This window comes from Sorex araneus, chromosome X, assembly GCF_027595985.1.
Source record: "Sorex araneus isolate mSorAra2 chromosome X, mSorAra2.pri, whole genome shotgun sequence".
Taxonomy (NCBI): Eukaryota; Metazoa; Chordata; class Mammalia; order Eulipotyphla; family Soricidae; genus Sorex; species Sorex araneus.
This window is the reverse complement of record NC_073313.1, coordinates 114,041,379-114,329,736: the sequence shown is the minus strand read 5'-3', so window position 1 is coordinate 114,329,736 and position 288,358 is coordinate 114,041,379. Positions and strand designations below refer to the sequence as shown.

General features: G+C 43.5%; 1 protein-coding gene and 1 long non-coding RNA gene across 6 annotated transcripts; one reads left to right on the top strand and one right to left on the bottom strand.

Annotated features, from left to right (window-relative positions):
- Positions 1-30,491: 30,491 nt before the first annotated feature.
- LOC129400127 (uncharacterized) lies at positions 30,492-128,729 on the top strand. 2 transcript variants are annotated; one of them, XR_008627452.1, is made up of 14 exons: positions 30,492-30,626; positions 43,029-43,439; positions 44,288-44,379; positions 44,970-45,065; positions 49,527-49,623; positions 69,325-69,528; positions 70,735-70,876; positions 72,527-72,628; positions 80,942-81,094; positions 85,488-85,911; positions 87,608-87,675; positions 111,451-111,538; positions 124,533-124,634; positions 126,391-128,729. It is a non-coding gene; the product is annotated as an uncharacterized LOC129400127 (long non-coding RNA). The 2 variants fall into 2 exon arrangements; XR_008627453.1 differs by lacking the exons at positions 72,527-72,628; positions 80,942-81,094 and having other exon boundaries at positions 69,325-70,876.
- A 27,270-nt stretch (positions 128,730-155,999) lies between these two features.
- PLS3 (plastin 3) lies at positions 156,000-273,099 on the bottom strand. 4 transcript variants are annotated; one of them, XM_012934048.2, is made up of 18 exons: positions 272,992-273,099; positions 208,054-208,130; positions 204,124-204,207; positions 185,217-185,380; positions 177,660-177,789; positions 176,861-176,993; positions 172,942-173,023; positions 171,800-171,965; positions 169,510-169,652; positions 168,022-168,048; positions 167,651-167,746; positions 165,245-165,440; positions 163,637-163,715; positions 162,624-162,738; positions 162,100-162,233; positions 160,868-160,991; positions 160,538-160,662; positions 156,000-157,326 (listed from the first exon to the last, which is right to left on the bottom strand). In XM_012934048.2, the coding sequence occupies exons 3-18, from the start codon at positions 204,194-204,196 to the stop codon at positions 157,194-157,196; spliced, it is 1,920 nt and encodes a 639-aa protein (XP_012789502.1). In that variant the 5' UTR covers positions 204,197-204,207; positions 208,054-208,130; positions 272,992-273,099; the 3' UTR covers positions 156,000-157,193. The 4 variants fall into 4 exon arrangements, with proteins under 4 accessions (XP_012789502.1, XP_054978350.1, XP_054978349.1 ...); XM_055122375.1 differs by lacking the exon at positions 272,992-273,099 and adding an exon at positions 272,282-272,302; XM_055122374.1 differs by lacking the exon at positions 272,992-273,099 and adding an exon at positions 222,541-222,562.
- Between the last annotated feature and the right edge of the window lie 15,259 nt (positions 273,100-288,358).

Below are 288,358 nucleotides of genomic sequence, written 5' to 3'. Positions count from 1 at the left end.
CTTTTGTTTATGCCTGAAACAGGCTGCTGTTAGCTTTCTATGGTCAGTCGCATCTTTGGATAACCCCAGGCTACTTCTCTAACCATCATGTAGGAAGCATGGAAGTGCATCTGCCATGGCTGCCTGCCCTATACATTTTTTCCTGACTTCAGTCTAACTTCCCAATACAGCGTGTGGGGGGGAGGGGGCTGCTCCTGGTGGTGCTCAGGGGCTACTCCTGGCACTGGGGTTAGAGAACCATGTGATGATGGAGACCTGTGTCTCCTACAAACACAAGCACAATATGCACTCAGTCTACTGAGCTATCTCTCCAGTTCTATCTCCACCGCCCACCCCTAATTTTATAAATATCTGTGTTGCCTACTAACATGATATATAAGCCTGTCAAGTTTATAGAATCAAGCTCCCATACAACCCAGAAATTCTACTTTTGTCTATCTACTCCCAGGACAGGAAAACATTCACTTAAAAGGACATGCACACCATTAAGGATTGCAGCACTTAGTACAATAGCTAAAATATGGAGTTTTTAAATATCAACCTACATGTTCAATGATAAATAAGTGGATCATGGAGATGTGCTACTTATATACACAAGTGAAATACCATGTAGCTATAAGGAACAATGAAATCATGCAATTTTCTGCAACATGGATGAAACTTGAAGATACCATGGTAAATGAAGTAAGCCAGAAGAAGGAAGACAAAAACAGGATGATCTCACGTATATGTGACATTTAGAATAACTGGGTCGTGAGGGAATTCAATGGCTTAAAGGGGAAGTGCCAAATCTTCTTGATTCCAGAATACAGGGAGGCATGAGAAAGCTGGAGAAGAAAATAAATTGAGCCAGTGAGTTGGAGTGGGGGGAATAAGTGACAGACAGGAAGCAATGGGGGGAAGAAGTGGGCAGAGGCTAAGGGAATTCAGAACCATAGATAGTGTAAAGGAAGGGCATAGCTTTATATTGAAGCCACAGAGTAAACAATAATGAAGTTGTGAGACCCAAACTTTAACAAATTTAAAAAGGTGCCTATCAAGATGTAGGCCAGTGTAGGTGAGTGTGGGAACCTGGTGGAGAGAAATCAATACTGGTAGTTGGATCGGTACTGGAATACTGTATGTCTGAAACTCACTTATGAATAACTGTTAATCACGGTGGTTTTTTTTTTTGTCCTTGTTGTTGTTGTTGTTTTTGGTTTGTTTGTTTTTTTTTTTTTTTTTTTTTTGCTTTTTGGGTCACACCTGGCGATGCACAGGGGTTACTCCTGGCTCTGCACTCAGGAATTTCTCCAGGCGGTGCTCAGGGGACCATATGGGATGCTGGGAATTGAACCCGGGTCAGCCACGTGCAAGGCAAACACCCTACCCACTGTGCTATCGCTCCAGCCCCAATCACGGTGTTTTAATAAAATAAACCCATCAAGTTTATATTCCCACGTACATTCTCTTAGAAGAAAGTTCTTATGCACAGTTAAAATCTTGATTATGTATTCTTAAAATTATGTATTACTAAGAATTCACCTCAAAATATTTATTTAGATCACGTAGAATTTGAAGATTGCACCTTAACTTATTATTGATTCTCAATCGGTGTTTGATACTTGTATTGTATTCTCTTGTAATATTATTTAAAAAGGATTAACATTATCAAAATGACAATTCTACCCAAAACACTGTATTAATTGTATCACTTGTCATCCCCTTGATCTTTGATTTGGTAGAGGGGGCGCCAGTAACGTCTCCATTCATCCCTGTCGTGTGCTAGTGTAGCCCAATGATATCTGCTCGCTCCAGGAACAGGAAGATGGGCTTCAAATATGGTGTGAACTGTGGGAATACCTGTAAGGGCGATTGGAGGCCGTCCTAAAAGCCTCCATCCCTCTCAGAGAGCCTGGCAAGCTACTGAGAGTACCCCACCCACATGGCAGAGCCTGGCAAGCTACCCGTGGTGTATTCGATATGCCAAAAACAGTAACAGTAAACAGTAAAGCACTATATAGATTCAATAAAACTCCTATAAAAAATCCATGACTTTGTATTTGAAACATAGACCAAATGCTGTTGAAATTTATATGGGCTAATAACCCCCCTGAATAGCCAAAGAAATATTAAGAGAAAATGGGGAAGATTTTCTTTTGCCAACTTTAAATTATACTATAAAGCTATAATAATCAATACAATATGTAGCACTGTAGCACTGTCGTCCCGTTGTCCATCAATTTTGCTCAAGCGGGCACCAGTAATGTCTCCATTGTGAGATTTGTTGTTACTGTTTTTGGCATATAGAATACTCTACGGGTAGCTTGCCAGGCTCTGCCTTGTGAGCGAGATACTCTCAGTAGTTTACCAGGCTCTCCGAGAGGGGCAGAGAAATCGAACCCGGGTCGGCCGCATGTAAGTCAAATGCCCTACCCTCTGTGCTACCGCTCAGTCCAAATAAGAATACTCTACCCATTTGAAGAAATAATACAGAGCTTCACAGAATATCATTTAAAATTTATGTCGATCGGCTCCGGCCGGCCGGGTTTTCGGCCCGGGTGCCCATGCCTCTGCAGAGCCGGTGGATGTGGAACGAGCGGGAACCAGAGACAGCTTTAGGAATTGGGGTTCCAGCAAATGCTTGCACCCGTGTATGGAGACTGTGAACTAAGCTTTTGCCCCACGCCGGCTAATGGAGGAAATTACCTTCCTTCTTGGTCTCTCTCCCCTCCGGGAGACGGCGTGGTGTCCGACATTTTGTGGGTCCGTTGAGAAGGTATGAACTTTTGGCGCGAGGAAAAGAAAAAATGTGTGCTTTGAACTTGAAACAGCCGTGGGATACAGGGCCAGCCCCCGCCAGGGCCGGGGCTCTGCTCCGGCCGGCTGGGTTTTCGGCCCGGGTGCCCATGTCTCTGCAGAGCCGGTGGATGTGGAACGAGCGGGAACCAGAGACAGCTTTAGGAATTGGGGTTCCAGCATCTGGCAGAATTTTCCCTGGACTTTATACAGAAATCCAAAACTGACTTAACAATTATAATTGTCAGCAATGTGAAATGGTTCCTTTTGAACAGGTCTGACTTGGGGGGGAAACTCCAAATAATAACAGTAAGTTTTTGTTGAAATTTTGAAGGTTTTTAATGTAGCAGCCAGCTCTCTGGACTGTGAACTAAGCAAAAGCCCCATGCTGGCCGACGCGGCGTGGCGTACACCATACTATGAGGCGCTGGAAGGAGGATGGGGGGAAAAAGGAAAAAAAAAAGGGAAAAGGAAAAAGGGAAAAAAAAGAGAGAGAGAGAGAGCTATGTACTTGTAGCAGTGGGGCTACATATCTCTTCATTTCCAGCAATGAAAAACTAATTATCAAATGTAGTAGGTCTGTCTCTCTTGCTTGGAAACTCTAACAACTATAGTGAGTTTTGTGTTGAATTATGGAATGTAATCAAGGTAAAGAAAAAATGAAGTGAAATTCATTAGTTATACAGTAGGGGGTAGGGGGTGGGGGCGGGGGGTATACTGGGGTTTCTGGTGGTGGAATATGGACACTGGTGAAGGGATGGGTGTTTGAATATTGTATAACTGACATATAAACCTGCGAACTTTGTAACTTTCCACATGGTGATTTAATAAAAAGTTTAAAAAAAATAAAATAAAATTTATGTCGATCAAACCTCTGCAAGACTCTACATGAGGCTCTAAAGGTTTTTCTAAAACTTGCAAAAACCTAGTAAGAGGTAAAAAGGCACCAAGTATATAAGATTTGGAGAAGAAGAGTAATAATGGAGTCTTATGCAATGAACTCCAGATTCACTAACTTGGAATGTAAAAGGGGATATAGACTCCATTTCAGAGGTAAACTGACAAAACCCTCAAACTTAGAAAACACATCCAAAAAGAGATAAGTGAAAACTGACTTAGAGGAAATAAAATACCAAGGGAGGAAGTTAAAATTCACAACCCTTTGGACTAGAGAGATTAGACAGGGGTAAGGTCTTGCAACCAAGCCTGGTTAGATCCCTCGTACCTAATATGGTCTCCTGAGAACTGCCAGAGTTATCCTTGAGCCAAAGCCAGAAGTAAGGCCTAAACACTGCCAGGTCCACCTCTGCTTCCCCACCAAAATAATCTTTTACCATCCAGAAGTCATATTAACATATTGTTAAAATCCCCTTATTTAAAAATTTCCATTACACACCAGTAGCTTGAACTCACCAATCAAAAGGTACATAGTGGCTGGCTAGATAACAAAAAATTATCCCAACCTGCTGCTGTTTACCAAAAACACACTGCGCTGGAATGATTGAGACAAACACAAGTTCAAAGTAAAAGGCTAGAAAACAATAATACAGACCAACTGCAAGTTGGGAGAGCCAAACTTTTATTAGACAAACTAGACTTCAAGTTAATAAAGGTTATAAAGGAACCCTGCCCGCAGCAGTTTAGGGCTCGCCCTGACGCCCCCACCCCCGCCTGGCACCTTTGGGTCGCAGCCATTGGCTCCCGAACACTCCCCACTCTGCAGGTAAATAGGAAATCCCTTGGAGACCCTGCCCAGCACGGAGAAGCCCCTTCCCCGCCCCCTGCCCACCGCAGTTTGGGGCTCGCCCTGAAGCCCCCACCCCTCCTGGCACCTCTCGGCCGCAGCCATTGGCTCCCGAACACTCCCCACTCTGCTGGTTAGGGGCGTGTCCTCACCTTAGAGGCGTGGCCTCAAAAGTGGGCGTGGCCTCTTTCTGGTCCCAGTTGGTTTTTTTACCATTTTGTGCATTGTCCTTTGGCCACAATTGATAGAACCCACTCCTCTGAAGAATTTTCTGGTCATCTTAGTCACTATATGTTAATAGTCAACTAACCTAGCCTATCCTAATTTCACAAAAACTGTCAGTGAACACATCAAGTTGCACATAAAAGTCCTTTGTAAAAAGAGCATAGCCCCACATCTCCAGTTGAGGCCCCTCCCAAGCTTAGGAGAGCACCAGATAGTAAAGCCCATAACAACATGAAGAAACAGCGAAAATCCCCACCACCAGGAGAGATCCAAGAAAATAATCTCACTAACCTCAGCAGCAACTTCCCAGAAATACAACCTCCTCTCAGATAAAGAATTCAGAGAGGAAATTGTGAGGATGGTTCACGAACTCAAAGCAACTATGGAACGAACTTCCAATAAATTAAGGGAGGATATGGATGCAGCATTGGAACGCTCCACCAAAATAATACAGGAAGAAATGAGAGCAGAAATTTCAAAGCTACGAACAGAAGTCACACAACTAAAAGAATCAGTAGATGAAATAAAAAATTCGGTAGGAACCCTCAATAGTAGAATGACTACAGCCGAAGACAGAATCGGTGAGCTTGACTATGACCTGCACAAAGCATATAGGGAACAACAAATAATGGCAAAAGACCTCAAAAATGCCTTTGGAGCTAACTAGAGTCCTAGGGGATGACCTCAGGAGAAACAACATAAGAATCATGGGAGTGCCGGAACCACACGGAACCAATCCCAATAAAAAAACACCATTAAAGACATCATTGCTAAATAATTCCCAGAGCTAGAGAATGCGGACATCCAGATCCAAGGAGTCCGAAGGGTGCCAGCTAAAAGGGACCCAAATAGAAAATCCCCAAGGCATATCATAGTCAGAATGATGGATGCTGTGGATAGAGACACAATACTGCAAGCAGCAAGATCAAAGAAGGAGATCATATACAAAGGAGTACCCCTTAGATTCACATCAGACTTATCAGAAGAAACCCTCCAAGCCCGAAAACAATGGTGGGATATAGTGAAAAAACTTCATGAAATAAATGCCTCACCAAGAATACTCTACCCGGCTAAACAATCAGTTAAACTTGTAGGAACCATACACCATTTCACGGACAAGCAACAGCTCAGGAACTTCATAGACTCAAGACCAAATTTAAAAGAAGGACTCAAATTTAAATAAGATAAGGAAAAAACCTACAAGAACAACAAACCCTACAGAAAAATGACACAAAATCCCATGATAATAATTTCTCTTAATGTCAACGATCTAAGTGCACCGATCAAGAGGCACAGAGTGGCAAAATGGATTCAGAAACTAAACCCAACTTTCTGCTGCCTACTAGAAACACATCTGAATAGTCAGAACAAACACAGACTCAAAATCAAAGGATGGAAAACAATCCTGCAAGCAAACAGCTCCCTCAAAAAAAAAAAAAAGCGGGGGTGGCCATACTAGTATCCGATAGCATTGATTTCAGGCTCAAAAAGATCAGAAGGGACAGCGAAGGTCATTTTCTATTCATCAAGGGATATGTACAACAGGAAGAAATCACACTCTTAAACGTATACGCACCTAATGAACGACCAGCTAAATACTTAAAAGAACTCCTAACAGAATTTAAGGAGGACATAACTAGCACCACGATAGTAGTTGGAGACTTCAACACTGCCTTATCACCTCTGGATAGATCGACAAGAACAACACTCAGCAAGGAAATGATGGCTCTGAAGGAAGAAATGGAGGAGACAGGGCTAATAGACCTATACAGGGCTATACACCCCAAAAAGAAAGAATACACATTCTTTTCCAGCGCACATGGAACGTTTTCCAAAATAGGCCACATTCTGGGCCACAAATTATACCTTAATAGAATTGGGAAGATAGAAATTGTATCAACTATCTTCTCAGACCATGATGCACTGAAGATGGAAGTTAATCACGCACATATGCGGAGAACCAAATCAAACACTTGGAAATTAAACAACTCACTAGTGAACGAGTGGGTCACAAGGAAATAATGGAAGAAATCAAGAGATACCTCGAAACAAATGAGAATGAAGACACAAGCTACCAGAACCTATGGGATGCAGCTAAAGCTGTGTTAAGGGGAAAATTTATAGCTCTGCAAGCCTTCCTCAGAAAGGAAGAAAGGGCCTATATAGATAGCTTGACTTCGCAGCTCAAGATCTTAGAAGAAGACAAGAAAAATGAACCCAAACCAGATCGACGGAAAGAAATAATAAAACTTAGAGCAGAAATTAATGATATGGAAACCCGAAAAACAATCCGAAAGATCACTGAAACAAAGAGCTGGTTTTTCGAGAAAATAAATAAGATTGATAAACCGCTAGCAAGGCTCACAAAGAAAGAGAGAAAACCCAAATAAACCGAATCAGAAATGAAAAGGGGGACATAACAACAGAAACCAAGGAGATTCGAAGGATCATCAGAGACTACTTTGAAAGTCTGTATGCCACGAAACAAGAGAACCTAAAAGAAATGGACAAATTCCTTGACTCCTACAATCTTCCAAGACTGAACCAAGAAGACGTGAAATACCTGAATAGGCCCATAAATATCAAGGAAATAGAAACTGTAATCAAAAGTCTCCCCCAAAACAAAAGCCCAGGTCCAGACGGATTCACTGGCTAATTCTTCCAAACATTTAAAGAAGACTTGTTGCCATTTCTCCTCAAGCTTTTACAGGAAATTGAAAAGACAGGAACCCTTCCAAACAGTTTCTACGAGGCACATATCTCCCTAATATCAAAAGCAAACAAAGACACCACTAACAAAGAAAACTATAGACCAATATCCCTGATAAACACTGATGCGAAGATCCTCAACAAAATACTAGCAAGTAGGATCCAACAACTCATCAAAAAGATCATACACCATGACCAAGTGGGATTCATCCCAGGGATGCAAGGATGGTTTAACATTCGGAAATCAATCAACATAATCCAGCATATCAACAAAAGTAAAGATAAAAACCATATGATCATATCAATAGATGCAGAGAAAGCATTTGACAAGATCCAACACCCATTCATGATAAAAACTCTCACCAAAATGGGTTTTTTTTTGCTTTTTGGGTCACACCCAGCGATGCTCAGGGGTTACTCCTGGCTTTGCACTCAGGAACTACTCCTGGCGGTGCTTGGGGGACCATATGTGATGCCGGGGATAGAACCCGGGTTGACCGCGTGCAAGGCATACGCCCTACCCGCTGTGCTATTGCTCCGGCCCCACCAAAATGGGTTTTGAAGGAACTTTTCTCAAGATAGTCAAAGCCATCTACCACGAACCTATGGCAAGCATTATCATCAATGGAGAAAAACTAAGGGCCTTTCCTCTAAGATCGGGGACAAGACAAGGATGCCCACTCTCACCACTTCTCCTTAATATACTACTGGAAGTACTAGCAATAGCCATCAGGCAAGAAAAAGATATTAAGGGCATTCAGATCGGAAAGGAAGAAATCAAGCTCTCACTATTCGCAGACGATATGATACTATACCTAGAGAAGCCTAAAAGCTCTACTAAGAAACTCTTAGAAACAATTGACCTGTACAGTAAAGTCGCAGGCTATAAAATCAATACCCAAAAATTCATGGCCTTCCTATATGCAAACCATGAGACAGAGGAAATGGACATGAAAAAAGCAATCCCGTTCACAATCGTACCCCAGAAAACAAAATACCTTGGAATCAGCTTAACTAAAGAAGTAAAGGACCTCTACAAAGAAAACTATAAAACGCTACTCCATGAAATAAAAGAGGACATGAGGAAATGGAAACATATCCCCTGCTCATGGATAGGGAGAATAAACATTGTCAAAATGGCAATACTCCCCAAAGCATTATACAGATTTAACGCGATCCCTATAAGGATACCCATGGCATTCTTCAAAGAAACAGATCAAGCAATCCTGAAATTTATATGGAACAATAAACGCCCACGGATAGCTAAAACAATCCTTGGGGGAAAATGATGGGAGGCATCACCCTCCCCAACCTTAAACTCTACTACAAAGCGGTAACAATTAAAATAGCATGGTATTGGAACAAAGGCAGAGCTGAAGACCAATGGAACAGGGTGGAATATCCCTATACACAACCCCAAATGTATGATCATCTAATCTTTGATAAGGGAGCAAGAGATGTGAAGTGGAGCAAGGAAAGCCTCTTTAACAAATGGTGCTGGCATAACTGGACAACCACATGTAAAAGAATGGGCTTAGACCTCGACCTGACACCATGCACAAAAGTCGGATCAAAATGGATTAAAGACCTCAACATCAGACCACAAACCATAAGTTACATTGAAGACAAGGTCGGCAAAACCCTCCACGATATTGAAGATAAAGGTATCTTCAAAGATGACACGGAATTAAGCAATCTAGTAGAAACAGAGATCAACAAATGGGACTACATTAAACTAAGAAGCTTCTGCACCGCAAAAGATACAGTGACCAAAATACAAAGACTATCTACAGAATGGGAAAGGATATTTACACAATACCCATCAGATAAGGGGTTGATATCAATGGTATATAAAGCACTGGTTGTACTCTACAAAAAGAAAACATCCAACCCCATCAAAAAATGGGGCGAAGAAATGAACAGAAACTTTTCCAAGGAAGAGATACGAATGGCCAAAAGGCACATGAAAAAGTGCTCTACATCACTAATCATCAGAGAGATGCAGATCAAAACAACCATGAGATACCACCTCACACCACAGAGACTGGCACACATCCAAAAGTACAAAAGCAAACGCTGTTGGAGAGGATGTGGTGAGAAAGGGACCCTTCTACACTGCTGGTGGGAATGCCGACTAGTTCAGCCTTTTTGGAAAACAATATGGACGATTCTCAAAAAACTAGAGGTTGAGCTCCCATTTGACCCAGCAATACCATTGCTGGGAATATATCCCAGAGGAGCAAAAAGTATAGTCGAAATGACATCTGCACTTATATGTTCATTGCAGCACTGTTTACAATAGCCAGAATCTGGAAAAAACCCGAGTGCCCTAGAACAGATGACTGGTTGAAGAAACTTTGGTACATCTATACAATGGAATACTGTGCAGCTGTTAGAAAAAATGAGGTCATGAAGTTTGCATATAAGTGGATCAGCATGGAAAGTATCATGCTAAGTGAAATGAGTCAGAAAGAGAGAGACAGACATAGAAAGATTGCACTCATCTGTGGAATATAGGATAATAGACTAGGAGTCTAACACCCAAGAATAGTAGAAATAAATACCAGGATGTTGTCTCCATGGCTTGGAGGCTGGTCTCTTATTCTGGGCAACTCAGAGAAGGAAACACCAAGTAAAATGTGGTTGGAGGTCATGCAGGGGAAGGGTGATGCATGCGGAATGTAGACTAGAGACTGAACACAATGGCCGCTCAAAACCTTTATTGCAAACCACAACACCTAATCAGAGAGAGAGAACAAAAGGGAATACCCTGCCATAGTGGCAGTTTGGGGTGGGGGGAGACGGGACTGGGGAGGGTGGGAGGGACGCTGGGTTTGCTGGTGGTGGAGAGTGGGCACTGGTGAAGGGATGGGTTCTCAAACTTTGTATGGGGGAAACATAAGCACAAAATGTATAAATCTGTAACTGTACCCTCACGGTGATTCACTAATTAAAAATAAAAATTAAAAAAAATAAAGGTTATAAAGGAAAAGATATGGACACTACATCATAACTAAGAATCTATTCATTAAAAAAGACTATTTGGGGATAGGAGAAATAGTACAGAGGGGGAAAAGCACTTGCTTTGCATGATGTCAACCCAGGTTTGACCCTGGCACTCCATATGGTGCTCCGAGTGATGCCAGAGTCAAACCCTGGAGCAATCCCTGAGTGCAGAGCCAGGTGTAAACCTTGTGCACCATGAAGTGTGGTCCCCTGGCCCAAAGAAAAACAAAAAGACTATTCATAAGGAAGACTTAACACTCACGTGTATGTGTCAATGAAGAGCATCAAAATAGATGAAGCAATTAATAATGGGGCCATAGAAAAATATCAAAAGCAACAAATGATGATTTATTTGAAGACAAATAAAATCAATAGTAGCAGGGGATTTTAGCATCCTACACACCTATAAATTATAGTTCTTTCAATTCCTCATTTATGGCTTTTATATCCTTACTGATGTTTTGTCTGGTTGATCTATCCAATGATGAGAGTGGGTGTTACAGTTATCACCCCACCTATTATGCTACTCTTGATGAATCTCCTCAGTTCCATTAGAAGTTGCTTTATCAATTTTTGTTGCCCATTCATTCAATGCATAAATATTGATGAACTAAATTATCTTGATCTATTGATCCCTTAGCCAATATGCAATGCCTGAGCCAATCTCTTACTATTTTCTTTAGGTTGAATACTTTTTGGTCTGATAGAAATACAGCTGCCCCAGATTTTTCTAGTTTACCATTAGCCTTGATAGATAATTCTTTTCAAATCTTTCACTCTGAGTCTGTGTATATCATGGTAGTTTGGGTGTGTTTTGTGTAAGCAGCAGAAAGCTGGATTTTGTGTTTTTTATTCTTTTAACCACACTTTGCAAGTTGATGGAAGAGCTCAGCCCATTAACATTCAGAGAAATTGTTGATATGAATGAATTTGTTGCCACTTTTTATAAAAATTTGGTTTCTTGACAATTCACTTTCATTTTTATAGGAGTATACTCAGTATGTGTAGTAGAGTTAGTTTAGAGCTGCTTTCAGCTTCTAGACTTGCTATTATACTTTTTAGCTCCTTTATTTCTGTTAGAATGAGTTCTTTCCATGAATCCATAAGGTACATGGAGGATAATGTAGGCAGAACCCTCCATGATATTGAAGCTAAAAGTATCTTCAAGGATGAAACACCACTGACCAAGCAAGTGGAAACAAATATAAACAAATGGGACTACATTAAACTAAGAAGCTTCTGCACCTCAAAAGAAACAGTGACAAAATACAGAAAAAGCCCATGGAATGGGAAAAAATATTTACCCAATGCCCATCATAGGGGCTTAATATCCAGGATATACAAGACACTGGTAGAACTTTACAAGAAAAAAAGCTCTAACCCCATCAAAAACTGGGGAGAAGAAATGAACAGAAACTTCCTCAAAAAAGAAATTCAAATGGCCAAAAGGCACAAGAAAAAATGCTCTACATCACTAATCACCAGGGAGATGCAAATCAAAACAACATTGAGGTATCTCTTACACCACAGAAACTGGCACACATCAATAAGAACAAGAACAACTAGTGCTGGTGCGGATCCGGGGAGAAAGGGACTTTTATTCATTGTTTGTGGGAATGACGACTAGTCCAGCCTTTTGGGAAAACGATCTGGGCATTCCTCCAAAAACTAGAAATTGAGCTTCCATATGACCCTGCAGTACCACTCCTGGGAATATATCCCAGAGATGCAAATAAATAAATAAATAAATAAAACAGTAGAAATGACACCTGCGCTTCTATGTTTATTGCAGCACTGTTCACAATTGAATATGGAAAAATACCCGAGTGTTCAAAAACAGATGACTGGTCAAAAAACTTTGGTAAATCTACACGAATGGAATACTATGCAGTAGTTTACAGAGATGAAAACATGAAATTCACAAATGAATAGATGGACATGGAGAGTATCATGCGAAGTGAAATTAGTCAGAAATAGAGGGACAGACATAGAATGATTGCATTCATTTGTGGGATATAAAGTAGCATAATATGAGACTAGCACCTAAGGAAAGTAGAGATAAGGGCCAAGATTTGGAAGTCAGTAGTTGGGACGAAGAAGGAACCACGAAACAAATGATGACTGGAGGGATCACCCGGGATGGGAGATGTGTGCTGAAAGTAGACAAAGGACCAAACAAGATGGCCTCCTAGTATCTGTATTGCAAATCATAATGCCCCAAATTAGAGAGAGAGTAAGAAGGCTTGCACCTGCCACAGAGGCAGGGAGTGGGGTGGGGTGGGGGTGGCGGGTGGGACAGTGAGAACAATGGTGATGTAAAATGGGCACTGGTGGAGGGATGGGTGCTCAAGCATTGTGTGACTGAAATGTAACCATGCAAGTTTGTAACTGTATCTCATGATGATCCAATAAAACTTCTTTTTTAAAAAAAAATTGAATTCTTTCATTTTTTTCCATCAGAATCTCTTCAAGTTTATTGATTCTCTGTTCTAATGATTTTTTTCATATCATTAAACAATGAAAGAAAAGTTGTTCTATGGTCTTCTGGAAACATAATAAGATCATATATGGTTGAGGATCTCCCTGGACTATTGTTGCCATCCACTGAAGTGTCTAAATTCCTTAGTTTTTCATTGTTCTTGATGCAATGTGAGTGGTAAGGATGGATTACCTAGCTTCCTCAAGCAGCTTTCCAAAGCTTTCTTGTCTTGGCATAAGAGGTGGGGAGTGGGATCCTGCCTGCTGGCTACTCTGGATTTACAGATGCCTTTGCTGTCTTGTTAGGCTTCTTCCCTGCTGGTGTAGAGCAGTGTAGAAACCTCACAGAGTCAACCTACAATCATCATTGTGACAATGCAGGTCCAGGGCACTTCTGAGGACAAGCTTAGCTCCCGCATGGAGCATTGGTTGGGGCCAGAGGTTTCCTGCAGGTCAACTTGCTGTCATTAGTGAGGGGGGCACAGGTCAAATTGGCATCTTGTTTTGAATTAAAGTTCGTATTCTGCATTCTTTTGTTTTTGGTTTATTTTATTAAATTTTATTTTCAGATAGTTTACAATAATTGTTTGCATTCAATATTTCAACACCTGACTGGAGCAATAGCACAGCAGGTAGGGCATTTGCCTTGCACACGGATGACCCGATTCTTCTGTCCTTCTCAGAGAGCCCAGCAAGCTACTGAGAGTATCTCACTCACATGGCAGAGCCTGGCAAGCTACCCTTGGCGTATTTGATAAGCCAAAAACAGTAACAACAAGTTTCACAATGGAGATGTTACTGGTGCCCGCTCGAGCAAATCGATGAGCAACGGGATGACAGTGATACAGTGATTTCAACACCAATCTCACCACCACCACCATTACACCTTCCCACCACCATTATTTCAAATCTTACCACCATCATACAGGCATGCCCTATAGACAGATATTAAATAATTTTGGGGTCCAGTGGCACTCTGTGATGTGCTGTTCCTAAATTCATTTGTGAGTCTCTGAATCATGGCCATTAATGTGCTTAAATGGCATCAGAGGCAGTTTGTGGACATGATTGCCAGGAAACCAGAAGGGCAGGGAGATGGGGGGAGGTTGCCCATCCCCTACTCCATGAAAACTGGAGTTTTTAGTCACTAGTCCCGCATACCTGAGTTTTTCAGCAGATTCATTCTCATGCATGGGGTGGGAGGGGTGGGGCTCAGGACAAGCCTGTGGAGGTTGGCCTTGAGCATTGTGGGAATTGAGTTCTGGAAGTTTGCAACTGCTGCAGCAGGTGAAGCAACACATCTGCCCACCTTTGTGGTGCCCCAGTGAAACCAACCTGGCATGGGGTGGGGAGACATTTCTGTGGTGTGCTGCTCTCTTCTGAGATTCATTTGTGAGTCTCTGATTTTGATCTCTTTCGAGTTTTATTTATGGGTCTCTGAAGCAAGGCCGATAAATGAGCTTTTATAGCTGAGCTAGAGGTGGTTTGTGGGCATAACTCCCACATACCTAACTTTTGGCTGCTGTATTTCTCAGGAAACTTGGTCCCAAGTTGTTGGGGTCTCGCCAGAGGCACAGTGGCAATTTTGGGGTATCAGGAAGCTTGAAGATACCATCAGGCTGCTGATGCATTTGCCCCACAGTTACAGGTTGATCTGCTGGGTGGCACCTTACCCCCATTTTCTGCATTCTTTCTTTCCTGAATTGATCATCAACATAGATGAGAACTGGATAATATAGTTCAAAGAAAATTTTAACAATATAATGTATAAAATAAATGGAATATTCTATACTTCTTTGATCCCCTGGTCTTTGACTCCTCATGACTCTTTTCATATCAATTAAGTACACATGTTTAAGAGTGGGGTTAATATTTGTGATGATAAATGATAGTAATAAAAATGCCTGTAAGAAACCTCCTGGAATAGAAAAATCATTTAAGATTTTTAGAGGTAAGTCACATTTTTCTTTATATATCATAGACACTTGCATTTCTGCTGAAAATTAGATCTTGGGTCCAGAGAGATAGAATAGCATATAGGGCACTTGCCTCGCATGCTGTTGAGCAGGGTTCAATACCTGACACCCCGTATAGTCACTAAAGTCCTGCCAGAAGTAATCCCTGAATACAGACCCAGGAATAACCCCTGAGTAACTGCTGGGTGTGGCATTTAAAATTTTTTTTAAGAAATTTGATTTAATGATACTTACTCCTTTAATGTTAGATGTCATTTAAGATTCATGAATGAGGAAATGAGGTAAATTTTTAAAATATGGGGTAGTTTGACTTTATTTAATTTAGAAATAACTATTGTACTTCTAGAATGTTCTAGCTGGTGCACATTATGCAAATTACAACCTTCCTACTGCATCTTTAATTATGTATTCTTCTAAAATAGGTTCTTCACAGTATCTCACAGTAGCATTATATATACTGTAAGTTCAGTCTCCTTGGATAGCTAATGAAGACACTTTTATGTAATGTTATGAAAAATCATGTGAGAGATTGAAATGCAGAATGTGTCCTGCAGGTACCTATCTTAGTCAATCCCCAAAACAAGTTTTTTTTTTAATTGAATCACCATGTTGAAAGTTACAAAGCTTTCAGGCTTAAGTCTCAGTTACATAATGCTCGAACACCCATCCCTTCACCAGTGCATATATTCCACCACCAAGAACCACAGTAAACCTCCCCCCCACCCCCCTGCCCCCCCACTCCACCTGTGTAGTTGGTAAATTTCACTTTATTGTCTCTTTGATTACATACAAACAAAAAAAACCTCACTATTATTGTTTGGAGTCCCCCCCCCAGAGTCAGACCTGCTGGAAAAGAAGCATTTGATAATTTGTTTTCCATTGCTGAGAATGAGGAGATATGGGGTCGTGTGGCCACAGTAGCGGCCGTGAGGTTCTAGATTTCTGTATTTTAGTATTTTAGTGACTAAGTCCAGAGGGCTTTCTGCCAGAGCTTGCATCATTGCTAGCTTGTACCTCTCTGCTACTTTATATTCCACACATGAGTGCAATCTTTCTGTGTCTGTCTCTTTCTTTCTGACTCATTTCACTCAACATGATACTTTCCATGTTGATCCACTTATATGCCAATTTCATGACTTCATGCTTTCTAACAGCTGCATTGTATTCCATTGTGTAGATGTACCAAAGTTTCTTTAGCCAGTCATCTGTTCTCGGGCATTTGTTTTTTTTCCAGATTCTGGCTACTGTAAAGTGTGCTGCGATAAACATACAGGTGTAGATGTCATTTTGACTATACTTTTTTGCTTCTCTGGGGTATATTCCCAAGAGTGGTATTGCTGTGTCAAATGGAAGCTCAATTTCTAATTTTTTGAGAATCGACCATATTGTTTTCCAAAAGGGCTGAACCAGTCGACATTCCCACCAGCAGTGTAGGAGGGTTCCTTTCTCACCCAATACCCATCCGATAAAGGGTTGATATCAAGGGTATATAAAGCACTGGTTGACCTCTACAAAAAGAAAACATCCAACCCCATCAAAAAATGGGGTGAAGAAATAAACAGAAACTTTCTCAAGGAAGAAATACGAATGGCTAAAAGGCACATAAAAAATGCTCTTCATCACTAATCATCAGGGAGATGCAGATCAAAACAACTATGAGATACCACCTCACACCACAGAGACTGGCACACATCCCCTAAACAAGTTCTAAGGAGTAGAAATACCTTGAACACTGCCTAAGTACAGTTGAGCAGAAATTATATTTACAAATTATTTTACCTTTGTTGTTTTACCTTTGTTATCAAATTCTTTCAGAAGACTAAACAACTATGTCAATAAAGTTACATAAAGTGATTTGTTTTCTAGAATTGTTTTGGTTTATGTGAAACAATATGTACTTTATGGGGACACAAAGTACTTTCACCATGAGTGAATATTCATTCTCAGAGTAAGTTAACCCTTAGAAATTATAAGACTTCCAGAATCTAAGTCTGAAGAAAGAATAGGTTAACTATATAATAAAGGTTTGGGTTAAACCTGATATATTTATTCACATTAAAAATGTTTTTTAATTTTTTTAAATTTAACTAAAGAACTGTTATTTACAAGGTTTTTGATAGTTTCATCTTAGGCATATGATATTTCAACATCAATCCCACCACCAGTGTTAATTTCCCTCAACCAGTGTTCCCATATGCCCTCCACACCCCCAACCTCTGCCCCATCCACACCTGCCAACTTGACAGGCACCTTATAAAGTTCCAGTGGCTGCAGCTTAGATTTCATTGTTTTGTGTGTGTGTTGTTGAGTCTCTGTTTTGTGCATTTTTAATATATGACTATAACACTCACTGACATCATAGTATAACTCAAGCTTTGACCCCTGTTCATCCCTTATTTCCTGTTCTGTTCTCCTTCTCCTTCTCCTCCTTCTCCTTCTCCTTCTCCTTCTCCTTCTCCTTCTCCTTCTCCTTCTCCTTCTTCTCCTTCTCCTCCTCCTCTTCCTCCTCGTTCTCCATCTTCTCCTCCTCTTCCTTCTCCTTCTTTTTCTTCTTCTTCTCCTCCTCCTCCTCCTCCTCCTCCTCCTCCTCCTCCTCCTCCTCCTCCTCCTCCTCCTCCTCCTCCTCCTCCTTCTTCTTCTTCTTCTTCTTCTTCTTCTTCTTCTTCTTCTTCTTCCCTTTCTTCTTCTTGTGTGCATATGTTCTTTAGAATTAATTTAATTTTAAAATTGTTATTTAATTTTTATAGATAAGTGAGGAATAGGGAGGGGGCCACCTCCCTACATGCTACCCGCACAGCAGAGCCTGGCAAGCTACCCATGGCATATTCGATATGCTAAAAACAGTAACAAAAATGGGCCTCATTTTCTCATTCACCTGCTCCTGAAAGAGCCCCCAGTATGGCAGGGTTGAGAAGGACAAGCAAGGAGAGGCCTCTAAAATCTCAGGGCCGAACTGTAGCACTGTATGTAGCACTGTCATCCCATTGTTCGTCGATTTGCTCGAGCACACACCAGTAACGTCTCCTTTGTGGGATTTGTTGTTACTGTTTTCGGCATATAGAATACGCCACAGGTAGCTTGCCCCGCTCTGCCATGCGGGAGGGATATTCTCCATAGCTTGCCGGGCTCTCTGAGAGGGACAGAGGAATCAAACCTGGGTCGGCCACGTGCAAGGCAAATGCCCTACCTGCTGTGCTATTTCTTCAGTCCTAGGCTGCCAAAATGAAAAAGGACTAAAATGACTCTGCATTTTAATGCATGCATGCTGGCATCGGAAGCATCCATTGAGGAACTGGTGGTGAAAGCACAGAAGGTGAAGTACAACATCATTGGATTGAGATGAGAAGGCATCGATCACATCACACCGTTTTCAACACTGGAGAAGAACTGTTCCTTGGAACATGAGACAGTAGAGGCATCGGTGATGTTGGTGTCCTTGTCAACACAAACTTAGCCATGAGCTTTGATTTGTTTGAATGCCTAACAACCCAAATTGGATGCTTATATTTGAATAGATGTGGCTCATTGCTGGCAGTTTCTATTTTCATCATCTATGCCCCAACATCCAACTGCAATGAAGAAAAAAATTGAGAAGTTTCACATGGAGCTGGAGAAGTTCTATAAAGAAGACCACACCTTCTACAAGGCCATTGTTGGTGATTTTAACACCCAGGTAGGACTGAGAAGGTCTCCTGAAGAACTCTACATCAGGACCCATGGCCTAGAATGGAACAATCAGGGTGAGAGACTGTCTGAGTTCATCATGTCGACCATGACCATCCATGGTATCTTGCAGTTCCAGAAGGCCGAATCTAAATGTTGGACATGGGAGTCTCCTGGTGGACAGTTCCACAACAAAGTTGACCACATCATATTCAATCAATGGTTTTGCCTGACCGATGTCACTTGTCCCAAAATTCCAAATGGGATCAGACCACCATCTCCTTCATGCAAAATTCTACTTTACTGAGCGGGTAGGAAGGGCTGCAAAGTTTAAGAAGAGAACTCCCAGAATGACCGCCAACTGGGAGCACCCAATCTGCATGTTGTCCATCGTCTACAAGGTGTTCACTTGAGTCATCCTGAATAGGATTGGCAGAACACTAGACGAAGGACAACCAAGTCAGGTTCCAAAAACGATTCCGCACGAGTGACCATATCCATACGGTGACCAAGCTCATTGAGGTTTCGCAAGAGTTCAAGATGCCACTCTGTCTAATATTCATTGATTTAAAGAAGGCCTTTGATTCTGTTGAAATTGAAGCAGTCATCAAAGCCCTAGCGAAACAGGGCGTTTTGAACTCAGCGGGGTGATACCATTTCACCAAAACTCTTCAGTGCCAGCTTTGAGAACATCATGCAATGACTGGAATGGGAAGGAGTGGGAGTGAAGATAGATGGTCGGCAACTACACCACCTCCACTTTGCTGATGACATCGATCTAATAACACCGAACATTAGCCAAGCAACACAAGTGGGGCCGACTTCTACTGTGAGTGTGGAAAAGTCAGACTACAGCTGAGTCTCATGAAGATAATGTTCATGAGAAATGGACTAGTTCCTGACATTCCATTTGCTCTCAATGGAACGAACATCTCCGAATGCAGCATTTATGTGTACCTAGGTCAAGAACTCAACATGACAAATGACCTGGAATCTGAGCTGTGTAGGAGGAATAGAGGATGTGGAAAGCCTTCAAGAGCGTTGAAGAAGTGGTTAAGAGGATGAAGAAGCTTCGGCTTTGGGCACATCTTTTCAATGCCACCGTTCTTCCTGCACTAACATACGCTTCAGAGACCTGGTGAAAACAGGATGAGAACGCTATTCAGGTCTCCCAAAGAGGAATAGAAATAGGCATGCTTGAAATATCACATTTCACTCAAGTGAGAGCAGGAATCCAGAGTTCTGACCTCTGTTGACAATCAAGAATCAGGGACGCTGTCTCGTTTGCCAAGGCATCGAAAATCAGATGGGCCAGACACGTAATGCAATTTGGAGACAACCGCTGGATTAGAGCTGTTACTGACTGGATTCAATCAGATGTCAAAAGAATGTGTGACTGCCCACCTACGAGATGGTCAGACTTTATCAAGAGACTCTTTGTGCTCCTGAAGTGAGCAGACACCATTGGCCTACACTAGCACGCGACAGGGCAGGATGGAAACATTACTGGTGCCTGCTCCAGCAAATCAATGAGCAACGGGATGACAAGTGATACAAGTGATTTAATTTTTAAATTTTTTCCTGGAAATAGATGCCCCTTAGTGGGTCATACAATAGTACAATTCTAAGTTTACTGCGGACTCTCCAAACAGCTTTCCACAGGGGTTGAATCAGACAACATTCCCACCAGCAGTGGATGAAAGAGTTTTTCACCATATTCCCTCCAACACACATTGTTCTTACTATTTTTGATATGTGCCATTGTCACTAGTGTGAGATGCATCTCATTTTTGTCTCGATTTTGATTTCTCTAATGATAAGTAATGCTGAGTATTTTTCATGTTTCTGCTGGCCATCCACCTGTCTTCCTCTAAGAAGTATCTATTCACTTCCTCTTGTTTTTGAAAGGGTTTTAATTTTTGCATTGATCTTTGTATTTTATATATTCTACATATATATCCTACATATAACCTTTATCTTATGTGTTGAATGCAAGTATTTTTCCCATTTAATTAGCAGTCTCCCCCCACACACCCCCACTTCATTTAAACACATGGTTTACAAAATTGTTCGTGATGATTTGTTACAGGCATTCAACATTCAATACCAATCGCACCACTGATGTCGACCCCACTGTCAATTCCACTACTGCCCTCTACCATTATCTCCATTTTTCCCAACCGCCCGTTAAAACAGACCATGTATCAGGTGAACTAAAATTTATTTTGTATTGCTAGTAAATGGCTACCAGAATGAACGAAAGATATTTCCATGGAAGAGAATTTGTGAAAATGACTGTATTTCACCATGGGAAAACATTAACAACTTGTCTGAAGGTTTACTAAGCTGTTGTTGCAGGTTAAGCCTTCAATGTTAATGCTTTTGTTAGTTGAGATACGTTGACTTCTGTGTTACATCCATCCAATCTGGTGTGCTACTATTAGGATGTCAGTGTTGTAGACTTTGGAGACTTCCAGAAAATTCAGAATATTTAACTGGGCAGTTCAGCTAGTGGGACAGGATAGTTAGCTTTGTGGTGTGAGAACAGCTGCCAGGGCTTTGTTTGGGAGGGAGCTGGCCCCCACCCCTCTGAAATCAGCCTGGACGCCTCAGCCAGGAATGGGTTTCTGAAATTTTTGCAGCTAGTTTCTCTCTTTCAAAGTTTATTGATGAATCTCTGGCACATGGCTGGTAGATGAGCTTACATGGCAGTGTCAAATGGGATGTAGACTTAAGCTATCTTTTAGTTTTACCTTGTGTTTCTTTTGCCATGCAGAAGCTCTTTAACTTCATGTAGTCCCATTTTTTAAATTTTGTTGCCTTTGCCAGTGGTATCAGATAGTCGAAGATTTGAGGTCTGTATCTTGAAGCATTCTGCCTGTATTTTCCTCAATATACTTTATTTATTTATTTATCTGGTAGGATCTCAAGGTCTCTGATCCACTTTGAAGTGATATTTGTGCATGGTGAACCTGAAATACTTCCTAATACTTGTTTTATCTATTCTTACCCTAGTCCCAAGAAAATATTCCATAATAGCTGATCCAAATCTTCTGTGGTTTATTTAAATTTCAAAGCCTTGCCAAAATCTTCAAGGTTCATCAATGCTTATTCCACTTGATTAAGATGTGAACTGTTCACGGGGCTGGAGCAATAGCTCAGCGGGTAGGGCGTTTGCCTTGCTCGCGGCCGACCCAGGTTCGAATCCCAGCATCCCATATGGTCCCCTGAGCGCCGCTAGGAGTAATTTCTGAGTGCATGAGCCAGGAGTAACCCCTGAGCATCGCTGGGTGTGACCCAAAAACCAAAAAAAAAATGTGAACTGTTCAACTTTACTACTCTTTATATTAAGATTTTTCTGACTCCACAACCGTATCTCTCCTTCTAAAATTAGCTTATTTTTATGTGCTTTCTGAGCAAACAATAGAGTCTATACAATCACACTGACCATAGTTTACTTCTGCAAATATTTCATTGCTACATTTTTGGTTATATAATATTTCTACTTGCAATTTAAAAATTATCCACACATAGAATCCATGCATTCAATTTGAAATGTATGTTACGGCAAATGCACTGGTTCCATCATTTCTATTTAATGAAGAAGTTAAGCTCTAAAGAGTGTAACTTAAAGTCATAGCCAATGAGATGTGAAATTGAGACAAAATCTTATAGCTTATCATTCTACAACTTTGGCGTCACTATTTTATATTGCCTCTTTAAATGACTCAGTACACAAGAGGGAATGCATATAGCTGTTGGGAAAACATACATGTTTTCATCCTAAATGTTGCCAAAGAGAATAAAGCATTCAAAAGTGAAATGTCTTTGTTATTATTGTTCAATACTTCATTTCCCAAAGCATGTGTACAGAAAGCCTAGGCAGATTCATAGTCACAATTTGGACCTTTCCTGTGTGACTCCTGCAAGGGTTAAACCAAGTGGACTTTTAAGATTTTTCAAAGTGAGAGGTTTTTGTGTGTTTGCTTTCCGGCTCACACCCAATGATGCTCAGGGGTTACTCCTGGCTCTGCACTCAGGAATTACTCCTGGCAGTGCTTGGGGGACCATATGGGATGCCAAGGATTGAATCTGGGTCAGCTGCGTGCAAGGCAAACACCCTACTCATTGTACTATCACTCGGGCCCTCAAAGTGAGTTTTTTGAAAGTGCTGTTAAATCAAGAACATCAGATACATAAAGGTCCAATAATCAGGAAAAAATGTTATTTTTTAGTGATAAAATCAATAGCTTCACACATTTTATACTTAAATTTTTAGAATTTATTCTCGTAACAGAAAAATAAACCAGACATTTCTTTGGAAACCTCTAAAGAAATTCTATGATGCTTTACAATGCCTGGACTGACATAGGAAAAGCAATCATTTAATTTCCAAGAATTTGAGACTGAAGAGGGAGCAATATAAAAGCATTTTAGTTTCTTGTCAGACAGATGAAAATAAGAGTTTGGAGTTGTATTATCAATTCGGTCTCTGTACCAACAGGAGAGAAAAACTATATTGTTTTTGAGGCTATATAATAAAAAGGAATAAAACTTTTGGTAGAACCTAATATAATTGTAACTACACTTTTATAGTTACAATTAAAATAAATACAAATAAAATAAGCAAAAGACAATGTAGGTATTCTTAAAGAAACTTATGTATGACATTACACAAAAAGAACTCAAATTCCACCAAGTCTCTGTGAGCTAAGAAAGTCTTTTGTTTGTTTGTTTTAGGTTTTGGGTCACACGCTGAAATGCACTCAGGAATTATTCCTGGAGATACCGTGCACAGGCAATCATATGGGATGCCCAGAATCGGCTGTGTGCGAGGCAAGCGCCCTACACATTATACCATTTCTCCTCATACCCCCACACCACCCGTTTCTGCTATAATGAAGTAGAAATTTCAAGGAAGCTTATTGAGAAGGAAGAGCAAAAGAATTGGCATTTTAATTTTTGTAAAGATTCTTTACTTAAAATTGCGGTCTGATACATAATAGAGAAGTTATGGCACATACCTAGTCTGCTTTTGACATTGGTTTGATCTGCTGCTGACTAAAACATTGGAGGTAACACAAGGTGTGGTCCAGCTAATCCATGACACTACAGAACCTGAGCAGCATCGTATCTTCAAGCCCTCTCATTCAATCACAGGCTAGGTTGGAATCACCAGTGCAATCACAGGTTGAAATCATCAATGGGTCCCCCAGCTTCCTGAGCAATGCTTGGGAGACCAGCCAAATAGTAATAAAATAAAGTGATTAAATCAAAAAATAAATCTTGGGGCTGGAGCAATAACACAGCGGGTAGGGCGTTTGCTTTGCACGCAGCCGACCCAGTTTCGATTCCCAGCATCCCATATGGTCCCCTGAGCACCGCCAGGGGTGGTTCCTGAGTGCAGAGCCAGGAGTAACCCCTGTGCATCGCCAGGTGTGACCCAAAAAGCAAAATAAATAAATAAATAAATAAATCTTAAAACAAAAGCACCAATAGGAAAATATAAAATCAAACTTCCAATGAGAGTTTTTTAAAAAATTAATATTATTTTCATAGTTGTTCACAGTAGTTGATTACATTCAATACTACAACACCAATTCCACCACCATTACATCTTCCCACCAACATTATTTTGAAGTGTCCCACCACCAATCAAGCCTGCCACACAGGCAGATGCAAGGTAACAATTATTTTGCATTTTTTGTTATGAATAGTATAAGATGTCTGTAAGGGTCTATCTCACAGTGATTCAACAAAAAAGCAAAAAAGAATAGTATGAGATATTGCGAGGGCTAAAAAGTGGCTATACACTCTTGGGATTCTAAAAATTAAAATAATTGAGGTCTGCAGCGAGCTGCTAGGTTCCGAAATTCATTTATGAGTCTGTGGATCATTAATATGCTTAAATGGCACCCAGAGGCAGCTCGTGGGCATGAGAGCCAGGACTCCAGAAGACCGGGAAGATGGGAAGGGACAGCCCAGTCCCAACCCCTTGAGTCCTGGCGTTTTCAGTCACTGGTCCCACATACCTGGGTTTTCAGCAGATTTATCTTCTTGCACTGGGGAACCAGGACGGGCCTGTGAAGATCGGCCTTGAGGGTGGTGACGGTTGGTTTCTGGATGTTTGGGGCTGGTGGGGTTCATCTGGTGCAGGCAGAGAGAGAGGGCACCTGCTTCCATCTAAGGTACCCCCATGAAATCAGCCTTGCACATGGTCTGGCGCCATCCCTGGAGCAAGCTGCTCGGTTCCAAGATTCATCTGTGAGTCTTCCACTGAGATTCTTAATGGAAATTTTTACATAACATTGTATCTGGGGTAGAAGTAGCACTGTAGCACTGTTGTCCCATTGTTCATCGATTTGCTTGAGTGGGCACAGTAATATCTCCATTGTGAGACTTGTTGCTGTTTTGGCATATCGAATACGCCAGGGGTAGCTTGCCAGGTCAGCAGTGTGCAAAGCAAGCATACTACCCACTAGACTATCACTCCGGCCCCAGAAGTTCTTATCCCGCCCTCACGAGGCAGAAGTATAAAATATATAAGAAATAAATCTCCTGGTGCTGGAGATATAGTATGGCGGGCAAGGTACTTGCCTTGCACACAACTGAACCAGGTTCACGACTTGCACAGGACTGAACACAACTGAACCCTGGCATCCTATATGGTTCCACAAGCCTAACAGTAGTGATCCCTGAAAACAGAGCCAGGGAGAAACGTTGAGCACCACAAGGAAGGAAGGAAGGAAGGAAGGAAGGAAGGAAGGAAGGAAGGAAGGAAGGAAGGAAGGAAGGAAGGAAGGAAGGAAGGAAGGAAGGAAGGAAGGAAGGAAGGAAGGAAGGAAGGAAGGAAGGAAGGAAGGAAGGAAGGAAGGAAGGAAGGAAGGAAGGAAGGAAGGAAGGAAGGAAGGAAGGAAGGAAGGAAGGAAGGAAGGAAGGAAAATACTTTTTAAAAATGCATGGGTAGTTGTCTTTACAATAAATTATTATTTCACTCTATAGTTAAGAGTAAAATAAATCACGAATCACGAAATCCTGTTAATCACCGATTTCTCGGGCGGGCTCACTAACATCTCATTTCGTCCTTTCCCTGAGATCTTAGAAGTCCATCTCGACTCATCCCTTCTAACGATGTTGCACTGGGGGCTCTTCAGGGTCAGGGGAATGAGATTCAGCTTGTTACTGGATTTAGCATATGAATACACCATGGGAAGCTTGCAAGGCTGTTCCATGTGGGCAGGAAACTCTCAGAAGACTGCCAGTTTCTCCCGGAGGAAGAAGTAGGCTAAAGATATCGCTTCTGGGAGCTTGCTTTTAAGTCTCTCTCTGGATGTTGGCTGTTGATGGGATTACACACACCTGGGTTCCTCTGCAGGTACCTGCATGCATGAGGCCTGTCTGAACACATGGAGAGGGGCCTCCAGCATGGCTGTAGCTAGGTTCCCGTGGTCTTCAGCTGCTGGGAGCTCTGCTCGGTGTCGGAAGGGAAGCTGGAGCCCATGCCCTTTGAGGGGCCCCGGGGAAGACAGCCAGGCGTGCAGGCAAGAGACTCTCTGCAGCACTCTCTTCTGGGAGCTTGCTTTTAAGTCTTTCTCTGGATGTTGGCCGTTGATGGGATTACACACACCTGGGTTCCTCTGCCGGTACCTTCATGCATGAGGCCTGTCCAAACGTGTGGAGAGGGGCCTCCAGCATGGCTGCAGCTAGGTTCCAGTGGTCTTCGGCCACTGGAAGCTCTGCTCGGGGTGGGGAGAGAAGCTGGAGCCCATGCCCTTTGAGGGGCCCCGGGGAAGACAGCCAGGCGTGCGGGCAAGAGACTCTCTGTAAAATAAATAAAAATAAAAATAAAAAATGGAACTATATCAAACTAACAAGTTTTTCAGTGTTAAAATATGGTTAAAATATGAAGAAACTCTACTGGATAAAAGAAAATATTTGCACACCATACTTCTGATAATGGACTGGAGCGATAGCACAGCGGGTAGGGCATTTGCCTTGCATGAGGCTGACCCGGGTTTGATTCCTCTGTCCCTCTCAGAGAGCCCAGCAAGCTACCGAGAGTATCTCACCTGCATGGCAGAGACTTGCAAGCTACCCGTGGAGTATTCGATATGCCAAAAACAGTAACAGCAAGTCTCACAATAGAGATGTTACTGGTACCCGCTCGAGCAAATCGATGAACAACGGGATGACAGTGCTACAGTGCTACTTCTGATAAAATACTAACATCCAAGATATATTGAATTCACATCACTCACCTCCAAAATTCAATAACAATAACAACAGAAAATAAACAACTATTTAAAAAAAGAGAGAGAGATGAACAGATATTTCCCCAATGAAGATGTATGGATAGCCAGTAGGCTTATAAAGGGGTGTTCATCCTCATGTAATATCAGGGATATGCTAACCAAAACAACAATGAAATATCACTTCACACCAGTGAGAACGTAGGGCTAGAGAGATAGTACAGCAGGTAGGGTGCTTGCCTTGCATGCTGCTGACCCAGGTTCAATTCCCAGCATCTCATATGATACCCCAAGCACCCTAAGGAGTTATAACTGGGTGAAAAGCCAGGAGTAAGCCCTGAGCAGTGCCAGTTGTGGCAAAAGTTTAAAAAAAAACAGTGGGAAAGTCACAATGAAAAGGAATGGAAATAACCAGTGCTGGCTGTTCTATGGTGAAAGGGGACATTCATTCACATTTGGTAGAAAGGTAGTCTGGTTCAGCTTCTTGCAGAAAACAGCATGGATACCTCTTTTTTTCAAAAGTATAACTTTATAAATTGCTCCAATATGAGTGTTGATTTAAAATTATAAATAATATGCTATAAATACTTGAATATCACTGAGAATTCCCTGACTTATAGACCAAAACAATATGCATTTAGGAGCTGGAGTGATAGTAGAGTGAATAAGGCATCCATTCAGGTTTGATTCCTACATCCCATAGAGTCCCTTGAGAACTACCAGGAGTAATTCCTGAGTGCAGAGCCAGGAGTAATCCCTGAGAATATCCAGGTGTGCCCGCCCTCCAATAAAAAAGAATATACATTTGTCATTTGACAAGTATTGTTTTTCTGATAAGAAAACAGAATATTTCATGTTTGATTCTCTCCCCATATTGATTTTGATTAGGTAAAATAAAATTGCTTTGCTAGAAGACTCTATAATAAAATATATTTCACATGGGAAGTTTAGTATCCTTAAAGTTTCTAGGGCAAAGTCAAAAACAAAAAAAAAAAACAACTATTCTACATACAGTTGAATTAGCTCTTTTTTTGTTTTGTTTTGTTTTGTTTTTGGGTCACACCCGGCGATGCACAGGGGTTACTCCTGGCTCTTCACTCAGGAATTACCCCTGGCGGTGCTCAGGGGACCATATGGGATGCTGGGATTAGAACCCGGGTCGGCTGCGTGCAAGGCAAGCGCCCTACCCGTGTGCCCTATTCGCTCCAGCCCCTGAATTAGCTCTTGAATATTGCTATAATAATTTAAACAACAATCATCTGCCTTTCTTCAGTCCTTTTTTATTTGGCTTTTTTTGGTCACACCCGGCAGTGCTTAGGGGTCACTCCTGGTTCTGCACTCGGAAGTTACTCCTTGGAGTGCTTAGAGGACCATATGGGATGCCAGAGATAGAACCTGTGTTGGCCACGTGCAAGGCAAACGCCCTCCCTACTGTACTATCACTCCAGCTCCCTGCGTTCATTCCTTATTGAAGCCATAACCTATTATAGCTCTGTGAATGGATCATAAATTGACTGTAAATTTGGGTATTTTCACTCATGCTTTCTAGTAACATACACAAATTATGATTTTGTTCTTGTTTCCTCCTTCTCATGGGTAATTTTAGTCAAAGCAGAAGAAAATTCATTAAAAATTCCCATGTACCCCAACTGGCTTCAACAATAATTAAAATCAACAATAATTGGTTTTAATAAGTCATATTTTATTTGCTATTTTTAAACTTTTGCTTTGAATTTTAATGTACAGTGAATTCAATAGCCATGTGTATTCAGAGAACAATGTAAATTGGGCCTTTGGGAGGCAATACTAGCCTACAACTGTTAACTAGTTTCAGGTGTAGACTATGTTAGTTTCCGGTATAGTTTCATGCCTCCACATCATACTCCCCAACAAATCTAATGTCTAGTTTCCATCCGATACAAACTGAAGGACATCTTCTACCCGTCCATGCCCTCTAGCATCACAATTATCTGGAACTACTATTCTTTTTTTTTTCTTTTTGGGTCACACCTGGCGATGCACAGGGGTTACTCCTGGCTCTGCACTCAGGAATTACTCCTGGCGGTGCTCAGGGGACCATATGGGATGCTGGGAATCGAACCCGGGTCGGCCGCGTGCAAGGCAAACGCCCTACCCGCTGTGCTATCGCTCCAGCCCCGAACTACTATTCTGTTTCGTTTGTCCCTTTGTTTTGTTCCTTCATATTCCCTGTGTGAGTGCAAGCACTGGGTAATCTTTCCCCTTCTGACTTATTTAGCCTCGTAAAATCTCCAGTTTCATCAAAACTGAGAACAGCAAGAATGATATGTTGCCCTAATCAGAGAGAGAGAACAAAAGGGAATTCCCTGCCATAGTGGCAGGGTGGGGTGGGGGGAGACGGGACTGGGGAGGGGGGGAGGGATATTGGGTTTACGGGTGGTGGAGAATGGGCACTGGTGAAGGGATGGGTTATCGAACTTTGTATGGGGGAAGCATGAGCACAAAGATGTATGGATCTGTAACTGTACCCTCACGATGACTCTCTAATTAAAAATAAACTAATAAAAAAATAAATAAAAAATAAAATAAAATAAAATAAAATAATTAATAGAAAAAAAAAGAATGATATGTTGCTGACCACTATTTCTTTGTACATATACTATGGTTTTTTTAAAAAAAAAACTGTTTTTGGTCTGGGGGCCCTATACCACAGCAACTTTGTCCAGTTACCCCCTGATGGACGGTTAGGTTGTTAGAGATTATGGATAGCGCTGTTTTCCATTGCTGCTGCAGAATTTGTACTCACAGTATTGTACCAAAAAGTTCGACCCGTGTTTGATCCCTGGCATCCCTATGATCCCCTGAGCCCGCCAGGAGTGATCCCTGAGCTCAGAGCCAGGAGTAAGGCCTTAGCACTGCTGAGTGTGACCCCCCAAAACAAAAAACAAAGAAAGGTTCCCCTTTCTCCTGGGGAAAGAAACCCCAGATTGATACAGGTTAACAGCATCACTTGGGGCCAGAGTGATAGTACAACAGAAAAAAAAACACAAAACACACGGGGCTGGAGCGATAGCACAGCGGGTAGGGCGTTTGCCTTGCATGTGGCCGACCCGGGTTCGATTCCCAGCATCCCTATGATCCCCTGAGCACCGCCAGGGGTAATTCCTGAGTGCAGAGCCAGGAGTAACCCCTGTGCATCGCCAGGTGTGACCCAAAAAGAAAAAAAAAAACAAAACAGTGTGATAGATAGTACAGCGAGTTGCCTCGGACGCGGCCAGCCCGGGGTTCGATCCTGACACCCCTGAACCTCGTCAGAAGTGATTCCAGAGCGCAGCATCAAGATCAGATGGTATCTTGATCAGAGCCAGGCGTAAACCCTGCGCACGGCCTCGTGTGGCCCCAAACAACAACCATAAATCCCGAGCATCAGTTATGTTCCTGGCTACTGTTCCATCATATTCAGACGATGTCCTCTCCGGGCCGAACACACCGGTTTGCCTGAGCCGCGGGCAAAGGAGCGGCCTGCTGTCTTCCACACTTTCCCACGCTCACGTCTCCCCGCCAATCGGAGCACCTGCGACCTTACCGGAGGCTCCTCCCCCTGGGCGGGGCGCTAAAGCCCGGTTCCCACCCCTTCCCCGCCCCTCTAACCTTTCACCTTCCCCCCCGCCCCGCCCCGCCTGGAGCCCGGAGCGACCGGAACTGGAGGGGGCGGGCGCTGCGGGCCGCGGGCGTGGGGCGGGGCGCCGGCTGCGCGGGCGCTAGCGCGAGAATTTGAGAGTTCTTGGGTCTTTGTCCGCGTCTCGCGGCCCCAGCCCGGTAGGTCCCGATTTCTCTCCTGCTCTTTCCTGTCTGCCTTTCCCTTCCCGGCCTTCCCCGAGGCGGCCCCCTAGGCCTGGCCGCGGCGCCTCTGCGTGGGTGGGGGCGGGGGAGTCCTTCCCGCCCCCCAGTGGGTGGGCACGCTGGGCCCCGCAGCCCCGGGCATGATGGCCGCCGCCACGCGCCCCGGGGCCCACCGCCACCCGTCGGAAAGGCGGCGTTTGGGGGAAGTCGGCAGAACATGCGCCCCGGGCGTGGGCCGCCACCCGAGGTCGGTGGCCAGGTGCGGGGGGGGGGTAAGGAAAGCCCCCAAATACGACCCCTCTGCTGGCCCCAGGCGGAGTGGCCCTGGAAGCGTCTCCGGGGGAGCAGAGGCTGTTGGAAAGGATCCTCCAGTGGGAATGCGATGCACATATTAGGATGTTTATTGCTTTAGCCTTGGGGGCCGCTGGGTGGGGGGGGGTGCCGCTAGGGTCCGATGGTACGGGTGGGGGGTGTTCCGAGGCCCTCATTGGCCAGTGCGCGAGCTCCGACCCTTTGAGCCGGCGCCTAGGCCCTGAAATTCGTTTTTCTTCCCAGACTGCCGGGTCCTATGGTAGTTGTAAAGTATTTTCATTCGGAATCCCCCTCCTCTTTGCCGTGGTCACCGCACAACTTGAAACCTTTCCATAGCTCTGCCAATACCTGCCTTTTTCAAGAATAGCCCTTCTAAAAAGGGGAGACGGTATCCGTTGCATTTTCGGAGACTTTTTTTCTTCGATGGAGTTGGATGAGTTCTTTATATACTTTGGGTGATAACCCTTATCGGGTATATGGTTAGCAAATATTTTCTTCCATCCGGTATTTTCTTTCGTTTGCACATTTCCTTTCTTGTGCAGAGCTTTTCAGTTGGATTTTTGTTGTTGTCACTAGAAAAGATCCCAGGGCCTGGGAGATAGTTCCTACGGCTGTGGCACTTGCTTTGCTAGCTGGGGGCCCAGGTTTGACCCTGGCATTACAATCAGGAAATAGATCCCAGCAAAATTTGGGGAGGCCCCCCAAATAAAAATGTTACCAGTGCAGTAGCAACCTCAGGTACCCTTAGAGTGTGATACATATATGTACACATACACATACACGCACACAGACACATAAAATTGGCTTTGGGGCCACACCAAACAGTGCTCAGGGCATGTGTTCACGGGTCACTCACTGATGGTGCTTGAGGGACCTTGTGGACTGACTGGGATTGAACCTAGGTTGGCCGCATGCAAGACTAGCAGTCTACCCACTGTTATGTCTCTGGCCACGTTTGTGCACTTAAAAGAAGTGAACAATCATGGGGGAAGGGGAATAAAGTCATCCCAAAAAATCCTGATTTTTTTCCTCAGTGTTTTAGTTTCTGGTCACTAATCCATTTCAAGTTAATTTTTTGTAAGGACCAGGGTTGGTTTTTTTTTTTTTTTTATAATAATGTAGGAGTATTGCTATTTATTCAGCCATTGATTAAGCTGATTGAATTCGGCATGAACTCCACATTACTTTTTTTTATTCTATTCTGAATGTTTATTTTGTATTTTATTATTATTTCCACCCCTCCCCCCTTTTTGATTCACCGTGAGATACAGCTACAAAGCTTGCGTGTTTGAGCTTCGGTCATATAATCATCAAACACCCATCCCTTCTCCAGTGCACACTTTCCACCACCAAAATCCCCAGTATTCCCTGCCCCCCTTTCCAATCCTTCCCCTGCTTGTGTGGCACTTTCCCCCATACTGTCTCTCTACTTTGGTTACATTCAATATTTCGACACCAGTCTCACCACCACTCAAACCTGCTGAAAAGGCAATGCTAGGCGATCTGTTTGTATTGCTTGTTATGGATAGAATATAATGTCCAGGAAATTCTGTCTCATCCTCTTCCAGGAGCTTTAGTTTATAGTCTCTGGGTCTTGGCCATTGATGAGATTATATGGCGCCAGGGGAAGTTTTTTGGGTGTCACTGCTAAGTTACTGGAAAACTGGGGGCCTGGGGGGAGAGGCCTAGTCCCGATCCAAGTGGGCTTGGCGATCTCGGTCATGCGGGTTCCCGCATATCTGGGTTTTCCTGCTGGTCCACTGTCTGGTGAGGTTCATCCCGTTTGGGGTGAGGCTTGTCCGAGCATGTGGAGAGTGGCCTTGGGCATGGCAGTGGTTGGGTTCTGGAGGTTTTTGGCTGCTGGGGTTCTGCTTGAGGCAGGGAGGGAAACTCAACTTGCCCCCCTCTGCGGTGCCCCAGTGAAGACAGCCTGGCGCGGGGTCAGGGCATTCTGCAACGCTCTCTTCTAGGAGCTTTAGTTTATAGTCTCTGGGCCTTGGCCATTGATGAGATTACATGGTGCCAGGGGCAGTTTGTGGGTGTCACTGCCAAGCAACTGGAAAATTGTGGGGGGGAATCCAGGGGGAGGAGGCCAAGTCCTGATCCAAGTGAGCCTGGGGCTGTCAGTCATGGGTTCCTGGTTCCTCTGCACTACAGGCCCTAATTGCATCTTTTGATTTCATTCGAGATTTATGGATCTCTGAAATAAGGCCAATAAATGAGCTTATATAGCTGAGCCGGAGGTCGTTGGTAAGTGTTTCTCCCACTTATCTAACTTTTGGCCATTTTATTCTTGGTAAACTTAGCCTCAAGTTGTTGGCGTCTGGCCAAAGGCACAGCAGCAATTTTGGGGTACCTGGAAGTCTCAAGGCATCATCAAGCTGCTGATGCAGTTGCCTCACAGGTACAGGTTTACCTGCTGGCGGCACCATACCTCCCACAGGTTTGTGTTTTTACATGCTACTTTTCACCACAGCATTTATTGGAAAGACTATCATGTTGTATGCTCTTGGCTCTTTAGTATATTATTCGTCCATAAGTGTGTTGTGGGTGGGGGATCTAGGCTTTTTCATACCATTGATTGTGTATCTGTTCCATACTGTTGTGATTGGCTTTGCAATATCTTTTGAAATCAGGGAATGTAGAGCCTTCCACTTGGTTCTTTGGCATTTAAGGTTTTCTGTGCCTCCACACACATTTTAGGTTTTTTCCTATTTTCATGAAAAATGCAATTGGGATTCTGATAGCGACTGCATGGAATCTGTAGATTGCTTTGGGTAGTATGGGTATTAACAATACTGACTTCTTCTAATGCATGACCATTGATGACTTTCCATTTATTTGTTAATTTCTTTCACTAAGGTGCCCCCTCATTTTTACCAAGGTACAGTGATTTGCTGTTAATGATTTCATATGCATAATCATCCTAACATTTGTACCCCTACCAGAATGGCTGCTTCCTTCCATACATAGACACTTACTCTGAATCTATCCTCCTGACTTCACTCAGCATGATATGCTCTAGTTCCATCCATGGAGTGGCAAAATGCATGATTTCATCTTATAGTTGAGTAGCATTCCATTGCATGTGTATACTATAGTTTATTCAATCATCTGTCTTCGTTAAAGTTAATAGCAGTACAAAGAATGAAGATAGGGACACAGATGTCTTTTTGAAATAGTGTTTTTGAGCTTTTGGGGCTAGATTCTGAGAGGTAGAATTGCCAGGCTATATGGAAGCCCACTTCTTAATTTTTTGAGAAGAGTTCGTATTTTTTTCCAAAAAGGTTGAACTAATCTCTACCCACCAACAGTGGGTGAGGTGAGGGTTCCTTTCCCCCCACATATATGCCGACACTGATTTTTTTTTATTTGGCTTTTATGTGTGCCAATCTGACTAGTGTAAAGTCATATTTCATTGTTGTGTTCATTTGCATTTCCCTGCTGATATGTGATGAGCATTTTTGGCCATCTATCTATATGTCTTTAAGGAAGGATCTCTCTCCCATATTTTTGATGGGGTTGTTTTGTTACTAAGTTTTATGAGTGCTGTATATATCTTGGCTAACCCTTTGTTAGATGAGTAGTGGACTGATATTTTCTTCCAGCCTGCCTCGTCTTTGTATTCTAGTCAGTGTTTCGTTGGTGGCACAAAAGCTTAATGTAGTCCCATTTACTTTTGCTTGTGCTTGCAGGGGAAATGGCACTGAGTCATTGAAGAACTTGCTAGATTCAGTTTTGTGAAGGGTTCTGTGTTTTCCTCTTTATAACTGGTGGATTCAGGTCTGATAACAAAGTCCTTAATTCCATTCTTATTTGACTTTTATGTAAGATGTGAATTGGGGTCTGAATTCATTTTTTCACATGTGGTTCACCAGTTTTCCCAACACCATTTATTGAAGAGGCTTCCCTTGCTCCAGTTTCAGATTCTTTGCTTGGTTAAAGATTAACTGTTCATATACCTGAGGATCTGTCTCTGGGCTCTTGATTCTATTTCATTGGTCTGAGAGTTTTCCTTTATTTCAGTCCCACACTGTCTTGATTACTATAGCTTTAGAGCATAAGTTAAAATTGGAGAAAGAAAAGCACTTTAAGGTTTTATAGTTTTCTGTGTACAGGTCTTTGACTTCCTTGGTTAAATTATTCCTATTTTGTTCTTTTTTATTGTAGATGGGACTGTGTCCTTTATTTTTCTTTGATAAAACTGTATAAAAACACATTAAATCATTCCCTTATTTTTCTTTGATAGTTACTTATGTATAAAAACATTACATTTATATATATATATTAATTCTACAACTTTACTGAGTTTATTAGTCGTAACAGTTTGGGGAATTTTTCTAAGATTTTCTGTATACATGCCAGAACAGTAGTATAGTGTGTAGGGCACTTAACTTGCATGGGACTGACCCGGAATCAATTTCCTGCACATCCCATATGTCCCCCAGGCCCCGCCAAGAGTGATCCCTTAACACAGAAGCAGGAGCACCGCTGGATGTTGCCCAAGTATTTTCTTAATTTCCTATATTTAATACTGTGTCTTCTGCTAATAATGACAGTTTTTACATTTCCTTTCCCACTTGGCTGCCTTTTTTTCCCTTCCTTCTCCTTTTTCTAATTTCTCTAGCCAGGATTTCCAATCCCGTGTTGAGTAAAACTGGTGAGACTGGGCATCCTTGCTTGTTCCTGATTTTAGAGGAAACGCTTCCAGTTTTTCAGAGTTCATGATGTTAGCTGTGATCTCATCATGGACGACTTTCATTAGGCCAAAGTGTATTCTATTGACAGTTTAAAGAGTTTATAAATCATAAATGTTTTGAGTATTATCATGCATTTTTTTATGCAACTGTTGTGATAAAGATGGAGTTTCAGTTTTTGTTAGTTTGGTATTATTTGTAAACTTTTGTTAACATGGTGTATCACATTGATTTGTGGGTATTGAGCCATTCTTGCATCAATGGGAAAAATCCTATTTGATTGTGCCAGGCAGTTCTTTTAATGTATTGTTTGCTATGATTAGAAGTTTATTTAAGTCTTTTAAATTTATTAATCAGGGAATTGAATTATAGGTATCACCTGTGGCATCCTTATGTGGCTTAGGTATCAGTTAATGCTGTCCTCAAAAATCAGTTTGAAAGTGCTCCCACTTGCAGCATTTCAGAAATATTGTTTTCAATTTGGATGCTGGAGCGATAACATAGCACTTGCCTTGCAGCCAACCTGCGTTTGATCCCCAGCATACCATATGGTTCCCCAAGCACCGCCAGGAGTAATCCTGATGTGACCCAAAAACTTCTTTTTAAAAAATTGGTTTAAATGCTTAATTCTTAGTTAATAGCGTACACCAATTTAACCATCTGGTCCTTCATTTTTATTTATTGGGAGTTTATGATTAAAGTTTCTACTTACTAGTAAGCCGTCTGTTCAGATTGTCTATTTTTCTCATGATCCAATCTTCAGGTTGTGTTTTTAGGAATTCTTGTAGGTTGTTGAGTTAACATAATGATCATTCAGGGGGCCAGAGAGTTCCTAGGATCACTCCGGAGCCCTTCTAGGAGTGATCCCTGAACTCAGAGCCAGGAGTAAGCTCTGAGTACCTCTCAGTATGCCTTGCCTAATCCCCACACCTGTAAGTCATAGAATCTCTCTCTTATAGCCCTTTTCCTTTCTGTGGTATTTGTTATGTGACTTTATTATTTTGAGTCTTGTTTTTTTCTTAGTACTCTAGTGTCTCGTTGATTTTTAACTTTTTAAAGAATCACCTCTTAATTTTACTGATATTTTATGTTATCGGTTTTTAATTTTTATTTTAAGTTTCTGTTTTATTTGTGCTCTAGTCATTGTTACTTACTTCTAATAACTGGGCCTTTATTTGTTCTTTTTTTTTCTTCCTTGAGATGTAAGTTAGACTCTTTGAGGTTTTTCTTGTTTCTTGAGGAAATAATTATCACTCTGAACTCTCTTAGAGCAGCTTTTGCTACAGTCCTTAGGTTTTGCATGTTCTTATATTTTCATTTGTGACAACTTTTTCTCTTCTTGGATTTTTTTAACCCATTGATTGCTCAGTAGCGTGTTCTTTAGTCTGCACATGTTTTTGAATTTTCAGACTTGTTTTGTTGCCATCACTCTTTAGTGGAAAATGTTCCAAGTGTACTTGTGAGTACTTTATTTATTGCTTTTGAATGGAATACTCTGTCTCTGTTAAATCCAACTAGTCTAATGTGTCATTTAAGACTAGATTTTGTGGGGCTAGTGAGATAGTACAATGGGCAAGGTGCTTGCTTTGCACATGGCTGACCTGGGTTTGGTTCATGGTACCACATATGGTACCCTGAGCTCCTCCAGGAGTTACCCTGAGCGCTGCTGGTTGTAACCCCCACAACAAAGACAAGATTTTGTATTTTCTGCACAGATGATTATTTCATAAATTAAATGTGGAATTTTTAAATCCTGTGTATTATTGTATCACTGCCTAATCTTCCAGTTCCATCCATGTTGAAGCAACTGCATGATTTCATTGTTCCCTGTAGCTCCGTAGTATTCGATTGTGTATATTTACCACATCTTCATGATCCACGTATCTGTTATTGGACAGCTAGGTTGATTCCAAATTTTAGCTATTGTAGTGCAGTGAATAATGGTCTGCATATGTCCTTTTGAATGAATGTTTTTCTGCCCTGGGGGTAAATAAACTAAAGAGGAATTGTTGGGTCATATGGCAAATCAATTCTAAGTTTAGTGCAAACTCTTCATACTATTTTCCACAGGGATTGGAGCAGACAGCCTTCCCACAAGCAGTGGTAGAGAGTTCCTTTTTCACCACATACCCACCAACAGAGATTGTTTCCACTTTTAATTTTTTGGGCAAGGGGACTACACTCAACAGTGCTCAGGGATTACTTATGGCTCTGCACTCAGAAAGTACTCCTGGTGGTGTTCAGGGAACATAATGGGATGCTGGGGATCAAACCCTAGTGGGTCGCGTAAGGCAAACATCCTGCCCATTGTACTACTGCTCTGGCCCCTGTTACCACTATTTTTGACATGTGCCACTCTCACTGGTATAAGATGATTGCTCATTATCAAATTAGTTTGGAATTCCCTGATGATAAGTGATGATGAGCATTTTTTCATGTGCCTGTTGGCTATCCTTTGGTCTTCCTCAGAAAATTCTCTGTTCATTTCCTCTCCCCATTTTTGATTCTTGTTGTTGCTCTCTGTATTTTGTAAATCCTGGTTATCAACCCTTTATTTGATGTGTTGAATGCAAATGTTTTCTCCTGCACAGTTAGCTAGCTGTCTTTCAGTTTTAGCCTATATTTCTTTTGCCAGGGAGAAACTTTTAATTCCATGTAGCCACATTGGAGTTTCTTAAAAGCATATAGATTTGGGGCTGGAGCTATCACACAGTGGATAGGGCGTTTGCCTTGCATGCAGCTGACCTGGGTTCAATTCAGCATCCCATATGGTCCCCCGAGCATTGCCAGGAATAATTCCTGAGTACATGAGCCAGGAGTTAACCCCTATGCATCGCCGAGTGTGACCCCCAAAAAGAAAAAAAAAAGCATATAAACTGGTTTGGGTATTTTTTTGTCTATTTAGCAACACTGTCTTTTGTTTGGAAAATTTATTCCATTTATATTAAAATGATTATTAATAGATATTCATTGCTTCTTTGCTAATCAACATGACTTTTAGATTTTTTTTTGTTGCTTCTGTTATTATCCTGTTGTGTAGTTTTTTGAGTTTAGTGCTAAGTTTAAAATTTTTGTTATCTTAAGAAATTTTTTCTTGTTAGTTTTGCATATATCTCCCATGGGTTTTTGCTTTTTGGTCACCATTAGATTTGCAGATACTTTGTAAGTCTTTTAGACTGATGACCTTAGTTTGAATGCATTCTACAGCTTTACACGTTTACACTCGCGCCATGTTTTGTGGTTTTCATGTCACATGTTACATTTTTTTAAAATCTTGTGTATTTCTTAACTAATATAGTTGTACTTTTACTTTTTTCTCTTAACCTTCATGTTAGTTTTTTAATGTGATAAATTGGCAACTTTTACTATATATTCTATATATTTATCGTTACCAGTGAGACTTATGCTTCCCTATGTTTTCTTGTTGCTCATTAACTTGATTTTCATTTGGATTTAAAAGTCCCTTTAACATTTTTCATAAGGACAGTTTAGTGGTGACAAACTTTGGCTTTTACTTGTTGGAAAACTTTTTATGTCTCCTTCGATTTTGAATGCTAACTTTCTTGGGTAGAGTATTGACTGGAAGCTTTTTAACACTTTGTCTCCAGTGCGTACTTCTAGTGTGGCTCCCACTGACTGTCCCATCAGACAGCATGTCTCACATTTCAGTGTTGCATTGGACAAACTGTGCTGTCAAGTATGTACAATAGTTCATAAATTGGTTTGGCAAAGAGAAAAAGTGGCCAGAGTTAAAATTAATTTTTCTTCTTGACAATTAAAAGACTTGATTTATATTTAGTGAAAAACAAACTGATAAAGTATTTTTAGTAAGTGGTAGTTTTGTAATAACTACTGTTGTACAGTTTATATTTTATTTAATTTTATTGTTTTGTGGCCACACCTGGCAGTGCTCAGGGATTACCCCTGGCTCGGCACTCAGAAATTACTCCTGGTAATACTCAAGGAACCACATGGGATGCTGGGGGCCTGTGTGTAAGATAAGCTCCCAACCTGTTGCTTCGCCTACTGTTTTTGTACGTTTTAAATATATTTCAGGCACAGTGCTGGCTGATCTTCACAAATTAGCAAAAATTGTTTACCTTTTCCTTTTTTTGGACATTTCTATGTTTTCTTCCAGATAAAGATTTATAACTTTTATGTTGTTTTCATGATTATTCTGGTAGATTCTTTGTGTGAATCAAGAAAATGAGTATCTTACAATAGCCATTTCTTCAGTATGACAATTACTGATCAGAACCAAATCAATAGTTCCTTTTCTGAATTTTAAAATACTAATTTTAAATGCCCCCTTTTGTATATATCATGAATTTATAAGCCAAGTTCCTCATACTAACTATATCATAGCTTTTCTGTATCACTTAATGGGATTTCCTAAACAATTACAATATGATGCCTTTTGTTCTGATATTTCAGTACCTTTTTCTGCAACATTATAATAAAAACCAACATCAGGCTTTAGCTTCCTCTCTTTTCCCTCAGTAATGATACATGTATTATTCTTTAAAAGTAGTTAGCATTACTAACTGGTCTTTTATTAGTCCATTTAAAAAATTTGGCCCCGTTGCAATTTTCGAAACTCATAGTGTTACCCCATTTTTTATTTCATTTTGCTTCTTGTAGTCAAATTTCTTAGATTTTACTGTACCATAAATACGGGGTATTTTTTGTTTTGCCAAAGTGAAGAGATGATAGTACAGAGGGTGCTTGCCTCAACTGTGGCTGACCTTTGTTTGCTCCCTTGCATTGAATATGGTCCCTCTGGCACCGCCAGGAGTAAGCCCTAAGTACTGCCACTTATGACCCTCTAAAAATACCAGAAGAGCTCTTTAGCCAGAGAGACACTAATATAATAGCTCTTTGTACTCCCAAAATAAATCTTTGTACTCACTGATCAATTTTATCATGACACTATGCATTTGTTGTCTTTATGATTTTCCATTTTTTCCCAACATATATGATTATGGGTATAGCTGCCAGGCAAACATGGCTTTTATGACTTTATTCCATATTTCTGTCTCGCCTGGAACATAACTGTAAAAACCAAGGTTTCTCCATCTATTTCAGTGTTTTTACCAGGTTCAACAGCAGTTTGAACCGTATCAACAGTTGCTGGGATGGTGCATCAAATTTTTGTTTATCCCATCACTAGTTCTAGTTGTGGTGGTGTTAGAAAAATGTAAATACTTAAAGTAGACAAAAATAATTACTTCATGGCGTTTTATTTTAGTGAAGCAAAGTAGTTTTCATTCAAAAATTAAGAGAGATGTGAGAAGAGGGAAAGATACGTTCAAGAGGGAACATGGGGGGCTGGAGTGATAGCACAGCAGGTAGGGTGTTTGCCTTGCACGCGGTGGACCCAGGTTCGATCCCCGACATCCCATATGGTCCCCCAAGCACTACCAGGAGTAATTCCTGAGTGCAGAGCCAGGAATAACCCCTGAGCATCGATGGGTGGAACCCAAAAAGGAAAAAAGAAAAAGAGAGAACATGGGCTTCTTTAGAATGGAAAAATTTCTCTGGCAGTTTTTAATGCATGTGTTCATATTTCTCAATCCTTTGTGGAAATCCTTTGTGAAATCGAGTATTGCAGCATTTGCAACACTGCAAGTGTGAGGGAAAATGAGACATCTTAAGAAATAGATTTATAACTTCCTGGCACTGTTCAGGGAACCATATGTGGTTCTGGAGACTGAATTGTGGTCGGTGCCTGCAGAGCAGGTGTCTTACCCTCTGTACTATTTCTCTGGTCCAAATGGACCCACAGTTGTAATCAGGAAGGTAGATCGGTAGTTTTCAACCTTTCTATATCTGCAGATTGCAGACCACCACCCATCCACAAACTGGTGATTGAAGAACACTGATGTTGATCTTACTTGACAAAAGAAAGTGGACATCTTTAGTTGTATGTAATGAGATAAAGAGTACTGGTGAGCATGTGACCAGAAATTATTTATGAAGATCAAAATAAAACAAAATTAAACAATGTACCTGTACTGTTCTTTCTTAACAAAATCTGGTAAAAATGGTAAACTGCACACTCTTTTCAAACCTGGAGATGATTTAATACTAGTTTTTTTCTTCTTTAGGTGTCTAAACATTCTTGTTTGTTTTGATAATACACAGAACCATATTTCCTCATTGGAATGTATTTAAACATATTGTCAATAGGACTAAAAGTTGGAGAATCTAGTTCAAAAGATGACCTAAAGGTTTTCTTTGGGGGATGATTGCTTTGGGCCATACCTAGCATCTAGTGGTGCTCAGGTTTTACTCGTGGCTCTGTGCTTTGAGCGTCACTCCTGGTGGTGCTGGGGATCAAACTCGGTTTGACTGCCTTCATGGTAAGTGTTTTAACTCCTCGACTATCTCAAGCCCAGTTTTTTTTTTTTTTTAGCTTGATTGGAATCCAACATTCTAAAAGGCTCTGGGTAAGTCAGATTTCATCTCAGGGTAAAAAGCCTATTTTACTTGAAGGAATCGAGAAATAACATATAGGATGTTGGCAGGCATTTGCACATTTATCAAAGGTGATATCTTTTACCTTTTATATTATTATACCTTTTCAGTGAAAAGGTCTAGGAGTGTAGCTCGGTGGTAAAGGACTTGCTTGGTCTGTGGGAGGCCCTGGCTTCAATCCCTGCCACCATTTTTGGAAAGAATGAAAGGAGAGATGATAAAAGACAAGACAAACGGCTGTCTATGGACAGTAATGCTATTAGCTGGGAATATGTGAGGGTACTCAGCTCGACAGCAACGAACTTCCTACAGACATCTACCCTTTCTAAACCAAGGTTATAGCCTGACTGACCCATGTGGTTCGTAGGGTTTCAAAATAACCTTAGGAAACTTAGAAATGAAGAGTTTATTACCTAAAATCCTGTAATATGTTTAAGGATTATATAATTGATGTCACAAGTAAAGAATGAGAGCATGGGCCACGGGGTTCTTATTTTATTGGGGTGGGGGTGGGGCGGTAGTTAACACCTACTCCTTATTTGTGAGTTTCAAACACAACGCATGGGAAGAGAAAAAAAAACACAAGTCAAATGTATAGTAATTGAAACTATATTAGTATATACTAGAAATCTCAGTAAAAATATAATGATAATCTTAACTAAGAACAAAAGAAGAGGCTGGAGCGATACCAGAACAGACAAAGCACCTACCTTGCACGCGGCCAACCCGGGTTCGATCCCAAGGATTCCATATGGTTCCCCGAGCCCACCAGGAGATTTCCTGACTCCCACCGGGTGTGGCCTTCTCCAAACAAAAAAATCCATAAAAAAATTGGTAACTAGAAGGAAAGACGGGCGGAATAACTGAGTCGAGGGGCTTTTTTGATCCTTAGATGCAAAAGGCAGAAGAAGCTGCGGGCGGGCGCTTTCGCATCTTGATACTTCTGGAGATAAGCTGCCGTCTTCGACCGCGGTTGCCGATCCTGAGTCTGGAGAATCGTTCCCGAGTGAGATGAATCCTGAGCTGTGGACAGCACAAGAAGACCGAGACCCGGGCGGACGTGGCGAGGGTTGGGGGTTGGGGGTTTAAAAAGACATTCCTGACCCCGGAAGAGGTTGGACAGAGACTGATCCCCAGGGATATGTGGAAGCGTGATGTCGGTGGCACAACACTGAGCGCGCATGCGTGCGCACGCCCCCATGGCTTCCTGTGCCCCGGAAGTGAAACACGGTCGCTGGCCGCATCCAGGCCGCTGATTGGTGGTTCCTCACAGTGGCAGCAGCCCTGGAACTCTGGCCAGGGGGTGGGTAACAGGGCCGTCAGCCCTTTTCTTCCAAGCAGGGAGACAGCGGGGCTGTCCTTACGATGCAAAAAGCTCAGCTGTGTTGTAGCGCGGCCAGGACCCCGGGGATAAGGAGTGGTACCGATGGATGCTCGCGGATATGCAGCTTTGGCCAGACACTGACATGTGGACACACAGGGCCCGGAATCCAGTGTTAACCACTCTCAGTCACCATGAATTCCTTTGCGCATTGTCCTCCCACTAGTGCAAGAATCCCTTTCAGTCCCCCTGACACCGAGGCCACGCCCCTGTACAGCCCACTGTAGGGACTAAGTGGCAGTCAGGGTTGCTGCTCCAGCGTCCCGCTGGCTGCAGCCGAGTCTGATGAAAAACATCCGCCTGTCGGCGCTGTTGGTCTAGAAATGCAAGCCATCCTGCTTGCTGCCCTCTCCCCCCGCCCTTTCTAGATCAAAAAAAGAAAAGCCCTCTTAGGCACTAGGAGGAGCACTGGCTTGTCCAGCTCTCCCTAAAGTGAATGCAATTTACACCAGTAGGAGGGGGGCACTGGAAATCTCCAAGTTTAGTGCAGACTGAAAAGAAAATGTGGCCGAAGAAGGGATTTCTCAGATGCCCCAGGGATGGTTGCCCCAAAGCGTGTGATAACTATCCCTCTGCTGTTCCAGTAAGATAATTGGGACTGTTTACCACATTGTGCAGGGTTTAGAAATTGGGGGTGACCCCACCCCCCCAAAGCTGATAGAAATGGTAACTGACAAAACCCTGGAGGTTCCTGGATGGGGGGAGGAGGGGCGGGGAGAGGCTGGGAGCAGGGAGATTCCACCGATTAACCATCACTGTGTCTTTCCCAGGCTGAAGGCAGGTGTAGTGCTCTCTCACTGCACAGAAAACAGGAGTGTAAGGGAAGAAAGAGAGAGACCAGCAGTCATCTCCTGGCACTGTGGTGAGTGCTCTTTGTTCTTGTCCTTCTCCACTTCAAATGAGTGTTATTTCTTCTTGGGGAAAAGTAGCTGCAATGTACCACCATGATTATTTTAATGAGATCCAAGTAAACAATAAAATTTAATGCAGTATACTTTAGATTCCAGAGTTGAAAACTTACTTATGTAAATAAGAATATAGGCATTTGATTACGTTGTATTAAATGGTTTTTAATTTCCATATTCACATAGGTTAAAGTCATGTAGCAATCACAATGGGCTCTTACTGATTTTCTTTTAATTTTTATATCTGCCATTTAAGTTTTGTTGGAACAAGCAATATAAAATGAATTTGTAATGTGCCTAAGGGGGCAGGTTGGGGTTGGGAGGGAAACTGGGGAGATTGGGGGAAGGAAGGTCACACTGGTGGTGTTGTAACACCAAATGCCTGAAACAACTGTATTATGAACAACTTTGTAAATCACGGTATTTTAATTTAAAAAAAAATAAAAAGAATTTCAACAAGCCTCAAGGTAGGTCTATGAACTACGGACAGTGTCAGGCTAATCTGGAGTTTTTAGCCAGGATTGAAAAGGCTCCGCTCTGGTTTCAGTGTGGAAATGGAAACAAAGAGTTGCGGGTACACCCATGCTGCTGCATTATACAAGCGCCATTACATGGATGCGGCTCTGTGCCCTGCGGGAACCAGGTGAGAGGAAATGGGGTAGTGCTTAGCGTGGACCTACCCGGAGTGGTGCCGGCACCTTTCAGCTTCCACGTCCCCTGTGTAGTGCAACACTCCCAGGCCCATCTGGAGAGAACCAGGACCTTTGTGAAAGGAGTGAAAGAGTAACCCCTTTGCTCTGCTTTGTTTAGGGTGAACCCCCACACCTTTCCACCCACCACCATCGTGATTGCTCCTCAGTAAAGGTCATTGTATCCTCCAAGCCAGAAAGGACTTTTTTTTTTTTTAGCTTATTTTTTGGCCCAGCAATAGCACAGCAGGTAGGGCGTTTGCCTTCCACGCGGCCAACCCGATGTTACTGGTGCCTGCTCGATCAAATCGATGAGCAGCGGGATGACAGCGATACAGTGGTATAATTTGGAATATCGAATACACCATGAGTAGCTTGCCAGGCTCTGCCGTGCAGACGGGATACTCTCGGTAGCTTGTCGGGCTCTCCAAAATGCCAAAAATAGTAACAAGTCTCACAGTGGAGCCAGTACTGGTGCCCTCTGGAGCAAATCGATGAACAACAGGAAGAGAGTGCTACAGTGCTAATTTATTTTTATTGAATCACAGTGAGACACACAGTTACAAATTCATGATTGGGTTTCAGCCATATAATGTTTCAACACCCGTCCCTTCACCACCACGTTTCCCACCACCAGTATCCCCAGTTTCCCTCCCACCCCCTACCCCTGCCTGCCTCCATGGCAGGCACTTTTCTTCTCTCTGTCTCTTTGTCTCTCTGTCTCTGTCTCTCTCCCTTCCTTCCTCCCTCTCTTCCTCTCTCTATTCCCCTTCTCTCTCTCCCTTTCTCCCTTTCTCTATCCATCCCACTCTCCCTCTCTCCCTCCTTTTTGCATTATGGTTTGTGCTATAGGTACTTAGAGGTTATCATGTTTGTCCCTTTACCAACTTTCAGCACTCAATTCTTTTTTTTTTTCTTTTGGTTTTTGGGTCACACCCAGCGATGCGCAGGGGTTACTCCTGGCTCATGCACTCAGGAATTACCCCGGCGGTGATTGGGGGACCATATGGGATGCTGGGATTTGAACCCGGGTCGGCCTCATGCAAGGCAAATGCCCTACCCGCTGTGCTATTGCTCTGGTCCCAGCACTCAGTTCTTGTCTGGAGTGATCATCTCTAACTATCCTAGTTGTAGTGGTCCCTTCTCTATCCTAATTACCCCCTCCCACCACCACTTATGGCAAGGCGTGGGCCAGTCTTCCTGGCACTTGTTTCTACTGACCTTGAGTCTCATATTGTGTTTTTTCATCTCCCACATATGAGTGCAATTATCCTCTATCTGTTCCTCTCTGTCTGACTCATTTCACTTATCTTGATACTCTCCATGTCCATCATTTTGTTTTTTTATTTTTAAATGTTTTTAGTGAGTCACAGTGAGGGTACAGTTACAGATTCACACCTTTTTGTGCTTGTTTTTCCTTCATGCAGTGTTCGAGAGCCCATCCCTCCACCAGTGTCCATTCTCCACCACCAATGATCCCAGTATCCCTCCCACCCCCCCGTCCCATCCCCCCGCGGTTGATTTTGTTCTTTTGGATGTGTGCCATTCTCTGTGGGGTGAGGTGGTATCTCATGGTAGTTTTGATCTACATCTCCTTGATGATCAGTGATGTAGAGCATTTTTTCATGTACCTTTTGGCCATTCGTATCTCTTCCTTGGGAAAGTTTCTGTTCATTTCTTCGGCCCATTTTCTGATGGGGTTGGATGTTTTCTTCTTGTAGAGTTCAACCAGTGCTTTGTATACCCTTGATATCAATCCTTTATCGGATGGGTATTGGGTGAATATCCTTTCCATTCTGTAGATTGCCTTTTTATTCTGGTCCCTGTGACTTTTGCGGTGCAGAAGCTTCTTAGTTTAATGTAGTCCCATTTGTTTAACTCTTTTTTTACTTGATCGCTTAGTTTCGTGTCATCTTTGAAGATACCTTTAGCTTCAGTATCGTGAAGGGTTTTGCCACCTTGTCTTAAATGTACCTTATGGATTGTGGTCTGATGTAGAGGTCTTTAATCCATTTTGATCTGACTTTTGTGCATGGTGTTAGGTCGAGGTCTAAGCCCATTATTTTGCATGTGGTTGTCCAGTTATGCCAGCAGCATTTGTTAAAGAGGCTTTCCTTCTCCACTTCACATTTCTTGCCCCCTTATCAAAAATTAGATTATCATACATTTCGGTTTGTGTGTTGGGACATTCCACTCTGTTCCATCGGTCTGCGCCTCTGCCTTTGTTCCAGAACCATGCTGTTTTAATTGTTACCACTTTGTAGTAAGGTTTAAGGTTGGGGAGGGTGATGCCTCCTATCATCTTTTTCCCAAGAATTGTTTTAGCTGTCTGTGGGCATTTATTGTTCCATATGAATTTCAAGATTGCTTGATCCATTTTTTTGAAGAATGTCATGGGTATCCTTATAGGGATCGCGTTGAATCTGTATAATGCTTTGGGGAGTATTGCCATTTTGTTGATTCTCCCTATCCATGAGCAAGGGATATGTTTCCATTTCCTCATGTCCTCTTTTATTTCATGGAGTAGCGTTTTATAGTTTTCTTTGTAGAGGTCCTTTACTTCCTTGGTTAAGCTGATTCCGAGGTATTTGATTTTCTGGGGCACGGTTGTGAATGGGATTGCTTTTTTCATGTCCCTTTCCTCTGTCTCATTGTTTGCATATAGGAAGGCCATGGTGTTTTTTTTTTAATAAATTTATTTATTTTTAATTAATGAATCACCATGAGGGTACAGCCACGGATTTATACACATCTGTGCTCATGCTTCCCCCATACAAAGTTTGGGAACCCATCCCTTCACCAGTGCCCATACTCCACCACCAGTAAACCCAGCATCCCTCCCATCCTCCCCAATCCCATCTGCCCCCACCCCACCCTGTCACTGTGGCAGGGCATTCCCTTCTGTTCTCTCCCTCTAATTAGCTATTGTGGTTTGCAATAAAGGTGTTCAGTGGGAAGGCCATGGTTTTTTTAGGTATTGATTTTATAGCCTGCGACCTTACTGTACAGGTCAATTGTTTCTAAGAGTTTCTTAGTAGAGCTTTTAGGCTTCTCTAGATATAGTATCATATCATCTGCGAATAGTGAGAGCTTGATTTCTTCCTTTCTGATCTGAATGACCTTAATATCTTTTTCTTGCCTAATATCTATCTAGTACTTCCAGTACTATATTAAAGAGAAGTGGTGAGAGTGGGCATCCTTGTCTTGTCCCCGATCTTAGAGGAAAGGCCCTTAGTATTTCCCCATTGATGATAATGCTTGCCATAGGTTCGTGGTAGATGGCTTTGACTATCTTCAGAAAAGTTCCTCCAAAACCCATTTTGGCAAGAGTTTTCATCATAAACGGGTGTTGGATCTTGTCAAATGCTTTCTCTGCATCTATTGATATGATCATATGGTTTTTATCTTTACTTTTGTTGATATGATGGATTATGTTGATTGATTTCCGAATGTTAAACCATCCTTGCATTCCTGGGATGAATCCCACTTGGTCATGGTGTATGATCTTTTTGATGAGTTGTTGGATTCTATTTGCTAGTATTTTGTTGAGGATCTTTGCATCGGTGTTCATCTGAGATATTGGTCTATAGTTTTCTTTGTTAGTGGTGTCTTTGTTTGCTTTTGGTATTAGGGAGTTATGTGCCTCATATAAACTGTTCGGGAGGTTTCCTGTCTTTTCAATTTCCTGGAAAAGTTTGAAGAGAACTGGCAACAAGTCTTCTTTAAATGTTTGGAAGGATTCGCCAGTGAATCCATCTGGACCTGGGCTTTTGTTTTTGGGGAGACTTTTGATTACAGTTTCTATTTCCTTGATATTTATGTCAGGTATTCCAAGTCTTCTTGGTTCAGTCTTGGGAGATTGTAGGAATCAAGGAATTCGTCCATTTCTTTTAGTTTCTCTTGTTTTGTGGCATACAGACTTTCAAAGTAGTCTCTGATGATCTTTTGAATCTCCTTGGTTTCTGTTGTGATCTCCCCCTTTTTATTTCTGATTCGGTTTATTAGGGTTCTCTTTCTTTGTGAGTCTTGCTAGGGGTTTATCAATCTTATTTATTTTCTCGAAGAACCAGCTCTTTGTTTCATTGATCTTTTGGATTGTTTTTTGGGTTTCCATATCATTAATTTCTGCACTTAGTTTTATTATTTCTTTCCTCCGATCTGGTTTGGGTTCCTTTTGCTGGTCCTCTTCTAAGATCTTGAGCTGCGAAGTCAAGCTCTCTATATACGCCCTTTCTTCCTTCCTGAGGAAAGCTTGCAGAGCTATAAATCTTCCCCTTAACACAGCTTTAGCTGCATCCCATAGGTTCTGGTAGCTTGTGTCTTCATTATCATTTGTTTCAATGTATTTTTTTATTTCCTCCTTGATTTCCTTCGTGACCCACTCATTGTTCAACAATGAATTGTTTAATTTCCAGGTGTTCTCTGCGTCTGTGTGTGATTAACTTCCATCTTCAGCGCATCATGGTCTGAGAAGATAGTTGATACAATTTCTATCTTCCCGATTCTATTAAGGTAAGTTTGTGACCCAGATTCATGTCCATCATTTTGTAAGTGAATTTTAAGACTTCATTTTTCCTGCTGTCTTGTAGATATGAATAGTGTGGCAGTGAACAAAGAAGTACAGATGGATTTTCTACTTTGTGTTTTTAGGCCTCTATGGTATATTCCCAGAAGTGGTATTGTTGGGTCATATGGAAGTTCAGTTTCCAGTTTTTTGAGGGAAGACTTTGACAATCTTTTTTTTTTGTTTTTTAATCCCTGGCAGCAGTGCTCAACGCTCACTCCTGGCAGAGCTTGGGGGACTATATGAGGTGCCAGGCCTCAAAGCCAGATCAGTGTTGCACAATGCAAGCCCTTTTCCTGCAGTCCTGTCTCTCTAGTTCCTGACACAATCTTTTAAGGCAATTGTGACCTATATTATGAGGGTAGTAGCTTGAAAGCAGATTTTTTTCCTGCGCTGGTAGGTTCTTGAGAATTGTATGTATGAAAGATTTGCATACAAAACTTGCAAGATTCAAAGTTATTTTATTATACAGGTAAAGTAGATGGGTCCGCGTGTCTCCTTTACCCAGATGTCCAGGTCTCTCCTTTATCTGTGAACAGCATTGCCTGTCCTGTCCTGTCCTGTGTCGTCCCACATAATGTACTCGCCCCCTGGGAATGATGGCCGGATCCTTTCCCTGCTTCATGCTCTCTGTGCCATGTACTCTTTCCTCAGTTTCCAGCTACCAAGATCCCTGGGCTCTGTACCTGTGGCTGGACCTCAGCAGGTCCTGTCGTCCCATCCGGCTTTCCTAGTCTCTGGCCATGGCCTTGTGTGTGGATGAGACTCCTATGCACAGTACCTTGTCACTCCTGAACCTGGAGAGGGAGAAATGAGGGAGGGAGAGGAGGGGGCGAAGTAGGGAGGGTGGAAGGACTGGAGGCCTTTTATCGACTGCCTTATTCCACCCCCCACACATCCCATTTTCTATTCTGATTGGCCACCTGTTCCATGGGTGAGACCTACGGTGACAGGCTAGATTCACCTGGTGTTCCAACCCTTCCATTCCTAGCATATCAGTATGAGCAAGTGAATATTGGAAGGCCATGAAGATAAGGAGCTTGTTCTCTACTACATACCATGGTCACAGGTATGAAATCCAGTAGAAACTGGTGAGTCAAGAAGCTTCAGTCTGGGGCTGAAGCGATAGCACAGTGGGTAGGGCAGTTGCCTTGCACACTGCCAACCCGGGTTCGATCCCCAGCATCTCATATGGTCCCCTGAGCACCGCCAGGAGTAATTCCTGAGTGCAGAGTTAGGAGTAACCCCTGTGCATCGCTGGGTGTGACCCAAAAAGCAAAAAAGAAACTTCAGTCTATAAACAACTGCTTCCATCCTGGGAGTCATGTCCACTTGGCCTTTCCCACTGCGGACCTTTCCACTAGGCCTGGACATATTTATGCATGGGTCTCAGGTCAAACCCAGATGGATGCAGATGATCGTGCATTGTCCATCCCTCAACTCCAGGGCCCCTTGGTAGATCCTCGTGACTCATACATCATCCTCTTCCGTAATCCTCTACATCTTACCCCTAGCTCGGCTTGGTTGTTTCTATGTAGAAACGGCCTCAAAGGGCCAGAGAGATAGAGTGGTTAAGAAACTTGCCTTGCACATAGCTGACCTGGGTTCATTGCCTTGTACCCCACGTGGTCCTATAGTCCAACATGAGTGATCCCGGAGTGCAGAAGCAGGAGTAAGCCTTGAACACCGCTGAGTATGGCCAGGGTGAAAAAATAACAGTGGGGAGGGAGGTTGGAAGGGATGGGTTGAGGAAGGAAGGCAGGCAGGTAAGGCAAGGCAGGCCTTTTTTAGACGGAGCATCACACTTTGAAGCCTGTGCCCCAGGTCAACAGAGTGACCATTTTTCAGCAAGATATGTTTTTTTGAAAGCAAATGGCAGAGAGGACTTGGGGCATGGGACGGGATAGTTCTAACTGGCATTTTTGTTGCAATATCGTCAGGAGTTTGGCCAGTTTAACAGAATGATTTTGCCATTCCAGTGTCACTTTCTGGGAGGCATAATTCGTCAGTGGAGTCCGGTGACAAATACATTTCTATCCAATTTCTCATGGTCTGACCATCATCCCAAGGAAACATCTCCATCTTTAAAATATTTCTTTTATTGGGACTGGACCGATAGTGCAGCAGGTAGGGCATTTGCCTTGCACGTGGCCGACCCGGGTTCGATTCCCAGCATTCCATATGGTCCCCCGAGCACCGCCAGGAGTAACCCCTGTGCATCGCTGGGTGAGACCCAAAAAGAAAGAAAAAAAATTGAACTTGACTAAAATTTTTCTTATTAATAGTCACTGAGGAATTACAAATTTATTCATGGTTGGATTTCTGGCGTACATTGTCTCAACACTAGTCCCTTTGCCAGTGCTTACTTCCCTCCGCCAGATTCCCCTTCTCCCCTCCCCACCACACCTTGTCTCCCACCCATTAATCGGCCTCTATGAGGAGCATTTTTTAAAAATATATGTTTTTCCATTGTGGTTTACCGTATTGTTGCCCATAGGGTCTCATACATAATACTTTACCACCTCCTTCTCCTTTAGTTGAATTTGAGCTCTCCACTAAATTCTTTTCCCCAAACTGTGCTGTCCCCCAGCTCCTTCAGGTGGGATGGTTCCTCCTGACTACCCCTTCTCATATTTTGTTTTCATTGTTTTGGGGCATTCGTTATCCCCACATTATGTTTCCTTCAACTCCATCTGAGAGAGATCATTCTATGTCACTCTCTTTTCTTCTGACTAATTTCACTCAATAGTATTTTCCAGGCCCCTCCACGTAGCAAACTGCATGACTATCTTTTCTTATGGCCAAGTAATATTCCACTGCATACAGGTATTATTGTTTCATTAATCTATTTTTAGACACAGGTTGTTTCAAGATTTTGGCTATTGTGATTAATACTACAAGGAAAATAGGGGTGCAAATATCTTTTCTCCATTTTGTTGTTTCATTTATGTGTTTATTTTTAGAAATTTTTTTCTTTTTGGGTCACACACAGCACAGGGGTTACTCCTGGCTCTGCACTCAGGAATTTCTCCTGGCGATGCTTGGGGGACCATATGGGATGCCAGGGATCGAACCCAGGGCAAGGCAAATGCCCTATCCGCTGTAATATCGCTTGGGCCCATCTTTCCTCCATTTTGTTTTGGAGTCTTTGGGGTATATTCCAAGAAGTGGAGTTGCTGAGTACAAGGAAAGCTGAATTCCTAGATTTTTTTTTTTTTTTAGGAATGTTGATATTGTTTTCCAAAACAACTGAACCAGTGGACATTCCCAGCTGCAGTGAATGAGAGTCCCTTTCTACCCGCATCCTATCACTGTTCTCCTTTTTCTTTCTGATGTGTGCCAGTCTTAGTGCTTTGACATGATACCTCATCCTTGTTTCGATTTGCATTTCCCTTAGGATTAGTGACGCAGAGTGGATTTTTATATGCCCATTTGCCATTTGTATTTCTTCTTTGAGGAAGTTTCTTTTAATCTCTTCTCCCGAGTTTTTGGTGGGGTTGGCTGTTTCTTTTTATTAAGTTCCACCAGTGCTTTGTATATCTTGGATATTAACCTCTTATTGGCTGAGTGTTGGGGAAATCATTTCTCCCGTTATGTGGGCTGTCTTTGAGGAACACCTCCACATTGACCTCAACATTAACCACTCTTCTCACCAGCTCATTTTCCCCACAACTTTTTTTCCTAATGTTCCTTGCTTGAAGCCTCCATTTTTTGCTGACTTTGAGATGACTTATGCAAATGCTGAGAGAGACTCTTCCTCCCATGTGCTGGCTTCCTGGATGACTGACTTTTGGCCATAATCAAATTACAGAGGTCTCCATCTCAGCAGATATGCTGTGCTAGAAGCAGTTATGGATGGGTTCTGCTTATCAGCCAGGGAGCCTTGGGTGATGGACTTTGAAGATTCAAGCACTAGCCCAAGAGGCACAATGATGATCCCCTTCTATTAGCCTGTTTCCACCATTTTTCCTAGAGGAATGGCAGTGAGAGAGGCCTGGGGGAGGGGAGCAAGCAGAGGTTTTATCCCTGTGACCATACTGCCATCAAGCGGAAGAGGTTGTTAGTTCCTATTGCACATCCGGGGAGGAGTGACTGGGAAGTGCAGCCCCTGCAAAAGGAGAGTCCCCTGGGCAGTCTGCAGCTCTGCTGGTCTGTCCAGTGGGCGGTGAGGAACCTTTAGCCAAGGCCAGGTAGGGCAGAGCTGAGAGAGCCAATCTCCCTGCGCCCGGAGGGTCCTGCAGAGGGACCCTGGGTGAGCACTGTGGGGGCCGCCATGTTCTGGGCGGGACTATGGGCTCTCCCTGGAAGGGGCAGCAGCAGCTGGCCTGGCTGGGGTAGGCTAGTACACATTTCCCTTTGAACCAGTGCAGTCTGCTAATGCCGATGTCATAGCAGAGCCCAGCTGCACAAAATGCTCTGGAGAACACACAGCTCTACTGGTTCTTTGACAGACTGGCCCGGAGACTTGGCTTTGGTGCTGGGACAGCGATCTTCTCCTGGATTGTCCGCGTTGGTGGCCAGGTTTTCCTGGACCCTGTTTCTACCCGCCGAGCACATACTTGACTATCCTTTTGAGTGCAGCTTCAGGCTTTTTGTCAGTCTGGTTGCTTCCACTGGCCACACCCTTTCCAGAGCAAGCCTGAATAATCAGTGTTACACTGCTCCTTTGGATGATCTGGCCTTCATGTTTGTCATGTGGCTTTTGCATGGTCAATAGAGATGCTCAGTGGCTGGCACTAGCCCAGGAATCCAGAGCTGCCGCCAGTGCACAGCTAAACCTGTGGATCCACGGGCCTCAGTGGAAGCCAGACTCAAAACACTTCCATTGACGGCACTGTTGTGGCAGGAATTTCTGCTTTCCTCTTTCTCCTGCTCTCTCCTCCCACCCTTTGAGAGTCAAAAAGCACCTAGAGAGGCTCCCAAATCATTAAATCTTCTATTGTAGATCCTCCTTGAAGTGTATTGTCTTCTTTGTTTGTGGGAAATACATAGATATTGACCTCAGAAAGTGTAAAGGAGGCTCCGAGTATGTTACAGAGCTTTAGGCTCTTGCTTTGAATGTGGACTTCAAGTTTGGTCCTCATCCCCACACTAGGAGTCAACCCTGAGCAGGGCTAGGTGTGGCCCTAGTACCAAAGCATCACCAAAAAAATCATGAATCATGAAATCCCGTTAATCACCGATTTCTTGGGCAGGCTCAGTAACCTCTCATTTCGTTCTTTCCCTGAGATCTTAGAAGTCTATCTAGACTCCACCCTCCCAATGATGTTGCACTGGGGGCCCTCTCAAGGTCAGGGGAATGAGATCCAGCTTGTTACTGGATTTAACATATGAATACACCCTGGGAAGCTTGCAAGGCTATCCTATGTGGGCAGGAAACTCTCAGAAGATTGCCAGTTTCTCCAAGAGGGAGAAGTATGCTACAAGGTATCCCATGGCCACAAAGTGGCTGCGCCCTTCTGAGAGGTTGCTTTTAAGTCTCTCTCTGGATGTTGGCCATTGATGGGATTACACACACTAGGGTTCCTTTGCAAGCACCTTCATGCGTCAGGCCTGTCCGAATGTGTGGAGAGGAGCCTCAAGCATGGCTGTAGCTAGGTTCTGTTGTTCTATGGCAAGGGGGAGCTCTCCTCAGGGTGGGGAGGGAAGCTGGAGCCCATCCCCTCCTCCTTTGGCCCCGGGGAAGAAATCCACGCATGTGGGCAAGAGACTCTCTGCATCACTCTCTTCTGAGAGCTTGCTTTTAAGTCTCTCTTTGGATGTTGGCCGTTGATGGGATTACACACACCTGGGTTCCTCTGCCGGTACCTTCATGCATGAGGCCTGTCTGAACATGTGGAAAATTCACGAACACGATCACGATCACGATCACGATATCCCGTCAATCACAGATCTCTCGGATAAGCTCAGTAACATCTCATTTCGTCCTTTCCCTGAGATCTTAGAAGTCTCTCTGGACCGGCCCTCCTAATTATGTTGCACTGGGGGCTCTTCAGGGTCAGGGGAATGAGATCCATCTTGTTACTGGATTTTGCATATGAATACAACATGGAAAGCTTGCAAGGCTGTTTTATGTGGGCAGGAAACTCTCAGAGGATTTCCAGTTTCTCCCAGAGGGAGAAATAGGCTAGAGATATTACTTCTGAGAGCTTGCTTTTAAGTCTCTGGATGTTGGCCATTGAAGGGATTACAGACAACTGGGTTCCTCTGGGTTCCTCTGCCAGTACCTTCATGCATGAGGCCTGTCCGAATGTGTGGAGAGGGGCCTCGAGCATGGCTGTAGCTAGGTTCCGGTGGTCTTCGGCTGCTGGGAGCTCTGCTCGGGGTGGGGAGGGAAGCTGGAGCCCATCCCATCCGAGGGGCCCCGGGGAAGACAGAAAGGCCTGCAGGCAAGAGACTCTCTGCCATGGGAAAATAGATAAATAAACAAATAAATAGAAGATTAGAGATTTCTCTATCAGTGGCATTTTAATTTCTGATCTCTGTGACAGTTTCTCTCTCTTATGTGTGCCTTAGTGAATGAATATCCAAAATGATCTGCATGGCCTGAATCCTAGGACTTTACTGATACCTGAAATTTGAAAGAGTAGCTGCATTTTCTGTCTTCTTTGAGTCATTGATTTCTGTTCTTAACCATTTGGCACTTAGGAACACATCCACGAGGCAATAGACAGTTGCTTGCTCAGAAGGGACTATCATTAGTTGTGCAGGTGAGAAGTAAGGGGTTGATCTACCCCTAATCACTTGGTTCACTAGAAATCTTAGAGCATTGTGAGATCCAGATTTCTGGTAGGTGGGAATGTAATGTTGGCTATTAACCCTAAGTGTGTTAGTCTTCACCAGTGAATCACCAGTTTTCATCCTCCCTGAGAAACTTACAGTGCTTTTTTGAGCATCTTTAATCCCTTGACTTTATCTTTAAACTTTCCTTTGTTTTTTATCTCGCATTGTCACAGCTCCTAAAGTTAGTCATGATTCCTTATAACCAAAATGTTCTGGTAATTCTAGATTTTGTGTTCATAGTGAATTGCTTGCTCTTCTATTTCCCCTATAGCCTTTTCACATTTTACTATAGAGCAATGTTCTTTGCTTAAACACAGAAATACTGTTAATGCTATGGTGCTAGTAGTTGGGAGTTGATTGACTCTGAAATATGTCTACTCCTGGGCATCTGTCATAATTACTTCACTCAGCCTGCAGTTGCTTTCGTTCCTGACACTCCAAAAGCCAGGTACTGCCCCGGCACGTTAAAGCCTTCCCTTGCTGTGTCTATACATTTAACTGCAAGTATTAATAATAAGTAAACTTAATTGTTTAAAATATACAACGTAAGGGAAAGAGAATAGCAATATCAATGACCCTGGGAGATAGTGTCTCCTTGAGTTGATCTTTCCAAGAGATTTTCCCCTGTTTAAATGTTTTACCTCCGTAAATGATCAACCACACGTACATGGAGTCCTATGCCTAAAACCCCTTTAGATGTTCTAGGTGTGCTAGCAGCCTCCATTAAGGCAAGCATTTCTACCATCTATCAGTGAGTGACCATCTCTTTGTTCCTCTGATGGGGAGGATTGGGGAGACAAGAGGCATCTCTGACCATTTAAAAAAGTCTGGCTCATTTTATGGAGGTATATAGAAAAACTGTGTTTCTGTTACTTTTCTTTAAAAAAATTATTTTGTCACCATAATTTGCCATAGTGTTAGTAGTAGAGTGTCATTCATGCATTATTCCAGCATCAGTGTCCATTTCCCTTCAGCAATGTCCCCATCCCCCTGCATGGTGAGCTTCCTACTGAAGACCAGTTCCCAGTTTTCCTACCTGTGGACATTTGTTACTCACTTGGTACATGTCTTTATATCCTGAATATAAGGGACTGTCATTCTTTTCTGTGTCCTGACTTCACTCAGCAGGATATTTCCTGATCTATCCAAGGTAGCAGCATGATTTGCACTCCTGTATTCATTGCAACACTGTTCCCTGTAGCCAAAATCTGAAAAGAACCCACATGTCCAAAAACAGATGACTTGAAAAAAATTATAGGTTGTGGGTGCATGCATGCAATGGAATACTGCTCAGCTATACAAGATAGGAAACCGTTCAATTTGTTCTTTTCAAGTTATTGGATTATTACAAATATTTTATGCTTCTCATTTTATTCCCATGAATGTTCTGGTCACAGGCCATTTCAAGTTAAGATCAATCTAACATCCCCTTACTCCCTGTCATCTTCATGGCAAGATGGTGATCCTCTTGTATTAGCAAGTTTGCACCTGTTTTTCCTAGAGGAATGGCAGTGGGAGAAGCCTGGGGGAGGGGAGCAAGCAGAGGTATATCCCTGTGACCATACTGCCATCAAGCGGAATAGGTTTTTAGTTCCTATTGCACATCCGGGGAGGAATGACTGGGAAGTGCAGCCCCTGCGAAAGGAGAGTCCCCTGGGCAGTCTGCAGCTCTGCTGGTCTGTCCAGTGGGCGGTGAGGAACCTTTAGCCAAGGCCAGGTAGGGCCGAGCTGAGAGAGCCAATCTCCCTGGGCCCGGAGGGTCCTGCAGAGGGACCCTGGGTGAGCACTGTGGGGGCCGCCATGTTCTGGGCGGGACTATGGGCTCTCCCTGGAAGGGGCGGCTGCAGCAGCTGGCCTGGCTGGGGTCTGCGGGCACTTTCCCTCTGAGCCCTGCAGCCTGCAGGTATCCGTGGCAGAGCAGAGCCCAGCAGCAGAGACCGCTCTGGAGAGCACCCGGCTCCACTGGGACTTTGACAGTATGGCCGCAGACTTGGCTTCTCTGCGGGGCCAAGGGAACTGCTCCTGCATCAACCACTCAAGTGTCTCAGGTTATCCTTGGACCCTGTTTCTGCCCCCTGGGCAGATATTTGACCAGCCTTTTGAGTGAAGCTTCAGGCTTTTGGTCAGTTTCATTGCTTCCGCTGGCCACACCCTCTCCACACTGCTCCAGAAACATCTGTGTTAAGGTGCTCCTTTGAGTGATCTAGACTGAATAAGTGTCATTGGCTTTCGCAGGGTCAGCAGAGATGCACAGTGGCTGGGAAGTGCCCAGGAATCTCAGTGGCCCCAGTGCACAGCCTAGCCTTGCATCCACAGGCTAGTGGACCCCTACTCAAAAGCCTTCCACTTGATGGCACTGTGGTTCTAGGAATTCAGCTTTCCTCTTGCTCCTGGTCTCGCCCTCCGCCCTTTGAGAATCAAAAAAGCCGAGAGTGTTCCCCCAAATCATTCAAACTTTTCTGGTAGATCCTCCTGGGAATATGTTGTTTCTTTGGATGCTAGGAATATATAGGTGCTGACCTCAAGAAGTATGAAGGAGGTCCTGAGTATATTACAGACTTTTATGCTCTTGCTTTGAATGTGGACTTAAGGGTTTGATCCTCATACTTCCACCAGGCATAAGCCCTGAGAATGGTCAGGTTTGGCCCCAAGACTGAAAGAACACCAGAAAAAGAAAAAAAAAAACACCAAAAAAACCCAGAAGGGTATCTCTCTGTACCAGTTTAATTTCTGACTTCCTGTCTTAGATTATTTTGGGATCAACATTTCTGGGAGGTGGGAGTGCAGTAATAGGAAGAGTTAGGGCCTTGCTTATTTTGTGGGGAGTATATTGGAAAATTGTGTTTCTGTTAATTCTCTCTAAATATTTTTATTTTGTCACCATAATTTGCCATATTGGTAATAGTAGAGTGTCATTCATGCATTGTTCCAGCCCAGTGTCCATTTCCCTTTAGCAGTGTCCCCATCCCCCTGCATGCTGAGCTTCCTACTGAAGACCAATTCCAGTTTTCCTGCCTGTGGACATTTGTCACTCACTTGCCAGATTTCCTTATATCCTGCATGTAAGGGGCTGTCATTCTTTTCTATCCCTCTCCTGACTTCACTCAGCAGGATATGTTCCAAATCCATCCAAGGTAGCAGCAAAGTGCATGATTTGCACTCAGAGTGTTCATTGCAACACTTTTTCGGGTAGCCAAAATCTGGAAACAACCCAAATGTCCAAGACCAGATGACCCGATAAAAAGTTACAGTTCATGGGGCCGGAGCGATAGCACAGCGGGTAGGGCGTTTGCCTTGCACGCGGCTGACCCGGGTTCGATCCCTGGCATCCCATATGGTCCCCCAAGCATCGCCAGGAGTAATTCCTGAGTGAAGAGCCAGGAGTAACCCCTGAGCATTGCTGGGTGTGACCCCCCCCAAAAAAAAAAAAAGCAAAAAAAAAAAAGTTACAGTTCATGGGTACATGCATATAATGGAATACCACTCAGCTATAGAAGAGAGAAAACCATGTAATTTATGGTTTTCACTTTGTTCCCCATGAATGTTCCGGTCACAGGCCATTTCAAGTTAAGATCAATCTACTATCCATTACTCCCTGTCATCTTCATGGCAAGATTGTGATCCCCTGCTATTAGCAAGTTTGCACCTGGTTTTCCTAAAGGAATGGCAGTGGGAGAAGCCTGGGGGAGGGGAGCAAGCAGAGGTATATCCCTGTGACCATACTGCCATCAAGCGGAATAGGTTGTTAGTTCCTGTTGCACATCCGGGGAGGAGTGACTGGGAAGTGCAGCCCCTGCGAAAGGAGAGTCCCCTGGGCAGTCTGCAGCTCTGCTGGTCTGTCCAGTGGGCGGTGAGGAACCTTTAGCCAAGGCCAGGTAGGGCCGAGCTGAGAGAGCCAATCTCCCTGCGCCCGGTGGGTCCTGCAGAGGGACCCTGGGTGAGCACTGTGTGGGCCGCCATGTTCTGGGCGGGACTATGGGCTCTCCCTGGAAGAGGCAGCAGCAGGTGGCCTGGCTGGGGTCTGTGGGCACACATTCCCTCTGAGCCCTGCAGGCTGAGAGTACCCGAGGCAGAGTGCACACAGCTTCTCTGGTAGTTTGCCAGACTAGCAGCACACTTGGCTTGGTTGCTTGCAGGGGATCTGCTCGTGGATCATCCACTTCTCCATCCCAGGTTCTCCTTGGAATTTTTTCCTGCCTGCTGGGCAGATATTTGCCTGGCTTTTGGCTTGGTTGAGCTTCTGGCTTTTTGTCAGTCTGGTTACTTTCACTGGCCACAACCTCTGGACCTGAAACATCTTGAACAACCTGAAACTAACTCCTTTGGGTCGTCTAGCCTTATTGCGTGTCATGTAGCTTTCGCATGGTCAGTAGAGATGCTCAGGCTGGGACAGGCCCAGGAGTCCCCTGAGTGTCTCCTCATGCACAGCCGAGCCTGTGGTTCCACAGACCTTAGTGGAAGCAGTACTCAAAAGGCTGCCACTTGACACTACTCTTGTTCTAGGTATGGCAGCTTCCCTCTTGTGTCTGCCCTCTCCCTCAGCTCTTTGAGAATCCAAAACGCCCAGTGGGGGCATCTAAATTTTGGGTGGTAGATCCTCCTTGATGTGTATTACTTTCCTTGTGGCTTGGAAATGGATAGATACTGACCAAAGAGTATAAAGGAGTGTGTTACACCATGTTAGGCTCTTGCTTTGTACATAGACTTCACGTTTGATCCTCATACCCCAACTAGGAGTAAGCCCTGAGCATGGCCAGGTGTGGTCCTAAGACCAAAACACCCCCTCCCCCTCCAAGGAAAGACACATACATGTCTCGGTCTCTCTCTGTATTTCCTCTACTCTGTAGCAGTTTAATTTCTGCCTTCTCTGACAGTGTCCCTCTTTTATGTGTACCTCAGTGAATAAATATCTATGGTAGTCTGTTTGGCCAGAATCCTAGGACTTGATGAATTCCTGCAGTTCGCAAGAGTAGTTGCATTTCTTGTCTTCTCCTATGGTCATTGTTTTCTGCTCTTAACCACATCCATCCGAGGTAGCAGCTAAATGCATGATTTGCACGCCTGTGTTCATTGCAAGTTTCCTCCCGGTAGCCAAAATCCGGAAACAACCCACGTGTCCAAGAACAGATGACTGGATAAAGAAATTATGTTGCGTGCATATAATGGAATACTGCTCAGCTATAAGAAGAGAGGAAACCATGCAATGTGTTGTTCTTATCAAACTTTTGGGTTATTACAAAATATGAGAAGGTTCCAGTTTATTCCCCATGAATATTCTGGTAACAGGCCATTTCATGTTAAGGTAAATCTAACATTCCCTTATTCTCTGTCATCTTCCTTGGAAGTGTTGGACTATTTTGGTCTCCACTGAATTGTTTGCCTTGACACAAGCTATCTTTATCTCTCGGCTTTCTGTGAGCCAGCCCCAGGTTTGGGCATAACTTAATCCATTTCTCCCATGGTATGGCCATGGGCAACTGTTAGACTCTGTCAGTTTCAAAAAGCCCAAGAAATCACAGGAGTCTTTAAAATGTAGAATGGGGCAGCTAAAATGGAGCCACTCTTGGCAAGTGGCAAGGGGAAACTGAGGCTTCCTCTTTTAGTAGTATCCATCTAAAGACATGGAAAACATCTAGTGACTCATGTATGTAGCGCTCACCTGAGGACTCTGTGATTAGTAGCATGTTCTGGTATCCTCTTCCTGGGACTGTCTCCACACCAGCCTTTCATCTCTTACGTTATCATCAATTCCTTCATACACTGCTACACACTCAAAACTCTGGGTGGGGTCTGTGAGATAATGGCAGAGCTCCTGCCTAACGTGTGCAGGATCCTGAGGCTGGTTCCCAGCACTGTATGGCACTCCAGCCCTGCCAGGGCTGTTGTGGCCCACAGCCCTGAGCCCTTCACATCTTGTGGTGTGACCCTGGTAGATCCTGAGCTCTGCCACACTGACGGCCACTGGGCCCTGCACCATGTCCTGGTCACTGCATCCAGCGGTCCCCAGAGAAGGAAATTTGGAGCGATAGCACAGCGGGCAGGGAGTTTGCCTTGCCCTCGGCAGGCCGACCCGGGTTCGATTCCTAGCATCCCATATGGTCCCCTGAGCACTGCCAGGAGTAATTCCTGAGTGCAGAGCCAGGAGTAACCCCTGTCCATTGCTGGGTGTGACCCAAAAACAACAACAAGAAAAAAAAACAAAGAAGGAAATTTGGAAGTGTGCGAGTGTACATACAAACAGCACAAGCGGCCAAATAGCCTGGTTAGAAGGCCAGATTTTCCTTTCCGGAAGTGGTAGCGCCAAGCCACGCCCCAGAGCCCGAGCGCCGGAAGGTCACTCCTATACCCACTTCCCCACTGGACAAAGCTGGGGTCCCTGCATCTCCACTGGCTTCTGCACTGCTCCTGGGGGTGCCAGCCGGCAGCACCCTGGGAGTGCCCAAGGGTGAAGCAGATACTTTTAAGTGCCCAGGTGAAGTTCCACGCCTCCTTCCGGGCTTCCTCCCTGCTCCGCCCCACGTGCAGTGTGGCCAGCAGGTAACAGTGGCCACTTGGTGGCAGTGTTGTTCCACGGGTGGAAGCCACCCTTCCTGAATGGCATCTCCCTCCGCCCATTGGCGCTCAAAAAAATGCCCTGTGCTATGGGAGCCATTTTACAGTTGAGAGGTTTCTGCTTTGTGTATGCAGCAGACAAAGAGACTCTTGCCTTACACCCATTCCTTTGGGATTTGATCTCCAAGGCAACATATGGTGGTCCCCCAACCCCCCTGTCCAGAGTGATCCCTGAGTGCAGAGCCAGATTAGTGCAGAGTAAGTTTATCACCCTGGTCCAAGAGCACTTTTTAGTAGTCATGTAAGCCAGTCTGAATGCCACCAGGTTTGTTTTTGTGCACCATGGAGCTATGCTTAGGGCTTGCTCCTGCCTGTGAACTCAGGACAGCTCCAGGCAGTGCATGGGGGATCCTCAGGGATGTCAGGGATCAAACTCAGGTTGTTGTTTTGTTTTGTTTTGTTTTGTTTGCTTTTGGGGTCACACCTGGCGATGCACAGGGGTTCCTCCTGGCTCATGCACTCAGGAATTACTCCTGGCGGTGCTCAGGGGACCATATGGGGTGCTGGGATTCGAACCTGGGTCAGCTGCTTGCAAGGCAAACGCCCTACCTGCTGTGCTATCACTCCAGCCCCCAAACTCAGGTTGGATGCTGGCAAGACTAGGGCCTTACCCGCTGTACTAGTATGTACTAACACTCTGGTCCCAACCACCACTTTTTAACATCTAGTGGGAGGGATTAGAAAATGAAAGTTGGCAGTTTCCTCCAGGTATTTCAAATTTCAACTGACGATTAGAGACAGATGTGAAATGGAAAGAAGCAGATATTTATAAGTGCAGATACTTGATTTCAGGTCCAAAAAGTTCACCAGACTCCGTGGAAAAGCGGCCACCAATATATTTGCCTCTGGGTCTCTCTTTGGAAGAACCTGTAGCTTTGAGACCCAGATTTGATACTGTTGATAGGAAGACCCAGGTATTGTTTAGTAATATTACGCTCAGAGAAAGAGAGGCATGGAAAGATCATCCATTGAATTGCTCTAGATGTTTCCAGATGGGAAGCAACACATTTGGGTGTACAATGGTAACCCTCTGTGCATTGGGCGAGTTCTCTAAATCCATTTTTTGGGCAACTCTAATTCAGAAGGACCTTGTGATAGCAGGGACTGAACTCAGACTTCCTGCATGCGAATAGCCCACAGAGCTATTTCTCTCCCTGGCCCCAGCATTATTTATTCAGAATCTAAGAGCTTGGGGGGCATTTTCTTTGCATTTTAGAAGCACCCCTGGAAACGGGCTCTCTGACCTCTTTCTCTGAGTCACAAAACAAGCACACAAGGGACTGGAGATAATATAGAAGTGAGACACTAGCCCTGCATGTGGTTGACCCTATTCTAGTCCCTGGCAGCGCCACATGAGGTTCCTTGAGCATAGGAGGCGTCATTCCGGAGCGTTAAGCTGGAAAAACCACTGAGCACCACTGCCTATGGCCCGAAGAACAAAGCAAAAAATTTAAACAAAAAACCCAACAACATTCCATGAGGCTTTGTTTCCCCCACTATCAGCTACCCCACCCCGATCCCTGCAGAGCCCTAGAAAGAAGAATGACCTGTGCTTCCTTCTGCTAGAGGGAGTTTAAAGGAAATAGGCATTTGGGAGCCTTGCACATGCCATAGAAATGGCTCTGGCTTTGAATTGGAACAGTGAGTATCAAGAGTACTATCTCCAGAGTGCTTCTGAAACAGAGCAGGGAAGTGAGGGCCCACTTGGGCCCACCCAGTCACCTGCTGTAAGTGGAACACAGCACAGCACAGGGCACATTCATACAAAATGGCCAGCAGACTGTCTGTCAAGGGCCCCTTGATCATTGTAGATTCATGAAAAGGCACACCCACCTGCTTCCTGCCATGCGGGGCAGAAATAAAGCACCAAAAGTAAGCAGATTGCAACTTCCCAGAAAACTGTTCACCCCCAGGAAATTCCCAGGAAGCCCCCACCCCTGGGCATATTGGTAGCACTGTAGCTCTGTCCTGCCATTGTTCATTGATTTCCTCCAGCTGGCACCAGTAAGGTCTCCATTGTGGGACTGTTTTTGGCATATTAAATACTCCACAGGGAGCTTGCCAGGCTCTGCCATGTGGGCAAGATACTCTAGGTAGCTTGCCTGGCTCTCTGAGAGGGACTGAGGAATCGAACCCGGCCTTGTGCAAGACAAACACCCTACCCGCTGTGCTGTCACTCCAGTCCGGGACATAGTAGTAGCAATTTACAATAAGGCCAGGGCCTGGATTACTCTTACAGTCTTTACATGATGAGTCCTATCTCCGCCCCGCTACTGGCTTCTTGGGGACCAGGCTTGGCTTTCACTAACAAATGGCACTTGTGTAGCTGGCTTGCCTCTGCTCTGGAATTCTTTCCTTAGCAGGGGCAAAAACCTGACAGGCCTCCAAAATGAATAGAAGCGGGTCAGAGTGATAGTACAACAGGTTAGGCGTTTGCCTTGCATGCGGCCGACCTGTGTTCCATCCCTGGCATCTCATATGTCCCCCAACGCCGCCAGGAGTAATTCCGGAGAGCGGAGCCAGGAGGAAGCCTTGCGCATCGCCGGGTGTGACCTAAAAGCAAATAAATGAATAAATAAATAATACAAAATGGACAAAGGGCTCTCAGTACAGAACCCTGGCAACACTACAGAAGAGGACTATATTCATATATGTAGATAATTCATATGTCTGCATACAGGCACATATATGATGTACATATACGCACGTGTTTATGATGTGGATGTGTGAATGAGAACTTCCGATGACATTTACACGCACCCATTGTTTCCATGTGTACTTATCCAGATTCAGTGAATGAACACACTCGGGATGTGCAGGGCCATCATCCTGTCTAAGGGCAGGGAGATTGTGGGGGCGCCACCTGCTTCCTGAACTCCAGCCAGGCCCACCCAGACACATACACGGGGCTGCTGAGTCCTGGTAGACATAGAAGGAACAGGGTAAGCAAGGCTGGCTTCTCCCCTGAGATGGCCCACACTGGGTCCTCCTGCTGCCAGGATGTTCTCTGAGGGGCCAGAATGTCCCCTCACAAGGCCTCTGAGCAGCCTGGAGGAGTTCAGCAGACTCATTCGAGGGTGGCTCAGAGAGAAGACCACTGAAGGGGCTCTGGCCACCGCCCAGGAGTTACAGTGTCCTTGGAAGGTTGGGGTGCCACAGACCCGGACCCTGGCCCCTTCCGGCCTCCCCAGCTCATCACTGCTAGAGATGGAGAAGGAGATGGAGATAGAGATGGAGATGAAGATGGAGATGGAGATGGAGATGGAGATGGAGATGGAGAAAGAGACGGAGATGCATGGACCCTTTGGGCACTTCCTGTCCCCCTCTAGCACCCCAGCACCCAGCCCCACTGGGCAGACTCTGAGGATTCCTTGGCAATTTTTTTTGACACAGGAAGGGCGGGGGAGCTGCCCTGTGAGGGAGCTGGTGCCGTTCCTGGGACAACAGCGCCACCAGGCGGCGGCTTCTTCACGGAGGCCGCGTGTGCGCAGCAGGAAGAGCCCGGCCAGGGCCCTGGGCAGGGGCACCCAAAGGCCCCCAGAGAGAGGGCATCTCCGGACCCGCGCTGGGCAGGCCCCAAGGGCTCCGATTCCCGGCTTGGCCACCGGGGGCCTCCTGGCGCAGGATGCGGGCACGGGCGCGGGCGCCTGGGGCCGGCCTGCAGGCGCCATGTTCTCAGGGAGGCTGCCTGGGGCCTGCAGCAGCGTCCGCCTTCCCCCCTGCCCCAGAGACTCAAGCACTGGGGGCCCCAACACCACTGCCCTGCCCGCTTTCCAGCTCAGCCCGAAGACCAGGGTGCCAGTGGGGAGGCCAGCGTGTTTTTTCATGGGGCCACAGAGACCTTTAGGTCCCCGCACCCAGTATGCTTGGTGTAGTTTCAGTTTCATGCAAAAGAGATTTACAATGTTCTTTCCCCAGGAAGCAAGTCTCCTCACTCCACGCCTGAGGCACCCCCAGAGTGTTTCTGATGGGTATCCAAACCGGGTGGTAGGTCCACCCATATTTCTGCATGAAGCACAACATTGTAAGATGCAGTTTACATATTGTAAGATGCAGTTCCACTACCTCTCAGCAACGACAGGGATATCAGTGAGAGACGGTAACGAAGAAGCAGCTCTCAAGCAACTGACACTCAGCGATTAACGTTCCTTCTTCCCTCACACACCCTGTGTCCTGGACCCACACCCAGAACTTGGCATCTGTTTCCTTCCAGAGCTTTCCTCCTTGTGTCTGCACCTGTGAGATGATGGCAGGACATTGGTGGAAATCCTAACAGTCCCTCACTACTGAGCAGGACTTCGCGGCTCACAGGAAAACGGGCACAGTCTCTTCTGCTGACGCAGAGACTGACAACGTTAATGATCGCTTACAAGGACAGCCTTAGTGGTCTAGTGTTGTGCTGGAGCGAGCCACAGGTGAACTGAGAGAGAGACAGCTCCGGACAAGACAGGAAGTTTATTAGAAGCTCAGTGCTAAGGACCCCAAGTCAGAAGACAAAGGGACTAGGAGCCCTGTTTGCTGAGAGGGTCTCTCTTTTATCTGCTCTAGGTGGGCTATAATCTATGTACATTTTTTTAAAATATAGGAGTACTGCCATTTATTCAGCCATTGATTAAGCTGATTGAAATTGGGCGTCAACTCCACATTACTTTTTTTTTCTTTCTTTTTTAAACTGACTCACCATGAGATACAGTTACAAAGCTTTCAAGTTCGAGATTTCGCCGTATAAGGATCGAACACCCATCCCTCCACCAGCGCCCACTTTCCACCACCACTGTCCCCAGTATATTCCCCTCCCGCCCCCATCCTAGTTCTCCCCTGCCTCCCTGGCAGGCAGTTTCCCCAATACTCTCTCTCTATTTTCGGGCATTGTGTTTTGCTCGAATTTTCCCACCACCATTCAAGCCTGTCTGCCAGGGCCAGATGCTAGATCATTTATTGTCCTTTGCTCATTTTTGTAGATCATGGGTGCCAGGGCCGCGCGCACTTCTGGTATCCTAGATTGTAAAAGGTTGGGTTCCAGAGACTTTTCCGTAGGGCACGAATCCATTTTGGGATTTACTTGGGCGTCTCTGGATCGGGCAGGGTTGTTGGTGCGCTAAGATGGCACCCAGAGGCACATTGTGGGTGTGACAGCCAGGCCGACGAGTGGGCGGGTAGCTGGGGAGATACAGCCCAGGCCTCTGCCACCATGCGGCCTGGAGATTTACTCCTGGAACCCGCACACCCGGGCCTTGCTTGTGGAAGCTCTTAGTCCCCGGGATTCCATCTGGAGTAGGTGGGGAGACTGGACCTGCTCCATCTGGGGTGCCCTGGTGCAAGTGGCTCATTATGGGGCCTGGAGAGACCTCTGGCTCTGTGGCGTCTTCCGGGACATCAGTGCCCTGTCTCTAGGCAGGGCTGTTGGTGCGCTAAGATGGCGCCTGGAGGCACCGTGCAATTTGCCAAACAGGTGCCACTAGATGGCAGGATTGCTCCACAAATGCCAGGGCGTGCTTTGCCAGTTCTGGTGCCTGGGTAGGCGAAGATCTGTGTTTCAAATTAGACTGGTGCTGCAGGTGGCGTCAGGAACTCACCTGATGAGACCTTTGACTTTGGCTCACTTAAAATTCGGACAGAGTTGTGCACCAAATCAGACCCACGGTCTCACTACCTCTCTCCCAACAGCAGGGAGATCGTTCTACCACAGCCTGGCATGTGCTGTGAGAAGACAGAAAAGCTGGGAAGGGACATCAGGGTGAAAAGGTCCTTCTTGGGCCATGGAAGGGAGGTGGTGACAGGAGAGTACCCTTGCATCCTTACTGCAGCCTAGAAATGGACTCAAGACCTAGGATTCCCTTGAACTTTACCAAAAGGGCCTCTGGGATTGTAAAGCGAGTTACTCTGGGGGGGTGCGGTGCTCAAATATAAACATCAGCCTGCCCAGGCTCTGTTCACCCTCTCAGTGCCCTTAGTAAACCTCAATTATCGTTTCCTTCTGAGGTATGTAAAACAAAGTGTTACTTGTGCATCTGCCAAGCTTTCAGTAATTGAATCAGCAATAGAAGCATCATCTTCATCTCATTATAGTTTCAGCACTAGCAGGAAAAAGAAACAACCTCCACCCCCCCCCCCAAAAAAAAAAAAAAAACCCAACACGGATCTGGTCACATACTTGATTTCCACAGTGAAAAAGGAATTCTTTTTTTTTTTTTTTTTGAGAAAGGAATTCTTGAATCTTATGGCTAACCTTATTGGATCTTCTTTTCTTGCAGTACGACTGCTCAGCTGGGTGAGAGAGTGTGAGGCATGCAGAGATCTCCAGATGTCTGTGCTGATGGGCCCTCTCCAGACTGTCTCTGCAAGCCAGCCACCGCCCCATCTTGGGTTTCTGGTGAGAACATATCCCCCGTCCCGCCAGGCCTGGTGCTGGGCCAGGCACTCATGCAAGAGCGAGCAGAACATGGTTGGAGAAACAGGTATGTAAGTGCCACTCAAAGCGCAGTGCACAGAGGCCTTTTAGACTGGCTCTCCGAGGACCCCTCCCTCCGTAGGTCGGGACTGTTGCTTTATATGGGAGAGAAGGGGCAGTTAGTGGTGGCATCACTGGCCAAGGCTGTCACAAGTGCCACGGCCCAAACTTGTGCTGGGTCAAATGCTTACCTAGGTACAATCTGTTTCCACATACATGCACTGTCCTGTGGGACTCTGCTGTCACAAGCACCCATGTACTAAAATTCTACAGCGGTATATACTATTGAACCTTCAGCGGGCCGTCTCCTACTCCAGACGGAAATAGCAGCATCACTGCCCCTTTTCTTTTTTCTTTTTTTTTTGGGGGGGGGTCACACCTGGTGATGCTCAGGTGTTCCTCCTGGCTCTGCACTCAGGAATCACTCCTGGTGGTGCTCAGGGGACCATATGGGATGCTGGGAATTGAACCCGGGTCGGCCATGTGCAAGGCAAACGCCCTCCCCGCTGTGCTATCTCTCCAGCCCATCACTGTCCCTTTTCAAGGGATAGAATGCACTCATTTTGGAAAAGTGAAGAGAGGAAATAAAAATCACTAAGAACAAGTGACCTGCAGATGGTCCCCATTTCCAGTTTCTTCATTCTGTCACCTCCTTAGCTGCTGAGGTCTTGGGATGAGTTCAAGACCAGGCACTGGCCCTAGAAGATATTAAAGGAGGAAGCCTCAGCTTCCCCTTGCCAGCTGCTGTGAGCAGTCCCATTTTTAACTGCCCCCATCCTAAAATGTTGACATTCCTACTCATTCGTGACCCAGGAAGTTTGAACCACTGTCCAACGTCATAAAATTCTGCCCTAGAGCCTAGGCTCACCTCAAGACTAAGATAATGGACAGTACCTAAGGCCAATGGCCAGGCCACTCTGGGATCCTTGCTTTCCCAGTAATATTCTTGTCAATTGATAAGAAATGCAAAGGATCTGATTTTTAATTTAAAAGAGGCCACACACACACACACACACACACACTCCTTCACCTTCATTGCATTTACTGTAACATTCACTGTAACCCAATAATGCAGAGACCAAGTTTCCCTATATAAAAAAACCCCACATATCTAGTCCTAGTTAATTGACTCCTATACTGACTTCCTCCCCAGCTAGAAAGTTTCCTTCCGTTCCTCGTCTACTTTCCAATAACCCTTTCTTTCTATTTCCAGCTCAGCGTCTGAGGATCTTGGGAGCCGTGGAGCAACTCTGGAGCAACACGGAGACACGTTGTCATCATTCCTGCAGCAATGAGAGAACATGTCCCTCTAAATCCACACCCTGGGAAGGCGGCGATCCTGCCAGAGATGACAGGTATGCCTCTCCATCCCCATGTGCACACTCACTCTGGGAAAATTCACTTTTTTGAAACAAAGTTTGCCTGCAAACTCCTAGAGAGGTGAGGAAGTCGATTTTAGACAAGTATTTATGCCTTTGTAGACTCCTCCAACCTCAAGGATCCAAACGCGAATAGACACTACTTCCTATACTCCCTGCTTAACACCCCCTAGGCAGTGCTGAATAGAAGGTTCACCAGGATTTTAGGACTCCATGGCTGTTTGAACATTGAGCTGGCCTGAGGGTATTGGTGATGGTGGTAGTGGTTGGCAGGGGTGGGGAAGAGTGATTGACACACAGTGGTGGGCGCGGCCTGCATCTAGCTTGTTGCTCCAGCACCAAACAGGACCAAACAAGTGCACCATTTTTGTGCTTGGCCTATTTTGCCCTGAATATGGCTGGCATGTTAGTCCGGAGAAATCTGAGGATATACTGAGTCACTCTTCGGATACTTGAGGTGGACTTAGCCACCTGGCATCCCCAGTGTCAGTTTGGAGGGAACAACAGGAGCAGTGAGTAATATACCTGACAGCCAAGTAATATAAAACCAAATGTCGGGGGCTGGAGCGATAGCACAGCGGGTAGCGCGTTTGCCTTGCACAGGGCCGACCCAGGTTCGATTCCCAGCATCCCATATGGTCCCTTGAGCACCGCCAGGAGTATTTCCTGAGTGCAGAGCCAGGTGTGACCCAAAAAGAAAAAAAAAGCAAAACCCAAAAACCAAATGCTTTTGGGCTCATGTGAGGGGCTATTCCACCCACAAGTTCTTAGAGAAGGAATTGAAAACTTTGCCGGCGCCGCTGGCAAGGGACTGGGGCGATTGCCTAGGGAGTCCTGTGTCTGGTGACCCTAAAGGGAGCCCAGGCCAGCGCAGGCTACAATAGTAGCGGTGGCAGTTGCGATCCCTGCTGCGGGGATTCTTTTACCGGGACCCGCCACAGCATAGCGATGCTTCGGGGTTTCGTGCCGGGGCGGCTGGCTGGCTCCAAGGGGGAAGGGTGCACGGGCCTCATCCACATCTTGCACAAGTTCCTGAAGGGGTCTTTCACAGTTGGGAGCGCGATTCCCACCCCAGCCGGTGGCCTGTGGACTCTAGGCTCCCTGGGCCCGGTCGGCCTGGCGCCAGGACTGTGCACTCAGTTCAGGTGCCAGCCACGGGTAAGGCTCCAGTCTGAAATAGCCTTTACCAGGGACGTCACTTCTTCCAGTCAGCACCTGCTCACTGGTGCTCTGTGCCCGGGTGGCATGTCTGTTCCCATGTGAGAGCCCCGCCAAGGGCACTGCATAGCCACTGGAGCACCGCTGGTCTTCGGGCTGAGCTGGAAAGCGGGCACGGCCGTGGTGTTGGGGCCCCCAGTGCTTGAGTCGCAGGTCCCCAGAGCCGGGAAGCCACACAGGGGTGGCAGGGGTGGCCGTGACCAGGCTGGGGCAGGAGGGAATGAGGACGCTGCGGCAGGCACCAGGCAGCCTCCCTGAGAACATGAAACATTAATCGCTAAGTGTCAGTTGCTTGAGAGCTGCTTCTTCTTTACCATCTCTCACTGATATCCCTGTCGTTGCTGAGAGGTAGTGGAACTGCATCTTACAATATGTAAACTGCATCTTACAATGTTGTGCTTCATGCAGAAATTTGAGTGGACCTACTACCCGGTTTGGATACCCATCAGAAACACACTGGGGTGCCTCAGGCGTGGAGTGAGGAGACTCGCTTCCTGGGGAAAGAGCCTTGTAAGTCCCTTTTGCATGAAACTGAAACTACACCCAGCTTACTGGGTGCGGGGACCTAAAGGTCTCTGTGGCCCCATGAAAAAACACGGTGGCCTCCCCACTGGCACCCTGGTCTTCAGGCTGAGCTGGAAAGCGGGCAGGGCAGTGGTGTTGGGGCCCCCAGTGCTTGAGTCTCTGGGGTAGGGGGGAAAGCGGAAGCTGCGGCAGGCCCCAGGCAGCCTCCCTGAGAACATGGCGCCTGCAGGCCGGCCCCAGGAGCCCGCGCCCGCGCCCGCACCCTGCGCCAGGAGGCCCCCGGTGGCCAAGCCGGGAATCGGAGCCCTTGGGGCCTGCCCAGCGCGGGTCCGGAGATGCCCTCTCTCTGGGGGCCTTTGGGTGCCCCTGCCCAGGGCCCTGGCCGGGCTCTTCCTGCTGCGCACACGCGGTCTCCGTGAAGAAGCCGCCGCCTGGTGGCGCTGTTGTCCCAGGAATGGCACCAGCTCCCTCACAGGGCACCCCTCCCCCCGCCCTTCCTGTGTCAAAAAAAATTGCCAAGGAATCCTTAGAGCCTGCCCAGTGGGGCTGGGTGCTGGGTGCTGGAGGGGGACAGGAAGTGCACAGAGTGCCCAAAGGGTCCATGCATCTCCATCTCCTTCTCCATCTCCATCTCCATCTCCTTCTCCATCTCCATCTCCTCCATCTCTTTCTCCCTTTCCATCTCTATCTCCATCTCCTCCATCTCTTTCTCCCTTTCCATCTCTATCTCCATCTCCTCCATCTCTAGCAGTGATGAGCTGGGGAGAGGGGGAGGGGAGAGTGCCCCAGGTTTGTGGTGCTGTGGCACTGAGGCTGAACCCCAACCTTCCAAGCACACTGTTCCTCCTGGGCGGTGGCCAGAGCCCCTTCAGTGGTCTTCTCTCTGCGCCACCCTCGAATGAGTCTGCTGAGCTCCTCCAGGCTGCTCAGAGGCCTTGTGAGGGGACATTCTGGCCCCTCAGAGAACATCCTGGCAGCAGGAGGACCCGGTGTGGGCTGTTTCAGGGAAGAATCCAGGTGTGCTGACCCTGGCCTAGCTCCTTCCATGTCTAGCAGGACTCAGCAGCCCCGTGTATGTGTCTGGGTGGGCCTGGCTAGGGTTCAGGAAGCAGGTGGCGCCCCCACAATCTCCCTGTACTTCAGACAGGATGAGGGCCCTGAGTTTGCCTTGATCCACATTCCAAAGGTGTTCATTCACTGAGTGCGGATAAATACACATGGAAACAATGGGTGCGTGTAAATGTCATTGGAAGTTCACATTCGCGCATCCACATCATAAGCAAGTGCGTAATGTACATCATATATGTGCCTATATGCAGACATATGAATTATCTACATATATGAATATAGTCCTCTTCTGTAGTGTTGCTAGAGTTCTGTACTGCGAGCCCTTTGTCCATTTTGTATTATTTATTTATTTATTTATTTGCTTTTGGGTCACACCCGGCGATGCGCAGGGCTTCCCCCTGGCTCCACACTCAGGAATTACTCCTGGCGGCATTGGGGGACATATGAGATGCCAGGGATGGAACACAGGTCGGCCGCATGCAAGGCAAATGCCTAACCCGTTGTACTATCGCTCCGACCCGCCTCTGTTCATTTTGGAGGCCTGTCAGGTTTTTGCCCCTGCTAAGGAAAGAATTCCAGAGCAGAGGCAAGCCAGCTACACAAGTGCCATTTGTTAGTGAAAGCCAAGCCTGCTCCCCAAGAAGCCAGTAGCGGGGCGGAGATAGGACTCATCATGGAACGATCCTAAGAGTAATCTGGGCCCTGGCCATATTATAAGCTGCTACCAATACGCCCAGGGGTGGGAGATCCATATCCTTGGGTGGGGGTTTCCTGGGAATTTCCTGGGGGTGAACAGTTCTCTGGGAAACCCTACATTTACTGGGCGTTCTGTCTCACCTGGTCCTGGAGGTCCCGGAAGAGAAGAGAGTCCAGAGTGAGTGAGAGAGTGGGGGGAGAGGGGGAGAGTTGAGGCTGGGGCTCCTTTTATCTGCTACCCTGTTTCTGCCACAGCCACCGCATTATCTATTCTGATGCTCTGCTTGTCTCGTGGGCCTGCTTTAAAGTGGCCTGACCCGGGCTGGGGCCATGGTACAGCTGGGAGGGCGTTTGCCTTGCACGCAGCCTACCTGGGTTTCATCCCTGGCATCCCATGTGGTCCCCTGAGCATAACCAGGAGTAATTCCTGAGTGCAGAGTCAGGAGTAACCCCTGAGCATTGCCGGGTATGACCCAAAAAGGAAAAATGGAAAAAAATAAAGTGACCTGGCACTTGACCCTTTGCTCCAGGCATATCAACAGGACAAGCCCAAGGGCACCCACCCTTCCCTGCTCTGCTTTGGAACCACTTTGGATGTGGCACTCTTGATAAGCAGTGTTCCCGTTCCAAGCCAGAGCTTGTTTTCTATGCCAGGAAGAATGCTCCCAAATGCCTCTTTCTTTTAAATTCCCTCCCCGCCCATGGGACCACATGTAGTTTTTCTTTCCAGTGCCTCGAGGGCCCAGTGAGGCAGGAAGAGAAAGAAAAATCCGAAGGGCAAATCCTGAGCTCTGGTTTCATTATTTTGTTTTGTTTCTGCTTCACTTGGGGGCCCTTCCCAGGGGCTCTCCCAGGCTGTGGCCATTCTGTGCTCTTCCTTCCGCCCCACGCAGCCGAACACAGTCTACCTGTAGGTGGAGAGGGTACTAGAGCATCACCAGACTTGGTACTGCCCAGAAATACATCACTGGAGACCTGATTTTCACAGCCCTTGTTGCACCTAGGGACTGGAGCCATAGCACAGCGGGGAGGGCGTTTGCCTTGCACGCGGCCTACCTGGGTTCGATTTCTCCGCCCCTCTCAGAGAGCCTGGCACGCTGCTGAGAGTATCCAGCCTGCATGGCAGAGCCTGGCAAGCTCCCCGTGGTGTATTGGATATGCCAAAAACAGTAACAATAAGTCTCACAATGAGAGACGTTACTGGTGCCCGCTCGAGCAAATCGATGAGCAACGGGATGGCAGTGCTACAGTGCTACAGTTGTACCTAGAGGCGAGATGAGAGGGGTCCCAGAGTTCTTTAGTCTCCAGGACCCCTGAGGCTTCCTCTGGCCTAAAATGGTAGCCCCTGCATCCCTGGCCAGACAAGATGGCTGCGGAGACGGCACCCCTCCCCCACCTCCGGCTCCAGAGGCAGCTCTGAGACGGGCGCCCAGCTGGAGCCTGACCCTTGGTGCCTCCCTTTGCTTCCACGGCCACGCCAGATGCCCTCATTTCTAGACCTGAGCCCTCCGTGTACCCAGTTCGCCCGCACCAGTGGCCGCGGTGAAGGCAGTGAAATGAACAGACGCAGCAGCAGCGCTGAACAGTTCCCCGCTTGGTGGCGCTGTCGGTCCAGAAACGCCGGCCACGGCCTCGCCCTCCGCCCTTCGTGGGGGAAAAAACTTCCCATAGGCAGTCTCAGAATTAAACTTTATTTAGCCTGAAGTCAGGGGTATTTGACACACCTTGGGCGTTTTTTTTAAGGAAGCAGAAAAGTAGTAATAAAGACACTTGAATGAAAGAGATGACACCTTAGGATCTACTGCTGCACTGTTCTGTCACTGTCATCCCTGGCTCATCCATTTGCTTGAGCGGGCACCAGTAACGTCTCCGTTGTGAGGCTTTTTTTTACTGTTTTTGCCATATCAAATACACCCCGGGGAGCTTGCCGGGCTCTATAGCTTGTTGGCTCTGCAAGAGGGGCAGAGGAAAGGAAGACAGGTCAACTCTGTGCAAGGCAAATGCCCTACCCTCGCTCCTGCAATTCTCCTTTGCCCTGTCCTTTCTCTGCTCAGGAGACAAGGATAAATAAATCATGGATATCTTCGCAGACAGAATCCTAGCAGGTATCTGGGGACAGACTTACATAGGACATGCAGTACAAGACTTGCTGTTCCTCCTACCGTCATGGAGGGTCTTGTCGAAGGACCTCACTGCAGTGCAGGCTCAGGAATGGCCCCGGAGGGACTCACAGAGGCTGGCCAGGAAGCAAAGGATGAATTTTCTTTTGTTTTCCTGGCTTACCTTCTGGGATCTCATTGCCGCAGCAGAGAGTTACGGGTTTGGTTGGATGTCTGCGGGTGGTACGTAAGTGAGGGAGAAGTGTCCAAGATGCTGGCGCGGACACTGGTAGCTCCTTCCACATAGACAGTGGATTTCAGGAACATTAATTTTGTGGTTCTTTGAAGGTCACCGTGGGAGGGGTTGTATGGCTTAGCCCACTCTTCATCCACTTGTTCATTCCAGCATGGCTACATACGTTTACACATAAAACTGTGTGCTGGGGGGCAGGGGAGTTTCTGGAGCTTACATGGCCGATGCCACACTTTCCCCCAGTCACAGCCAAAGCCCTTATTCTTGCGTCCATGTCCCTTCTCTCCTCCCTGCAGAAGTAAACTGCATCTTTCTGGTGCAAAAAAAGTAGCAGTGGCAGGTCTCCTTGTTGCTCCAGCATTTCCAGATTCAGAAGCATTTAAATACTGAGCCAGAGGCAGAAAGACAGAAAAGATTATTAGAAAGCAGACGAGAAAGAAACTCATTACTGGGGACGAATGTGATTTAGGGCTAAGGGTAAGGCTCCTTTGTTTGGGGGTTTGTGGGGGGGGGTTCATAGGAACATTGACTTTAGTGCTTCTTATCAAGCGGTTGGGGCAAAGTGTGAGAAGGTTCCCAGTTGTTCCCCACAGATCACCACATCCCTTTCATGTTGTTAAGATAAATCTAACATCCCTATATTCCCAACTAGGCCAGGGAAGCTGTTCCCTCTCTCCCTTGGGATTCTTGGGGTATTTAGGTCTCCTGACTGTTTGCCTTGGTACAGCCTGTCCTCTTTCTGCCTCCTATGAACCAGCCCAAGGCCCGGGCCTTAATTGAATCCATGTGTTCTAAAATATGGCCTTGGGAAGCTGTAGGCTGCCTCAGATTCTAAGGGAGTCCAGGGAACTGCCAGAATATTTAGAGTATAGAATGGGGGATGGTAGCTGGGAGCCTGCTTCATGAGCGGAGGGTAGAAGGCAGATGGAATAGAGAAGGGATCACTGAGAAAATGATGGCTGGATGTTATCCTACAGCTGGAGGAACCAGTTGGGATGGGAGATGCATGCCGAAAGTTGATAATGGACCAAACATGATGACCTCTCAGTGTCTGTGTTGCAAGCCATAATGCCCAAAAGTAGAGAGTAGAGAGTATGGGGAATATTATCTGCCATGGAGGCAGGGGAGAGTGGGAAAGGGGGGGTATACCCGGGATATTGGTGGTGGGAATGTGCACTAGTGGAGGGATGGGTGATTGTGTGATTGTAATCCAAACATGAAAGCTTGTAACTATCTCACAGTGATTCAATTAAAAAAAAAAAAGAATGGGGGATGGTGAAAATGGAACCACTCTCAGTAGCTAGGGGAAACTGAGGATTCCTGTTTCATTTCTGTATGCGTTCAGGGCAGAATGTGAACAGAAGCCAACACCCGAGGGCCCTTTCCAGTGGCCTGCTCTGACAGCCGCGTTTTGACACGTGGCTTCTCTCGCAGGCTCGCTGGCCTCGGCACCTGCACAGCTTAAGCAGTCGGCCCTTCTACATCCTCTCAGTTTCATTTGTGACATCCCCCTGGGGTCAACTGCCTCTTTAGCTTCCTGGGAACAGGAGCACAGATTGGTTATTGTTTCTCTTCTTTCGGGGGACTCTGTTTTTCTTGTCTCACTTCCGCAAGACCAGTTTACTGAGTGGTGATGCGGACGACGCCCAAGTGGCAGTCACGGATCTGTGTCCATGCGCGATTCCCAGGTTCTTCGATATTTCCAGGAATGAAAATATTGAATAATGAAGATGCTCGGACTCGGGATTGGAAAGTAGCAAAGCTGATTGGAACATAAAAGAGAGAAGAGAAGGAGCTCCGCAAGTGGGGAGGCACTTAGTATGGGACTGAGTTAACTGTAGCCCTTTTTGGTAGATTTTTCCAGGAAAATTGGGTCTTAGGGTTGCAGAGAACGCAGGGGATCTACAGGGTGGTCATGCTCGTCTGTCTTTCTGGTCACTGCCTCGGGTATTGTTCATGATCTCAGTCTTGTGACTCCTAGTTCTGGGACAGAGGAATAGGGTCGTGGGGAGCTCCAGGAATGTTAAAAATAGGGCCGTGGTGGATGGGGACCCGCTGGCGAGGGAAAACCCCCTGCTTGTTGGCAAGGGGAAACAGGCTTCCTCTTTCAGTAGTTAGCTACATGAAGTGTGTAGAACAGGGTATGTGTTCTCAGCCCAGCGTCCACTCGGAGGACAGATGTTGGGCTGAATCACGCCTCAGCTGCTTCCAGGAAAGGTGCCTCCCTACCCCTCACCCACTTTTTCTTTGCTGGGGTTTGAACCCAGGGTCTCACACAGGCAAGATGCTCCTTCTCTACATTCAATCCTGAGCCAAACGTGCCTCTAGGGGAAAAAAAAAATACTCTTTTTATATTGTGGTAAGGGACCGGAGTGATATAGCCCAGTGAGTAGGGCGTTTGCCTTGCATGCGGCTGACCCGGGTTCCATTCGTCCGTTACTCTCAGAGAGCCTGGCAAGCTACCGAGAATATCCTGCCCACATGGCAGAGCCTGGCAAGCTATTTGATATGGCGTATTCGATATGCCAAAAACAGTAACAATGGGTCTCACAATGGAGACGTTACTGATGCCCACTCGAGCAAATCGATGAACAACGGGATGACAGTGCCACAGTGCAGTGCTATCATATATTAGGAGTGTTACTTTTGTCGATGGTTGCATTTTGCTAATATCTAGTGAACATCCTACCTCAGCCCCCCAAAGTGTAAACACAGTATTTGATTTGCCAGGACTTTGAAATTACCAGAGGCTGCCAGAAGGTAAATACTTTGTCCCTATATTACTTCAAATGTAATTTTCCTCTATGCCTGGCAACCTGTTTGTTAAAACTATATAATCCTGAAATCTGGATTAACACTATGAAGAAGCTACAGGCTTTACTCTGACTTCTTCTGCTAGGAGCCCCCCAAATAACTAAACTCTGGATAATGAAAGGTCTTTCTTTGATCAGCATTGCAAAAGTGAGTTATTTAGTTGGGACTCTACAGGTTTTCCAGCACCATTTGTTGAGGATTCTTTCCTTTCTACTATACTCATAGCCTGCTTGGTTTTTGCAATGATAATTTCCTGTATGGTCGGAGTGATAGCACAGCCAGTACGGTGTTTGCCTTGCTCCTGGCCAACCTGGGTTCGATTCCTCCGTCCCTCTTGGAGAGCCCGGCAAGCTACCGAGAGTATCCCGCCCGCACAGCAGAGCCTGGCAAGCTACCCGTGGTATATTTGATATGCCAAAAAGAGTAACAGCAAGTCTCACAATGGAGATGTTACTGGTGCCCACTTGAGCAAATTGATGAACAACGGGATGACAGTGACAGTGATACATATAGCTTTTTTTTTGTAGGTTAGCTGTCTGAATGTCTTTAGGGTTCCTTTCTGAGCTCTCAGTTTTATTTCTTTGGTCCATGCGTGTGCTTTGATTCCATTACCACACCGTGGGAATTAATAGAGCTTGTTCAATAGCCTTATTAGAAGTAAGAGAATATGTTGTCTTTTTTTCTCAGGGTTGCTTTGGCTATTTGAGTTTTTTGATCCCATCCTGGACAGATACCCTTTACCCCAGATGTCTAAGCCTCAGATTCTTATGTGCCACCAGGGAGGAGAGAGCTTTTGTTTATTAACCTGTGAGTCACATGAGCTCTTGCCCTGTGGGGGCCTGTCACTTCACCAGTGGCGAGAGACAGAGTTTGCCAATATGTATATGATGTGATGTTGACTGCATCACACAGACCAGACAGTGTCGAAATTCCCAAGAGTATCAACACTGCGATGATGCTGTGGCTCCATCTGCAAAGGCCAGGTGATTGAGGTTCTTCAGAGATGGTTCTGTACAGGAATATGTGAGAACATCACTCCTAGGCATCCATGATATTTCTGAGACACAAATAGCATGTATTTTTACACTGTGTGTGCTTTATTTCAATACGTGCGTTGGCTCATCTAATTCATTTATTTTTTTTTTGCTTTTTGGGTCACACCAAGCGATGTTCAGGGGTCACTCCTGGCTCTGCACTCAGAAATTACCCCTGGCCATGCTCAGAGACCATATGGGATGCTGGGAATCGAACCCGGGTCGGCCGCGTGCAAGACAAATGCCCTACCTGCTGTGCTATCACTCCAGCCCCTCATCTAATTCATTTTTATACGAATTATAGTTGCAAAATTTCTTAACATTGTCTTGGCAGGTGTGGTGCTGATTAACCCACACTGTTGCGCCCACACTGAGAGATGAGGGTTCTGCTCCCGCTACAGAAACGACCGAGTGGGATAAAAGGAAGAGGAGGGAAATGAAAAGAAAATAAAGACATGGGTCATCTTTAGGCTAACAGTCTGATCGGGTAAGTGAGCACTCTTTGGCATTTGTTTTGTTTCGTAAGCCCAGTGGTGCTCGGGGCTTACTCTTGGCTCTGTGCTCAAATATCTTCACTATTGCCCATGTTCGGGGGAACATATGTGGTTCCAGAGATCAAATAGGGATTGGCTGTGTCACTGACTATCTCTCTAACCCAAACATTCTTTAATTTTTTTAAAGTTTTATTTAATTAAAGAACCTTGATTTGCAAAGTTAGTGATAGTTGAGTCAGAAGCATATAGTAGCTGAGTCTTAGGCATCAGTGTCAAATCTCCTTCTACTTGTGTTCCCATAATCTGCGCCCCCGCCCCCACCCCGGTTCATCCCCTGCCTGCCACCTTGATAGGCACATTTCAGATTTTGAGGTTATAGTTTAGATCTCATATTTCTAGGATTGTTTAATCAGTAAACTTACAATATGATCCAGTAATAGCACAGCAGGTGGGGCGTTTGCCTTGCACGTGGCCGACGTGGGTTTAATTCCTCCATCCCTCTTGGAGAGCCCAGCAAGCTACTGAGAGTATCCCGCCCGCAAGGTAGAGCCTGGCAAGCTCCCTGTGGTGTAGTCAATATGCCAAAAACAGTAACAACAAGTCTCACAATGGAAACATTACTGGTGCCCACTTGAGCAAATCGATGAACAACACACGGCATTATTCATTGCAGCACCTAGTATAATAGGTAAGAATTGGAATCAACCTAGGTGCCCAAAGACAGATGAATATATTGGGAAGAAGTGGTATATATATACACAACGGAATACTATGCAGCTGCAAAGAATGATGAAATCACACAATTTGCTGCAACCTGGGTAGAACTAGAAGATAACACGTTTCATCAGTGGGAAGGGCAATGTGTATGAGTTTATTTCAGGAAGTCCGAAGGAGGTAAAAAAAAAAGCCCAAAGGTGTATTCATAACATATAGACAGTATGCTATCCTTTTCTGAAATGCTAAGTCATGGTAGAAAAAGCGGGTCCTTAAGGCCTGATGTTCCTGCCACCCACTGGCTTTGGCGGCTTTGATTCTTCCCACTCTCTCCTCAGAGGATTCAGCACATCTGTGGTGTCAAAGAAGCAATTCTATTATTCTCAGCTCTTAGGGAGTGAAAACAGTCTTTTGGGGGCTGGAGTAATAGCACAGCGGGTAGGGCATTTGCCTTGCATGTGGCGTGGCCAATCTGGGTTTGATTCCCAGCACGAGCACTGCCAGGAGTAATTCCTGAGTGCAGAGCCAGGAGTAGCCCCTGTGCATCACCAGGTGTGACCCAAAGGAAAAAAGACAAAACAGTCTTTTTTTTTTTTTTTTTTTTTTTTTTTGCTTTTTGGGTCACACCAGGCAATGCACAGGGGTCATTCCTGGCTCATGCACTCAGGAACCACCCCTGGTGGTGCTCAGGGGACCATATGGGATGCTGGGATTCGAACCCGGGTCGGCCGGATGCAAGGCAAATGCCCTACCCGCTGTGCTATCACTCCAGCCCCAAAACAGTCTTTTGAAGAGGCAGACTTTGGACCATCTGCCCCCAAAAGTCCTCCTGGTGATCTACCTTGAGTTAACAAGGCTAATAGGTGCATCTTTTTTCTAAGCATAGAAAATTTCTTTGACAACACTGCCACCAAGCGGAGCAATTTTTGGCAATTCGTTGTCACTTCCTGGGAGGAATGGCTAGGGTAGGGGTGGGATCTGCATTTCCCCTAGGGAAGTCCAGAGCTCTGCTGGGTTATGGAGTGGGTGATGAGGAAACTTTAGCCAAGATCAGAGGGACATCAGGAGCTCCAGGGACTGAAACCTGGCCAGGAAGTCAGCCCCTGTGCCTGTTAAACCCGCCATGTCTGGGCGGGGCTATGGAAATAGCGCTTCAGAAGAGCCAAAAGGGTATGGAGCGGGGGAGGGGGTTGGTGCGGAGCTCTGTTGGAGTCCCCTTATCTTTGAACCAACCCCAAAGGGCCCTAGGTACTTGGAAACCCCTTGTGGCATCAGCAGTACCCAGCGCAGTGAATGCGCCCACAGCGGCGTCCACTGACATTAGTTGCCAAAGAGCTTGGTGGGCAGAGGGAGGACACTATCTGACAAGTGTGAGGCTCTGGGGTTGGATGCTAGCACCAGACATACACAGAAAGAAGCTGGCCATCAGGCTTGGCTGGGTGCCTTGAAAAGATCTTTCAGCTCCTTCTTCCTGATATGGCTGATGCCGAGGCCACGCCTACGGAGTACAGAAAGGCCAGATCTAGGACTAGTCGTGATCTAAAGACTCTTTTTTTTTTTTTTTTTTTTTTTTTTGCTTTTTGGGTCACACCTGGCTCTGCACTCAGGAATTACCCCTGGCGGGGCTCAGGGGACCATATGGGATGCTGGGAATCCAACCCGAGCTGGCCACGTGCAAGGCAAACGCCCTTCCCGCTGTGCTATCGCTCCAGCCCCTGCGGACTCCTCGATGGGCAATCTTGTCTCACAGTGCTGCTGGCACGTTGAGTATGGCAATGCCAGGTCAGTGGGACCATCCCTGCAAAGCCTGGCCCCCTCCAACCCACTGCTCCTAGCTCTCCGCAATGGCAGCCTGGTCCCCTGGCCCTGCTGGACACCATGCTCAAAAAGGTTCCAGTTGATGGCACTGTTGCTGCAGAAATGTCACCATCCCAGCAAGCTTGGATGCTTCCTCCACCCTTTCTGAATAAAAAAAAAAAAAAAACAAAAAAACACTGAGAGGTTCAGAAACCATTCAGTCTATTGATCTAGGGGTTTATTAGGAGTAGCTTTGTACTGATAATTATACCCAAAGGAATAGATTAATCCATGGTGTGTGCCCTAGTCTGGTAGTTTGAATTTCAGATGCACTGTAGTGTTCCAGTTTTCTGTGCACCTTTCTGGATTTATCTTCATTCCTGTCTTCTTGACTAGGATCCTAGCTATCCTGGGATCTTAACTAATATCTAGAGTCATTAGGAGAACTTGCATTTTGCCTCTTTTCCTAGCACCATTGCTTCTCTTCTGAACCAATCCACCTACCTTAGCCAGCTGGGATTCGAAATCTGGCCCTTAAGAAAGTTGTGGAAATAGAAAGAACTATCGATGGGCTGGGTCAGGGGAAAAATAGAAGGGGAATTGCAGTGGACCCACCCGGAGAAAGTCCTGCTGTCTCAAGAAGTCTAGCATTCTGAGACTGAAGAGATACTATAGTGGGTAACATACTTGCCTTACGTGTGGCTCACCCGGGTTTGATCCCGGGCATCTGATATGTTCCCCCAAGCACCACCAGGCATAATTCCCGAATGCAGAGCGAGGAGTAACCCCTGAAGACTGCTGTGTGTGCCCCACCCCCAAAAGAAGTCTAACATTCTTTGTAAGCCCAACTTTGGTTCTGTAATTGTGGTAGGGATAATATTGACAGGGCTGGTGTCTGGGGTAGCAGACTCCATGCATAATTTGATGCCAACCTTCCCTCTGGGAAATTATACATGTGGATTTCTCTATGATTCACCTTCCAGCATCCCATGGGTTCATTCATTCCTACATAAGTACATACAGGAAAGAATATATATTAGCATATATACATATATATATATACATGCAAATACTTATATGTATGTATCTTCACATAGATAGTATTAAAATTGCATCTATAAATTTTTCTTCTCTACTTCCCTGTGAGACTTGTTGTTACTGTATTTGTTTGTTTGTTTTTTGCTTTTTGGGTCACACCCGGCGATGCACAGGGCTTACTTCTGACTTTGTTCTCAGGAATTAGTCCTGGTGGTGCTCAGAGGACCATATGGGATGCTGGGAATCGAACCCAGGTCAGCCACATGCAAGGCAAACGCCCTACCCACTGTGCTATTGCTCCAGCCCCATTGTTGTTACTGTTTTTGGCATATCGAATACGCCACGGGTAGCTTGCTAGGCTCTGCCATGCGAGCGGCATACTCTCGGTAGCTTGCGGGGCTCTCTGAGAGGGACGGAAGAATCGAACCCAGGTCAGATCTGTGTAAGGCAAACTGCCCTACCTGCTGTGCTATTGCTCCAGTCCCACAATGGAGACGTTACTGGTACCTGCTTGAGCAAAATCGATGAACAATGGGATGACAGTGACAGTGACTTCCCTGTGACTGCCTTGGAGATGGCACTATGGACAGAGATTTTCCCAAAGCAAAATTTCTTTCTGTTCCAGGATGAACGCTTCTAGGTGGCCCCCCTTTCTGATTCAAACACCTACACATGTAGAAGGAACCTCACTGGTTCTTTTTCCTTCTGTTTGCTTCCAGGTTGAATGTAGGAGAAAGTCGGTCACCTTGTGTCTTCTGTGCTGCTTCTGTTCACTGTAGCAGCCTTTGTGGCCTTCCTCTGTGACTTTCCTCCTAATAACACACTTTGGCTTTGTAGGGTCCTCTGAACTTGCTGAAGAAATCCACAGTCCTTCTAGATCATCAGCCTTTGGGCTACAGAATTGGAGTAACCAACGTTGAAGCGTACCTGACCAGGATATGTTTTGCAGCCACAGTTTCCATTCGAATGACTGATTAAGTCGAGTCTTGGCCAAGAATCAAATGATAGCTGGTTGGTGAATAACTGGTATTTTTTAGTTGTTGTAGGACATTGACTTGCCAAGACACGGTCAAGTCACCTGCTCTAACTAATCACACAAGTCCAGAGACCACGTGGAAATCTTCGTGAATCTCAACTCCAACGTCATAGATGTGGATACCAAGAAAAAAATATTGTAGAGAAGCTGTATTCACTTTTCTCCTGAGTTGCTTCTGTCAGTACTATGTCTATTTCACATCCCTCACTCACTGACATCTGATAGGTGAGTCATGTTGCTTCCAACAATGTACTTTTCATCAGATTTGGGGGTTAAGCCCAGAGCTGGTATTATTGTAAAATGCAAAGGACCTTTTTTATTTTATTTTTAATTGAATCACCATGAGATCACGATCACGATCACGAAATCCTATTAATCACCGATTTCTCAGGCGGACTCAGTAACATCTCATTTCGTCCTTTCCCTGAGATCTTAGAAGTCTATCTCGACTCGGCCCTCCTAATGATGTTGCACTGGAGGCTCTTCAGGGTCAGGGGAATGAGATCCAGCTTGTTACTGGCTTTAGCATGTGAATACACCATGGGGAGCTTGCAAGGCTGTCCCAGGTGGGCCACCCTGAGATAGACCATTAGAAAATTGTTCGTGATTGCATTTCAGTCATGCAGTGTTCCATCACCCATCTCTCCACCAATGTCATTTCCTAGCACCAGTGTCCCCACCCCTCCCACCCATTCAAGCCACCCCCCACCCCAGCCTGCTTCTGTGGCAGGATCTTCCCCCCCACTCTCTCTCCTTCTCTCTCTCCCTCCCCCCCTCCCCCTCTCTCCCTCCCTCTCTCTCTCTATTCCTCCCTCCCTCTCTTTCTTCTCCTCCCTCCCTCCCTCTCTTCCACTTCCTCCTTTTTCCTCTTCCTCCCCCCATTATGGTTAATGCAAAGACTCTTTCATCCTTACTTCCACTCCCTTTGTTCTTGTTTTCCATTGTGCTTATTGTTCTTCTTAGTCTTGTTCTTATTGTCCTGAGGACTAGGAGTCAAAGTCATACTTGGTTGTGACACTTGCCAGGGATCATATACTGTAGTTGTGATTCTTGCACACATTTTAAAATAAAAACTTTTATCCACACACACACAAAAAAAGGAAAAAGAAATCTCCCAGTGTCATCCTGTTCCTGATGGGGCACACATGTTAGTTGCAGTGATTGCACACACCTGGCTGTGAAGTGCAGGAAGTGGCACATTCTGTGTGACACCCTGGGGTCCCAAGGAGCAGTTTTCTGGCCTGTGCTCTGGATCAAAGTCTTGACAGCCCATTTACAAGTCAGGATTTTTTTTTCCAGGTTTTTAAAATATTTATTTAATTTTTGGGGAAGTTAACATATGAATAGGAAATGGAAAAAGGAAGCAAAGAACAGTCATACACAATTACATGCAGTTATGTCTAACATGTCCTTCTAGGTCCTGTTTACCTACACAACTAAACATCCATTATATTAAGATCACATGTTTCTGTATCATGCTTCTTTATATACCATGAATATTTACCATGTCAAAGTCCCAAAGCTATAGAGTATTTGGTAAGCAAAAATGTAAGACACTAACTGGAAGGAAAAATTTTAATCCAGCTTTTCTTGGCAATGAAAATTTCTTAAAAGACAAAAATGGCAGCAACCCCCCTAGATAAAGATATTGGCATAGTTACAATTAAAATACTGCATTCCCTGTATGTTCAAGTGAAAATGAGATGAAGTAACCTAGTAACAAAGTATAAGCTTCTAAGAGAATTATCCACTCATTCTAATAAAATGTTAGTAAGGAAGCCTAGTGCCAAGTCAGGATTTTTAACTGCCTTTCCATCCCCAAAGACTCTTCAGGTTGCTTGGGTAAGGGTGTGGGACTTGGACTAGCTTGTGCTGTGTTGTTCCCACACTGAGTGAAGGGCTTTCTGCTTTCCTGTTGCAGAGGAGAAGGACAGACTCAGAAAGAAAAACAGGATGTTGCTCATCTCTACTTGATCATAACCTGAGCAAGTGTCTTCCCTCCCTCCCTCCCTCCCTCCCTCCCTCCCTCCCTCCCTCCCTCCCTCCCTCCCTCCCTCCCTCCCTCCCTTCCTTCCTTCCTTCCTTCCTTCCTTCCTTCCTTCCTTCCTTCCTTCCTTCCTTCCTTCCTTCCTTCCTTCCTTCCTTCCTTTTTTCCCCAAAATGGTTGTATTTCATTACTGTAAAAGGGCAGTGATGTTTCAGTCACCCTCGGCCAGGAGAGTTTCATGAAGATAGGTTAATGTAGAGGGAGAGTGACTTTCATTTTTTTTTTTCTTTATGGGTCACACCCAGCGATGCACAGGGGTTATTCCTGGCTCTGCACTCAGGAATTAGCCCTAGCAGGGCTCGGGGAACCATATGCGATGCTGGGAATCGAACCCGGGTCGGCCGCGTGCAAAGCAAATGCCCTATCTGCTGTGCTATCGCTTCAGCCCAAGAGTGACTTTCAATGCTGGATTTTCTACCATGATAGGAAAGTTTTCTCCATCACTCCTGTCTCTAGAACCAAAAATACGGAGCTGTAGATGATCTTCATGAACTTCTGTGTATAGTAGAAGGGAATTGGTTATGGATTCAATGTCCTTGTTACATAGAGTCAGGGAGAGCAGAAACAGATTGGCCCAAAGTTGGGGTTGGGACTTAATTGTTTGGGGTCCCAGCCCCTATGGAATGATTTGCCTTTGGTATCACCATTGAACTCCCTTTCTCTCTCACTTAAATCTCCATGTGGGTAGCGGTCCATAGTGAGCCAGGCACTGAAGGCTTTTTGTCTTGTTTGCTTTGAAGGCTTTTTGTCTTGTTTGCTTTCTGTGGGGACTTTAGTACCTGTGCTTTGCCCTGGTCTCCTGATTGCTCACTGCATATGACCCTCCGCCAAATCTTGGCGGACTTAGGGACATCATCTTACTGGAACAGCAAATATGTGGGGGTTGTATTGCTGGGTATTTGTGCGTAGGTGGGGTTCCTCTAAGACTGCTTCGTATCCTAAGGTGCACCCATACCCAGCGATGTTCAGTGCTTATTCCTGACCATGCTCAGGGATCACTCCTGGAGCGACTTGGGGGACCATATGGGGTGCTGGAGATTTAACTTGGGTTAGCCTTGTGCAAGGCAGGTGCCCAACCCACTATACTCTTGCTTACCCCACGCCCATGCCCGCCCTGTCTGTCTTTCCTCAAACTAGGGAGCTTCAAACTTTGAAGACTTAAGAAAGTGGACTCTAAGACTGCAGTACAGTGTACTTGGCTTGTACTACATAGACTGAGTAGCTGTGTGAGTAGCCCCTATGTGTATGTGAGTGAGTTGGCTATTATCTCTGGAAGTCAGCTTCCATGACAGGATGCTGCCAACCCTAGCTCAAATTCTGAAAAGCTTTTAAAATGGACTGTATTGTCTTAGTACTTTAGCAGTGTCCTACAGTTGAGACAGGAGGATTTTGTTAGCAAAGGACTGAGGCTTAATGGTGAGTCCCTTGTATGAGCAAGCTTTCACCTGTTTTTCCTAAAGGACTGGCAGTGGGAGAGGCCTGGGGGAGGGGAGCAAGCAGAGGTTTTATCCCTGTGACCATACTGCCATCAAGCGGAAGAGGTTGTTCGTTCCTATTGCACATCCGGGGAGGAATGACAGGGAAGTGCAGCCCCTGCGAAAGGAGAGTCCCCTGGGCAGTCTGCAGCTCTGCTGGTCTGTCCAGTGGGCGGTGAGGAACCTTTAGCCAAGGCCAGGTAGGGCCGAGCTGAGAGAGCCAATCTCCCTGCGCCCGGAGGGTCCTGCAGAGGGACCCTGGGTGAGCACTGTGGGGGCCGCCATGTTCTGGGCGGGACTATGGGCTCTCCCTGGAAGGGGCAGCAGCAGCTGGCCTGGCTGGGGTCTGCGGGCACACTTTCCCTCTGAGCCCTGCAGTCTGCAGGTACCCCTGGCAGAGCAGAGCCCAGCAGCAGAGACCGCTCTGGAGAGCACAAGGCTCCACTGGGACTTTGACACACTGGCCCGCAGCCTTGGCTTGGTTGCGGGACCAGGGCGTCTGCTGGTGGATCATCCACTTCTGTGTCTCAGATTGTCCTTGGACCCCGTTTCTGCCTGCTGGGCAGATACTGGACTAGCCTTTTGAGTCCACTAGCCTTCAGGCTTTTGTCAGTCCAGTTGCTTCCACTGGCCACATGCTCTCCAACACCATGCCTGAAGCATCTGTGTTACAGGGCTCCTTTGGGTGATCTAGCCTTAATGCCTGTCGGGTAGCTTTCGCATTCAGTAGAGATGCTCTGTGGCTGGGACTAGCCCAGAAATCCCTAGTGGCCCCTAGTGCACAGCTAAACCTGTAGATTCACAGAACTCAGTGGAACCTATACTCAAAAGGCTTCCACTTGATGGCACTGTTGATCTAGGAATGTCTGCTTCCCTCTGCCTCCTGGTTCTCCCTCCACCCTTTGAAAATCAAAAAACACCCAGAGAGCACCCTACACCCCCAATCATTCAAACTTTTAGTGGTAGTTGCTCTTTGGAATCTATCATCTCTTTGGAGGTTAGAAATATGTAGATACTGACCTCAAGCAATATAAAAGAGGCCCTGACTATGTTATAAAGTTTTAAACTCTTGCTTTATATGTGGACTTCAAGTTTGATCCTCATATAGCCCCTAGACATAGGCCCTGAGCTTGGCCAGGTGTGGCCCCAAGACCAAAACAACACCAAAAACTAAAAATAAAATAAAATAAAATTAAAAACCCAGAAAGGTATCTCTCTCTCTAGAAGTTTAATTTCTCACTTTTTGTGACAGTGTCCCTCTTTTATGTGAACCTTAGTGGATAAATATCCAAAGTGGTCTCTGCCAGTCTGCAAGATTAGCTGCATTTCCTGTCTTCCTCTTGGGTGACTGTTTTCTGTTTTTAGCCATTTGGCACCTACAAACACATCCAAGAAGAAATAGGAAATTGAAGGGACAGAAGGGATGATGTTTACTGAGTTTATTGCAACACTATTCCCTGTAGCAAAAACCTGGAACCAACTGAAGTATCAAAGGGCAAATGACTGCATGAAAAATTTTGGTGCTTGGGTGCATGCATGCAATGGAATACTGCTCAGCTCTAAGAAGAGAGGAAACCATGAAATTTGTTCTTATCTGGTTATTGGGTTATTACAAAATATGAGATGTTCTCAGTTTGTTCCCCATGAAGATACCAGTTTCAGGCCATTTCAAGTTAAGATAAATCTAACATCCCCTTACTCCCTGTCATCATCATGGCAAGATTGTGATCCCCTGGTATTAGCAAGTTTGCACCTGTTTTTCCTAGAGGAATGGCAGTGGGAGAGGCCTGGGGGAGGGGAGCAAGCAGAGGTTTTATCCCTGTGACCATACTGCCATCACGCGGAAGAGGTTTTTAGTTCCTGTTGCACATCCGGGGAGGAGTGACTGGGTAGTGCAGCCCCTGCGAAAGGAGAGTCCCCTGGGCAGTCTGCAGCTCTGCTGGTCTGTCCAGTGGGCGGTGAGGAACCTTTAGCCAAGGCCAGGTAGGGCAGAGCTGAGAGAGCCAATCTCCCTGCGCCTGGAGGGTCCTGCAGAGGGACCCTGGGTGAGCACTGTGTGGGCCGCCATGTTCTGGGCGGGACTATGGGCTCTCCCTGGAAGGGGCAGCAGCAGCTGGCCTGGCTGGGGTCTGCGGGCACACTTTCCCTCTGAGCCCTGCAGCCTGCAGGTACCCGTGGCAGAGCAGAGCCCAGCAGCAGAGACCGCGCTGGAGAGCACCCGGCTCCACTGGGACTTTGACAGACTTGGCTTGTGTGCTGGGCCCAGCGATCTGCTTCTGGATCAATCAGTCAAGTGTCTCAGGTTATCCTTGAACCCTGTTTCTGCCCACTGGGCAGATATTTGACCAGCCTTTTGAGTGAAGCTTCACGCTTTTGGTCGGTTTCATTGCTTCCACTGGCCACACCCTCTCCACACTGCGCCAGAAACATCTGTGTTAAGGTGCTCCTTTGAGTGATCTAGACTTAATAAGTGTCATCGGCTTTCCAGGGTCAGCAGAGATGCACAGTGGCTGGGAAGTGCCCAGGAATCCCAGTGGCCCCAGTGCACAGCTCAGCCTGTGCATCCACAGGCTAGTGGACCCCTACTCAAAAGACTTCCACTTGATGGCACTGTGGTTCTAGGAATTCAGCTTTCCTCTTGCTCCTGGTCTCGCCCTCCGCCCTTTGAGAATCAAAAAAGCCCAGAGTGTTCCCCCAAATCATTCAAACTTTTCTGGTAGATCCTCCTAGGAATATGTTGTTTCTTTGGATGTTTGGAATATATAGATGCTGACCTCAAGAAGTATGAAGGAGGTCCTGAGTATATTACAGACTTTTAGGCTCTTGCTTTGAATGCGGACTTCAGGGTTTGATCCTCATACCTCCACCAGGCATAAGCCCTGAGAATGGTCAGGTTTGGCCCCAAGACCTAAAGAACACCAGAAAAAGGAATAAAAAAATAACAAAAACACCAAAAAGACCCAGAAGGGTATCTCTCTTTGTAGCAGTTTAATTTCTGACTTCCTGTCTTAGATTATTGTGAGATCAACATTTCTGGGAGGTGTGAATGCAGTATTAAGAAGAGTTAGGGTCTGGCTCTTTTTGTGGGGAGTATATAGGAAAATTGTGTTTCTGTTCATTCTCTCAAAAAATTTTTTTTTGTCACCATAATTTGCCATAATGGTAATAGTAGAGTGTCATTCATGCATTGTTCCAGCCCAGTGTCCATTTCCCTTCAGCAGTGTCCCCATCCCCCTGCATGCTGAGCTTCCTACTGAAGACCAGTTCCCAGTTTTCCTGCCTGGGGACATTTGTCACTCACTTGCCAGGTTTCCTTATATCCTGCATTTAGGGTGACATTCTTGTCTGTCCCTCTCCTGACTTCACTCCGCAAAATATTTTCAGATCCATCCAAGGTAGCAGAAAAGTGCATGATTTGCACTCTGTGTTCATTGGAACACTATTCCTGGTAGCCAAAATCTGGAAACAACCCAAATGTCCAAGACCAGATGACTGGATTAAAAATTGCAGTTCATGGGTGTATGCATGCAATGGAATACTGCTCAGCTATAGAAGAGAGGAAACCATGTAATTTGTTGTTTTCAAGTTATTGGGTTATTATTGTTCTCAGTTTGTTCCCCATGAATGTTCTGGTCACAGGTCACAGGCCATTTTAAGTTAAGATAAATCTACATCCCCTTACTCCCTGTCTTCTTCCTGGCAAGATGGTGATCCCCTGGTATTTGTAAGTTTTCATTGGTTATTCCTAAAGGAATGGCAGTGGGAGAGGACTGGGGGATAGTAGCAAGCATAGGTGAATGTACATCTGTGAATATACTGCCATCATGCAGAATAGGTTTGTTGGTTCAGTGACATGTCCTCACAGGAATGACTGGGAATTGCAGCCCCTGTGACTGGAGAGTCCCTGGGCAACTCTGGAGCTCTGCTGGTTTATCTAGTAGGTGGTGAGGAAACTTTAGCCAAGGCCAGATAGGAACCAACTGAGAGAGCCAATCTCTCTGTGCCCGGAGGGTCCTGCAGAGGGACCCTTGTTGAGGACTGTGGTGGCCGCCATGTTCTGGGCGGGACTATGGGCTCTCCCTGGAAGGGGCAGCAGCAGCTGGCCTGGCTGGGGTCTGCCGGCACACTTTCCCCTCTGAGCCCTGCAGTCTGAGAGTACCCGTGGCAGAGCAGAGCCCAGCAGCAGTGACAGCTCTGGAGAGCACCCGGCTCCACTGGGACTTTGACAGTATGGCCGCAGACTTGACTTGCTTGCTGGGCCAAGTGATCTACTCCTGGATCAATCACTCAAGTGCCTCAGGTTATCTTTGGACCCTGTTTCTGCCCCCTGGGCAAATATTTGACCAGCCTTTTGAGTGAAGCTTCAGGCTTTTGGTCAGTTTCATTGCTTCCACTGGCCACACCCTCTCCACACTGCGCCAGAAACATCTGTTTTAAGGTGCTCCTTTGAGTGATCTAGGCTTAATAAGTGTCATCGGCTTTCCCAGGGTCAGCAGACATGCACAGTGGCTGGGAAGTGCCCAGGAATCCCGTGGCCCCAGTGCACAGCTCAGCCTGTGCATCCACAGGCTAGTGGACCCATACTCAAAAGACTTCCACTTGATGGCACTGTGGTTCTAGCAATTTCAGCTTTCCTCTTGCTCCTGGTCTCGCCCTCCGCCCTTTGAGAATCAAAAAAGCCCAGAGTGTTCCCCCAAATCATTCAAACTTTTCTGGTCAATCCTCCTAGGAAGATATTGTTTCTTTGGATGTTTGGAATATATAGATGCTGACCTCAAGAAGTATAAAGGAGGTCCTGAGTATATTACAGACTTTTAGGCTCTTGCTTTGAATGTGGACTTCAAGTTTTGATCCTTACACCTCCACCAGGCATAAGACCTGAGAATGGTCAGGTTTAGCCCCAAGACTGAAAAAACACCAGAAAAAAAAATAACAAAAACACCAAAAAGACCCAGAAGAGTATCTCTCTTTGTAGCAGTTTAATTTCTGACTTCCTGTCTTAGATTATTGTGAGATCAACATTTCTGGGAGGTGGGAATGCAGTAATAGGATGAGTTAGGGTCTGGCTCTTTTTGTGGGGAATATATAGGAAAATTGTGTTTCTGTTCATTCTCTCAAAATATTTTTATTTTGTCACCATAATTTGCCATAATGGTAATAGTAGAGTGTCATTCATGCATTATTCCAGCCCAGTGTCCATTTCCCTTCAGCAGTGTCCCCATCCCCCTGCATGCTGAGCTTCCTACTGAAGACCAGTTCCCAGTTTTCCTGCCTGGGGACATTTGTCACTCACTTGCCAGGTTTCCTTCTATCCTGAATATAGGGGGTTCCATTCTTGTCTGTCCCTGTCCTGACTTCAATCAGCAGGATACTTAGCAAATCCATCCAAGGTAGCAGCAAAGTGCATGAATTGCACTCTGTGTTCATTGGAACACTATTCCTGGTAGTCAAAATCTGGAAACAACCCAAATGCCCAAGACCAGATGACTGGATAAAAAATTACACTCCATGGGTGCATGCATGCAATGGAATACCACTCAGCTGTAGGAGAGAGGAAACCATGTAATTTATGGTTTTCAGTTTGTTCCCATGAATGTTCTGGTCACAGGCCATTTCATGTTAAGATCAATCTGACATCCATTACTCCCTGTCATCTTCCTGGCTACATGGTGATCCCCTGGTACTAGCAAGTTTGCACCAGTTTTTCCTAAAGGAATGGCTCTGGGAGAGGACTGGGGGAGGGGAGCAAGCAGAGGTTTTATCCCTGTGACCATACTGCCATCAAGCGGAATAGGTTGTTAGTTCCTATTGCACATCCAGGGAGGAGTGACTGGGAAGTGCAGCCCCTGCGAAAGGAGAGTCCCCTGGGCAGTCTGCAGCTCTGCTGGTCTGTCCAGTGGGCGGTGAGGAACCTTTAGCCAAGGCCAGGTATGGCCGAGCTGAGAGAGCCAATCTCCCTGCGCCCGGAGGGTCCTGCAGAGGGACCCTGGGTGAGCACTGTGGGGGCCGCCATGTTCTGGGCGGAACTATGGGCTCTCCCTGGAAGGGGCAGCAGAGCTGGCCTGGCTGGGGTCTGCGGGCACACTTTTCCCTCTGAGCCCTGCAGGCTGAGAGTACAAGTGGCAGAGCAGAGCCCAGCAGCAGAGAATGCTCTGGAGAACACACGGTTCCACTGGGACTTTGATAAACTGGGCCGAAAACGTGGCTTCTCTGCTTGGCCGAGCGATCTGTTCCTGGATGAACCACTCAAGTGTCTCAGGTTATCCTTGGACCCTGTTTTTGCCCCCTGGGCAGATATTTGACCAGCCTTTTGAGTGAAGCTTCAGGCTTTTGGTTAGTTTCATTGCTTCCACTGGCCACACTCTCCACACTGCACCAGAAACATCTGTGTTAAGGTGCTCCTTTGAGTCATCTAGACTTAATAAGTGTCATCGGCTTTCGCAGGGTCAGCAGAGATGCACAGTGGCTGGGAAGTGCCCAGGAATCCCAGTGGCCCCAGTGCACAGCTCAGCCTGTGCACCCACAGGCTAGTGGACCCATACTCAAAAGCCTTCCACTTGATGGCACTGTGGTTCTAGGAATTCAGCTTTCCTCTTGCTCCTGGTCTCGCCCTCCGCCCTTTGAGAATCAAAAAAGCCCAGAGTGTTCTCCCAAATCATTCAAACTTTTCTGGTAGATCCTCCTAGGAATATATTTATTGTTTCTTTGGATGTTTGGAATATATAGATGCTGACCTCAAGAAGTATAAAGGAGGTCCTGAGTATATTACAGACTTTTAGGCTCTTGCTTTGAATGCGGACTTCAGGGTTTGATCCTCATACCTCCACCAGGCATAAGACCTGAGAATGGTCCGGTTTGGCCCCAAGACTGAAAGAACATCAGAAAAAGAAAAAAATAACAAAAACACCAAAAGGACACCGAAAGGCATCTCTCTTTGTAGCATTTAATTTCTGACTTCCTGTCTTAGATTGTTGTGAGATCAACATTTCTGGGAGGTGTGAATGTAGAAATGGGAAGAGTTAGGGTGTGGCTCTTTTTGTGGGGAGTATATAGGAAAATTGTGTTTCTGTCATTTCTCTTAAAAATTTTTATTTTGGCACCATAATTTGCCATAATGTCAATAGTAGAGTGTCATTCATGCATTGTTGTAGCTCAGTGTCCATTTCCCTTCAGCAGTGTCCCCATCCCCTTTCATTCAGAGCTTCCTACTGAAGACCAATTCCAGTTTTCCTGCTTGTGGACATTTGTCACTCACTTGCCAGGTTTCCTTCTATCCTGAATATAGGGAGTGCCATTCTTCTCTGTACCTCTCCAGACTTCACTCAGCAGGATACTTAACAAATCATCCAATGTAGCAGCAAAGTGCATGATTTGCACTCTATGTTCATTGCAACACTGTTCCAGGTAGCCAAAATCTGGAAAGAACCCAAATGTCCAAGACTAGATTACTAGATTAAAAATTGCAGTGCATGGGTGCATGCATGCAATGGAATACCGCTCAACTATAGAAGAGAGGAAGGCATGTAATTTGTTGTTTTCAAGTTATTGGGTTATTGGGTTATCAAGTAATTGGATTATTATGGTCCTCAGTTTGTTCCCCATGAATGTTCTGGTCACAGGCCATTTCAAGTTAATATCAATCTAACATCCCCTTACTCCCTGTCATCTTCATGGCAAGATGGTGATCTTCTTGTATTAGCAAGTTTGCACCTGTTTTTCCTAAAGGACTGGTAGTGGGAGAGGCCTGGGGGAGGGGAGCAAGCAGAGGTTTTATCCCTGTGACCATACTGCCATCAAGCGGAAGAGGTTGTTCGTTCCTATTGCACATCCGGGGAGGTGTGACTGGGTAGTGCAGCCCCTGCGAAAGGAGAGTCCCCTGGGCAGTCTGCAGCTCTGCTGGTCTGTCCAGTGGGCGGTGAGGAACCTTTAGCCAAGGCCAGGTAGGTCCGAGCTGAGAGAGCCAATCTCCCTGCGCCCGGAGGGTCCTGCAGAGGGACCCTGGGTGAGCACTGTGGGGGCCGCCATGTTCTGGGCGGGACTATGGGCTCTCCCTGGAAGGGGCAGCAGCAGCTGGCCTGGCTGGGGTCTGCGGGCACTTTCCCTCTGAGCCCTGCAGCCTGCAAGTACCCATGGCAGAGCAGAGCCCAGCAGCAGAGACTTCTCGGGAGAGCACACGGCTCCACTGGGACTTTGACAGTATGGCTGCAGACTTGGCTTCTCTGCTGGGCCAAGGGAACTGCTCCTGCATCAACCACTCAAGTGTCTCAGGTTATCCTTGAACCCTGTTTCTGCCCCCTGGGCAGATATTTGACCAGCCTTTTGAGTGAAGCTTCATGCTTTTGGTCGGTTTCGGTTTCATTGCTTCCACTGGCCACACCCTCTCCACACTGCGCCAGAAACATCTGTGTTAAGGTGCTCCTTTGAGTGATCTAGACATAAGTGTCATTGGCTTTCCAGGGTCAGCAGACATGCACAGTGGCTGGGAAGTGCCCAGGAATCCCAGTGGCCCCAGTGCACAGCTCAGCCTGTGCATCCACAGGCTAGTGGACCCATACTCAAAAGCCTTCCACTTGATGGCACTGTGGTTCTAGGAATTCAGCTTTCCTCTTGCTCCTGGTCTCGCCCTCCGCCCTTTGAGAATCAAAAAAGCCCAGAGTGTTCCCCCAAATCATTCAAACTTTTCTGGTAGATCCTCCTAGGAATATGTTGTTTCTTTGGATGTTTGGAATATATAGATACTGGCCTCAAGAAGTATGAAGGAGGTCCTGAGTATATTACAGACTTTTAGGCTCTTGCTTTGAATGTGGACTTCAGGGTTTGATCCTCATACCTCCACCAGGCCTGATGGATACCTGATGGTATCAGGTATATATCATCCTCATACCTCTCCATAAGCCCTGAGAATGGTCAGGTTTGACCCCAAGACCTAAAGAACACCAGAAAAAGAAAAAAAAATAACAAAAACACCAAAAAGACCCAGAAGGGTATCTCTCTCTGTAGCAGTTTAATTTCTGACTTCCTGTCTTAGATTATTGTGAGATCAACATTTCTGGGAGGTGGGAATGCAGTAATAGGAAGAGTTAGGGTGTGGCTCTTTTTGTGGGGAGTATATAGGAAAATTGTGTTTCTGTTCATTCTCTCAAAAAAAATTTTTTTTTGTCACCATAATTTGCCATAATGGTAATAGTAGAGTGTCATTCATGCATTGTTCCAGCCCAGTGTCCATTTCCCTTCAGCAGTGTCCCCATCCCCCTGCATGCTGAGCTTCCTGCAGAAGACTAGTTCCCAGTTTTCCTGTCTGTGGACATTTGTCACTCACTTGCCAGGTTTCCTTGTATCCTGCATATAAGGGGTGCCATTCTTGTCTATCCCTCTCCTGACTTCACTTAGCAGGATATGTTCCAAAAAGTTCATAATTTGCACTCTGTGTTCATTGCAACACTATTCCAGGTAGCCAAAATCTGGAAACAACCCAAATGTACAAGTACAGATGACTGCATTAAAAATTACAGTTCATGGGTGCATGCCTCCAGTGAATACCACTCAGCTATAGGAGAGAGGAAACCATGTAATTTTCTCTTTTCAGGTAATCCTGTTATGGGTTTTTTGGGATATCAAGTGATTGGATTATTATGGTTCTCAGTTTGTTCCCCATGAATGTTCTGGTCACAGGCCTTTTCAAGTTAAGATCAATCTAACATCCATTACTCCCTGTCATCTTCATGGCAAGATGGTGAGCCCCTTGTATGAGCAAGTTTGCACCTGGTTTTCCTAAAGGAATGGCAGTGGGAGAAGCCTGGGGGAGGGGAGCAAGCAGAGGTTTTATCCCTGTGACCATACTGCCATCAAGAGGAATAGGTTGTTAGTTCCTATTGCACATCCGGGGAGGAGTGACTGGGAAGTGCAGCCCCTGCGAAAGGCAAGTCCCCTGGGCAGTCTGCAGCTCTGCTGCTCTGTCCAGTGGGCAGTGAGGAACCTTTAGCCAAGGCCAGGTAGGGCCGAGCTGAGAGAGCCAATCTCCCTGCGCCTGGAGGGTCCTGCAGAGGGACCCTGGGTGAGCACTGTGGGGGCCGCCATGTTCTGGGCGGGACTATGGGCTCTCCCTGGAAGGGGCAGCAGCAGCTGGCCTGGCTGGGGTCTGCGGGCACACTTTCCCTCTGAGCCCTGCAGTCTGCAGGTACCCGTGGCAGAGCAGAGCCCAGCAGCAGAGACCGCTCTGGAGAGCACAAGGCTCCACTGGGACTTTGACACACTGGCCCGCAGCCTTGGCTTGGTTGCGGGACCAGGGCGTCTGCTGGTGGATCATCAGCTTCTGTGTCTCAGGTTATCTTTGTATCCTGTTCCTGCCTGCTTGGCAGATTTTTGGCTAGCCTTTTGACTTAAAAAAAAAAAAAGTTTTTTTGACTTTTGGCTTCAGGGTATTTGTCAGTCTGTTTGCTTCCACTGGCCACACCCTCTCCACCCTGTGCATCTATGTTACAGGGGTTGTTTGGGTGATCTAGCCTTAATGGGTGTCATGTACTTTTCCCATGGACAGTGGAGATGCGCTGTGGCTGGGACTAGCTCAGGAATCCTGAGTGGCCCCCATTGCACAGCTAAGATCCACAGTCGAACCCATACTCAAGATGCTTCCACTTGATGGCACTATTGTTCTAGGAATGTCAGCTTTCTTTTGACTCCTGCTCTCTCCCTCCGCCCTTTGAGAATCAAAAAACGCTCAGAGGAGTCCCCAAGTCATTCAAGCCTTCCAGCAGGCAGATCCTTTTTGATGTCATTTGTCTTCTTTGGGGGGATTATAAAATTATAGATACTGACTCTCAAAACCTAAAGTGACAGATAGTATAGTGAATATCAGAGTGTTTTGATGGACAAAAACCCCTATTGAGGAAGCCTCATACTTATTGCCTCAGCTTGGCAAACACTGTTTGGCTTTTTACCCTTTTTCAACAGGTTAGATGTGATGGTTTTTTTTGAGTCTTGAAGTAAAGGACTTGCCATTATGCCAGTTCTGTCATTAATTTTGCAAATCATTTTGGCAGTCAGATGTCACTTCCTGGGACCAATGCCTAGGAAGCCAAGTCAGGGGGAAGATTTATTTCCCTAGGAAAGGCCAGAGCTCATTGCCTGAGGAATGTTTGCTGAGGAAACCTGACAAGATAGAGCCTATTAAGGTTTGGAAACCTTGCCCATCACCCTGTCCCTGTTTCCGTTAGTCACAGTGAGCTGAGCCAAATCGCAGGACTGCAGTTAGTGGGCCCCTGGGAGACTTACGTGAAGTAGACAAACCTCAACCTCCGCCAGCGCCACTAGGTCAAGCCACACCCGAGATCCACTTACTCTTCTAAGTACAGGACTTAATTCCCACCACCAACTTCTTGGGGAGCTGTGGACTCAGGCTGAAGAGAGGAATTGCTCTTCGCAGGAATGGAAAACCAGTCCTAGGCCTTACCTAGACATTCCAGGTCCTTGTCCGTCCCACAGAAAAGAACTTCGGGCTAGAAAAGCAGTGAAGTGAAAACAGATTTTTTTTTGGGGGGGGGGGGGGCAGGGGTAGGGCCTTTTTGAGGAAGCGAATGAAGGAAAGGGAGAGAGAGTAACACATTCAAGAGATTCTCTAAAGGTGAAGAGCACCCCAGTACACATCTCAAGAGGGGACATTCGGACGACACATATGCTTGGCCACATGGACACAAGCAGCACTTTGGCTCCGGCAGCATATGCAGGTGCTTTCTTTATTCAAGTTGGGTTTTATAAGCTTTTCCCCAAGCTGCCCCACGTGGGGTTTTCTAGCTAGGTAAGAGTCTGTTGCTAGGGTGGTTGCCAAGAGGGTGAAGTTAGGAGTGGTTGATGGTCTTTGAATTTCCTTTCCTTGGCCTTTGCTCCTGCTAGAGCTTCTTGGAAGAGGAGGTCCAATCTTCTCTGGGCCTGTTGGCATCAGTTACTGTCTATCAAGCCTTAGTTTCTGTGTCCTCGAGGAACTGAAAGGGTCTTAAGGTCCGTTCGGTCCTGACAGCCTTAGTGTAAGTGGTTTTATAACTTCCCAAGGAATTCCATTGCTATGGAGACCCTGCCCTGTCTAGCTGCCTATATCAGGACCATGGAGGCAACCATGACTGAACACATCTCTAGCAGCCTGGTTGAAGGAATAATCACTGTCACTGTCACTGTCATCCCGTTGCTCATCTGTTTGCTCGAGCGGGCACCAGTAACATCTCTCATTGAGAGACTTATTGTTACTGTTTTGGCATATCCAATACGGACGTGTAGCTTGCCGGCCTCTGCCATGTGGTCACGATATTCTCAGTAGCTTGCCAGGCTCTCTGAGAGGGGCGGAGGAATCGAACATGTAGGTGGAAATTTCTGGTGCTGAAATGAAGGAATAATGAGGATTATTGTCATTTCTACTGGTAATTCTTTTTCTTTTGGACCTAATCTTAGCTGAGCCATGGTACCTGGAATACAGCCCAACATATACACGCATACTCGAGTCTACTAGTTGGTGACTTGGATTGCAAAACTAGATTGGCACCTATGCCTGAGACCTCCAAGGAAATCATCAGAGCCTGTGCTCACGCCATTCTGTATGCCCTTTGGTAGCAGTATCGGACCTTAGTCCTGCAGCGAGGCTAAGGATCCAGGCTCTGGAAGCCCCAGAGCAGTTTGCTGACTTCCTGTTGAACATGGCTGCGGCCGAGATCACACCCCTTCCTGCTTCTGAGCCTGGAAGGTCTGCGTTGTAGCACCCCTTTGTCGGTAGTCAGGGCTCAGTGCTCAGATTGCTCGGATTGTAGCTTCCACCGTGACTCTTGGGAAACTAGATGGCTAGGATTAGCTCCAGACTGCTCCCCACCCACCATTTCCTGCTCTCATCAAAGCTCTCCTCAAAGCTGCAGGCAGTGCCCAGAAAGCAACCACTTCCGGTGGCATTGTTGCTCCAGAAATGTCAACCCGTTTCTTGCCTCTCCCTCTCCCTCTGCTTTTCATGATTCAAACAATCCCCTGGGAGGCTAGACTCTGAAGCCTTCTGCTTGGGGGATGCTGCACTGTGTGTTAGGGGCAGGCAGTAAAGTGTCTTCCTTTGGGGGGGGGGTTAGAAGGATGTCCAGACATCCAAATACCCAAACGCATTTCTTCCTCATTAGCGTAGGTCTTTGCTCCCACATTTCTTCCTGCCCCTCCAGTGCTCATCCTGCTCCCTTATGCAGTCGAGGATCAGCAGCCCGTGAAGGAGTGGGTCATTCTGACAGCCAGAGCTACTGTCTTGTGCATTCGGGAGAACAGAAGGAGGTGAATTTCCTCGGTTTAACTTGGTGTCTCTGCCCCAGGTTAGTTGTGGGGTAGGAGCAGTGTAGAAGATCTCGTGGCGCTGTGCCCACAGACCACCGTAGATGAAGGCCGTGTTCCTAGTGTTGCCCTCTGGAAAACTCAGAGATGACATCTGTGTTCTCTCTTCCCACCTCCCACTTATTCGCTCATTAGTTGTGCTCGGGCACATCTTGCTGATAGTCTTAGCCATGGCTGCGTACCTTGGCTGAGGTGCGGGTGCACACCTGGCTGTTTGAAAGAGTATGTGTATTGTTTTCATCCTGGGGACCCTCGACAGCAGAGCCCTTGTGCTTCTGTAACTTACTGAGGGGCAAAGCCCTGGCCTCATGCTCGCATGGCGGGCACTTCCCGCCGCCGCTCCACACCCTGCGCCTTAGAAAAAAATGTCACATTCAGGTCAAAGGCAGCACTGATGACTATTTCCTAAACTTCCCTTAGTTTTTTTTTTTGCTTTTTTTGGGGGGGGTCACACCCAGCAATGCACAGGGGTTACTCCTGGCTCTGCACTCAGGAATTACTCCTGGCGGTGCTCAGGGGACCCTATGGGATGCTGGGAATCGAACCTGGGTCTGCTGCGTGCAAGGCAAACGCCCTACCTGCTGTGCTATTGCTCCAGCCCCTTCCCTTAGTTTTTGTTTAAATTTATTTATTTTTGTTTGGGGGCCACGCTCAGCAGTGCTCAGGGCTTACTCCTCGCTGTGCTCAGGAGTTCAAATGGGATGCCTGGGATTGAATCTAGATTGTCCGCATTCGAGGCAAGTGTCCTACTCACTGTACTGTTGCTCAAAATCCCCCTCCACTCTATTTTTAAAACCCTCCCTACAGAGGTAGTCACCTAAGGTCCTTGGGTGTTTTCCAGATTGCAGAAGAAGCCAACAAGCAAGTGCTGTAGGTTTCCCCTCTTCTCTGACCTCACAAAGCTCTTGCAGTGGGGAATATCCTGTCCTTGGCTCACTGGCAAGAGGCCAGTCTTGTCCTACTAAATCCTGTCCATTGCTGGTGTGCCAACCACTTGAAAGTTGCGAGACCCCTTGTCTTACCCTGAGCATGGGAGTGGAGGCTATTCTCATTTTCTCTGGCATGAGATTTTTTTTTCTTTTTCCCTGTCTTCTGTTTTGGCAATGAACTCATGTCCAAGGTTCTGGTTACCAGTCCATGAATGTGTATGGTCAGGGTACTTTGTCATGGTCTGTGTTCATCCAGAAGAAAGCAGTTCATGGGCCAGAGAGGAGGAAGGGTGCATGCCTTGCGTGCAACGTACCTGGGTTTGAGCCCCAGTACCACATATGTTTTCTTAAATCCCCATCAAGAGCGATCACTGAGGGCAGAACTAGGAGTACCAGGAGTAAACTCTGAGTACCAGTGGGTGTCTCTGTCCCACCCCCCACTTTACCTGCTGCATTCTAACTCTAACCCCTAATGGGCTATCCTTTTGTTATTTCCAGATCTTTAATATTTTTATTATTTTTTAATTGAATTTCCTCCAACCCGGGTTCGATTCCTCCTCCCCTCTCAGAGAGCCCCACAAGTTACCGAGAGTATCTCACCCGCACGGCAGAGCCTGGCAAGCTCCCTATGGCGTATTCGATATGCCACAAACAGTAACAACAAGTCTCACAGTGGAGACGTTACTGGTGCCTGCTCAAGCAAATCGATGAGCAATGGGATTAACAGTGAATGTTTCTATTTATTTATTTATTTATTTATTTTTGCTTTTTGGGTCACACCCAGAGATGCTCAGGGGTTACTCCTGGCTTTGCACTCAGGAATTACTCCTGGAGGTACTTGGGGGACCATATGGGATGCTGGGGATTGAACCCGGGTCGGACGAGTGCAAGGCAAACGCCCTACCCGCTGTGCTATCGCTCCGGCCCAACAGTGAATGTTTTTAATTGAAATTTTTTTTCCGAATTGAATCATGGTGTGATATACAGTTACAAAGTTGTTCATGATTGGGTTTCAGTCAGACAGTGTTCCAATACCTGTCCCTTCACCAGCGTACATTTCCCACCACCAAATGTCGCCAGTTTTTACCCTCCTCCCACCCTGCCTGCCTCTGTGGGAGGCATTTTCCATCTTTCTCTCTCTCTGTCACTCTTTCATTTGGGACATTATGGTTTGCAATCCTGGAAGGTTATCACATATATCCCTTTATCAACTTTCAGCACTCAGTTCTTGTCCAGAGTAATCATTTCCAATTATTATTGTTTATAGTGGTCTCTTATCTATCCTAACTTCCCTCCACCCCCACACACTTGTGGCAAGCTCCTAACTAGACTGGTTCTCCTGGCCCCAGTTTATTTTGTCTTTGGATATTAGTTCCATACTGTGTTTTCTAATATCCCACAAATGAGTGTAATCATTCTATGTCTGGCCCTCTCCTTCTGACTCAATTCACTCAGCATGATACTCTCCATGTCCATCCATTTATAAACAGATTTCCTGACTTCATTTTTCCTAACAGCTGCATAGTATTCCATTGTGTAGATGGACCATCCTTTCTTTATCTACTCATGTGGTCTCAGGCACTCGGGTTATGTCTGGCTATTTCGAATAGTGCTGCAATGAACATACAAGTGCAGATGGTGTTGTTTCTCTGTGTTGTTGGGTCCCCAGGATATAGTCTCAGAAGTGATATTGCTGGGTCAAATGGGAGCTCAATTTCTAGGTTTTTGTGAAATGTCTATTGTTTTCTAAAAGGGCTGGACCAGTCAGCATTCCTGTTAATAATGAAGGAGAGTCCCTTTCTCCCCACATCCGTGCCAGCACAAAATGAAGGGGAGGAGCATGTGGACTTTTTTCCACAGAGGCATCCAGTTAGATAGTGATTTCAAATTCTTAAAGCAAAATGAGGATGTATATCCTTAGTGAAGGAGTTAGATCAGGGCTGAATAAAGAAAAGAGGATCTTTCTTTTTAAAATTTTTTTATTATTTATTTATTTTTTAATTTTTTATTTTATTGAATCACCATGAGGTAGTTACAAGCTTTCATGTTTGGGTTAAAATCACACAGTGATTAAACACCCATCCCTCCACCAGTGCACATTCCCCACCACCAATATCCCCAGTATACCCCCCCTTTCCCACCTTCCCCCTGCCTCCATGGCAGACAATATTCCCCATACTCTCTCTCTACTTTTGGGCATTATGGCTTGCAACACAGACACTGAGAGGTCATCATGTTTGGTCCATTATCTACTTTCGGCACACATTTCCTGTCCCGACTTGTTCCTCCAGCCATCATTTTCTTAGTGATCCCTTCTCTATTCCATCTGCCTTCTCCCCTCCACTCGTGAAGCAGTTTCCAGCTATGGGGCAATCCCCCTGGCCCTTGTATCTACTGTCCTTGGGTGTCAGCCTCATGTGATGTTCTTCTGTACTCCACAAATGAGTGCAGTCCTTCTATGTCTGTCCCTCTGAAAAGAGGATCTTCATATGAGAAAGATTAAAAGCTCTGTTAGTGACAGGTCTGCCCTGCCATAAACGTTTCTACAATAGGAAGGTGATTTTCAGCTAATAGTGCTAGTTCTGGATAAGACCATCTCCAGTTTCCATTTGACATAGTTAAGGGTGGAAAAAAAAATTTTGTAAACCTGCAGGGCCTCAGCTGTCTCCATGCCAAACAATCCACAGGCCAAAATGGCACATCTTGCTTTGAACTCCCTCCTTGCTGTGGTGACCACATGTTGTTTTTCTCTGTTCATGCTTTTGGAGTTGAAAGCAAACCAGAGCAAACATACAAGCATTCTGGGATTGGAAGAACTGAGGATCCCCCTCTTTTTAAGCACCCCCAGCCCCAGTCCCCCTCCTTCTATGTCCCCATAACCTACTTTTGTGATCAAAAGGCAATGTTTAAAAGAAACACACACACACACACACACACACACACACACACACACAAAAGCATTGGTTCCTCTGTGGTCCCTGATGCGAATCTGAACCTTGCTGTAACTCATTCTTTCTCAAAGTGGTCGATGCTACCCAGGATGCTTGAATGATTCTGCGGGTGCAGTAGTAGCTTGTGTGTGTGTGTGTGTGTGTGTGTGTGTGTGTGTGTGTGTGTGTTTAGTGGGGGGATAGGGGGAGGGAGAACTTTAAGAGAAGAAACACTTTCTGCTTTTTTTTTTTTTCTTTTTTTGGGTCACACCCGGCAATGCACAGGGGTTCCTCCCCTGGCGGTGCTTGGGGGACCATATGGGATGCTGGGGATGGAACCCGGGTCGGCCGCGTGCAAGGCAAACGCCCTCCCCGCTGTGCTATCGCTCCAGCACCTGCTTTTGGTTTTGTAGTAGCTTCTGTGTGTGTGTGTGTGTGTGTGTGTGTGTGTGTGTGTGTGTATGTGTGTGTGTGTAGTGGGGGGTAGGGGGAGGGGGAAGTCTAAGAGAACATACACTTTCTGCTTTTGGTTTTGTAGGCCAGATAAGTTTGGTCATTTCTCACGGACACATTTTCATAAGCCGCTTAAAGAACAAAGTACCCTGACCAAGAGGCCTGATGGACATATCACACTGTGGGTGATGGACAAACACCAGCAGGGACGTCAGAAGTGAGGTGAACCTCTCTCCCAGCCCAACATCATAGATATCTGTTAGACCTTAACTCCTGCCTCTTTTCCCATGGGGCTTCTGGGATCAGGTTTAGCGACAGATCAGGAGGGCAGTTATACCCAGGATCCTCAAAATGTCTTGATGTCTGACCTGCTGTTATGCTTTTGACAACTGTCATGGGAAACACCTAGGAGGGGAGATGCTTCTGTGGTCTCTTGCACTTTATCACAGAAGAGTTGAGGACAGTTACTAATCCTCTGTGGTCATGTTGTCACTGTCACCTTGTTGCTCATCGATTTGCTTGAGCGGGCACCAGTAACGTCTCCATTGTGAGGCTTGTTATTACTGTTTCTGGCATATCCAATACACCATGGGTAGCTTGCCAGGCTCTGCCATGCAGGCAGGATAATCTCGGTAGCTTGCCAGGCTCTCCGAGAGGGGTGGAGGAATCGAACCCAGGTCAGCTGCATGCAAGACAAACGCTCTACTTGCTGTGCTATCACTCCAGTCATAGGTCATGTCGTCATACTTCCCAAATTAGTCGTTATAGGCATGTGGATTGGCTCTTAGATTGGATATGGAATTTCTCAGGACTTAACTACTGGCTCTTTGATGAGGAATCACTCCTGATGGTACCCTAGGGAACCATATACAGTGCTGGAAATTCAACCTGGGCTGGCCACATGCAAGACCAGTGCCTTACCCATCTATCATCTCAGGTATTAGCATGGGGCAGTCCAGCTTCACCCTCTTTCCCTGACCTCAGTCCCCTAGATTCTACATGGTATGGCTCAGACAGAGTTTTCGAGCTCCACGGCAGCTTCTCGAGACTTTTTAAGTGTGGCCAGCTACCCTGAAAACATCAGTAAGATGTGAGACCTAAGCACATCTGCCATGAAAGCAAAGATCCCAGTATCCTTCACATTATCTGTCCAGTCCCAGTACCAACCCAAATACCACCTGAACATAAAGAACACTGACTCACCTAAACCTCTTTGATGATGAGCATGACATCTAACACAATGTGAAAACGAAAGAACACAGCGATATCAACGTAATACAACAAGAATCCAGGGAGATAACCAGTGATCATCTGTCATCTGCCTGAAGCAGCCTTTAGAACAATATCATTAATAATCTGAAAGTGATGCTTGGGCAGATAATCAATACACTTTAAGAAAGCTTGATGGAGAAAATGAAAAAATAAATCAGCTAAATAGATGGAACAGAACTTTATAGTGCACTAAAAGACCTTATGTACATGAAGCTGAAAAGCGAATCGATACACTTAAAAATACAATAAACAAATCCATTAAGAAAAAAGAATAGGAAAAGATACCAAAAAATTGTAAAGAGACTATACGGGAAACTATTGACAGGGCCCAAGAGGATCATAAAAGCAAGTCATGAGGACCTGGAAAATAGGAGTTCCAAGGATGAGGAAAGGAGGAGAAGAGAAGAAAGACTAGTTGAAGAACTAATGTTTGAGAATTTCCCCAAGTTGAAGAGGGAGATGGGAGCACAGATACAGGAGGACCAACAAGTATCAACTAAAGCAAATCCAAATAAAACTTCACATACAAGGGAAAAAAATAAGATTCACAGCAGATTTCTCCAGTAAAACTCTGTCACTGTTACTGTCACTGTCATCCGTTGCTCATCGATTAGCTCTAGCAGGCACCAGTTAATATCTCCATCTCACCCCACCTCCGCCTCCCTTTCAATATTTGATATATAAATTTTTGGTTTGGGACCACACCCAGCAGTGCTCAGGGCCTTAGGCCTTAGCCGTTAATGGAACCTGGGTGTGCTGCAGTAAGACAAGAACCTTAACTCCTATGCAGTTTCTCCCGCCAGCAGGGAATTCTGTAAAGCACTGACCAGGGGCACAGCCTCCACACTGAGTCTCTTCCACTTACCTGTAACCAATATATTTTCTTCTAACATGTTCTTCCAATCACCTGTATATAAAGGCCCCTACCCCCAGCCTTAACTTGACAGTAAGAAAGTTTGGGGGAACAACAGTTATACCTTCCCCTCAAATTGTTAGCATGAGAATAATGCTAGAAATCCTTCTGTTTCTTAACCAACCCACCCTTGTTGATTATGGTTCTATTTACAGCACTGTAATGGGTATGTCTTCATACCCATCATATTTCAAGAACTTCATTATTGTAAGAAGAGCCTGTTGACAACATGTCCTTGTACAAGAATAGAATATAAAGGTGTTAAAGAAAATTCTGAAGAACACACACTACTTTGTTTGTAGGGTCTCATATAGGAATGGCATGAATGTGTGGTTTTCATTTAACATTTAATTGAACACCTATGTCAAACACTCTTTATTTTTTTCTTTTTAATTTTATTGAATCACCGTGAGATGGTTACAAGCTTTCATGTTTGGGTTACAATCTCACAATGATCAAACACCCATCCCTCCACCAGTGCACATTTCCAGCACCAATATCCCCGGTATACCCCCCTTTCCCACCCCCCATCCCCACCTCTAAGGCAGACAATATTCCCCATACTCTCTCTCTACTTTTGGGCATTATGGCTTGCAATACAGACACTGAGAGGTCATCATGTTTGGTCCATTATCTACTTTCGGCATGCATCTCCCATCCCAACTGGTTCCTCCAGCCATCATTTTCTTAGTGATCCCTTCTCTATTCCATCTGCCTTCTCCCCTCCGCTCATGAAGCAGGCTTCCAGCTATGGGGCAATCTTCCTGGCCCTTGTGTCTACTGTCCTTGGGTGTCAGCCTCATGTGATGATATTCTATACTCCACAAATGAGTGCAGTCCCTCTGTGTCTCTCCCTCTCTTTCTGACTCATTTCACTTAGCATGATACTCTCCATGTCTATCCATTTGACACTGTTCTTTTTAAAATTACTGAGTTAAGGGGCCAGGGAGATAATACAGTAGGTAGGGCATTTCCCTTGCATGTGGCTGACCCAGGTTCAATCCTCAGAACCCTATATGACCTCCCAGGCACCAAATCACCAGGAGTGATCCCTGAGCACAGAGCCAGGAGTAATCCCTGAGTACCAGCACCCTCCAAAAGAACTTAAAATTACTGAGTTAACTTGGTTTGCAGGAGTCTTAATATTTATGTTTTAGCCGTGTGCACTGTTGTTGCAGCAAACCCACATTTACATGCATCCCTCTATCACTGTCCCCAGGTCCCTTCTCATTAGTCCCTCTCCATCCTCCTCATGCCCTACCTCTTGGTAATCTTAATTCTGTCAGTAACTATTCTTAGTGTCAGAAGCAGCCTGTAAGACACACAAATTTCCGTGCATAAACAACAATTCTATCGGGGTCACTAAAAATAAGATGAGCCAAGCATGTGCATGTAGATATGAGGATAGATGGTGGTAAAAACAATGCAGCAAAGTAAAGCAAGATATGAGAATCGGATGCGGGAGGGTGTAGGGAATAGAAGCTGGGGAGGGCATGGAGATTTGCATCTTTGCAAGATTGTATAGCCAAGACTTGACTGAGAAGGTGAGAAAGACCTGCAGGAAGTGATAGGAAAAGCCCTGTGAAGGTCTGGATATGAAAGCACCAATGAGAGGGCATACTTGTGGCTCTTTCTGATGCTGGCGTTAGGCTTTCTGGTGACAGTTGGTCATTGGCAAGTATTTTCGCCTGCAACTTTGAGGTAGGAGACAGCATGGTGTCAGTGTCATTTGACAGTTTGCAATTGGTCAGGCTTAAGGCCAGAAAGAGCTTGGTTCCTTGTATAACTAGTAAACCATTTAAAACTTTTTACCTTGAATAAGGCAATACTCTACCCACACATCTGAGAGTCTATGGTGCTATTAAATGAACACTTTTTTAAGACCCATGTACCTTTCCTAGTACCTAATGTGGCTAAGTTCATTTTTGTGAGCTGTTTAAAACTGCTTCAGTGATAGTGGTGTACAAACTGTTGCTTGCACCTAATTTTAGGGCACTTGTCATTTCTAAGAATCAGTTTTACAAGTGAGAAAATATTTCTGTATTGATAGCTCTACTGCTAAACTGTTATTTATTTCATTAACTTTGGGGACAGGCTGAGTAGCTTCAGCAGAAAGACTGATCACCAGCCAGCATCCCAGCCAGTTGCATTGTGAAGTGACCAAGTCATCACAGTTGATTACATCATTATGGGTTTGCTGTATAAAGTGCAGACCACCACCAGGCTTTGAGTTAGATATCTTAAGGGTATGTAGTGGATGGTAGTGGATCAACAGAGCTAGAATAACTGGGTGTTTTTGGGGGGTGGAAGCAAGGTGCAGCAATATTATTTATGCTGAATCTTAGGGAAATTGATTTGGTATTAATGGCAGACTTGTTCACAGTCTCTCTTCTGTTCACAGTTCTGTGAGAAAACTGAGCATTTTCTACATCGTCCACACTGAGGTATGTGACCCCAGGAACCAGAAAGCAGCAGTACCTGTATGCCAGGTATGTATGTCATTTAGCCCAGTGGTACTTGATTGCATGTTACCCCCAATAGACTTCTTTTTCAAGGAAGTCTACTGAGTTTTCTTTGTTTTGTTTTGCTTTGTTTTCAATTTAGGGGTCATACCTGGTGGTGCTGAAAGGGTCTTAGTGGTTCTGACCCTCTGTTCGGGCATCACTCCCAGGGTTGCTGGGGGTTGGGAAGACCAGTTATGTTGCCACGATAGAACTGGGTCAGCTACATCCAAGACAAGCACCTAACTTGTTGTACTGTCTCCTCTGAGCTTCCTTTGGTAATATCTGATTGTGTACTTGATCATTGTTCATTCTGTTGGTCACGAGCCATTGGAAATCCTGACTTATTTGGTAAGCTTCAGTACCCTGTGACTCAATTGAAAGCTCCAGAAAAGGCTATTTTACCAGAGATTTTAGTTATTAGATAGGTGTGTAACTCTGTTATATTTTTGGTTGTATCTTAACTCCCTTCATTCCTATAACTTTGATTTTCTGAAAGGGTTTAGTCCAAGTTTATAATGGTGCCCTGGCAGTTATAGAAATCATGTGTACATTAAACTCCACTTAGATTCATATTCTTAGTACTGAAGATTAAACAAAGAAAAGCAATTTTATTTCAGTAAACTTAAGACTTTTTATAGTGATACTATGAACTTATGTTTTTATAAACCCTAGACCTAGGAAAAAATTTGTTGTCTTGGAGGCTGGAGCTATAGTATAGAAGGTAGGGTGTTTGCCTTGCATGCGGCCAACCTGGGTTCAATCCCCAGCCACCCATATGGTCCCCTGAGCACCGCCAGGAATAATTCCTGGCTGCAGAGCCAGGAGTAACCCCTGTGCATCGCCAGGTAAGACCCAAAGAAAAAAATAAAGAATTTGTTGTCTTATTTTTCCTCAAGGATTGCTGAATCTAAGATTACATTGGAATTTCTAAAGGGTGATATGAAACTTGAAACATATTTTGCTATAGGTCTAACAATACAGTTTTATCTAATTGATATTTTTATCTATGGGGAAAGGATCAAGCATGCAATGTTCTGTTCCTTTATCAGAAGAAAACTGTCAAGTACTAAATATATATTCTTTTGGTTTGTAATACAAGGCACTCTCAACTCAGTAATAGTCATAGATTTATAACATTATTTATGATTTTTAAATGACATTTATGGGAGGTGATTTAGAGTTTTACAGATTTGGTGTGTGAGCTTTAAGGAATAGTTTGACAATAGATGAACTGGCCTATCTCTCCTTCTCGACCCTGTTGTTGGCATACTCTCTCCTGATGATTTGGACAAACTGGCAGGATTCAGCAGACATTAGATTTGGGTTCTTGTGCCTCTTCCTTATGAATATGCTCTGGGAATCAGCGATTAATTTAGGGAGATGTGAGTACCTGGGGAGAGAGAGGTCATGAACCCTTTATGACCTCAGCAACATGTCATCTCTCATTATGAACATATCACTTGACTACTTTGAGTTTTCATTTCCTCAACTAATACCAGAGTCAAATAAAGGAGAGATTCTTAAAATTGTATGGTTCTTTTGGAGAGCCAGGTGAATAGTGTGGAAATTACTTTAAAAGACACAAGCACACGTATCTACAAAAATTAGCAGTTGAGTTGAGAACTGAAGCCATTATGATTTCACGAGAGCGCCCTGTGTGACACTGTTACTCTAAAGAATTTAGTTTCAGATTCCAACCATTGACCAGTACTCTTAGCCCCTGTTTTCCCTGGCCTTGGATATTAGTCTTTTACTATATATATATATTTTTTATACCATAATTGAATGCAGTCATTCTATCACAAGTGTGTGTGGGACAGAGGGGAGGTCAGATAGAGAAGGGACCAGTATGACAATAATAGTTGGAAATGATCATGCTGGACAAGAACTGAGTGTTGAAAGTAGGTAAAGGGATATACATAATAATTGTTCAGTATCTGTCTTGCAAACCACAATGCCCAAAAGAAGTGGAGTGAGAATGGGGGGAGAGAGAGAGAGAAAGCGAGAGCAGGAGAGAAAGAAGTGAGACAGAGAGAGAGAGAGAGAGAGAGAGAGAGAGAGAGAGAGAGAGAGTGTGTGTGTGTGTGTGTGTATGTGTCAGAGAGAAAGAGACAGAAAAAGAGAGAGACAGAAGTGCCTGCCATAGAGGCAGACTAGGGGAGGGTGGGGGGTGATGGGAGGGAAATTGGGGACATCGGTGCTGGGAAATGTACAGTAGTGGAGGGGTAGGTGTTAGAACACTGTATGACTGAAACCTAATCATGAACAGCTTTGTAAGGGTCTCACAGTGATTCAATTAAAAATAAATCTGAAAAACAAAGAGTTTAGTTTCAAGCATAACTAGCAATAATTTGTAATTAAGGCAATTTTATATGTTCCAACACTTCACAACTGCTATTCTTATTTCTGTCCTTGTAGTTCTGTCTTTTCAAAAGTATCACATGTGTGAGAACATAGAGTAATGATACTTTTATTTAGGGGCTTTCAATTTGCGCAATGCTTTTTTTGTGTTTGGTTTTGTTTTGGGATCACAGTTGGCTGTCTTCCGGGCTTACGCCTGGCTTAGTGCTCTGGGGTCACTTCTGGTGGCACTTGGGAATCAAACCACATTCAGCTGCATGCAAGGGAAGAGCTTTTAACTCCTGTATTACCTCTCTGGTACTAGGGTTCACTCTCTTTAGTGTAGATTTTATATATATATATTTATATATATGTATATATATGTATATATGTATGTATATATACACATATATTAAAAAGTATATATTATATAAAAATAATATTTATAAATATAAACATTATTTAGATTTATTTTATATAAAAATAAAGTTATGATATATAAATATATGAAATATATGAAAATAAAATTTATAATATATAATTAACATATACTTTTAATATGTATAAATATTAAATTCATAAAAATATTTATAAATATTTATAAATAATATATAATAACATATTTATATATATAAAGATATCACTGTATCACTGTCACTGTCATCCTATTGTTCATTGATTTGCTCGAGCAGGTGCCAGTAACGTCTTAGATTGTCCCTGTCGCATGCTAGTATAACCCGATGGTGTTTGATCGCTCCAGGAATACGAAGAGCACGTTGTTGTTGCTGTTTCTGGCATATTTGATATATTTATATTATATATGTGCATATATCTTCTTATTTATTATGCTGGCATGTTTCTACCATTACAATAGTTTTACTTCCAGTTCTTACTGAATACCGGTTCTCATGTTGTCTCCGCTGTCATTGGGTATTTGTTATTCCACCATTATATTTATTTATATTCCACATATGAAATAGATCATTCTGTGTCAGTCTCTCTCCCTCTGATTAACTTTACTCAGCATGATACTCTGCAGGTGCCCCATGTAGCAGCAAATTGCATTACTTTATCTTCTCTTATGGCTGAGTAATATTCCATTGTGTATATGTACTGTAGTTTCTTTATCCACTCAGCTATTCTTGGACTCTTGGGTTGTTTCCAGATTTGGGCTATTGTGGATATTGTTACAAGGAACACAGGGGTGTGCCAATGTCTTTTCTCCATTTTTTTGAGCCCTTGGGGTATATTCTAAGAAGTGGAGTTCCTGTGTCCAATGGAAGCTCTATTCCTAGATGTTTTAAGAATATCATTTTTTTTCCCCAGAAATGCTGGACCAGTCGACATTCCTACCAGCAGTGAATAAAAGTCCCCTGTATCTGTGCCAGAACTGCTTGTTCTTGTTTTTTTGGATGTGTGCCAGTTTCTGCTGTGTGAGATGATGTCTCATTGTTCTTTTGATTTGCTTCTCCCTGATGATTAGCAATGTAGAGCATCTTTAATATGTCATTTGGCCATTTGTATTTATTCTTTGAGGAAATTTCTGTTCAACTCTTCTCCGCATTTTTTGAAGGGGTGGATGTGGTTTTCTTGTAAAATTCTACCAGTGCCTTATGCATATTAATCCCTTATCAGCTGGGTATTGGGTAAATAATTTCTCCAGGTCTTAGAGATAGTCTTTGTATTCTGGTCTTTATTTAATTTGTGGTTCAAAGATTTTTTTTAAATCTTTCTAATTCATTTTGTTTATTTATTTTAGGTTTTGGGTCACACCCTGAGATGTTCAGGGGTTACTCCTAGCTCTATACTCAGGAATTACTCTTGATGGTGATTGGGGGACTACATGGGATGCCAGGGATTGAACCCAGGTCAGCCAAGTGCAAGGCAAATGCCTTACCCAATGTACTATCACTCTGGCCCTGGTTCAAAGATTCTTAATTTAATGTAATCCCATTTGTTTATCTTTACTTCCATTTGCTTGGTCAGTGGTGTTTCATCCTTGAAGATACCTTTAGCTTCAATGTCATGGAGAGTTCTGCCTATGTTTTCCTCCATGTACTTTATGGATTCAGGTCTGATATCAAGGTGTTTGATTTGTTTTTTTTTTATTTGATTTTTGTGCAAAGCGTTAGAAATAGGTCTGAGTTCATTTTTTCTCATGCAGCTGACTGGCTTTCCCAGCAGCACTTGTTTAGGAGTCTTTCCTTTGCTCTACTTCATATTTTTTGTTCCTTTATTAAAGATAAATTAATCATATACCTGAGAGTCTGTCTCAGGATGATCAACTCTATTCCATTGATCTGAGGGTCTGTCTTCCAGTACAATTCTGTTTTAATTGCTACTGTTTTGTAGTACAGTTTGAAGCTGGGGAAATTGATGCCTCCCTTCTTCTTTTTCCCAAGGATTGCTTTAGCTATTTGTGTGTATGTGTGTGTGTGGGGGAGGGGTGCAGGAGCTATTCCTTTTGAATTTCAGGAGATTTTTAAAATCTATTTATTTGACAAATACTATGGGCATTCTTACAGGGACTGCATTGAATCTGTATAATGCTTTAGTGAGTTATATTTTGATGATATTAATCCTCCCATTCCATGAGGCAGGGGATCTGTTTCTGCTTCCTCTGTTTTATTTCCTGAAGTAGTGTTTTATACCTTTTTTCCCTAAAGGTCTTTCATCTCTTTAGTTAAGCTGAATCTGAAGTTCTTGATTCTCTGAGACATAATTTTGAATGGGATTTTTTTAATACCTCTTTATTCTTTTTCATTTTTCACATATAGGAAAGTCATAGACTTTTGTACATTAATTTTGTGGCCAGCCACTTTACTATACAATACAAACCTATTGTTTCCATTAGCTTTTTTGTAGAGTCCTTTGGATTTTCTAAACATAGTATCATGTCATTTGCAGATAGTGATAGCTTGACTTTTTCCTTTCCTATATGGATATCTTTTTTGCCTAATTTCTATGGAAGCACTTTCAGTAAATGGTGAGAGTGGGCAACCTTTTCTTGTCCTGATCCTAAAGGGAAGAATTTTAATTTCCCCTCGTTTCGTACAATATTTGTGGGCATGTGATAAATGGATTTGACAATGTTGAGTAAAGTTTCTTCAATTCCAGTTTTGTTGAAAGTTTTTTTTTAATTATGAGTGGGTGTTTGATCTTGTCAAATGCTTTTTCCATTTCTGTTGATATGATCATAGATTTAAAATTTTTTTCTTTTAGTGATATGGTGTATTATATTGATTGACTTCCATGTGTTAAACCCATCCTTGCATCCCCGGGATGAATTCCACTTGGTCATGGTGTATGTTCTCTTTGATGAATCGTCAGATTCTATTTACTCATATTTTATTGAGGATCTTTGCATCTGTGTTCATCAAGAGTATTATCTGTAATTCACTGTTTTTAGTGGTATCTCTGACTGCTTTTGGAATCAGGATGATGTTTGCTACACAGAAGCTGTTTGGTTGTGTTTCTGTTTCTTCATGTTCCTGGAAGAGCAGTAGGTCTTCTTTGAAACTTTGAAAGAAATCACTGGTGAATCCATTATTTGATTTCTTCAAAAGTCATAGGTCTGTACAGGTGTTTTGTTTTCATGATTTCTCCTGGGTTCTCTCGTGGCATAAAAATTTTCAAAATTATGTCTAATAATCCTTTGAATTTCTGTGATTTATGATCCACTTTATTAGGTTTTTCTCTCTCACTTCGTATGTCTTACTAAGACACACACAAAGGAATTCTATTTTTTCAAAGAATCAGCTCTTGTTTTTATTGATCTTTGGATTATTTTTATTACTGTTCATTAATTTCGACTCCAAATTTTATTACTTCCTTCCTCCTACCTGCTTTGGGCTTCTTTTGTTGGTCATTTTTCAGTTTAAGTTGTGCAGTCAAGCATTAATGTGGGCCCTTTGTTCCTTCATGATGAATGCTTATATAGTATGAACTTTCCTCTTATCAGAGCTTTGACTGTGTCCCATAAGTTCTGGTAGGTTGTGTCTTTATTCTCACTGTTTGCAGGAATATTTTTTCCTGACCCACTAGTTGTTCAGTAATTGTCTCTTTAATTTCTTTTTTTTTTTCAGTTTCTATTTGTGATTTACTTCTATTTTCAGTGTTTGAGAATGTTTTCAATGTCTGAGAAGATAATTGGTGTGATATCTATCCTCCTATGTGGAAGTATGTTTTGTGTCTCTGCTCTCCTATGTTTTCTGCTCCAGTGTGTGATCCTGTTGAAGAATGTCCTGTGTGCTTTGGAGAAGAATGTGTTTTTGGCTTTGGGGAATGAAAACCCACATATATAAACCCCTCTCTTCTATTTCTTCTTTCAAAGCCAGTGTTTCCTTACCGAACATTAGTTTTATTTATCTATTAACAGGTGACAGAGCGGTGTTGAAGCCTCTGACTACTATTGTTTTGCTATCAGTGTCTCTCTTAAAGTCTATAGGCAGTTGTTTTTAGTATTTTGTTGGTCCCTCATTGGGTGCATATTACGTGTTTAGGAGACTGATTTCTTTCCAATGTACATGTCTTTTTTTGATCATTAGAAAGTGACCCTCAACCTTTTTTTTTTTAATTGAATCACCATGAGATACAGTTACGAGTTTTCATGTTTGAGTTTCAATCATGCAATGATCAAACACCGATCCCTCCACCAGTGCACATTCTCCACAACTCATGTCCCCAGTATACCCCTCCCCCTTTCCAACCCTCCCACTGCCTCCATGTCAGACAATTTCCCCCATACTCTCTCTTTGGGGGCATTGTGGTTTGCAATACAGGTACTGAGAGGTTATCATGTTTGGTCCTTTATCTACTTTCAGCACACATCTCCCATCCTGAATGATTCCTCCGACCATCATTGTGTTAGTGATCCCTTCTCTATTCCAGCTGCCTTCTCCCCAGCTCACGAGACAGGTTTCCAACTATGGGGCAATATTTCTGGCCCTTGTGTTAATGTCCCTGGGTGTCAGTCTCATATTATGTTATTTTATATTCCACAATGGAGTGCAGTCCTTCTGTATCTGTCCCTCCCTTTCTGATTCACTTCTCTTAGCATGATACTCCATGCCCATTCACTTTTAAGCAAATTTCATGGCTTCATCTCTCCTAACAGCTGCATAGTATTCCATTGTGTAGATGTACCACAGTTTCTTTTTTTTTTACACAGATGTTGAGGACAGCTTTATTCATAATAGTTAAAACTTGGAAGCAATCAAAATATCTTTAAGTAGATGAATTGAATAAGTAAACGGTGGTACATCTGCAGCAGTGTTTTTAAACCAGAGTCATTTCTTCAGAACATTGACTATTCTTTTTTTTTAATTTTTCAATAGTTTATTTTTAATTAGTGAATCAATGTGAGGGTACAGTTACAGATTTATACATTTTTGTGCTCATGTTTCCCCCATACAGAGTTCGATAACCCATCCCTTCACCAGTGCCCATTCCCCACCACCAGTAAACCCAGGGTCCCTCCCACCCTCCCCAGTCCCGGCTCCCCCCACCCCAAACTGCCACTATGGCAGGGTATTCCCTTTAGTTCTCTCTCTCTGATTAGGTGTTGTGGTTTGCAATAAAGGTTTGAGCGGCCATTGTGTTCAGTCTCTAGTCTACATTCGGCATGCGTCACTCCTCCCCCACATGACCTCCGACCACATTTTACTGGGTGCTCCCTTCTCTGAGTTGCCCAGAATGAGAGATCAGCCTCCAAGCCATGGAGTCAACCTCCTAGTACTTATTTCTACTATTCTTGGGTATTAGACTCCTAGTCTATTATTCTATATTCCACAGATGAGTGCAATCTTTCTATGTCTGTCTCTCTCTTTCTGACACATTTCACTTAGCATGATACTTTCCATGTTGATCCACTTATATGCAAACTTCATGACCTCATTTTTTCTAATAGCTGCATAGTATTCCATTGTATAGATTGTACCACAGTTTCTTTAACCAGTCGTCTTTTCTCGGGCACTCGGGTTGTTTCCAGATTCTGGCTATTGTGAACAGTGCTGCAGTGAACATATAGGTGCAGATGTCATTTCTAACTGTGCTTTTTTGCACCCTCAGGATATATTCCCAGAAGTGGTATTTTGGGGTCATATGGAAGCTCAATTTCTAGTTTTTGAAGGAATGTCCACATTGTTTTCCAGAAAGGCTGGACAAGTCAGTATTCCCACCAACAGTGAAAGAGCGTCCCTTTTTCTCCACATCCACACCAGCACTGGTTGCTGTTGTTCTTTTGAATGTGTGCCAGTCTCTGGGGTGTGAGATGGTACCTTATTGTTGTTTTGATTTGCATCTCCCTGATGATTAGTGATGTGGAACATTTTTTTCATGTACCTTTTGGCCATTTGTATTCCTTTTTTTTTCTTTACTTTTTGGGTCACACCCGGCAGTGCTCAGGGGTTACTCCTGGCTCTGCACTCAGGAATTACTCCTGGCGGTGCTCAGGGGACCATATGGGATGCTGGGAATCGAACCCAGGTCGGTCACATGCAAGGCAAACGCCCTACCCGCTGTGCTATTGCTCCAGCCCCCATTTGTATTTCTTTTTGGAGGAAGCTTCTGTTCATTTTTTGTCCCCATTTTTTGATGGGGTTGGAGGTTTTTTTTTTCTTGTACAATTCTACTAGTGTCTTGTATATCTTGGATATTAATCCCTTATCAGATGGGTATTGGGTAAATATTCTTTCCCATTCTGTGGGCTCTCTAAGAAGATTTTGCACCTTAAAAGAAACTGACCTCAGCGTTTTGAACCTGAATTCTATGTCGTTTGATACTAGTATGACCACCCTAGCCTTTTTGAGGAGTTATTTGCTTGAAAAATTGTGTTCTAATCTTTGGCTAGTCTGTTTACTCTGACTGCTCAGATGTTTTTGTTCCAAGCAGCAGAATGTTGGGTTGGTGCACTTAGCCTGTTGACATTGAGAGTTATTATTATCATGGAGTATTGTGTCATCATGCATTAGGATTTTGTCATTTTGGGGGGATTTATCTTGTCTCAAAGTAGACCCTTGAGTTCTTGTAAAGATGGTTTTGAGTATGAAGTTTCTGAGCTGTTTGTTATCTATGAAGTTGTATGTTTAAATCTGAATCATAGTCTGGTTGGATAAAGTTCTGTCGGTGAGATATTAATTTCATTAAGGGTTTTCTTTTTGTTTTTGTTTTTGTTTTAACTATATACCACTATTGTCTTCAGGCCTAGGTAGTTTCTTTTGCTAAATTTGCTGTAAATATTAAGGAAGCTCATTGGTATATAATTTCCTTCTTTGATCTTGCTGCTTCCCATATTCTATCACTTTCACTGTCACTGTCATCCCATTGCTCATCAATTTGCTCGAGCGGGCCCCAGTAACGTCTGCATCGTGAGGCGTGTTGTTACTGTTTTTGGCATATGGAATACACCATGAGGAGCTTGCCAGGTTCTGCCGTGCCAGCGAGATACTCTCGGTAGCTTGCCGGGCTCTCCAAGAGAGACGAAGGAATCAAACCCGGGTCGACCACATGCAAGGCAAAGGCCCTAACCGCTGTGCTAACGCTTCAGCCCATATTCTATATCTATGTTTTGTCATTCTGATTAAGATGTTTCTTGGAGTTTTTGTTGTTTTTATTTCTGTTAGCTGGTCTCCTTTGGGTCTCCTGGATCTGGATGCATGTGCTCTCTAGCTCTGGGAACTTCTCCACAGTGAAGTCTTTGACTGTTGCTCCTTCACCTGGGTTGTATTCCTGGCCCTCTGGGACCCCAATGATTCTTTTGTTGTTTCTCTTGAACTCATCCCAGAGTTCTTTTGTCAGCTGTTCACTTATTTTAAGGCTTTATTTCCATCTTCTGCTCTTGTCTGGAAAATCCCTGTGCCTCATCTTGGAGCTCTCTGATTTTGTCCCCAGAGGCTGTTACTCTGCTGCTGGGGCCTTCCAGTGGGTTTTTCATTTCACCTACCAAGTTTTACAGACCTGTCATTTCTTTTTATACTTTTCTCATTTCTGCTTTTGGAGTCTCTTGTGTTTTCCTGGCTCTCCATCCCATTGTTTCTTTGAGCTCGTTAAATATCCTAAGCATTTCTGAGTCAGAAAGAGAGAGACAGACATAGAAGAATTGTGCTCATCTGTGGAATATAAAACAACAGAAGGGGAGACTAACACCCAAGAATAGTAGAAATATGTACCAGGTTTGCTCCATGGCTTGGAAGCCGGCCTTACACGAGGGGGGGGAAAGGCAGCTCAGATAGAGAAGGGACCACCAAGTAAAGTGTGGTTGGAGGACCCGCTCGGGATGAGAGAGGCGTGCATGATGGCCACCCAATACCTCCATTGCAAACCACTACACTCAAAAGGAGAGAGAGAACAAAAGGGAAGGCCCTGCCACAGAGGCAGGGTAGGGTGAGGGGGGATGGGATGGGGATGGGAGGGATGCTGGAGTCATCGGAGGAGAATGGGCACTGGTGGAGGGATGGGTACTCGAGCAGTGTATGACTAAAACAGAAGCACAAAACTATGTAAATCTGTATCTGTACCCTCATGGTGCTTCATTAATAAACAAATAATTTTAAAAAATATTCTAAGCATTTCTATTCTGAAGTCCTTTTTAGAGAGATTATATAGGTGGATATTACTGATGGAGTCCACAGGATTACAGTCTTTGCCCATTCTCTGTGATGGGGATCTGCGCTGCTTTCCCATGGCTCTTTTGTGGTCTGGGGGTGCTATAAGGGGGTCTTTTCCATGTCACTCTCAGCATTCCTCTGACTCCCCCCCCCCACACACACATATACACACTACCAGGGAACTCTCTGGGGAGCTGTATGAATGGGAGGAGATTATCTTGCAGCAAAGTTAGAGGCCTCCTCTGAGAAATGGCTCTAATGGCTCTGCCTTCTGACCTTTTGGAGCCCAGGCCTCCTGTTCTCTCCCAGGTGGCAGGGGATAGTGCAACCTCAGCGCGTGCTTGGGGACACACAGACCTGGCTTCTCACATTCATTTCTTTTACATAAGCTATATGAATTTGAGTTTCATCTTTCTCTCTTCTTGGCTTGATAACCTTTATTTTAATTAATTGTGTGTGTGGGGGGGTCACACCCAACAATACTTGGGACTATTCCCAGTTCAGTGTTTGGGTGTCACTGTCACTCCAGTGATGTTTAAGGACCATGTTTCAGGAGTGGAACCCAAGCCTATTGGAAGCATGCACTCTAGCCTATTGAGCTATCTGTCTCCATCCAACTCTTTCTCTCTTTCTTTCCTTCTTTCTTTCTTCCTTTCTTTCTTTCTTTCTTTCTTTCTTTCTTTCTTTCTTTCTTTCTTTCTTTCTTTCTTTCTTTCTTTCTTTCTTTCTTTCTTTTTCTTAAACTTAGTTCTCTGGGCTCCAGGGACTAAGGTAAAGGTTTGGGCTTTCTTATTTTTATTTTCTTCTTTTGGGAGGTCACACCCGGTGATGTCCAGGGGTTACTCCTGGTTCAGTACTCAGAAATTATCCCTGGTGGTGCTCAGGGGACCATATGGGATGCTAGGAATCGAACCCGGGTCAGCCGAGAGCAAGGCAAATGCCCTATCCGCTGTGCTATTGCTCCAACCCCCCAATTATTTCTTTTAATCTCTTAATTTACTGTATGGATATACCTCCGGGGTATCAAAATGATCTCAATTTATAATAGCTGTAATTCAGTAGAAAATGGTAGAATGGGGCTGTAGAAATGGCATAGTGGGTAAGGCATTTGCCCATCTGGACAATAGTAGTATCTGAGCACAGAACCAGGAGTAAGCCCTGTACACTGCTGGGTGTGCCTCCACCCCCACCCAGAAAAAGGAGACAAAAGAGAAAATAGTAGAAGTATTCAGGATAAATTGAAAAGTGCCATGGCTCTTCTCCCATGTTTTTCGGTTACAAGGCCATACCCAGGGGCTGGAGCGATAGCACAGCAGGTAGGGCGTTTGCCTTGCACACAGCCGACCCAGGTTCAATTCACAGCATCCCACATGGTCCACCGAGCACCGTTAGGAGTTATTCCTGAGTGTAGAGTCAGGAGTTAACCCCTGTGCATCGCCGGGTGTGGCCCAAAAAAAAGCAAAACAAAATCAAGGCCATAGCCGGTCATTCTCAGGGGTTGTCCTCGAGGTGCTCAAGGGGCCATATGGTGTTACGGTTCAATCCCAGAACCCATGTCTGCAAAGCAGGTGCCCCGCCCACTGAGAACTCCCCTCCCAAGAACTGCCAGCCCGAGTCCAACTTTTTTTTTTAAATGTAGAACTGGCTTTACTTTCGGCTGGGAACATGTTTCTTCACTGTCCCCAGCATCACTAGCGCCCCTATATATTGACTTGTCCTGAAAATAATCCTGACTAGGGTCTGAGAGTTCATGCTCTAATTCATATTTGAGGCTTTTGTGAAACTATTACAAAGTGTTTATTTATGGTGGTAATTATTGAAGGAAAATGCTTGGGGGTTTTCTAGGGGGCGGGGCCCACACATGACTGTGCAAGGGGTTACCCTGACCGTGCCCAGGGATCTTTCCTGGCAGTGCTCAGGGGACCATACGTGGTGCCAGAGATCAAACGTGGGTCAGTTGTGTACAAGGCAAGTGCAAGTGCCCTAACCACCGTACTGTCACTCTGTCCCCTCTCCCCTCATCCCCACTGCAGGAAAATGAAGGAATCAGGATCTGGCGCTAGAAAGGAAAAACGCAGAAAACACAAGAAAAGGTCAAAGAGAGGGCAACACCATTGCTCTGCCGCTCAACCCAGGTAATGAAGCTGTCACTTCACAGTGAGTCCTTTGGTAAAAATGTATTTGGTAGGATAGAAAGTAAATGTCACCAGAAGCAGAATTTCTGGCAGAGTTAACATATTAATTTTAAAAACTCTGAAGGGACCAGAGATGTAGCTCAGCTGTAGAGCAATAATCTTGCATGTATGAGGTTCTAGATTTGATCCTTTGCACATAAAAAATAAATAAAATTAAGATACAGAACTCTCCAAGGACTGGAGAGAGGTTAAGGTGTTAAGGCATTTGCCTTGTCTGACATCAACACTGGCTCGATTCCCAGCACCACAGAGGGTCCCCTGAGCACCACTAGGAGTGATCTTTGACCTCAGAGCTGGGACTAGGCCTTGAGCACTGACAGGTGTGGCCTCAACACGCACCTCCTGGAAAAAGAGCTCCACATAGATTATTTTCTATGACAATAAACCATTTTCGTGTGTGGTAAAGACTTAAAGGTATTGAGCTGACCTGAATGTTTTATGATTCTTGAGTATCTAACTCAAGCGAAATGGTATTTGAGAGAAAATTATCGGATAATGTGAATAATTGGGTTCAGTGTTTCACCTCTCCAGAAAGAAAAATCCTTATTTTGAGGGTTCCCCGTTTCATTCCCCTGCGCTGCATGGATCCCCTGAGTACCGTCAGGGGTCACTCCTGCCCACAGTGTGAAGAATTATCCCTGAGCACTGCCAGCTGTTGCCCAAACTGCTCTCCCACTAAGTTTCCACATTTGAGCCAACTTAGTTTTAACAGGCCCAGGTCATAAAGAATAACATTCATCCTAAAAAATAATTTTTCAAAATTTTGGGATTGTTGTTTCTCCAAGATTTTGATGAGGGTGCCTATTCTAGCATTAGTAGGTTAACTGATATATTTATTAGAGTATTTTTGCCTCTTATTGGTTGGAGATATAGCTCAACAGATTAAGCATTAAGAACATGGTTTGCGGGGCTGGAGCAATAGCACAGCGGGTAGGGCATTTGCCTTGCACGCGGCCAACCCGGGTTCGATTCCCAGCATCCCCTATGGTCCCCTGAGCACCACCAGGGGTGATTTCTGAGTGCACGAGCCAGGAGTAACCTCTGTGCATTGCCAGGTGTGACCCAAAAAGCAAAAAAAAAAAAGAAAAAGAACATGGTTTGCGTTCATGGGTTTAATCCCTGATTGGAGCAATCCTTGAACACTAAGCCAGGAGTGGTCTCCAAGCACCAACCCCCATGCGCAGTTCCTAAAGGCTGATTCATAAGCTATATATAATTAAGAAACACAAATGACTATTGTTTAGATTATTTGCTCCATATTTTATCACAAGCATTTTAATGCCAGCTTTTTGGGGGTGGGGGAATTAGCTCATACCTGCTGTTGCTCCGAAGTTACTCTCAACTCTGTGCTCAGGGGTCGCTCTCAGCAGTGCTCAGAGACCAAACCAGAGTTAGCCATTTGAAAGGCAAAGGCTTTAATTCATCTTCTGTATTATGTCCTCAGCCCTGGTATCTTTTTTAAAAGTAAGATGGCATTAGAGCAATATATGTTTCAAAGTTTCAGATGTGTACATTATTGAAAATCAACACGTGTCCCTTTTGTCACGAGTCTCTTCCACCCCCTACTTCTTCCCCTTCTAGCAACCATTAGTCTTACAGCCCCAAGGTTTCTTTTTGCTTTATTTAACTCATGTTTTCTCTATGTACCATGTGTGAGTGAAGTCATGCAGATAAACCTTGACTCATTATATTACAGGGGTCTGACTCCTCAGATGGAAAAAAAATGTGAAGATCTTTTCCGCCGTGTACACAGACAAGTGGAGGAAAATCCCCCTCTTCACCTGCATCTGCAAAACTACTTACCGCAAGCATTGTTCTTTCTCCTCCGTTTCTTTTACTTGGAATAAGGAGTAAGCAGTCATAATTGTGCTTGCTCATCTGCTGTCATGGAATGAAGCAGAAATAAGTGCTTAACCCTGAGCTTCCTGTATTGTTTCTTGAACTCCATTTCTTGATTCTCTCTTAAGAAAATCTTTAAGACACAAATGAATTTTGACTAGAAGTTTTGGCATCTTTGATCACCCATGTGAAAACTCCATACCTGGGGGCTTGAGCCCGACCCCAAGGCAAATATAGCAGGTCGGGTGTTTGCCTTGCACGCAGCTGACCTGGGTTCGATTTCCAGCATCCCATATGGTCCCCTGAGCACCGCCAGGGGTAACTCCTGAATGCATCGCCAGTGTGACCACGCCCCCCCCCCCAAAAAAAAGGGAAAAACTCCATACCTGCATGTGTACTATAAGTATTGTGATACTTAAATAATATGACTTCTGATTCTTGATTTCCTTAGGTAGTTTACTATCTGATGTTCATTTCTAAGTACAGTTGTTGATAATTAGTAACTCCATAGAGGATGTGGAATGCATGCCATTAAAGTCATTAAAGTGCTAGTAGAAGAAAAGTTGTATTAGTGTCTTATGGCTCCAATAGTAAATACCTACAGACTGTCACTGTCACTGTCATCCCGTTGCTTATTGATTTGCTCTAGTGGGTACCAGTAACGTCTCCATTGTGAGACTTGTTGTTACTGTTTGGCATATCGAATACGCCACGGGGAGCTTGGCGAGGCTCTGCCCTGTGAGCGAGATACTCTTGGTAGCTTGCCAGGCTCTCTGAGAGGGATGGAGGAATCGAACCGGGGTCAGCCGCATGCAAGGCAAATGCCCTACCCACTGTGCTATCAACTGAAAGCTTCAAAAACCATAATCTTTCACTCAGTTCTGATGGCCAGACTCCAAAATCAAAGGTATTGACGAGACCGCACTTCAGGCTGCTCTTTTCCTAGATTCTCCCAGCTTCTGCTGTTAGCATTTCATGGCTTGCTACCACATCTCTATCTGCTCTATGTTGCCATGGCCATCTCTTTTATGTGTCTGTAATCTCTCCCTACCTCTCCCTCACTGGGATAATTGTGATGGTGATTGGGGCCCACTCAGAGTGCATGATAAGCCTCTCTGCTCAGGATCCTTAAGTTAATCACCCCTTTAGCTACCTAAGGTATTAAGCACAGATTCTAAGAATTCGAGTGCATGCTTACCTTTTAGAGGCTACCCTTCATCCTACTACAGAAATATAGAAAATAATTTCTCAAATTTAGAGCAATTGGGAGGGGGGTGGTATAAAGATAGTATAGTGGTATGGCACTTGCCTTGCATGCAGCCCACCCAGGTTTGATCTGCAGCACCCCATATGGTCCCCGAAGCCTACTAGGAGTGATCCCTGAGCCAGGAGTAAGTCCTGAGCACAGCTGGTTGTGTTCCAAAGACAACAATAAAAACAGCAATGGTTCTTTTTCCATCATTTTCCTTTACTCTAACATTCTTAGGTAGAAACATATATATTTTTTGTTATTAAGTCTTATTATCCTGGTTGGCTTTGTTCTTAGAGAATGTTTCCCTTTTTTTTTCCTTTCCTGTGGTGTCAGGGATCCAACCCAGGTCATAGGTGTGAAAGATATGCGCATTACCACTAATTCCTGGCCCTGTTTTTCCTTAGTTTCAGACTCTGTGGTAATATACAGTAGGTGCCAACTAAAGTATTTTTTCCCTAGACATTATTTGCCTGTCACATCATCAAGCATTGTTTTACATTGTCGTAAAATATTTAGAAAACAAATATTTTAACCATTTTGAAGTATTGTAGCTATCACCATAATCCATTTCCTGAACATATTTATCCTAAACAGAAACTCTTTCCTAATTAAACAGTAGCTCCCCATTCCATCTCCACCTTTAGCAGTTAACCACTGTTCTGCTTTGTCTCCTTATGAATATATCTATTGTAGCTATATCACAAACATAGAATCACATTTGTCTTTCTCTGGCACCAGTGCTAGGTACGAAACGAGGTCTATATATTCTTTGCCTGTGAGTAGAGTGAGTACACTAATAAAACCAATCTAAGGGTCACCTTTTGAGGATAGGATTTTTTTTCTCTAAAGAGTAAAATACAGAAATCCAAAACTTCGCGGCCGCTGTGGTGGCCACAGGACCTTGTATCTCTTCATTCTTAGCAATAAAAAACAAATTATCAAATGCTTCCTTTCCAGCAGGTCTGACTTTCGGGCGGGGGGTGGGGCGGGGAACTCCAAATAATAATAGTAAGTTTTTTGTTGAAATGTTGAATGTTATCAAAGTAAAGAGAAAGTAAAGTGAAATTTATCAGGTACACAGGCAGGGTGGAGGGCTGGGGTGTGGGGGGAGGGGGGAGGTTTACTGTGGTTCTTGGTGGTGGAATATGTGAATATGTGCACTGGTGAAGGGATGGGTGTACGAGCATTGTGTAACTGAGACTTAAGCCTGAAAGCTTTGTAACTTTCCACATGGTGATTCAATAAAAAAAAAAAAAATAATTAGAAAAAAGAGTACAGTTGAATGGGGTTAGAGAGATAGCATAGCAGGTAGGGTGCTTCTGTGACTGTGGCCAACTCAGGTTCAAATCCTGGCATACCATATGATCCACCTGAGTGCAGAGGCAGAAGTAAGCCCTGAGCACTTCTAGGTATTGTCCAAAAACCAAATAAAATATAAATAAATAAAATTACAGTTTAAGGAGTTTTCACAAATACATGAAATAATATAACCCACATCTCTGCTAAGATGTACATGTAAATATAATACATAAAACATTTGAGGAGAGGAGTAACAAAAAACCACTTGTCATCCTGTTGTTCGTTGATTTGTTCGAGCGGATGCCAGTAATGTCTCCATTTGTCCCTGTTGCAAGCTAGTGTAGCCCAATGGCATCTGCTCGCTCCAGGAACACGAAGAGCCTCAAACCATTCATTCAGAGTCTTGGCGAAGAAGTCTGACGACCTCATAGGTGGGCGGCCACGCAGTCTTTTGATGTCTGTGGAATCCAGTCGGTAACAGCTCTAGTCCAGGGGTAGTCTCTGAATCGCATTACGTGTCCGGCCCATCTGATTTTCGATACCTTGGCAAACAAGACAGCGTCCCTGATTCTTAATCATCAGTGGAGGTCGGAACTCCAGATTCCTTCTCTCACTCAAGTGAAGCATACTCCAAGCATAACTCTTTCGATTCCTCTTTGGGATACCTGAATAGTGTTCTCATCCTATTTTCATAGGGCCCAGGTCTCTGAGGTGTATGTTAGTGCAGGAAGAACGGTGGAGTCAAAAAGATGTGCCCAGAGTCAGAGGTTCTTTGTCCTCTTAACCACTTCTTTGATGTTCTTGAAGGAGTTCCACACCGCTCTCTTCCTTCTGCCCAGTTCAGGTGCCAGGTCGTTAAAAAGCCACATAGGCTATATATTTTGAGGAGGGGTAGGGGTTATACCCAGTGGTGGTAGGGACCCCCATCTCTATGCTTGGGAGCCCATGTGAATTCATGGGAACTGAACCAAGGTTGTCTGTGTGCAATGCAGGAGTAACTGTGTTAACCCCTGTACTATCTCTTTGCCCTGCTAGATGACCTTTCTGTGTAGTAAATCACTTAAAAGGGACTGGGTCCCCAGGAAATAACTGGGTATGAAATAAAAGAGAAATCACTTATGGTCATACAATTACAAACAGACAGAGAAAGTACAGTATACATGAGCAAGTGTGTCAACAAAAGGGAGCTATCTTCATTTTAAGAGTTTCTGAAGACTGGAAGTTTTGTTAACAAGGAAATATTCAACGATAGAAATCTCAATAGACAGAAAGTAAAAGATACTTCAGCAAGCCCTTGCAGCCAGTGGCATGTACATGATTGTCAGTGCATATGTGGAAAAACAGGACAATGTTCATTGTCCTTTGATAGTAAGAACAGAGAGAGAACGTAAATAGGCATTTGTTTGACTTGCACATGAAGAAAGAGTTCCATGACTAAAAAAAGGGCAGCACACATCCAAAAGAACAAAAGCAACCGCTGTTGGAGAGGATGTGGGGAGAAAGGGACCCTTCTTCACTGCTGGTGGGAATGCCGACTGGTTCAGCCCTTCTGGAAAACAATTTGGACGACTCTCAAAAAATTAGATATTGAATTCCCATTTGACCCAGCAATACCACTGCTGGGAATATATCCCAGAGAGGCAAAAAAGTACAATCGAAACAACATCTGCACATGTATGTTCATCGCAGCACTGTTTACAATAGCCAGAATCTGGAAAAAACCCGAATGCCCCAGAACGGATGACTGGTTGAGGAAACTTTGGTACATCTATACAATGGAATACTATGCAGCTGTTAGAAAAAAGGAGGTCAAGAATTTTTTAGTCAAGTGGGTGGGCATGAAAAGTTTCATGCTGAGTGAAATGAGTCAGAAAGAGAGAGACAGACATAGAAAGATTGCACTCATCTATGGTATATAGAATAACAGAGTGGGAGACTAACACCCAAGAACTGTAGAAATAAGTACCAGGAGGTTGACTCCATGGCTTCGAGGCTGGCCTCACGTTCCGGGGAAAGGTCAACTCAGAGAAGCGATCACCAACTACATTGTAGTCGAAGGCCATGTGGGGGAAGGGAGTTGCTGGCTGAATGAGGGCTAGAGACTGAGCACAGTGGCCACTCAACACCTTTATTGCAAACCACAACAGCTAATTAGAGAGAGAAAACAGAAGGGAATGCCTTGCCACAGTGGCAGGGTGGGGTGGGGGGGAGATGGGATTGGGGAGGGTGGGAGGGACACTGGGTTTACGGGTGGTGGAGAATGGGCACTGGTGAAGGGATGGGTTCCCAAACTTTGTATGAGGGAAGTATAAGCACAAAAGTGTATAAATCTGTAACTGTACCCTCACGGTGATTCTCTAATTAAAAATAAATAAATTTTAAAAAAAAAGATACAAAAATTTCACATAATATAAATTCATTTATGTAAATAAGGAGAATGCAATAAATAGATAAAAATAAAAAAAATAAAAACACACGTGAGCATCACCATTCCCTGTAAAAAAAAAAAAAAGGGGCAGCAGTAAAAGCTATGGAAGGATGTAGAAAAGCCTGCCATTGTTAGAATTTCTTCTTTAAAAAAAATAAGTATTGAATCACTGTGAGATAGTTACAAGCGTTCATGTTTGGGTTGCAATCACACAATGATCGACACCCATCCCTCCACCAGTGTATATTCTCCCCCACCAGTATCCCCGGTATACCACCCCCTTTCCCACCCTTCTCCTGCCTCCTGACCTCTCAGTGTCTGTGTTGCAAGCCATAATGACCAAAAGTAGAGAGAAAGTATAGAATTTCTTCTAAGCGTAGTGGATTTTATGGGCTTTGTAAGCTTTTGATTCCATTTTTTAAAAGCCAGTTGCACTTTACAATTTAGCCACGAGGTGGCAGAACCTCCTTATGTGAGACTGGTAACGGACTCAGGACCGCCATCTAGTGGTCAGCAGCGCCCTGCCCCAAAGGGAAAGTTCACTTAAGTTGAAAGGAGCTTTTGTGAAGTTTAGGCTTATCTCAACAATAATGTTTACCAGTGCAGTTTTCATCCTCTTTTGTTTCCACACCAATAATTCTGCCCTTAGATATGTTCTCTCCACATTTAAGAGTTCTTCTAAGGAAAACCACTTCAATAAGGAAAGAAAATCTAAGACATTTTATGGAAATCCAGGGTAAACCCAGAGGCTCCACTTTTGTCAAAAAATATTTTTCAAAGGCAGTCTCAGAATTCTTAGCTAGCTTCTTGGGTACAAATAATGTCACACAGAGATGCGGGGGTCCAAATAATGGTTTTCACTGTATCACTGTCATCCTGTTGCTCATCGATTTGCTCGAGTGGGCACCAGTAACATCTCCATTGCGAGACTTGTCACTGTTTTTGGCCTATCACATTTGCCATGGGTAGCTTGCCAGGCTCTGCCATACGGGCAAGATACTTCCGGTAGCTTGTCTGGCTCTCCAAGAGGGGTGGTTTCTTAATTTCAAATTATTTAATTTCACACTAACTACTTCGAACTCTTTCCAAGGGCAAAGTGGGTGTTTTGCAAAATGATTTTTCTCTTTAGAAAATAGAAAATAAAACCAGAGGAGATGAATGAATATGCTTATGGAAACTGGAAACAAGGAAATCAAATTCTTTTTATTTATTTATTTTTTTTTTTGGTTTTTGGGTCACACGTGGCGATGCACAGGGGTTACTCCTGGCTTTGCACTCAGGAATTACTCCTGGCTCTGCACTCAGGAATTACTCCTGGCGGTGCTCAGGGGACCATATGGGATGCTGGGATTTGAACCCGGGTCGGCCGCGTGTAAGGCAAACGCCTTACCCGCTGTGCTATCACTCCAGCCCCTCAAATTCTTTTATAAAAAAATTATTAGCAAGAGCCATGATTTATAAAATTACTGGTAGTTGTGTTTTAGGCATACAATAATTCAACACCAATCCCTCCACCAGTGTCAACTTCCCTCTACAGTGTTCCCAGATCGCCTCCCCATCCCGACACTCACTGCATCCCTGCCTGTCAACTTGACAGGCCCATGACAGAGTTTCGATGGTTGCTGCTTAGGTCTCACGTTTTCAATTCTGTTTAATCTATGTTTGGGGTATATGTCCAAATCCTTCACTCATGTCACTGGTATAACTGAAGCTTTGGTGCCTGTTAACAAATTACTTCTTCCCTTCTTCTCCCCTTCTCTGTCTCCTCTCTAAACACTGGGGTCAACAAAAGGAGAGAGAGAGAACAAACTGGAATGCCCTGCCACAGAGGCGGGGTGGGGTGAGGGGATGGGATGGGGGTGGGTGGGAGGGATATTGGGTTCATTGGTGGTGGAGAATGGACAATGGTGGAGGGATGGGCTCTCAAACATTGCATGAGGGAAAAACAAGCACGAAAAGGTGTGAATCTGTAACTGTACCCTCACTGTGACTCACTAAAAAAATAAAATGAAAAATAAAAAATGATAGGACAACATAAAAATGACACAAACAAACTGGTAGTATCCTATGGCCAGAGCTTCACTTTGACTATTATAAAAATAAAGTCATGTTGTATTGTAACCCAAAGTATAAAATTAATAGCCTATTTGCTATCTCTTTGTCATTCTCTATATCGTTTCTAATAAATGAAGCTATTAAAGTGAAAAAAAATACACTGGGGTCGAGGAGGATCTAAACATCCCCCTCTTACTACAGTACATTTCCTCATCTAGTGTTCTATATTCCACAGATAAGCGAGATCTGGAGCTGTAGCTATAGCACAGCGGGTAGGGCATTTGCCTTGCACACAGCTGAACCCAGATTCAATTCCTCCATCCCTCTCGGATTGCCCAACAAGTTACCGAGAGTATCCCGCTTGCAGGCAGAGCCTGGCAAGCTACTGGTGGTGTATTCAATATGCTAAAAAGAGTAACAGTAAGTCTCACAATGGAGACGTTACTGGTGCCCGCTCGAGCAAATCCATTAACAACAGGATGACAGTGCTACAGTGTTCTATATTCCACAGATAGGTGAGATCATCCTGTGTTTGCCTTTCTTCTGGCTTACTTCACTCAACATAATATCTTCCAGTTCCAAACAGGTTGCAGCAAATTGCATGAGGAAATCTGTTTCTTTGTGTGTGTGTGTTTGGTTTTGGAGCCACACCCGGCAGTGCTCAGGGTTTACTCTGGCTCTGAGCTCAGGCATCACTCCTGGCGGGACCCAGGGAACCATATGTGGTACTAGGGATCAAACCCCAGGTTGTGTGTGGGTGAGGCAAGCACTCTATCCACTGTACTATCACTCAAGTCCCAGTAATCAGTTTCTTTTTATTTTGTAGCTGATTTGGGGATTTGCATTGAGCGCCGCATCTAGTGGTGCTCGAGGGCTGTCCCCGCTTGACTCTTCTAGGTCTCTCCCTTTGATTTGGGGGGACCACTTGCTGCCTCCAATCAATCTCGGAACTCCCACGTGCAGAGCATGCACTCCAAACTTAGAATTATTGCCTCCTCCCAGAAATTCATTCTGCACATGTATGTATGTCACTGTATCACGGTCATCCCATTGTTTGTCGATTTACTTGAGTGGGCACCAGTAACGTCTCTATTCCTCCCAGCCCTGAGACTTTAGCAGCCTCTCCTTACTCATCTTTCCCAACGATTGGAGGCGCTTTCAGGGTCAGGGGAATGAGACCTATTGTTACTCTTTTTGGCATATGGAATACGCCACAGGTAGCTTGCCAGGCTCTGCCCATGCAGGCGGGATACTCTTGGTAGCCTGCCGGGATCTCCAAGATATATATATATACATATACATATCTATATACAAGTACTCTCTGATTTGTTGCCTACTGTCTGAACCCCATCAGTGGTGTGGTAATTATGGAAAATGGGTAGGAAGTGTATTATAATGTGTCTGGGGGGTGTCTGGAGAGATCTAGAGGGTGGCCGATGAGATTATCTGGTGCCAGCAGGGTGTGGCAGGATGTAGTTTATGGGTGTGTTCCCTGGGTCACCGGAGATTGGGGGATAGCAGGCAGAGGATCTCTGCTTCTGGGTCCCGTTGAGTCCAGAGTCCAAGGTCACAAAGTTCCGAATTATCTGGGTTTCTTGGGACTTCACTCACGCGTGAGGCTCAGCTGGACCATCTGGAAAGCGGCCTGGAGCATGGAGATGGTTGGGTAGTGGAGGTCGGCTGCCGGGGCTGAGTCCCTTGGGGGCGGGGACCGAGTAAAAACAGCCTGGCGCAGAGTCCGGGTCATGTGAGCAGGTGTGAGACAAGAACATTTTATCCTTGCTGTCCTGACAAACAACCTAAGGACAGCGGCGGTTGTTTCCTGCTAGAGAACAGCAGAATCTCTTGAGTGAAATGAGAAGGGTTTAGTGCCGATTGAAAAACCCACCCATGGTCTCCATAAAAGAGTACTAGGACTTCAGTTAGGGTTAAGGTTTGTATTAGACGGTTTTAGAGAAGGTTTTAAGAGTTAGAATTTTGCTCTGGATTAGATGCTATCATATAATAAGGATTTGATGTTTGGTCTTTGTTCCTGGGCGCGGGCACATGAAACCTAAAACACGCTCACCCCTGCTTCACCTGAGCTAGGTGAAAATCCTGAGTACCACCAGGTGTGCCCAAAACCAAACACAGAAGAATGTCTTACACTAATGAAAGGCCTGGTGCCTGGGACCTGCAGATAGCTTCTGGAAGAGGCATGGCCTCAGAAAGAGTATGATTAGAGTGTGGAAATTTGAACTCCAACCTCTGAACTTCATGGAGGAGGAGAAAGATATATTGAGTTCATCCCTCCTCACCCATAGGAACTGCCATCCGCCAGTCTATTAGCGGTCCAAGGAGAGCAAAACCAGAGTCAAGGAATAGCAAATTCGATTAGTAGTGAGTTTTGTGTTCTTTTTTTTTTTCTTTTTGGGTCACACCCAGCAATTCTCAGGGTTTACTCCTGGCTTTGCACTCAGGAATTACTCCTGGCGGTGCTGGGGGAACCATATGGGATGCCGGGGATGGAACCCAGGTCTGCCACGTGCAAGGCCAATGCCCTACCTGCTGTGCTACATCACTCAAGCCCTCATGTTCTTTTTTTTAATGGCAAAATTCTCCATGACTGGGAGAAGCACTCTTTAAACCATAGCACATAGGGATTGGGGGCAAGAGGGAATTTTATAGAATGTTTGAAGACACAACACAGAATCAGCACATGCCAGGCTGCAGGGGCTGGGGGCAGGGCTCTGGTGTCTGCTCCATAAATCTAACAGGCATTGTGTTTTCCCTTACATTCCCGTTTTTCTGTGGTGACGACACATTTGACTGTGGGGCTGCGGGGCTGGGGTGGTGGGGAGGGAGTTACAGCAAGCAGAACCACTGGGCCTGTGGTCAACATGTGACCCATGAACCCTAAGGACTCCATTTCTTTAGCTATCCTTGGTTCTCTCAGAACTAAATGAATGGAAAAGAAGGTTGTGGTGCTACGTAGGGGGGGTGTTACAGTGTTCTATCATTTTCTCACGGCCACAGAAAGTTTCTTGACATTAGTGGACTGGAGCGATAGCACAGCAAGTAGGGCGTTTGCCTTGCATGTGGCCGACCCGTGTTCGATTCCTCCATCCCTCTCGGAGAGCCCGGCAAGCTACCAAGAATATCCCGCCCGTCTAGCAGAGCCTGGCAAGCTCCCCGTGGCGTATTCAATGTACCAAAAACAGTAACAATAAGTCGCACAATGGAGACGTGACTGGTGCCCACTCGAGCAAATCGATGAACAGTGGGACGACCGTGCTACAGTGCTATAGTGGAAAACCTAGTGTTAATCTAATATTTTCCACTGTCAATTTAGCCTAGAGTGGGAGTCTTAGATTCCTACTAGCAATAGATTTATTATTTCTTTCATGTGATCTCTTTATAGTAGTGCATGTCCTAATGCCTTTTAATAGTCCAATTGATGCCTACTTAGAATTCAATGTACCATTCGTCAAAACCCTTCTCATGCCTTGTCTTACTCCCCCAAGTCCTCTTCAGTTCATATTTCCTTTGGAGGCAGTTCACATCTCCCTTAGTTGTTGTTGTCTTGCATTGTTGAGATAATCCTGAATTCAGCCAGAGTATCTGGCCGGCTGTGCACAGTGTGTGAGACTGAAAAGGATCTCCTGCAGGCATTTATCGTGTAGATAACAAACCCAAATTTTATGACTTACCCAGTCTCACTCTAAGAGAGCTGGAGTATCTCACACCCCCAGCTTTGCAGCCAGAAGGATTGGGACAGAAAACCTCACCGAGGTCATGTGAAAGAAATGGAGCTTTTCTGATAGGAGCTTACTGGATATTCTAGAGAGGCAGTAAACTAAAGGGTCCACGAATATCTTCACTTTCCATCTGTTTCTAGAACCTTCAGCAGCACCATCTTTAGGCCTCGGCTCGTGGTGAAACTGTCAAATGACAAAACTAAAATGATTCAATGATGAGTTTATTGTCCTTTATCGAGGGTCTCTTGCCCGCACACCTGGCTGTCTTCCCCGGGGCCCCTCGGAGGGGATGGGCTCCAGCTTCCCTCCCCACCCCAAACAGAGCTCCCGGCAGCCGAAGACCACCGGAACCTAGCCACAGCCATGCTAGAGGCCCCTCTCCACACGTTCGGACAGGCCTCACGCATGAAGGTACCAGCAGAGGAACCCAGGTGTGTGCAATCCCATCAATGGCCAACATCCAGAGAGAGACTTAAAAGCAAGCTCCCAGAAGTGATATCTTTAGCCTGCTTCTCCCTCTGGGAGAAACTGGCAATCTTCTGAGAATTTCCTGCCCACCTGGGACAGCCTTGCAAGCTTCCCATGGTGTATTCATATGTTAAATCCAGTAACAAGCTGGATCCCATTCCCCTGACCCTGAAGAGCCCCCAGTGCAACATCACTGGGGGATGTTGAGAGGGCCAAGGAGGGCCCTCTCAAGGGGGACTGAGTCGAGATAGACTTCTAAGATCTCAGGGAAAGGACGAAATGAGATGTTACTGAGCCCGCCCAAGAAATCGGTGATTAACGGGATATTGTCATATTGTGTGTGTGTGATCGAGGGGGAACAATCCATGGGTTGGGGAAGTATAGTGCCTCACTGTTAGGCCTGAGTTCTTCATAATTTAATAAGATACCCAAGACACAGCACGGGAGCTTTGAGTGATAGCACAGCGGGTAGGGCATTTGCCTTGCACGCGGCCAACCCAGGTTCTATTCCTCCGTCCCTCTCGGAGAGCCCGGCAAGCTACCAAGAGTATCCCACCCACATGGCAGAGCCTGGCAAGCTCCCTGGGGCGTATTCGATATGCCCCAAACAGTAACAACAAGTCTCACAATGGAGATGTTACTGGTGCCCGCTTGAGCAAATCGGGATGACAGTGTGACAGTACTACAGTGCTACTCAAGACACAGAAGGGAATTAAGATTGGTGAAGGGAAGTCGACACTGGTGGTGGGATTGGTGTTGAAATATTACATGCCTAAAATTCAACTCTCAATATTGTAAATCACAGTTCTTTAATAAAAAAATCTTAAATAAGAAAAGACAATTGAAAAAAGAAGGAGAGTAAGACAGGGCTGGAGTGATAGCACAGCGGGTAGGGCATTTGCCTTGCAGGCGACCGAGCCGGGTTCGATTCCCAGCATCCCATATGGTCTCCTGAGCACCGCCAGGGATAATTCCTGAGTACAGGGCCAGGAGTGACCCCTGTGCGTCGCCGGGTGTGACCCAAAAAACAAAAAAAACAAAAAAAAAAGGAAAGTAAGACAGAAGTTTATTTCATCATAATGGGCCCAAGGATGGTGTTCTGTCATGGGCCTCTAACGGTTCAAAAAACTAAGGTTGCATTTATAGTCTACAACAGCATTCCAAAGTGTCCATTAAAATCTTGCGGAATAAACGACAGTTTGTACTTATGTTTATATCAAACACAAAGAAACTCTCCCACATCCTAATGAGATATAAAGAGAACAAGATGCATTTCAACGAAACATTAAAAAGGAGAGAAAGATACAGTTCACAGGGCAGCAAATAATGTTTTACATGGCCTAGATTCAGCACACACTTTCTCCTAGCCTTATCAGCTCAGATGTTTGTGGTAAGTACTATAGTTGGCACCACGCTGTGGTTCCTGATTACTCAGGACCTAACAGCATCTGGATTCTGTCTTCTTATGCTGTTAGCTATTGCTGTCCCTAATCAAGTCATAATTTAGAGGATTATAACAATAACTCTAATATCACTATCACTGTATCACTGTCATCCTGTGGCTCATTGATTTGCTTGAGCAGGCACCAGTAACATCTCCATTGCGAGACTTGTTAACAATTAAAATAATTTCGGTACATAACATCACAAGCAATCTTTCTGAGGGGGTTTGGGCAAAAACAAGTTACTAGATAGATAGATACTAGAAATAGCTACACGTTGTTGAGAACATGGCTGGCAAAGAACTGAGAAAGCCAAGTTGGAGGATTGATTATAACTGCTTTTTTTCCTTAGATATCCTTAACTGATATTTCCCGTAAGTTCAGGCTGACTCAGTTTTAGTTTTGTGATGTGGGCCAGCCTACTGCAGAGATCTCCATTTTGGGGTTGGTTCCAGAGCTATTGTTTGTTATAGCACATATTCCTCCTGGGCTACTAAAGACATAATCAAGAATTGCAGGATTGTCAATAGCAATTCTAGTTACTGAGTTGAGACTAATTTGTCTTTCAGAGTTGACATTGTGTTACATAGGAGTTTTTGAGGGGTCCGAGACAAGGTGCTTTTGTTTTTTGGGGTCACATCCAGCAATGCTCAGGTTACTCCTGGCTCTGCACTCAGAAATTACTCCTGGTGGTGCTCAGGAGACCATAAAGGATGCTGGAGATCGAATATGGTCTGGATCGGACACATTCAAGGCAAACGTCCTACCCTCTGGTCCCTGAGACAAGTTTTTATTATATTTGCCAGAGATTTTTATATCTGATGGGAACATTGCTATATATATATGTGTGTGTGTGTATACATACATATGTATACATGTGTATATATACATATGTATACATGTGTATACATACATATGTATACATGTGTATACATACATATGTATACATATGTATACATATTTATGTATATATATGCACATATACATATATCAGTGCTCAGGGGCTATTCCCAGCTCTGTGCTTGGGGCTCCCAAATGGTGACATTCTGGGCACAATGAGGTGCTGCGATTGAACCTGGGGTCCTTCATGCAAAGCATGTGTTAAATCTGTTGAGCTCTCCAGCATCTAAGAGTATCTCACACAGTACTGAAGACAAATTATACATTAGTGTGTGGCAGACCAATATAAGTCTATTCACATAAAATACAGTAAACTAGGACCCCAGGAATGTGGCTCAGGGGTAGAGCACCTGCCTAGCAAGTGTGAAGTCTTGAGTTGATCCCATGCACTGCCCCACATGTCCAGTGAGATCCTGGAGGCATTGCACTGGAATTCCTGATCCTGTAACAAGCATATGCAACCTCCAGCCCAATCTAACCCAGTGAGGGACTCCAATGTCAACGACAAAAAGAGAAGAGCAGGCAAAACAGGGAGAATTACCTACTAAAAAGGTCATACACTCAGTGGAGATATTGGAAGTGTAATTTTTATTTATCACAATAGAACTAGGCCTGTTTGTTCTTTTTGTGTTAAACAATTTTCTTGGTGGAGCTTAATTGTTCAAAGAAAAGGATCATGTGGTGCTTTGAAGAAGGAACTGGACATTGTTGTGGTCAGGAATGCCCCTTGTTTTACTCTCTGCTCTTGATTGGACAGATGTTGCTAATGAGATTAAAATAACGTAGTACAAACATTCTGATAATGTGACTGAAAGTCAGGACTAATGATCTGAGGGAAGCCTAAGTACCAGAAGAGTCCCGTAAAAAAGCAATCTCTCTTCTGAGATGTTTATAGGAAAGGATACTAGACTTATTACCAGCAGGCTCTAAGGAAGATGTTAAACCTAGACATCCAATCAAGTCAGAGGAATTGCCAAGCCTGGGGACAAAAATTAGGAGAGGGGTGAGAAGGTAGCTCAAAGGACAGGAGTGTATGCTTAGCAAGCAGAAGGCCAGAAACTACATGGTACTCTGGAAACCACTGAGAGCAGCCCTGGACAGCAGAAAGGGTTGCCTTAAAACAGAAACAAGACAAAACATAGAAGTATTTTGGTTTCCTCTAAGTGGCAGAATAGGGCCATAAGGGTTCAAAATAATAGGACGAAGGTAAGGGAAGTCACATTGGTGAGTTCCACATGGTCTAAGAGAGAAATAACTGTAGCACTGCAGCACTGTCCTGTTGTCCTGTTGCTCATCGATTTGCTCGAGCGGGCATCAGTAATGTCTCCATTGTGAGACTTGTTGTTACTGTTTTTGGCATATCGAATACGCCACGGGTAGCTTGCCAGGTTCTGCCATGCGGGCAGGATACTCTCAGTAGCTTGCCGGGCTCTCTGAGAGGGACAGAGGAATTGAACCTGGGTCGCCGCATGCAAGGCAAACACCCTACCACTGTGCTATCACTCCAGTCCTAAAAAGAGAAATAATTAATAGGCAATATTAGTTGAAGTGCAAAGAGACAATAAAAGAGTCTTGAAAAAATGCAATCATTTCTTTTGTGCTGTACGGTGGAACTTCTATTAGCAGCTTCTGGATTCCTAAGAATCCTCAGTCTAGAGTCTTGGATGAAATGGATGTCCAGTCATGCGGGAGGAAGTGAAGTATTTCTGTTAAGTTCAAACTTTTATTTACTTGAAAATACCTAACTATATAGAGGCTGCCCCCAAAGCCTCTGCCCCCGACTCTGAGAGCCTGGGAAGCTACCGAGGGTACAGCAGAGCCTGGCAAGCTGCCCTTGGGGTATTCAATATGCCAAAAACAGTAACAATAACCGGTCTCACTTGGTGTTCCTGGAGCGAGCAGACGCCATTGGCCTACACTAGCACGTGACAAGGACGAATGGAGATGTTACTTGCGCCCACTCGAGCCATTCAATGAACAATGGTATGACAGTACTGCAGTGCTACCATGAAACAGAGCTGCACTGCAATATGAAAATAATAATTTATACTTATGATGCACAGAGTCTCCTGCCCCTGTGTCTGGCTGTCTTCACCGAGGTCCCTCCGAGGGGGCGGGTTGAGTGTCCCTCCCCACCCTGAGCAGAGGCCCTGCAGCCAAAGACCTCCGGAAGCCAGCCACAGCCATGCTCAAGGCCATTCTCCACACACTCGGATGAGCCTCACGCATGAAGGAACCGGCAGAGGAACCTAGGTATTCGGGACAAGGGGCTGAGATCTCCAAACCTGCTCAGATTGGAACTGGGCCTCCTCCACCCAGATCCCCCATTTTCCAGTAGCTAGACAGTCACACCACACAAATTGCCCTTAGCAGCGACCAAGATCCAGAGACTATAAAGCAAAGCTCCCAGAAGTGACCTCTTATTGTCTAGTTCTCCCGCTTAGAGAACCTGGCAAGCTACCAAGAGTATCCTACCCACAAGGCAGAGCCTGGCAAGCTCCCTGTGGCGTATTCGATATGCCAAAAACAGTAACAATGATGGGTCTCATTCCCCTGACCCTGAAATAGCCTCTAATGTGGCACCGTTGGGAAAGACAAGTAAAGAGAGGCTGCTAAAATCTCAGGGCTAGGAAGAATGGAAATGTTACTGGCGCCTGCTTGAGGAAATCGATGAACAACGGGATGGCAGTGATACAGTGATACTTAACTATTAAGTGGGTGAGGGTGTAGCTCAGTGATGAAGCACATGCTTGGCATTAAGTAAAGGCCTGGATTTACTATCAGTACCCCCAGTCCCATCCCCAAACACATGCATGCACACACACATGCACACAATCTATCAATAGCATGAAGTCTTACTAATATGTCTGTTGTAAACAGTGCAAAATAAAATTTTGTGTAACCAAGTCTCAGAGAAAATTCTGCTTCTGTCACCTCTTTCAAGGGACCAAATCTCCCTGGGTGGCATAACATGCAGAGAATGTTTCATTTAGAAAATATGCCTTGTAGCTGTTGGTCATAAAGCTGGAGGGTTTTGGGGGGAGTGGGAGCGGCTTTGGAGCACACCGCAGTGCTCATAGATCGCTCCTGGTAATTCCCAGGGGATCATATGCAGTGCTGGGGATCAGACCTGGGTCAGTTGCCTGCAAATCTTAACAGCTGTACTAGCTCTCTGGCCCAGTAGCTGTCCTTTTCATATTTCTTGTGAGATTTAATCGCATTAGTCTAGGATAGAGTAGTACATAAGATTGGAAGTGGAATTCCAAATGCACGTGGTAAACTTTTGTTAACATATAAGAAAACTATGGACCTATGAGAGGTTTGATACCATCATCAAATAATGGCAATACTCCAGGCCTCGGAAGTTTAGGGGGTTTTGAGAGCTTTAGAATGATGAGTTTGTAATTCTCCTTAATTTTCTTCATTTTTCTCTGAATTTGAATGTGATAAACACAAAGGAATTCGAGTAAAATGTAATATTTCAAAGGATTTTTAGAAAATAATGCCTGCATCAATGCATGTCCCTCTTACTTACATGGGACTTTGCACAGCAGGAGTGGGAAAGCATTTCCCTCAATAAGCTGGGCCTTACCCACCTTAGCACTGTCATCACGTTGTTCATCAATTTGCTCGAGCAGGCACCAGTAACGTCTCCATTGTGAGATTTGTTACTGTTTTTGGCATATCGAGTATGCCACAGGTAGCTTGCCAGGCTCTGCCATGGGCAGGATACTCTCGGTAGCTTCCTCGACTCTCTGAGAGGAGCGGAGGAATCGAACCCAGGTCGGCCGTGTGCAAGGCAAACGCTCTACCCACTGTGCTATCTCTCCAGTCCTTCAGGTAAACAAAATTCAGAATACTCCACACTCCATTGGGGATCGTTAAAGGGGCTTTGGTTCTTACTATGCCCCACCTTTACAGCCTTTCAGGACTGTGCAGGTGCTGACAGGACTGGAATTGGAAACATTTGTGCCCATACCTGTTAACATTCCCCACTACAGCTGCTTCAGTATTGCAGCCAAACTATCTCTGTTATTTAGGGATTGTATCTTGAAACCTTTTGGCTAAAATGTTTTGATGCCTTCTGTTCTTAAACAATAGCAAAGCATCTCAAGGACTTTTATTTTTTTTAAAAAAAATTTTATTGAATCACTGTGAGATAGTTACAAGCTTTCATGTTTGGGTTACAATCTCACAATGATCAAACACCCATCCCTCCATCAGTGCACATTCCCCACCACCAATATCCCCAGTACCCCTTTCCCACCCTCCCCCTCCATGGCAGACAATATTCCCCACACTCTCTCTCTTCTTTTGGGCATCATGGCTTGCAACACAGACACTGAGAGCTCATAATGTCTGGTCCATTATCTACTTTCGGCATGCATCTCCCATCCCAACTGGTTCCTCCAGCCATCATTTTCTTAGTGATCCCTTCTCTATTCCATCTGCCTTCTCCCCTCCGCTCATGAAGCAGGCTTCCAGATATGGGGCAATCCCCCTGGCCTTTGTATCTACTGTACTTGGGTGTCAGCCTCATGTGATGTTATTCTATACTCCACAAATGAGTGCAGAACTTTTAATTCACCGTTTATATTGTTGTTGTTAGCCAGGATGGGCTCAGGGAATCATATATGTTTCAGGGGCGGGGATTGAACCCAGGTCTGCTGCATACAAGGCAAATGCCTTAATCTCTGTAGTATCTCTCCATCCCCAACTCATCATTTATTTTATAAAGGGTTCCTGGAAAGGTCAGGAAATGGCCTAGAATCTATGTCTTGTCGATGTTGCAGCTTCATCTAAAGTTCCACATTTGGGTCAGAGAGATAGCTCAGTGGCCTGCAATACATACTTTGCACATGAGAAGATCAGGTTCCATCCCTGGCATTTCATGGGTTCCCTGGCAACAGAGCTGGGAGTAGCCACTAAGCACCACTGGATGCAAGCCCCAAGCCAATAAAAAAATAACAAGCCGGGTGCTGAAGCAATAGTACAGTAGGTAGGGTGTTTGCCCTGCATGCAACTTCAATCCCTGGCACTCTATATGGTTTTATGACCCCTGCCAAAAGTGATCCTTGAGCACAGAGATAGGAGTAAGCCCTCAGTACAGCCATGTGTGGTAAAAAGCCAACCAACCAAACCAACCACACATAATGTCTTTTGTATATTTTGTCAGCTGGTTAATTTGGGAACACTGTCATTGTCACTGTCATCCCGTTGTTCATCGATTTGCTCGAGTGGGCACCAGTAACGTCTCCAGTGTGAGACTTGTTGTTACTGTTTTTGTCATAGTGAATACGCCATGGTAGCTTGTCAAGCTCTGCTGTGCGGGTGGGATACTCTCGGTAACTTGCCGGGCTCTCCGAGAGGGGTGGAGGAATCGAACCTGGGTCAGCCACGTGCAAGGCAAACGCCCTACCCGCTGTGCTATGGCTCCAGTCTAATTTGGGAGAAGGCAATTAACCACCTACACAGATGTTTTTTTTCCTATGAGAAACCTGTGTTAAATTTTTTTTTTTTGTATTGTATCCTAGTTGGCCACCTGCAAAGCAAGCACCTTACCTGCTCTGGTCCCTAGAAAGCCTGTATTTTAAGGGGGAAAGTTTGAGTCATTGACATATATAACTAAACTACTATTGTTTACAAGTCTCCAAAATGTCTGTCCAAGACACAGATAATGTCTTAAAAGAGATGGCTAATGAACAATATCTTTTTTTCTGTTTTAGATAAAGAAAGGAGAGTGACTGGGCTTGGAGTGTTGCCAAAATGGAGAATGTTACATAAATTAGTATTATCTCTTAGGTCATTGTAAAACTAGTTTCAAACTACTGAGTGCTTTTCTTCTATAAAAGCATTTATGAAGCATGGAGAAGCGTTTTGTTTAGTGAACGCATTGGACTGAACTTACTGAAACTTCTTTAACATATATTTTACTGATGCCATTATAGCTTGGAGAGGCTTGCAAAGTTTTGGTCATTGAACCTAAGTAACAGGCCCTCTTAATTCCTATGTAACCAGGTCAGCCACCCAAATATTAACAAGAAATATTGCATTTAGTTTTAGGGTTTGGGGACACACCTGGCAGTGCTCAGGGACTGCTTCCTGGCTGTTTGCTCAAGGGTCTCTTTGCAGTGCTGAGGGCAACTGAATTGGGGCAAGTGCTTTAACCCTTGTACTGTGTCTCCAGCCCCAGAAACATTTTAAACACATAAGAAAAATCGTTTGTGAGTCTAAATCGTTTGTGTCCTAGGGGACAATTTTGTTATGTTTTGTTTGGGAGGAGGAGAGGATTAGGCCACACATAGGGGTGATGCAAAGGGTAGGCTATTCCCTATGATACGGGTTTGGGGGGGACCATGTGGTGCTGAGGTCAGCTGTATACAAGGGAAGCACGTTAACCCGTGTACAGTGTTTCCGAGCACTGGAAAAATGTGTGTGTGTGGGGGTGCTGTCTTTTCGGAATGAGTCATTTAAGTTGAAATGTATTCAGTTGAATGTGCATTTACATTTATGTACATTCAACTTACATGTACATAATGTAATTAGTCATTTAAGTTTGTATGTTTAATAATGTACATTAAGTTGAAATGTATTCAATCAGTTATTTTATAATCGCATTTTATTTATGCATAACTAATTTAGGAAATTAAATTCAAGTTGATCACTGTTGTAGTTGGCAGAAAAAAGCTTTTGTAACACTGTTGGTTCAATCAAAAGTCAGAAAAATTTATTTTTATTGTCCACCTTTTCAGAGGATAAATCTTCAGAGGTAAATTTCTGTATTCCCTAATGGTCTTTTCAGGAAACCCAGATCATTTAGGTATGAAAGATATAATGATTTATGTTAAATTTGGAGCTTGAATTTGGGAAAAGGAAAAACCATGGTTAGAGGAGGCAAGGTTTAAATCATAAGGATCTCAGGATAAGAAATATTTGCAGCGAAAATGGCTGCGGCAGCAGCATCCACGTGGCGAGAGCCACTCTCTAAGATCCCCAACCCGGAGGTAGGACTTTTTTAGTGACGTAGCCTGTAGGTGGTCCTGGGAGGGGGGGCGTTACTGGCACACCTTCCGCCCAGATAAGATACAGAGCTGCGGCACGAGAAACGGACCCTCTGCTCCTAAAGACTTTGATCGAGAGGTCTTCTAACCCATTTTGGCACCCAGAGCGGCTTCTTGCAGCTGTGCGTCTAGACTGTGAACTGAGCTAAAATATCAGAAACCCAAAACTCAGAGTCTTCACTCTTAGCAATGAAGAGAAATTATTAAATGATGCCTTTTCAGCAGGCCTGATTGTTGGGGAAAAATTTCCAAACAATAATAGTGAGTTCTCTATTGAAATATTGAATGTACTCAAAGTATAGAGAGAATAAAGGGAATATCATTAGCTACTTAGGTGGGGGGGGGTGGGAGGGGGGCATATTGGGGTTCTTGGTGGTGGAACATGTGCACTGGTGAAGGGATGGGGGTTTAATCAGTATATGACTGAGACTTAAACCTGAAAGCTTTGTAATTTTTTTCACGGTGATTCAATAAAATAAAAACTTTAAAAAAAAGCCAAGAAAAAAAAAAAGAAAAAAGGAGAGAGGAGGTTGGAGATTTCTCTTTAATTAATTGTAGGCTAGATGGTCTTGATTTATTACAGGAGAGATGTCTACATGTGAGAGGGAATTATTTTGTTATTTTGTGCTTCCTTGTTTTAATTTTCAAAACTGCGTTATTTCACAGAGTAAAAATGGCATGTAAGATGTTTTTCTGACACCTTTATCACAATGAAGAACTTTAAGATTTCTTATATGTATCTTTGACCTATTGTACACCATAAACATATGTACTTAAATGCAAAAAAAAAAATATTTGCAATCAACATAGAAAAGTTATCCTAGGCTCTACCGAGGCTAAATCCTTATGGGATGAGGGAGTGGAAAAGCAGCAACAGTCCCTGCTGTTGGCCAGTAGAGGGAGCTGTTTGTTCACTTCTGTGAGCTGGATAAGATGTTTTGTCTGCACTGACACTATGCAGTGCTTTTTCTCATTCATTCCATCAGTGTCATAGTTTTGCCAGATCCTGGTGACTTCTGAAATTGTTTAAATTTACAGGAAAGTAAAGCCTAACTGCGAAAGCCAGACCAACTCTGATGTCAGGGGCTAATTAATTTTTCCTTTTCTTATTCGTGATCTTGAGTTCTGAGACGGGACATTAGTGATGCCATTTAACTATGTTTTCCATAGAGTTTTTTTTTATTTTTATTTTATCTTGTTTTTTGCTTTTTAGATCACATCTAGAGATGCTCAGGGATTACTCCTGGCTCTGCACTCAGAAATCACTCCTGGCGGTGCTCAGTGGACCATATGGGATGCTGGGAATCAAACTCTGGTCGGCCGTGTGCAAGGCAAACGCCCTACCCACTGTGCTATCGCTCCAGTCCCTAGAGTTTAAATCTACTTCTGTCAATTCCTATAGACAGGTCCTTTCAGGACACCTACTAAGCATCTGTACAGTTTTGAAATAATTTTTTGAAACCACAGAACAAGTGGTGAATCAGATGTAAAACTCAAGAAAGAGCCTGTAGGATTTTATAAAAACCTATCTGAAGGAACTTTTATTTTTGTGAATATTGACTGTCTTGTACAATACAGAATGTATTATACTCAACTTCTCTAATATTTGAAAGCAAGCACAAATACAAATTTACCTATGGATCTTAGAACAAAAGTAAAACCCACAATACAAATCTAGATTTCAGTAAAATGATCACTTAAGTGATACAGTTCTCAGGAACTCTAGGAAGTGAAATCAGTGCTTTTCTGTACTTGTATCAGTGCCTAGAATTGACCCTGTTTCTTTGTAAAACTGTATTTGCTATCATCGAAACCTGTGATTTCTACAGTTACCTCTGTCCACTTTCCATGAAGGCTATTCAGGAGACAGGCTCTGCTGTTGGATAACACTGGGTTGTCCTTGTTCCTCCCTCAGGGAGCTTAGGTTTGTTGAGTTACTCCCACAACAGTGCCCCCGAGGCACACGCAATTCCATCAAGCACTAATAATCCTATGTTGCTTTTCTCTTTCCTTTATGTCACTTGCATGGTTTATTTAGCAATGTCCATTTTTTGTCTAGACACAGGAAGACAGTTCATACTATGCTTTTGTAATATGGGAGTTAATTGACTCCAAAATAATATTTACTCCTGGGCATCCATATTTACTTGACTTAAGCCTCAGTTGCCCTTAATTCCTAAGACTCCAAAAGCAGGGTCCTGACGAAGGGACTGGATGGGCCCAGGGCAAGCTGTAAGCTACCCTGGCATCAAAAGGGTACAAGCTAAGCACCATAAGTATGATAAGTTAAGAACATGGTCTTGAGACAAACTCTGTAATGACCTAAAAAGAAGTAACCGAATAATGACCCTGCTGGGGTTAGGAAAGACTAACCTGTCCTGAGGACTGTGGTCTGGGATATATAGTGAGATGTCCCCAAGAAGTGCCTTTAAGCTTAATATATCTCTTACTATGTTCATACAAAATGACTAGAAATATTATAAGAAGTAAATTTAAAAAATTATAAGAAGTACATTCCCCTGACCCTGAAAGAGCCTCCAATGCGGCACCATTGGAAAGGATGAGTAGAGAGGCTTCTAAAATCTCAGGGCTAGAACGAATGGAGACGTTACCGAGACCGCTCAAGAAATTCGACGATCAACAGGATGATGATGATGATGATGATGATGATGATGATGATGATGATGATGATGATGATGATGATGATGAAATATATTATGATTGCTTAAATGGATTACTAGCTGAGGAAAGGATAAAACAATACATCCTGGATGGAATCCTGCCTTTGAACGGATCTCCTAGTAATGTAGGGTGCTGAACCCTCAAATGAGATTTTGTCCTTGAGGTAATCTCCTGGAGCTCCCCCTGAAGGAGTGGCTTTACATCTGTTTATTGCTGTGGTAATGTTCAACCCCGCCTATGTGTATACCACCTTTCACAATTTCTATATAACTCTGCTGTAAGGGGAGAGTGGGGACTATGATGAAGACGAGGACTAGACAGTGACTAGAGGGTGGAGGACTTTGAGGTCTATGTGGAAACTAGGATGACGGAACTAAGATGACTGGGACTCTAAGACCAAAACTACAACTGCCATTGTGCTTTAAGGGAGAGGGAAATAAACCAAACCAACTACCAACGAGCCTGGGGGCCCAGTCCCTATTTGTCCATTCCCTGGTTTCCTGGCCCTTCCTCCATCCATCCATTGCCATCATCTGGCCTGGGGAGGCAGCTCTCGGCCATTGAATACTCGCGTCCTGTGCACCCCCTTCTTTTCTTTGGAAACTCATACTCTGCCAGAAAAACAAGAATGCCTTCCATAAGTCTATTTCATCATAATGCATTTTGAATTCAATCCTCACATTGGTGTTAACTTACACACACACACATACACACACACAGACTTCACAGTAAATGAGAATGGACACTTAGTTCTGACTTTAGTGTGTGAGACACAAATAGAGCACACAGGAAATGAATGCAAATTAACCATATAGGAATGTCTTCAAATACTTAAAATATCAAAAAATAGGTTATTTGTAAAAAAATATGAGAATGAACAAACAACCAAATAATGTAGGGAAGCAAGATCCATCACTGTCAACCTAGGAGGTAATAAAACATTTCCATTGATGTGGGTATGAAGTGTTAAATATGAAAAATGGACAAATCATAGTATAACATAACTCACTTTTGACGTAAGCTATAAATCTGAAGCATCACACCTTCTCCCTATGCATGGACTGTGCAGATCTTCCCAGAACCATTCCTGTTTTGTCAGTTTCTTCGAAATTGAAAACTAACATGCTTTGCATCCTACCTTTGAGTCAAAAAATTAGACCCTATCTGGTCCCTTTTATCTCCCATCAAACTCAAAATAACCAATGAACTAATCACAGCCAAATCATGACTTTTCACTCTGAGGATTTCGTTGACCACCACCTTCCTGCCGCACCTTCACCCTCATACACACTTGAAACAGGCAGACTTTCTGCCTACGACCTTCAAACCTTCACCTTTCTCGCTCTGGTCGTATGCATGGCATAGCAGCAATGCAAGTGGAAAAGAATCAGACTATATGCTGTAAAAAAATAGAACAAAATTTTTAACCCTAGACTTTCTGGGGCTAGAGATAGTACCTCAGTAGGGCACTTGCCTGCATGTGGCCGACCTGTATTTGATCCCTGGTATCCCTGACTACTACCAGGAGTGATGCTTGAGTGCAGAATAAACAGTGAGCACTGCTGGATGTGGCCCCAAGTCACTGTATCACTGTATCACTGTCATCCCGTTGCTCAACGATTTGCTCGAGCAGGCACCAGTAACGTCTCCATTGTGAGACTTGTTACTGTTTTTGGCACATCGAATACACCATGGTAGCTTGCCAGGCTCTCCGAGAGGGACGGAGGAATGGAACCTGGGTCGGTCCAAAACCAAAAAAGAAAAAAAACAACAGCAACATAAAACACCAAATGCCCAAAGGTGACAGAAACTGAGAAGATGGTCTTTAATAGGTAGCTTACCATTGGAGGTGGGGGAGGTCGGTGGCGGGGGGGGGGGGGGACACTGGGACAATGGTGGACAGAAGTGAACACTGGTGGAGGGGGGTGTGCTGGAATGCCTCGTGCATGTAACTCTGCCATTAACAGCATTGTTAATGGTGCCTAAAATAAAACTTGCCGAGTAAATGAAAACAAAAGAAAGAAGAGATATACCAGCATGCAAAGATGTTCAGTCTGCGCAAGTTGATCTAAAGATTTCACAAATCTAGACAATGACAACAAAAAATTTGAATATAGAAATAATTATTCTAAAATGTATATTAAAAAACCAAGACCCAAATAAAACATCTTTTCTTCTTGTGGGGTGTGACCCCCACCTGGCATTGCTCTGAGACTGCTCTGTGCCCAGGAGTGCCCACTGACCACGCTGAGGGGGGGGGACCGTATGTGGTGTAGGGATGGAACCAGCATGGGTTACCTTACCTCACAAGCCTTACCTCTTGTATCGTCTCTCAGGATCATAAAACAATTTCGAGGCGTGGGGACCAGAGCGATAGTACAACAGGTAGTATGTGCCTTGCATGTGGTTTGATCCTGGCACTACATATAGTCCACCGAGACCACCAGGAGTGATCCCTGAGTGCAGAGCCAGGAGTAAGCCTTGGACATAGCCTTGGATGGGATCACTTTATTCATTAAGGTTTTTCACGTAGCTATACTAGTGAAGCCGGTGTGGTATTGACAGCGTGATAGATACAAATTGATGGGGTGTAACAAAGAACCCATAGAACAAATGAACCCAGGAGTTCGGGTGAATGGTGGTAGATGTGGCTACAAAAGGGGAACAACAGGATTGGTGGGGTAGTATACGAGTTAAGGGGTTTGCTTTGCCTTTGACAGATCCCAGTTTGATCCCTACACTGCCTATGGCCCCCGGAGCACCCCAAAGCAAAACCCAGAGTAGCTCTCAGTACTTCTGGATGTAGCCCAAATCCTACCCCATAAAAATCAGAGAGGGAGTACTAAGGGGAATTGATTGTGTCAGTTATTCCAAGAATCTACACATGAAACAAATGCTCAGATTTAAACCCACATGAATGTGTACAAATAAGCACATATAAAATTGGTGACGTATGAATAAACTCTGTGGGTTTAACAACTGTCAGTTTCCTGGGTTATATTTACCACATTTTTTCAATTTACTTGTTTTCTTTCTCCTGTTTTTTTCCACTGAGAAATCATCAACATATAACATAGTGGTTTCATATTAATTTCATTGTGCAGCATAGTGACTTGGTATTTGTATACATTGCCTAAAGTGATCACAAGTCCAGTTAACATTCTTCTCTTAAAAAGTTAACATTTGTTTCTTGTGATGAGAACTTTTAAGAACTTTTCATTATCTCTTTTTTCTAAATTTTATTTCATTTTTATTAAGTTGTTCATAATAATTCATTACATTAAATATTCAAACACCAATCCCACCACCATTACACCTTCCCACCATCATTTTTCGAATGTTTACACCCCAAATCCCAAATTGTGTCCCCCAAAGTTCGATACATTGGTGGTATAGAGTATGAGGTCACATGGCCGTGCAATCAAAGAATTCTAAAATTCATAATATAATTATACAGCAGATTCACTCATAGGTGAGGCCTATGTCACTCTCTTCTGGGAGTGAGTCTCTGGATTATGTCTATTGATGAGATTATATGGTGCCAGGGCTGGAGCTATAGCACAGCGGTTGGGCGTTCACCTTTCACGCAGCAGACCCGAGTTCCATTCCTCGCCCCTCTCGGAGAGCCCGGCAAGCTACCGAGAGTATCGAGCCCGAGCCCGAGAGGTAGAGCCTGGCAAGCTACCCGTGCGTATTGGATATGCCAAGAACAGTAACAATAAGTCTCTCAATGAGAGACATTACTAGTGCCCGCTCGAACAAATCGATGAGCAACAGGATGACAGTGACAGTGACAGCACATAGAGATTAATATGTCATTTTGGAGTTCTAACATGCTACTGTAGTTGTGTAGGAGAATGTCCTTGTTCTCAGATTTATGCTGAGGTACTTCTGAGTGAATATTCTTTTTTTTTTTTATTTTTGGGTCACACCTGGCAATGCTCAGGGGTTACTCCTGGCTCTGCACTCAGGAATTCAGGAATTATCCCTGGGTGGTGCTTGGGGACAATATGGGATGCTGGGAATCGAACCCGTGTTGGCCACGTGTAAGGCTAACACCCTACCCGCTGAGCTATTGCTCCAGCCACTGTGAATACTCTTTTGTAAGTGAAACAGTAGTTATTACTGAATGAAACTTGCTTAGAAAGAGTGTAAGGAGAGAAAGAGAGAAAATGTGTTCAAGAGAGAACACGGGCTTCTCCAGAAAGGAAAAAAGCAAGCAAAAGTACACAGAGACAAGCAAGCAAGATACATGCTCAAGAGAGACACAAAAGAATCTCAGAACCGAGCAGCTTGCTGCAGAGATTTCTCCAGATCCTAATTATCTAAAATTTTAGAATTCCAGGAGCATGTGACTGCGGTGTGACATCTTATGGTATTCATAACAAGCAATAGAAAATAAATCATCTAGCACCTGCCCTTTCTTTTGTAAAATTTAATCACCATGAGATGGTTACAAAGCTTTCATGTTTGAGTTTCATACAATGATCCAACTCCCATCCCTCCACCAGTGCAGTTTTTACCACCCATGTCCCCAGTATCCCCCGCATCCCACCTCTCCCCTTGCCTCTATAGCAATTTTCCCCATACTCTCTACTGTGGGACATTATGGTTTGCAATACAGATACTCAGAGGCTATCACTGTTTGGTCCTGTATCTCCCATCCCCCATCCCGAACGATCCTTTCAACCATCATTGACTTACTGATCCCTTCTGTATTCTAGCTGCTTTCTCCCCCAGCTCATGAAGCAGGCTACCAACCATGGAACAATATTCCTGGCCCTTTTGTCGACTGTCCTGGGGTATCAGTCTCATATCATGTTATTTTTATATTCCACAAATGATTGCATTGCAGCATGTTCACAATAGCCAGAATCTGGAAACAACCCAAGTGCTCTAGAACAGATGACTGGTTAAAGAAAGGGGCTGGAGTGATAGCACAGCGGGTAGGGTGTTTGCCTTGCACGTGGCCAACCCAGGCTCGATTCCCAGCATCCCATATGGTCCCCCTGAACACCACCAGGAGTAATTCCTGAGTGCAGAGCCAGGAGTAAGTAACCCCTGTGCGCTGCTGGGTGTGACCCAAAAAGCAAAAAAAAAAAAAAAAAAAAAAACCTTTAGTAAATATACACAATGCAGCTGTTAGGAAAGACGAAGTCATGAAATTTGCTTAGAAGTGGATGGTCATGGAGAGTATCATGCTAAGTGAAATGAACATCTGCCTTTTCCACAGTTTTTAGTAGTGTGGGAAAATAATGGTGGTGGGAAGGTGTAATGGTGGTGGAACTGGTGTCAAAATATTGAATGTAATCCATAATTTCAAACAACCTTATGAAAATAAAAAGTCAAATTGGTAAAAAATTTTTTAAAAAGCTACATGTTCAAGGGAGAACATGAGCTTGAAGAGCAAGCATGAAATATTCTTTATAAATTTAATATGACATCCTCAAACTTTCAAATGGTTCAGGAAGAAAAAAAACACACCCACACAATGCCAAAAGGTTAATGATTAGTAAATGTAGGTGGAGAATATAGTGTTCACTGTAATAATCTAAATTATACACAGGTCAAAAAAATGTATTTACAGGAGTGGAGAAATAGTTCATGGATGAAGGTGCTGACCTCAGTTAGATCTCCAGCACTGAGTACTACTAGGAATGAACCCTGAGCACAGAGAAGAGTAAGTCCTGAGCGTTGCCAAGTGAGGCCTAAACACCCTCCACCAGTCTTTCTGGTCATTTTCCTGATCAGGGTAATAGTATATTATAACTTATCCTGTCACCCCCACTCCAACAAAGAATTACGCAATCCACAACATCAATGGGGTTAAGAATCCTGCTCTCCTCTCTCGTTGTTCAGAGCCCCGCTATTCTGGTTTTCTATATATTCTGGAACACTGGAAAAAAAATAAGATGGAAAAAAAATAAAAAGGGAGGAGCCTTATAAGGAAATTTTGATAAATGGGAGAAAACCATTTTACTCTATTGGTAAATTAATTCCAGTCCCTGTAATTTGTCCACGGAACTTTCCATTCTAATGAACACTATTTCATAGAGTATACCATACAAGTTAGAACACTTGAGGAAATACAAAAAGGCTGACAAACATCATGCACAAAGGACAAAAGCACGGAGACACTAAGTATTATGTAAATGCCTTTATTTAAACTAATTCACTGCTACCAGATTACATCACTTTTAAGAATTAGATTAACACTATGATCTTGAATGCTACAGCAAACAGCGTGACAAAAGCGAGAGTACGTTAAGTTCTACATATGTATTTTTATACCTTAGTGACCACATCTCCTTGTTTCAGGTGTAAAATTAGAAAATGTATTGTACACTTAGCACACCTGTCCTACTGTATCCTAAGTTCTGAACCCACTCTCTCCTCAAAAGCATCGTACTCCAAAGCTTTTTAAATCCACAGAGAGAGTTTGATGGTACAGGCTTCAAAACAAATAAGCATATAATGACCGAGCATCTTTAAGACAAAATATGTCCATTGTTTACAGCTTGGGTGTGAGAGGGAAGATGCAACTTCACGGTTCATTTTTCCTCTACCTAGATGTGTTTTTTTCCTTACTTGATCGCCCCTTTAAAAAAGTAGCAAAATCAGCAGTCTTATTTAATGTAATCAAAATATTCTTAAATGTACAAAAAAGTATCATGTAGAAAGAATACTGTAAAAAGATACTGATTTTAAGAATAAAACAATATGAAAAGCTTCTATTACATTCTGCACAGCCAGTTACTTTCGCAAAAAGTTTCAGTAAAGTCTTGAACAAAGGATACTCATATCGAAATACCCTCTGGCCACAGTTTTCAATAAGACCTAGCCTATTGGAAAGCAAAATTATTGTCTAATAGTATTCATATCCAATCATCTAAGTAAGTCCTAAGAGGTGGATACTCTATGAGGGGGAGAGATAACATCAAAATAGCATACAGCAAGGGGAGGTGCCAAGGACAGCAATCTATGGAGGGGAGATACACAATTTATTTGGCTACGAGCACTTTTCAGGCAGGTGTGTATGACCAATGCAACTTGGACTATGGGAAAGAGATGCTTTTCTGAGAATTCTTCCCCTCCCCCAGGCTCTCATGATGAGCTAGTCTGCTTAATAAAACTCAAAGTCCTTTTACACGCTGTTGCCAGCACGTACCACTGTTGGGGCTCAAGCTTGTATGTGGTTTACTTAATACGAATCACAAGGCAGCATCAACGTGGGAAATGACCAAGAGTGCTGAAGACAGGAGCACGTCACCTGGCAATAGCTGACTTACTAACCATGCACCTGGGAGCAAGGCTGCTTTTATTCACGTGGGTTGTTTTACACTCTCTTCATCCCCCTGCCCATCAAGCATGCAAACACAGTCATGACCATCTTGGGCTTTACTTCCACCAGGTCTTCAGGCAGAGCGTAGACCCTGGCTCCAATTCTTCTAGCCATTGACACGGCATACCTGTTTGGTTTTTTTAAGAAAGCAAAAGAAAAAGTTTTTGTCAGTCAAGGACAAACGAGAGCCACCTCTGGCTTCTTACATAACAATGTGGGATAGAAACTTCCATTTGGAAAGCTCAAATCAGAACAGTAGTTGCTTTTCTATTGCTTTGTCTTTGATATCACTCCGATTTTGGTTCATTTTGGGGTCACTCCGGTGGAGTTCAGTACTTACTCCTGTCTGCACTCAGAGATCACTGTGGTGGACTTGGGGGAATATAAGGGGTGCCGGGGATCAAACCCGGGTGGGTGGTATTCAAGATAGGTGCTCTACCTGTTACATTATAGCTCCAGACCTCTGTTTTGGATACCACTCTTTTTTTTTTTTTTTTTTGGTTTTTGGGTCACACCTGGCGATGCACAGGGGCTACTCCTGGCTCTGCACTCAGGAATTACTCCTGGCGGTGCTCAGGGGACCATATGGGATGCTGGGATTTGAACCCGGGTCGGCAAGGCTAACGCCCTACCCGCTGTGCTATCGCTCCAGCCCCGGATACCACTCTTTATTGGGGGGCTTCCCCAGTGGCACTCAGGGGCCTGGAGGCTACTTCCCACAATACACAGCGTTGTGGTATGGACCTGGCAGTTGAGTGCTCAGGCTCTGAAGTGCTGCAGAATCTCTAAGGCTATGCCCAGTGATGGTGCCCAGGGAGACTGCCAACTGCTGGTGATCTCATGCAAGCTATAAGCACCAGCGCTCTGAGCTACCTCCCGGGCACACTGGTAGTTCTCTGAAGAGATACCAAGTTATTTTTTTTAATTTTTTTTTTTTTTTTTGCTTTTTGGGTCACACCCGGCGATGCTCAGGGGTTGCTCCTGGCTCTGCACTCAGGAATTACTCCTGGCGGTGCTCAGGGGACCATATGGGATGCTGGGGATCGAACCTGGGTTGGCCGTGTGCAAGGCCAATGCCCTCCCCGCTGTGCTATCGCTCCAGCCCCCGAGATACCAAGTTATTAATCTCTGACATTTGGAACTACTAATATTAATCTATCCATGTAAGAATCTTGGAGCAGTTTATTAATATGAAAACTCACTGTCACTGTCATCCCGTTGCTCATCAATTTGCTCGAGCGGGCACCAGTAACGTCTCTCATTGAGAGACTTATTGTTACTGTTTTTGGCATATCTAATACACCACAGGTAGCTTGCCAGGTTCTGTCTTGTGGGCATGATACTCTCGGTAGCTTGCCAGGCTCTCCGAGATGAACGGAGGAATCGAACTTGGGTCGGACGCGTGAAAGGTGAACGCCCAACCACTGTGCTATCGCTCCAGCCCAAAATGAAAAATACATCTATAAATAAGTAAACAATCAAGGGCCAGAGTGCACAGAGTGGGAAGGATGCATGCCCCAGCATCCCATATGGTCACCTGATCCTACCAGGAGTGATCCATATGCACAGAGCAAGGAGTAAGCCCTGAGCACAGAAACCAAAAGGAAAAAGTCAAGTAAGCCCCTCAAATAAAAAAATAAATAAATAACCCAGATTGACTGTGCAGTCAATACTGATAGTCTCATTGAATTGATAAAAAGATAACAGACACTGCCACGTGACCTCAGAGAACTGGTTTAGAAAAATTACGAGAGGCATAATCCAAGTTGCTGTAATATACTCATCTTTCAAATAAAGTCAGAGAGCAGGATATAGTAGGTGAGGTGCTTGCCTCACACATGGCTGACATGGATTTGATCCCCGGCACCACATTTGGTCCTGAATGATCATTGAGCACCGAGCCAGGAGAAAGCCCTGTATACAGTTAGGTGTGGCCTAAGACCCCAGCCCCCAAGAAAGAATACTGTCAAATACTCAAGGGAGATGAGAGAATGTTCATGACACATGGACAAAGTAGCAAGCCCAAAGAATGGAAAAGATAAATGAAAGAGTGGAAGAAAAAAAGTGATAAAGTATATAGAGTTCTTTGTATATTGTGGCTATTAATTATTTAACATTTACGCTACAAATATCTTTCAAGAAAGGAGAAATTATGTGCAAAGTTTTGCATTAAATATATTATCGTTGTCCTAAGAAATATGCCGCACAGATTTTCAGTGGCTATGAGTAAAATTTCCACAGAATGCCCATAAGAACAGGTCACAGTCTAGGTGAAAGTAAGAAAAAAGTAGAAAAAGACCTCAACATTAAAATGCAATAAAGCTTTCAGGGCAGGGTCTTCTGCTGAGGGTTAAATCACAGGCCCTCTTAGGAACCAAGTAAGATAATAAAATGCGACTATGCAGAAAGAGCAGAAAAGACATAGTGGGGCACACCTTCTAAAAACTGTGAAAGGGAGAGAAGAACACCCCCGTGCATAAGTAGCCTCAGCTCACTGTGCTTGCATTAAAACATGCACAACATCATTTCAGCAATGCACCAAAAGAACAGTGAACTGAATGAGCACCTACAAGGTTAAGCACAAAGCTTGGTCTCACGACTTTTAATTTTATCTTTACAAACCTCAATGTTCCCTCATTTTATGGATGAAGAATCTGAGGCTCAGAGGCTGGAGGGATAATACAGTGGGAAAGGCATTAGCCTTGCATTTGGCCGACGTGGGTTTGATCCCTGGAATTGGATAGGGTCCCCGAGCCCCACCAAGAGTAACTCCTGAGTGCAGAGCCAGGTATAACCCCTGAGCATCAATATGGGTGTGCCCTGCTCCCCAAGAATGAGACTAGTAGGGGCTGGCGGAGGTACGACATTTGCCTTGTACGTAGCCAAACCAGGTTCGATCCCCGGCATCCTATATGGTCCCCAAGCACCATCAGGAGTAATTCTTGAGTACAGAGCCAAGAGTAACACCTGAGCATAAGAAAATTTTCACTAGTGTGATACCTTTTCTTTAAAAAATTTGCTTTTAGGTATTTAATACTTAAAAGGAAAAAATTCTGACTGCCCAGAGATTAATATTGGTTCAATGAACTGTTTTAGAATACTGATGCTTTTGCTTTCGATATTTTTGCAACCTTCTAATTTGTGAAATTTAGTGGAAATTTTGGGATCTTCAAAAGTGAGATGCTATTCTTAGCAATAAAAGCTGTGAGTTCAGGAGCGTATGAATACCCTGAAGAATCTGTAAGACTCTTCAGTCTTACATGGCATGGGTGATACCATTCTTAAGAGACAGAACTTGTGTTTCCTGCCTTTCCAGAATATTTTGAATTTTCCCTTACTTGGCGTTATTGTGCTTGTCATCTTCTGTTAGATTGCCGCTTTTAACAAGGTCATAGTTTATGCAACCTGGCTGGATGGCATCAATTAAATCCACAACTGCCAAACTGGAGCTGATTGTCTTGTCCTAGAGTAAAAGGAGAACAAATCTGAGACTTCCATACGCACAAATTAACATGTGATTTACTAATAAAAAGTTCGAAAACCAATGCCAGAGACTTAAGAGTATCTGTGTGTTAGCACTCTAAGAATGCTGACTCACAAAGTGACCTTCCAAGTTAGAGATATTCTAGCAACCAGTGATGGATAATCAAATATGCAGGAATTTTTACCTTAAAACTCTGAATGGAAGTTGACTTTCCAGCTTCATTCAACGTTCTGTTCACCCAATTTACAATGATGTCATCATTAGCTTTCTGACCATCTCCAAGGTCTTCCAGGACATTCAGGGTGTATCTACAGAAGCAGGAGAAAAGGTACTTCTTAAGAAAAACTGCAATCACTAGACAAAAGTTTTTATCTTCTGGGGCTTTATTCCTCCCATCTCCCCGAAACACAAGGTTGGGACAGTCCCCTGGGCAAAACAGTTTAGGTCTTTTAGAATGTATCAGACAAGGAAAAATGTCCCCAGGAAAGAATATAAAATAGATTTGGGTCTTTTAAATGTAGAGGGCGATGGAGGGTAAAATAGAATAGGAAATTATCTTGACTTGACTGATACTATAATAATAGGCTATGTGAAATGCCCCAGCCTTTTCTCTGAATGTGCCATTGAATGTTAATGTACTTACTAACTGTCCTTAATGTCTGTCAAGGTAAAACAATAGCTGGCTCAGGACTGGGAGGGGGAGCATACAATACTGAATAAATAGCCAGATAGTGAGACCACAGATGGCTGCTCAGATGACCCTGAACCTTGGGGAGTCCTTATATATTTGTTTATTTCCTTATACCCCTGTCTCATTCTTTGAGACCAAAATCCCATGATAGGCTCCAAACAGGTTTGTTTGCCTAAGATTTTATGGAAAGAGTCATGCTATATATAAAAAAATCATATTTCAAGTATTGCCATGATCTACCCTTTGTGGTGTAGTGGTAACGGAGAAGCTTTCCCATGCTTTTAAGAGCAACCCTATGCACAATCTGGACCAATCCACTACACTTTCCAGCATTATAGTTGAGACCTTTTTCAAATGAAAGCAGGAATGTTTGGTCAGAACTTTTGCACGTGGATTTTTTAATTTACTAACAATAAATAAAGCTTCTTTTGTTTATGTGTCAAGTTTCTTATGGGAAAAAAAGAAATATTCACAGCTGTGCTGCTTATCTTTCAAGGAGGCATCTATTGCTAAACATCCAACACACACACACACTATCACACACATGATGTTTATTCCAGAGTCTGAAGACAAAAAATTTTAAAGGTGTTGTCACTGGCATGTTTATATAAGTGATGACTAAAAGAAAAAACTTTAAGCGAAAAGGCAAAATGGGGGGAAAAAAACCCAGAAAAATCACTAGATCAAAAAACATGTAATAGAGAAAATAAAACCATGTCTCCTACCTTCTCATCAGCTGCCAGACTAAAGCTAATGTCAGGGTTTGGTTCCCATCATTCAGATCTTGCCCTCCAATGCCAACCAGGGAGAACTTGGCAGGATGCTTCCCTAACTCAACAGCATAGTTGCAGTTTTCTAGCTGTAAACACACAAAAGCAAACGGTGAAATATTTTCATTTGTTGGGCCGGGAGATAGTATAGCAGTTAAAGAGTGTAGGCCCAGCGTCCAGCCTGGGTTCTGTATCTGCTCCTGGGTTCTGTACCACAGGGTCTCCAGAGCATCTCTGGATGCTGGCTCTTGCACTGAATCACTGGCTTGGTTTGGACAAAACTTGTCAACAGGGCCCCTGGACTTCATGAGCACTGCTTAGGAGCCCTCTCTCATATTTCATAGTGCACATCACACACAGATGAATGAGACACAATTCCTATCTCCAGGAAGATCAGCATCAAGAGTTTACCGCACAAATGAAACATACTGAAAAGAAAATAGTTGCTAATCAAGATTTATAGCAACTTGCTTCTCTACCTTTTTCATGTTGGCTCCAAGTTTGGGGTATGGAGGTTTATTAACCTTACTCCAGTCAACAGGAACTTTAATTCGTTCATACAACTGTAAGATTACCAGGGCATCTTGCAGGTCACTAATAATTAAAAAAAACATTTCATCAGTGTTGCAATAACATCACTCTGTTAATCAAGATACATAAAACAACAGGTAATAGCCATGGCTCCTATTTTTCTATCTGTGCTGAAAACAGCACAAAGATCATCCAACTCACTTAAAAATTTCCTGAATGCTTATTATTTGTAAGACACATTTTTAATGTCTGGGCACACAGGATAAAAATCCCTAATGGGGCTGGCGAGATATAGTACAGTGGGTGGGGCTCCTGCCTTACACAATGCTGACCCAGTTTCAATCCCGGGCACCTCATAGGGTCCCCTGACCCCCACCGGTAGTAAGCTCTGAGCAGAGAGAGCCAGAAGTAAGCTCTGAGCACCAGCAGGTGTGGCCCAAAAGTCAAAAGTGGAGGGGGTAAGGAAGAGAGAGAGAAAGAGATGGAACAGAGACAGTGAAGCAAGTAATGGATAATGTGTGTGTGTGTGTTTTATGAAAGAATAACAGAAGTATGTGATTCGAGAATGGCAGGTGGTGTTCAAAACTGGAATTCGTGGCTAGGACACAGGGGAGTGAGGAGGTCTATGTAGAATAGAACACTTCAGGCTGAGAAACACCATGGCTGGTCTATTGAAGGTGTTCCCGGGATTCTCTTTCAAACATAAATAAAACTATAGCCCACTCTGGGAGGGGGCTATAAAGACACATATATTCTTTCACTTACACATGTATATTTTTTTTCTTATGTAAAGAAATAGTTTGGACTTTTATGTAGTTAGCAAGTAGTAACAGAAATCATGACTCAAGATTTTCCAAAATAATCATTATAAACAACTAGAAAACGTTCACTGATGGACTTATCTGTGTAATATCCATTTATGATGTCCATAATACTTTACAAAAGCAGTAGGAAGACTTACGCATAGAGATGGTTCACATGGGGATTAACACCAAGAGAATTCATCCAGTTACGGAAGGTTCTTTCTTCACGGGTTTCTCCTATTAAGAAGAATCACAAAATTTACTTATTCAGTACTTTGTATATGTGTATACTGTCAACACATAGGAAAATACTGTATTTCCTCTGTAACAACTGAGGTTTTTCCAATATTCCCTTGTAAATAGTGCCTCTACACAAATGCATATTTTAAAGTTGCTGAATTTCTTTTAATGAAAGAACAGATCCCAATTAACCAATTAAGAGATTTAGAGGGTGGTGAACTTTTTATACATCTCCCTCCAGTCTCCCCATATCTCAAATCAAACAATGCTATCGATCAGATTTCCATTTAAGAACTTTTGCAATGGTCATATGAACCTATAGTCAGATTAATTTATATTTCCCCTTTATCTAGTCTTTGTTGCTGCACTACACATTATTTTAGCTTTCACATGCCTATTTCACAGCAACAAATTACTTTCAACTCCAAAAGCACTCATTTTTTCAAAAATTTTCAGAGATACTTCTGCTTTCAATGCCCAGTGGTCACTCCTGGTGCTGGCGTGGGGCAGGAGAGGCTATAATGGTGCCAAGAATTGAACCCAGGGCTGCTGTCCGGCATGCCAAGGATACCCTCTAGCCCTTTGACTCACATCCCTGGATCCAAAGTCAGTATAAATTTCATAGTGATGCCTGTTGATGAACTAATGCTTATATTTATCTTGTTTCAAAATGGCACTTCCTGCATATATGACCTAGAAGATAGATTCGGACATTTCCATACTTAAACGTAACAATTATATACTAAATCTTTAGCAGCTAAGGGTGAAAAGAACTGGGGCTAGTTCCAGTTAGTCTGACTGAGAAAGAATGGGAAAAAAATGTACCATAAATTGAGAGCTAAAATTTTAGGATTATTGTCCTATTAAAACCCGGGGAGCTAAAGAGTAGTACCGGGGGTAAGACACTGGCCTTACTTGAATGCAAATGCAGTGTCCACAACCCTGGTTCAAATTTCCCACACCTTGGTCCCATGAGCCGTGTCAGGGGTCATTTCTGAGCCCAGAGTCAGGAATAGTCCCTGAGCACCATCAGATTTGGCCCAATGTTCCTTTTACTCCAAAACTAGGGATTTTTTTTTAGGGGGGAGGCGGTCACACAGGGGTTACTCCTGGCTCTGCACTCAGGAATTACTCCTGGTGGTGCTCGGGGATGCTGGGGATCAAACCTGGGTCGGCCACATGCAAGGCAAACGACCTACCTGCTGTGCTATCACTTCAGCCCCCCGAAAATACAGAATTTTAAAAACAGCAACAAAACACTGGCTTACTAAGAGACTTTCAACTAAGTGCTGCTAGACTATATTAAAAGCTCACTTATATGCTGCTGCTTCTTTTAAAAAAAGTTTGTATCTTCTCTTTGCATCAGCTTCCACTTTTTCACTGAGCACTTGGGTCTAGTTTTCGTATCAATTTGCTTAAGGACAGTGGATAGAGAAGCAGAAGGAGTCAATATTATGGAACCACAGTGCTCTATGCATTTCTGCTCTGTAGACCTGTACTTTAGGGTTCAACAAACTTTTAGTTACCTTCTAGCAGAGTCCAGTCAATATCCTGGTTCTCCGGCTTAGTCAGTGCTGGGTACTTATTAAACAGGTTAGCCACAAAGGCTAAGTTCAGTTTTGGGTTGCCACTGACAACATCAGCAGGGGTAACAAACTGTCTGCAGCCTAATTTGTCTGCTTGTTGAAGCATACTCTCAGCTCGCTTCAAGTCATCTGTTTCCTGTTGAAGTAAAATAAAAAGACATTTTAAAGGCTGTACTAAAAATACAGAACTATGTAAATGATCACTGTATGATTGAAATGCAAACATCAAAGTTCCTAAGTTTGTAACTGTACCTCACGGTGATTCACGAATAAAAATTTTTTTAAAATTTAAAAAATAATAAAAGAAAAATACAGAATTATTTCCCTACAATGATAGGCTGGATCTATAATTTTACCTTCTTTTAGCCAACATATCCTTCTTACGAAAGTGTTTTGAATAGGGGGTGGGGGGGGAGAGAAAAAAAAAAGTTGTGTTGAATATACAGTACCTTAAAAATGCCCTAGATGGCGCCAGATCATAGCGCTTTGAAAAAACACTGGGTGTGGGGGCACTTAAAACTTCAGATTTAAATTAGGGGCTAAGGATGTTAACTCAGTAGTAGAGCACTTGCCTTGCATGTGTCAGGCCCTGGGTTTGATCCCTAGAGCCACAAAAAATTAAATAGAATTAAACAGGTCAGCCACAAATGATATATATATGAAAGGTAGTAAAGAAAGTGTGAGGCTGAAAAGAATGAAGGACACTGAAGAACAAGGGCTTAGACAAAATGATGGTGGGTGGGCAGTGGTAAGTGCTCATACAAATATACAAACTAGTAGAAAATAATATGCCAGGGTCTGGAGTGATAGCACAGCGGGTAGGGCGTTTGCCTTGCTTGTGGCCGACCTGGGTTCAAATCCCAGCATCCCATATGGTCCCCTGAGCACCACTAGGGGTGATTCCTGAGTGCAGAGCCAGGAGTGACCCCTGTGCATTGCTAGGTGTGACCCAAAAAGCAAAAAGAAAAAAAAAAGAAAAAGAAAATAATATGCCAAGAAGAGGGGACTAAGATTATGTAGGGTCTTTAAATGCCAAGTCCAACATTTCAGACCGAATAAGCTAATGGGGAGTCATTGAGTGATTCTAAGGACGGAAAAGAAAAGGACTGGAGTTTTAAAAATGATCAATCAGGGAAGAATGACTGATTGATTCTTGATATATGATATATGAAATATATCATAATCTGTAGTACACTGGTGCGATTTACACAGACATAAGAAAACCCTAAGTTAGCCATTCCAGTCAGGACACCCCCTTGTCCATTCCAATGGTGACTTGAGCCAAAGAATTTTTTTATTTTCCATAAAGGACGGACATATAAGCACCCACATCAATTAATACATTTGATTCTGGTAAGACTCTCCAAATGGGTTTAGACAGATTCATTCACCCAATCCTAGTACTTAATAGACTAGAAATGTGGCTGCATTTTAAACTAATAGAATGCACAATTTCATGTCTTGTGGGTAACCAAAAAACCTCAGGATCCCAGAAACTTGAGTCAAAGAGTTTAGTTCAGCTCCTACTTCATGGGTTGAGAAACATGAGAGCCAGTTCTGGGAAGGAATGTGTCCAACTGAATAAATAATTGATGTCATTAGGAAACAGGGCCATGATAATGATTGCCCAAGGTGGATTTCACAGATAGGTGTTTTCAAATATATTCACAGTACTTTGAACGCGGGAGTGTTACATATGCATATATGAATATGCTAATACGTCTACCACTGTAGCTATAATTGAAGAATTTAGAAAAGCACTAATTACGCCCACACTTGGCCTTGAATATTCCCTGCCATTCACATAAACCATATAGGCCAGTTCTTCATGGCTGAGGATGTGGCTTACTGATAGAGCACTTCTCTTGCGAGTGTGAGGCCCTGGGTTCGATCCCTAGCACCACACACATACCAAAGTACCAAGAACCACTGGTGGAGGATTTGGTTGCTGGATCATTGTATGACTGAAACCCAATTATGAACAGCTTTGTAATTGTCTATCTCATGGATATTCAATTAAAAGAATTTTTTTATAGAAAAGTAATGGAGAGTTCATGCCTGCTTCAGTCAGCTTAATCAGCGGGTGAATAGTAGTACTCCTACATTGAAAAAAAAGTACCAGGAAACTAATTGCAAGCCAATTAATTATGCTATTATACTCTACTAAAATAAAATCAAAGCTAGACTTTCCGACTATAAATTTTGTTCATATGCCTGTGAAGGAATTTTTAAATAATGCTTAACATTGTCAATGTATTTATACGCAATGGTAAAAGTTCTAGTACTTAGGAGACATCCATAATAATTTTTAAAGGCTGTAGAATTGGAAAGAATACCAATACTTACGTTAAAACCTGACATGTTAATGTCTATCCGTGGTTCACCTTCTTTTTGTCCTTTTGGTGCAATTTGATTGAGAAGATGGAAATACGCTTTGGAATCCTATGAATGAATCAAAAACGTCAGTGAGGCCATGATTGCAAATAATTAATGTATCCTATCATTCCAAGTTTGGAAGCGTATTTGTGTTGAATTTTGTGAGAATATATGGCACAAATCTCTGTCTCACACTTGACCTATCTCTCCCCCAGAAAAGTCCATCTGTGATCTCTGCTGGTGTCTGCCTCAAATGTAGATGAATTGTATTTTTCCATGACTTTATAATTTATTGAGTTATCCATATGGAAATGCTAGTAAAGACAAAACTAGTTCTGTACCTTCACTGAATTACTGAAGTCAGTAAGCTTGGTAGATAAAACAAGCAAAAAATAGGTAGGGGAGCAGAAATCCAGGAAGCATAGGGAAAGAAAAAGAAACAAGTTACATCATTACTATATATATACAGATATATACAGATATATGAAGTAAATATATATCATAAGCTATGGAGAAGAGATAAGCTATGAAAGTATTTCTTGATCAAATTAAATGATAAACATCTGAGTCAGTGAAATAACACTGAACCCTTTCATAATCTTCACAACTTAACCCTTCATGCTTCTCTTTTTGTTTTCAGCCCTTAACTCTTCCATCATTTGGGGGAAGACTTTACTTGGAATCTCGAAACTATCCTAAAATTAAGTGGATTTCCTCATACAGGTTCTGTGATGGGTGAATTCAAGACACTCCACATACTACAATTTGACAACCACTGCGCCAGTGAAAACACAATCAAGGCTTTCCAAGTGACCGCCAAAGCCTGCATCTCTAGAATCCTAAAGGACAGGAGCCAGAACGGTGCTTTCTTAACCCTCTAGATCTTAAGACCACCTACCCAGCTGTGATGGTTTTTATTATCCAGCCTGGAAAATCTAGATAAGGTATAAACAAGTGTTTCCCACTGTAGGCTCTGTAGCTCGTTCCCTGAGGGAAGCTGTTAAAAACGCAGATGACTACCCCAAATACCCCAGACCCACCAATTATGACTTTCTGGTGCTGCTCAGAAAGATGCATCTTAAACTATCAAAGTGTACTTGAAACACAGTGCCCGAAACGAATAGGCAAATAAGGAACATCAGGTGAATGTAAGACATTTCAGATCAATTCATAGTATAAGAATCCAGATGTGACCCTGACTGGGCTTAGGATTTCCCTCCTTCTGAACAGCAATGCATTACTACTGTAAAGGTGCTCTCGCTTCATGATGTCCTCTCGCTATCTGTATTGCAAACCACAATGCCCAAAAGTAGAGAGAGACAGTAAGAAGTAAACTGTCTGCCATAGAGGTAGGGGGTGGGGTGGGTTGGGTGTGGCGAGAGGGATACTGGATACTGGGAACATTGGTGGTAGAAAATACACACTGGTGGTGGGATGGGTGCTCGACCATTGTATGACTGAAGCTCAATCATGCAAGCTTTGTAACTGTATCTCATGGTTCAATAAAAATATTTTTTAAAAAAAGAAAGAAAAAAGTATCTTTGCCTATAATTATCTACTGAAGATATGGAAGATAATTTACAGTTAGGGCCCTTCCTTTCAGGATCTATATTCAACAGAAGGCAGGATATTTAATGCTGTGACTATAATGTTTTGGCCTTGATCCAGAGAATGAAAGTCAGCCTTAGTGCTAAGTTTCCTCACTTGGCTCCACCTCACTATTAAAACCTGCAATTCAGGGCCAAGAGGCAACAAGGTAGGATTGGTTCTCGACATTTTATGCTGTGACGCAATCTGAAGTCAAATGTGTTACAGATTTTTGTAGTTACCTTGATATCTGCGCTAAAGTTGTTAATTTTTTGCCAGCCAGAGTTTTCGAGATGAAAGTTGGCCCATCTAAGCAGTAGCTCTTCTGGAGACAATTTCATAAGCTCCTCCAAAGTCTCACCATCGCGAAGTAAAGCAGCCAATGCTTTAAGTAGGGAGAAAAAAAATGCCACAAGCTAATATGTTATATGGTCATTGGTATTACAAGTTCATTCAGTTTTTTAACTCTCTAATTAACAGACATGAAAAACTTAGTATGCCTTAAGTTCCTGCTTATCAGGTACTCTCTAATTAATAAAAGATAAACAAAGGCATAAATAATTATAAAATGATACAGATAAACAATATATTATGGGAACAAGGGAAAATACATTATAACCTGTTTTCTGAATTATTCTTTAAGTTAGAAATAAAACATAACTGGGGCTGGAGGGACAGTACAGAAGGTAGGGCGGTTGCCTTGCACTCGGCCAACCCGGGTTCAATTCCCAGCATCCCATATGGTTCCCCCAGCACTGCCAGGAGGACTTCCTGAGTGCAGAGCCTGGAGTAACCCCTGAACATCGCTGGGTGTGAGAAAGAAAGGAAAGAAAGAAAGAAAGAAAGAAAGAAAGAAAGAAAGAAAGAAAGAAAGAAAGAAAGAAAGAAAGAAAGAAAGAAAGAAAGAAAGAAAGAAAGAAAGGAAGGAAGGAAGGAAGGAAGGAAGGAAGGAAGGAAGGAAGGAAGGAAGGAAGGAAGGAAGGAAATCATAACTTTGAAAATGAACAATTTTACATTGCACCATATTTATATAAACTAATTATAAAAAGGGTTATTTAAAATTTTGGAGCTTCAGCCGGTGATGAAAGAAATCCTCTGGCCTGTATATCTAAGTATAATTATCTCTTGTTTTGAGGCAATACCAAGAGGTGCTCCAGTGGTGTTCAAACATGGGACTATAGCATGCAAAGCACATGTTTCAATCCTCTGAGCCATCTTCCTTGGCCTGAAAGATCTTGAGTTTACTTAATATGTTTTATATGTGTTTGTGTATCTGTGTATATATATAATATACATATATGTATGTGTATATATGATATATACAAACATGCACACATACATATACATAATGGTGCTTAGGATTGAACACATGCAACACAAATGCTCTATGTTAACCCACCATGGCCCAACTCTAGAAGTGCTAAACTTATTTAAAAAGGAATATAATTCAATTTTACATTTAAAAAAATTACGTTGCAAAAATACATTAACGAATATATGTACAAAATGAGATCTGACTGATCATTATGAGATCTTGAAAATGCTGGGAACTCCGAATTATATATTCTTTCTCCCCAAATAACTAAGGATCAAGACATGTTTCTGGAATAAAATATATTTGGGGGGAGGGGAGGGAGGGGGCTTGGATCACAACCAAGTGAGCTCAGGGATTACTCATGACTGTGCTAAGAAATCACCCTCCGGGGACTGTATGTGATGCTGGGAATTTGAACTGGAATCATTGGAGTGTAAAGCAGGCACCTTACCACCCCCTTGCATTTCATCTCCTTAGCATCTAAAGCGATATTTTAAACCCCACAGAAAGAGGACAATGTCCTGTGTCCTAAGGCCCCATGACTATTGTATTGCATATATTAATACATTCTTCAGATCCATGCTGTGACAGAAAAGCCTGCAGTGTGTTGTAAGAAGGTGATGTTCCTGCTGGACCAGGAGATGTGAGATTCATTAAGGTCAGATTTGAATCTCTCTGAAGAGGTCTAGATCTAAGGTAACATAAAAGTCTAATACAATTTCTTTCAAGCGATGGCACACAGCAATGGAATTGAGGGCAGTGATGGTGTCAGAAAAAGAGAGGAAGATGGTTAGGCAGGTTGGAGAGCACTTGGCATGCGAGAAGTCTGGGGTCAATCCCAGACAGCAAACAGTACCCTGAACACCACTGGGAGCAATCACCCAGCACTTTTGGGTGTGGTTTCAAAATTCCTCATCACCCCCCTCACTCCCAAAAGAGAATAAAATTCAAGTTTGGGGACTTTGACAAAGTTCTTTAAACTATGCGCTTTCATGTCTTTTTTTATAAAATGAATTCTAAGTGCCAGACAAATGTTAATAACTACCAAATAAGAAAGTTATAATTAGGCTGTTTTCCTGAATAACACCATAGCATTACCTTATGTTAATTCTAGTTATTATCTAATCACCCCAATTAAGCACACACATGACAGTCTGCTTAACTAGAAAAACAATAACCAATAAACAATTTCAAAAATAATGACTGTGTTCCATTACCTTCATTCCTGCTTAACTCAATGTCGGCGAACAGACCAATCTTAATGATCTGCCAAAGCAGTCCCAAAACCAGATGAGGCTTCCCAGCCCGCAAATCCTCTGCACCAATGTTCACAACGTGACACCCAATGGCAGAAGCAGAGTTCAGTGCCAAGTTCAAGTTTTCCTGTAAGACAGCCAATTTATACACTTGCTTCTTGACCTTTTCATTTGTTTCAGAGCTCTACTTTTCCCTTCACTGAAAATAACACTGAATGATCTATGCTTGATCCACAGAAAACAATTTCCAAACTTTGGTATTAAAAGCATAGCTAAAACAAGTCTCAGCTTTATTACTATTGTCTTTTCCAGAATGCCACAGAAAATTAACTCCGTATTTTTATTTGGTCTCTTCTGAAGTATACTGGAATGACAGAAAGGGCTGTGTGATTAAAATAAGCATATATATATGAATTAAGCCTTTTATTTCTAAAATATCTAAATGAGAGGTCCATTGCATATAGTTGAAAAAATCACCATCTCCACATCCCAAGTTGTTGTCTTGCCTAAGAAACTTGTCATCTAATAGTCTAATAGTTGATAGAAAAGAAAAGCATTTAATTCCTTAAGATTAATTATGGAGATTAAATATATTTCTGTGGATTTCTGCATGTTTAAACAGAGTATATAACGAAAATAACAAGGGGCTTTGTATTAAGATTCGGATTTGAAACTGCAATTACAACATTGATCTTGAACAAGTTTGGAAACCTTCTGGGTTTCACCTTTCTTCTCTTAATATCTGGATAATAATCCTAAACCAGTTGTTAAAAAGATGAAGATACACTGAAAAGTAGCAACAAAGGACCAAAGGCAACTTAATGGAAGAACTGGTACCTGAAAGTGAATTAGGGAGGCAGATGAGAGGCAGGGATATTGAGTTCCTACGGAGAAGGAGTTGGGTACACTGGTAATGAGTATAGTGTTGGAATTATGTGCACCAGAAACTATCACTGTAAACGAGAAGCTATTGTTGTAAACCATAGGATCTCAATCCATTAAGACCAATTTTTTTAAAAAAGGATTATATGAGAACATAGGCAGTAAAGAGCCTATCCTGATAAAGTGGCTTCCTGGAACAAAGTGGGAAGAACAGAACATACCTGAATGATGAAAGGTGTAAGTTTCTTTTTGTTGATTGCTCTTTCATCAATTGTATCAGGAACTGAAAGGTTGATCATTTTACTGAAACAAAAAGTTAATAAGGCATTAATATACCTTTAGTCTGTAATTATAATGCCCCATGCAATCTGGAAAAATTAATGTGACTATCAGGCTGAAAACCAAATATCATATGAAAGATGCAAATTACAAAAAAAAACGTTTTCAGTAATTGGTTATCTTTGATTAGGAAATTGGGCTGTATTTTCTCATTTAAAAGGTTTGCTATTTCCCCCATTATTTTTTTAAGAGTGACTAGATTCAGACTGGAGTGATAGCACAGCAGGTAGGGCGTTTGCCTTGCACGCGGCAGACCCGGGTTCGATTCCCAGCATCCCATACAGTCCCCTGAGCACCACCAGGAGTAATTCCTGAGTGTAGAGCCAGGAGTAACCCCTGAGCATCGCTGGGTATGACCCAGAAAGTAAAAAGAAAAAAAAGTGACTAGATTTTTTTTCTTGGTTTTGTCTTTTGGCGGTAGGGGGCATACCCAGTGGTGTTAAGGGCTTACTCCTGGCTCTGCAATCAGGCATCACTCCTGATAGTGCTCAAGAGGACCAGATGAGGTTCCAGGGACTGAACACAGGTTGGTGATGTACAAGGCAAGTGCCCTGCCTGCTGGGCTCTTTGACTGACTAGAATGACTCATAGAATGACTAGCTTTGATGCTAAAAATCATTTCTTGAATAAATACTGAAATACAGATAGTGTCTCACATTAAAATTGTCTCCTCTAAATCATATACTGCACAATTAACTTCTAATTCACATAGGGGTAGTTGCCACCATGTAAGCTTGTCTACCAGCCTTGCTCCAGAGACTCATAATAAATCTCAAGAGATCAACAAGCTGGAAATATTCCTCCTGACACCTAAAAATGGCTGAGAAAACTGAGGCACCTGGAGGGTGAGGATCAGCCCAGTGCCCAGTAAAACAGAACCCCAGCAGTCAAATGTTCCCACATTCCTAAATCACTACCAGGCCTCTGGCCACACGCCACTGTCTCAGGACGGAGCCTCACCTAAAAATTAGTCTCTTGAAAAAATCAGGTATGTGGGTTCTGTGACGGAAATCTCCATACTTTTCTTGGAGTACAGATGGGCTACCTCTCCCTACTTCCCAGTACTTCTGGAAGCCCTCTCAATCATGTCCACACCATAAAGCCACCATCAGTTATAAATTTAACTCCAAATGTACGACCCCTTTAAAAATTCTGGACTTGCTGGAGTGACATCTAAATCTCTAAACACTAATAAATTAGTAGCAGCACAGTAGATTGGATGGGGTGCAACATAGAAAGCAACCAGTCTCAATTAACAAAACATAAACACAGAAGGCTTAACCTATAACAACACTTAATAATCTCTCACACAAGGACTTAATATCTCCATGGTAAGATATAACAATTTACACCAATTTTCTTCTAAGGAAACTTTTTTGATCATTCAGTTAGCAAAATTGACAACAAGCCCAAAAAAATTATTGAGGGCCTCTATGAGGGCAGGTGTAAGGAGCACATGGGAAAATTGGAGACAACGGTGTAGGGAAGGTGTAATGGTGGTGGGATTGGTGCTAAACTATTGAATGCCTGTAACTAAATGCTTGGAACATCTGCATAATGGACAACTTTATAAATCAAGGTGTTTTTAAGAAAAACAAAAAAATAAATTTATATATTATCTCCATGCAAGCATTATATAAATTCCAATCTAATACAATCAGTTACTCGACGTTGCTTTATTTATACAGACTAATTATAGCTCTTAAGGGAATCATTAAATAACATTATAAAAATTTCAAACCTATATATCCTGCCATTTAATTACACTTAAGAGTTGGTTTATCTTACCTGCAAAAGAATGAACAAATATATTTGACATAAAACATCTAAGTTGAAAAAAATTCATAAAGGTAAAATTACTTGATGAGTCATTTACTAGATTGAATGCCTGAAAAGATGAGTTAGGAACTGTATAGTATTCATTAAATAGTACCATATAGCTATCTCTTTTTGTCAAAATGTGTGGGTAATTATTTCTTTTTTTTAAGGTAAAATTATTTCTTTAGTGCCTATAAATCAACCATAAAGAGGAAACTATCTTACGGGTGAGAAAAGGAAATTTTATGAAATGCACATTTGCTATTTGAAATATATTTACTATAGAGTTGTAAGCAATCCACAATATAGTTGCATAATGCTTATGATAGCTCTGAGAGGTAAGAACAGTCATCTAGTGATCATGATCTGTGAAAACTGAAAGGCTAAGTATAAGTATCATGATTACAGCTAGACGGCAACTGAGAAGCAGAGGCTAAAAATTAACTCAGAGTACTAACTATGCAGAATGCTCTCAACCACTGTGATACACTGCATCTATAAATAGTATCAGCAACTGATCAAGTGTTACTCTTTGCTGCCGACATTCTGGTGCCCTAGAACCAACATGTTACTCTTGGTCCTAAGAGAACCAGAATCAACACACGCATTTTTTGGAAACACATAATTGCACAGTGAAACCTGAAGTATGAGGTTCTTTTTGGATTTTAGAAGTAATATACTTTTAAAAAGATACTGACAGGGGCTGAAGGGACAGCACAGCGGGTAGGGCATTTGCCTTGCACGCGGCCAACCCAGGTTCAATTCCCAGCATCCCATATGGTTCCCCGAGCACTGCCAGGAATTAATTCCTGAGTGCAGAGCCAGGAGTAACCCCTGAGCATCGCCAGGTGTAACCCTCCCCCCCCAAAAAAAGGCAAAGATACCGACAAGGGCCACATTAGATAAGTTCAAGTGGCAAAGTCCATGCCTAGTAGGTCCAAGACCCTGAGTTCAGTCCCCCCAGGAACGTTTGGTAGTAGCCCCTATTTAAACAATACGACAATTAGAGATACTGTTCAAGTTTTCTTGTCTGCAATCTTACTAAATTTTACATTTGTAGGATTTACCTATTTTCATGTAAACTTTAAAACGCATTAGCACAGAATTATCCTTTTTTGCGGGGGGAAGGGGGCACACCAGGTGATGCTCAGGGGTTACTCCTGGCTCTGTACTCTGAGATCACTTTGGTGGTGTTGGGGTGGGGTGGGGTGGGGTGGGATGGGATGGGATGGGATGGTGGGGATTGAACTTGAGTCAGTCACATGCAAAGCAAATGCTCTACCTGCTCTACTATTGCTCCTGCCCCTAATCTATAATATAAGGGAGAAAGATTTAGTTTTTGAAAGAGATTTATTTTAACAATCTATCATAAACTTACAATTTTGTGGAATTTTAGATTAGCTCTATTCATCTATGTGTGTAGGTGTCATCAGCACCACACACACAAAAAAAATGGATGGAAGGGAGGGAGGGAGGGAGAGAGGAAGGAAGGAAGGAAGGAAGGAAGGAAGGAAGGAAGGAAGGAAGGAAGGAAGGAAGGAAGGAAGGAAGGAAGGAAGGGAGGGAGGGAGGGAGGGAGGGAGGGAGGGAGGGAGGGAGGGAGGGAGGGAGGGAGGGCTCTCTCCGATTTGTGGGATAAGAAAGAGACATAGTAAGGGAATAACAAATGGTGAGTTATTGGTACTGAAGGTTTTCATCTACAGTCTTGTAAATTCTGATACTTCAATAAAAATGTTTTTTTAAAAAGTTATACTTCAAAAATAATATTCAACTTGCTCAATAATGAGAATAAAAGCCTCCTTACCTTTATCTGCATGATTAAATCTAAGATTTCATATACAGACCCAAGATGAAGTGACATGGGTAAAAGTCTAGTCATTTTTTGGTTCTAATTATTTACTGTGGTGAAACTGTCAAACATCTAGAATCAAATGTATTCATTACATTTGAAAATCTGGATTAAAAAACAAACGAACACCTTACCAAAGCACAATTCCATCACCAACAGCTTTGAACAGGTCATCAGTATTCGGGTTCATTGGTATAACATGTCGGCAATCAGGATCATTTTCCAAAGCTTTATTTATCCAGTTAACAAAAGCATATTTTTCTTCCTCTAAAATAATGATGTATAACAAGAAATCATTTTACATTTTAAGTTAATATATTTGATCTGAAGTCAAAAATAGTTGTACTTCTCATTAATAAAACAGTTGTGGTTAATGTTAATGTGTTACAAATATGCAATTATCCTCTTTGGAAATAGAGTCACCTAAATGCAATGCAGTAAATGCAATGTAAATGCAATGCAGTAAAAAAGACAATAAAACAGGTTTAACTGAGCTCCAGGATGTTAGAAAATTCCTTAAAAATTATACCTATGTTACCACTGAATTCCACTGTAATAAAGGTTCTCCTTGCAAGTCTTTTTTTTTTTTTTCCTTTTTGGGTCAAACCCCACCCGGCAGTGCTCAGGATTTACTCCTGGCTCTGCACTCAGGAATTACTCCTGGTGGTGCTCCGGGGACCATATGGGATGCTGGGAATCGAACCTGGGCAAGCTGCATGCAAGGCAAACGCCCTACCCGCTGTACTATAGCTCCAGCCCCCATGGCATGTCTTTATACGAAGTATTAGTCCCCAGTCCAAGATATGTCACAACGAACGACTACTGTATTCTTAATAAGGAGGCAATGTTTTTCTAAAGACATCCCTCTTTGAGACCATATAGAGGCACCCTTCTCAGTACATTGTGTTAATGTCTTGCACACAAAACTGTTACCTGAGTAAGAATGCTGGGTTCCTTCACTGGACAATTCGGAAGTTCCTCCCAGAGCACAAATCCCTTCCTTCCTGTTGATTGCTTTGCGAAAGGTTTTGGCAATGTCGCTGCTTTTGACTTCTTGGAAAATCTAATAATTAAAATATGCTGTTGTTTCATAACTTTCAATCAGACAGCAATAAAACCTATTTATTGTTTTAAACACTGATTGCCTATAGATTCCCCCCAAAGGTAAAGGTAATGAGTGTTAAAAGAGATGGAAAACTCATAGCTTGACCTTTGAAAACACGTACTACAATACTGCCACTGAAAAAGAAGCCAGAAAGTCAACAGCACACACTTGTCAAAACATTAAGTGCCACATGCAATGGGTATGGTTTAAGCCAAAAACTAGTGTGGTTCAAAGGCACAGGTGATTATGCTAAATTTCTACAAACAATGAAGGCCTTGTTCTTTTCCTGAAAATGTTAAAGAATCTTAATTCTCTTTGCTTTTTTCTTCCCTTCTCAGCCACCCCCCCCTACCCACAGGATCTCACTTCTTTATCCTCAAATCTTTGCAAAGAAAGATAAACACATGACAACTAAACCAAACCACTACACTACCTTTTTACAATAATGTGGTACTTAAGAGTCTATGTAATTCAAATTTATAGGATGACCAACATGAAGAAATGCATAAATCTGGCAGGAATAAATATTTTGAGGAGAAATACCAAGAGAGGCTTTGTTTTTTTGTTTTTGTTTTTTGGGTCACACCCGGCAATGCACAGCGGTTACTCCTGGCTCATGCACTCAGGAATTACTCCTGGCAGTGCTCAGGGGACCATATGGGATGCTGGGAATTGAACCCGGGTCGGCCACGTGCAAGGCAAACGCCCTACCCTCTGTGCTATTGCTCCAGCCCCCAAGAGAGGCTTTGAAGTGACTGCCTTACAGATTTGTGAATTTCAGCTTCTCCTGAAATTAACTTGTATATTTTACTGTAATTATTAAATTGCAGGTTGTAACAAAGCAAATCCTGCAACTTGATGGATAGAAAGTATACTCTGAAATGTGCCTACATTTTTTTAAATGCTGGAGATTTCTTAACCCCATTTTTTCTGATTTAGCGATGCCAATAGCTAAGTTAAAATAGCCCGTGCCAGTAATAGAGCAGGATATGGCATCCTCATAAAAAATGTTTTTAAGATTTTAAAAAAACATGATTTATTGAAACACAAAGTAATTCAAAGTGCTGCAGCAGTATGTAAGTATGCACACACATGTGTGCACACACACAGACACACCCCAACCCTCAGGAAAAACAACCTCTGTCTCAAGTTAATGATACAAGGTCACAGTTATCAAGCAGTTCAGGGTGTCTGTGAGAACTGGTACAGCAGATGCTGAAATCTAGCCCATGCTCCACAAACCAAGCTTCACATTTGCGTAAAATTGTGTCGGGCCAGAAAAGGAAATATGAAATATTTTTATATTTAGACTTTCTAGGAGGGCACCTTTTTGGTAATTAATCTTCCTAGAGTAAGTGACATTTTCAGGCTGATAGAAAAGTTGTTTTGCATGGGGTATTTTTTTTAAAAAATCAGTGCCCCTACCACAAAGCCATCGTGTCCTTAAATGCTGACTTTCTTGAACCTGTAAACCCATTTTTATTTGTGAAAGCAGTGAGCAGTAAGTTTTACAAAATCAAGCTAACTCAATTTTCCTAGGTGTCATTTCACACTATACTTGTCATTTTAGTATGCATTTATGTCTCTTACAGACATACACGTATATGTGGACTAGACTAAATACTATACACAATCAATAAAAGCTCTCTTCCATCAACACCCTGTTCCCAGCTACGTATCAACAGTATGGACCATTGTACTCTGAGTAATTATCTTTTCTTGTTTTTTTTGGAGGAGGACATAGTTGGGCCCACACTTAGCAGCGCTCACTTAGGGCTTACTCTGGGTTCTGTGCTCAGGGATCACTCCTGACAGACCTTGGGGGACAATATGTGGTGGCAGGGATAGAATCAGACTCAATCACATGAAAGTCAAGTGCCCTAAGTCCTGTGCTAACTCTCCAGCCCCTTTGGGCAAGTTTTTTTTGGGGGTTGTTTTGGGGCCACACCCAGTGATATTCAGGAGCTACTCCAGGCTCTGCATGCAGGAATCACTCCAGGCAGTGCTCAAGGTGACCATACTGAAATCCTGGGTTGATTGTGTGCAAGGTGAACGCCATACACAGCAGCTATGCTGTTGCTCAGGCTCCCTCTGGGCAATTTACATTTTTAAATCATTATAATAACCTTTATTTGCACTCTGATTTTAAAATTTAGTTCCCACTTTATTTCAGTGTTTGGGTCACAATCTTTGGTACTCAGGGGCTACTTCCAGCTCGGTGCTTCAGGGTCACTTCTGGCAGTGCTCAGGGAATGACTTGGTATCAAGACGAGAGCCACTATATGCAAAGTATGTGCTCCAGCCTCCCAATTTGTCGTGGTCCTCCTTAATTCAACTCTTAATTTCTTTAGTCTGAATTTCCAAATCAAGATTATACAGTCACACATCACTTATCATTTCAAACAGCGATAGACCAGCTGTACAATGGTGGCCCAATAGATGATACAGAGCTTAGATGTGTGCTAGGCTATGCTGCTAAGGCTTGTGTAATCGCATTTCTGTGACATTTACACACCTTGATGCACTGCTCAGAACACATCTAAGGTGTTAAGTGATGAATGACTATGCAACAAAATAGTGGCCTGGAAGGGAAACAGTCAAAATACAAAGCATTTTGCTCCCATAGCTCTTCTTTTGCCAAGTATAAAACTGTTTAATGAAAAAACGATGTTCACCATTCTACCCATAATATGAACCCTACTTCATTTAGTAAAATATTATCTAGCGGGGCTGGAGCGATAGCACAGCGGGTAGGGCATTTGCCTTGCACGCGGCCGACTCGGGTTCAATTCCCAGCATCCCATATTTTCCTGAGCACCGCCAGGGGTAATTCCTGAGTGCAGAGCCATGAGCATCCCCTGTGCATCGCTGGGTATGACCCAAAAAGCAAAACAAACAAACAAAAACATTATCTAGCAAATTACTGAAATGCATCCATTTCCTCATGACTGACTGACAAACCTTAAATCCCTCAAATAACCATAAAATCTGCAATAACAAAAATCTCCTAACCAAAACGTTACTGCCTCAGGGTAATTACTTCAGAAACACATATGAAAGCCTATTTTTTAATTGAAAACTATGGCTCAAAAGACGTTTACTTTGAAAAATTAGGATGATGAAAAAAATTAAGTTTGTTTCCTTTTCCTGATTTCAGCTGAATAAAAGCCAAACCTTGTATACATTATGGAAAAGGGGAATAATGCAAACAATTTTTAAAATACTGTATTACAGAGGAGTGTAATTGTTACACAGCTCTAGTTAAACTCTGGTGCCTGAGAATGGCAAAGTTGCAATCCAATTAATTTTCAATTATCTTATAAATGTTACACGACCTTTATTTCCTAAATATTTTTCAATCATTGTTCCGTTCAAGTTCAAAATTCCAGCTTCAAAGAATTTCCCTGTGCTTAGGTTTAACCCCCCCCAATAAATTTAGAGATAATTGTGGCTGATAACACAATTTGAGTGTAAACCTCTGCCTGACAAGAATCTCTGAAATCAGAGCCAACACACAAGGACAACTACTGTGCTAAAACCATCTCAAAGAATCTTTTCAAAGCTGCCCATTGTGACGCTAATGAGCTCACTGTTTTGTGCTGTTTTCCCTGTGTGAGGAAGAATTTGCTTTATCCTGTGTGAACCAACTCCTGGTGTCCACTGCTCATTTTGGTTCTATACATCTTTCCCAGACTCTTCCTTTCCTCTCTCTTTACGCCACACCCAGTGTTTTGCCAAGGGGACCATGTGGTTCTGTGGGGGTCAACAAGGGGCTCCCACATGCAGAGCCCGCACTCTAGCCCCTTGAACCATCTCCCAACTCTGCTAATCTTTTTTGATGGGACCTATGATTTTTTTTCCATTTTTTCCCTTTTTCTTTGTTTGATTGCGGAGGGGCACACCCAGTGGTGCCCAGGCTTACCCCTGGCTCTGTGCTCAGGGATGACTCCTAGCAAACTTGAGGAGACCCCATCCACTGCGGGGTACCAAACCCAGGTGAGTCACCTGCAAGGCAAGCGCCTTGCCAGGTGTACCATCTCTTCAGCCTTCTTCCATTTTATAAGAATTACCCCCCTTTTTTTGATTTTGTTTTTGGGTCACACCCGGCAATGCTCAGATGTTACTCCTGGCTCTGCACTCAGGAGTTCCTCCTGGCGGTGCTCCAGGACCATATGGGATGCGAGGAAATGACCCCAGATTGGCTGCGTGCAAGTCAAACGCCCTACCCATTGTACTACATCTCCAGCTTCTTCATCGCCTTTTTCTTTAAGACTGAGCAAATTTTTGATCTTTTTTTTAAATCTCAGGGTTCGCTCAACTCAGGCCAAACCTGAACTATCCAGAAGACTTAAGAAGGAAAAGATTTTTAAAAAATATGTAAAATACATATATTGACTTGTTTCCAGTTTTTGAAACTTGTTTCCAAAAATAGCACGCTTGGATTTTTCCTTTTTTTTTTGCACTCTGTTAAAGGTCTAAGTTTGGTAATAATAGGAAAAGAACTCTGCTTTACAAAAATAAATAAGTGAGACTACATCAACCGGAAAAGTTTCTGAAGTATAAAAGAAATGTTGGCTAAAAGAAAAACACTGTGTTGAATGGGAGAAAATATCCGCACACCATACATCTGAGAAATGGCTGGTATCCAAGATACACAAAAGGCTCACAGAACTCAACAACAAAAATACAAACAAGCCCATCAAAATAGCCAGAACAGGAGTACATTGCAACTACCTCAAAGACAAAAGGCAAATGAAAAATAATCATCAATATTATCAAAGAACTGTAAATCAAAATGACAATGAGGTATCATCTCACACCAGTGAGGATGCCATATATCAAAAGGATCAGAGGCTGTAGCGACAGCACGGTGGGTAGGGTGTTTGCTTGCACACAGTTAACCCGGGTTCGATTCCCAACATCCCATATGGTCCCCTGAGCACTGCCAGGAATAATTCCTGAGTGCATGAGCCAGGACTAACCCCTGTGCATCGCCATGTGTGACCCAAAAAGAAAAAAAAAAGGATCAGAAATAACCACTGTTGGTAAGGATGTGGTGAAAAAGGAACTTTATTCACTGTTGGGAGGAATGTTGTCTGGTTAAGCCTTTATAGAAAAAACTGGGATTTCTCAAAAAAATCTTAAAAAGAACTCCCATATGACACAGAAATTCCTCTCTTTGGCATCTATCCAAGAACATTAAAAAAATACCCAAAGCAAAACCCCATTAACTTGAAAAGATTTGTGCACACCTATGTTCACTGCAGTGCTACTGACCAGAACAGAAACAGGTCAGAAACAATTCAAATGTTTAACACAAATGAGTGGATAAAGAAACTGTGGTATACGGGGGTCTGAGAAATAGTACATAGGCAGGACACTTGCCCTGCAGGTAGCTGACCCAGGTTCAATCCCTGGGACCCTATATGGTCCCCCAAGCTCTATTTGCTAAAACTAGGGAGGAAGCAGAGGGGGTTATGTTAATTGAAGTAAATCAGAGGAAAGAGGTTTACACTCACCTGTGGTAAAGTAAGAAACAAGAGTCAGAGAATGGATAACGGCAAATTAAAACAAACCCTTGGACTCTGCCAACAGAACTGATGTTACCAATGGAGTGTGAGTGAATAGGAAGCAGGGACAGATGGGGCAGATATTAACTCTATGTAAAATTAATATAACTAATTAATTAATCAATAGGGACATAACTAGTCTCCAGTATAATACCAGGAGTAGCTCTAGAACATAACCAGGTGTGGCCCTCCACCCCAAAAAATTTATTAGACAGTCTTAACTTAAGGATAACTCCACCTGCTCACTAAAAAGCCACAAAAATCCGTGCAGAAACAGTTTCAAAATATATAGAATTAATGTTTCTCAAGTACTATATTTTTCTCAGTGACATTAATAATTTTGCCCTTATAGTACTGACACACTGCTGTTTTAAACTACTTAGATCTGTTCTTTCTAGCGAAATTTAAAAACTGAGCTGTAAATGATATAAAAAGCAACCAGTTAACCCACTGAGCTGTTTTAAATTCATAGCTAAACGTGCAGTGACACAGGAAGCAAGTTACACACCAGAGTACATGCAAATGCTCAAATTGCAAATCAATTACAACTTACTATTGAACACAGAATTCAAAACAAAGGACTTTGGCAATAACTGGAGACAAAAATGGTAGGGAGAAATTCAGCATTTTTTTTAAGAGGCAAGAACTATATCACTAAAATTGACACAAGTGTGCATTTAAAGTATAATAACACAAAATACTATCAGACAAATTGGCACCATCAATCAATTTGCTTCTTGAACTCTTGTAGAGCTATAAAGATGTGATTTTTTAATTCAAGAGGCCATACAAGAATTTCACTTGCTACAGCTGAGTCAGAACTACTGAGGGGAATATATGTTACCATAATAAGTATCTTAGGGCACAAACAAGACATAGAAAAGGAGGATATAAAGGGCTAGGAAGTGTGGGATAAATATAGGGCACGAAGTTTAAGTTTGCAATATACTATAAGTAATGACCAGATCTATACAACTTCAACCTTAAATTAATAAATCGAAATAATAAAAACCTAAGCATGGTCTTAATCAAAGGAAATAGCAACGGCTATTTATCAACATATAATGATAAATACTTTGTCAGTAAACATAGACTAAAAATGGCATGTCTAAAAATTTAGACCTTGTGGGCTACTAGCTACAAGCATAGACTTCAAAGATGAGTGTTAGACATATGCAGTCTCTGAGCACTGAGGATGTGCCAAGAAACGACTCAGTTGGGAGAGCACTGAAGGAATTAAAACATGAGTCCGTAACATTGAAGAATATTTGATGACACTAGAGAAGTAAATAAAAAAAAAAGTTCAAACATATCTTCCAATGAGCTAAAAAGATACACTTCTAACTTTTAATTATCAAAATTATCATCCTAGAGAAAATGGTACAGTTAAATGCTACCACCAGAGTAGTAAACATCTTTTTAATCAGAAAGTTGAAGTCAGGAAGCTTCGGAGACTGTGAGTCAGGGTGTATCATTAAAATTTGGGAGCATACCCTTCACCAAAGGAGATAGAGTGCTGTAAGGATGCCATTTAGCACCTCGAGAACTGCCCTTTACTGACTGCTCATAGGAGATTGCTCACTCCAGTGATTGCTCTGCTGTATCTTTTGATTCTGCCAGATTCTCTCTCTTCTTTTAAGATAGCTGAATGTCTAAAACTAAGAAAACTTACTGGGTGGCATGAGAGAAATTTTATTAGTTATACCATAACTAACACAATATATTTAGGAATTTAATATCCTCGGTACTGAGTGTTCGAAGACTGGGCTAGACAAAGTCATTACTTGGAATAATGGTAGGTTTTCACACACTTACATAAACAAATTCATCAAAACTTATCTTCCCGTCTTTATTTCTGTCGCCATCCAGCATGAGTTTCTGAATAATTTCTCTCACTTTATATCCTGGTAACGGCATGTTAGCTTCCTTGAAAAGGTCGTGAAGTTCGTAGTTAGAAATGAATCCATTGCTGTTGAGATCTTTAGAAGAAAAGGAGGGGAAGCAAAAAAAGCAAAGTTTTAGGAGAAGTATTTATCAGAGTACTTTTCATTTCGAATTCAGTTCACAAGATTGCCTAAGTACAATTTTTTTCAATCTTATTGTTATTGTATGCTGCCCAAGGAAATGCAATTTTTAACTCTAAGAGTTTGGTTTTACTTCATGCATCTTGTATGGTGGGGGGAGGGAGGACGGAAGGTATCACATCTGGAAGTGTGCTAAGGGCCTACTTCCAGCTCTGTGCTGGGGTGGTTTCCTGGGGACCATGCAGTGCTGGGGATTTAGTAAAAATGGACCATGTGCAAGGCAAATGCCTTAACTCCTGTTCCATCTCTCTTTCATGCACCTTGTAGTTTTTGTTTGTTTTTGGTTTGAGCGGCCATACTTGCTGGTGCTCAGAGCTTCCTCAGGGATTAATCCCGGGGCCAATTACATATGGTGCCAGGAATTCTAGCTGGAGTTGGAAGCGTGCAAAGCAAGTGCCCATATTAAAAACCCTGTATTATTGCTCTGGCCCACATCTTATATTTTAAACATCATATAAGTGTTATGCATTACATTAGGAAAGCACAGTTATTTAATAAAATTGTTAAATAAAAAATTTTTTTGTTTGTTTTTGGGTCACAACCAGCAGAGCCCAGAGGCTTCCTTCTGGCTCTGTGCTCAGGGATCACTCCTGGCAGGGCTTGGGGGGACATAATGGTGTGCCAGGGTCAAACTCGGGGCAGCTGTATGCAAGACAAGCATCTTACTCATGCTGTACTGTATCTGCAGCCCTATAATCACTAAACCTACCAAAAAGAATAGGTAATACACCAAAAAAGCCAGCTGTAGTATGAAACTGCACCCACTGTAGCTATTTACAAGTTTTCTCCTCCAAATCCCCATTCTTCCATTAGCCTAATGGAATACCTTTACAAAATAATGCTGATTACTTAAAATGCACATCTAGAATTAAGCTACCACCTGCAGTGACAATTTTTATGAGTCAACATAAATAAACACTAATCTAAGACAGATACTGTCACTGCATCACTGTCATTCCCATTGTTCATCAATTTACTCGACTGGGAGCCAGTAACGTCTCCATTCGTCCCAGCCCTGAGATTTTAGCAGCCTCTCCTTACTTGTTTTTCCCAACGACTGGAGGCTCTTTCAGGGCCAAGGGAATGAGACCTGTTATTGTTACTGTATTTGGCATATTGAATATGCCACAGGGAGCTTGCCAGGCTCTGCCATGCGAAGACAAATACAACACCAAAAAATATATTCTCAAGTAATGCAAATCTTTAAAATGACTCTACAAGCATCTTTATTTTTATGCTACTACAATTTCAATAGAGTATGTACTGATACTGCTTATTTTCTAAAGCTATTAAAAATGTGGGGAGGAAAACTGCCGCCATACAATCAGCCCGACTCCACTGTCTCAGGACGAACCTCACCGAGACATAATCTGCTGAAAATTCTGAATTGCGGGTTTTGTGATTGAAATCTCCAGGCTTTCTCTGGGTAAGGACAGGCTACCTCCCACAACGTCTCTGTACTTCTGGAAGCCTAGGCAGTCACATCCACACCACAAAGCTGCCACCCAATTGAAAAGCTACTTCAGCCTTACCGTCCCAATAAAAATACTGAATGCCCTGAACAAACCCATGATCTCTTAGCACCTGTATTGCAAACCATAATGCACAAAAGGAAAAGGAGAGAGAGAACAACAAAGAAGGTGCCTCCCATAGAGGGAGGCTGGGGGATGGGGGGGGTTTACTGGGGGATGGTGGAAGGAAGTAAGTGACATTAGTGGTGGGAAATGTACACTCATAGAGGATTGGGTGCTGGATCACTGTATGACTGAAACCCAATTATGAACAACTTTATAATAGCCTATCTCACGAATATTCAATTTAAAAAAATTTTTAAAAAGTAATGTGGAGTTCATGCACAATTCAATCAGCTTAATCAATGGCTGAATAAACAGCAGTACTCCGACAAAAAAAATGTGGGGAAGGGTGGAAATCAGTCAATGAGAAAAAAGTTCATTTCTTGGGAAAGAGGACTAAGGAGCTGAGGGCTGTATTCATTTGAGCATACCATTTTTTTTTAGCGAAAGGATATGTTGGTGTGTGTGGGGGCATATCAGGTGGTGCTTATGGTTTCCTTCTGAATCTGTACCCCAGAATCACTCCTGCCAGGCTCTGGACACCATATGTGGTGTCTGGGATTAAACCTGGGTCATCCACGATCAAGACAAGCATCCTGCCCACGGTACTATTGCTTCAGCCCCAGTAAAGGATTTTTGTGTCCAATCTCAAACATAATAAACAAGGCTTTTTATTCCTAGATTCCTACTCATTCTCATATATAAACTATAATTGTTGAAATTAAAAGGCAGCAATCCAAATAGAGAAAATGACTCAAGAATACATAGCACTATTCAAGAGAAACACGTTAGGATAGTTTATTACTTGTTACATTAATTTAAAGCTCTCTACCATGGGCTCTATATAGTACAGGGGGTAAGGCTCGTGGCTTGTATGTAGCTGATTCGGATTCAATCCTGGTAATATGGTCCCCTGAGGGGCTGAAGCGATAGCACAGCGGGTAAGGCGTTTGCCTTGCACGCGGCTGGGCTGACCCAGGTTCGAATCCCAGCATCCCATATGGTCCCCTGAGCACAACCAGGAGTAATTACTGAGTGCAGAGCCAGGAGTAACCCCTGTGCATTGCCAGGTATGACCCAAAAAGCAAAAAATATATATGGCTCCCTGAGAAGAGGCAGGGATATCCCTGAGTACCAAGAGAGGAGTAAGCGCTGAGCAGACCAGGGAGGCCCCGAAACATCAAACAAATAACTTAAAAACACTGCCAGGCATGATTCTTGGGACTGGGGCGAATGCAACCAGTGAAAGGACAAAATAAAATGACAAAAAGAGAACATCTTGCTGTCACAGAGCCCACATTATAATGAAAACTGAGAAATAAATATCATAACATGCAGTGTGTTTGTAAAATGTAAACTATAATAGGTAAGGGGTTAAAATAGGGCTACTTTGCCCTCCATTAGAGTACATTCAGAAATGACCTGCAATATTCTTGATTGTCACCAGTTGGGATACCAAAGCAGGGTGGGGAGAATGCTCCGAGTATCCAAGGTATATTGGGCAGCATGCTGATAAGTACTCTACAATACCTATAGTACTCCACAATACCTATGACCCCTTCAACCCCTGCTGCGCAATAGCGAATTATGCAACTCAAAATGCCAATAGTGCTGAAACTGAGTCACTCTGGGCAAGAGAGATGGGTGGGGGATGGGGGTGACAATGGGATTCTGGTCACCGATGCAGCTTGGTCACTTTGATGAAGTTCTATTTTGAAAAGTAGACATCTATGGGTTAAGGGAGCAAATCACATAACTGTCTAGAGGGAAGATTTCAGATAAAAAGACATTGCAAATGCAAGGTTTATGATGTGGAAGAGTGCCTCTATAATTCATATTAGCCAATATGTAATTAGCCAATATGTAATTCATATTAGTCAATTGTTAGAATATTAAAATCGCATATGAAGTCATTTCCCTCAATACTTTGAAGGTTCATGCAAAGTTCCCCAGTACTTTGAAGCTCATTTAAATGATGTATAGGCCTTCAGTTAAATATTCTTAAATGGATGTTATTACATTTAAAAATCTACTAATTAAAATACCTATAGTTTTATAACATCATCATCAAATTACTCAACACTCCTGGAAATCACAATGTTTCCTTCAAGGAGAAGCACTGAATTCTCCCTGAGTCACATCTCCATTTTCTTTGCTTTGAACTTGCAAAAGGAACTGTACTGTATTAGCAAAGTCTTCACATAAGAAAATCAATTCAACAAACTGATTCGCTAAAAAAAAAATATAATTCACATGGATATCGTGGCAGTATTTTAGAAACTCCTGGTGGATGAAATTCCTGAAGTTAAATATTCCTCAGCCCTTGAATATGCTGATCTATTTCTCCCATTTTCCTTGAATGAGTCAAATACAAGTATTAGGGGGTAAGTGTGACAGAGTGAAAGATAGGTGGTACAGGTAAGGACAACAACAGTGGAAGTCAAGTGACACAATCTAATTTCAACTTGGTTAATACTTCTACACAATTCCCCTCCCAAGTTTTACCTTTCTGTAAAAATAATGCTTAGAATGGGCTAGAGTGATAGCACAGCGGTTGGGTGTTCGCCTTTCACGCAGCCAACCGGAGTTCGATTCCTCCGCCCCTCTCGGAGAGCCCGGCAAGCTACTGAGAGTGCCGAGCCCGCACGGCAGAGCCTGGCAAGCTACCGGTGCGTATTGGATATGCTAAAAACAGTAACAATAAGTCTCTCAATGAGAGACGTTACTGGTGCCCGCTCGAACAAATCGGTGAGCAACGGGATGACAGTGACAGTGACAGAATGGAATTATCCTGAAGGTTCCTATTTGGCACTGACACTGATTCTGAATTCAGTCACAAGAGTTCACAAGCTACACGAGCAGATAATTTTGAAAACTGGAGATAAAATCGTAATAGATATTTTTAAAATGTTGAAGGTCAGAGAGGTAGTACTGAGGTCTTGGCATTTGCCTTGCATGCGGCTGACTCTGGTTCCATCCTTGACACCTCATATGGTCCCCCCAATATGGTCCCCCCCTTAACAGTGCCAGGAGCGACTCCTCAGCACAGCATCAGGGGTAAGGCCTGAGCACATCCAGGTGTGATCCCCAACCAAACACAACCAGAGTAATAATTTCCTGATCACCACTTATTTCTATATCTTATATTTAAGTGCACTATTTCATTTTTATATTTTTTTCTGAAAAAAATATCATATTACTTTGATTTTTTCCCTACTGCAATCATCCCAGATGTCACAATTAATAGCATAAGCTGGAACCTATTTTTTTTTAATTTTATTGAATCACCATGAGATAGTTACAAGCTTTCATGTTTGGGTTACAATCACAATGATCATACACCCATCCCTCCACCACTGCACATTCCCCACCAATGATATCCCGAGTAAACCCCCAGTTTCCCACCCTCCCCCTGCCTCTATGGCAGACAGTATTCCCCATACTCTCTCTCTACTTTTGGGCATTATAGCTTGCAACACAGACACTGAGGTCATCATGTTTGTTCCATTATCTACTTTCGGCATGCATCTCCCATCCCAACTGGTGGAACCTACTTTTTATGTAGGGTAGGTGCTGTTGATCAGAACTGTCTCTCATTATTAACTATGAAAATAAGCTCCTTTTCTCCTCATAAAAATGATTATCAATTTTTGTTATTATTGACTCGCCATGAGACACAGACTCCAAAGGTGATTATGGTCATGTTTCAGTCATACAGTGTTCCAACACCCATCCTTCCACCAGTGTACATTCCCCACCACCAATGTCCCCAGTTTCCCTCTCCCTCCCCGCCCCCCAGCCTGTCTCTGGGGCAGGCACTTTCCCTGGTCTCCCATTCCTGTTCCCAATCCATTTGGGTTGCAATACAGGCAACTGAGGGTTATCCTGTTTTGTTCCTTTCCCTGTTTTCAGCACACAGTTTTCTTTCTTTTTTTCATTTATTTTTTTTTTTTGGAAGGGGGGAGCTGGAGTGATAGCACAGCGGGTAGGGCATTCGCCTTACACGCAGCCGACCCGGGTTTGATTCCTCTAGCCCTCTCAGAGAGCCCGGCAAGCTCCCCGTGGCGTATTCAATATGCCAAATACAGTAACAACAAGTCTCACAATGGAGACGTTACTGGTGCCTGCTGGAGCAAATCGATGAGCAATGGGATGACAGTGATACAGTGACTTTTTTTTTTTGTCTTTGGGTCACATCCAGTGACCAGGGGTTTCTCTTGTTCTGTACTCAGGATTTACTCCTGGCAGTACTCAGGGGGCTGTATGAGATGCTGAGGATTGAACCCAGGTCACCCGCGCACAAGGCAAATACCCTACCTAGTAGACTATCACTCCATCCTCTCCTTTACCAATTTCTAAAAAGCATTTTATTTTTTCTAATTTTTCAAATGGTTCTAAAATATGTTTTTAGAGGCTGGAGTGATAGTATAGCAAAAAAAGGCACTTATCTTGCCCAAGGCTGACCCCAATTCTTTCCAGACACTACATGTCAGCTGGAGCCCCACAGGGAGTGGTTCCTGAGCACAGAGCCAGGAGTACCCCAGAGCATAGGGTTTGGCCTCCAAACCAAATTAAATGAATAAAATGTACTCCATTTTTCTCTTTTTCAAATGTCATCCCTAAACATAACTTAATCTTATTTATTCCAGTGTAGACCAAGCTGATAATAGAGACTTCATTTTTTTTTATATTCTCATAAACTATAAACAGAAGGTGATGATGGCATTTGGGGTTTTGTGGTTTTTTTGCTGTTGTTATTCTTTATTTGGGGGCATCAGGGATTACTCCTGGGCATGCTCGGGTGTGGTGCTGACAGGGATGGAACCAGTGTCTGCCTGTGCAAGGCAAGTGCCTTAACGCCTATGCTATCTCTCTCGTCTCTTAAATATTGGAGAACTATAATAAATTCAAAGCTGCATGGAGGGGCTGGAGCAATAGCACAGCGGGTAGGGCGTTTGCCTTGCACGCGGCCGACCTGGGTTCAAATCCCAGCATCCCATATGGTCCCCTGAGCACCGCCAGGGATAATTCCTGAGTGCAAAGCCAGAGGTGACCCCTGTGCATCGCCAGACGTGACCCAAAAAGCACACAAAAAAACCCAAAAAACTGCATGGAGATGATCAAGGTTCTAAGAATCTAGCCAACTTGGCAGCTTATTGGCATTAATTAGAATAGATATATATAGGTAATGGGAAAAACTACCACCTAGATGAGCCCTCTCTGGAATAATATCTCTTGAGTATTAATTAGAAGACAGCTCACTGATGTGATCAAAAGATGCCAGGAAGCAACCACCCGAAAATATAACAAACATAAATGAACACATGCGGAAATTGTTTTGAAGTTAAGAGTACCAGGAACAGGCTTTTAGTTAATGCAAGGAACAATATACAGGGGGGTAGAGGAATAGGAATTTGTCATCAAACAACAATCTTCCTTATTAGGCTTTAAAACTGGAAAGATTCTTCTAAATCTTTTCATGCCCCACTGTAACACGGGGCGCAGTATCTGGTGAATGCAATGGGAAAATTATTTTTGGACTACCCCCTTCTTCTCAAGTATTAACCAGGAAAAGAATGCTCTAATCTAATGAGCATTTTAAAAACAAAACTAAATAAACAATGACCCAAAATACACAGAAATGGCACTCAAAGACCGAATGGCAATTCATCAGGAAACCATAACGACAGAAATATCCCTGAAATAACATTCAATCTCATGCCCTTTGTTCTAATCCTGTCTCCACCCAGCAGCCTACAGATCTATAATTTGGTCGTCCCAGTGAACACACCCACCACCGAGTACCAAGCAGACAGCCCGTGATGACAGTCGGGTCAGAATCTCTCTCATTCCAAAAGCAGAAACCTGCTGAAGCTTATGAAGATATACAGCAAGTCCTTGTTTAGCAATATCTGCAGAGCAAACGGAGTATCAACACCGGCTCACACTCCACTAGCTAACAAAGACAGAGGAATTCATCAGATGGAACTCCTCATTCTTATTTGAAACTCTTCAACTCCTAAACATTTTGGTCACTTGTCATATCTATATCTAGCCTTTCTCTTTTCGGAAATGGGAAATGAATCATTAAAATATGTTGTCTTGTTCCGTGTAGTTTAAAAGTTTGGCCCACTTGAGGATTTCTCAATTATTTTATCATCAGATGTAGCTTGGACTAACTTCCTCAGTTAATACTGAGTGAGCACTCAGGTAATAAAATATAATCTTTTTTGGGGTGATTATGTATTTTTAAAATTTTTTTATTCTATAAGGCAGCTCACAATAATTGATTACATTTAATAATCAAACATCAATCCCACCACCATTTCACATTCCCAACACTAAATTTGGGGCTTGAGCTGGCTCAAGCCCCAATCCCTGTCCCAAAGCACAACCAAAATAATAAAAATACTCTTTTTTAGAGTTTCTGAACCATATCTTTTCAGGCAAACAATTTCAATTTCAATAAGAAGGCAGGGGAAGCCTAAATAGGCAGCTTGCAATTAATTTTACAAAATCTCCCAGCTGGCAAAGCATTTGAAAGACAAAACAGGGTGCAATTATTTTTAAAGAGTTTTATGCTAATTTTATTTCTCACATACACCATTATGAGCGTGCGCGCGCACACACACACACAGACACAGACACACTTAAACATCAGAGATCTACGTAATGTGCTGTGTGCTTTGGAAGGCCAGAAAGAGACATTATTAACCAGGAGCTAAAAATGTTTGGTAGTGAGCTTTCCCCATCCTGACTTCTGGCATAAACACGAGAATTTAATAATAAACTGACCCACCAAATGCAGATCTAGATTGAAAACAGCTTTAGCAACCGAAAACGAAAATCCCAACCTCCTTGGCATCATGGAAGTCCTTTGTTTTCTCATTAAAGCTGTCAATATTCTAGAAGGCCCTTTGAGAAGGGGTGGAACAGGTTCAGCACTTCGAAGATAAAGTAGGTGTTAATCGGCGGACACTGAAGTACAGTTTGTATTATGCCAGGTCTTCCCAATGTGTCAGGAAGCATGGACTCAGGGAGACATTAGCAAGTGGCAAGAGTAGAGCAAGTCCATCTAATCACTGAAAAGTTAAGGGCTAAGTTTCAACAAAGTAACCAAGGCCCCTCAGTTTTAAAGAAAAGTCAGTGGACTTAAAAATATGGACTTCACTAGAAGGTTCCCAGTGCCACTCCAGAAAAGCCCATCTCATCCTCCCCGCTGAATTCTTCAGAAAGGAGTAAACTGTAACAACAGATTCTCATTCTCTCCTCTCCTCTCCTCTCCTCTCCTCTCCTCTCCTCTCCTCTCCTCTCCTCTCCTCTCCTCTCTCTCTCTCTTTCTCTTTCTCTCTCTCTCTCTCTCTCAACATACCACGGACCCCATCTGTTTGAAAACAACCCACTTTATTCTTTAATGAGTATTATTTTAATACCCGTTAACTCTCCCCAAACCCTCCCCCCAGTAACCTTAAAGTAAATAAACTTATTACACAGCCATGTTCCTGCAGAAGTTTGAATCACACCAAGAATGCATGTCCTTAAAAGGAAATGTTTTCCCTCCCCTTGCATCCTGTTATTTAAGCTATTTTAAGTACTTGTCTGGAGAAAGCTGAGCCAGAATTCAAGTGGTTTTGATTTTAGCAGCTGTTTTACACTACCCAAGTATCCAGGTGGTACGGATACAAGATATCTCTTCCACTGCATCTTTGGGGGTGCTACTTCATCTTATAGGACATTTCACAGTGAAAAAGTCGGGTTTCTTTAGATGCCTGGGTTTGTTTATTTTTTCTGTATATGTGTGTGTGAGGGGGGCCTTAACCATTTTAGAAAATATGTCTAAATGTAGTGTCGTCTTTCTTCATAAAGAGGTTACATATGTGTGTCCTCATCTGCCATACACATGCGACCTCTTTACTAACTCACTATGGACAAAGGGCTCATTACTGCTTAAAGAAGAAGCCCAGTGAAGCATAGATGCACATCCTTTCAGAAAATGGGGTTGGGGGTTTAGAGCTTGCTTTAGTTGAAACAATATAGTCCAAGATCTTTTACACTAATAAATGACACAAGAGATCTATGTCTAACAAAAATGGATTTGCACTTAAATACACATAATCTTGAATGCCCATCAAAGCACATAAAAATTGCTCTAAAAGACTTGGCCAAAGGACCTGTGCACAAGAATTTTGATTATATTCCGTCTTGAGATCTAAGCGGTAAAGCCAAGCTTTCATTAGGCATTAAAACTTTACAAAAGGCAGCTGCTAAACATCTCCAGATGCTTAGCTAAACATGGGTTTTGACTTTCACGGCATATATACCTTTTGAGGTAGTTCGTTCCAACAAACTTAAAAGGCAGTTTAATGAGACTTAGCTGAGGGTTGAACGAAGTTCACTAGCCTACAAGTTCATCCTAAGAGTGGATTCCCGAATGGAGGTCAAGAACAGCGGAAGGCTGCACAAGAATAGAGATCTGAGAACTAGTGTCTATCAATCCTTCTCCAACTCAAAATTCCCAGAAATTGGGGCCATCATTTTCCACCTGCTGCTACTCTCCCACTGGAAAAAAATGCATCTATACTTATACATATGCCTACAAAAATTCATTCTCATACATGAGGGGCCTTTTGCTTGTTCACATACTCCACACACCCACAGATTTGTAATCCTCTTCTACAGTGTCAGAACCCACGGCGGCGTTGGTGGTATAGTGAGCATAGCTGCCTTCCACAGTGTCAGAACCTGACTTTCCATCAGGGAGATGCAAATCAAAACAACAATGAGATATCATCTCACACCACAGAGACTGGCACACATTCAAAAGAACAAAAGCAGCCAATGCTGGAGTGGATGTGGGGGAAAGGGACACTCCTTCACTGTTGGTGGGAATGCGACTGGTCCAACCTTTCTGGAAAACAATATGGACAGTCCTTCAAAGACCAGAAATTTTAGGGGCTGGAGTGATAGCACAGCGCGTAGGGCGTTTGCCTTGCACGCGGCCGACCTGGGTTCGAATCCCAGCATCCCATATGGTCCCCTGAGCACTGCCAGGGGTAATTCCTGAGTGCATGAGCCAGTAATGAACCCTGTGCATTGCCGGGTGTGACCCAAAAAGCAAAAAAAAAAAAAAAAAGACCAGAAATTGAGCTTCCATATGACCCCGCAATACCACTTCTGGGAATATATCTCAAGCACGCAAAACAGCACAGTAGAAATGACATCTGTACCTATATGTTCATTGCAGCACTGTTCACAACAGCCAAAATATGGAAACAACACGAGTGCCTTAAAACAGATGATTGGTTAAAGAAACTTTGGTACATATACACAATGGAATACTACGCAGCTGTTAGGAGAGATGAAGTCATGAGATTTGCTTATAAATGGATAAACATGGAGAGTATCATGCTAAGTGAAATGAGTCAGAAAGAGAGGGACAGACATAGAAGGACTGCACTCATTCGTGGAGTGTAGGGTAGCATCACATGAGGCTGACACCCAAGGACCGTAGATACAATGGCCAGGGGGATTGCCCCATAGCTGGAAGACTGCTGCATGAGCGGAGGGGAGAAGGCAGATGGAATAGAGAAGGGATCACTAAGAAAATGGGAGATGCATGTCGAAAGTAGATAATGAACCAAACATGATGACTTCTCAGTGTCTGTGTTGCAAGGTATAATGCCCAAAAGTAGAGAGAGAGTATGGGGAATATTGTCTGCCTCTAAGGCAGGGGGAGGGTGGGGAAGGGGGCATATACCCGGGATATTGGTGGTGGGGAATGTGCACTGGTGGAGGGATGAGTGTTTGATCATTGTGAGATTGTAACCCAAACATGAAAGCTTGTAACTATCTCACCGTGATTCAATAAAAATCTTAAAAATTAAAAAAAAAAAGAACCTGACTTTCAAAATGTTTAACATCCATACTAGGAAAATCAAAACCAAAATCACAATGAGATACTCACCTCATACCATTGAGAATGATGAGCTATATCAATAAAATTGGAAGTAATAAATTTTGGAGGTAATGTGGAGAGAAAAGAATCCTGATATACTGTTGGTGAGCAAGTAAATTGGTCCAACCTTTATAGAAAATAGTAGGAAGACGCCTTTTAAAATGGAATTCTATCATACAGTGATACCACTCCTAGGTAGGAAAACACTAATGCAAAAAGATATCTACACATCTATATTCAAAGTAGGATTAATCATAATTGCTTACACATGGAGTCAACCAAAATGCCCTTTAACTGGTGACTGGACAAAGAATCTGGTTTGTATAATCAATGGCATACTATTTTGCCATTAAAAAAAGAGATTAATTGATGCCAGAATGGATGGATTGCGAGGTTATAATGTTAATAAGAAGTGGAAGACCAGGGGGGCTGGAGTGATAGCACAGCGGGTAGGGCGTTTGCCTTGCACGCGGCCGACCTGGGTTCGAATCCCAGCATCCCATATGGTTCCCTGAGCGCCACCAGGGGTGATTCCTGAGTGCAGAGCCAGGAGTTACCCCTGTGCATCGCCAGGTGTGACCGAAAAAAAAAAAAGAAGTGGAAGACCAATGATTTCCCTCATATGCAGAATATGAATTACTGAAAGAAATAAACCTGTAAACACACAAAACTGACTGCTAGACAGGGTGAAAATGATGGTGTTTGCTGGAGGAGAGGGTGGGAGTGAGGGAGAAAGGAGGAGTGTGCAGGATTGTTCTCGGAGTCGTGGGGTGGGATGGCACTGGAACTTTAGGGACGGCAGTGGTGACAACATAGATATAGAAAGGTGTGAAGCTAAAAAACTGAAATTCCGTAATACTGGAAGCTAATGATGATAATGAGAAAAGTATTTAAACATGGTTCCCAGCCAACTGTGAAATCCTCATTTCTAGTATTTCATCAATAAGAAACCAGGTGGCACAGTGAAGAGCACTATAGATTGTTTTGGTTTTGGGGGTACACTCAAGCGATGCACAGAGGTTACTCCAGACTCTGTACTCAGGAATCACTCCTGGTAGTGCTCGGTGGACCAGATGGGATGCCAGGGATTGAACCTGGGTCAGCTGCATGCAAGGAAAGAGCCCTACCGCTATCTCTGCAGCGACTAGTGTTTATTTTTCAAGGCACAACTAAACACGCACTGGTGTAGCTTTATTGGATCTCTGCTTTATTAAAAATATGCTGGAGGAAACAAAATAACTTGAAACAAGTAAACTTTTTGACATGAGAAAATCTGGCACAGCCTTCATGACCATACCAAAATTCTTTGGCTTCGTTTGGTGAGCAAGCTCAAAGAAACAAACAGACCAGTCCCAACCATTTAAAAAAAAAAACTCCACAATTCTTTTATTTCAAAAGTGCTAAATTCATGTGCATTTTAAAATACAACAATTCACTGCACAGAAGAGAGAAAAGTCCGATCTAAGTGTTTGCAGAACTAAAGCCAATTCGAAAAGCTCTACATTACATGAATTATGTCAAGTAATCATCCAAATGACCTCTAACTCCCATAACAAGACAAATGCCTGGGAATGACTCTAAAAGACATTGTCTAGTTGATAAAATATTTACTTCCTAAGTAGTCTGAAAATCTTATTTATTCTTTTTTAAAAAGGATTTAGGCAGCTTTGCTTCATTTAAATTAAAACAGAAAGATTAAAAAGTAGGGAAAAGGAGAACCAAGCCTCCTGCTATCCCAATGGGAAATCATGGAAACAATGTTGAGAAAATTAAAATAACTGAATGAAAATACATAGCTTGGAGCGTAACTGTAAGCAGGTGCAGAAAGCTAGAGAAAGGAGAACTTTCAAACCTAATACTCAATTTATTCCTAGTAAAGAGCATTCCAAAGCACTATTAATTGATTGAACAAAACCTATGATTAGTGGCAATTACTGAGATTTTCTCCACACACTATGATTTTGCCGAATTTCTAAAGAGATAATCAAGGCAATTATTGTTAATAGATGGGGAAAAAAATCACAGACCAATCTCCTTATTTTGTCACAACTGAACTGAGGCAAAATTCTTCTTCATCCCCCAATTCTAAATTTCTGAATCTCCATGCTCCAATCCTAAATTTTAAAAAAGATAATCAAGACTATTATTGCTAATGGATGGGAAAACTTATAGAATGATTTCCTGTTTTGTCATAATTGAACTGAAACAAAACTTCTCTCCATCTCCCATCCCATTTCCTGTCAAGAATTCTTTCTGACAGAAAAATAAGTTACAGAGTTTATTTTTAAAAACCCAAGTTCTGGGCCAGAGACAGCTCAACAGGCTAAGCGCCTGCCTGACATGCAGGAGGCCTGGTTTTAATCCCTGGCACTGCACGATGCCCGGAGCACCTCTGGGAGCAAACACAGAGACAGGAGTCACCATCCTCCACAGTACCCCTAAAACAAAACAGAGAAAAAGAACAGAAAAGCAAGTTTCTCTGAATTGAAAAAAAAAAACCCACAAGTTTCCATTAATACTTTTGATAGCTGCCTGCAGGTTCTGCACCTAACTAAAAACTTTCAAAGACTTTAAATGAAACTGAAAAGATCCCTAAAACTGCCAATGCATTCCCATACCATTGGAAATCAAATGGCAAGACATCACTGTCACTATCATCCCGTTGCTCATCGGTTTGTTCAAGCGGGCACCAGTAATGTCTCTCATTGTGAGACTTGTTGTTACTGTTTTTGGCATATTGAATATGCCACGGGGAGCTTGCCAGGCTCTGCCATGAGAGCGCGATACTCTCGGTAGCTTGCCAGGCTCTCCGAGAGGGACGGAGGAATTGAACACGGGTCGGCTGCGTGAAAGGCGAATGCCGTACCGCTGTGCTATCGCTCCAGCCTGGCAAGACATATTTTATCAAAATAAAAATGGAGTTCTTTTTGAACCAGCAATGCTTCACTCATACCTAGGCAATATCTGAGCGATATGAAAACCCTCATTTGAAAATACATTTGCTCCCCTATATTTATAGCAGCAATACCCACAGTAGCCTAAACAAGGAATCAAACTAAATGCCTAGGGGCTGGAGCAATAGCACAGCAGGTAGGGCGTTTGCCTTGCACGCGGCCAACCCGGGTTCGATTCCCAGCATCCCATATGGTCCTCTGAGCACTGCCAGGAATAACCTCTGTGCATAGCCAGGTGTGACCCCCCCCAAAAAAAACCCTAAATGCCTAATTGATACTGGATGACTGGACTAAAAAAAAAAAAAAAAAGCTCTGGTATATTTACTCAGTGGAACACTACTCTCCCATTAAAAAATTAAAAAGATTATTTTATCTTTTTTAATGGGATACTGAATTGACTATAGTAAATAAAATGAGGAGTGAAAGTCATTTATCTGATTTTTTCACTCAGGTGAAACACGAATAACTAGAGCAAATAAATTGGCAAAGTAACAATATAACTACATCCAAGACTGTGATATTTCTGGCGACTACAAGGGAAATGGGGAGTGAGGGTGGGAGGGATGAGAAGTGTATTATTTTGGGGGAGAGCAAACCCAGTGTTGCTCAGAACTTATTTCTGGCTCAGTGCGAGGGACCACAATCATTCCTGAATGCTCAGGGGACCATATGGTTTGCCAGGGCCTGAACCCAGGCAGGTTGAGAGCATGCAAGACACGCCCTAACCCACTGCACTAACTCTTGCAGCCCCCAGAAGTGGGTCTTATTAATGCTGGGAGGACATTAGAACTTTTACGATGGGAGTAACAACAATTATACACAAACAGATGTACGGCTACACCCTGAAATTCTACGGTATTGCTAACCAATGATAAATCAATTTAGGAAAGAGGGGAAGGTGAAGAAGACAGCTCAAAGGTCATATGTTTCGCATGCAAGAGTCCCAGCTTCTATCACTGACAACCACCAGGTGTGGCGCCCAAAATAGGCAAACAAAATGGGGACAACCACCCCAATGGTCCCTGGTACCTCAAACATTCAAACACACACACATACATACACACACACACCCACAAAGCCCCTTTTAAGTTTACAGTGACAAAAAGCCCAGTATATGAAGATAATGTCTATTTCCTTGGGATTCAACCAATTAATATTTGAGAACATGGCATGTGCACCGAGAGGGGGATTTCAAATTATCAATGTGTGGAATAGGCAGAATGTTGGTCTCTAGAATTCCTATTTTATTTCTTAGGCATATGTACCTGGTACGGAACTTTGAGAAAACATGCAGTCTCATCTCTGACCTTTGGGAAGCTGTCAGTATACTACAAACTCTTAACAAGGTAAAATTTAAAATAACACCATAGCTCCACAATGATATTCTCTTGTAAGTCAAGTTCTAACTGGTCCCTCACTTCAAGCGTCCTATTCTGCTTCATTGATGGAGCTAACTGGTCAGCTCTCTTTATGTCATTTAGATTTCATGGGGCAATTAAATTATTTATTTTTCTTTGTTTGGGGACCACACCCTATGGAGCTCAGAAGATTACAGTACCACAGTACCAGGGATTGAATCTGAGAATGAATAGCCCTGTAAACTATCTCCCCACCGCCACCCCCAAATTAAGCTTTTTTAAAACTGATAACAAAATCTTATAGTCTTACCCAGCTAAGTAAATTTTTATTGCATTAGCTTTTATTTTTAAAAATGCATACAAGTATTCTCAAGAAGCTGCACATAAGGTTCTGGAGTGATAGCACAGCGGTTAGGGCGTTTGCCTTGCACACGGCCGACCCAGGTTTGATTCCCAGCATCCCATATGGTCCCCTGAGCACGGCCAGGAGTAATTCCTGAGTGCAGAGCCAGGAGTAACCTCTGTGCAAAAAAAAATTTTTTTAAAGCTGCGCATAAGAACAAAGACCATATTCGATAATAAACATTTCTTTCTTTTTTTTTTTTTTTTGCTTTTTGGGTTACACTCAGGAATCACCCCTGGCAGTGCTCAGGGGACCACATGGGATGCTGGGATTTGAACCCAGCAGATAGGGTGCTCACCTTGCACATGGTCAACCCAGGTTCGACCCGAGTGCAGAAGCCAAGAGTAGACTTGAGCACTGTTGGGTGACCAACTCCCCCCCACCACAAAAAAAGAGTAAGACTTAAAAATCTTGTAGGCAAGGGCCAGAGAGGGTAAGGTGCTTGATTTGCATGTGACATACAAATCAATCCGTGGCACTGACATGATCTCCTGAGCACCAATAGGATTGATCCCTGAGCAAAGAGCTAGTAGTAAGCCCTCAGCACAAGCAGATGTGGCCCCCAAACAAAACAAAACAAAAATCTTGCAGCCAAGATATTTTTCTCCAGTTGTTTATGGAGGCCATGATGGTTTACAAGACTATATGGTTTTAGGAATACAGTTTGTTTGTTTTATTTGTTTGTTTTTGCTTTTTGTGTCACACCTGGTGATGCACAGGGATTATTTCTGGCTCTGCACTCAGGAATTACCTACCTCTGGCAGTGCTCAGGGGACCATATGGGATGCTGGGAATCAAACCCAGGTCGGCCGCGTGCAAGGCAAACGCCCTACACGCTGTGCTATCGCTCCGGCCCCCAGGAATACAGTTTTACACCTCTTCAAAATATGTCACCATACCATACCCACTGCTCAAGTACCGATATTCCTCCACCACAGTCCTTGGGAACGTGTCTACATTTGGCCGGGGCAGGGTCGGGTGTCGGGGGAGTTGTTTGGGGTAACACCTGTGGGTGATCAAGGCTTACTCCTGGCTCTGGGCTTAGGAGTCACACCTGATCGTGCTGGGGGGAAGCATACAGGGTGCCTAGGACCCAACCCGGGTTATCCACAGGCAAGGCAAGCGCCCTGCCTGCAGAACTATTGCTCTGGCCCCTGTCCCCACACTTTCAACCCACTTTCTAGGTATTATTCTTTTTAATATTTAGTAGTATTCATGGCAAGTCAACTTTTTCAGGCACACATGCGTCAGATCCAGGAATATTCCTTTTCTAGTCAGAGTTCTAACAGGATTATTAACAGCCACTCAGATTGGGGTCTAGTGTTAAGTGTTGATTAGAGATGTACAGGCGTAGTGATGTTCACCTCCTTGTTTTCACTAATGAAATTCTCAACATAGGTGAAAGACTAGATTCTACTTTAACTATCGTAATTACGACCTAATTTTACACACATTAATCAAGGAAATCCTAAGTAGTAATAGTCTTTCTAAGCACATGTTGACTCTTGAGTGCAGGAATCAGTTCTTATCCTGTTTACTGTCTTCTACTGACTTGACCTGAGTGATGGAATTTGAAATGTAAATACAATATACTGCTTCCATAGGTGCTCAATTCTAAGACAAGTTATATGATGCTCAACTGTCACTGTCGCTGTCATCCTGTTGCTCATCAATTTGCTTGAGCGGGCACCAGTAACGTCTCCATTGTGAGACTTGTTGTTACTGTTTTTGGCATATCCAATACGCCACGGGTAACTTGCCAGGCTCTGCCGTACGGGCAGGATCCTCTCGATAGATTGCCAGCTCTCTGAGAGGGGTGGAGGAATCAAACTTGGGTCGGCTGCATGCAAGGCAAATGTCCTACCTGCTGTGCTATCGCTCTTGCCCTATATGATGCTCAAGGAGAAATAAAATAGTATGAACTATCTTCCCGCCTGATATTGATGCTGCAATTTAGTATCAGGAGGGAAGGCAGTGTCCATTATCCAGACACAAATAATCCATGGGAAAAAGGAAAACTGAGCTAAGTAGGAAAACTTTTCTCACGTCTCCTAACAGTTTCACGAGTCAAACTGAGAGCATGGTGAAAGTACCAAACTCACTCCTAGAAAACTGAAATGATTCAACAAATACAGTAACACAAAGTTTGTCATGAAAATCTCAGGAGCCACAGGAGCCACAGACTTAAGGTCTGGGAAACTTGAGTATATCAGATAAGACATGTAATTAGAAGGAATACAGTTTCAAGTGCAATTTCCAAAACCTTATCCCATCTATTTTAACTGTCTTATCCTGAGATTTCTGATTAACCTTGTACACAAGCTCTGAGAGAAATAAATGACAAGGGCCACATAAAGATTATTTTACTCTTGTTACAATACAAAAATTACTCACCAACTTTAGCAAAGGCCTCTTTCAGCTCATCAAGCTCATCTTTGGAAATCTGAGTGGTAGCCATGTCACCCATTTATAGAAGACCTAAAGAGAAATAAAAAAGATTTTCAATAGAAAAGGGATAATGTATATGGAGTTGCAAATGACTAAACCAGTTTTATCCCCAAAATAACAAAAAAATAAGACAATTATATTAGGTTTTTATATTTGTGATTATAGCCATAATAAAGAATTAACAAGTCTTAGAAGTCATCATTTACGACAAGTAAGTCACATAAAAATATTTCTGAGTGGCTGGGATTGTGGCTCAGTATACGAGTACAAGCCTTTCATGTGTGAGAGCCTGGGCTCAATCTGTAATATCATAAACATAATTATAAAATTAAACTTTCCAAATCTTCCCATCATGGATAAATCTTAACATTATCTTCAAAAGGTATGAGGCATCAAAACCCCCAGCAATGAGGAAAAAGACACAAAATAGAAAGTTTTGGTTATATGTGTCAAAACTGAAAGCCAAGATTATACCAATCAAAACTCCATGTAAAATAGAACTATTTTTATTTCTCCTTCATTTCTTCATTTACCTTAGCAATTATTTTTGTTTTATCATTTTATCCTATATAACTTATACATAACATACTGTATGTTTAAGATATACAATATGATTTGATATATGTATATATCATTAAATGATTGCCACAATAAATTAATGAACCTTATTGTTGAAGAATATTAATGAACAATAAGGTTTATTAATATATGTATCGCCTTGTAGAGCTGCCTCCCGTAACCACGAAGCCACTTTAAAATCATTCATCACGAAAACAGGTTTCCAAATAACATAGTAAACTATTCCCTAGGGGCCAAATCTAAACTATGCCTTGTTTTTGTATGGTCCCCAGTTAAGTATGGTTTGTATAGATAGACATTTGCAATTTTTTTTTTTTTTTTGCTTTTTGGGTCACACCTGGCGATGCTCAGGGGTTACTCCTGGCTCTGCACTCAAGAATCATTCCTGGCGGTGCTCGGGAGACCATATGGGATGCTGGGAATTGAACCCAGGTCAGCCGAGTGCAAGGCAAACTCCCTATGCACTGTGCTATTGCTCCAACCCTGACATTTGCAATTCTGGTGTTAAGATCCATTAACTTTGAACTCAGATGAAGAGAAATGCTATCTTGTGAGTGACGACGAATTTCATTCTTCTCATTAGTAGATTAGTATTATAAAAAAAACGTAGTCCAGTCTGACCTTAGGGGAGAGACTCTCCAAACAATAATAGTGAGTTTTGTTGAAATATTGAATGCAATCAAAGTGAAAGTAAAGTGAAATTTATTAGTTACACAGGTGGGGGGGGGGCTAGAGGCGTGGGGGGGCTAGGGGTGTGGGGGTGCGGGGTGGAGCTATACTGGGATTCTTGGTGGTGGAATATGTGCACTGGTGAAGGGATGGGTGTTTGAGCATTGTATAACTGAGACTTGAACCTGAAAACTTTGTAACTTTCCACATGGTGACTCAATAAAAAAATTAAAAAAAAAAACAACGTAGTCCAGGGCCAGGGAGAGAACTCAAAAAGCTGAAGCATCTTGCTGGGCCTTTGCATTGACCTGTCTGACCTAGAATGGCTAAGAGGGGCCTTGGCCCCTCTTGCACAGTCCCCCCAAATAATACCTTTGATATTAATAGCACTGTAGCACTGTCGTCCCATTGCTCATCCATTCGCTTGAGCGGGCACCAGTAACGTCTCCATTGTGAGACTTGTTGTTACTGTTTTTGGCATATCAAATATGCCACAGATAGCTTGCCAGGCTCTGCCGTACAGATGGAATACTCTCGATAGCTTGCCTGGCTCTCCAGGAGGGACGGAGGAATCGAACCCGGGTCAGCTGAGTGCAAGGAAAATGTCCTAGCCACTGTGCTATCACTCCAGTCCTTTGATATTAATCAATTATATTTGTGGTTTTGCCTCTTGCCACACAATATTGACAATATGCATCATTCCAGAGAACTTCTCTGAGGCCTGTGTGATGGAAAGAAGGTCTACATCACAACGGAGGGGTCCCACATACAAACCTATGAGCAGCCTTTGGACAGCAGGAAAATGGATAGTGCACTGCCTGGCTTTGGAGGGCTTTGATTTTTTTCTTTGGGGTCACCCCAGCTATATTCAGGGGGTACTCCTGGCTCTGCACTCAGGGATCACTCCTGGCAGACTCGGGGTATCCTATGGGGTGCCACCAGGGATGTAAGACAAGCACCTTACTCGCTGCAGCCGATAGCCTGTCTTTTAATTTGATCTGCTTTATAAGTGGAGGCGGGGGGTGGGGAGCATATGCAGCAGGGCTGGAACTGTGGTTGGCCTTGAACCCCTGCACTATCTTTCCTGCTCTCCTTGAATCTTTTTAGGAAGTTTACTTTTAAGATGTGCTGGAGTGATAGCACAGTGGCTAGGGCATTTGCCTTTCATGTGGCTGACCCGAGTTCAATTCCTCCGCCCCTCTCGGAGAGCCCAGCAAGCTACGAGAGTATCGAGCCTGCGCAGCAGAGCCTGGCAAGCTCCCTGTGGCGTATTGGATATGCCAAAAACAGTAACAATAAGTCTCTCAATGAGAGACGTTACTGGTGCCCGCTCAAGCAAATCGATGAGCAACGAGATGACAGTGACAGCGACTTTTAAGAAATTTCACAGAAAAGATGACAAGAAAGCACACAGTACAGTTCCCAAATAATTTGTCTCTGCACATGCACAATATAATGGCGTACAGTCACATCAGACTACCATACAGTATCATTTCTTTGCCCCAAATGTGCTGGTTATTTTTGTTTTTAAAAACATTCGATGTCTTAAATTTTACTAACAGATAAAAAACACAAAACTAACCATGTTGCAATGAAGAGCTACTTGGTATGGAGCAGCTCTCAAAGAAAGGGCCCAAGGGGCCGGAGCGATAGTACAGCAGGTAGGGCGTTCGCCTTGCACGCGGCCAACCCGGGTTCAATCCCCGGCATCCCATATAGTCTCCCCAGCACCGCCAGGAGTAATTCCTGAGCACAGAGCCAGGAGCATGGGTGTGACCCAAAAAGCAAAAAAAAAAAAAAGAAGAAGAAGAAAAGAGCCCAAAGTCAGATCTGTATTTTTTTACAGCCATAGTCCTCATGTCTAGAATATATCCCAACCCAAACACACAGTAAAGGCACCTGACAAAGCAACAAAATTTAAACTAACTCACTTACCAATTTTGTGCCACTGGAACTGAATAAATAGAATAGAATGAACGTATACATGAATTAATTTCCTGAACCTTTAAAAACTCTATGAGATGACTATTCAATTTTTGGTTGTGTTTGTTTTGGGGGCCACACCCGGCTGTGCCTCAGGACCTATGCCTGACTCTGCCTGCACACAGGGATCACTCCTGATGGGACTTGGGCACCATATGAGATTCCAGGGATCAAATCCAGGCCGACTGTATGGAAGGGAAGCATCCTACCTGCTGTACTATTGCTCCAGCCCAAAGAGGTAAATATTGTTAACCTTCCTTTTCTGATGAGATTTTACATGACCACATGATGCTATCACCTGTGTTCTACCACAATGCAATCACTGTCACGGTCACTGTCATCCCATTGCTCATCAATTTGCTCGAGCGGGCACCAGTAACGTCTCTCATTGAGAGACTTATTGTTACTGTTTTTGGCATAGCCAATACGCCAGGCTCTGCCGAGTGGGCTTGATACTCTTGGTAGCTTGCCGGGCTCTCCGAGAGGGGCGGAGGACTCGAACTCGGGTCAGCCGCGTGAAAGGCGAAAGCCCAACCGCTGTGCTAACGCTTCAGCCCACAATGCAATACACATGTATAATACCTGATATTTGTAAAAATAATTGAAACATAAAACAGAATGTAGCTAATCATAAGCTTTTCTTACCTGGGATGTCACTGAAGACAGACACTTTTTCGGGTAGATAAGCTGGATAAAAACACCTTTCAGAATAGCTTCAGAATCTATAAGGTAAAGACAGATCCTCAGTTAAAGATGAAGTCAAACACATTTATGATCTAGAATTTCAGGATGGGAGAAGTGTGCTGCAAGTATTCAAAGGACCAAACATGATGGCCTCTCAGTATCTGCACTGCAAACCCTAATGCCCAAAAGGAGAGAGAGAGAGTAAGAAGAGAAGTGCCTGCCGCAGAGGCGGGGGTGGGGGCGTGAGGGATGAGAGAGATACTGGGGATAATGGTGGTGGGACAAGTACACTGGTGGAGCGACAGGTGCTGGAACAGTGGATGACTGACACTCAGTCATGAAAGTTTTGTAGCTGTATCTCACGGTTTTTCAATTAAAAATAGTTTAAAAGACCTAGAGTTTAAAAGTAGTACACGTTTATGTGCATGTGTGCATGCACATACAATGTTTTTTTAATTTGGGGCCACACCTGGAAATGCTGAGAGCTTACTCCTGGTTCTGTGCTCAGAGTTAAGGCCTGGCACTGCTCTGGGGACCATATGCAGTGCTGCTGATGGCACCTGGGTCAGCTGCAAGAAGGGCAAGTTGTCTTAACCCCTCTACTATCTGTCCAGTTCTCCACTTATTACTAATGTCATTTAACCCGTGAGAGTATAAATATACTATGCAAGGGCCGGGGATGTGGCTCATCAATAAAGCACTTGCCTTGCATGTATGCAGTAGTAGGTTCCATCCCCAGCATTGCAAAACAACAACAAAAGTCACTCAAATTTGCATCAAATTTTATGTCTGTTTTAAGTAACGGTGGTTCCCATACAAAGCTATTATGCTTCTCCATGACTGACACCATGCAGAACAGTAACATAGTAAGTTTGAAGAAGACAGAGTCACACACTCGCAAATTGCTCCTTCATTTTTCAATTTGTAAAGATTTTTTTCCACTTTGGACAGAGTAAATCATTAATAATGTCAGCAGAAGGAAAAAAATAACTAAAGCAATCGATTTTATTCTCACTCTACCAAATCCCGTCTATGAAGGACAGTCACTCAAAGGCTCTGGACATAGCCTCCTCCCAAGCCCTGCCCGGATCCCTGCTGACCCTTTTCTCCCCTTTGCAGGGAACAGGCTCAGTAGGAGAAAGTCTTTTTGCCTCTTCATATCTGTCCCCCTTTACCAACACACATTCACCTCATTCCTCATACTACTGATACATCAGGAGCGGAGGTGCAGAGCGCCAGGGCACTTGAAATCTCCACTCATGGAACAGGTAGCCAATCAGAATGTAGAATGGGATAGCTGGGGGTGGGATTTGAGAGAGCTTAAAGGAAGCCCCCAGCCCCATCTCTCTCCCTCTGAGCACATGCAGTCAGGACTCTCTTCTCCTCCTGCACCGCCACCGGGCACCCAGTACCCGGCATCAAGCACCCGGCACCCAGCACCCAGAACCCTGATCAGGTAGGGCGGCGCCCAGACACAGGGCCCTGTACAGGTGTGCCAGACGGTGACAGGTACAGGCAGGGCTCAGACACCCAGGTAGTGACAAGGTACCGAGCACCGGGCTCTCACCACGCAGCGCATGTGGCCCTGACCGCAGAGTAGGAAAACCAGGATTCGACAACAGGAACTGCAGGAGTACAGCTGGAGGCCCCAGCGACCATAAGGAACGCAGGCATCTTGGCCGCCTGGGACTGGGAAGGCATCGTACATGGGATAGAGCGCAGCACAGGGACAGGACCTGGTCATCGTTCACGGGTAAAGAAGAGGCCTGAGACATCTACCCCTTCTGTACCGTCAACTAACTTTCAGTCTTCCGAGTTTTGTATGCAAATCTTTCATACAGTTCTCAAGAACCCACCAGCACAGGAAATCCGCTTTCGCGCTAACAATATCGCCAATATTGGAGACATCTATTATACGCTTTGTTCCTGCCCGGAAGGTATTTGTCTTCGAAGAAGAGAAATATTTGATGATTAGGGAAAAAAATTCTATGACACAAAGTGTTAGTGGCTACAATAAAAGGTACAGAGATGGGAAAGCCTCTGCAAAGATTGCAGAATAATTCCCTCTTAAGAAGACAAGGAAGGAAGTATTTTACTTCCTCCTACAAAATTAGATAACCACACAGATCTCACAGACATGGTGTCAAGACACTAGTTTACTTCCTACCCCTCCCCACAAATTAATGGCAGGAGCCCGGGAGATAAGTTACAGGGTTTAAAGCCCTTGTCTTGAGCTGCAGAGGTATGTACACTGGGCGTTTGCCTTGCATGCAGCTGACCCAGATTCAATCCCCAGCATCCCATATGATCCTCCGAGCACTGCCAAGAGTTATTCCTTAGTGCTTGGGGCCAGCAGGTCACATGCAGAAATGCTCAGGGAAATTTCTTTTTTAAATTTTTAAGTTTCAATCCTACAAATTATAACTATAGAACTAAAACTTGCCAAACTGGGGCTCTCAAAGTCAAAAAGACGCTCTGACAAAAAAAAAGTCTGCCTTGTACACACCTGATACAAGCTTGAGGCTCTCTACCAAAGGGGTTTCACCTCACCCAAGAACTATGCTATAATGAAAAGGTTGTTGGATGTGAAATTAGAGGACATTAATAGGTGTCCCAACCCTGCCACTTTCTAGCACTTTGCCCATGAATGGGTTCATTCAATCTCTCTGAGCCTGTTTCCTCGGGTGGTAATAACATCTACTTTGCTGGGGTCTTCAGCAAGAATAAGGAGGAAACATGTGAAGGTCACTGTAAACTAAGACGTGATAACATACAGCAAATTTAATCCATTCTGCAAAAAAGGAACACCAAAGTAATTGAGAGAGGGTACATAAATACAAGGCATCGAAATCAGATGGGCCAGACAAGTAATGCGATTTGGAGACGACCGCTAGACGACAGCTGTTACTGATTGGATTCCACGGGACATCAAAAGACCGCGTGGCCGCCCACCTATGAGATGGTCAAACTTCATCAAGACCCTGAACAAATGGTTTGAGGCTCTTCCTGTTCCTGGAGCGAGCAGATACCATTGGGCTACACTAGCACACGACAGGCACGAATGGGAGACGTTAATGGAGCCTGCTTGAGTAAACTAATGAGCAACGAGATGACAAGTGAACAAGTGACATAAATACAAAGGTCTGCCAAGAACGTGGATTGGAGTGATAGCACAGTGGGCAGGGCGTTTGCCTTGCACACCACGGCCGACCCGGATTCGATTCTTCCACCCCTCTCGGACAGCCCGGCAAGCTACCGAGAGTATTGCGCCGGCATGGCAGAGCCTGGCAAGCTCCCCGTGGCGTATCCGATATGCCAAAAACAGTAAGAACAAATCTCACAATGGAGACGTTACTGGTGCCTGCTCGAGCAAATCCATGAAGATGGAACTGGGATGACAATTCTAGATGAACAAAATTTGACCTTAAATCTCTTTTGGCATAAGAATTGTGGAAGGTGACATACTTTGGAAACAAACATAGGAGGGGCCCTAAAAGCTGGGTGGAGGTTACCTTTTTGTCAGAGATATTTACATGTATATAGGAAAATCCCCATTGTAAGGATGCCCCCCAAGGATCTTATTGTAGGAGAAGACAACAACTTTAATCTGCTTCACAATGAACCCCTGTTTACTGTGTCTTTACGGAAACCTCCTGTACCCACCCAAAATCCTAGTCTTTAGCAGAAAATGGCATTTAAGGAGGAGACTTAGAGCACACTGCAGAGAGTTATTCCATTTCTCTGGGTATCTCCTGAGTATACTGGAGGTGTACATGTTACTACACTTAGTATATTTTTCTCCTGTTCACCTGTCTTCTATTACTGGGATGGTCTCAGGCAAGCACCCGAAGGATAGAGGGGAAACTATTTTTCTCCCCTACAGCCCTTTTTAATGGGGTACACGTAAAGTAATCTCATTTGCCCCGTAATTACTGACTACAGAGTATTACAGATCTCCCTCCTATATCTCACATTTCTCTAAGTAAGTTTTTTCAATAAAACTATTTCCTCACTAAAAAACCTGTAAATCTCTAGCCAAAGTAGTTTAAGTGCGGTACTCCAATTTTATGTTTCAATTTGGCTCCTTCATAGCTTCATTTTTTAAAAACAACTTGAGAGATAACAGGAGATACTGTAAAAAGACGAAAATTTTATTTCAGTCCATTTTTTAAAAAACAGCTAACAGTCTGTCAATACTGCCACATGCCTCTTCATCGCACATATTCCTGTGAGCAACGAAAAAATGAAAAGTGACGAGGTGAAGAGCAAATATTACTTGCTGACTAAAAGCATATCCCCAATTTCACAATGTGATTCTGACTTTTGACATTTGTCCTTTTCTGAGTCTGTTTTCCCACAAAAGTGAATTTACACGAGGGTGGGAAAGGGAGAGAGACAACTAAAGCTGGTATTGGAAAACAGTGTCTCATCCCTCCATTTAAATTTAGCAAATCCAATACAAGAAAGCGTCCCAGGCGTGCCGTTTCCTGGATTCTGGAATCTGCAAAGAACTCTGATATGGCCCCCAATTCGGTCTCCCCCTTGACAGCCCCGCCTGCCTGCTCTCTAAAGGCAACCCTCTTCCTCCCACATCTGAGACACAGGAAAACAGAGTTTCAAATAAGGGAATAAAAGAAAAGCAAACAAAACCGTGCTTGTTTGTTATTTCATAAAAGGATATGGTGTACAACTGGGTATGAATTCAGGGCGTCACCCCTAGAGGAATCTTATGCCTATGAAGTCATTCCTAATTACAGAGTTTGACTAACAATACAGCAATTATGAAACCACGCCACTGGCTCCTGTAACTATCCTTACACCCTTCCCACAAATCTCAGAGAAAGGTGTACCTACAACGACCTGAAACTATTACTCAAATTCTGAAAGGGATTTAATGGAGAGGAAGAGGGGTGCCGGTTTTTCACCCCTCAAGGCCGTTCACCTTGAGAATGCAGCTGATGAATCGATTTACTATATCTGGGTCACTTGGTACTACTCCGGTTCAGAAGCGGAGAGCACGCGTTGGGGAACTTTCCATGGATGATCAAGATGATGAACTTTATATTGTTTCCTTGAAACTGAAAGGAGAAAAGCAGGGGATATTCGCCAGCCACTTGAGCTTAGCCACTAGCAGGCTAGGTAAATAGAATTGGGAAAGCGAGACTGATTACTTAAGTCAGAGATTTGGCAACACATCCTGAGGCTTGTATCATGACGAGGAGAGCCACATATGGACAACATGAAAAAAAAGACATTATTTCACTAGAAGTAAAAGCCAAAGCCAACCTCCAACCCAGACGCTGCTAGGTATGAACCATTGACAGTGGCCAATAAATAAGGGTTGTATCCGTCACCTTCCAGACCCCCAACAGGCAGTACTTTGGAACACCCACACTTGACATACCTACCTGTACCAACAGAAACTGCCACTTTGCCTCCTCCCCGGGTTAGGTAAGTCAACAGCACGAGTCTCCAGGTGAGATGGGTGTGCAACACCTCTCACACTCTTGCTCTGATTACTCAAGCTCCGGTTCCACGTTCCCAAAGAATTTTGAGATGATTTCCTTCACCTACTTCCTCATTTATTATATCCATCAGGCCTTCATTGAAGGCACTGTGTTGGGCGCTGCGGTCAGATAAATCAGAGCCAAGGTCCCTACTCTTCTTTACCAGTTGATGGTGTAGTGAAGGAAACAGATATAAAAACCTAACATTTGGGGGGGGGGCTGGAGCAATAGTACAGTGGGTAGGGCATTTGCCTTGCATGCGGTCGACCCGGGTTCGATTCCCAGCATCCCATGTGGTCCCCTGGGCACCGCCAGGAGTAATTCCAGAGTGCAGAGCCAGGAGTAACCTGGATATGACCTCCCTTCTTCCAAAAAAAAATAACATTCGTACAACCAAGCAATTATAGCCATATGCCCTGAGTGGTGGGGGTAAGAAGACTAGGGCATGAGGTAAGATTGGCCAGAGTTGACTTTGAACTTTATCTCAGAAAGCAGGCATCTGTCAGAAAGTTGTCTCTGAGAAAGGCATGCTAAGCACAGAGACATAAAAGGATGCTATTACAGGAGACTGGGGGGCGGGGGGGGGGGGAGACTGGCTGGAGCCTTGTGCCTAGGGTAAGATATACACACAATTGTAGCTGAAGGTCATGGGTCAAAAGCAGACGGACTGCATTAAAGGTCTGAATGTGGTCCGATGGCTAAGGGAGAAGGAAGATCAGCGAGAAGGGTCTGAGCCAGGAAGTCTGTGTCTACAATGGAATGCACTGCCATTACATACATGCTTCGTGCCTTTTGAGTTCCCCTCCACCCTTTTCTAACAACCTCTCCAGTCAACTTTTCAACTTCCCCCTTTTCCTATCCTAGTCATCAGACTTACAAGTTTGAGGTTGCCAGATTTGGTCATAGGAAACAAAGAGAGGGTGAAGAACATCACCAAGTACTTTGAATTCTCTCATCATATTCCTCTATCACTTCATATCTAACCTATTCCAAAGACTTTTAATTGACATATATATATATGTCTCCTCAAAACCTGCCTATTGAATAAATGCCAAGGAAGACTATTATTAACTAATTAGAAGAGAGATACAACATATTCATCTCTGCATTTGCCACACCATTTAGATAATGCATGGGCACAGAGTATTCTCAATAAATATCTTTTGAATCAAATATGACTCAGAGCAAGCATCTACAACTGTTCTGCTTATGCTTGGCCCCCTGCAGGAAGCTGTAATTACTTTTGCCTAAATGGACTGTCTAATTTCTGCCGGATGTTCTAGGTCCAAAAGAGTGGATCTACCTCGTCACATCTAGCCAGTCTTCCCTTTCAACCTTTCAACACGCCCTTTGGCTTTTGGATCATCTCCTCAGGAACATGTTCTGTTAATCCCACATCGGTGCCTTTTGTTTCCCATGCCCACTTTCTCTTTCCCTGGATCGCTATCTTTCAAACTTAAAATGCCCTTCACTTAATATTTCTCCCTCCCTATCCAAGTTCAATTCACCCTTCAGAAACCTCATTTTCTCCCAGTCAAGTTTCCCAAAGACTTTACTCCCAGCCCATTTTTACCTTGATCTCCCACAGAATTTACAAGTCTGCAAAAAAAAAAACCGAACAAATCTGGGGCTGGAGAAATACTGCAGAAGTGTTTGCCTTGTGATGTGGTCAGCCCAAGTTTGGTTCCCATCACGACATATAGTCTCCTGAGCTCATCAGGACTAATCCCTGAGCACAGTCAGGAGTAAGCCCTGGGCACTGCCAGGAATCCCCCACCCAGTAATAATGACGCATCTAATTATCAACTACCTCCTATAGTTATCCAAGTGGACGTGAGAACTATCTAACTGGGACATCCATCCTTTTCAGTTCAGTTGGTCTAAACCCTTCACATAGAATCTGAAAATTGCTCAATAAAAGAGAATCATTCTTCTTCATCAACAGCACCACAAACACTTAACCCAATTACCTGCAAGTCTTATTTTAGCACTGTTTCTCAGAAGAGCATCTAAATGTCATCTTACATTTGTAAATGATCACAAATGGAGTTTTCTCAATGATGGATTTTAAAGCATGGCTCAAAAAATATGCAACTGATTGCAATGTACAACATGATAAGCCCCAGCAAGCCCAACAGAAAACTACTGCTGAAATTGCATTAAAAAAGAAACAAGAGCCCTGGGTAGTTGTGTGGCTGTCAGAGACACAGAGCTGCGTAGAAATTGAGAGTATCCATGCAGAAAGCTAACTGGTCATACCATAAAATCAAGAATCAAGGAGCAGGGGAGATGGCTCCAAGGGCCATAACATATGCTTTAAATGTGGCAGGGTCAGATTCGATACCCAGCACTGCAGGGTCCCGCAAACACTTGTCAGGAATAAGCAACTCACCATGCGAAGGTGTGGACCAAAACCAAAGACCAAACAAACCACCCCAAAAGACTATCCACAGTTTTGTGGAAACAAGATCCATGCCAATCAAGTACAGCCTATGGACTATAACACAGACACTCCTTTAAAATGTGACCAAGAAGTTGAGAAACACTATTATAAAAATGAAAAAATCAAAACCCATGGCTAGTGACCCTCTAGCTAATACTACCCTGGTCACTGAACTTAAAGAAGAAGGGATTTAGCACAAGGGCCTAGAGTTTTGCATGCATAAAGCCCAGATATAATCTCTGGCACTTCACAGTTCCACAGCAACATGCCAGGAGCACCACAGGGTGCGGCCCCGGGGAAAAAAAAAGCATAAAGGTTTTACTTAATCCTTGAACTGAACTAACCAACCTATAATTGTGTGAAATATAGAGAATATAGACAACAGGTTTAGTAATGACTATGCATTATAGAGCTCTCGAAAAATGTTCTTTCTTCAAAACACTGGTGTTAAAACAGCTCTGACAATAAATAGGCTAGACCAGAAATAAGGACACAAACACCATCGCTTGTGGAACATTCATTCCTATATATTGACAAACTTCTGCGTCACTGTCTTTATTAATATTACTTAATCACAGGCTCTTAGCTGCTGAGAACTGACGAACAACCACTCCCATTATATTAGTGCTAATAACAACAGAAAATAATCAAACATTCAAGTATGCCTGTGATTGTTTTATTTCAGTATTTTTTGGTCACTCATCAGTCATCACGACCATACCCATGGTTTTTTTTTCCTGCCATACAACTGCTTTTTCTCAAGAGTTCTGTATGCTTCACTTTAGAAAACTAATGGAATCGTAGTAAAGGAGTGATTGTTTAAAACGGTATCCACCTCTTACTCAGTTTAATGAGCTGTTGCTCTCAAAGGCAAAACAGTGAGTCAAATACTAAATGCCCGCACATGCGTCATAGGTTCCTAGCCCTGGAAGTCTAGGAAAGGTTAAATTAATGCAGGAGGAGGAAGTAGCCAAGGACTTTTCATTATTCTAGCGGCTCAGCATTATTAAAAATTGCTGTGGTCTGGGGACGGGGCTCAGCAGCAGGGCACTTGTCTTGCATGTAAAAGGCTCAGAGTTTTATTTCCGGCATTGTCAGACAAATAAAAATCCCTTGTTTGGGGCACAGGGGATAACTCAGTGGTTTAGAGAGTGCGTCTTAGAAGCAAGCACACAACCTCAAGTTTGATTTCTGGTGCACGACATACACCAGCAAAACTCCCTGGCACCACAAGCAATTTCCGGCCATATCACAAACAGATCTGGACAAACACTGCAACTAAAGGACTGAGTGTTAAACCCCAGTGAGGGTGCACCTAAAACAACAGATGAGCGAGCACCAGAGTGAGGAAGTGTACCCTTGGCAGAGCACATGAACAAGCAAGTGTGACACAGGTGACCCCCAGCGAGCACCAAAGCCAAATGTGTGAGAACCACAACCCGATGCCTGCAAGCCACACAATCCCCCAATGGGCAAGCGTCACAGCCAGGCATCTGACACCCAGTGTTATCACAACAGTGATGATGGGAAGGGGTAAATGGTTGGTTGTGCCTAGGACTCAGTGAAAGCACCTAGCTGTCACCCGAGGGAGAAGAGAATGCAGAGAAGAATGAGAAGAGAAGAGGGGTCCTTTAGAGAGGTGGAATAGCACTGGGACTTTGATGACGTCGAGGTAAAAAGCCAAATGGCTGAAATGCACAATATTGTGAGCCAATGATAAAACTTTTTTTAACATAAAGAATTTTAATTACAAAAAATAAGAGAATTCTTTATATTGCTTGTTAGGGGGCAGGGATCTAGCAGACGCCGTGTCAGCGCACAGCCTTCTCAGAGGGTAGGCCTGGTTTCATCTCTGGCAGCACAAAACTTAATTATTGTTGTAGTCAATGCGGAGAGGAACTTTCATGAAAACAACACTCAACTTCGTGAGGTTATTTCTCAAGCCGAAATATTCTAGCCACTCTACTGGGTTCTCCAGCAGCCACTTGGGAAAACTAAAGAGTTTACTAATAGACAACCTCCCCGAAATTGGTGTCACTCCACCATCAGAGAGTGTTATATGCTGTTAAATTTCTGCAGTACAAAATAAAGCAACTGGCTGATGAAATCCAAATCTTAGGGGCTTTAGTTTGTTTGGGGTAGTTTTTGTCTGTTTGATTTGGGGCTATACCTGGCAGTACTCAGGGGACCGTACATATGAGGTACTGGCGGCTGAACCATGGTTGGCTGTATATAAGGCAAACTCGTTGCCTGCTGCACTCTCTCCCAGGGCCCAGAAACAGGCTGTGCTCAGGGATCACTCCCGGCAGGCTCAGGGGACCATAGGGGATTCTGGGTATCTAGCCCAGGTCAGGTGTGGAAATCTCAATCTTGACCTATTAAGAAACTATGTTGCGGGGCTGGAGTGGTAGCACAGCGGGTAGGGCGTTTGTTTGCCTTGCAAGCAGCTGACCCGGGTTCGATTCCCAGCATCCCATATGGTCCCCGAGCACTGCCAGGGGTAATTCCTGAGTGCAGAGCCAGGAGTAACCCCTGAGCATAGCTAGGTGTGACCCAAAAAGCAAAAGAAAAAAAGACAATAACAACAAAAAGAAACTATGTTGCTCAGTCATACAAATAAAAAGTGGGGACTCAATTATGATTTCAGGTGACATAGGATACCATTTCAGAGGCTTGTTTTTTTTTTAATTTTTGGGTCACTCCTAGCAATGCACAGGGGTTACTCCTGGCTCGTGCACTCAGGAATTACTCCTGGCAGTGCTGGGGGGGTGGGAGGGGGGCGGGGGACCATATGGGATGCTGGGAATTGAACCCAGGTCGTAGGGCAAGGCAAATGCCCTACCCGCTGTGCTATCGCTCCAGCCCCTCAGAGACACATTTTTAAGTTGCTTAAAGAACCTCGTCTCTTCTATGACAAAGCAGGTTTCACATTCCAAAGAAACTGAGAAAATTTAGAAGGTTCCACTAGAGCTGGAGGCTCACTCGCCCTTTTATCCAACCAAAGTAGCTGCTGAACTTTAACTACAAGTTTACCTGGAACGAATCCAAAAACTTAAGAGATGTAAACACTTGCTTTCTATTTAATGTAAGATTTGCTATCTGCTGCATGCAAGCTACACCCCCTCCCCGCCCCCAACACATAGGTAGAAGAGAAATTCAAAAGTTTACAGAGAAGACACGGGGATGGAAGTGGCTGGTATTTGCAAAGCTGCTCTTGGGAAAATACAAAGTCAAAACTATCTTAATTGGGGGCTGGAGCAATAGCACAGTGGGTAGGGAATTTGCCTTGCACGTGGTCGACCCGGGTTCGAGTCCCAGCAACCCATATGGTCCCCTGCGCACTATCAGAAGTAATTCCTGAGTGCAAAGCAAGAAGGAATCCCTGTGCATTGCTGGGTGTGATCCAAAAAGCCAAAAAATATTTTTTTAAAAAAACCTATCTTAATTTTCTTCCTACTTCTATAATACAAACAACTACAAAAAAATGCCCCTCTGTATTATTTGAAAGGACCAGCAGTGGGCAGGGCATACAGTAGAACAAGTAAGGCACTTGGCTTGCATGCACCTGGGTTCAATCCCAGGCACGTCGCTCTACTCCCCTGAGCTCCATCAGGTGTGATCCCTGAGCATAGAGCCAGGAATAAGCCCTGAGCACAACTGGGTGTGGCCCTAAAAAAAACAAAAAACAAAATGAAGGACATGCACTACAGTTGCTAACTCCCTGTTCCCAGTATGCCCGCAGCTGCTTTCAGTACTGTCCCTACACCGTGAGTTTTCTAGTTTCCCCACTGGTGTGTGGGCTCCTTGAAAGCAGGTTTGGCGTTTGATTTGACTTTGTACCCTGGCTCCAAATAAGCACCAACTAAATGTTAGTTAAATAAACAGACTGACGAGCACAAGTGAACAGCATATTACAACATGCAGGCTGAACAGCTGTCTGGTGCTCTGGAAAATGCATACTCAATTAGAGAAAGTTGTGAACAAAATAGTCAAGACATCATAATGTTCCCACATTCTTTACATGCAACTGGCCTGTTAGCATGCTTTAACTATCTACTGTTGTTTAGTACTTCAAGATATGACAATTTTCGCCAAGATGCTTGCAACCTGACCTTTGAATTTAGCTTATAATCACACAAAAAGGTCTGGCTCTACTTTTTCAGAAAGCTTGGGAGGGAGGGTGTGGGGGGATTAAGCAGCACATCTCACTTTGATTATTGTGCATCTGGTACACAAATCATACCTGTCATTTATAAAGTTAATATTTAGAAACAATGTACATTGCCCCAACAAAAGTGATAGTTCCGCCTTTTTGGTGAAGTTTTAGAACATATACTAAGAACAAATAACACCGCAAAGGCACGCGGTCTGCACTTATCAGGATTTTCCAACAATTCATCTATTCTCCCTTCCCGTCCTCTCTTTCCTACCTCCAATTTGTCTTTTGGTTCCTTGAACAATTTTCTGTTTGGCTTTTGGTGATGGTAGTGGTGGTGGGAAACACCCAGCTTGCTGTGCTGAGGACTTACTCCTGGCCCTGTGCTCAGGAAGTCCTGGAGGAGCGGGGAAAAATCACAGGTGATGCCAGGGATTGACCCAGGCTGGCTGCATGCAAATCAACTGCGTTAGTCACTGGAGTTTCTCTCCAGTGTGATTCCTTGAATAATTTTAAAGCAAGCAACTCACATTGTGTGACTTCACACTACATAGCTTTTAAAGAAATGAGTTCCTTTTCTGTAAATGCTCTTCTCCTCCTCTTCCCTCCCCTGCCATTCCCCCTTCTCTCCTCTCCCCTCCCCTCCCCTCCCCTCTTGGTTCTAATTGACCTTTTCTCCAGAACCAATACCTATGAGTCACTTAAATCCCGAAAGGTGTGCCACCCTGTGTCATTTCCGGGAAGAGTATAAGAACCTTCCATATTAAGTAAAAGTTTCCTTTTCTCTTTTCGCATGCAATAAAAATGATCATATCTCAAAACAATGGCCATTTAAAAATAAGTTCCTAAGTACTTTTCCAATAATAGACATTCAATTCAGTCAGAGGGAAGGCTTTCTTTAAATTCTTCCCCAAAAGAGTTCTTGAAAGGGCCAGAGAGTAGTAAAGTGGGTAAGGTGCTTGCCTGGCATGCAGCCAACCCAAGGTCAATCCCTGGTATCCCATATGGTCCCCTGAGCACTGCCAAAGAGTGATTCTTGAGTGCAGAGCCAAGGGTAACCACTGAGCATCAGTGATTGTGGCCCCCAAACCAAGAAAACAGAGTTCTGAAATTATTTCATATACATCCTATATATACTTTAAAAGTCCTTCCCGAGGGTGGAGAATATCAACCCAAAGACACACAAAAAAATGACACTTCACCTTCTACCAACTTTAGATAGTTAAGCTGTATTACAGCCAGATTATAACAGCATGCACTGCACTCCTTTTTAAAAGCCTAATCCCTTTCATTTTTTTTCCCTAAGTAAACTGACACTTTCCAAAAATAGCTGTATAATTTATGGAAAAATAATATGCTACTAATGAAATTAATTAACCTTCCAACCTGAGGCGTATTTCCATCCTCCTTTCCTATGAAAATTAACATTGGCACCAAGGGCAATCTAATACACACACACAGACAGACACACACAAAATAAAGCAAGATCAGACCGCTAACACGCTCCAACTGAAAACAATACCGTATTAAGGTGAAAAACTCAGAAAATCAGTAGCTATACAATTTCAGCTCAGATTTGCACTAATCTGAAAGCTCACTTAAACCGTCTCTATCAGTGTTACATCCCTTGCTTACGTGTTCTGGAATCTCATACTTGTGAAAACAGCAAACCAGAATCATAGGTTTTCTGCTCTGGAGTTTACTTCATACGGGAATAAAAGCACAACCAATCTGAGCGCTTCCCCTTCACTCAGAATTGGGACATATAATTGGCTGTACTGGCAAATAAATAAATAAAACTTTGATGATCACCGTCTGATGCAAAAGCCCGATGAGCTAGCTCTGTGAGACCAGGACTCGCTCCCACCACACCACATTAAAAAATACAACACAAAAGCCTTCCCCACCAATCATTATTACATATTTTTCAAAGTATAAATATTCTGGGACAACTGCTGATCCTTTGTAAAAACAGAATACCAATCTAATCATGACACGTTCTGTCATGACAGCTAGTTCAACTTCTATTTCACAGAAGTTTGAAAAACCATTTAACAGTGATCAAAGGCATTTGAAGTTCCATCCCACTCCTCACGATACAGGTATTTTCGGTTATGGAAACCTCAGGCATCTGATTTAATAGATACTGCTCCATGATTAGGCTTCCAAAACAGAGTTTTCAGAATTTGAAAGCCCCTGAAACAGTTCCCAAATAAAGAAAAGGCAGACTATAGCGTTAACCGTTTAGACTCTACAGGAACAAATTCTAAAGGCTACACATTCTTTTAAGACAAGCTGGATCCAACTTGAGTAAGATTTAGAAAGTATCTTCAAATGCTTACCGCAAAACACGAGAAGAATTTCAAGCTTTTCAAAGTAAATTTCTGCTTAGATATTTAACAACGTACCGCAGCCTAACAAAATAATATTAAAATAGTTACCCTTCTGCGAGGAGAGTCAAACCTGTTTCTTTCTCACAGCACTGAGAGAAGGAACCTCCCACGCCCAGAACGCCAATCTGGAAACCCAACATTCTTCTTACAATTGCAAGTTTAGAGAGCAAGTCATAACACTTCCTGCTCGAAAAAGAGAACACCCCGACAAAAGAATGATCCCATACTTACGAATCCCCTTCCTGTCAACCTCGTAGTATTTTTCCAAGGATTCATAAATCAACATAAAGCATGATATCTGAAGTTTATTTTTTTCACTGCAGCTCCAGTAAAATCACATGAGAACCCAAGGGAATTTAAAGTTGGTTCAGGTCAAATAGCTACAACCCACATACCTATTTAGAGTTTGAACACTAGCCAAGTAACCTGCTTATTTTAGAACACATGGAACCAGCTGCTCCCCAGTGTCCTAGTCACTAGGTCCATTGCATATTACTTCGAAAGGCAAATGAATTGCCTCAGATCACTGGTGTATTTTTATTACACATTTTCATCCACATTTATTCATCCCTTTATACGACATTTGTACCCTATAAGCAAGATAGAAGTTGTCCCTAAGCACTGCTGGGTGTGGCACCAGCCTCCAGTTTATTATTATTTTAAAATTTCATTTTAGGCAAACTGTGATTTACGATACTGTTGATGGTAGGGTTTCATGCATGAAAGATTCCAGCACCCCCTCTCTACCAGAGTGCCTTCTTTCCTCCACCACAGTTCCAGTGCTGTGTCCCCTAATCTTATTCCTCCCTCCTCTCCCACCTCCAATTTAGACTATCGCCTGGTACAGGGTAAGCGGTAGCTAGATGATGATGCTATTCTTATTTTTGTTTTTGTTTTGCTTTTTGGGGGTCATACCCAGCAATGCTCAGGGTTTACTTCTGGCTCTTCGCTCAGGAATTATTCCTGGCAGTGCTCGGGTGACGATATGGGATGCTGGGGATCAAACCTGGGTCAGCTGCGTGCAGGGAAAACTCCCTACCTGCTGTACTATCACTCCAGCCCCTATTCTTTTTTTTTAAATTGAATCACCGTGAGAATAGTTACGAAGCTTTCAGGTTTAAGTCTCAGTCACACAATGATCAAACACCCCATCCCCTTACCAGTGCACATGTTCCACCACCAAGAACCCCAGTATACCTCCCATCCCACCCCCTACCCTGCCTGTGTGGCAGATCATTTTCATGTTCCTCTCTTGGATTACATTCAATTTTTGACAGAAAACACACTATTGTTATTTGGAATTTTTCAAAAACAATTAGAACTGCCAAAAAGGCCTCATTAATTTGTTTTGGATTGCTGATAATGAAGAGCATATGATGTCACATGGCCACTGTTGCGGCCGCATGATTTTGGAATTCTGGTATTTTAGTAATTAAGTCCAGAGGTATTTCTGCCAGCTGCTGCTGCGTTCCGAGATTGGTTTGTGTACCTCTGGGATCATGGCCATTCAGGAGCGGAGGAGCCGTTCGTGGGCGGCTGATCGGGGTTCTTATTTTTGAAGTTTGTTTTTATAGCTGGACAGGAGCGATAGCACAGCCAGCAGGGCATTTGCCTTACATGTGGCCGACCTGGGTTCGATTCCTCGATTCCTCTGTCCCGCTCAGAGAGCCTGGCAAGCTACCAAGTGTATCCCACCCGAGCAGCAGAGCCTGGCCAGCTACCTGTGGCGTATTTGATATGCCCAAAACAGTAACAACAAGTCTTACAATGGAGACATTACTGGTGGCCGCTCGAGCAAATCAATGAATAACGGGACAACAGTGCAACAGTTTTTTAGCTATCATCTTTCTAATAGTGACTTAGGGCTGAGTGCATCAGGAACATCAGGGTCTTAAGAACATGACAGGTGTTCGATAAGTCTATGCAAGCAATTTGGGTCAAATTACCTTATCTCTTCTAAGTCTTAGGTTCATATCTCTAAAAATGGAGCTTCATTCCCATGGAACAAATCCTCAACGTGGTTGATAGATTCTTGGAAACTGGAAATTTGGGCAAAATAACTTACCACAACCAGTTTTACCACAGGTTTGGATGATTTTTTTTTCTTTTTACAGAGCCTCCTGGATGCAAGGCAAATGCTCTACAGCCCAATCATACCCCTGAGCCAATTTTGTCATCTGTGAATGAAAGAGAGGTCCAAGGCAGAGAGAGAAAGCTCCCAGAGAAAGCTCTGCATGTAGGAGGCCCAGTTTGTGCACCATGCAGTTCCTGGAGCAACCCCAAAGCAGAGCTGGGAAGGGTGGCCCCCAAACCAATGTGATATCAAACATCTCCCAAAGCACTGCAGATAGGATACAACGATTTCTATTCATTCATAGATTCCCTAACCCCATTATTCCAGTTCAGGGATCTTGGCTGCTGAAGCATAACCTGGAAGCTCAGCATGAATTAAGACCCCCACCTTGGACTGGATGGCATTCCATGGCAAGACACATTGTAGACTCACTCACACATCAACATCTGTGGGGTGCAGGTGAAAATGGCATACGCAGACATGAAGAACATATGTAAACCTCACACAAGACAGTGGCCCTAGCTGAAACAATTTTCCCTTATCGACGGAACAACATTGCTCAAGGACCTGCTGTACTCTACAGGGCTCTCAGGATGCTTAAAGGAGACAATGAAAGTAACGTAGGTGTGTTTGGCTCCAATAAGGTGCTCAGTACACAGTGGACACTGTGATTTGTACGGGACAATGGGCACAATTCCTACCAGCTCTCTCTCTACCCAAATCAGAATCAACGTGAGACAGTCCCTTAGCAAACAATTGTTTTAAAAGGGAAGTATTTCCTAACATACTGAATTTTCAGAATAAGCTCATTCACCGTACTCATTTGTAAAACTGTTCGGGACAGTGCATATAATGAGGCAGAATGTTGTCATCACCATTGAACAAGTACAGGATTGCATTTTGTTTCCTTAACAGAAGCACTTCGTTTGATTGATGAAAAAAAAATGGCAGGAACTATCAAAAACCAACATAATCCGTAACACAAGGATTTTAGTGGCAGAAGCCAGATGATGTATGTGTTTTTCTATCTGTCTTTCTTGCTGAATCACTCATTTTGTAAAGCCACTCCAACTTTCCCAAGTCTCAATTTCTCCACTTATAAAACAAGCATAGTGCTATATTCCTGTGGCCTGTCAGGGAATATACATGATAGTACTTAGTAACTGAAAGAAAAGCAATGCACGCATGTATTATTATGCATTTGACAGAGAAACCTGGCACAAACAAGTGCTTGAGATAAGAAAAGAGGGCCAGGAGGAATATAGCAGTGGTTTAGAGCACCTGCCTTGCTCTAAGTCACAAGTTCAAATCTCTAGTGTCCCACCTGTACCAACAAGCATCATCCTGATAGCTCTGCTGTCCATGCTCCCTAGTGCTGCCAGACAATTTCAGACTTCACTATAGCAAGGTATGTGTTGGCACCACAAAAAGGAATGCAGGGGCAGGAGAGATAGTACAACGGGCAGGGAACTTGTCTTGTACTTGTCCAACCCGGACTCAACCCCTGGAATGACATAGGGTCCTCCGAGCATGAAGGGTGTGATCTCTGTGTTATCGAGCCAGGAGTAAGCACACAGCACACCAGGTTTGGCCCAATTCTTTTCTAAAAAGGAGTGTAACCCCTGACAAGGACCACAGTAAAAAGGCTGTGTGATCGGTACAGCCAGAAAGTGCAACCTCTGGTAAAGATGCGTGTGAACACTGCTACCGTAACTTGTACATCTGTGTGCAAGTCCTAGTGGGGCATGCACAACTCAAGAAGGAGATATCTTAGAGAGCTTTACAGCTGAGTGTGGATTCACTCTAACCTGATGTGTGACCACCAGTCAACACCAGACAGAAAGGTGTGAGCACCTTAGCAAGGCACTTGTGTGATTCCCCAGAGTGATCAACAGCAAAAGGAAAAGGGGAGTGGATTATAAACAACAATATCCATATTTGACCAGAAATTAGGCTTTCCCCAGTACGACCATTCTTTCATCCACACTTGTCATTTCAAAGCACTAGTTGAGTCCCGTCCCAGAGTCTATGAACTTTGTCCAATATAGAAATGGCTTTGTTAACAGTCCCTTTCATGGTCATCTGCAAAGTATATACTTTCTACCTTTCTGAAATCTAATCTTTGATCTGAGTGAAACCTGTTAATTCCACATTGCTCATTTTCAAATTTATTTGCCCTGACATTATAGGAGTCATTTAAGCTAAAAAAAATAAATAAATAAACAACATTGTGTAATTTCTAGGAATATATGTTCTCTTCAAAAACTTCCATCTTCTATCATGTTGAGTGAAATAAGCCAGAAGAAGAAGAAAAACACAGAATGATCTCACATCTGTAGGATATTGAATAGCTGTAAGAGGAAATGCAATGTGGTAAAGGGCAAGGATGCCCAGGTACCACCTTTCACCCTAGAGCTTAGGGAAAAGGACAGGAAAAGAAAGAAATCAAGGTGGGAAGAAAGATGAGAAAGGGCAATAATCTAGGAAATTGGGTCAGGGCTTTGGTTATACTGATGATGTGGGAGAGTGGTATAGGTATATATTTGCAGTATGTGTGGTATATTGGCAGGGTGGAGGATGTAGGGGAAGGATATGTTTGTGTTTGCCTATATACACATTTCTGTGTGAACAGAACTGCTATTTTTACCATGGGCAATGAAAAATGGTTTGAATATAGAAAATGGCAGCAAGAATTGTATAATGAATTTCACATTTTTCTAAGTAGGCCATAGAAAGAAACAATTTATACACACACACACACACACACACACACACACACACACACACCTTGGAGTGGCAAGGAAAAAGAGGCACACCCAAAGTTACAGGAGAATTTCACAGACATATCCGTGTAAATCAAAGTCAGAACACAAGCACGAGTCATAGTATTTTCAAAGTCGCTTCCTACTATCCCTCAGACGTCATGCTTTCCACCACACCCAGTGAGCGCTGTTTTCTTTCCATGAGTGCCATGCACAATGGAGGCCAGTCCCACTGTACCTAGTAACACGCCTCAGTAACATCGTTCTATTGTCCTCTCATGAAGCAGGGGTTTATCCACCTTCATGATTTATATGGCAAACAAGAAGTACTACCCATAGCGAATGACGCATGAAAGTAAAAAGATTTGACATAAAACAGATACCAAACTAACATGGAGGAAATGGTTAGTCATTTTGAACCATACTGCAAAATTCAGGAACTTCATACTAGGAGCAGCATTGGGTATGTAAACTTCCTGTTGCATGAATGTATCCATCTTAGCAAGCACATATACTTTTATGTAACAATTTTTCATTTTTAAGAGAAAAACAGCACTGCACTGTAGCTCTGTCTTCCCGTGGTTCATGGATTTGCTTGAGCGGGCACAGTAACATCTCATTGTGAGACTTGTTATTGTGGACTGGAGCGATAGCACTGAAGGTAGGGTTTTTGCCTTGCACGTGGCCGACCCGGGTTCGATTCCTCCATCCCTCTCGGAGAGCCCAGCAAGCTACCAAGAGTATCTCACCCACATGGCAGAGCCTGGCAAGCTACCTGTAGCGTATTCAGTATGCCAAAAACGGTAACAATAGTAACAAGAGAAAAATAAAGTTACAAAATATCTAAATGCCAATCTTTCAAGGTCTGACTCCCCAGTAGTGTGATCAGCTCCTGGATTTGTAGTTCGCTTTGTTCTGGGGCCACACTCAGCAGTACTCAGGGTCTACTCTAGGATCTTGGTAGTGCTCAGGGGACCACCTAGTACAAGGGATCAAACCAGGCAAAGCCCTGGATTTGTAAAACAGAGTAGTTCAATCTTTAACATCTGATGTTTTATTATACATTAAATTATCTTGTCTAGTGCACTGGGGAAAAAAAAACCTGTTGAAATAAATAAAAGGGGCCCAGCTCAGTGGCCAAGCTCTGCCTTCCATGCCTCCACTGCATGGGTAGTGCAAAGGTAATGGCAGTGCCCTTTGTGAGTATGGTGTCACAACATGGTGTACAGCCTCTGCTTCAAAACAGCAAGCAAATGAGTGCGAGCGCCTCAACTCAAGTGTGTGACCTTGGTTAATACCGCAATCGAGTGTGCCGATCCCTAGTCACTGTCACAAAGGGGGAAGGCGGTGGCGATGGTAAGTCACTGCAACAACAAAAGTGAAGAAAAACGTGGCAGTCTGAAGTACAGGTGTTCCATCATTTATGAACTGAACCGGGTCAAGGGCAAGGAACCGATTCAAAGACTCTGATTTAAAACTTAACTGGGGGGCTGGAGTGATAGCACAGCGGGTAGGGCGTTTGCCTTGCACGCGGCCAACCCGGGTTCGAATCCCAGCATCCCATATGGTCCCCTGAGTGCCGCCAGGAGTAATTCCTGAGTGCATGAGCCAGGAATGACCCCTATGCATTGCCGGGTGTGACCCAAAAAAAAAAAAAAACTTAACTGGGTTTTTTTTTTGCATTTGTTTTGTTTTGGGGCTACACCCAGAAGTGTTACGGGCCCACTCTTGGCTCTGCACTCAGGGATCACTCCTGGCGGGCTCTGGGGAACACACCGAGTACCAGGGATTGAACCTGAGTTAGCTGTATGCAAGGAAAGCATCCTACCCTATGTACTACCTCCCTAGCCTTTAGCTGTTTATTTTATTTATTTTTATTTTTTAAAATGAATCCCCATGAGGTACAATTACAGACTTATAAGCTTTCATGCTTACGTTTCAGTCATACAATGATCAAATACCCATCCTATCACCAGTTCCCATTCTCCACCACCAATGATCCCTGTATCCCTCCCACTACCCCTACCCCATCCCCCCACCCCACCTCTATGACAGGGCATTCCCTTTTGTTCTCTCTCTCCTTATGGGTGTTGTGGTTTGCAATAGAGGTATTGAGTGGCCTCTCGGGATGGGGGGTGAGTGCTGAAAGTAGACCTTAGCTGTTTATTTGAAAGCTACTGAGCCTGTTTTAGAAATTCTCATCACAAGAAAAAAAAATTAACTATGAAAAGTGGTGGAGATCAACTAGTTTTACAGTACTCATTTCCAATAGATGAATATACAAAATTGTCATTGTGTACCCCTCAAATCAGTTTTTTCACTGTCACTGTTTTGGTTTGGGGATCACACATTGCAATGCTCAGGACCTGGTCCTGGTTTTGTGCTCAGGGATCACTCCTGGTCATGCTGGGGAGGGAAAGGGAGAGCATATATGTGGTTCTAGAGTCCAAACTAGAGTCAGCCGTATCCAAGACAGTGTCTTAATCCCTGTATGATCTCTCCAATCCCTAAAAAATTCCAACTCCAATTACATCTCAATTACATCCAATTATATGTCAATGAAATTGGGCAAAAAACATCTGTCTTCTCTTCATAGCTACTAAAGTCACACAGTTTAGGGGGACAGGCCACACCCAGCAATGCTTAGGGGTTACTCCTGGCGGTCCCCCACCACCGGGGGACCATATGGTGCCAAAGATTGGCTGTGTACAAGGCTAGTGCTCTACCTGTTGTACTATTGCTCCGGTCCCAGTACACACTTCTATCCTGACGGTCTTTCGCCACCATGGCCACCCACCCCCAGTATAGGAAAGGGAAAAGGAAAGGAGTAGAAACAACAATTTTTTTAAAAATCCCACCAATCCAGCCAGTTCCCAAGCTTTTTGGTCTCAGGACCTAAGAACCCCAAAACCCTTTTCTTGGCATGTGGATTATTTAGATCCATGTATTTACCACACTTGAAACTTCAACTAGGAAATTTGAAAGCTATTTATTTTAAGAAACCAGTAACTCAGTTACATGTTATCAAAAAGACATATTTAAATGATTACTGCAATTTCAAAACCGAGGTGTGTATCATTTACATTTTTGCAAGTCCATTATTAACATCTAACACATTAATACGATGACAGCTGCTTTTTCACATCTGTTTGTCTCCATTCAATCTTTTGCCATGTTATTTTGGTCGAAGTACATGGGAAAACAGGGTTCCCCTACAGGTTTATTAATGAAAAAAATGAAGTATCTTAAGAGTCCTAGGATATTGTGGATATTCTTTATAATATTCTATCAAAACTCAAGGAGTGATAGCTTTCTAGTGTGGAATCTGACAACACATCAATGCAATTTTTGTACCGTTACATTAAAATTCATCATCTTCCTTGCACTTTCAAATGGGCCTTTTGTTCTGTTTGCTTTAGCAGCACCAGGAACTGGTCATTTAAAACATTACTGTTTGATTGTGTAGATAACACAGATGTTCCAAATACTTGGCTTTAGGGCCACACCCAGGTGTTCGGGGCCTCTGCCTTCCGTGTTGTTGGGGAGTCTTTCTAGAGGTGTGTGGGGAGACCATGGCATGCTAGGAACAGGACCCTGGCCTCTCACACACGGAGCATGTGCACTAACCCTGAGAGCTTTCCACCTGACTCCATCCTATGTCATATAAAAATATAATCACTTTCATTTAAAACACCACTCATTTCATTAGCATAGTCTCAGTATTGATGACATGATGGGAAAGGCAAGTTTTCAAAACTTTGACTTTTTGCTTCAAAGCTCTAATTTTATCACCGGCAATAAATACTCAATTGCTTTCCTTGCACTGACAGCTATAACTGCGTCACACTTTTTAAAATAGCTGGCAGAATCCTGGTCTGAGTAACTAGTTAAATGTGTCTTTAATCATGCGTGTAAAAATGGTTGGCTATTTTTAAAAATGGGGCTACTTTAGCTTGCAATTCAAATAATTGCCCAAATGTTTTTCCTCAAGACAAGCGGTCTGTTCCTATTCAGCAAAAATGTTCCGTACAAGGCAGAGATAATATGGGGATATATGGGACTTGCCTGGCATACAGCTGGCCCCTATTAGATCTCCCCGAGTCGTACCAGGAGTGATCCCTGAGCACTGCTCAGTATGGCCCAAACCTTAAAAAAACCTGTTATATATTTGTCTTATTATACACAATACTACAAGCGATGTAAATTCAAATGTCCAATAGAACACTAACTTTTCCTGCTTCATCAAGGTCATTCATAACTTAAATGGATGTGTAGATTGTATTCGAGTGGTGAGGGGCTAGAGTGTGGTGCTGCTGTCTCCCAGCTACGACACAGACCACCTCATCTACTCGGGCTTTTGCAGCACCTGTGCCAATATTCGTGTCATGAAAAAGCAAAGTAACATCTTCTTTGCTGTGCAACTCAATTTGCATTTTCTTGGTTTCTCTTTTGTGTCCTGTTGTGTTGTCTATGTGACAGGGCAGTTGCCAGCAGTGTTCAGGAAGCCTCGAGAGCCACTCCCAGCAACTGTCAGAGAGCTGAAGAAGTCCTGTGGCGCCCAGACCAGGCCACCACCCAGCAATTCAGGGAGGGGACTCCAGCGCTACATTCTGCAATACTGGGGGGAGCCACGCACCCTAACCTCTGTACAATATCCCTCACCTCTAAGTATTGTGCAACTGGTTTGACACCACGCCCCTCCCCACCCACCCACCAAAGGTCAATAGGCTAGCTCCTTTCTTTGGTGCTATATTTAGCAATATTTATGATGGAATCATGCAGTTCCAGAGACACCAAAAAAAGAAAAAAAAAACTAAAAAAAACGAAGGTTCATGGATTTGAACGAGAAACTTCACAATGGAAAATACCATTGGCAGAACGGAATACATAGGTTTTATTGGGAAACTTTTATTGTTGAATCATACAATGAAAAATCTATTCATTCATAGCATTCTGAGGAGAGCAAGCTAGTATTCAGATTAAGACACTAGCCTCACATGTAGTCAACCTCAATTTGACCCCCGGTACCACACAGTATCCCCCAAGCACCACCAACTGTGATACCTGAGCGAAAAATCGAGGAGTAAGCTCTGAGCACCACTGGGTGTAACACAAAAATCCCCTCTGGGAAAAATAGACATAAAATTCCGAGGTGAACAATCTATAGCTGACTCACTCCAAAATACATTTTGTAGGATCAAGTTCATTGCCATTAGACATGACTTTATGCAAAAAGTGCTGTTGAGTAACTTAGTAATTTTTCTAAGTACCACACCCAGTAATACTGGAGACCTGGGGCCATTCCCAGCAGAATTAGGCCTGAGTGGGGACAGCAGTGGTGGTGGTAGCACTAGGAGGGGACACCATGGCTGCACTTAGCAATGTTGGGGAAAGTCATGAGGAGTCTGGGGTCCAACTCACAGCCTTGAATATGCTAGGCATGTTCTCTACCAATGGAATGATCTTAGCCCTTAATATGTTAAAGAATATAACAGGTAATCTGTTCATTATAAACTTACCTTATGATTGCAACTTTTACTTCTGGTAAGTGATAAGAGTGCCCTTCTCTGGCATAGCTAAAATGGAAAAGACTTAAAACTGAGACTTGTGTGTGAAATACAGAATGTATTGCTCTTATGAAATATTAAAGATAAGTGTACACTTGTTTCATAGGAGTGAGACTGTCAGATATCGAAAGAGTAGAAACAACCAGCGTTGGCGGAGATGTGGTGAGAAAGGAACTCTCCTTCACCGTTGCTGGGAATGTCATCTGGTTCAACCTCTATGGAAAGCAATATGGGGATTTCTCATAAAAAGTGAAACTAGAACTCCCATATGACCCAGCAATTCTACTTCTCAGCATCTATCCAGCAAACACAGAAACACTGATTTCAAAGTATATCTGCACACCCGTATTCACTGCAGCACTTTCTCAAGAGCCATGAGATATGGAAACAATTCCAATGTCCAATGACAAATGAATGGAACAAGAAGTTGTGATATATATATATATATATGCATGTAATATATGTGTGTGTGTGTACACAATGAAATATTGCTCAGCTGTAAGAAGAGGAAATCATGCAGTTTGCAGCAACATAGGTGGAATTAAAGGGTATAATGTGAAGCAAAGTAAGTCAGAGGGAGGACAAATACTGGATGACCATATTCATTTGGGAATGAAGACAGTCAAAATAAGAGAATAGACAGTATCAGGGCCAGAGAGAAGGTACAGGTGATCAAGGCACTTACCATATATTCAGAAAAACCATGTTCATCCCAGGTGCCAATTCTCAGTACCACACAGGGTCTCCTGAGGGCTGCCAGGAGTAACACAGAGGCAGGTGTAAGCCCTGGGCACCACTGTGTGTGGCACAAAATCAAAACAAGAGAGAGAGAGAAAGAGAATAGATAGTACTGAACAATGACAAACCACAATCACCAAGCAGTGAAAGAGGATGGGAAAAAGCAGACTAGAGGTGATATATAGGAACATAGGTGAAGGATCGTGTGCATGCTGATAGTGGTGGGATGTAGCAAATTTGTATGTGAATATCATAAATTTTACAACTATTGTAACTTATTAAACCACAAAAAATAAAATCAAATTTTAGAAAATTTAAACTAGATGCACTGCACTGGTTATAGGTAGAATAATGAGATTTATTTAAACCTAAATCCCCAATAACTAATTAAAGAGAAAACGATAAGAAATCAAATATTCGTAACTTTTAATGAAGACTAATTACATTTCACTTAGCATATGTGAAAATGTCCATAAATATTTTCCTTTTTTTTTTTTTGCTTTTGGGTCACACCTTGCGATGCACAGGGGTACTCCTGGCTTTGCACTCAGGAATTACTCCTGGCAGTGCTCAGGAGACCATATGGGATGCTGGGAATCGAAACCCAGGTCGGGCACATGCAAGGCAAACACCCTACCCGCTGTGCTATCGCTCCAGCCACAAATATTTTCAAATAAAATTGAATTTAAAAAATTCTATATGGGGGCCTGAGAAAGAGTAAAATGGAGAGCAGTTGCCTTGCACACGGCCAACCCGGGTTCGATCCCTGGCATAGCATATGATCCACAAGCATCGCCAGGAGTGACTCCTGAGTGCAGAGACAGGAGTAAGCCCCAAAGAACTCCTAGTGTGGCCTTAAAAGTAAAGAAGAAAACCCCAAAAATATTCTATATGGACCGGAGAGACAGTACAGAAGATAATTAATACCTTGCATGTGATTGCAACCTCAGTACTGAATATAGTCCTCTGAGCACTCACTGCCACAAATGATCCCTAAGCATAGAGTCAGGAGTAACCCCTGGGCACTGCCAGTTGTGGCCTCCAAATCATAAACAATCCATTTAAAAATTAAAATTCTGTACCCTTAAAGATTTGTACAGCTCTACCCTTGAAATTCTATAATATCGACATAAAATAGATCAGTAAGATATTTTTCACTTAGAATAAAGCAGTCAGTATTTTAGAAAGCAAAAGGAAACCTATGGCTCATGTTCTAAACAGACTGAATGTGTATCCTCTTTGTAAGAGGCACCACACAGGACAGCATGCTTCAGAAGATATGAAAGTTTCTAGAATATTCCTTTCTTGCCCAAGGACTTTAGATTGTCTGTGTCCACACATTTAACTAATTCCCTAAAACAGGCAGAGGGCCTCTACCATGACAACTCTAAGGGATACTTATCATATAGTAAAAGTCGAGTCAACCAAATTGCAAATCATTATAATGTATGTTTTAAAAAGAGGGGAAAAGACATGGAAAGAAAATGCCCAAAGGAATCTCGAAAAAAAAAAGAAAAAGAAATGAGACTCTCTTTGGTTTTCCTCTATAAAAGGAAATGAGTGAGCGACAAGAACAAATATGGGCATTGACCACATCATTTTTCCACCGCAACACATCATCTTATTTCACTTTCGGACAGGAACCATCATGTCATCTCCTTTGAGTCAGCTCTTGTACTACTCACACAGGCAAAAATAACTGAGCAATACATTCATTTTCCATGGGGAACATTAAGTACAATAAGTAGTCCCTAATTCTACCAACAGCAGAACGCAGCATCGACAAATGCCAGACCTAAACATTCATTTCCAGGGCTACTACTATGTCCTATCACCACCCTTCCGTACAAACCATTCCCATCCCAAGAAGGAAATCCACAAGTCCAACTAGTGCCATTCCTCAGACATAAGGGGCCTTATCATAACGTTAGTAAAAATGAGACTAACAAATAATGCTAATAAAAAAGCAAGGATCAAAAAAAAATCAAATATGCTGATCAGCATGTATTTCAAGCAAATTACATCTATTTCCTATTCAAACTTCAGCTAAAATATGCAAGTTCTCAAAACTCACTCAGCGAAGGTCTTTTAAGTGTTGAGCGACAGCATTAAATTATTTTACGTTGCTCTATTTTAATATTTAAAGGGCCAGTATGGCTCAGTGATGAGGCCTGGGTTAGACTCCCACAAAAAAACAAAACATTGGGGCTGGAGCAATAGCACAGCGGGTAGGGCGTTTGCCTTGCATGCGGCCTACCCGGGTTCGATTCCCAGCATCTCATATGGTCCCCTGAGCACCGCCAGGGGTGGTTCCTGAGTACAGAGCCAGGAGTTACCCTGTGCACCGCCAGGTGTGACCCAAAAAGAAAAAAAAACACAACATTGTAGTATTTGATGTTTATTAAGCTCTATGAAGGCAGTGTATTTTTTTTTCATTAATCTATCAAGTATGTAGGCCTGTATTTCTCACAGTGGATGGCACCACCCCCGCAGTGAGGGTTCTGGAGTAGTTTCAAGCGCAATTGGGTGGGGCACTTCTGTTGGTTAGCTTAAAGAAGGTAGATTTCCAGGGGAGAGCAAGTGATTTTTTTTCCTTGAATGGGAAAATCAAAGTCAAAGAAGTCTGGGAATCTCTGGCGTGCCTGGCACAGGGCAGACATGCACATCTAAGTATCGGTTAAATGACTGTCAGGTGATAAGCACTGCATTTCAAAAGGAACTGAAGTCACTGGCATATGCTAACGTAGTTTATTGCATAAATAAGAACAAAATTTGAATGCAAATCAAATAAATATAAAAGGCATCTTACTCCATTATATTACTCTCTAAAATAGGATGATTTCCGAGAACTTGCGGCGCCTAAACCAAGGGTAGGGCCTTCCCTTCTTCTAGTGGCACTGAATCCAAGATCAGCGTTTGACAGTTGACGTGTTTTGAAGTTCCCCACTTTTAGAAACGAAAGGCGATTCAGAGAAAATAAATGCAGTGGGAAGTAAACAGAACTCTGTGCTTTGAGTCTCCTCTCAAATTTGCCACACACAAAAAGGACGCTGTCACTTAGCTGCCAAGACAGAACTACTTGAGTTTTCCAAACTTTCAAAGGGCTTCTTTTTAACCTCAAGGAAACTGCAAGGTACAAAAAGGAAAAGCAGCTTCAGCATTTTTTGCCTGCCTGTCCTAGGCCATGATAAACACTGCCAGTTTTTAGGAAGACACAGAAAATCCCCTCCAAAGAACTAATTCGACAAAGTGGTAACATGAAGCCGTAGTTTATAAAATGCTGGCTTCAAATTGTTATCAGATGGTGCCATGCTTTCAAGTGCTAAGTACATCCATGAAGAGGTTCAGATACATTTGCATGTGAAATATTTCCTGACTTCCGCTATTATTGTGGTGACACATTCCCAGAGCAAAATGTTGCCTCACTGTCTAATAAAACACCCTGAAAGGTTTCCAATATTCCTTTCAAGAACCACCATGTACTTCATAGCAATTTAATTCCTCCATGTCATTTCTTGCAAGCACATACATACACTTCCAAAACACACCAAATAATTCCATTTCATGGGGAGTTTGTCAAGAACCGCCTGCTCTGTAACTATGTTCGACTTTTTCTTCATTTGTTTGGACCTTACACATAAAAAGGTTCAATCGGGAATCCAAATGCTTGCTTGTGTCTGCTTTTGAAATTGTGCTTTCTTCAGACGAATTATCGGAACCCCAGCTTTACAAAGTTTAGGGTACCTCTGCCAGATTTATTTCAACAACTGTACTGTTTTTCTGCTTCTACCAAGTCTTCTCTGATCATGTTAATTTGTTTGGTTATGCAGCCATTAAAGTTTTATTAGCTTTATTAAAAAACTCTTTTTATCTCCAGAGATAAATTCCAGAGTTTAATTCCCCAACAATGGTTGCTATTTTCCCCACATAATGGCCATTGTTAAATTTGGCTCAGCAGAGAATTCTGAAAACAATGTAGATTTATCCTTAAGATTGGCTGCAAAAATAGCATGGTCTCATAAACTGTTATATGCCCTAACTATTGACACGTACGGAAGATGCCACATAAATTGTACTTATTTTATTTTTGCTGACGTACCCCGATTGCCTTTCTCTGAGCACAGAGTTAAATCCTCAAAAATAACACTGCTAACTGGCTCTGGTTCGTAGAGACTGCAATGTAACTGAACAGCGTTCCTTGCTCAGTATTTTATTTGGCAATACGCTACCTGGTATACATCCTGCTACTAACTTAACCCATTTTGTAGTCTTCATCAGTGCTAAAAGTCATTATTACTAGCACACCGTCAAATTCACGGGACAGTAATTTCTTCTCTCTCCCAGATTATCCCCTCTCCCCCAGAACTGTGTTTTGCCTTGGAAATTGGTTTATGCCCTTAGTAGCATTTTTCAGACAGGGAGCACACTCATGAGCTGGCTCTGAGACTTCATTGCTCTTCAGAATGAACTTTTTTAAAATTTTTTTTATTTATTTATTTTTATTTATTTATTTATTGCTTTTTGGGTCACACCTGGCGATGCACAGGGGTTACTCCTGGCTTTGCACACAGGAATTACCCCTGGCTGTGCTCAGGGGACCATATGGGATGCTGGGATTTGAACCCGGGTCGGCCGCGTGCAAGGCAAACGCCCTACCCGCTGTGCTATCTCTCCAGCCCCCAGAATGAACTTTTAAAACCTCTCTTACAAGAGGGGGGAAGAGAGAGCGAGCGAGAACGAGAGCAAGAGCGAGCGAGCAAGCAAGAGAGAGAGAGAGAGAGAGAGAGGGGAAAAGCGCCTGCCATAGAGGCAGGCTAGGGAGGGTGGGGTGGGATGATGGGAGGGAAACTGCGGACACCAGTGCTGGGTAATGTACACTGGTGGAGGGACGGGTGCTGAGGTACTGTATGATTGAAGCCTAATCATAAACAGCTTTGTAAGGGTCTATCTCAGAGACTCAATAAAAACGTAAAAAATGAAATAAAATAAAAACTCTCTCACTGGGGTCTCTCTTCTATGTGCTATATACGAGGCCTAGATGACGGAATGCCATGTTTGAAGGGGGAGATGCCTAGACCAGCCTTGGTCTAGGCATCTAGAGTATAGGAGACGAGAGAAGTCAAGAAATCGATGGGGGAGGCAAGAAGAGGCAGAGAGGAAGTGAAAGGAGGGCAGGGATTAAGGGCCTCAGGTACACTGGTGGCAGAGGGCAGTGGTTTGGCTAAAGAGCTAAATCAGAGTCATCAACAGGCAAGAGATCCCTAACTTCAACAACCAAATTTAAACATGTGCCTGTTAAGGTGCCCAGATGCGGAGGGGAGGGAAGGGAAGGACCCTGGGGATAGGGAAGAAAACACTGATGATGGGATGGATGCTGGAACACAGTATGTGTCAAATTCAGCTACAAATAACTTTAGAAATCATGGTCCTTCAATAATTATGCATGCATAATCCTGGGCTGGAGCAATAGCACAGCGGGTAGGGCATTTGCCTTGCACGCGGCTGACCCGGGTTCGATTGTTCCACCACTCTTGGAGAGCCCAGCAAGCTACCGAGAGTATCTCACCTGCACAGCAGAGCCTGGCAAGCTACCCATGGCGTATTCAATATGCCAAAAACAGTAACAGCAAGTCTCACAATGGAGACATTACTGGTGCCCGTTCAAGCAAATCGATGAGCAACGGGATGACAGTGATACAGTGAACCCTAACTCTAACCCTAACTCTATTGTCAGTCTTAGCACTGACTCCCTTACCCAATAGGAAGTTACATTATTCTAATAAATACAAAGAAACACAAACAATGTATATAAAGAAAAAATGGGAATCCCTGGGGTCTGGAAGATGGCTCAAAGGGCAGGAGCACTGTTTTGTATGCAGGAGATCCAGTTTCAATCCCTGGCACCATCTGGTCCTTTAGCATAAAGGAAAATGACCCAGGAGCACTGAACTGGGAGTAATCCCTGAGTATAGCCAGGTTCAACTCCCCACACACAAACAAGTAAGCAAACAAGAAACCGGAATATCTGCTTATCATTTTTTTTTTTGCTTTTTGCATCACACTGGGCGATGCACAGGAGTTATTACTGGCTCATGTACTCAGGAATTACTCCTGGCGGTGCTCAGGGGACCATATGGGATGCTGGGAATCGAACCCGGGTCGGCTGCATGTAAGGCAAACGCCCTACCTGCTGGGCTATCACTCCAGCCCCTCTGCTTATAATTTGTACCATCGCATTGAATGCTTCTTTCCATTTTTTTTTTTAAATTATAAAACCGCCATGCTGCAGTTTTGATAATTCCTAAACAAAATTCGTATTAGGAGACAAAGAAATAGATTGCTGATACTGGGCAAGGGAGATAGCTCAAAAGGCGGGAGCATGTGAAAAATGCCAAGGTCCTTAGTTTGATCCCAGGCACACACGGCCCTCCCCCCATGTCACAGGACAATCACTGCTGAATGCCTCCCAGCCCCACACAGGTACCCAGGGGAACCCAAAGCACCACTGTGGGTGTTACTACTGTCTTGGTGCTCCGGGGTCACTCCCAGCGGTGCTCTGGGAACATGTGCGCCGAAGACTGAACCTCAGCCTCCCACCAGACCAGATCTTTGTGCTATCTCCCTGGCACTATAAAAGGGTTTTTTTCTTCATGCTGATACTAATTAGTAGATGCAAATGCCACTACAATAATCATTCTAAAACTGAGTCATAGGCTAAAATGTAGAGAAAATGTTTTAGCCTATGACTAAGGAATTCTAGTATTTTTATTGTAGTATATAATTGGACTGTGACTTACAAATTCCTGCTCTCTGAATCTTACCACTTAATACCATAATCAAGCTATAGTACACAGTAATGCACTTATTAAGCTCGAAACGCCAAGTTAGAGCACAAACAGATGAGAAAGAGAACAATTTTAGTGCCTCTCCCTGAGTCATTCATTAGCAGAAAGCAGAGTGGAAAAAGCTGTACCTTGAAAAATGCAAGGTACAGTGACCATCCTTCCAGCATGTTCCCCCAGCTGGGAGCTGAGAGTAGCCCCTAAGCAACACTGGGTGTGAGAAATGACAGGAAAGAAAACTGAAAGAAAGGAAAGAGAAAATGAAGGAAAGCCAAAGAGAGAAGGGGGCTGGAGGAGACAGAAGACTCAGTAAGCACGGGGGCCCAAGAGATAAGACATTTGCCTTCCATGTGGGGGCCCCTGTTCAACCCTTGGTACTACATGTTCCCCCAAGCACTACCAGGACCCACCCTCGAACACTAGGCTGGGACTATACCCCAGCAACACTGAATGTGAGTTCCAAACTCTAAACATCGATAATTTTGTTCACCGCAAGTGAACAAGGGGACATGTTTTTCCCCTTGTCTTCATTCAGCCCTAATCAGTTTAACAGTGCACTTTCTTGGGAAACTGGATGGCCAAATAAAAGCTGATCACTAACACTATCATAGATACTAATTCAAATTGATCAAAGACTTAAATATCAGACCATAAAACATAAAGAGGTTGGAGAAAACAGAGGTGACATCCTCCAAGACCTGAACATCAGCGATATATTTGGATAGTCAATTAATTCAAAAGGCAAAGGAAACAAAGGCAAGAATAAATAAATTGGGGTGGGGGGAATCATAGAAAAGAAGGAAACTGGAGTTATTGGTGGTGAGACATGGACTCCGGTGGAGGAATGGGTGTTGGATCACTGAAACCTGATCCTCAACAGCTCTGCAACTGTCACAGTGACTCAATCAAAAAACAAAAGTTAGAGCTTTGGAGCCAACCTCCTGCTGGGGGAGAAGTCATCCCAGATAGAGAAGAGAACACCAAGTAGTATGTGATTGGAGATCCTGCGCGGGGAGGGAGATGCATGCTGAAAGTAGACTAGAGACTGAACAGGATGACCTCTCAATACCCCTACTTCAAACCACAACACCCAAAAGGAAAGAGATATCAAATTGGAATGCCCCGCCATAGAGGTGGGGTGGGGTGGGGGGATGGGACTGGGGGGAGTGGGAGGGATACTGGGTTCATTGGTGGTGGATAATGGACACTGGTGGAGGGATGGGCTCTCAAACATTGGATGAGGGACTAACAAATGTGTGAATCTGTAACTGTACTCTCACTGTGACTCACTAATTAAAAAATAAATTGAAAATAAAATAAAATATTAAAAAATAAAAAAATTTAATTTTTATTAAAAAAAAAACAACTGGAATATATGAAACTGCAAAGCTTTGGCATAACAAATTACTACAGTAGGGGCTGGAGCAATAGTACAGAGGGTAGGGCTTTTGCCTTGCACGTGGCCGACCCGGATTCGATTCCCGGCATCCTGTATGGTCCCCTGAGCACAGCCAGGGTTAACTGCTGAGTACAGAGCCAGGAGGAACCCCTGTGCATCACTGGGTGTGACCCAAAAAGCAAAAAAAAAAAAGAAGAAAGAAATTACTACAGTAGCTATGGAGATAGTGCAGCAGGTAAGGCTGCTTACCCTGACCGAGTACTGCTAGGAATAAACCCTGAACAAAATCTGGTTGCAGCCCCAGTACAGACAAACAAACAAACAACAACAATAACAACAACAAAAAACCCTGACCATGTCAATGGTGTGGGAGATGGATGGTAGTTAAGGCAGAGGAGGACCCACTATGACAATACTAGTTGGGAATGATCACTCTGGACAAAAACTGAGTGCTGAACGCAGGTGAAGGGATACACATGATAACCTTTCAGCATCTGTATCACAAACCATAGTGCCTGAGATGAGAAAGAGAAAAAGAGTGAGAGAAGAGAGGTGGCTGCCATAGAGGCGGGCTGGGGTGGGGAGGTGGCTTGAAGGCAAGGGAGAGGGACAAGGACAGTAGACACAAGGGCCAGGGGGATTGCCCCATAGCTGGAAGCCTGCTTCATGAGCGGAGGGGAGAAGGCAGATGGAATAGAGAAGGGATCACTAAGAAAATGATGGCTCGAGGAACCAGTTGGGATGGGAGATGCATGCCGAAAGTAGATAATGGAACAGACATGATGACCTCTCAGTGTCTGTGTTGCAAGCCATAATGCCCAAAAGTAGAGAGAGAGTATGGGGAATATTGTCTGCCAAGGAGGCAGGGGGACGGTGGGAAAGGGAAGGGTATACTGGGGATACTGGTGGTGGGGAATGTGCACTGGTGGAGGGATGGGTGTTTGATCCTTGTGTGATTGTAACCCAAACATGAAAGCTTGTAACTATTTCCCGGTGATTCAATAAAATTTAAAAAATTTAAAAATCAAGGCATGGGAGGGAAACTGGGGACACTGGTGCTCGAAAATTACACTGGTGGAGGGATGGGTGTTGGAACACTGTATGACTGAAACAATCATGAACAATTTTGTAATGTTCTATCTCACAGCAGCAGAGAGACAGCACAGTGGGTAGGGTGTTTGCCTCGAACGTGGCCAACCCAAGTTCAATTCTTCCATCCCTCTCGGAGAGCCCAGCAAGCAATGGAGGGTATCCTGCCCGCATGGCAGAGCCTGGCAAGCTACCCATGGCATACTCGATTTGCCAAAAACAGTAACAACCAGTCTCACAATAGAGACATTACTGGTGTGCGCTCAAGCAAATTGATGAACAACGGGACAACAGTGCTACAGTGTTATAACATGGTCATTCAGTAAAAAAAAAAAAAAACCATAAAAAACCGAAAGGCACCCTAGTAACTGGAAGCAGTTGTCTACCCACTGTACACTTGGATAGAGGGTTAATATACTGAATACATAAAGAGCTCGTGTAAGTCCACAAAAAAATGTAAACAAAAAAACAGGTAGAAAAACTGACCAGCTTAGCAGGTTGATATACAGGTTGGCTCACAGACACGTGACACAAAATACCCAATTATTAGGGAAATGCAAATCAAAATCACAATGAGATCTCACCATACACCTGAGAATGACCTATATCTTAAATATTGGGAACAAACTGTTCTCAAAAATGGGGAAAATGCCTAGAGCGATAGAACAGTGGGTACAGCTTTCGCCTTGCACAGGGCCCACCTAGGTTTGATCCCGAGGTACCACTTAGGTCCCCTGAGCCTGCCAGGAGTGATTCCTGAGTGCAGAGCCAGGAGCAAGTCCTGAACATCACCGGATGTGGTTCAAAGACTCCACACCATCCAAAAAAAAAAAAAGATGTGAAGAAAAAGGAACCTGGGTACTATAGGCAGGTGGTATGGAGATTCCATGAAAAAAAATTTAAAGTATAGTCCGTAAGATCCAGCTACACCACTCCTACTAGGGTATTTCTCAAAAGGATATAAAAACATGAATTTGAAAAGATATCTGCACCCATATGTTCATAGTATCATTATTTACAACAGTTAAAACAGAGAATTGGGGGCTGGAGCAAAAGCACAGCGGGTAGGGCGTTTGCCTTGCACGAGGCCAACCCGCGTTTAAATCCCAGCATCTCATATGGTCCCCCGAGCACTGCCAAGAGTAATGCCTGAGTGCATGAGCCAGGAGTGACCCCTGTGCATCGCCGGGTGTGACCCAAAAACAAAACAAAAAAAACACAAAAAAACAACAGAGAATTGATGTCAATGTCCATCTACAGATGACTGGATAAAATTGTGGTATAAGCAATGAGCTTGGCAAGCTCCCCGTGGCATACTCGATGTGCCAAAACCAGTAACAAGTCTCACAATGGAGATGTTAATTGTGCCCACTTGAGCAAATCGATGAACAACGGGATGACAGTGGTACAGTGACAGTGATAAGCAATTAAATACTCCCCTACAATATAAAATATGAAATTGAAGCTTTTGGGTCAAAGCCAGTAGAACTTAAAATGATCACACGAAGTGCAGTAAGTGAAAGATAATCAATGCACAATTTTGATGCGTGTGAAATATAAACCATCAAAGCAAATGAACTGATATAAACAACACAATGAACTCCTAGACCCAATGAAAACTATGGTGCTCCCCAGAGGTAAATGGGATGCAGGAAGTGGGAAGAATGAGTAGAAAGGTCTTTGGGGGAGTGGGGCGGCACTGAAACTTCATACACAGAGGTGTAAATTTATACTCCGGAAGTACCATCCAGTGTAAACCAATAAATTGAGAAATCAACTTTGTAAAAGTCCCCCTTGAACTCAGATGACTATAGAAGTCCTTAGATTGCAAGCATATGGTCATGAGTTCAAAACCCTGTTGTCTCACATGCACCAATATGATCCTGGAAACTGCTATTTGAGCCTGGTGGCTGTCTATGATATCTGCCATCCCAGAGCCAAGTGTGGGTCAGCACTACAAAAAGTGCCATCCTCAGTGAGCACAGCAACGGAAATAAGCACTAGAGCCACAGACAGGTAACACAGTACCGTACCGGTGCCATCTCTGGTTTCTGAGCACCAAAGACGACGGTTGAGCAGCAGTGACCTTGGCAGAGGTCACAAACAGAACTCATGGACCTCAACTGAAAGCACTCAGCAGGGCGAGCATGTGTGCCAACACCACAACTATAGTACAAACCCCAGGAGCACGCAGCTAAGCATGTGAGGCCTATGACCTGAAGGCACAAATTAAACAGATGTGTGTCCACCCCTAGTCACTGCAACACCAACGTCATGAACATCAATGACACAAGGGAGGAGAGGGCAGATGTATGTGTGTATGTACATATAATTAAGTACCCTAATTTTATTTGTATGCCGAATAGTAAGTCTCCTAGAGTCCTTTTAAAATTAAGAGGCTTAAGAGTCCTCTCATAATTGCTATGATTTATTTGTTCTGTAAGACTGAGAGAGTGCAGGAGCTAAATTGCTTGCCTTGCGTGCAGTCGACCGTGACTAGATCTCTTACACTTCAGCAGTGACCTGTGAGAAGGGAGGGGAGTAGCCCTAGCACCACCAGGTATGGCTCAAGCTGCCCAAAAGATTTTATTCTGCATAATCACTAATCGAAGCATAAGAATGCACAGACGTTATCTCTTGAAAGCATTTTTACTCTTTGTGAACAAGTGCATCGCAAATACCAACACCCTAAGTCTCAATACCTGTATTCTATTTAACGATTTGAAGAAATGCCTTTTTTTGAGACAAAGTAAGACTTAAGTCATACTTCCCTGAAGGCAGAACACTATTTCAGAAGTTTTGAAAATATAAATCTAATCCCTGCTCTCACCACGTTTCTTCCTTTCTTTCTTTTTAAAAATTTATTTATTTACGCCTGAGATGTGATCCTGGGGGCCACACGAGCATGATTCCAGAGACCAGCTAAGCTACTTTTGGTACCAGCTGCTCCTTGCAGAATGTCTCCAGACTGAGAAATAAGCTGTGGCCCCATGCCTGCCCAGGAGGGGAAAGGTTTGTAGGTTTGTTTCTCTCTCTCTCTCTCTCTCTCTCTCTCACCCCTTTTCCTTGTGGGTTGGGGGAAGGGCGTGGCAACCGCCATATTATGAGGACCACAGATGAGAGTTACAAGCTTGCAATGATCCAATTTCTGGAAGAAATTTCCCTGGACTTAGTTGCTAAAATACAACAGGTCTGACTCTAGTGGGGAACTCCTAACAATAATAGTGAGTTTTTTGTTGAAATATTGATTGTAACCAAAGTAAAGAGAAAGGAAAGTGAAATTTATCAGTTCAGGAGGGAAATTTATCAGTTCAGGAGGGAGAGTCGGGAAGGGATGGTTGTTTCAGCACTGTATAACTGAGACTTAAACCTGAAAGCATTGTAATTTCCACATGGTGATTCAATAATATAAAATTTTAAAAATTTAGTTAGTTATTTGGGGGGATCACACCTGGCGATGCACAGGGGTTACTCCTGGCTCTGCACTCAGAAATTACTCCTGGAGGTGTTCAGGGGACCATACAGGATTTTGGGAATCGAACCCGGGTCGGCTGCGTGCAAGGCAAATACCCTACCCGCTGTGCTATCGCTCCAGCCCCTCTCACCACATTTCTTCAGCATAGTATTAGAAATCCTAGTCAGATGATCAGATAAGAAAGTGAAATAAAAGGCATCTAAATTGGAAAGCACAAAATTATTTGCAAATGATGTGATATTAAAGACTCCACAAAAAAATTCTAAAATTGAAATGCAGTTCAGTAAAGTTGCAGGATACAAAAGTCAACATACAAAAACTGGCTATGTTTTTATATACTAATAACAACCCATCAGAAAGACATTAATCTCCCCCCTTAAAAAATACAAACAGGAGATAAGGACTAGCATGAGACAACAGAATAAAAATTTCCACCTTGATGGAATTAGCATTTTAAACATTTTAATATTATATAATCTCAAAAATTTGAATTTACTAATGGAATTTCAATTAACATACTAGCAGTGTCCTTGCTCTCACAAAACAGTATGTTGTATAAATGTATGTGGAATCATACTAGTCTTAGAATAGGTAAAATATATTAAAAATACACTAAGAATCCAGTAATGTCTCCATTGTGAGACTTGTTACTGTTTTGGGCATATCTAATATGCCATGGGGAGCTTGCCAGGCTCTGCCGTGCGGACGGGTTCCTCTCAGTAACTTGCCGGGCTCTCCGAGAGGGACAAAGGAATCGAACCCGGGTCAGCTGCATGCAAGGCAAACACCCTACCCAATGTGCTAAGAATGGGCTGAAGCGATAGCACAGCAGGTAGGATATTTGTCTTGCACACGGCCGACCTGGGTTCGACTCCGCCCCTCTCAGAGAGCCTAGCAACCTACCAAGAGTATCTCGCCTGGACAGCAGAGCCTGGCAAGCTACCCATGGTGTACTGGATATGCCAAAAACAGTAACAAGTCTCACAATGGAGACGTTACTGGTGCCTGCTCGAGCAAATTGATGAGCAGTGGGATGACAGTGACAGTGACACTAAGAATATATATTGGGTTCGGAAGAGACTGCACAGCAGTTTCTCCTGCTCACTGCTGATCCTGGTTCCATCCTCAGGACCACATCCTCCACCCTGATCACCAGAAGAATGACCCTTGAGTATCACCCAAGTGTAGCCCCCAAACCAAAGATAGATAGGAAGATAGATGGAGAGATAAAAATGTTGAAAATAAAATTATTACAAAATGAAGTGAATGGAATTACTTGGCCTGATGTTTGATGCGATACCAATCAAGATATCCTTAGAGCCAGAATGATGGCACAGTGGGTAAGGTCCTCTGAACACAGACCATACCTCATAGCACAGCCAGCCACCATGCTCGAGAGCTATTTCTGGCTTTGCTCGGGAGTGACTCGCAAGCAGTGCTCAGGAAACAATATGTGGTGTTGAGGCTTGAACCAGGGTTGGGCCAAACTGGTTGCAAGCCAGGCCAAGTTCCTTACCTCATTATCTCTCCGGCCACTTATTCTTTTAATTGGAAATATTAAGGGGGCGGTTAGGGCTACACCCGGTAATATTCAGGACTTATTCTTGCCTTTATGCTAAGGGATCACTCCTGCTGGTGCCAAGGGAATCAGATGCACTGCAATCTCCCCTCCTCAAAGAGAATTACGTCTATCTAGACTTTGAGGTGGGAGGGCTGTCAAAATTAAGTAAGACAGTAAAACAACATTCATAACTCTTTTAAAATTTTATTTGGGTTACAACCAATGAGGCCGCTGAAGGATATTGTGCAGTACCCGTGTCAGGGTTACTTGGGCCACCCTGCAGTTCTTGGAGACTCTATGCTTCCGGGGATCTAACCCAGTCGCCACATGCAAGGCAGGTACCTTATGCCCTGTATTATCTCTCTAGCCCTATTCATAAATCTTACTATGTTGATACACAAAAAGCAATTAGGCTATACCTCTTCAAATGCCGTACTACTGTAAACTAATGATGCATTAATATATAAATTAATTCGGAAAATGTCAACAAAATTTTTAAATAAGGAGACAGCTCAGGGGGTTAGGTTGTGCATTCACTGCGTACCATCCCAGACACCACAGGGTGTTCTGAGCACAGCCAGGGTAGCACTGGTGGTCCTCAGCAAACAGGCCCAAGGAGCACTACATCCTCAGGCCCCGGAACTGAACTACTGCCCCAGTTGGTTGAATATCATTCACACTGGTCCCCAAATTCCCTGAGTACCACTTGGGAACCCCTCCCACCACCACCAAAACTAGGAGAAATCTTACAGTGTACAATATGTTTAATGAAGTAATTGAGAAGTCCACATTTCTAGCTAAGTACTCTTTCTTTGAAAGGTATACGGATAGGGGCTGGAGCGACAGATAGATAGTACAGCAGGGTAGGGTGCTTGCTTTGCATTCACCTGACCCAGGTTGTATCAGAATCCCAGATGGTTCCCCCCAGCACCGCCAGGAGTGATCCCTGAGCACTGCCAGGTATGGCCCCCCCAAAGAAAAAATTAATAAAACTATTTGTATAAAGAAACTGTGGGGGGCTGGAGCAATAGCACAGCAGGTAGGGCATTTGCCTTGCACGCGGCCAACCGAGGTTCGATTCCCAGCATCCCATGTGGTCCTCTGAGCACTGCCAGGGGTGATTCCTGAGTGCATAAGCCAGGAGTAACCCTTGTGCATTGCCAGGTGTGACCCAAAAAGAAAAAAAAAGAAACAGTGGGCTGGAGCAATAGCACAGTGGGTAGGGCGTTTGCCTTGTATGCAGCTGACTCAGGTTCGATTCCTCCGCCCCTTCTCAGAGAGCCCTGCAATCTACCAAGAGTATCCCGCCCACACGGCAGAGCCTGGCAAGCTACCCGTGGCGTATTCGATATGCCAAAAACACTACCAACAAGTCTCACAATGGAGACATTACTGGTGCCCACTCAAGCAAATCAATGAGCAATGGGATGATGGTGACAGTGACAGTGATAAAGAAACTGTCATATATAAAGACAACTGAATGCTCCTCAGCTGTAAGAAAAGACCATGTAAATTACTGCTATATGAGTGGATCTGGAGAGTAGTATGCTGAATGAAGTCAGTCAGCAGAGAGACACGTATAGAATGATCTTTCTCATATTCCGGCTATAAAGAAGCATGGCAAGGGAATAACAAATGACCAAAAGCAAATGTCACAGAATGGAGCTAACCAAAGTAATAATGCAGTGGGGGTGGAGTGATGAGGCAAGGAGGGGGGGTCTTTGGGGTGGGAAATCTAGGAACAGTAATAAAGGGAAACAAACACAGAATACACTGGTGGGGGTGTGGTATTAGAATGCTGCATGCATGAAACCCTACCGCTGAAATTACTGAAAAATTATTTTTAAAAAAGTAACAAAAGTAAAATTTAAAAAGTGACTTGGAAGAAGGGCCAGGGATGTGTCTCCATTGTAGGACACTTGTTTTGCATGTGTGAGGTCCTGAGTGTGATCCTCATGGAAGGGGATGGAAACAAATCGAGGCACCCTAATCGTGGGTGGAAGACAGCCTATCATGGATGCTAAAAATATACATGGAAGAAAACATCTAATCTGACACTATTTAGGCATGAGTTTTAAATTGTTTTGAGTTCACAAAATGAGCTATTTGGTCTCATCTGCAAAGTAAACTATTTTGTTCCCAAATAAGAAAAAACAATTAGCAATGCATGAACTATGAGGAATTTTCCCAATAAAATAATTATAAAATTTAAAAATAATGAACTATGAGAGACACAGGTACAACCAATAACACATCAATGTTTGAGGGCTTCTGCATGCATGGGTCTTTCCACAGCTGCAGAACCAACTACGGCCGAAGTACATGCTGTGCACATCTACAATTTAGTAAAGCTGGAAAGAATTTTATTTTTGTAAAAACTAAATGGGGTGTGGCTCATTTTCATGCCAAACGGCTATTTTATTCCAAGACGCTGTCTGCTGACCTTCATTTATAGGCTGAGCAATGTTCCATTTAAGCAAAATTAACTCATAGTGGGCACTTTTTTTTAGGATGCAATAATTATTGCAAAGAAATAACAATGTTTAAATTTGATTTGTTCCTAGTTTAGATTTGATTATATTGAGTTATAAATGAATGTCTTTGTTCACACAAGGTTTAAGTTTAGAAATTATTTTATGTTGAGTAGAAAGCCATAGTTAAGTTCATTTTAGTGTAAGAGTATTTTTAGACTTTGTGAAATCCAGTATTACTTTTATGTCCTTCTTTTACTAGACTTGAAGAGCATCTTATCCCTGTCTACTTTGCAGCTCTAGCACACAAGTCTTCATTAAAGTTTTTATAGTTGCATGAATGATGAAACTATTCCACAAACGGACTAGTTAAGACACTATTTGTGGCAACTATCCTTGGCGAATTATTACTTCAGCTATAGTTCATACTTTCTCAGTATAGACTTAAGATCTTTGGGTATATTTGGAAGTTTTACTGAGTTTTCTATTTAAAAATGGCCTCTCAGTCTTCTTATATATTTATTTCTCACATATTTCAAGGTACCTGACATGTCAACCCCTTCATCTTAACACAAATCCTTTACATTCATAGACACTTTCCAACTTCTGTGCCTTAATATATTCTATGTTTTACTGTTTCTTCCCCGGAGAGCCAACTGGAATACTTTGACAGAAGTCAAACACCAGGCATATAATCTGGCTTATATTTTTAAACATCTAGAGCACGAAGGAGTACTATTGTTATTTGTATTTAATGACTGTCACTGTCATCCTGTTGCTCATCGATTTGTTCGAGCAGGCACCAGTAACGTCTCTCATAAAGAGACTTACTGTTACTGTTTTTGGCATATCCAATGGGCACGGGTAGCTTGCCAGGCTCTGCCGAGAGGGCTCGATGCTCTCGGTAGCTTGCCAGGCTCTCCGAGAGGGGCGGAGGAATTGAACATGGGTCGGCCACGTGAAAGGCGAATGCCCAACCGCTGTGCTATCGCTCCAGCCCGATTTAAACTGATTAATGACAATGAGGCTATATTTTCACTTTAGTTCTCAAAAGACAAAACATTAAAATTTAATTGTTCATAACCACTTGCAAAAAATAACTCAATTTTTTTTAAATGTCTCAATTCTAGCTTTATTTTGTTTGTTTTAGATTGGGGGTCACTTTTAGCATGGTGTCAGGGATCACACCCAGGGCTCCCACATACAAACTACATGCTCCAGCACTTTGAGCCCTCCTCCAATCACTCAATGCTAAGCCAGAGACCTACAAATTGCTTAAAGAATTTGAAAATGGGGCTGGAGTGATAGCACCGCGGGTAGGGCATTTGCCTTGCACGCGGCCGACCCCGGTTTGATTCCTAGCATCCCATATGGTCCCCCGAGCACCTTCAGGAGTGATTCCTGAGTGCAGAGCCAGGAGTAAACCCAGTGAATCACCGGGTGTGACCCAAAAAGAAAAAAAATAAGAATTTGAAAATGTTGAGTGAAGCCCGAAAATCAAAGACGAACACGGGATGATCTGACTTTTCTGTGGTATACAGAATACAGAATATTGAAGTATATTTCAGTAAGAGGAGAATGCCTAGTTCACCCTTGACTCCAGTGTTTAGAGAAGGACAAAGGAGGGAAGAAATCAAAGGGGGAGGAAGAAAATGGGAAGTAATGGGTCAACAGGCATTAGGGCTTGCATTACACTGCTAATATGGGAGAGGGGTAGAGCCTTTATCCAAAACAGACTCAACAACACCGAAAACATGAGATGTAAGGTGCAATCACGTAAAGTCTGTTGATGGGCAGGGATGGGGTGGGGCTGGGTGGTGAGGGAACATGGGAACACTGGCAGGGAAGGGGACACTGGGGGTGGGACTGGTGTTGAAGCATACTGTATGCCTAAAACGCAACTCTCAATGACTCTGTATATCATAGTACTTTTGAAAAAGAATTTGAAAATCTCCCAATGTCCTTCTTTTCTTGAAGTGTATTTTCTGGGGGGACGGTGGAGGGCACAACTGGCAGGACTCAGGGCTGACTCCTGACTCCTGGCAGGGCTTAGGGGAACACATGCAGACTGGACACATGCAAGGCAAGCACCTCACCTGCTGTCCCATCTTTCTGGCCCTGGTTCTAGTGTTTGAAAACTTCTACTAGAGAAAATAAAAGGAAATCATAAATTTAAGATGAATATGTTTTACTACTGCAATACTTATGGAAAGGGCTTTCATTGTGGTGAGAAAGCCCCTTGGGCCTAGGGAACTAGATTGTCTATTCAAAACCTCCTTAATACAGAACCTTTAACGACGGTTTCTTTCATAAAACAGTGACGGTATTTCCAATATGTTAATACTGATGCTAGGAAAAAAGAAAAACAAAATATGCAAACATCTTGGAGCGATAGTACAGCGAGTAGCGTATTTGCCTTGCACACAGCCTACCCGGGTTCGATTCCTCCATCCCTTTTGGAGAGCCTGGCAAGCTACCGAGTATCCCGCCCGCATGGCAGAGCCTGGCAAGCTACCCGTGACGTATTCCATATGCCAAAAAACCAGTAACAACAAGTCTCACAATGGAGACGTTCCTGGTGCCCGCTTGAGCAAATTGATGAACAACAGGACAACAGTGCTACAATGCTTACATATACACATATACATATATATGTGTGTGTGTGTATGTGTATATATACATAGATATACATATATATGTATGTTTTGAATTCACCTCTTCTTTATCTTTCTCCCCTCCCTCTCTCTTCCTTCCTGAGTGGGATGTAGACCAGGACTACTCTGGTTTTTGTGCTTGAGGACGGCTCCTAGCAGAGGTTAGGGAAAGATGGGGTGCGAGAGATCCATCCCAGACCTCCCATGTGCAAAGCGTGAACTCAGCCCACTGAGTTGTCCATCTCTCGGCCCCAATATTTCCCCCTTTTTTAAAGTCTGCAGGTATAAAAGGAGTGATATGCTCAGTGACAAAGCAAACGTCTCATCGTATTGTGATCCCTGGCACCAAAAATATAATATGAAATAGCGTAACATATAAAATACGATAAATAATAAGATAATGTAAGGCTCTAGGGGCCGGTGTGAGAAGGTCATGGTAGAAAGTGCATGTGTGGATGATAGAGCTCCCGATTTGATTCTTGGCTCCGTCTGGCCATGGCCCCATGTGCACATTCAGATGTGGCTTTATTGGCCCCAGGGCCACTGAACCTGAGCAGCAACACATCCCGGGTGGAGTGCTGAACAGTCTGACCTGAGAGGCCGGTAGAGTATCAAGCAGAGTGAGCCCGGGGCTCTCTGAGCACTGCTCCAAATATGAAGGGGTGGGGGTGGCAAAAAGAGGCAGACTGAGAGGATGCACAAAGACAGTGGCGAAGGGTCTTGGGACACTTGCAGCGGTAAAGCTGCAGTATCCTTGTACAGTGAAACCAGAAGAGCTAACATGACCGTGACCACGCTACCTCAACTCCCCTACACTAAAGCAATCAATTTAACTATTCAAAAGAACTAGAATTAAACAAAAACACGTCAGGGGTCAGAGTGACAGTACAGCGGGTAGGGTATTTGCCTTGCATGAAGTCAACCTAGGTTCAATCCTCGGCATCCCACGGTCTCCTGAGCACCATGAAAAGTAATTCCTGAGTGAAAAGCCAGGAGTAATCCCTGAACATTGCTGGGTGTGGCCCCTAAACAAACAAACAAACAAAAAAACCAAACCCTACATGTCATCATGGAAAGGTATTTTTAATTTGGAGGCCCACACCTCCAGCAGTACTCAGATATCACTACTGGCGGTTTGAGGGGGATCATATGTGACGCCAGAGATGAACAACCCAGGGAGGGGGATGGGCAGCTGCATCAAGGCATGAGCCTTAAACCGCTCCCCTCCCCCACTATCTCTCTGGCCCCTATTGATTTATTTTATAACCCATCACCTTTGCCAAGATTTTAAATGTCACTACTTCATTTACTCTTAAACTATTTTTAAGAGGCAAACTTCCTAAAATTCTCATTTCTATTATTTTACTGCGCTGGAACACAGCAGGTAGGGTGTTTGCCTTTCAGGCGGCCGACTCAAGTTCGATTCCTCTGTCCCTCGCGGAGAGCCTGGCAAGGTACCGAGAGTATCTCACCCACAGGGCAGAGCCTGGCAAGCTCCCCGTGGCGTATTCGATATGCCAAAAACAGTAACAAGTCTTACAACGGAGATGTTACTGGTGCCCGCTCGAGCAAATCGATGAGCATCAGGATGACAGTGACAGTGACAGTGACAGTGATTATTTAACTATTATAGAAACCCTGAAGAACTGGAAGCTCTTTTTCCTGTCCCCAAATCAGGCACTACATTTCCTACATTTCCTCCTGATCAGAACTATATGTGTTAATAGCAATAATTTTATAAAGGCACCTGAATTTTACTAATAGTTCTGTTTTCCATTTTCCTTTAAAGGTTGGTTCATTAGACTTCTGGATCATATACTGTGACAAAAGGATAAACTAAATGATAAATAAGTTTCTTAGTGAACAAGCCAAAACCTTCCTCAACCTGGAACATTATTAAAACCCTCCCCACTCAGTCGACAGGACTAGGGATTGATTGATTGCTCAATGGCAAATCAACTGCCAACAAAGGTGAGGCTCCAAATTCAACCCCTGGTCCAGCCACAAACAACCAAGTGTGTGACCCCTGGTTATATCAACAAAGGGGGTTGGGTAGAAAGATCTTCCACTCTTCATAATGAAAAGCAAGAAACCAATAAGCAGAATAAACTGTCTTATTTATTTGGGGTGGTAATACTCAAGGGAAAAGTTTGAATTAGAAATTTGATTTTTTTTTCTTTTTGGGCACATGTGGTGGTGCTCAGGGATTACTCCTGGCTGTGCTCGGGGATTGCTCAACCATATGGTGCTAGGGACTGAACCTGGGTCTCCTGCATGCAATGCATGTATTTAAATGTGGAGTTAGCTCTCCTACCCTGAATAGATTTGAAAATGAAGAGGAAAATGAAGACACCGATGAAAGATTATCTAAGGGAAAACTAGTTTTTATATATATATATAAACACTTATCAAGTACCCACTATAGCCTAATTTCTCTATAAATGTTCACATTTAATTCTAAAGACAACTCTTAGGTTTTATCCACATGGTCTTATTTCACACATTTGTGAAAATGAGGTTTAAAGGATTTAAGGCATCTCTCCAATTCACAGAAATATAAATTTAGCAAAGCCCCTGGAATCCATATTTTATGCTAAATTCATTCTGACTATGAAACAGTTCATACACATCCTCTGAAAAGGAAAAAGAAATAAAAGGAGGTTGAGCTGTGGGATCAGACAGACTTTCGGGTCATCATGAAATACCCACACCAATACGGTACTGGATGAAACTAGTGAACTGGTGGAAGAGAAAAAAGGGAAGGACCTGAGAAGGAGGATGGGATTAAGCTTAGAGAGGCAGGTAGATGCAGTTACAATGTAGTTACAAATAGTATAATGAATATTTGTATATCCAAATATACAAAGTATTTGCTAAGCCAAATATCTGTGATCTGGGAAGTCACTTACTAGGCACAAATTAAGCACCAGCATTTGAATTTTTACCCAGTAACTGGACCCTTATTTAGTTATCCCAAGCAACCTGAACGAAACAGAAGTGATTTTATGGAGGATGCCAAAGCAGTATCTAAGACTAATACATAGGATTAAAAAGTCTATCAGTTTGGGGCCAGATAGTGCAGTGGGTAAGGCATTTGTCTTGCATGCAACCAACCCAGGTTCAATCCGTGGCATCCCATACGGTCCCTGTAGTCTGTCAGGAATGATTCTTGAGTGCAGAGACAGGAGTAATCCCTGTAACAGGGGCATTGCCAGGTGTGGCCCCCAAAACAAACCCCAAAAAATCTACCAGCAAACACTGTGATGTAATCACCTTCAGGTTTATGGTCACAAGTAAGCTCTGAATATTTGAACTATGTTTTACACCAACCTGAACTCTAAATGCTACTGAAAAACAAACCTGTCTCCCTATCCTGACTAACAGTTCCGTTTCAAAAAACAGAACTTCCTATGATTGTATACCCCCACAGGATTTTACTTCATCCTGCTTAGCACCTGCTAACTACATTAGAGGAAACCGAAAATATTTCCAAGACATTTACTTTACCGAAACCAACCCCAGTTTTGAGTCCTAGACAATCATGCTATACAAAGAACGGTCTCTTTCTTTGTTTCTAGTTATTTTGAAATCAAGGCTCTCTTGACTTAAGCCAATGTTTAAATCTCAGAGATTGTCATGAGAATTTATCTTCAAAAACAAATATTTTTTTGGTGGCTGGAGTGACAGTCCACACTGGGCCCGAGTGCAAGCCTTACATGCAGAGGGCCCAGATTCAGTTCTGAGTACCACCAGGAAGCAACCCAATAACTCAAGTGTGGAGTAGCCCCTAAAACTCTGGGTGAAGCCCCAAAGCCAAAAAACAAACAAACAAACAAAAAAAAAACCAAGTATCTTTTTGATGTCACTTCTCAATATTTCCTTAAATACTGTCACAAAATGGTTTTATAGTCCAAGAATGTTCACTGAAGCCTAATAGGCCTAAGATATGGAAACGTAAGTCTCTAACAACCAAGAAGTAAGAAAAGAAACTATCATGCTAAATGAAGTGAGTCAGAAAGAGAGAGACAGACATAGAAAGATCGCACTCATCTGTGGAATATAAAATAACAGAATAGGAGACTAGCACCCAAGAATAGTAGAGATAAGTACCAGGAGGTTGGCTCCATGGCTTGGAAGCTGGCTTCACACACTGGAGGAAGGGGCAGCTCAGATAGAGAACGGAACACCAGGTAAAGCGTGGTTTGAGCACCCGCAGAGGACAGAAGATGCGCGCTCAAAATAGACTATAGACCAAATATAAGGGCCACTCAGTGCCTCTATTGCAAACCACAACACCCAAAAGGAGAGAGAGAACAAAAAGCAATGATGCCCTGCCACAGAGGTGGGGTGGGGTGGGGGGATGGGGTGGAAGGGTGGGAGGGATACTGGGAACATTGGTGGAGGAGAATGGGCACTGGTGGAGGGATGTAAACAAAATGCAATCATGACAGTCTATAAGTTTGTAACTGTACCTCAAGGTGATTCACTAATAAAATTTTTTTGAAAAAAGGAAAAGAAATGGGGCTGGAGCGATAGCACAGCAGGTAGGGCGTTTGCCTTGCACACGGCTGACCCGGGTTCTAATCCCAGCATCCCATATGGTCCCCCAGCACCGACAGGAATAATTTCTGAGTGTAGAGCCAGGAGTAACCCCTGTGCATCACTGGGTGTGACCCGAAGACAAAAAAAAATAACGTTATAAAAATATTTTAAGAACAGGGATGACATGGAAAAATAATGCATTGGGAAACCAATTTCACCATAGGCAAATTCAGATAACTAAGAGTGAATGAAGCTTTGACCAGTCACCTGTTCTGGGGCACTTGGGTTGTTTCCAGATTTTGGCTATTGTGAACAGTGCTGCAATGAACACATAGGCCCATCTACACAATGGAATACTATGCAGCTGTTAGGAGAGATGAAGTCATGAAATTTGCTTATAAATGGATAGACATGGAGACTATCATGCTAAGTGAAATGAGTCAGAAAGAGAGGGGCAGACATAGAAGGACTGCACTCATTTGCAGAGTATAAAATAACATCACGTGAGACTGACACCCAAGGACAGTAGATATAAGGGCCAGGGGGATTGCCCCATAGCTGGAAGACTGCTTCATGAGCGGAGGGGACAAGGCAGATGGAATAGAGAAGGGATCACTAAGAAAATGATGGCTGCAGGAATCAGTCGGGATGGGAGATGCATGCCGAAAGGAGATAATGGACCAAACATGATGACCTCTCAGTGTCTGTGTTGCAAGCCATGATGCCCAAAAGTAGAGAGAGTATGGGGAATATTGTCTGCCATAGAGGCAGAGGGAGGGTGGGGAAGGGGAGTATACCCGGGATATCAGTGGTGGGGAATGTGCACTGGTGGAGGGATGGGTGTTTGATCATTGTGAGATTGTAACCCAAACATGAAAGTTTGTAACTATCTCACAGTGATTCAATAATTTTTTTTTAAAAAAGAGTGAATGAAGCTTTAATAGTGCATTTCAGGTCACAAAAAACAACAAAAACTTCTACTTATTTATTTTGCTGTGCCGGGGATCAAAGCCACAGTCTCACACGTGCAAGGCAATTTCTTTTCCTCTGAGCTGCTCCTCTAACTCTTGCTTCTATTTACTGTTTTGGTGGAGGGACGCTGATGGGTGATGCCTGGATCGAACCTAGGTCCTTGTGCACAGGAAGCATATACAGCCTCAACCCCTGTACTCTCTCCATCCCCCATCCCAAATAAACATCAAACACTGGGCTGGAGTGACAGTACAGCAGTTAGGGACGTTTGCTTGGATCCCTGACATCCAGCATGATACCAACGAGCTGCCAAGACTAACTGTTGGGTGCAGAGCCAGGAGTAACCCCTGAGCACTGCTGGGTATTCGGGCCCAAAAAAATAAACAAAAGGAGAAAACCCTTCAAATACTTCTACTATGAAACAAGCATTAGTATTCCCTCATCCTCCCACCTGCTTATTTATTTCAGTTCAGGGGAGCTGGAGCCTAGTGTTAAAGCTGCACAAGGCAGAAGGTAACTGGAAGCTTTCCACCACCGTGCTCACAATCTCTCTCCCCTCTCCCTTCCTCCTTTCTCCCCACTCCACCCTTTTTTTTCTCCTCCCGCTCACTCCGGAGCACACATTCTTTCTCCGTGCCCATAAACCAAACATGCATAGCCTTGAGATGTGACAGGAAATTGGAGAACCTAGAAACACAGCGGCCAACAAAGGGAGAATTCACAAGACAGCTTTTGTCCTCATCAACGTTGTAACAAAGTCACACTGAAGAAAACATTACTTAAAATCCGCCTATACAACATGGAAAGTATCATGCTAAGTGAAATGAGTCAGAAAGAGAGAGAGACAGACATAAAAAGATTACACTCATCTGCGGACAACAGGATGGGAGACTAACACCCAAGAATGGCAGAAATAAGTCCCAGGAGGTTGGCTCCATGGCTTGGAAGCCGGCCTCACATGCTGGGGGAAAAGGCAGCTCAGAGAGAGAAGGGAACACCAAGTAAAGTGTGGTTGGAGGACCCGCTCGGGATGAGAGATGCATGCTGAAAGTAGACTATAGGTTGAACACGATGGGCACTCAATACCCCTATTGCAAACCACAACACCCAAAAGGAGAGAGAGAACAAAAGGAAATACCCTGCCACAGAGGTGGGGTGCAGTGGCGGGGGATAAGATTCGGGGTTGGGAGGGATACTGGGATCATCGGTGGAGGAGAATGGGTACTGGTGGAGGGATGGGTACTCGAACATTGTATGACCGAACCACAAGCATGAAAATCTATAAATCTGTAACTGTACCCTCACGGTGATTCACTAATAAAAAATTAAAAAAATAAAAATTAAAAATAAAATCTGCCTATATAGTATGAATAAAATTTTTTAAATATTGGGGCTAGAGAAATAATACGTGGCATAAGGTACTCATACATGGTCCACCCTGCTCAGCCCCAGGTCCCATATATGGTCCACTGAGCCCAGCGAGGAGTGCTCCCTGAGCACAGGAGTGAGAGAGCCAGGAGTCAGCCCCAAGAACAGTCAGGTATGGCCCCCAAACAAAACACGAATTTAAATATTCAATTAAAGTTCATACAAATAGAAAATGTGAATAGGTGGTACAAATATTAGAAATTTTACTTTTCTTCTTTATAAATACTTTTATGTTGCCTTCAAACACCTTGATAACAATCTTGTGTTTTTGTTCGTTTGGGGGCCACATCTGGCGGTGCTCAAAGAACCATGCGAGGTGCCAGAGATTGAACTTCCCCGCCTTATTCCAGCTCCAGTAACCTTTTTAAAAAAATCCAAAGTAAGAAAATTAAACATCATCGTAAGTATGAATCACTCAAAACACTTTTTACAGAAGATTAAATATATTATCCATATTGACTATCAATAAGACGTGTGAAGAACCATTTCCTATTATTTTCATCTTTGGAAGAAACACGTTACAACCAATAATGGTAATCCTCGCTGACCTGACATACAAGTCCTCGATCACTAGACAGAACAAGGGGTGTCAAAAATGCGGCTAGTTCAATTTACCAGCAAGTTAAGAAATACAAAAAAAGGTCAGGGCCCAGCAATACCACTGCTGGGAATATATCCCAGAGAGGCAAAAAAGTACAATCGAAACAACATCTGCACATGTATTTTCATTGCAGCACTGTTTACAATAGCCAGAATCTGGAAAAAACCCGAATGCCCCAAAACGGATGACTGGTTGAGGAAACTTTGGTACATCTATACAATGGAATACTATGCAGCTGTTAGAAAAAAGGAGGTCAAGAATTTTGTAGTCAAGTGGATGGGCATGAAAAGTTTCATGCTGAGTGAAATGAGTCAGAAAGAGAGAGACAGACATAGAAAAACTGCACTCATCTATGGTATATAGAATATCAGAGTGGGAGACTAATACCCAAGAACTGTAGAAATAAGTACCAGGAGGTTGACCCCATGGCTTCGAGGCTGGCCTCACGTTCCGGGGAAAGGGCAACTCAGAGAAGCGATCACCAACTACATTGTAGTCGAAGGCCATGTGGGGGAAGGGAGTTGCGGGCTGAATGAGGGCTAGAGACTGAGCACAGCGGCCACTCAACACCTTTATTGCAAACCACAACAGCTAATTAGAGAGAGAGAACAGAAGGGAATGCCCTGCCACAGTGGCAGGGTGGGTTGGGGGGGAGATGGGATTGGGGAGGGTGGGAGGGACGCTGGGTTTACGGGTGGTGGAGAATGGGCACTGGTGAAGGAATGGGTTTCCGAACTTTGTATGAGGGAAGTATAAGCACAAAAGTGTATAAATCTGTAACTGTACCCTCACGGTGATTCTCTAATTAAAAATAAATAAATTATTTTTTAAAAAAAAAAAAGGTCAGGGATATAAGTTCAATGAACCCCTGCTTCACACACATAAGGCCCTGAGTTCAATCCCTACCACCAGAAAAAAAATAGAAAAAAGAAGAAAAGGTTGGGGGCTAGAGTGATAGCACAGCGGGTAGGGCATTTGCCTTGCACTCGGCCTACCTGGGTTCGATTCCCAGCATCCCATATGAGCACCGCCAGGGGTAATTCCGGAGTGCAGAGCCGGGAGTAACCCCTGTGCATTGCCAGGTGTGACCCAAAAAGAAAAAAAAAAGAAGAAGAAAAGGCTGAAAAATTACAATCCTCCACAAAGACTATTATTAAAATGAAAGGTATTGTTCAAGATCAATATCACACAATCTAGGTGCAATGTAATTGAGTACATAATTTAATTTAATACGTAATTCAAACAGGGCCCAGGGAGATATCTCAATGGGCTGAGCAAATGCTCGGCATGCAGGAGCCTTGGGTTCAATCCCTGGCACCACATAAACCCCTGAGCACTGCCAGGAGCAACCCAGGAGTACTAAGCCAGAAGTAGCCCCTGCACATCACCTGATGTAACTCCACCCCCAAAAAGAAAAAAGTTTAATAGTACAAAAATTCACTGCTATTATAATGCCCCTAATTTTATTTCCTAGAAAACAAAAAATGTATCAAGGTAATCCTACTTTTCTTTCTTCCAATTTCTATTTTTGGTACTGGGTCCACACCCCATGGTGCTCGGTGGTTACCCCCGACTCAGCGCTCAAGTGTCACCTCCAGAAATTGGATAGAAGGTTCCTGCATGCCAAGGCATGCACTCCGTCCAGTCGAGCTAGCACCATGGTTCCAAAGGGGTGCTTTCAATGAATGAGTTCTAAGATTACCAAAAAAATATTTTGCCATTGAATCTTTTACACCAGATGTGTAAAAACGAGGTCGGATGTTACAAAAGATGGTTTCCCTAGCAAAAAGAATCCATTCTTTAGAATTCGTCATTCAATACCCTGTTATTTCAAAACGCAAGACTTCCCGCTTATTTCACTGTCGTTAAGCATGCAGACTTTACAAATGACATTTTAACAAATGCTATCAAGGATAATTTCTGCCAATGTAATAAAAATGCGTAACGCAAAGCATCGCACAACCATCACACAACAACCTGGCATGTGTGAGCCCGAGTTGGATTTCCTGGCACCCCTTCCCCCAAAATAAAATGTGTATCACTGGCAACAGGATAACTGACATTAAAATGTTATGGTAGAGGTTGAAGAAATAGCTCAACGTGTTGAGCACATGCGTCGCATGCCAAAAGCCCAGGTTCTACCCTGAGCACTCTATGGTCCTCCCAGCACTGCTGGGAGCAAGCCAGTACTGCGCAAAGCAGTGAGTGGTCCCTGGGCGCCACTAGCTAAGGCCCTTCAGAAAATGTTTATTCTAAGGCCAGGGAGACAGCTCAAAGGGCTAGTGAGCATCATTTGCATGCGGGAAGCCTGGGTATCCTACCCGAGACCTGGCATCACATGGCACCCCTGTACCACCAGCGGTGACCCCAGAGTATTGTGTTCAGAGCAACCATCGAGTAATGCTAGGGGTGTTTCTAAGAACAAAAACAAAAATGATTTCTTTTAAATTTGGGACCAGGCAGACATCTCAGGTGATAGATCACATGCCTGGTATATCCTCAATAAAATTGGGTGTGATTTTAATAAACGTAGCACTGTAGCACTGTCATCCCATTGTTCATATAGGTTTGCTCAAGCAGGCACCAGTAACGTCTCCATTGTGAGACTTGTTACTGTTTTTGGCATATCAAATACGCCACGGGGGCTTGCCAGGCTCTGCCGTGCAGGAGGCGGTGGGGGGGAGGGGGGGAGATACTCTCGGTAGCTTGCCCAGCTCTCTGAGAAGGACAGAGGAATCGAACCCAGGTCGGCCACATGCAAGGCAAATGCCCTACCCGCTGTGCTATCGCTCCAGTCCCATAAATGTAATTTTTTAAAAATGTAATTCTGAGCTGAAGAGATAGTACCATGGGGAAAGTGCATGCCTTGCACATAGCCAACGCAGTTCGACGCCCAGCACTGCATATGGTCCTTCAAACCCTAACCAGGAGTGAACCCTAAGTGCAGGGCCAGCAGTAAGCCCTGAGCACTGCCAGATGTGACCCCCAAAACAAAACTAGAATAGAAAAAATATAATTCAAAGTTAATGTTTTGAGGGTGGAGGTGACCAGAAGTCATCGGCAGAGGAAAGGAGGTGTTTTCAGCTTTTTCTATGCAAGAACTCTCTTTGCGTTTGTTTTTAGGGCCCCCCTAGCAGTGCTCAGGGCTGAATCCTGGCTCTGCATATTCTGGGATAACTCCTGGCAGCGCTCAGGAGACCTTATGTGGTATGAGGAATTGAACCCAGGCCGGTCGCATGAAAGGCAACCATTCTACCTGCTGTACTAACACATGAGCGCAAGAGACCTCATTTTGGGGGGATGGAAGTTCTCAGCTTGCAGTGCTCAAGGGTTACTCCTGGCGGGGCTCAGGGATCAAGCCTGCTGTACCATTTCTCCGGCCCTGCAAGAGTTCTATCTTTCAAGATATTTTTATACAACCCTAGGTATAAAATAAGTATATAAATCAAACATTTATGGATTTAAAAAACATAAGGGAATATACTTTAAAACAAATTTCAAGTGTTTGAGACAAGGTACAGGAGTTAAGGTGTCTGCCTTGTACATGACTGACGCTAGCTTGGTCCCTAGTATCACATATGGTCCCCCAAACACCACCACGAGTAACTCTAGAGCACTGCTAGGTGATACAAAAAATTAAAAGGTTTTCCTCCCCCCACAACTCTCATCTTCAATTACCAGCATTTTAAGAAGCTAGAATCTAGTCCAATGTGTTTTTGTTGAGCGATAGCTCAGTGGGTAGGGCGTTTGCCTTGCACGCGGCTGACCCAGGTTCGATTCCCCCATCCCTCTCGGAGAGCCTGGCAAGCTACTGAGAGTATCTCGCCCGCACAGCAGAGCCTGGCAAGCTCCCCGTGGCATATTTGATATGCCAAAAACAGTAACAACAAGTCTTACAATGGAGACGTTACTGGTGCCCGCTCGAGCAAATTGATGAGCAATGGGATGACAGTGTTCAGTGACAGTACTGGCTATCTACATTAACTTTATGCCTTCTCTGTGTTGGCGCCAGAGATAGTACAGTTTCAGTCCCCAACAGCACAGGGTCCCCTCCACCACAGCAGCGCTGGGGGCTGAGCACAAAGCCAGGAGTAGTCCCCAGCACTAGCAGACATGACCCAAACCCAGCCCTATCTCCCACACCAAAAAAAAAAAACCACTACTCTCTGTTAATGATGGCATCCCTCTTAAACACACAGATGAACATTTCCACGATATCCTGTTAAAAATGGATTATTTGGTTTTGCGGTCTTGCAGAAACAAAGCGTACGCTCCAGCCACTTGAACTATTTCCTGGGCCCCATGATGTGATGCAGGAGGTTTGTCCCCCTTTATCACACAATTTTAGACGTGGTGATGAATTTTACACAAAATCTTCTACTGAGGGAAATCATAGATCTAAGAATGAAGTATGATCAGCCAAAGGGATTCCGTAAGAAGTACCAAAATATACTGCTCCGCTTTTCACTTGAGGGTTTGGTTTGATTTTGTTTGGGAGCCACACCCAGGGTGCTGGGGCTTAACTCCTGGCTCTGTGCTCAGGGCTCACTCCTGGTGACACTGGGGCTTGCATTAGCAATGTGCAAGGCAAGTGCCTTAACCTCTGTGCTGTCCTTCCAGTCCTCCTGAGAAGGTTCTCTTTTGAAAAAGAACACCACATTCATGACTTTCTGTTGTTGTTTGAGGGCCACAGCCAGCAGTGCTCAGGGTCTCATCCTGAACCTACTCTCAGAGATCACTCCTCGCTGCGCTGAGGGACCATATGGGGTAACAGGGATCAAACCCAGGACGGCTGTGCGCAAGGCAAGTGCCGTCCCCCTGTATAATCGCTCCAGACTACATGAATGACTTCAACAGATGTACTTGGCATATTGAAGGGGGAAAAACTGAAGTATTACATGTTTTAATTCTCTTGTTATTAACGATTTCCCTTCTTTCTCATTCTATTATGTCTGGCTTTATTTCTACTTTGCTTGTAAAACTAGCTGGCTGGGGAACATGTAGAGACAGAGAATTCTACCATTTCTGCAAACTTTTCTTAAGCATTAGTATTTCTACGATGTACTACTGTACCGTATTTGGAATTTATATTTACCTGTCTGCCAAAGAGCCAAGGGTCAGTGACTCTTTCTGCATACCTGTGAAATACAGAGTGAAAACAGATGGCTAACAAATAAAGTGAAATCCAAATATGAACCTAGAGAACTTCCACAATGTACTTAAGATGACCTATCTGTCTAAACTGTCAAGAGAAGAATAATGCCTGCCATAGACACAGGCTAGGAGGAAGGGAGGGTGACAGGAGGGAAACTGAGGACATTGGTGGTGGGAAACCTACACTGGTTAAGGGACCAGAGCTGGAACATTGTATGACCAAACCCCAACCGTGAAAATCTGTGTACCTGTGTATCTCCGTGATCCAATTAAAAAAATAAATAAAAATAAAAATAATTAAGCTTTCTGGGCTAGAGCAATAGTATAGCAGTGAAGGCGCATGATACCCACCCCCCCATAGGGTCCCCCAATCCTCAAAGGCGTGATACTGGAGCACAGAGCCAGGAGGAAGCCCTGAGGAATGTCAGGTGTGTTCCCCAAACAAAAACAAAATTAAGCTTACTTTTAATAGAAAATCAACAGGTTTAATGTATCAAAAATCCTTGTTAAGTAACTACATAAAGGGTAACTATATTGGGGGTGCGTTATACCCACATACAATGGAGTGTTCAGAAGCTCCTCCCGGTAGTGCTCCTGGGAACTTCGCAGTGTGGGAGATCAAACCCAGGTCTCATACGTGCAAAGCATCTGCTCGGCCCATGCAGCCATCACTCTGTCTCCTGTATATTGGTTTGGATTTTGGTGCTACTCCAGGTGATGCTCAGGGGTTACTCCTGGCTCTGAACTCAGGAATTACTCCTAGGGGTGCTGGCAGGACCATATGAGATGCCAGGGATCGGACCCGGGTCAGCTGTGTGCAACCACTATACTATTGCTCCAGCCCCAAGCCCCCCTGTGTTTTAAAGAATGAACCCTAGTCATGGAATAAGCCCCTGATAAATAGCTTCCTAAATGCTCAGTTTGCCAAGACACCATTTAGCTTGCTTCAATACAGGTGTAAAAATAAAGTAAAAAATAAAAATCAGCTGATAAATATAATTGATATGAAGTCATGCCCTAACTCCTTGGGGGGAAAAAATCCCAGCAAACCAAAAACCCTGAGCCATGCATTCATTTTATAAATAAGAAAAGGTGTTTGGCACATATATACATTAATGCTAGTTACCCATATAATTTTTAAAATATTTTATGATGCCCCTTTATTTTTATTTTTCAACTTCGTAATTGAATCACTGTGAGACAGACCCTTACAAAGCTGTTCATGACTGGATTTCAGTCATACAGTATTCCAACACCCATCCCTCCTCCAGCGTACATTTCCCAGCACCAGTGTCCCCAGGTTCCCTCCCATCACCCCCCCACCCCCTGCCTGTCTCTATGCAGTCGCTTTTCTTCTCTTTTTTTTCTCTCTCTCTCTTTCTCCTTTTTGGGCATTGTGGTTTACCAATATAATTTTAAATAACGTTCTCAAGGTTAAAGTTTGAGTCCGTGGGTGAGCCAGAGAATGGCAAAAATCTAGCTCTTTTCGAAGCCAAGTCCAACATACTGTCCTCTGAGTTACTAAAATTTTCATTTAACAGCAATCCTTCTTATGCTTCAAACAGTTTATACTTAATTATTATGTCTTTTAAGTTTGAAGTAGGCAGGGGCTGGAGCAATAGCACAGTGGGTAGGGTGTTTGCCTTGCACTCGGCCAACCCGGGTTCAATTCCCAGCATCCCATATGGTCCCCTGAGCACCGCCAGGAGTAATTCCTGAGTGCAGAGCCAGGAATAACTCCTGTGCATCACCAGGTGTGACCCAAAAGGCAAAAAAAAAGTTTGAAGTAGGCAAATTCAGTACCACTAAATACTGAAAGTTTTGAAACTACTTCCCCTCCTTATAGTAAATTGGCACAAATATTACTATATTTTCTACTAGAACATCACAATTGTATGCATATATATATATATACTTTTCTAAAATATCACTTTAACCAAGGCTTTCTCATAACTAAAACAGCTAGTCATAACATTAACACTGTTGTAATGTTAGCTAAACTATAAATTTTTAAGTATCAGCTACTTAAATCAGACCATTGTTATCTTAAAAAGATTTCTAACAGTATGATGCAACCTGGAAAGATTTTTAAACTTCCAACAACACATTGAACATATATGGTACCTCACTCTTAAATAATCATAAAGTCTCAAAAGATAATATAGCAGTTTTCTTATAAACTGGGTTCTATTATTTTCACAGAAAAATTCGTTCCCTCATCTGTATTCCTTTTTACCAAAAGAATTGTCATATGAGTCAGTAAAATAATTCTAAGAACAGATCTCTCAAGCTGTCACGTACTGATACATGTACATTTTAAATTTTATACCTGGTGCTTTTGGAATCTTCAAGAGAAAAAATAAACAGTTTAATAGTTTGGAAAATACATTCCACCTAGATTGGGCTACATCAAACACAAGAGTAAAGAATAAATATATTAAATGATTACATGTGCTAAAATATTGTGTCAGTAGTTATCTTAGAAAGTCCAATAGAAATAAGGTCTAAAATAAAATAAAATATCTGGAAAAAAAAAGAAATAAGGTCTAAAAAAGAATATAGGGGCTGGAGCGATAGCACAGCGGGTAGGGCGTTTGCCTTGCACTTGGCCTACCCGGGTTCGATTCCCAGCATCCCATATGGTCCCCTGAGCACTGCCAGGGGTAATTCCTGAGTGCAGAGCCAGGAGTGACCCCTGTGCATCATCGGGTGTGACCCAAAAGCAAAGCAAAACAAAACAAAACAAAAGAAATGTCTAAAAAAGAATATAAGTTGCCAGGGATATAGCACAATGGCTGAGTATTTGCTTCATATGCATGAGATCCTTGGCTTGATTACTGGCACCAAAAACAAAAGCTAAAACATGTCTAGGGGTGAAGCAATAGCACAGCGGGTAGGGCGTTTGCCTTGCATGCGGCCGACCCAGGTTCGATCCCCAGCATCCCATATGGTCCCCTGAGCACTGCCAGGGGAAATTCCTAAGTGCGTGATCCAGGAGTAACCCCTAAGCATCGCTGGCCGTGACCCAAAAAGCAAACAACAACAACAACAAAACATGTCTATAGAATAATTTCAAGTGAACTTTATTCCTTTTCCCTGTCATTTTCACTGAGTGAAATCACTTCCATCTCATGAACCCTGAATGCATAAGATACCTCTTCTTTTGAGTAAATCTCCATGTTTGCCTTGGAACAAGGTTTCATTTGGTTTCTGACAGTACCCTGGATGCTGACAATATGCCAGTATAAATAGTAACGGTCAAGTCTAATGTTCATGCAACCATTTCTAGAAGAGACCTATTCTCAACGAAAATATCACTAGTTATATAATAATCCTACCCACAAGCCAGTATTTATTTTTATTTCATTGGTGCCCATACACTGCAGTGCTCAATGTTTCAACTGGTAGTGCTCAGGGGATCATGCAGGGCCAGAGATCAAATTCCAGGCTCCTATCGGCAAAGCGTGTTCTCCTCTACCCCGTAAGTCATTTTGAAGCAATGGCATCTAATTGATTGCATCAGACTGGACTGCTCCATCCCCTGTAAAGAGAGATTGATAACTTGCTAGGGCTAACAGAAAACAAGAATTAGACTCACAATGCTCTGATTTTCTTTAAAATATGAGTTCATTAGATCATACCACTCAAAAATGAAGGCAGTGGTTTTAAAGGAGTGGGCATCAAAAGACTAGTAAGTTAGAACTGAGGTTTTAGAGATGTTCCTATTCTGACAAAGCTGACAAAACGTTAGGGCCTTTGGTTTGTTCGGGGGCCACCCCCAACAGTGCTCAGGGCTTCCTCCTGCCTCTGTGCTCAGGGCTTCTTCTTGATTCAGTGCTCAAGAATCACTCCTCGCAGGCCTCAAGGATGAGTGCCAGGGTCTAACCCAACCACGTGCAAGGCAAGCACCCTACCTGCTGTACTATATCTCTCTGGCCCTAAACAAACAACATTTTAAAAGTTTATCTCCCTACCACTTTTACCAAGCTGGGTATTTGCAGCACTCCTAGTTTAAATATTTCTTTGTTTAACCTAAAATTCTATTGTCATCTCACTTCCACTATGGGAGAAGAGGGTCCATCTCTACCAATGAAGCTAACTGCAATAATTCAGTAGTATGAATCCATTTGCAGCTAATCTGTGTCCCAAGGATAGTTTTGGGGTAGAAACTAGAGGCTTTAAAACAACTCTGGTTGTTAATACTCAGAAATCTATACACAGGGGCTGGAAAGATAATAGAGTAGGGTGCTCGCTTTGCACGCGGAAGACGCGGCTTGAATTTCTGGCATCCCATGTGGTCACCAGAGCACTGCCAGGAGTAATTCCTGACTGCAGAGTCAGGAATAACTAAGAGCATCGCCGGGTATCACCCAAAAACAAGCACAAGAAAAAAAGGAATCCATGTACAGTCTCCAAAAGTGGGGTGTTGCAGTCATTCACTGGTTGCTACAGTAGATAAAGGGTTTTTGGTCAAGACATGCAAAGTCCTAATCTCTTAAATGTTCCCAGTTTAATTTTAGCTGCCTGCCCTAGTCTTTTTCAAGGCAGAATCCTATCAAGCAAATTTATTTTTGTAAATAAGCGAAGCCTTTAAACTTCTGGTTTCAGAGATTCCTCCTCCTATTTCCATACTTTGCAACATATAATCTGAACAGCAAAACTGCCACGTTTTTCCTTTCTGACAGCATGCTTAACTTGGGCCGTGTGGGCAGATATTGGTCAATATGGAAATTTCAGTGTCCTCTCATTATTCTACCCAAGTACTGACAGGCAAAACCCCAACCGGCTCTTTATCAAATATCACCAGTTTTTGACCCTGATTTATGATTCTCTTCATTTCATAGTGATTGCTTTTAGTAAAGATTATGTAACCACCTTCAAGCAATTCCTATACAGAGAACAGTGCAGAAACTATAGACCAATTCCAGGAATATGGACAAACTGTAAAAAAAAAAATCACTGGACTGGATGGATAGTTCAAAGGGCTGGAGCGCCTGTTTTGCAAGCAGGAGGCAGGTGAGATAACACATAGCCCACAGCACCTCTGGAAATACCCCTCAGGCACCTCTGGGTGTTGGCCCAACCTCACTCCCCCCACCATCCATCAAAATAATTACGGATTATGGCTCCAAATCTGTCACCTGGGAATGAACAAATGAACTGAACATGGTTCCTTAAAAACAATTAATGGATGTTTTTGAAATTTTGAGAAGCGATAACTAAATTGAAGGGTTACAGGGAGCACAAACATTGCTAACATAACACTGTTTTTAAAGCAGCTCCGGGTTTTATTTTGGATAAAATTCTAAGCATCCAACTCCCTCTCTGTTCCCCAAATCCAAGTCCAAATTTAATTCCCTGGAGTAGAAGGTAATTCCCACATAGCCTCCCCTTTCTTGTCTGGGGTCGCTTGCTGAATACGGGCTCCAGCCATCATATTCCGGTTTTAAAGTCAAAACAAGTCATGCGACCATTACCCTAGGGGCATCAGAGGCTTCGAGCACGTGATGCCCATTGGCCTGCGCGGGGCTTCAGCCACTTCCCTGGAATTCCGTCTCCAGGACCAGGTTTAAGTGCCCCCTGCATTGTGACATCTAGTAAAATTGAATTAGTGCTTAAGTGCTTATTTCTCGGGGTTTAATTTCACCTATTTTCTATCCACTGTGCGGCCAGACTTCCTACCCTTCCCCCCCACCCCGCAGCCCCCTCGTAAATAACTGGTAGGGTAGGGGCACCCCCAGCATCCGGTCTGATCCTAAAGGGGGGAGTTGGTCCTACCCAGTTAGTTCAAAGCTCAGCCGTTGGCACCACTTAAGAGACGTTAGTCCTCACGGCAGGTGAGGACTAAGATTCTCCGCGTAGGGAGGGGAGCCGACCGGACAAACCCCGGCCCCCCTCCTAGCCGGGGATCATCTTCAGGCCCTGGAAGGCGGCCTTGGGAGCGGTCAGCCGACTTAAGAGCAGTAGCGGCGGCGGCGGCAACTTTGGGACTGGCTAGGAGCCAGTGCGGGGGTGGTCGGCGTCCCCCAGCCTCTACTTAGCACGCTCAAGTGCTGCGGGTAGAAAAAAAGTAAACACGGGCAATTGCGGCCGTGTGGGGGGACGGGATCGGACACCCCCTTCCCCGCCCCGCGCCACCCCCGCCTCTCCCCGATGATCGGCCCGGCAGCTCTGCCTCCCAGGGAGCCGGGAGAGGTCCGGGGCTGGCGCGACTGCGCGCTTCGGGCTGCTGAGCCAGAGCCGCCGAGATGGGAGCAGACGGGCGGCGCCGGATCGGTAGGGGGGGCGGGGGGGAAGAACGGAAAGGTACTGCCCTACTGGCCTGGAGATGTTCTGCTACCGAAAGGGGAAAAGTGCTTACTCATAAGGAGACGCGGTGCGATCGCGACGCTCTCGCTCCAAGGCAAGGAAAACAGGAGGAAGACAGGCAAGTGGAGCGTCGTTTCTTCCTGGACTCAAAGCACCCTCCCACCTCCCCACCCCCCCAAATCCCAGAGGCCGGCTGAGCCCGCGAGGTCACCCTAGACGGGACAACGGGGGCTTGGAGGCGCGCCGTAGGCTGCCGGCTCCGGGATTTCCTGAGCCCGGGGCCGGGGGGGGGGGGATGGGGGGAGGTAGGAAAGGGGGGAGTTGGGGTGGGTACGTGGAGCCGGAGAGCCGCGGCGGGGGCAGTCGCCAGGGCAGGGCGACAGAGGGAAGTTCGGGGCTCGGCTTGCACGGCAGGATTCCCGAGCCCGGGAAGGTTGGAGTCAAGGACTCCAAGCCCAGCCTGGCAACAAGTTGGGAGCAACTAGCGAGGAAGCACCGTTTCTCCCTCGAGCCGAAAACATTGTTTGCGGCGGGTAGCGGTGGCGGGGAAGCCCCTGCCCTTCCCACCCATCCTCGAGGAGAAACACCGCCTGGGTGCCTGCGAGACGCCCGGCAGGAATTTCTGCAGCCACCCTCGCCGCCCTCCCACCTCCGGCGCGGGGCACGTTCCGCCTGCAGATGCGCTCCCTGGGGACACCGTCCGGGCCACACGCCCGGGGACCCCGCTGTCCCCGCGGCCGCCAGCCCCCACGGAGCACTTACGTAAAGTCGCCCAAGACCGGATGGAGCCCGCCAGCCAGCAGCAGACGCGCTCAGACAACTTCTGCCCGGCGGAGTCCTGGCGGCGGCGCTTCTAAAGCCTGCGCTCCCTCCCTCGGGCCCGCCCCCGCGCCCCCGGCCGCCGCCATTGGCTGCGGCGCTAACAAGCAGCCTGGGAACCTGGGAGCGGATTGGGCCGTGCGTCTGTCACATCAACTGGGTGGGGAACGGGGAGAAGGAGCCCCGAGAAGGGCGCCCGGGAAGGATGAGGACGGAGATATTGTCTTCAGAGCCGGCGCCTCTCGCTCCCTGCCCAAGGAAAGAGCAGGAGTCCGCAGTGTCTAGTCCAAAAAAAAAAAAAATCCTTGTGGACGAACAAAAGTTTGCGCATCCCCAACCCCCTCGTGTCTGTCTGTTGAGGGTACAATTCTCCCCAGAACCTCGACCTGGGAAGGGGCATTATTCGTAGTTTTTTTTTTTTTTTTCAACTCCATCAGCCCGGGTTCTGAACTTTGCAAAGGGAAAAACCTCAGCCGATTTCCCCTTTCCTGGGAAGGTCTAGGCAGAAGAAAATGGAAGAAGAGGGGGGAAGGGGGAGTCACTCTTGTCTTTGAATTACATCCCCCCCAAATGGGCCAGAACCACCTCTTCGGTATGTTCGTCTATTGCAAGGGGGCTAAAGAGGATGAGGAAAGATCAATAAAAGTGGGAGAAGATAGTGAAGCCAGCTAATTCCACTTTGGTGGCTGGAAATAGATGTCAATTCCGGGCAGGTTCCATTCGCCAGAGAAAACGTGAAGATGAACTCTTGCTTCCCAGAGCAGCTTTTCTTCTTCTGTCCAGGGAGGACTACCTTCATGTGTGGCACAACTCACCTGTTCTGTTAATGCATGCACAGCTTTCTCCTCCATTTTTTGCATTCCAAATATTGGTTCACTCCAGGTTCAAAATCAGCTCCAAGGGCCAGTGTTTAAAGGATTCTGTAGCGGGGGGGGGGGGGGGGGCAGTGAAAAGATTGACACGAGGAGCCCTTGTAGAAAAGAAAAGATAAGTCCATCCCTGTTACAGTAGAACCATTTTGTTCAGGAAATGTGTTGGGGGTGGGGGGTTATAAGAATTTTAAATCCAAGCTGGCGTTCTGCCTTCCAAACCTGTCTTGTTTGCCTGCCTCTTTTGTTGCTAGCTTATTTCCTTCCACTCCGGAGAAGCCTGTGTTCTCTCTTGAACACAATTCTTCTCTCTCTCTTTCTCTTTCTACCTCTCCCTCCCTCCCTCTCTCTCTCCACATCTTTCTTTCTTTTTTTATTTTTATTTTTATTTTTTTTGCTTTTTGAGTCACACCTGGCGATGTACAGAGGTCACTCCTGGCTCTGCACTCAGGAATCACCCCTGGCGGTGCTTAGGGGACCATATGGGATGCTGGGAATCGAACCCAGGTTGGCCTCGTGCAAGGCAAACGCCCTACCCGCTGTGCTATCGCTCCAGCCCCTCTCCACATCTTTCTAAGCAAGTTTCCTTCAATAAAAACTAAAAAAAAAATTTTAAATGGGGCAGGAGAGAAAGTACAGCTGTCAGAGAGTGTTTGCCTTGCCCTCAGCCTGTCCTGGTTCAATTCCCCGGAACCACATAAGGTCCCCAGAGCTGGAAGAAAATTTTGAAAATGGTGAGATAATTCAAAGGACTGAGCTGATGCTTTGCATGGAAGCCGGCTTAGATTCTTGGCACCACAGGCTCGGGCCCCACAGCACAGAGCTGTGAAGTAGTCAAGTACCTCAGGATGTAACCACCCAGTGTAACCCCACAAACAAACCCAAATCCCAAATCATGTGCAGTAAAATTGGTTCAGTTACATTCCAGTTCACACACGCCATGAGGAAAAATGTCAAGAGTGACCTGAAAAGTTGAATGCTCTTGAAAGGGAGCTGCCATTTCATCTCTATTAGGAAGTTTCTTAGCGAAACTAACCGGTAGTAAGTGCCAGGGCTTCTTAAGTGGGATCCAGTAGGCGAGTTCATATACTGCCTGAAGCTAAACTAGCAGAGAAGGACTTGGAACTGGGAAAAAAGCCTTGTTAAAATATTAATGATTAACCAACTGAAGTACTTATGAAAGGCACAAGAACATGAAAAAAAGAAATGAGAAGGCAGTTGTGCTTTCAGAAACGTGAAATTTATGTTATGAGAAATTTTGTACTGGGTCAAGGAGAAGAAGATTGCTTTCAACATGTTGGTGTTTGGGTGACCATGCGATGCATAGCCACGCACAGTTACAATAGGCTCCAAAGTGCTATTTCTGGTTTTCAATCATTGACCCCAGGTTGAATAAGGTTTTGTGAAAATTAATACACAGAAACCCAATTTAAACGAGGTCAGGAAGCCGAAATTCCATTTCCCCCTCCCCCATGAACAATCAGCAAACTACAGGACCCAGCAAGTCTTGTGTCTTCAACTAGAAGTAATGCTGCTTGCCCCCCTCTGAGGAAGGAGATACCTCTTAGTCCAGAGATAACTTCATTTAAAAACTGTATTAAAAAATGCATAAGAGGGTGCTGATTTTTATTCCAAGGAACTGCATATATGCCTGGCTATAAGACCGTACTTCCCAAATGGCCTTTTTGTTATTTCCAAATAAACCCATTTATTGGTGAAACAGCTTCTCTTATATATTTGAGGCCACCAGTTTCTGGATTATTTTATTTTGGCCTGGCACAAGGGTTTCTGGAATTCTTAATATAAAAATTCTAATCCAGTCACTGCCAGGCATACGCCCCGCATAATAAGAAACATATACATGAGCACGTACACACACACACACACACACACACACAATCTTCTAGATATACCAAATACAATATTTTTGTTTTCTACCACTTATGGCATCTGTAAGTAACTATTGATGTTATTCCACCTGCTTACATGAAGAGTAACCATAGATTTATCAGTAATATGAAGGGAGTCTGAAAGCTAACTTTCAAAGTATGCATGTTTATTTCAATCACTGACGTTAGTATTCTATCTTCACTCTGTCAAGCTTTAAAATTTAGACGAAGTCAAAATATAGGACCTCCTACAGATGATATTTAAGCTTTCTTACTTCAAAAAGCTTACATTAAAAAACGTAAGAGTCTTCATTCAGGCTTGTTCTTTCAAGCCCATGTTCTCCCTTGAACACTTATCTCTCTGCTTGTTTTCCGTCTGGAGAAGCCTGTATTCTCTCTTGAACCCTTACTCATCACTTTCCCCTCACCTCTAAGTAAATTTTGTTCCATAAAAACGATCTTGTTTGACCGGGGAAAAAGAAAAAGATCGGGGGTAGGGGGGAATATCCCTTTAAGGGAAGTGCAATGGTACATGGTTTCCAAGCTTCAGAGTTGCCAGGTGGCGGCACTACTTCTCATTGCCTCAATAGTTTCCAACAGACAAAACAAAATGTGGCCTAAACAGATTTTTGGAACCTATTTGGATGCTAATTGACAATCGATTTAAGAAATTCAACAATATAATCCAGAAAGTATTCTAGTTTAATAAATGCCATCAGATCGGTATTTGAGGGGATAGAACTCAAACATCTCATGGGATTTGAGGGAGAAAACACAAAGGGTTAGAGCATGTGCTTTCTATGCAGGAAGCCTGGGTCGATCTCAGGAAAGCCCCGTGGTCCCTGGAGTATCCCTCCCAAAGCTCCCTCTAAGCGGTACACACACTCCCAAAAGAAAGATAAGCATTTGATGTAAATCATTTATCTCTGTGTTACCCAAAATCAGGAAGTCCTTTTCAACAATTAGCCTTTTGCTTTTTAAAATAAATTGGAGGGATAGTACCGGGCTTAAGGTCTTACATGTGGCTGACCCCAGTTTGGTTGCCTGAGCGCAAAGCTAGGAGTAGCCCCTGAGCACCATTAGGTGTGGGTCAAACAAACCCCTCAAAAAAGGAGTTACACGTGAAAATAATTGACCCTGAAGAATTCAAGAAACAACAGGAAGAAGAGAAATTGAGAAAGATCCTTGCAAATATATATGTAAACATTGATTTTTATATTTATTTATTTGGGTTTTGGGGCAACACCCAGCAATGCTCGGGTGCCAGAGATCAAACTAGGAACCAAATGAGGGTTAGCCGCATGCAAGGAAAAAGCCTTAATCCCTGTACTCTTTCTCTGGTCACTGACTTTTACATGTAAATCAACAATATTAAAAACCTAAATTTACCTTTAACTAGAAATTACCGGATTCTTTCGGCGGGAGCGATAGTACAGAGAGTTGGGCACTTGCCTTGCACACGGCTGACCCAGGTTCTGTTCCCTGCATCACATATGGTCCCAAGAGCATGGCCAGGAGTAATTCCTGAGCGCAGTCAGTAGTAACCCCTGAACATCGCCGGGTGTGACCTAAAAAGGTTTTTAAAAATCATATTCTTTGAAAAAAAATCAGATTCTTTGTATTATAATCAGAGAAGGTCACTGTCATCCCATTGTTTGTCGATTTACTCTAGCGAGCACCAGTAACGTCTCTATTCCTCCCAGTCCTGAGATTTTAGCAGCCTCTCCTTACTCGTCTTTCCCAATGATTGGAGGCTCTTCCAGGCTAAGGGGAATGAGACCTATCATTACTGTTTTTGGCATATTGAATACGCCACGGGTAGCATGCCAGGCTCTGCCCATGTGGGTGGGATACTCTTGGTAGCTTGCCAAGCTCTCCGAGAGTTATGTGTTTATATATATGTATGTATCCTGTCTATGATTTGTGGCCTACTGTCTGAACTCCATCAAATGTGGTGTGGTAATTATGGAAAATGTGTAGGAAGTGTCTTAAAATGTATAATGTGTCACAAAGTTCCGCATTATCTGGGTTCTGTGGGACTTCATTCATGCGTGAGGCTCAGCCAGGGCATCCGGAAAGCAGCCTAGAGCCTGGCGGCTTTTGGGTAGTGGAGGTCGGCTGGCTGTCAGGCTGGGTCCCTTGTGGCTGGGAGGGTTCTCACCCGCCCCCCTCTGGGCGCCCCCAAGTGAAAACAGCCTGGGTGGAGTGTGGTCAGAGAAGATATTTTAAAGAATTATTTCATTGAAGTTACACTCTAGCTAGAGTTCATTAAAGCCTGCTCAGGGGTCAGTGGTAGAGAATGAGACTGACATAAAAAGAGAGAAACATAGGAAAACTCTAATATTGCTTCCCCTCCCGCACACACACCCAACAGTGAGTTATTGTAGAAGTTGACAGAGACTGTAAAGACAGTAAACACAACAAAATTCAATAGGTACTTGAAGAGCAGATGCTCTATTTGACAGAGCAAATCAGCAGGCAACCCTTTTAAAGTCCTGCCGATTTCCTATTCTATTCTTGCATATGTTGTCCTCTACATTTAAAAGACCATAAACTGTTTTCTACTGTTATTCCAAGGGCGCATTTTTGCGGGCTCTATTATCTATTTTATTCTAGCCTGGAAGTGCCTGGAAGCCTGGAAGTGCTTTTGCTTGCCCTTAGTATTCTAAAAGACCTTGATTGTTTTGCCCAAGGGAGTCTTCCAGCCTTGGGGTTTTTGTTAGATGGATGCTTTTCCACAACTTTCAAATACTTTCCAAGTTTCAAAGGTTACTATTAATCTGAATTTCTGCTAAAGCCAGTCAATTATTTTAAAATAAATTTTCATAAAGAATTTACTGATAGGAACAAGAATACTTTACATTTTTCACTTGAGAACAGAGTTAAAGATCAAAATATCAAATGAGGAGCCATGGAGATACCTCACAGGGCTGGAATGCATGATATATATGTAAGAGTTCTGTGTTTGATACATAGCACTGCATGTTTCCCCCAGAAAAAAAAATCAAATAAAATATCTTTCTACAGTTGACATGCCTGATCAACATTAATCTCTTATAATTATTATGTAGATGCAGTGAATAATAATGAATATGCTCAACATGAAAATGCCCCCTCTTGAACAGTCAGTATAGTACAAGGGTTAAATTGCTTGCCTGGCCTGTGGCTGACTCTGGTTTGATTCTCTACCGTCTGTGGTCCTTTGAACATCACCACGAGTGACCCCTGAGTGCAGAACTGGGAGTAGCCTCCTGTAAGGGAAGTGTGCTTCAACATCCCAAAATAAAATAAAATAAAATGCCCCTTTGCTATCTGTTAAACCTAGAATTTTGTGAAAATATTCTTAGCGTTGAAATAACTTATAAGCAGCATAGAAAAGTATAGCCTCAAGGCATGCAGAATTAATAGTCTCATAATTGCAAAACCAACCTAGGTGAAATAATGAGAAACTACTCAAGATTCAATATCTAAGGGGTGCTGTGAGAAATATGTAGAGAATAAGAATGATGGTACTGGAGCAGTCACCGAAGGTGTCTTTTGTGCAATGGGACTTGAATTAGGTTTTAAAAGATGAGTAAGGCTTAGTAAAGTTAGTGGAAATGAAAGGCATTTGATTAATTTTTTTGTAGGAAAGCAAAAGGAACAACTTAATTTGTCTACAAGGGAGAACAGGATCAGAAACAATTTGTTTATAAATTATTAAATGGCGCAGGAGGGGAGTTAGAGAGCTTGTTCAAAGAGATGAGTGCAAGTGCAGTGACTGGAGTGATAGTACAGTGGGTAAGGTGCTTGCTTGCACAAGACTAGCCTAGGTTCTATCCCCAGCAACCCATGTAGGCCCCTGAGGCAGCCAGGAATGATTCCTGAGTGCAGAATCAGGAGGAAGCGCTGAGCCACCGCTGGGTGTGGCCCACAGACAAAACAAACAAAACCCCCAAAATGCAAAGGGATGAGCACAGGCTGTGCATATAGAGGTCGGGTATACCCCGAGCACCTCCAGGAGTAGAGTAGCACAGAGCTGGGGGTAGACCCTGAGAACTGCCAGATGTGTCCCCAAAGTAAAAGCAATTGTAGAGCACATTTCAAAATTCAATAGCAATTACCCAGAATATTCCATACCACTAAATGCCATCAAGATCCTGAACATTCATATTGAGCCTATTTATTATATTTGATTCCCAATATGGCTTAAGGGTGACTGCCTGTATATGTACATGCATACTGTGTGTTGTGTGTGTGTGTGTGTGTGTGTGTGTGAGGGAGAGAGAGAGAGAGGGAGGGAATAGGGAGAGAGAGTGAAAGAGAGAGAGATGGGGTAGGGACTGGGAAGAAGAATTTAAATACTATTAATATGAGCCTATACCTAGTAAATATGCAAAACATAACTTTACAAAGAGATTGACAAAGTGACAAAGAAGATGGCTCGAAGGGCTGGAGCTCATGCTTTGTGTGCAGGTATCCCCGATTCTAAACCCTGCACCACACCCCTTGAAGACAGTGTTGCTCCTTTCTCCCAATATAGAAATTTACAGTGTTCTAACATGGATGAGATTCATTGCTGTTATTTTGGTGCCACCCCCCAGTGCTGCTAAGGGTCCCAGTGCTTAGGGCTCTATCTCAACAATGCTCAGGGGACCATCCCATCCTGGGACTCAAAGGGTCACACGTGCAAAGTAAACTGCCATTTTCTCAGTCTCTTAAAACATAATTCTAAGTGAAACAGACTAATTTCAAAAGACTGCGTATTGTATGATTTCATTTATATGAAAGGAACAAAAAGGAATAACTCATAGAGACAGAAAGTTGCCTACAGTAGAGAGGGGGAGAAGGGTTGTAGGAAGATAAGTGGGAGCATTACAGCTTATCAGAGCTCTATTTTTAGAGTGATGAAAAAAATTTGGGGGGGTTTGGTAAGCCATATTCAGTGGTACTCAAGGAATCATGTGGTACTGGGGATTAGACTCATCTTCTGACACTCAATGTATAAAATACTCTCAACTATAATTTTTTCTGATACTTATAGAAAGGATAGAGCAATCATGTGATTATATTGGTTTAGGGTCCGAGAAATAATACAGTGGGTACATACGGTCTTACCTTACATACAATCGAACCTGGGTTTGATCCCCAGCACTATAGACAGTCTCGTGAGCCCTGACAGGAGTGATCCCTGAGTGCAGAACCAGGAGTAAGCCCTGAACACAGCTTGGGTGTGGTCCAAGAACAAAAACAAACAGGAATAAACAAACAAAAAGATTGAAATCAGGGCCGGCAGGAGAGAGAGCATATCTTGCATGGAGGAGGTGTAGCTGGGTTTGATCTCCAACTCTATGTGGTCCCGGAGCACTGCCATTTGTGACCCCTGAGCACATGCAGGTATGCTGCAAATGAAAACAAATATTACATCATGACAAGTTTCCAATAATTTAATTGCTGTCAGACAGCTTGACATTTGGTCTGAACAACCACACTTTGAGTCTATCACAGAAAAAATTGAGGACCAGGAGATTTGTTTGGGGTCAACAAATACCACCAGCTTATAGTCAGACATCTCTGGGATAAGTCAGAAGCAAGAATACTTTAGCTTGGGTTTTAAGCAGGGCCGCAGGGCCTCCTGCACAAGGATGTAAGTGGAATGAATGTAAACCAACCCACTCAGTTCTGTCCCCTTTCCAAAGCTGTAGCATGTTCTGATACAGTAGAGCCCCTTTAGTAGGTGGAATAAAGGACAAACCCTGTTAGCTAACCTTAACTAAACTATTTATTTTTTTTAATTGGGAATCCTCTGGAAAGAAGTTTATGTGAGATGAGATCAAACTTCTATTTTTGCTTGTTTGGGGTTACACCGGACTGTGCTGACGGTTCCTCCCAGCCAGGTGCTGCAGGGTAACTTCCCCTGGATGAAACCTATGACTCCAACATGCAAAGCATGCGCTCATCCCCCTGAGCCGTCTCTCCATCTGGAAATCAGACTCAACTAGTACTTGATTTAAATCAGGAGTCCACAAACCTGGTCTTTAAAAGACTAGAGAATAAATATTTTTGGCATTTGAGCTGTACAATCGATGTTGCTGCTACTTACCTCGGCTGTAGCACAGGAGTAACTGTGGAAAGTAAACAAATAAGGCAAAGTATTGGTCCGTGAAACTGTTTTTGTAAGAACAAGTGGCCACAGATTGGTTTAATGCAATATAAGTTAAAGTCTCATTCTGGCTTTCTGAATTTGCTCCAGTACTGTATTTGTGGAGCTCGTGTTCTTCCATATTTTATTTTATTGCGGCCATATTTTTCTTCTGATGATGAAATTACCTAAACTAAGATGGTCTGAATTTTTGGCCTAAATTCTTGGATTTTTTGTTTGTTTTTTTAGACCACACCCAGTAATGCTCAGGGTTTGCTCCTGGCTCTGCACTCAGGGGACCATATGGAGTGCTGGAGATTGAACCTGGGCCAACTGCATACAAGGCAAACTCTCTACCCACTTGTTATTGCGCTAGCCCAGTTTTTTAGTTTTTTTAACATCAGGCATTTTATATTCACTCTCTCTCTCATTTGGGGGCCATACCCAGCGATGCTCAGGGTTACTCTAGATTTGCTGCCAGTGGTGCTCAGGAGACAATGCAGTGTCAAGGATTGAGCTCAGGTCTCCTGCATGCAAAACATGTGCTCAGCCTACTGAGGTAACTCTCTGGCCCTAGGATTTTTTTTTTATTCTTAAAGGCGTACTTAAATCATAGTTCATGAAGTCCAACTGGCTCGGTAAGTAGAACACATGAAATGATTGAGATAGGAATGAGTACTCTTTGATCATTAAAACCTTAGGTCTTTATCTTTAATATCAAACACCTAATGGATCTTCTACTTTTATTTCACTTTTCAAATAGCAACACAATTGCTTTTTCCTTGAATACAGCTGGTCTGGGTTTAATCCCTGACACCCCATATGGTATGGTCCCCAGAGACCTGCCGAGAGTGATCCCCGAGCACAGAGTCAGGACTAAGATAGCAAGGCGTGGCCCAAAAAAGCAAGAACAAAAACAAAAGGACATTCCTCACTACAGACTAGTAAAACTGTGACCCATTGCAATGAAGCAATTTGCCCCAGTCCTTTGGTTCATTTAAGGCATGCTTATAACATTCGTTTGTCAGGTGGCATTATGAAGATTATAATTTATTTCTATGTTGTTCATCTTCAAGTGTGGATTTGTAAATAGGATAATGATGCATTCCAGTGACATGGCATAATTTAGACCATGTGGTCTGAAGGAGTACATTCAACTAGCTGTCAGTTTCCTGAAGAAGTGAAGTCAACAATAGGCTTAAACTCTATACTATCATAATTTAGGATTATTAGATCCCAGTGCTGGGAATTGAACTGGGGTGGACCACATGCATCCCCAGCACCCTTCATCCATCTAACTGTTTCTATGGCCTTCAGTTTGCTTGTTTTGAGACAATGTCTCCCCTACTCAAAGATTATACAATGTAAAGATCTCTTATTAGATCTGCTCTTTGAGTTGGTTCTCTAATACTGTGATGCTAAAAGGGATAAAAGTCATTACATTAGTCTTTGAGAAGCTGGAATAAATTATTCACATTAGAAACAATTCAGTGTCTACAAAGAGGTTACTTGTGAGGTCATTCTGCCATAGGAGAAAAAAGCTTGGTTTAGTTTGCTTCTATAATTCTCCTTTCCTTTTTAACTTAATACTGAGTATCAGAATTCTTTTTCTTTTATTGAAGAATGCACCCCTTTCTCTTCAAGTTTAAAAAACGGGTTTTAGTCTTATCATTTTCAATTTCTTATCCACCTTGTTTGAAGCAGGTACTCCTCATTAAATTGGCAAAAGCACTCTGAATACATCTGTTGCTTTAAAAGAGCCGAATGCAAATAAGTAGAATATATGGAATGATTACCCAAGAGAGAAGCAGAGGTAACGGACTGGAAAGGGCTGGCAACATTTCCTTCCAACCAGATATGAACACCAGCCTCTCCAATCTCCCAACAACTTATGATCATATGTTTGAGCTCCGCAGATGTACAAAATTAATGTATAAGACACAAATCAGTCCATAGGTTTATTATTAAGATTTTGTCTTGGAATATTTGAGATAATAACACATATCATTTTTTTAACCAGAAATGATTCAGGACATTAAGATCCCTCCTACACAGTATTTTTCTATTTTGAATTAAGTATAAATTTTTTCACAACTGAATCAATACTTCCATTAACATTAATATCAGCCCAATATTTTCGTGTGCAGAGAAAAGAAAATGCTGTAAGGGTTTGGAACAGCTCATCCTCTTAAGTGTAGATCAGAAAATTGGGCAAATTAAACGCCAATTGGTAGTACTTACATACTTTTTGAAAATGACTCAGAGTACCTTACAAAGAGAAACAAGAATTGTTTCTGAAAGGGAAATTGACAAGTCTATCAATATATAGTATAGAAATAAAAAGATAAAATATTATGTTAATTCAAGAAATGCTAAAATGTCACTTTTTTCAATTCCGATGGTATAAAAGTGCCATGCTTAGAGCTAATTTCTGTTTCCATTTATTCCTAACTCTGTTTTCATTTATTCCTATTAAAAGTGATCAAATTAATTATAATGCCTTAGTGCTCAGTGGAAACTAAAGATTTGCTTAAACCTTATCGTCTAATAAACTTAAAACTAGCATGTTAAATCTCAATATAGAGTACAATTTTTTTCATGTTCTCTGAAATATGTCATTTCAATATTGTCCCCAAAGACTTAATAGAAATCCTATGAAACCACTGTTACTTTGCAGTACTCAGCAATTTTAACTTTTATTTCATAATATTTTCTTGTATTTTGTATTGCTGCTACATTTATTTATTTACTTACTTGTTTATTTATTTAGTTATTTTGCTTTTAGGTCATACCTGGCTGTGCTCAGGGTTTATTCCTGGCTCTGCTCTCGGGGATCACTCCTGGCAGGCTCAAGGGACCATATGGGGTGCAAGGAATGAAAAATGGGTTGGCCCCAATGCTGCTGTTGTCACTGTTGTCACTGTCATCCCGTTGTTCATCGATTTGTTTGAGCGGGCACCAGTAACGTCTCTCATTGTGAGACTTATTGTTACTGTCTTTGGCATATCCAATACACCACGGGTAGCTTGCCAGGCTCTGCTGTGCGGGCTAGATACTCTCAGTAGCTTGCTGGGCTCTCCGAGAGGGGCAGAGGAATCTAACACGGGTCGGCCGCGTGAAAGGCGAACGCCCTACTGCTGTGCTATCGCTCCAGCCCAATGCTGCTGTTATTAATAATTTAATGAGATTTAAGATGTAAGAATGAGTTTTCTCATTCTTTTAAATATGCATATATTGGCAATGGTAATTTTGGAATATGAAAATATGAATCTATATAACACAGTATAGTAATGATACAACATTAAAGCTATTGTTTTTACTTGGTACTCTACTCCATATTTGCTTGAAACAACTTTTCTCTCATAATTGTTTAGGTTCTGGCATGCTACCTGGAAAGCTACGTGTTTAATCATGATGTTTTAAAGAAGTTTTAGCGGGGGCCAGAGAGTTTGTACAGAGGGTAGGGTGTTTGCCTGGCACACGGCCAACCAAGGTTCAATCCCCGGCATCCCATACGGTCCCCCAATCACTACCAGGAGTAATTCCTGAGTGCCAAGGCAGGAGTAACTCCTGAGCATCTCTGTGTGTGACCCAAAAGGACAGAAAGAAAGAAAGAAAGAAAGAAAGAAAGAAAGAAAGAAAGAAAGAAAGAAAGAAAGAAAGAAAGAAAGAAAGAAGGAAGGAAGGAAGGAAGGAAGGAAGGAAGGAAGGAAGGAAGGAAGGAAGGAAGGAAGGAAAGAAAGAAAGAAAGAAAGAAAGAAAGAAAGAAAGAAAGAAAGAAAGAAAGAAAGAAAGAAAGAAAGTAGTTGTAGGTAAATTTTTTTGTATTGATCATTTTCATTCTTTCTTGCTTCCTCCTGCTCCGACATTGTGGACTGGGTTCATCCATTTCAATAAATATTTAAAAAGCTATTATTGTGGCTATTCCAGGATCTTTAGGGAAAGGCACAGAAAAAGGTTTCATTTCTCTTTTTCTAAAATCAAATAGAAACAACGAGATATATAAACCTTAACATGCAAATTCGTGAAACATTCCACAGATTTTCTTCTGTCACTTCTCACCCCACTCCTACATTCCTTTATCTTCTAGTCAAACCAGGTATTTTATCATTCCCCAAATATGCCTGTATATCTATGTTGTCCAGTTTAGGGGTAGAATAGAAACCATGTGTGTTTAGAAAAGAATCAGAACTTGCTTTGAATCTGCTCTCTTACTATGTGTGATACTTTGAAGGAAGTCACTTAGTGTCTGTGTGCCTTGGTATTCTCATAAAAATCATAGAACTAGCACTTGAGCACAGTGCTAAGTATGTAGCATGTACTCAGTGAATTGTCACTGAGTGACAGATCAAACATAACATATTTATCTGTACTACTTACAGATATTAATGGCAGTTAGCCCTTATCCCTTTGGTAAGTCTGTTTTATGTGCTTTTGTGTTCCTTTTTTAAACTAGCAAATTCCAAATCATCCTTCAAGTCTGACAGATTCTGTAGGCAGAACCAACAGTCTAACTCTTCATTCGCACAACATTATAAACCTACCTGGGAGAATACTGCGTTGTCAGTGTTGATTTGTCTGTTTTCCTAAGCAGAGAAACTCCTCCAGGGCATTTATTTTATTGGGCCTTGCATTTCTAGTTTCTAAACCCCAGCCACGTAGATATTTGATGAAAGATAAAGGAAAACTGCATTGTCTGTCAGTGTTTTAACTAATGTGGAAGGTTTGGCTATACTTCTTGTTGTTTTTCTTTTGGTGCTTATAGGCTTCTCCTGGCTTGGGGCCTGGGGCTTGCTCCCAGAAGTGGTCTGGGGAGCATGCCGTGCTAGGAGGAAATCTAGGGCTCCAACATGCAAATCATGTGCTCCATCCTTTTGAACCATTTCCCCAATTGCAATTGACTTTCTGTTTTGTTTTGTTTTGTTTTTTGTGGTACCAGAGATTGAACACAAGGCCTCACCCATGCAGGGAGTCACTCTATCACCTAATCATGTCAGGGGTTACTCCTGACTCTGCACTGGTGGTGCTTGGGGGACCATAGAGGATGCCAGGGACCAAACCCATATCAGTTGTGTGCCAGGCAAGAGCCCCGCCTGCTGTTACCATTGCTCCAGCCCAGTTAATGTTCTTTTCATTCACATATCTATCTTCCCCATTAGACCATAAAGTTCTTATCTTTTTTTAATGAGAGTCAGGGTGGGGATAGGGGCCACACTTAGCAGAGCTCCGGAGTTACTCCTGGCTCTGTGCTCAGGGATCCCTTCCCGAATACATGGTGCTGCGGATCAAACTGGAGTCTATAGTGTACAATGCAAGTGCTTTCCTCACTATCCTATCTCTCTGGCCCGAGACCGAACAAAAATGCCTGGCGCAATAATTCTCTGTTGAATTCATGTAGGTAAAAATCTGTCTTTAGGCCTCTTCCATTCTTTTCCATTATTTCATAACTCTTCTCTCCCACTCTCACAGAATCCTTAGAAAATCTGTCTTGCCATGTGTTCCCTCTGTCTCTGCTTTGCCCTTCGAAGTATGAAAGGCATGACTTGAATGGGAAAAACTCAAGTTTACTGGTAGGTCATTATCTAACTCCTTGCTACCCCTCTCCGATTCTCAGTCCAGTGAGTGTCTAAAGCCAATCTGATTGGTACCTTTGATCTCTTACCAGTGGGGGTCTGTTGCAGAGATTGAGACAAACACATGGACTGTCCAAGTGTTAGGGCCCCCTGGGCAGCCATAAGTGAGCACACAGGACACCCATTTATTCAACACTGTGGCTCCCCCACCTTGTTCCCAACACATGAGTTATTAAGTTGACAGAGACGTTAAGAACAGTTAGCAAGTACTTAAAAATTCAATGGGTACATTAAGAGCAGTCTGAGATATTTCACATAGCCAATTTGCAGGCACACTTAAAGTATAAATTCTCGACAGTTTCCTATTTAACTTTTGAGTATGTTACCCTGTACATTTAGAAGATCCTACACTTTTTTATTCTATTGGTTCCTGGGTGCATTTTTCTTTGTCCTGTAATCTATTCTCTTTTTTCCTAGGGGCTTTTTTTTCTGCCTGTTTATATGCTAAAACCTAGGCTCTTTTTCCCAGGGGACTATCCTGACCCTGGTTTTCTAAATAAAAACCTGGGTGGGTTTTTATTAGGGGGACTATCTCCCACAAGCTAGAATACGATATTAATATCCATATGACTAGTATTTTATGTGGCTGTGTGATGCTTTTTTAGATATTGGGAAAAGGGAGATTTGGATTCACAGTTCTTAAAATGTATTTCAAATTACCTTGTGTTCGTGGCTACCCATTGCATTTGTTATCACATCTAACCTTGGGTGGAGTTGTGATAAATTATAGTTTTGACCTGTGAAATTCCTCTGTTTTGAACCCGTGCTTCTAGGTTTTATTTATTATTTTAATGCGGC

What these genes read in the sequence shown, in the direction of transcription:
- PLS3 (XM_012934048.2), bottom strand. Translation starts at nt 204,196, where the DNA reads ATGGGTGACATGGCTACCACTCAGATTTCCAAAGATGAGCTTGATGAG. An exon ending in GGTGATGGAATTGTGCTTTG is followed by an intron (nt 173,024 to 176,860) that starts GTAAGGTGTTCG and finishes TTTTTGTTTCAG; the next exon opens with TAAAATGATCAACCTTTCAG. An exon ending in TGAGTTAAGCAGGAATGAAG is followed by an intron (nt 169,653 to 171,799) that starts GTAATGGAACAC and finishes CCCTACTTAAAG; the next exon opens with CATTGGCTGCTTTACTTCGC.